The 279,480-nt window shown below is 32.0% G+C and overlaps 16 protein-coding genes across 35 annotated transcripts in view; 9 read left to right on the top strand and 7 right to left on the bottom strand.

Moving 5' to 3' along the window:
• Positions 1-9,665: 9,665 nt before the first annotated feature.
• LOC139485514 (cartilage matrix protein-like) lies at positions 9,666-16,060 on the top strand. Its single transcript, XM_071270046.1, has 5 exons — positions 9,666-9,776; positions 11,050-11,604; positions 12,560-12,622; positions 14,283-14,379; positions 15,819-16,060. The coding sequence occupies exons 1-5, from the start codon at positions 9,713-9,715 to the stop codon at positions 15,952-15,954; spliced, it is 915 nt and encodes a 304-aa protein (XP_071126147.1). The 5' UTR covers positions 9,666-9,712; the 3' UTR covers positions 15,955-16,060.
• Positions 16,061-17,262: 1,202 nt separating this feature from the next.
• Positions 17,263-24,050, bottom strand: LOC139485513 (collagen alpha-1(XX) chain-like). 2 transcript variants are annotated; one of them, XM_071270044.1, is made up of 5 exons: positions 23,605-24,050; positions 22,222-22,773; positions 20,550-20,819; positions 19,824-19,962; positions 17,263-18,865 (listed from the first exon to the last, which is right to left on the bottom strand). In XM_071270044.1, the coding sequence occupies exons 1-5, from the start codon at positions 23,681-23,683 to the stop codon at positions 18,673-18,675; spliced, it is 1,233 nt and encodes a 410-aa protein (XP_071126145.1). In that variant the 5' UTR covers positions 23,684-24,050; the 3' UTR covers positions 17,263-18,672. The 2 variants fall into 2 exon arrangements, with proteins under 2 accessions (XP_071126145.1, XP_071126146.1); XM_071270045.1 differs by having other exon boundaries at positions 17,266-18,865; positions 19,824-19,923; positions 23,605-23,974.
• Positions 24,051-27,166: 3,116 nt separating this feature from the next.
• LOC139485515 (vitrin-like) lies at positions 27,167-33,232 on the bottom strand. Its single transcript, XM_071270047.1, has 6 exons — positions 32,854-33,232; positions 30,864-31,415; positions 28,894-29,136; positions 28,505-28,606; positions 27,772-27,868; positions 27,167-27,354 (listed from the first exon to the last, which is right to left on the bottom strand). The coding sequence occupies exons 1-6, from the start codon at positions 32,930-32,932 to the stop codon at positions 27,279-27,281; spliced, it is 1,149 nt and encodes a 382-aa protein (XP_071126148.1). The 5' UTR covers positions 32,933-33,232; the 3' UTR covers positions 27,167-27,278.
• A 2,706-nt stretch (positions 33,233-35,938) lies between these two features.
• Positions 35,939-40,717, bottom strand: LOC139485516 (cartilage matrix protein-like). Its single transcript, XM_071270048.1, has 5 exons — positions 40,577-40,717; positions 39,237-39,791; positions 37,275-37,391; positions 36,579-36,675; positions 35,939-36,230 (listed from the first exon to the last, which is right to left on the bottom strand). The coding sequence occupies exons 1-5, from the start codon at positions 40,647-40,649 to the stop codon at positions 35,996-35,998; spliced, it is 1,077 nt and encodes a 358-aa protein (XP_071126149.1). The 5' UTR covers positions 40,650-40,717; the 3' UTR covers positions 35,939-35,995.
• Positions 40,718-53,717: 13,000 nt separating this feature from the next.
• Positions 53,718-75,964, bottom strand: LOC139485517 (nuclear factor related to kappa-B-binding protein-like). Of its 4 annotated transcripts, none has more exons than XM_071270051.1 (25): positions 75,832-75,964; positions 72,293-72,452; positions 72,049-72,126; positions 71,424-71,479; positions 70,918-70,985; positions 70,289-70,416; positions 69,549-69,670; positions 68,759-68,826; positions 67,425-67,550; positions 66,584-66,714; positions 66,140-66,230; positions 65,324-65,531; positions 64,380-64,482; positions 63,724-63,850; positions 62,967-63,153; positions 62,533-62,593; positions 61,462-61,636; positions 60,542-60,648; positions 59,822-59,945; positions 59,399-59,481; positions 58,403-58,844; positions 57,474-57,950; positions 55,702-55,890; positions 55,112-55,375; positions 53,718-54,226 (listed from the first exon to the last, which is right to left on the bottom strand). In XM_071270051.1, exons 2-25 carry the CDS (start codon positions 72,443-72,445, stop codon positions 53,784-53,786), a joined length of 4,011 nt encoding a protein of 1,336 aa, XP_071126152.1. In that variant the 5' UTR covers positions 72,446-72,452; positions 75,832-75,964; the 3' UTR covers positions 53,718-53,783. The 4 variants fall into 4 exon arrangements, with proteins under 4 accessions (XP_071126152.1, XP_071126153.1, XP_071126150.1 ...); XM_071270052.1 differs by having other exon boundaries at positions 75,828-75,964; XM_071270049.1 differs by having other exon boundaries at positions 67,419-67,550; positions 75,832-75,955.
• Positions 75,922-84,576, top strand: LOC139485519 (eukaryotic translation initiation factor 3 subunit F-like). Its single transcript, XM_071270053.1, has 8 exons — positions 75,922-76,242; positions 78,488-78,558; positions 78,954-79,033; positions 80,489-80,626; positions 81,009-81,100; positions 81,640-81,776; positions 83,615-83,728; positions 84,398-84,576. The coding sequence occupies exons 1-8, from the start codon at positions 76,134-76,136 to the stop codon at positions 84,473-84,475; spliced, it is 819 nt and encodes a 272-aa protein (XP_071126154.1). The 5' UTR covers positions 75,922-76,133; the 3' UTR covers positions 84,476-84,576.
• Positions 84,577-88,182: 3,606 nt separating this feature from the next.
• On the bottom strand, positions 88,183-100,923 carry LOC139485520 (histone deacetylase complex subunit SAP30L-like). 4 transcript variants are annotated; one of them, XM_071270058.1, is made up of 7 exons: positions 100,905-100,923; positions 96,859-97,028; positions 95,463-95,530; positions 94,736-94,889; positions 92,830-92,952; positions 91,299-91,397; positions 88,183-88,628 (listed from the first exon to the last, which is right to left on the bottom strand). In XM_071270058.1, exons 2-7 carry the CDS (start codon positions 97,000-97,002, stop codon positions 88,506-88,508), a joined length of 711 nt encoding a protein of 236 aa, XP_071126159.1. In that variant the 5' UTR covers positions 97,003-97,028; positions 100,905-100,923; the 3' UTR covers positions 88,183-88,505. The 4 variants fall into 4 exon arrangements, with proteins under 4 accessions (XP_071126159.1, XP_071126155.1, XP_071126157.1 ...); XM_071270054.1 differs by having other exon boundaries at positions 100,632-100,911; XM_071270056.1 differs by lacking the exon at positions 100,905-100,923 and adding an exon at positions 100,623-100,756.
• A 125-nt stretch (positions 100,924-101,048) lies between these two features.
• Positions 101,049-112,750, top strand: LOC139485521 (high mobility group protein B2-like). 5 transcript variants are annotated; one of them, XM_071270059.1, is made up of 5 exons: positions 101,049-101,186; positions 108,987-109,161; positions 110,382-110,536; positions 111,104-111,272; positions 112,149-112,750. In XM_071270059.1, the coding sequence occupies exons 2-5, from the start codon at positions 109,015-109,017 to the stop codon at positions 112,293-112,295; spliced, it is 618 nt and encodes a 205-aa protein (XP_071126160.1). In that variant the 5' UTR covers positions 101,049-101,186; positions 108,987-109,014; the 3' UTR covers positions 112,296-112,750. The 5 variants fall into 5 exon arrangements, with proteins under 5 accessions (XP_071126160.1, XP_071126163.1, XP_071126161.1 ...); XM_071270062.1 differs by lacking the exons at positions 108,987-109,161; positions 110,382-110,536; positions 111,104-111,272; positions 112,149-112,750 and adding exons at positions 104,731-104,905; positions 105,117-105,271; positions 105,750-105,918; positions 106,613-107,192 and having other exon boundaries at positions 101,070-101,186; XM_071270060.1 differs by lacking the exon at positions 101,049-101,186 and adding an exon at positions 101,326-101,436.
• Positions 112,751-114,801: 2,051 nt separating this feature from the next.
• On the top strand, positions 114,802-118,551 carry LOC139485522 (high mobility group protein B2-like). The gene is made up of 4 exons (XM_071270064.1): positions 114,802-114,998; positions 116,131-116,285; positions 116,901-117,069; positions 117,950-118,551. Exons 1-4 carry the CDS (start codon positions 114,852-114,854, stop codon positions 118,094-118,096), a joined length of 618 nt encoding a protein of 205 aa, XP_071126165.1. The 5' UTR covers positions 114,802-114,851; the 3' UTR covers positions 118,097-118,551.
• A 3,193-nt stretch (positions 118,552-121,744) lies between these two features.
• On the top strand, positions 121,745-125,764 carry LOC139485524 (high mobility group protein B2-like). Its single transcript, XM_071270067.1, has 4 exons — positions 121,745-121,948; positions 122,942-123,096; positions 124,117-124,285; positions 125,163-125,764. Exons 1-4 carry the CDS (start codon positions 121,802-121,804, stop codon positions 125,307-125,309), a joined length of 618 nt encoding a protein of 205 aa, XP_071126168.1. The 5' UTR covers positions 121,745-121,801; the 3' UTR covers positions 125,310-125,764.
• Positions 125,765-126,641: 877 nt separating this feature from the next.
• LOC139485523 (high mobility group protein B2-like) lies at positions 126,642-131,184 on the top strand. The gene is made up of 4 exons (XM_071270066.1): positions 126,642-127,990; positions 129,185-129,339; positions 129,943-130,111; positions 130,584-131,184. The coding sequence occupies exons 1-4, from the start codon at positions 127,844-127,846 to the stop codon at positions 130,728-130,730; spliced, it is 618 nt and encodes a 205-aa protein (XP_071126167.1). The 5' UTR covers positions 126,642-127,843; the 3' UTR covers positions 130,731-131,184.
• An 8,889-nt stretch (positions 131,185-140,073) lies between these two features.
• LOC139484081 (short-chain collagen C4-like) lies at positions 140,074-142,658 on the top strand. The gene is made up of 4 exons (XM_071267805.1): positions 140,074-140,110; positions 141,140-141,205; positions 141,304-141,375; positions 142,141-142,658. The coding sequence occupies exons 1-4, from the start codon at positions 140,074-140,076 to the stop codon at positions 142,620-142,622; spliced, it is 657 nt and encodes a 218-aa protein (XP_071123906.1). The 3' UTR covers positions 142,623-142,658.
• Positions 142,659-146,654: 3,996 nt separating this feature from the next.
• LOC139485557 (probable phospholipid-transporting ATPase IA) lies at positions 146,655-221,482 on the bottom strand. Of its 9 annotated transcripts, XM_071270125.1 has the most exons (42): positions 221,089-221,482; positions 203,380-203,500; positions 202,765-202,864; positions 201,908-202,006; positions 201,171-201,216; positions 200,690-200,804; positions 199,698-199,767; positions 199,056-199,183; positions 198,533-198,603; positions 197,811-198,017; positions 196,745-196,872; positions 195,817-195,894; positions 195,117-195,205; positions 194,523-194,707; positions 193,687-193,769; positions 193,072-193,121; positions 192,363-192,432; positions 191,628-191,712; positions 190,562-190,701; positions 189,523-189,570; positions 189,010-189,100; positions 188,382-188,446; positions 187,985-188,074; positions 186,270-186,332; positions 182,467-182,549; positions 182,008-182,113; positions 181,577-181,654; positions 176,919-177,029; positions 174,840-174,914; positions 174,193-174,315; positions 173,688-173,766; positions 168,545-168,606; positions 167,362-167,418; positions 166,965-167,072; positions 164,386-164,474; positions 163,840-163,941; positions 163,230-163,309; positions 160,939-160,959; positions 159,482-159,508; positions 156,903-156,946; positions 149,917-150,617; positions 146,655-149,251 (listed from the first exon to the last, which is right to left on the bottom strand). In XM_071270125.1, exons 1-41 carry the CDS (start codon positions 221,129-221,131, stop codon positions 150,564-150,566), a joined length of 3,564 nt encoding a protein of 1,187 aa, XP_071126226.1. In that variant the 5' UTR covers positions 221,132-221,482; the 3' UTR covers positions 146,655-149,251; positions 149,917-150,563. The 9 variants fall into 9 exon arrangements, with proteins under 9 accessions (XP_071126226.1, XP_071126229.1, XP_071126227.1 ...); XM_071270128.1 differs by lacking the exon at positions 186,270-186,332; XM_071270126.1 differs by lacking the exon at positions 160,939-160,959.
• Positions 221,461-232,798, top strand: LOC139485559 (exosome complex component RRP45-like). Its single transcript, XM_071270135.1, has 14 exons — positions 221,461-221,632; positions 223,228-223,322; positions 223,890-224,009; positions 224,264-224,366; positions 225,298-225,395; positions 226,267-226,306; positions 226,882-226,964; positions 228,006-228,138; positions 228,570-228,658; positions 229,469-229,630; positions 230,058-230,088; positions 230,804-230,930; positions 231,820-231,898; positions 232,668-232,798. The coding sequence occupies exons 1-14, from the start codon at positions 221,567-221,569 to the stop codon at positions 232,768-232,770; spliced, it is 1,329 nt and encodes a 442-aa protein (XP_071126236.1). The 5' UTR covers positions 221,461-221,566; the 3' UTR covers positions 232,771-232,798.
• A 12,092-nt stretch (positions 232,799-244,890) lies between these two features.
• LOC139485560 (G2/mitotic-specific cyclin-A-like) lies at positions 244,891-252,585 on the top strand. Its single transcript, XM_071270136.1, has 9 exons — positions 244,891-245,287; positions 246,822-247,050; positions 247,351-247,481; positions 248,358-248,581; positions 248,939-249,014; positions 249,460-249,588; positions 250,013-250,126; positions 250,825-250,958; positions 251,758-252,585. The coding sequence occupies exons 1-9, from the start codon at positions 245,111-245,113 to the stop codon at positions 251,819-251,821; spliced, it is 1,278 nt and encodes a 425-aa protein (XP_071126237.1). The 5' UTR covers positions 244,891-245,110; the 3' UTR covers positions 251,822-252,585.
• Positions 252,586-258,548: 5,963 nt separating this feature from the next.
• The window catches only part of LOC139485561 (DNA repair protein RAD50.L-like), a gene marked incomplete in the record, with an annotated part of 50,387 nt that continues 29,455 nt past the window's right edge, over positions 258,549-279,480 (bottom strand). Inside the window, 12 exon segments of the mRNA XM_071270137.1 lie at positions 258,549-258,888; positions 260,805-260,933; positions 263,029-263,162; positions 264,328-264,467; positions 265,713-265,798; positions 266,219-266,271; positions 266,648-266,773; positions 267,248-267,421; positions 268,112-268,259; positions 270,979-271,037; positions 277,950-278,030; positions 278,437-278,466. Coding sequence (XP_071126238.1) covers positions 258,837-258,888; positions 260,805-260,933; positions 263,029-263,162; positions 264,328-264,467; positions 265,713-265,798; positions 266,219-266,271; positions 266,648-266,773; positions 267,248-267,421; positions 268,112-268,259; positions 270,979-271,037; positions 277,950-278,030; positions 278,437-278,466 — 1,212 coding nt within the window.

Below are 279,480 nucleotides of genomic sequence, written 5' to 3' on the forward strand. Positions count from 1 at the left end.
TCAAAATCCATCTCCGTGTAGTAAGGACAATGATGAGCTTGCAAGAAATGTCGATAAGTTAAAACATTTCAGGCAAATATGTTGATCTGGCCTTACCATTAGCTTATTCAGAGGCCTCTTCTGTGGATAATTAGAAAGTCGTTATTTCACAGGACTTGTGTTACCCCCCAAAAAGGGGGGTCTTCCTTTATTTTTATATGTAAGAATGTGTCACAGAAACAGGCCCCTTATTTTCATGTCTTGCTGATTAGAACAGGGTTGCTTTTTCTTGCCCTGCTGTCGGGAACAGGTTTAATTTTTAAACAATTGAATTAAAAAGAACAGATTGGATACTGGATATTGAAACACGTATGTTTTTTGCTTACATTGATAAACTGTTTGGTGACAGGATTTATATTTCTGAACTAGTCTAGAAAATAAAGGTCTCTGGCCAGAATAAGGTATACATTTTACAAGCGTGTCTAGAACAGGGTATACATTATCGCATTCTAAGCATGTCTAGAAGGTGAATTTTTTTTCCTACAATATTTCTGTTTAGAACAGGGTATGTTTTGCAATGTTTTCTGGTTAGAACGGGTATGATTTAGAAAGTGCTGTCGGCACAGTTATACCTGAAAAGATAGTCAGTAACTCCCCTCCCCCGGAATACAACCAAGACAATAACAAAACAGAAATTTACTCAATAGGTACATTGGGTAACTGGACAGATGCGTTTTTTTTAGTCTATATTAGTATATTTTGTACTACTGATCACTCGACTGTTTTTCAAGATTTACTCAAGTACATACATAGTATACGGCTAGGCGCTAAGTGGTGCGCACTAGGATGGAAGTCGTACGATGAAAAATTTCGTGTCAGAATGTCACAGGATCCAGCTGGTTCTTGGGCTGTTGTTGACCCTGACTTATGGCTACTCATTATGTATCCTCCGTCTAGTATTGGTAATGGCAATAAGAATGGGGCGCTTAAAATGTTACGCATTCAATTACCAAGGTTCATGCGGGAATCATTCATGTGCTTATACTCATTCTTGTTTAAGTTGCTTTGAGGAACACCCACTTATGATTCAGTGCCCCATACAAGACTGTTTTCCTGAAGGCAGGCAGAAATGTAAAATTTAAGCAAACTAGGCCTCTGTTTAGACCGAGATTAAAGGCACGTGTAAGCAACTCGTTGCAGTATCCCGTCAATACGAACTCGTATACTGGGCAAAATATGAAGTAAATTTTTAGCAAATGCTATTACAATTGATCTTAAAGAGATATCAAATTGAGAATTTTTGTTATATTAATCTTATGTTTAATTTTGTATAGAAGTTGGATTGCATTGATTTCGAATCCAAACTGATGTATCATCTATTGGATAAAGGGTGGACTCCAATAAACACAACTGAATTAAAAAAAATTAAATTAAAAGAATGTAACTTTGGGGTTATACAAAAGTGTAGCTTCCTAGCTCCGACTGAGGGGTTTACTTTTGGCTAATTCGTATTACTATCATGTAAAATCAATCAAGAGCTATACTGGGTCAGATACTTTTAATCTTATTAAAATTTTTGTTAAAAGATAATTCTAACCTCTCAATTTAGCAACAATTTTTTTTTATTATTATTTATTAAATTATATTAAAACCAAGCACTATTTTTGATGATTAACAAGCAAATATCAAAGTTAGTAAGGATGTTGATTCGTCCTCTAGTATTGTTATTAATGGTAATTAATTTCAGATTTGAGCGTTGTATATTCCAAGCTCAAGTAATGCAGCTGCAGATTCTCTGTCTCGTTTTCGGGTGATCCGATCCCGTACATTGGGACCGGAAGCATTTATTATACCACACATAACTTTCATATGGTCATTTCCAAACTGGAATAGATTTTCAAATACACAATTCGGTAGTAGATAGTACGAAAAGTTTACACGGGCTTTACATTTGTTAAACAGTTTCGGGAAAGATTTCGGTCTTGCCAATGTATGGCTTATGTCCTTGCAGGACATTGTGCTTTTACTGCATATATTTTAAATTGGGATTTGCTAATTCAACAATACGTACACATCGATCAGCTTGATCTGGCTTAAGCATTTACAATAAGCTAAATGTTTATGAAGACTTTACTCAAATTTACAGTAAGCGTTGGTTTGGAGCGTTCAAGGTTGCTTCAGATGGACAGTAGGTTGACTTTTTAAGAGAGATATTGCATCGTAATTTGTCAATATTATCAGGTATATGAAGTTCTGCATACAAAGCTATGATATTACAGGCTGTTTTTCCTTGGCTTGTCGTGGTCTTTTTTGTGTATGGTTGGGGAGTTGACAGTTCAAAATATGAGCAATACATGGTCTACAAATCATGCTTTAAACAAGACTGATGTCAAAATTTACAAGAACTATGTAGAAACTCATTTGGTTTCATCTAAGACCGATCAGTTTGGTAGAGGGTTAACTATAGAATAGAGTATTTTAATATTAAAGTGCAACCTGAATTATAACAAACAATTACATTCATATATACAAGTAATTTTCAGCCAGCCAAATAGGCTTATGATGCACTGTACATTGTGTATCATTATTGAAAGTTAAATAAATAAATATAGTTCAAATTTACACGCAAATTATAGCAAGGCACGTTATCAGTTGATCACAGATTGTCTGATGGTAAAACAGTTCAAAATAATATACAACTATACACATTCTTCCTGAGCAATTAGACAAATGTGTTTGTCCAGTGGCTTTTATTGCTTGGCTATTTGCCAGATAGACTTGTAGTAGGTGGACCGCTATTTTGTCTTTTGATGGTTAGCTAGTTTGATTAAATACCAATTTTCTACAATACTCAAAATATGATCTCTACATGTTTTAGGTATTTAACATTCTCGTTGTTCGTCGAACTCTTCAACATAGGTATGGACCTATAATGATTACTTCTATAAATTGTGACTTGGATGGATATTTGTCTCATTGGCACTCATACCACATCTTCATATATCTATATATGGAGAGAACTTGTGTTGTGATGGATTATCCAATAAAATATTTAGGTCGTTTGAAAGCGGGTGCATATTTGCGTTACATATACGAATTCCCAGTTAATTGTGTGTATGTTGCCGATTCTCCTATAAGGATTTGGATTGTTAGGTCGTCAATTATTAAGAATGTGATTTTGGAAGCAAGACAACGACCTGGAGGAGGTAATTTGGCTTTGAAAAGGTCGGAAGTGAAAATTTTATGGTAGGTTTTGTTTTTACCGATGGCTTAACTATCTCTAAGGTGAAGAATATTCTAATGCGAAGATTGGAAGATCCTCACAGCTATATTACAGTGCACATTGGGAAATGATATATTTAAAATACCAAACTAGGTTACTTTCATCATTAGCTAGTTCAATTTATATCAAGGTTATATATTGATTTGCCTGTTACAACTTGATTTGGTCTCGAGTTTTATTGCCAAGACTGCAATGACGGTCTTCAAACATTGCATTATATATATATATAGATTAGACCGTTGGTTTTCCCGTTTGAATGGTTTTGCACTAGTAATTTTGGGGCAATTTATAGCTGGTTGTTCGGCCTACATTGACCTATAATGGTTTACGTTTTTTTTTTAATTGTTATTCGGATGGAGAGTTGTCACATTGGCACTCACACCACATCTTCCTATATCTATTTGACAGTTTTTAGTTGCCTATATATGTTCTTATTGAACAGTTAAACGAAACATCGACATTATTGGGCTGTTTTATAAATAAGAAAAATAGTTGCTTGTTAATTTACAATTTATATCATATAATGGCATATTCATTTATCAGAAAATTATTTTAATCAAATTTTGCTTGAAATGGCACAGCTATGCGCAGCTCTCCCCCCCCCCCCCCCCCCCCCCAATTTTATTGGCGGTTGACGGTTCTGTGAAAATTTTAACTATAGGCTAAAATTGTCACAGCACCGCCAATTTGGCAGATTTCGCTGCGCTTAGATAACATATTTGCAGTTTACAGACTTATTGTAATCGTATGATAGCATTAGCCTCTGATTTCCAGGGTTAATAGCTTATCTTGAACTTCCCCTTTTCATATATGGTCTGCCACCTCAAACATATTCGGCGATCATCATATAAAATTTTCAAAGACACATATGCATTTTTATCAGTTAGTTTTAGTTCATATATCTACATGTATCACAAATTGCATTTCATATAATAGTACATATATCATATCACAAATTGCATTTCATATAACAGTACATATATCATATCTGTTAATAAATGCTGTGGCCATTTCCTGCCAATACCAATCTTGTTATTTTTTATGAGCATCTAAGATAATAGGATTTAAAATCTAAAATTTAAATCAGTTATCGGTAGTGCTCATACCACTGTCCGTCGTTATACTACATCGTCAAGTAATAGTATTTGGTTTCTAGTTGGATTATCGATCTTTGCAAGTGATTGATTTACCCATAATCCTCCTTTTTGACGTCGACATTTAGGAAAAGCAGACGCATTTTTTAGCCATAGATTTATCTTCTAAGTAGGGACTGTTTGGTTACATACGTATCAAAGTCGAACACACCAATAGGCTTTTTGTCATACAAAACCACAGAAACTTGAATATCTTGGGTTCCTATTCTTAAGAAATTTGTAATGTTGTAAACGAAATCTATTGAATGTTGAAACTGTGTTTGGCTTATACTTGACGATGTATCAATGAGAAATACAACATCTGCAAAATACATATAAAACGTTTTATTCAATGTAGTGGATTTTTGTTTGTTTTTATAGTGATTAATAGAGAATATCTTATGGCTTTTTCAATATCGCATCCGTATCAACCCGAGACACCAATATAATCACAAGAGCTCTGCTCGAGGGATTATATTGGTTGAGGGTTGAAACGGTGTTTGATATTGAAAAAGCCGTATCATATTTAAGCCGACAATATGGTATGGGTTTTCTCATTGTTGAAGTCTGCACAGTTGTATATTATTGTTCACATCCACATCGTCTCAAATTTGGTGGATAGCTGTCTCATTGGCAATCCTACAACTTTTCGTTATTTTATACATATACTTCAAGTAGCACGCTTGCCATTGATTGTATAACACATACACTTTATCTGTATTTACTTCTAAGTATATAATAAAGATGATAACACAACGTCGACTGCTTTTGTTTGTTTTGTCTGTTTTGTTCACACATCGTTGTCAATATAATGGAATTTTATTCGACTGTCATACAATAGAGAGATTTAGCTAGCTATAAAACCAGGTTTCATTCACCATTTTACTCATAAGAAAATGCCTGTACTAAGTCAGTAATATGCCAGTTGTTGTCCATTCGTTTGATGTGGTTGAGCTTTTGATTTAGCCATTTGTTTCGGATTTCTGTTTTGAATGTTCCTCGGAGCTCAGTATTTTTGTGATTTTACTTTTTATATGATGATTTATTTGTCATGATACATTTATTGAATATGCATTATTTTTAATTTTTTTTTTTGCATTCTTTTGATATCTTTATAATTCCACTAACCAGAAAAAATAACTTGAAATGGAAGTATGACCAAATGAAAACTTCCATTTGTGAATATTACCCCCTGGAATATCTCCGGTTACTTGTCCTAGTTGTGATCGGGGCTGTACTTTTAGTCCTTTTGGAATAATATCAGCCTTCAAAGTATTTTTTTATCCTTTTTTAGTTTTGACGATACGTGTGTCGAGACGTGAGATGCGGGAATGCAAAGGAGAACAACGTCTTAAAAAACGACAGAAAGAAAAGAAAATCCATCAAAATCACTGTAGAAAAAATAAAACATAAAATACTAATTGAAAGACTGAGCAATAGGACTCCACCCAAAACAAGTGTGATATCTTATGCTTCAAGTAACCAGATGATGCTCCGAATCTGGCTACCGTTACGTTGATTGTCAAAATTTGCATCTAGTGCAATAAAATTGGTACCGCTTTTTAAAAATTCCCTTGTCACCATCTTGCGGTGTTTATATATCTCAATTTGTACGATTCGCTCGTGTATGTAACAATGTTTTAGATTTTAACGTGAGAAATTTATGTATTACTGAAAAATTATTACACCAGGGTTTTCGATATCACAAACTAGTCAAAACATTTACTAAATTTTATCATCGGTATAAGGACATCATTCGTAAATATAGCTCAACATGCAGACTTCTTATACGTTCAGGTATTTCACATCCACTATTTTATGGAAATATTCTGTATAAAGCACAAAATGTCAGTATTCACCTCATAAGCTAACAAAACCTTTAAATAGACTTATTAAGAAGGGATATAGTTACGATACTGTTGTCAGGTCATTAAAGATTGCATATTTTGGCGTTAATATTGATTCACCTATAGGGTCTTTGCATCGGAACTAAACACATTTATTATTAATAAACCAGTTGTTGGCATGACACGGGTTATGTTCTTCTCATATATGTTATGATGGTATGATACTAAACCCCTCATGGGGAGGATTGTGCCTGATATTCATATGATGAAGACATAATTTTTCAATCAGTTTAATTGAAGTCCGGAACTGGCATGTCAGTTATCTGCTAGTAGTCTGATGTTGTTTATGTATTATTGTCATTTTGTTTATTTTCTTTGGTTACATCTTCTAACATCAGACTCAGACTTCTCTTGAACTGAATTTTAATTTGCGTATTGTTATGCGTTTACTTTTCTGCATTGGCTAGAGGTATAGGGGGAGAGTTGAGATCTCACAAACATGTTTAACCCCGCCATATTTTTGCGCCTGTCCCAAGTCAGGAGCCTCTGGCCTTTGTTAGTCTTGTATAATTTTAACTTTTAGTTTCTTGCGTACAATTTGGAGTTTAGTATGGTGTTCATTATCACTGAACCAGTATATATTTGTTTATGGGCCAGCTGAAGGCCGCCTCCGGGTGCAAGAATTTCTCGTTGCATTGAAGACCTGTTTCTGCTGTTGTCTGCTCTATGGTCGGGTTGTTGTCTCTTTGGCACATTCCCCATTTCTATTATCAATTTTATTAGTACTACTTTCCAATAAATATAAATTTTATGAAATGAAGGTTTTTTAGAAACAATTGCATTTTAGAATTTCGACAAAACAAAATTCACCACCCGAATGACGAAAAACAAATTCTTTTTAAATACATTGTATAATTCATTATGATACATTATTTTGATTGGCTATGACAGCAATCTAGCGTCATATGAAATGTTGCATTCATGATGACAGTATCTCCCGCAATAAAGTGCTTCATACACAATGTTTTTCGGTCAGCGCTTTTACATCCAAATTAATTTTTTTTTAAAAGAATCATACAATTCTTAAATGAACACTTCCCCTTTCAATTTTTATTTTCAAACTTTCAGAACTTTTTTCAGAATGGTTTGCTGATTTCTTACCTTCATGAAAATAATCAAATGTATCAAATTTTAAAGTAGCAACTTTTCAGGACAAAACATATTATACCAAAAAAAGGGTACGACTCGGAAAATCTGTCTGTTAAACATGTAGGAAAGTGCATTACTGTCTTTACTTGTAATATTTTTTTAATGCAATTGCCTGAAACTTATTGAATACAGAATTTTAGCATATTTTTTTAAGGTTCTCTTTATTAAATTAGAAAAAGATACAATACCTTTCTTTATTCCCATAACAGAACATAAAATATTGAATATCAATACAGCAATTATCCGGTACATTTTTCATATTGTAATTCCTATAAACATATATGAGGCTTCCGTTTGAGATAAACGGTGATTTCACTTCTATTGATTATTGATTTGTACAATTTGCATTTCAAAACTTGTCATTTAATCTAACAATTTTATATACATTTATTTGATCTTTGACCGTCGTGTAGGTATAGAATTCTTTTATCACTAACTAGTTTCACTGCGACTATAGTCCGCAGAGAGATCTTACCCTATAAATATATACGAACAAACATCCTTGTTACACTTGTGACGATTCTAAAAAGATTAAATTAATTATTTTGTAAAGTTTATGAAATTGATGCAAGTCCAAATCGTGTGAAATATTTCGTGCATATTCAAATATAACAACACATGGAATGTAGGATCACAAAGGGCGAGCATAGACTGTTCAACGAACTTCTTTTTATTATTTTTTTTCAAATATGCTCGAAAAACAAGATAAATCAAACTTCTCTCTCAAAAGAAGGATATTCAAAAAAACTTTTATTATCAAGAAGAAAGAGATACTTGTTCTCGTCACAGATAATGCTTGAATATCAACCATTCGACTACTGCAGTTACCAAATTCCTGTCCTAGATTGCATTCATACTTTTTATTAGTCTTCCCCTTTTAGACATATCAGACAAAAACCTTCAATAATTCAGATCTTGCATCAACAATTATAAATGTTTACTAGTATGTATTTTCTTCAGTCTATCTTGCATAAGGAAAACGAGATCGATGAACACATTCTGTATGATAAAACACAATTCAGAATATCTTAGTATTTCGTATCTGAACATTTTTCATCGAAACTTATAAGGCAGTATTACTTAAAACCCTCAATTATAAGAATTTATCATTTTGCATTTAGCATTATATCATGGTATAAATTAGATTCATTTAACACCCTTTTCATTGCTAATTCCACTTGGAAACCAAATCTTTCCGCGTATCTCCTGTAAGTCATTGCATAATTAATGTCACACCGTAGGAAGAAAGGTTATACAATACAGAATAATGCTCGAAAAATTAGAAGAATACTAGTAGAGGGGAAAATGGACTAACAATAAAGAATAAAGAAGGATGAGGTGCTACAAAATAAAGAATGGAGAATAATTTGCAGAGAATATATAAAAGATAGATAATAGCCTAACAAGGTTTTATATACAGAAATGAAGAGCCGCCAATCCAACCCCTCATGAACCCGCAACAAATTATGTCAGACCATTGAGTTATTCTGTCGGACTCATGACGTATTTAGATGATAAAATAAATCAGTAATCTTTATTTCTAAAGAGACAGATTAACAGCTAATGCAATTGTCTTAGGGTGTTCAAAATGAGTAGTGTATACATGACGCATTGAAGACCCATTGGTGGCCTTCTGTGGTTGTCTGCTCTATGGTCGGGTTGTTGTCTCTTTGACACATTTCCCATTTCCTTTCTTATTTTTAACATAAAATAAAAGTTACTTCATTTGGTACTTTAATTATAATGTAACAAACTGTAAGAAACTTTATTCTATAGTCCAATAGATGACTAGGATACATTAAGTGTGTGCTTGTAAATATCCCTATTAGAAAATATAATCTGTACATATATGGAGCACATTTATAAAAGAAAAAAACAAGTGCATTCATACTAAAAGGAGTGACGTTGGGCATTTCATGAAGCAGACAGAGAGCTTTTTTCACCTGCAAATAAATAGAACAAAGCCAAAAAACATGTCTTTACATTCATTCAGATTTTCAAAGTAGTGATCAATAATATAAGTATTAAATTATTGTATGGTAAGCTTGTACTGAAGATTTAAATGTACATTGCACCAATGACTCTGTGCACCTTTAATCCGCTATAATCCCCTTAATCTCTTTAATGTGAAAGACTAATTCCATTTCTGTGTATTTTATTAGTATCAACGTCAAAACAAAACCTTTAAAATATATGATTATATTGTGTAAAGAAAATTATGAGAAAGTATGATAAAACTATGAATTATTAGTTTAAATGACATGATTTCATATAGGATTTTTCTTTGGATTGTTATATTTCCATCAAATGTTTACTTGTTAAAAGGTAATGTATATAGGTACATTCTGGTACACAGTGATTCTATTAACTAACCATAGTGTGTCCTCATGAGAGCAGAATAACAACAATATAATCATCGCTGCCATCACAAACATACAGTTTTATCTGGTACACAATAATTCTATTAACTAACCATAGTGTGTCCTCATGGGAGCAGAATAACAACAATATGATCATCGCTGCCATCACAAACATACAGTTTTGTCTGTACACAATAAGTCTATTACCTAACCACGGTGCGTCCTCATGAGAGCAGAATAACAACAATATAATCATCGCTGCCATCACAAACATACAGTTTTGTCTGTACACAATAATTCTATTAACTAACCATAGTGTGTCCTCATGAGAGCAGAATAACAACAATATAATCATCGCTGCCATCACAAACACACAGTCTGTACACAACAAGTCTATTACCTAACCACCGTGCGTCCTCATGAGAGCAGACTAGTATCAGTTTAATTGAAGTCTGTAGCTGGCATGTCAGTACCGGTCATGTCAGTTAACTGCTAGTAGTCTGATGTTATTTATGTATTAAGGTCATTTTTTTTTTTATTTTCTTTGGTTACATCTTCTGACATCAGACTCGGACTTCTATTGAACTGAATTTTAATGTGCGTATACGATTTTTATGCATTTACTTTTCTGCATTGGCTAGAAGTATAGGGGAGGGTTGAAATCTCACAAACATGTTTAACCCCGCTGCATTTTTGCGCCTGCCAAGTCATGAGCCTCTGACCTTTGTTAGTCTTGTATTATTTTAACTTTTAGTTTCTTGTGTACAATTTGGAGTTTAGTATGGCGTTTATCACTGAACTAGTATATATATTTGTTTAGGGGCCAGCTGAAGGACGCGGGAACTTTGTAGCATTTTGAGTATACGTCAATGAGGTAGTAAGCAACACAAAAACACAAAATATCTTAAACACATATAGAGGGTAACCTAAAGTCAGAATAGACAGCTGCCCGTACACAATTATTCATACTGCTTCAATGATATAGTTTATTAGAGATGAATGTCAAATCATTCTAATATTTGTATCTTTTTATGCCATTTTTCTCTGTTCTATATACTTTTTGCCCATTATTCTCTATTCTTTATATTTAAGCATGTAATATTTTCTTTATTATTTTTTTTAGGTCCATTTTTCTTTATTTTTTTAATCTCTCCCCCCTTTTCTCTATTCTGTAAACTCACACTCTCATTGCATTTATATGACTCATATAGCATTTTATAATTGTACATATATTACAGATGTAGTATTCGTGGTGGATAAGTCAGCCAGTTTGTCAGCTGAGGATTTCTCAGGAGCTATAGATTTTATATACAATGTGACTAAATTTATCACAGTTGGTTCAACTGCGACCCAATTCTCGGTAGTGACGTTTTCTAGCGATATCACAGAACGTTTTGATTTGAACGACTACTCAACAAATGCTACGATATTAAATGCCATTAGTGGCCTCAAGAGTATCACGCCAAGTGGTAGCACGTACACATACGATGCTTTAACTTTTGTAAGGACATCTTCTTTCTTGTCTTCAAAAGGAAGTCGTTCTAATGCAGATAAGACTGTTATTATATTGACCGATGGGCAATCCGTCAACTATCCGAGAACTGCAGCAGAAGCTGATTTACTCAAAACTAATCTTGGTGCGGAGGTATTTTCCATTGGAATAGGCTCAGCTATATCAGCCAGTAATGTTGAGTTATTAAGTATGTCCAGTGACCCTGATTCTTATTACTCACATCACGTGGAGTCATATGTTGATCTGTGTAGTCTTATTCCGACCGTCGTTCCTAAGATCGGTAAGTAAAACATTATATTAGAACTTGTGTTTGCAGTGAAAGCCATTTATGGATTTGTTTTATCCAAGTATTGTCTTGGATTGTCTTGGATTGTTAAAGTAATCTTTTCAATTTCACAAGGACACAACATCTATAAGTCAAGTTAGTATGAACTTAGGGAGGAGTGGTGTGATTCTAAAGAAACAAAGATAAAGAACATGGTTGTAACTGATTTCTGATTTAAGCTTAAATAATAAAAAAAAATCACACACAATACAAAACAATTAAGGCAAAAGGAAACCACTGAACAGATCCTTGGCTTTGGACAGGCACATAACTATGCGTGGCGGGGTTAAACATGTTGAACGTTATGTCGTCCTTTATCCTTCTCTAACCTGGTACAGTGTTTTGATAACAAGACATAAGAATAAACTGCCAAATCAGTTATAAAGGCGTCCGCTCAGCAGATCGACACAAAACAACTCAGTAAATGGCAAAAATCGATTTAAAATGTGCAATTCCAAGTGTTTTCGCTGACAAAGCCCAATATCAACTAATAACATGATCTAATTTTCATAAACCAGACTATCATGAGGACTTGTGTATCAAATCTGTTTCAATTCATTCAAAATTAGCCTCTCAAAGAATAGACAATGTGATATCACTAAAATAAGGACATGTCATAAGTCAGTTGTTATCGGGTGCAGTTTATCGTTTAAAGTAAAATTAGGAGATGTGTTATTATTGCCAAGAGATAAGAATCCACAAAAAATCATATGAAATAGATGAAAGCAATTATAGGCAACCAGATGGCCCTCAACAACGAGAAATTCGGATACCGCATAGTCTTTTACAAAAGGGTCACCCATGAAAAATAGGAAACAATTTAATTGAGAAACCGGCATAATTTATAAAAAGAACAATTTGTTACATTTGATGAGACTATAGATTTAAATTAAATGCTGTTTTCATTTAGATCCAACAGTTACTCCTGCCGCTGTTCCTGGATGTCCGACGGCTGCAGCATCAACTTCTCCAGGTAATCTTTACATCGTAAACAAAGTAAAAAATGCTTTTTGCAATAGTAAAAACATGCAGAGAAGGATCAGCTTACCCTTCCGAAGCACTTGAGATCATTCCAGGTTGTTGGTAGAGTTCATGCTACTCAATCGTCGTTATCTGATTGTGAACTGTTGTTTTTCTTTAAGTGGATAATTTTTTTTGCCATGATGGTGTTGTCAGTTTTACTTCGAATTGCGATTTTTTGTTAATCCCTTCTGTTATTATCTGCCTAATTATTTCTGCAGAATATTTGAAGACTAAACAAGAATCTAAAGTATATACATGACACTATGAAAGTAAATCAAACGTATATCCAAAGTTTTAAAACAAAAACCTTACATTGCACTTTTAAAAACAATTCTAGGGACATTTTAGTCTGACATCGGCCTCAGTCTTCTTTTAAACTGAGTGTTTGTTAATAATACATATGCTAGAGGTATAGGGGTAGAGTTGAGATCTTACAATATATGTTTAACCCTGCCGCATTTTAGCGCCTGTCCAAAGTCAGGAGCCTCTGGCCTTTGTTAGTCTTGTATGTTTTTAGATTTTAGTTCATTTATATGTGTTGGAGTTTTTATCACATTTTTATCTAGGGGCCAGCTGAGGTCCACCTCCGGGTGCGGGATTTTCTCGCTACATTGAAGATCTTGATGGCCTTCGGCTGTTATCTGGTCTTTGGTCGAGTTGTTGTCTCTTTAACATATTTCCTATTCCCATTCTCAATTTTATTTAATCATTGCAGGCATATTTTACTTTTGCTATTCACCCTGTTCTTAACACTTAATCAAGTTTGAATGACCACACATTGGTTAAGATGGTAGTACAGTAACTTTTTGTCGATAGTTGAAATCATCATATATATTAGTTATAAAGCATCAATTGATATACTACACTTTAAAAATGGTGCTATGATCATAAACACTAATCTAAGCACATCTTTTTTGCAATTTTTTACACGTTTTGGTCTAAATATGTTTAGATTGACAATGTGCTCAGAATTGTGATTAGCTTATAAGTTAGTGGTTTTTTTTTAAATACTTTGATTATAAAACAGATTTTAAAGTGTTTAAATTCAAAACATGTCTACACTGAATGTGATGACTGGCGAATGTACTCCAAACTAGACATGTCATAAAAGTATTTATTTTCTAAGCACGATATTTACAGTTTATCTTTTTTATACAAATACAAGAAATCAATTTTCGCATGGAAAGTTGGGAGATGAGATAATAAAATATTTGCTACATATGACACATAAATTCCAAGCAATTTGAAGACAAGAAACCATTCAGCTGTTATGGTGAAGTAAGGCAACAGCTGAGAATGATTGCATCAGCCTTATAACTGTGATGTGACCTGCCAAAGTTGCTGTTCTTGAACAGGAAAACCAAACATTTTCAGAATCAGATTCAGTAGCTTTACCTTATCAGAAAAGATACCACATTTTACGTCAACAGATTCAAAGCAGAAGAAATTCACTTACAGAACAAGTCCGCATTATGACAGTTGTTATCCATTCGTTTGATGTGTTTGGGCTTTTGATTTTGCCATTGGATTACGGGCTTTCCGTTTTGAATTTTCCGCGGAGATCGGTATGTTTGTGATTTTTCTTTTTAAAGAGATGTTTTGTTTTACAGATGATAACACAGTAGTAGTGGCTGGAGTGGCGGCTGCAGCAGCTGTAGCAGGAATAGGCCTTACCGCACTTATTGCCTCTTTACTTGAAAAGAAAGTGTAAGCAATTATATACACTAACAGTGGGTTTTTGTTTGCTTTTTCAACTGATTGTTATAGTTTGTTTTAGTGTTGTGCTGTTACATCACTGTTCCAGGTTTAAGAAGGGTTTTGCACCTGCAAACTAGTTTAACCCCGCAAAAGCGTATATGTGCCTGTTCAAATTCAGGAGCATGTAGTTCAGTGGTTGTCGTTGGTTCATGTTTGTTGTCTATGGTTTTTTTTGTTTTTTTTTTGTCTTGATATAGATTAGGTTGTCAGTTTTCTCAATTCAAAATGTGTTCTTTTTGCACACAAAATTTGAAGGTCTAGATAGTCGAAACAGGAAATTTTGGCCTAAAAAATTAGGATTACCTCTGTCAAAAAATGTTTCCTTATTTCTGAAACTGCTGACTTTTATTCAAAACTTTAAATGCGTATTTTTTTGCATTATAAACTTCTAACTTTTTAAACTACTAGCATTGTTATAAAAAAAATTAAAGATAATAGGCTTACAATGTTTTACGCGCATTTCGTCAACATTAAACTCGTCTGTGGCGCTTGAGTTCAATCCGTTTGAAGGTCAATTCCAAAGGAAGTCAAAGAGCATAGATTAACAAATGTCCAAAAGGTTTTGTCAAATCTGGCTATTTCCATCTTTTTGGGGGATTAGAAAAACAATAGCAAAGTTTTTAATGGTTTATGAATGTTAACTGTAATAGAAAAAAAATACGTGTAAATGATGTTCTATTAGAGCACTGAAGGGATGCCAACTGGGCTGGTGATACACTTGCAGTGTAATCGGCACACTGTTTTTATAACCGCAACAAAGATATCAGGCTTAAAATTTTGTACACCAGACTATACTTAGTCTATTGAAATTGATGTTACTTATCCTCTTTATCTCCATTGGGACATACATTGATGAAACATAGTTTTGTTAAAATATTTCGAGCAATGCCATGTTAGAACCAATTTCAATACATGTAAGCGTAGATGGTACGAAGTTTAATGTCCATTAATATTGAAAATCTAAGTGGGTAGAATGATAAAAATCGACATGAACATAATACAGCCTAATCCGACAGTGGTATTTTTGCCTGTGAAAGTGAAACGCGTTTGATAACAAATTCATGATTATTAAATTGCAAAATTTTAGGCAAAATGTATAATGCAAAGATTTTGAAATGTTTGTACAGGCAGTTTGTGATACTAGAACATGCATACAATATCTGTAACGAATGTGAACAAGGTGTACAGATTAAGCTAAAGCAAATGCAGTTTGAGATTTATTTAGTGAGATGGACACTCACCTTTTGTTTATTTTTGACATTGCTTTTTATAACTGTGTAGACATATAACAGATACATCTCGATTACCTGACTTTAGTTTGAATTAAACATTCGTCAGTGATTCAATCAGTCAAATGGAAAAGATATATATAGTTCACCTTTTTTCAGGAGAGGATTATTTGGTAAAAACAGCAAGGTAGATCCCTATGACAGTATGACCAGACAGGGCACTAACAGAGCCATTTTTGATGCTAATGCCCTGAATGATCCCTCAGCCAGAGAAGTACCAGCTCCAGACGTTTAAAAGGCGCAGCTGGTGTATTTCTTGAAGAGTTAACCTTAGATTCAGCACTGATAAAATTTTTGTCTAGGCCAAATATTTTGTTCTATAATATAATATTATAACAATACTTACTACACGTTTATTATTTTTCGTAGCAGCTCTAACTATTTGCAATATCTGTTTCAAAAATGACGACAGATATGTTCCAATTGTAGTTAACTCTATCCCGTCCATTTAACCTCGAATTCGACCTACCGAATTAGACATACCATCAGCGTTTGTACTTTCAGTAGCAACACGGCATGTGCCTCATGTTGAGCAGAATCTGCTAAGCCTTCCCCTGTTCTTGATGGGATTCGAGTAGTTTTTTGTACTGTTGTGTGTCTTTTGGTCGTACACCTTTTTTTGGGGGTGTTTTTTTTTTTTTTTTGTCATGCTGTTGTCATTTGTTTTTACTTTTGAGTTTGAATGTCCTTTTGGTATATTTTTCATCTCTTCTAAAAAGTGATGGGTGACCATAACTGGCAAATGTTAAAATTTCCTAAAATTTCCTAAGAGATTGATTTCTCTATCAATTGGTATGAACATTTCCCTTACAAATGCAAAAAACACTCCTTTGACGAAAAGGAGTATTTGGAAGACGATAAAGTTGTCACAAGTTGTCCCACTAAAAACTAGACATTTTATTTTTCTCATTGATTTGTGCACAAATTTTCTAAGCTTTTCGCGTCATCGTGTTTTCTTGTACCAGTTCTGACGTTATTGTATGCGATCTCCTTTTAGATCACCCATGTCATATGTGTGATTATTGTTATGATTGCACGTATATTGTTGTTATATGATACCATTAAAATTCTAAATTCTAAGTTGCTAAATAAATTGTTCTTCGCAAAATGTACAAACATATATATATATATATAAAACAAGAATGTGTCCAAAGTACACGGATGTCCCACTGGCACTATCATTTTCCTTGTTCAATGGACCGTAAAATTGGGTAAAAAATCTAATTTGTCACCAAAATTTAAAAGATCATACTATAGGGAAAATGTTTACTCAGTTTCAAGTTGATTGGACTTCAACCTCATCAAAAACTACCTTGACCAAAATCTTTAACCTGAAACTTGCACTTTCATTTTCTATGTTTACTGGACCGTGAAATTGGGGTCAAAAGTCTTATTTGGCTCTAAAATTAGAAAGATCATATCATAAGGAACATTTGTACTAAGTTTCAAGTTGATTGGACTTCTGCTTCATCAAAAACTACCTTGACCAAAAACTTTAACCTGAAGCGGGACGAACGGACGCACAGACGAACGAACGAACGGATGGACATACGGACAGACAGACCCGAAAACATAATGCCCCTCTACTATCGTAGGTGGGGCATAAAAAAGCAATGCAAAGAACCAATACAGAAACATATTCAGTATTGTCAATACGACGAACAAGATCGTATATATTCAAAAAATATTTTGATTTTATATTTTACTCATAAGTTATATGTACCTTAACCATAATATATCCAAAATAAACAGAACTTGCTTTTAATTATTAAATAAAATATATGCTACTGGATGTAAACCGAAAAATAATAAACCTACAAACAAGTGAATAAAAGAAGAAACAAAGGATGAACGAAAAATTAAATATAAATAATAGGCAGTAGATGTGACAGTTCAGTGACACATTTTCCTCGAACTATAGCTGTTTTGATATCAAACGTAAGCAATGGTAAAAGATATGCAACATACATTGTTGTCAATAACATGGAATGTAATAGACTGTCATACAAGTGAGAGGTTTAGCTAGTTGTAAAACAAGGTTCAAGCCAACATTTTCTACATCAGAGAATGCATGAACCAAGTCGGGAATACGACAGTTGTTATCCATTTGTTGGATGTGTTTGAGCTTTAGATTTTAGTCGTTTGTTTAAGGATATTCCGGTTTTTTTTAATTTCTTCGAAACTCGGTATTCTTGTCAATTTATTTTTTTTGTCTTTATTTTAAAAAAATGATTTGAGAATTCATTTTTTTTTTAGAAAATGTGTGTTTGAATGTTGAGTATTGAACTAACTTGACATCCCTTTATAAAACCAAAACCCCAAATTTATATTTTGAAATTTTGAACTATAAGATATGGAGCAAAACATCCAATGGAGAAAAAGTACTCAACTGTTTATATAATTAATACCGGTATAAAAAAAACTAGTTATGTAAAAACTGGTACCGTTACCGTTTTTAAAAGCACAGGATTATCGTATAAAATAATGCATGCAATTAAGAACCAAACGTCCTTAAAAGAACATACAGAACGTCATTTTGTATGTTCATGGCTTGTTTTACATGTATAGTAGAAATCATAATCAAAACTATTTATTGAAAATACAACATGGTTTTAAATATATGAGGAGGAATTATATACAGGTTTACATTCAATGCTTTTTACATTACTTAGTTAAATGAATGAATTGTAGTTTGTCATGGATTAAAGTTAACAAATAAATATATTCAAATGTTTGGTGGGTTTTTTTTTCTTTCTGGATACATAGTTTAAGAATGAACAGTTGTGCTAGTAAACTTATTTAATTGACCTGGTCGTAAATGATGCTTTTTGAACACAAAGGGGATATTGTCATCTTCGCTAGGCGGGGGGGTTCGATCCAGTTCCCTCATTTCTACTCTACTGGATCGCATCATTGGCTAGCATAGATTGAAAAGTGTATGCATTGTTCATTTTCAACGACAAACTATTTTAGTACCATTGTTCATCATGCTCAGTTTCAAAAAAGTATGAAACTTATTAGAATGACCATTCTTATATTCATGTTTTGTTTCAATATATTTCATTCTTGAAGGCCCTAATCCACTTTTCATGTCTGGATATTCACGAGCAAGGACAGTTATTAATTCCAAACGTCGCTTCCGTTTTCTGAAATAAAAAAAAGAAAAGGATCATCAAGTTGATTTGAGTTTTTTCTTCTTCTTCAAATAATGCAACTCTAATGTAAAACAAAATGCATTATTTGCGTAAACCTTTATTGAAAAGCAAGACAAATATAAAGGGGGTCTCATTGGGGGGTTCTGATCCCGGATCCCGCTTACTGTTTTGTCAGATTCCCGTATCCCGCTTACACTATGTACGTAAGCAATTCTCATTTTTTTGTCATTTCCCGGGTCCCGCTAGACCTCCTTTCCCGTTTTCACGACACAATATTTTGACTTTCACGTGTCACGCTTACAAAAAATTGGCAATCCCGCATCACGCTTAGACCCCAATGAGACCCACTATAAAGATACAGTCAATAAGAAACAATAGCTTAGAATTGTCTTATTTCTACTGGAAATTATTTTAAACAAAAATTGGAATGCAAAGAATTCTTTTGGTATTTTACACATATTACATGCTATTGGTGGTCCTTTCATTGCAGTTAACAGTAACTAGATTTTGATATTTTAGTTTCACACTTTAAACTCGAATAAAGAGACTATGTACTAATGTTCCCTTTATTTGGATGACAATATTTCTTTGGCCACTATTAAGGTGTATGTATTTTCCCTCTTGTTCGCTATACAACTTTATAAAATGACGTTTACGATTTCAATATAAACATAATCAGATGTAGAATGATTGTCAATGAGACAACTTTCCACCAGTGACCAAATAACGAAGAATTTAAGAACTATAGGTCATGTTATTATAAATTCAAAGGATATAATACATATTTTGAGACTAAATAATTAAATTTAATATGACAAAATGCTGGTTTAATAAAAATGCATGAAAGTCACAACAATGTCAAAATGTAAATAGAAAACTTTGTTAGTCTATATAAATAAGTATATTTATAGAAAGTTATTATCGGGTTTAGATTAGTATGCATACTCACCTATATTTTGATAAGTAATGTATAACTAATATTCCAACGATAACGGTGACTAGAACCAGCACCACAGATATAACTGACAGAATTATTATTGCACTTTCACCTACAAACATTTGTATGTATATTGTTAACAAATAAACTGCTATTATATATATTATATATGTAAAGTTCAAGTTATAAAAAAAAATATTATTTATTTTTTTCAAATATTAGTTGTATCAATGTATTTTGTGTGTAAGGTAAATCAAAAACGGCGTGACATATTTTTTATGTTTTGGAGAAAAAGGGGAAAAAATATAGAGAGTAACTAAAAATAAACAGATCTGCAAGACAATTTCTTCTTCAATATTGACATTGACAAAATGATCAGAAACTTCGTATAGGATTTTTATCCTTTAATCATGATTTGGAAATAATACATGTATGAGTCGAAACATATTTTCCCGGTGTACTTTGACACAGTCGAGATCAGAACAGCAAAGTATCAATGCGTTGGAATGTTTGAAATGTTTTGTTTTTTTTGTTTGTTTTACCTTTATAAAAATCTATTTTGTCAAAGACAGATTATGTGCTCATTTGATTATAAGATGATACTTTAGACTATATTTGTCTAAGCGCATTCATGATTTTCATGTGATGTGTAGTTCGATATCTCCTTTTAGGTTTTCTACGATTTTTAAAGTCTGCAAAAAGTAAAAATATACTTCAAATTTTTTTTTAATTTTTTACTTGATTGTTCTTTGGATAAAGATTCTGTTGAATACGTTGATTCTGTTGAATACGTTGATTCTGTTGAATATGTTGGTTCGGTTGAATACGTTGATTCTGTTGAATATGTTAATTCTGTTGAATATATTAATTCTGTTGAATATGTTAATTCCGTTGAATATGTTAATTCTGTTGTTTCTATTTCTGTAGTCGTTGGTATTGTTGTTGTTGTTGTCGAAGTGGTTGTCATTTCAGGGCATCCACCAACTTCGGACTGTGTGGAACTCGGATCTGCAAAAGGTATTTTCATTCATATGCATAGGCCGTGTGACGAAATGGCCCCATTCGTTTCTTTAATAAGCTCTTTACAAAAGTAAAGTTCCATTTTTCAACTTATTTCAATAACATTTGCGCGTATTTTGTTTTTAGTCTTTAGCCCATTTGCTTTGACAATGATGATTAAATTTGAAAAAGAAATGAACCCAATGCGAATGTTCTTGTCTAGCGCTCTCTGAAAAGCCCTCATTTTTCTGTTTGTCATCTTTCCTATATATCTACTAAAGGAGGGATTGTTATATTGGCCTTTTATTGCTTAAAATTTAAAACTTTTACATTTAAAAAAGAGATACATTATCCTTAATGTCCTATTAAAAATACACTTATTAATACTTAAAATATTTCATTAAAAAACAAAAATCACACAATACTTTAAGAGGAGCTTCGTATGTTGGCTTACTCACACAAAAAATCAAATTTCTTATAAATGTTTACAAATAAGGTATATATAGCTTAGCGTAATAATTGATAACTTTTATGATTGAAATAGATTTAACTAAACCAGTTAAAACTGTTAGCACTTAGCCATAATACATGAGCAGTGAAGTCAATTATTTACCTAAAGTATAAAACTCATATTAAATTTATCACATGGACAAGTTGTATACCAGTTTTAATGGCGCACATGTAACCTAAAACTTTCACAATGTGGTGCTAAAAGATTGTATCGTTTATGAATGCGCTTTTGACACTAACTGATACTTGTCACCGATGGATCGTTTTCTTCAATTTATAATAGCTGTGCGTAATTTGAACGAGGTTTTGAAAAAAGAATGATTGTAGTAGGTGCGCTGAAACTAGTTTTGTCAGTGTTACCACATCTCCTTTTTATACAATTTAGATTAAGCCATAACATTTTCAATCTTTGATCTGTTATAATTTATATGGTTCGCTACTGACCCCCTACGGATTCATAGAGGGTTAGTAAAACTCATAGGGAGTGAGGCCGGAGGCCGAATCCCCTATGGATTTTATTCACCCTCTATGGTCCGTAGGGGGTCAGTAGTTAACCGTATAACGAATCTATCGCACGCTGAACTTTTTCTGCTGCGTTATGTTGAAAAACAAACAATGAAACACAACAACATGTATAGATGACGTCACCATTATTGCGTCCTGAACCCCCTAGGAAATTAACTAACCCCCTACGGTCTCATAGGGGGTCACCAAGTGACGGTGTTAAACCAATCACAACGTTATATTTTCCCGCGGTGCGATAATGTCTCTTATTCTTTAAGCCTAGGTATTAAGACAAGATATATGCCATGATAATAATAGTTTACAAGTGACTTTTGTAACCGATATACTAAAAACATTTACTAGTTGTTTTCCCTTAAAAAAAAAAAAGCATACATACCAAGTTTGATTGTTATATTTGAGATGTAATGGCACAGATAAGGAATCTCTCCTATATAAAATATGTTTTCTGTCGAACTAGCTATGTTTTGAAAATCAGTTCTTTCAGTTGGGTCATACATTTTTGATCCAACTCCTAAAACGTAAATATCTTGAACTGACGATGATAAGAAAAATGCGGCGAATTGTGTTTGTGTTGGAGATTGCGACAATCCATACGTGATAAGTATCATCGATGACTGAGCGTCTGTCCTCATTCCTTGCGATGAAACATAAATATTATCTCTAATGTGGTCTAATGCCTTGTTCGTTTCACGACTACCAGTTAGACTGATGTTTTTAATTGACATAATAGCATCCAGTAAACTTGATTTGTCGCTTGTATCGTTTAAATAAAACTCTGTCTTTGGAAGTGTGTTGAATGTGACTAGAGCCACCATACTATCATTTGGTCCTATTGTCAATCTACTTGTTATGTTGTAAATGAAGTCGATAACTTGATCAAATTCGTCTTGCGAAATATCTGCAGTGGTGTCAATCAAAAATGAAATGTCTGTGGAAAAAAAAATTACATTTCATTTTTTAATACGAGGCGTACAATAAACGATGCTAACTCTAAAATAGAAAAACAAAAAAAAGGAAATCATTTTTGGTATTGCACATTTTTATAAATCACCGTTTTTTTCCAGCTGATTTCATAATCTGGCATTAGCATCACGACGGGTGGCACATGTGTAGCAAGACATGGCGTTGTCAGTTTACAAGTTTGAAAGTCCATTATATAAAAAGATTTTATGATTGATCGTTGCCGGCAAAACGACTAGTTGCCTATATTTCATGTATAGTCAGGATGAAATAAAGATAGAAGACGTATACAAGGTTTACAGATAAATGTGATGTCTTGTTGTTAGTGTTACGTTATATTATTTTAATGTTTAAAACATATTTTCCATATGTGGCATTTGGGAGCATACGAACCTTTTTTAATTAGTTGATTCAATTACAAAAATGAATATTCTCGGCGATTGCAATAAAATAAACTAATTTTAGCAATTACTTGAATTTTAGCAATTACCAAAACTGTTGGTCTTAATTAAAAAGTCATTACCAAACAAGAAAAGTCGACAATGTTTAACTATTTCAATTTAATCAGTAAGCTATGTTTTCCGACAACAATTTTGTTCTAACTATTTTCCGCTATTTGACAATATGCAATTTAATATTTCGGTTACTTGTATATTGACCTTTATACCGCTAAAGGGAAATGAGAAGTGGTATTTGTGGTCATTTATTAAAAAAAAAGGTACATACACCAACGTCCTTATTCGCGAAGAAATAACCGCTACAAAAATGCATATATATTGGTAAACATGATGAAACTTACCATTTTTTGCAGACCGCGTACTGGTCAACAATATGAGTATACAGACCGTGGTACACAAGATGATGGTTAGCTGTCCCATGAATAACCATTTTCTTTTGAATCCTTATTGCCGTATTTTCTTCTATGTGCTTTATTTAAAGTTTATGGCAACACATTTTCTCCATATTATTTCTTGAATAATGACATTGAACGTACATAGTTCGTCTTTTGTCTGTAATCAAGTCTGAACATTTGTTGATTCATGTAACAGTTGAAATCTTTCTAGTACACAATTTCTTTGAATTAAATACAATCATGAATAACCTTTCAAAATTAATGTTCCCTTCTCTATTTTTTCCTTTAGTTAGTCATATTTCAATTAACTGTTTTCAACACATCAAGTTTCAAGGCTGAATATGAGACAAATGTAATTATGCAACGTTCATTGTAAGAATGTTAAAATGAAGTGACACTCGACGGTATGACTATGAAACAATAACCTTTTAATAAAATCTCAATTTTCTTTTTGTGTTTTAAATTGTGATCAGTCTTTGATAATTCAATCATTTTATTGCTGAATGAACCGTGGTGCACAGTAAACAATACTGACACGATAAGACACGGTAGCCATGAAAATCACACAGTAGCAAACACTTCCATCTATTGTTTACTGAAAGGGTATATAGTGATTTTGTTATCAAATTATGTACCTATTTACGCCTTGATTTAATCATTTGAACATTTTTTTCACTTTTATTTTTAAAACTCTTAAATCACTGACTATATTAAAGAGTTGTTAATTAGCAATAAATGACAAAAGGACTGTTTACTTCTTTTGTCTAAACCTATCCACACCAATAGAGAACAGAAGAGGCTACAAGCAGCGTATAATTGAAACGTAATCTACATGTGGTATTTTGAAAATATGAAATCTACATGTGGTAATTTGACATATATCATATTTCTCTATATTTTGTTAATATAAAGGTTCATGTCATCTTTTGTTATCAACATTATTATTTCTATTATGTCGTGATTATAATTGTATATTACAGATAGAAACAGACGTGGGTCATTTCTAAAAAGAGCCATAAATTTTCCTTATTTATAAATATGCACTGACATGCAATATATTCCACATGAATAAGAATCATATCTTCTATATAGCGAAAAAGGAAGCAAACTCATCATAGATACAAGGATTAAATTTTGTATTTACGCCAGACGCGCATTTCGTCTTCAAAAGACTCATCAGTGACGCTCGAATACGCTTCGACATTTCTTTTTTAATTGATTTTGGATCAAGGTTTTGTGTATAATTAGGACTTTCCGTTTAGAATTTTTCTCAGATTTCGATATTTTTGTGAGTTTAGTTTTTACACTAAAAAAATGATAAGTTTTTACAGGTTATTTTCTTCGTCTACATCACATGATGTTCATAAGGTATTTTTTATGTATGAAACATCAGCACCACATTAATGATATCTTTCCATTATAATTTAGTATCAAAAATAAAAATGAAAAGTCTAACGAATTTAAAATAGTGCTATCAACTATTTTTCAAAATAGTCTAACACTATTTTCAAATAATTTCCGATTGCGTACGGGAGCCTTCAATCATAAGGGAATAGATGACAATTATTTTGTTCATTTTTTATCTTTTGAATTATCATTTAGCGTCATGTTTCCCTATAGTTTGGTGATATTATCTCATTGAATAATTCAAAGTTCGGTGACTATGTTGATTATATCTTTTCCATCGAATTTGAGTGACTTACATCTGGAAATTGACAATGGCAAATTGATGGAAATCTAAACGACAAAAGTGATGATTTTAACTTTCCAATTGGGAACTTTCCATTTATATTAAGGAACATTCCAACAGGTCTGTATATGGAATATATTTTTCATGATATTTTAAGATTGCAATCGTAATGTCATTACCTTGATAGAGATTTTTTGCTTACAATAAAGATATCCAACTATGCGTTTTAGGCGTCGAAATTGAAGTCATCCTTTCTTAAAATAATCTGCCGCCTTCATGACTTGGTTGAACGTAAAGGAATATATGTTTCACAGATTTCAACGAATATGTCCAAAAAGGCGTAATTACAATCCCGTCTTCCTTTCTTTGAATTTTAAACGTTTTGTATTGTAGACTATTTGTTGCTTTTTGTGGATTTTTCGTTTTTTGCCATATCATTGTCGGTTTATTGTTGACTTGTAAGTTTGACTATCACTTTTGTATCTTCTGTCTCTCTTTTTCTTCTCTCATGTGTTGAAAAGATTTCTTTGGAAAAGTAAATACCAAAAAGTCTCTCAGAATACTACACCATACAAGATAATTTTGCATATACTTCTCTATCTAGTTGGTTGTAATTATGTCACTCTGACGGAGGTCGGTGACATATTGTTATTGTTTCATTCTTTTTTTTTAATTTATAATGATTATTATTCCACACTTTTTTGTCCAGACTATTTCTCGGATTTCACACTTTTTTGTCCAGACTATTTCTCGGATTCGTATGGACCAATGGTGATGGAACTTTACCATAATGTTAACCCCCATTTGTAGATGTGCAATCGGGAGTTGGCACTGACAAGATGGCTACCGTTGTCATAGAAACAGAAAGAATGTGATAAATCGGAAAGTCTTCCAAACTGAATGAAACGTAGTGGAAATGTTACTTGGCATGCAGAGACATTCATCTTTGGAATTTTCAAAATGGCCGCCGTTACCATAGAAACGGTACCAATATTAAAATTTTCAAAATGCTGAAAATTGGCAGAATGATGTATAGTGATGTATATATGTTAATGCAATGTTTAAACAAATCGAAATGGCTGCCACTTAGTGGCAATTGGTGGACCAGGGTGACATCCGCTATTGCTCGCAATGGCAATTCTAGTTTAAATTGTTATTGTATCAAAATAAATAAAATAAGACACTAATAACTGCACGTATTGCCTGTCTTTTAGGCAAAAAATAAATAAAGCTGAGAAACATACAGGATACGGTTCAACTTTTGGATGTTGTTGCAATAATTATTGCATAGTTTTGTCACTGTGACTGTGACATACATGATAATGTATAAATTAGACTGATAGTTTTCTCGTTTGAATGTTCTGCATCATCGTCTCGAAGCCTTTAGGGTTGACTATAGATTATAGGTTTTTTTACATTGTTGAAGGTTGTACGCTGACCTATAACTGCTTATATCAACGTCATGTAAAGTATGCTACATATTTGTCTCATTGACAATTATACCACATCTCATTATTTGTGTATAGCAAATTTTAGAGAAGATTATGTGTAAAAGTTGTAGAATATACAACTATTAATTGACTGATAATGAACAATAGGGGCTCGTGACGAAACACATCTGTCAAGAAGAAATGTCAAATAAAAAAATATATAATTTTTTGTGATTGAAATGTTCCTAAATATCTTAATGAATTAACAAGATTTTGAAACATTACTTTATTTTAGGCTCTTGACGAAGTTATTTGTAATAAAGAAGGAGACAACGGGTCGGGCAAGGAAATGCACGTTAACAAAACAGATTATATTTTATTATAACAATATTTAAAATTGCTAACAGATTATGTACACTTTAACTTTAATCCCCATTCTTAGCGATACTGACTGATATCAAGATTGGTGGTCCCCTTTGTGTAGATAAATCTGTTTCCTCCTAAACTTTTGGCATTGTCTCTTTTTCGGCATTTTCTATCGTACTATCATGATTCATCTTTTCTTCTCTGTCCTTTCTTTTCAATTTTGTAAAAAATGATAAAATAAAATTAATAATAGAATATTACTCCTTGAAATACAAGCGCATATCATTTTATTCTAGAAACATTTATTGTGTAAATCAAGTGGTGTAACTGTTAACATGTGTATGATTCTCCTGACCTAATCACCCACAAACTTCTATTCTATACCTATATGGACTATTCGAACTCCCGCAGCACAATCATGCGCTCTTTTTGTATGTAAAACATTATGGCTACTATGTTTACTCAAATCAAAATTGTAATTGTTATTTAGATGAGTCTATAGTTTATTTTTTATCTTGCGTTTTGTTGAAATCAAAATAAATGCAGATAAACTTAAAATATTATTTTTTGTTTGTTAAATATTTGGGATCTCACATTGTAAATTAAGGAGATGAATAACACACATACCTTTTCCTACTAAACACAAGGTATAAAACCAATACTATCAGGACCAAATTCAATAAACACGATGACAGGATACCAATTATAACACCAGTATGTAAGCCTGGAATATAAAACTGAAATATAGGAACATGCTGCATGTGCGTGTCCCAAGTCAGGGGCATTAATAAAGTGGTTGTCGTTGTTCCATGTCCGTCATTTGTGGGTTTTTTTTACAATAAATATGATCGTTGGTTCATATTTTCATATCGGGGACTTTTATAGCCGACTATATGGTATGGAGTTTTCTCATTGTTTCAGGACATGTTACATCCACTTTATTTCAACTTCGATGGATATTTGTCTCATTGTCAGTCATACCACATCTACGTAATTATATACATAAATAAATCTTAACAGTTAAAAATAAGAAATGAATAATTTTAGTCATGATTGAATTAGTGTCTCCATTGCACAGATATTCTAATGAAATTATACTTGTGTGTGTATGATTTTGCAAGGTATTTTGTATTACAAACGTTAAATTCAAAATGTTTATAAATTCGACTTTGGCCTAATGAATTTAAGATATTGTCTTTTACCGTTTCTCAATGACGAAGTTATCATTGCTGCAGCATTTGATATATACCATCAGAAAAATGTAAACCGTTTCTTTATGTAAATGATTCAGATCAAGATTATTTGTGCTACTGATCTACTTCCTGGCTATTTCAAATAAGTGGTGTCGAAAAAAAAATACCTTTGTTTATTTCGAAAACTGTTTTCTCTGTAGAAGTTAGTTCCGTTGTCGTTGGAAAACACGACACACAACCATTCAAGTGTAAAGCTGTTGTTCCATTATCTTGAATGAAAGTTAACAAATATCTGAAAACGTCAGGATTAATGTTTATTTACCCAGTATAAAATTAAGAACTACTTTCGTTGTTACTATTTTATATAATCATTATTAATAACTTTTATTTAATTTTCAGTTATATTTTAGTACTGGAATGGAAATCGCGCATATTCCAAGAAATTTACAGAAACAATGCAATTAAAAATTATGATACGTGCATTTCGATTTTTCCTTGTATTACTTTCAATTATTTTAAGTCATTAATTACATAAGAATTAAAATAATATTGATACCAGTGTCCAATTTTAGACTTGTTCTTTCGTTTAAAGAGAAAGATTCTGTTGAATATGTTAATACTGTTGAAGTTGAATCTGTTATTTCTACTGAATTTGGCAATTCTGTTGAAGTTGAGTATGTTAATTCTGTTGAGTATGGTATTGTTTTCCTTTCTGTAGTTGTTAATGCTGTTGATATTGCTGTCAAAGTGTTTGTAATTGTTGAACAACCATCAACTTCAGACTGTGTGGCATTCAAATCTGAAAACAAAAGATATTATAAATGTCTAGCCATAAGTTGTGTGGCTAAATATTCTCATTTAATTCTGTGTCAATCTAATTATATAATCAATTTACTGTGACGGTATAATATACTCATAAGCTTTAAAGTCAACTAATAATATGTTCATAAAAATATTACTCTATATTTTAAATTAAAAAAAAGGTCAGGCATTTTTATCTTTTCATCAGTTTTTCACTCATCAGAATAATTATAGAATAACTAATCGAAAAATTCAAGTAGAGAAAAATATTCAACCAGTGACCGAACAACACATTAATTCACGAATGCGCGTAGCGAATGAGTTAATTATCAGTGTTTTTCGGTCACGAGTTGAATATTTTTCGATATTTGAATAAGTTTAATTAGTTATTCTTTTTATTACATTGGCAAATGGCTTTTTTTAAAGAAATTAAAGTTAAACATGTAAGGAACTATATCTTTTTTCTACGCATTCACAATTTGTTTTGATTCGCCGTTGTCGGCGTCTTGACAACGCCCATTGTTGTATGAAGTCAGAGAGTGAAATAACCACGTTTATTTCACATGTGAAATAATTGGTTTATATTTCACTGGGAAATCAATGTAATTCATTGCAACCAATGTAATAATTTGTTTTATCGCGTATCGAAAATAAAAATAATAAAACTTACATGATGCAAAATTTCTATATGCTTAATATTGGTACAGTATCACACAACTTTTAAAGGTCAACTTACATCTATAAATGAAAATAATCTATAATACGGTTCGTTTAATAGCTGTTGATTTTTTCTCCTTAATGCATAAAACGTCCGCTTTGGACACATATTTTTCATTTCAATTTATGGCTAGAAAAATAAACTCTGAAAAAAAACTATTTGTTTTATCATTGAAGAAAACTCGGAAAATCCCGTTTTATTTTTTCCGTATTCCATCTTAAATATTTTCGTGTATAACCATTTAATTATATAATGAGACAGAAAATTCAGAATGATGCGATCTACCTTTCGTCTAATTGGGCAAAACTGTAAGACGACTTCTTTTAAGAGTTTTCTCTCAATGACGATTTTTACCAATTTTTTGGGGGTGTAACTATCTTGAAGTGTATGATAGGTACAAATATTTTTTATATGCCAAAGTGATAAGCAAAACAAGATTTACATATAGTCTTGATCGTATTGTAATTTATTGCCTTTAAATACCGATTTATACTTATTTTATCGTTTCTAAATGGTAAAAAAAGTGTTCATGTACGGTGACCTATAGTTGTTAATTTCTGTGTCATTTGGTCTCTTTACACGATTGACAAATTGTGCAAATAATCGAAATCTTGGGAACTCATTTAATGAGAATACGTTATTGTTGTTAAATAACTTTTAATAAATTTATAAGTAAAATGACAGAAATCGAAAGCAGCTATTTATACGAGTGATTGTTCTAAAATGATTTTTTTTTCTCACTATATAGTAGCTATAGAAAAAGTCTTAACTTCGAAAATGATAAGTTAAGAGAAGATCTTCAAATAAGCTTGTAATACAGATCTTCTTTCAAAAGATAAATTTCTATAATCCCACATTTTGATTGTTTCATAATTTTCATTATCGCTAAGCAAGGTTTGAACAATACAAGAATGATGTAGATGCACTGAATCCTTTAACTGATCCCAAAGTATTATAGAGTATAACTGCCTTTTTTACTAGTTGATTTCGAAATAAAGCATACATACCCAGTTTAATAGTTATATTTAAAATATAATTGCACAGATTTGAAACTTCTTCTATATAAAATATGTTTTCTGGTGAACTAGCTATGTTTGGAAAATCAGTCCTTTCACTTGCGTCATACATCAGTGACCCAACACCTATAACGTTAATAGCTTGAACTGACGATGGTAAGAAAAATGCAGAGAATTGTGTTTGTGTTGGAGATTGTGACAATCCATACGTGATGAGTAGCATCGAAGACTGAGCGTCCGTCCTCATTCCTTGCGATGAAACATAAATATTATCTCTAATGTGGTCTAATGCCTTGTTCGTTTCACGACTACCAGTTAGACTGATGTTTTTAATGGACATAATAGCATCCAGTAAACTTGATTTGTCGCTTTTATCGCTTAAATCAAACTCTGTCTTTGGAAGTGTGTTGAATGTGACTAGAGCCACCATATTATCATGTGGTCCTATTGTCAATCTACTTGTTATGTTGTAAATGAAGTCTATGACTTTATTAAATTCGTCTTTTGAAACATCAGCAGTTGTATCAACCAAAAATGTAATATCTGTGGAAAAAAGTTAACTGCATAAATAAAGATGTAACGGTACAACAAAATGATAATATACCTATAAGTCAATAATATTTCAATTTTTTCCGACACTATTTCAAAAGATTACTGTAATGAAATATCCTTAATTTCGAAAGTTCGAGTGTCCGTAAGACATGTAAGACATGTCTGTCACATTTTTCTCAGCAACTGCAAAAACTGAGCTTCCTGATATATATTTGTAAGCTATATAATGTAACACATTTTCAGCTCTATCACTTCTATTTTTCTTATTTGTCTCATGCATGTATGATATGGATGTGTCATATATGATATTTCTGTTGATACACACATAAGAGATTTAATGATGGGTATTGTGTCTGGCCATGCACATATAATCTGTAACGGTTGATTTTGCTCGCCCTACTTTTGACTTTCAAGGAGGGGGTGGTAATTGCAGTGATCTATCTTCCTTGCAGTTAAGTATTTTTCTTGATTTTACTTTTTTCAAATAACTTTTTCAAAATCGTATTTGATGTGCGAACCCAACTGTTTTGTTCCGAGTGTCACTGACGAGTCTTGTGCAGGTGAAAAGCGCCTGGTATATAAGAGTAAAAGCCTGGTATGTTTGATGAGTTTTATTTTAAAGAAATCTCAATAAAAGCAAACATCGGATGCATTTCCATCCTTTGTTTACTCATGCTTCAACTTATATACCATATAGGCAAATGAGAAATGATACTTTTCATAAATAAAAAAAAAAAGATTACTTGGGAAATCATTTTAAGTTCCTGAATGTATGAAATGTGTTTGCCAAATGTTTAGTGGCAAACCCTTTATTCATGTTCAAGGCGAGAACAAATCAATAAATTAAACAATACAGTAATGCAAATTATAGATCGAACTGGACAAAGAACGGGTGTTCCGTTTTGCTACTGAAAATGAGGGTGTGTTGGATGAGGGAACAATATTTTGCCTTCCAACACCCAAACGTGATCGATTGTACAAGGCGTTTTCTGAATGTGAATTCTGCTATGTATTTCTTTACATGAGACAATTTATTCAATGTCCCCATATTCCGATCGGACGTAAGTGTGTGTGTTTGACAACCATATCAACAAACCGGACGGCTCACATTAGTAAAGGTTGTACTCCAAGAAAGGATGAAATTTTAGAAATGACAATATTTCTATAATCACGTCAAAACAAAAAAGATACCAGAGTGACATTCAAATTCATAGATCGAAAATAAAATGACATCGCCATGGCTAAAAGTAAAATACAGACAAAACATAGTACACAAGATACAACATGGAAAACTACAGACTAAGCAACACGACCACCACCAAAATCTAGGGGTTATCTCAGGTGCTCCGGAAGGGTAAACAGATCCTATTCCACATGTGGCTTTATGTAAAATTCACACATAGTTGACACACATGTAAACTAAACTCACCATTTTTTGTAGACAGCGTTCTGTTTATAATCAAAGTTATGCAAAGCGTTGTACACAAAATGGTGACAAGTTTTTCCATTCCTTTTCTATTGAATGCTCAGTTGTGAATATGCTTCTCCTTTGTAACCTCCTTTTGTAACTAAAATGTACTTTTTTTTGTGCTCTTTTCGGTGAACAAATTTGAGCAGTATAAGCTTCATGTGATAAATAGCATCTTTCTACTAAACATTTCATAATCAAAATAACCTTACAGACTTAAATATCCTTTCAAGTTTTCTAATTCGTTAAGTCATAACTTAAATAACTATTTTTGGACACAATAACTTTCAAGGAGGAATATGAGACAAATTTAATAATGCATCGAGCAAAGTAACAATGTTAAAATGACTTGACACTAAACGAGATGAATGTGAAACAATACGGTTTTAACAAAATCGCAATTTTCTTTTTGTTTTTTTTAAATGTGATAAGCCTTTTATAATTCAATCCTTTTGTTGTTGAATGAATCGTGATAAACAAAAACAATCTTTACACAACCAGAATTATCTAGCCATGACAATTTTATGAAAGCAAACACTATTGTTTATTGAAAAAGTTGTGTCTTAAATCTTAAATATGTGATATTTCTTGATATTTTGTTAGAATAATATTCATGTAATATTTTTTTTTCATAAAAAAAAAAAAAACTAGCAACATTTTTATTTTTATGTATAAATAAGCGAATTGCACTTGCGCAGGCACGGGCCAATATAATAATTCCTTTATAAGCATTCACTTACATGAAATACATCATATATATATGAGGAAATTTTGTGTTCTTTATGCTCTCTTGCACTATCACATTTATATGGGAAACCAGAGATATCAGTATAATCCTATATATTGAATAAATTTCAAGACATTCACAATCAATATATTCAAAGTTTCCAGTGAATATGACGGCGGCTTAGAAGTGAACTTCATTAAAACAAAAACTTAAACTTACATTCAACCATATATTTTATAAAAGATATACAAACGGATGGAAGAAAAGACCAACAAACACAATGGCAAACATATTGCAAAATATTGATTTGACAGCAAAAATGGCGAACCCCCATATAAATCAATAAGGATAGTGCTAGACTTCCGATTACAAACTTTATCGTGAAAACAGTTTTAGCGGTTCATTGGTATGTAATCTCTTTCTCGTCAATTTTTTGTTTTATTGATGTAGTGTACCATTACTGTTCTACATCTGATGAGTCTGCATGTTAATTTGTTTACTCTATACTGTATTTAACAGTTATACAACTGATTGGGCGATTCATTTTCTCCACTTATATTTAAATTGGTTTTCCAAATCATTGGAAAGAGGGGTACGAACCGATCGATTATTTTGATGTTTTTTTAGGTGTTTTTCTTATATTTTAATTTATAGTCTCAAGTTTTTTAAGTGTGCTTTAACCTGCACCAAGGGGAAGGTGTCAATAAGTCTTTTCTTTTTTATTTTCATTTCTGTCGTAAATAAACATAAGACTCCGGAGAGCCTTTTGCCAACTTTATATCAATGAATACCATTTACTAATTTATTCAATCTTCTAGTACCTGTTATGGGAAGTTGTTCTTTATAGGAGTACGAAATACAATATTGTAAATTTATGTTTACTTATGTCGGGCTACATCACGGAATATAATACTATTGTTTGGTGTGTTCGAGCTTATGATTTGACCATTTGATTAGGTACTTTCAGTTTTGAATTTTTCTCGGAGTTTAGTATTTTTGTTATTTTACTTTTTGATTTATCGAAATGTTATCATTCAGTATAACAAAAAGTAAAGTAACAAAAATACCAAACACTGATGAAAATTCAAAACGGAAAGTTCGTTATCAAATGGCAATGTCAAATGCTAAAACACATCAAACAGACTATTGTTATTACAAAAATATATAAAATAAAGTAAATTAAGAAACCAAAACAAGGAATGAAACTCAAAGTTATTAAAATCATAAATAGCCATAAAACCTGGTTCAATCCACCATTTTCTACATAAGAAAATGCCTGTACCAAGTCAGGAATATGACAGTTGTTATCCATTCGTTTGATGTTTTTGAGTTTATGATTTGGCCATTTGATTAGGGACTTTCCGTTTTGAATTTTCCTCGGAGTTAAGAATTTTTGTGATTTCTTTTTTTTTTTCAAATACTAATAGTCCATTTCTTAGTAGGTAGGCGTTTATTTTTGCATCAGTTCAGTGTTTCTGTTGTTCCATTGTTTTCCTCTCAAGGTTGATATGGTTTTTTGATATTTGGTTTGTTTCGCTTAATCGGTTTATGACTATTGAAAAGCGGTATACTACTGTTGCCTTTATTTAAAACAATTGGTGATGTTCTTCGTGAAATTGATATACCTTCAGTATTTGTTCGGTATGGTATGTGCTACCAAATAATGTTAAGACCAATAACATCAGATGAAATTTATGTTATTTGTAATCGTCTGAATCCTAAACTCCATTTGAATTTCAAAGCCGTACTGAAGCGGATTACAAACACAAAGGTTCTTGGTTCGATCCCAATTTCAGGGGCTTAATTTTCGGCTCTCCCTTGGCACCATTTGCGAGTATGGTCTTGAGAAACGATGATAGTCCGTTGGAAAGGGGACACTAAATGGCTGACCATGTTAAGAGAGAGCAATATCTCTTGCACGTAAAATACACATTTGTAGATTTCGAAAAAGAGCAGGCTAATGCCACTACAAGGCAGCACTTGCCCCCAACAAAGTGGAGATGAATTAATATAAGTTGTAATAACTTGTTTCCCAATCTACTATAAATAAATATGTTTAAACTAATTTGAACCAGTTATTCTTCTTCAAATTTAAACAGATAAAAACTTTAGTTTTCATCATTTATCCGTCATATTTATCGCTTTATTATATATATATATATATATATATATATATATATATATATATATATATATATATATATATATATATATATATATATATACTAGTATATTAAAAAAACATACAGTAAAATTAAAAGCAAGTACAATTAAAGATGCATTTCATTTATCTTATTTCTTTAATTATTTATTATTAATCTGTGGTCATGAAACAGGTCTAGCTAAACAATGTACGTAACCACAGCCTATAATATTTCATATAGGAATTTTCACATTAATAATAGACGATGTGACACTTCTTTCTCCAAGATTTTCATACACTGTAAACATTGTATCCTTTTCACTCATTGTTTTAGTAGGTGTGATACTGATGCTGGAAGTGTCTCTCTTGTACATGTGTCTTTTTTCTCCTAAACTTGTGTCATTGTACTCATTTACAGCCTTTACTATATCATCTTCTGGACTTATCTGGTCCTTTTTGTCTTTTCTTCTAAATGAAATAAAAAATGATAAAACTGTAAACTGATTTATAGCAGATTCTATGAACTTTAGTTATTTGATTTAAGATGCAATTCTTATTCTTTCCCTTAAAGCAAGCGTAAATTGTTCTAAAGCAGAAAGTAACTCATCGAAGATTAAAATCATATAATTCTGTACGCGATACGCACGTGTTGTCTACATATATCTGAACAGTGGCACTCGAAACAAAACAGTTGAAATGGAAGTCCAAATCAAAAACATTGACGACCACTGGAAACCGAAAATAAAGTGGGGTGTTTTTTTTAAGGAATCTGATGTTTTTAATGATAAAATTAATTATAAATAAAACTCATCATACCTTTTTCTTTTATACAAGAGGTATAAAACGCAAGCTAAAATTGCTAGAATCAGTAAACATGATAGCAGGATGCCTACTACGGCACCAATATCTAAACCTAAAATAGAGAATAAAGATGTTGTTCAATTAACCTAACAAATAAAGAAAAACAAATATGGGTACTATTAAATCTCAAGTTGATAAATATGAAATAAAACTAAAATAATGAAAACCAATTACGGGTTAAGATTTTAACCTTACTTATTATAAATCAGAGCTGATATTGAAATTGTGTTTATTTGTGCAACAGACATGACAAATATTTTAATACTAGTAAACTTCATACGACCAAGACGGAAAAAGGACGTATAACACGTTTATCATAGTTCATGATATGTGTATTGGAGGAATCAAAAGTATGATTATTATACTAGTATACAAGTGAAATTAACACATTAACACAAATTTGGAAGAGATGGAGCTGATAAAATAGTAATCGGAATACTAAATGTATATGTCAGTATGATTAGTATATTTGCCCTTATCCTCGACTTCTTCATCACAATTTGCATTAATTGCTCCCTGGGTTTTCTCAACCTTTCCAAATGTTTGCAGTTGGTTTATTCAAAAATTTCAAGTTATTTTGGCAGTAAATTATTATCAGTATTTATGGACATTAGTGTTATTTGTTTTTGTGAAAATTACCCAATCAAATACCTTCGTTTGTTTGAGAAATTGTCGCCTCAGTCATTCTGTCTGTTGAAGTTATTTCTGCAGTCGTTGGTTCTACCCACTCATCACAACCATCCGACATTGTAGCTGTTGTTTCATTATCTACGAATCAAAAAGATGAATTTGTGAATATATCTTACATCAGCAAGATACAACACCAGAATATAGAGGTACGTGTACAGGGTCAATATTTCATGAATTTGTTATAAGCATGACCCATTTTTTAATATCTTCAAGTTTAAACTTAATTTCACAGTACCATAGTTCCATAGTTTACATTGTAGATTTAACAAACATGTGGCATTATTCACAAAATTATAACAACCCGTCACGTGAGAAAGCTGAATACTGCAATATTGACAGATTATGGCAAATTTAAGAATTTATCCACTGAATCTACTGGAGGGACATCTTGCTCTTAGATGTGGGTCTTAATATTGTCTTCCAATACTTATTAATCTTTATTTGTTTTAGGTACCAACTTTCTTAAAATGTTTAATAATTGCGTTTTCATCACAATGTCTTTAACAACAACATGACGAAATATCAAGAATTCTTATATTCTTAGCTATTCAAATTCAAATACGGTTTGACAAGTTTTAAATTTTAAATTTTAATCACACAAGTGGTGTAAATAGATGCAGAAATTTGCATTGTCAAAAAAAATCTACATTCAATGTTACTATATAATAAATATGTTTGAATAATTAAGTATATAATAAATATGTTTGAATAATTAAGTATATAATAATAACTTTGTACTAATTGAGATTGTGACACAGTGATGACTGTTGTATACCTATTTTGACAATTTTACCTATCGTCTCTGTTTTGTTCACGCATCGTTGTAAATATAATGGAACTTGATGCGCCTGTCATACAAGTGAGGGGTTTAGCGCTATAAAATCAGGTTCAATCCACCATTTTCTGCATATGAAAATGCCTGTGCGAAGTCAGAAATATGACAGTTGTTATCTATTCGTTTGAGCTTTTGATTTTGCCATTTGATTAGACTTATATCTAGAAATTGACTATGAGGGTCGGTTGAAAACAAAACTATTCGACTAAAGAGATGATTTCAGCTTCCCAATTGTGATTTTATCTTTAAACCAAGAGTTTCAAATGTTGAAGTTGAAATCATCCCTTCGTAAATTTTACAGACGCCATTACGTGTTGGTTGCCGTTATGAAATATTCGTTATATGTATGGTATCGGATATGTTCTCTTTGTCGTTCCATTTTCACGAATGTGACCTACCGATTTACTGGCTTTGTAATAACATGAGCAACACGACAGGTGCTACATGTGAAGCTGGATCTGCTTACCCTTCCGGAGCACCTTAAATCACCTCAATTGTTTATGGGGTTCGTGTTGTTCTTGTACTTCTATTTATTACATTTTGTTCACGCATCATTGTCAATATAATGTAATTTTATGCAACTGTCGTACGCGTGAGAGGTTTCGCGCTATATAACCATGATCCACCCACCATTTTCTTATTTTTGTAAATGCCTGTACCAGGTCAGGAATATGACAGTTAGTATCCATTCGTTTGATGTGTTTTATAATTTGATTTTGCCATTTGATAAGGGACATTTCGTTTTTAATTTCCTCGGAGTTCAATATTTTTGTGATTTTACTTTTTATAAGTATTACAGTAACCAGTAACCATTCAATATCTAAAGCTTTATTAGATGCAAAATGAATTAGTTAAACATCAAATAAATCAAAATCTTGCTGAAACAATTCCATATCAATCTAAATGCAAACATAAAAGACTAGGATATCGAACATATCAATGGAATTGTGTTAAATATTTTGATATGAGCGTCACAGATGAGTCTTGTGTAGACGAAACGCGCGTCTGGCGTACTAAATTATAATACTGAAAAAACACGCTTGCATTGGTTTGCACACTTACCATTCAGATTATTATTTGAGACTCACCAATCTTAGGTAAAATGGATGGCACAATACCACAAAGATTTATAAATCCACCAATATATTCAACATAATAAGAGTCAGGATCGTTTGCGATTCCCTGCAATTCGTCATTTGTTTTAGATAAATCTGAGCCTATGCCTATAGCGAACACTTCTGCTCCATATGATGTTCTGAGATCGTTTGCTTTGGTAATAGTTAGAGGTGTATTAGTCGAAGGGCCGCTTTCTATCACAATAACAACTTTACCAGCATCACTGCGGCCCCCTTTTATGGAAAGATAAAGTGTTCTCGTATATGTTAATGCGTCCATTGTTTTCCTCGAAGATACGGTTGATTGAGTGTATGATATGCTGTTTATGGCTGACAGAAGACTTGCTTTGTTGTTATTATCGTCCAACTCAAATAAGGCGTTTGCCTCATCATCAAACTTAACGACTCCCATTCGAATGTCATTGTCGCCAATAGTAAGATATGATGTCACATTGTAAATGAAACCCATGGTCAGTGCGTGGTCATCTGCTGACACTGAACTTGATGCATCTACCAACCAAAGGACATCTATAACACAATAAATAGGATTACTTAATGTACGTCGCTCAGTAATAATGGAAGACGATTAACTTTAGTTATATTCCCTTTCTAGTCGAACGAGAACAGTATTTTTGTGATTTTACTTTTGAACAGTTATTGGTTTAGTGAGTTTTTAAAAATTTATGAAAACTTTGCTGGCTTCTTTGACTTTGTTTAACTCTTGTAAACAATAGTGCTATATATATATGAAGATTTTTCATGAACAATATAAAAAAACAAAGAAAATTCTAACACTAAATCGATGATTCTTTGTCAGTATATTTACAATATACGAATCGAGTTTAGCAAACCATATCAAAACTCCAGATAGCAGAAATATTTCTTAAATGGCTTCCACTGGTTATAAACTGGTTATAACTGAGTACAAATTAAGAAATATTGATTCTTGTGGTATTTTGAACAGGGTTTAACAACCTCTTGTTTGTTGTTATCATCCCTAAATATTAAATTATAGTTTGTCGAGCGTCACTGATGAGTCTTTTGAAGACGCGCGTCTGGCGTAAATAAAAAAAAAATACAATCCTGGTATCTATGATGAGTTTATTCACTACCTGTAATCAAAACTTTTAAGAAATGCTTATCAGTTACATTAAGAATAATTAAATTGTTTCTTCTCCTTCCAGAAACTATTGTATGCAACTCACAGCCAATAAATGCAACTTTATTTTTTCTTAGTAAATTCGTAATCCCCTCTTACCGACCATTTTAATTCTGGGTCCGCCTCTGCTGTCATAGTTATTATTTCCCCATACCTTTATATGCTCCTCTACAGTAAGTCAATGAAAGTCCAAAAATGATCAGAAATACCGTTGTTCTCAACATCATGGCACTTATTAAAAATAATTAAACTTTATGAATATAAATAACATATTTCAAAAAAAAGTCCCTCCATTTTTTAAACTTTAAACAATAGTTATAACTTATATACAACACGACAATTGCTGATTCATATTTTATAAATTCGATAGCAGAAAGCTTATCGTCTTCATTGTGTATGTTCTCTCATTGCTCTAGTTCTTCCATTGAAATCTGCTATATCATTATCTGTTAAGTGAAAACTTAGTAGGGGAATTTAAATGGAAAGTGGGTCTCGTGCTACTGACATTAAACTACCAATATATGTTTGTGTATGAACATGACAACATAAAGTTATTTCATAAATCTATATACGTTTTTCGGCTTTTACCCTTTTCAAGCAATTAGCGGTAATTCATGATGAAGGCAACATCTTCATTTTCCGATATATAACTCTTTTTTAGCTCACCTGGCCCGAAGGGCCAAGTGAGCTTTTCTCACCACTTGGCGTCCGTCGTCCGTCGTCGTCGTCCGTCGTCCGTCGTCCGTCGTCGTCGTCGTTAACAATTTACATTTTGAACTTCTTCTAGAGAACCACTGAATGGAATGGAACCAAACATGGCATGAATGTTCCTTATGAGGTGCTGACCAAGTGTTGTTACTTTGTAGCCGATCCATCATCCAAGATGGCCGCCAGCGGGGGACTTAGTTTAACATAGGACCCTATGGGAAATGCATACAAATGACTTCTTTTAGAGAACCACTGAATGGAATGAAACCAAACATGGCATGAATGTTCCTTATGAGGTGCTGACCAAGTGTTGTTACTTTGTTGCCGATCCATCATCCAAGATGGCCGCCAGCCGGGAACTTAGTTTAACATAGGACCCTATGGGAAATGCATACAAATGACTTCTTTTAGAGAACCACTGAATGGAATATAACCAAACATAGCATGAATGTTCCTTATGGGGTGCTGACCAAGTGTTGTTACTTTGTAGCCGATCCATCATCCAAGATGGCCGCCAGCGGGGGACTTAGTTTAACATAGGACCCTATGGGAAATGCATACAAATGACTTCTTCTAGAGAACCACTGAATGGAATGAAACCAAACATAGCATGAATGTTCCTTATGGAGTGCTGACCAAGTGTTGTTACTTTGTAGCCAATCCATCATCCAAGATGGCCGCCAGCGGGGGACTTAGTTTAACATAGGACCCTATGGGAAATGCATACAAATGACTTCTTTTAGAGAACAACTGAATGGAATGAAATCAAACATGGCATGAATGTTCCTAATGTGGTGCTGACCAAGTGTTGTTACTTTGTAGCCGATCCATTATCCAAGATGGACGCCAGCGGGGGACTTAGTTTAACATAGGACCCTATGGGAAATGCATACAAATGACTTCTTTTAGAGAATAACTGAATGGAATGAAACCAAACATTGCATGAATGTTCCTTATGCCGTGCTGACCATGTGTTGTTACTTTGTAGCCCATCCATCATCCAAGATGGCCGCCAGCATGGGACTTAGTTTAACATAGGACCCTATGGGAAATGCATACAAATGACTTCTTTTAGAGAACCACTGAATGGAATGAAATCAAACATGGCATGAATGTTCCTAATGTGGTGCTGACCAAGTGTTGTTACTTTGTAGCCGATCCATTATCCAAGATGGCCACCAGCAGGGACTTAGTTTAACATAGGACCCTATTGGAAATGCATACAAATGACTTCTTTTAGAGAACCACTGAATGGAATAAAACTAAACATTGCATGAATGTTCCTTATGAGGTGCTGACCAAGTGTTGTTACTTTGTAGCAGATCCATCATCCAAGATGGCCGCCAGCAGGGGACTTAGTTTAACATAGGACCCTATGGGAAATGCATACAAATGACTTCTTTTAGAGAACCACTGAATGGAATAAAACCAAACATGGCATGAATGTTCCTTATGAGGTGCTGACCAAGTGTTGTTACTTTGTAGCCGATCCGCCATCCAAGATGGCCGCCAGTGGAGGACTTTTGAATGAAATTAAACATGTTCCTTTCCTTATCAATGAGGTTGTGTTGTCACTTTTAGCCAAATTTTATATTTTTTCATATGATTTCAAAAACCCAAGTAGAATCAGGTGAGCGATACAGGCTCTTGAGAGCCTCTAGTTTATTCTTATCTTTGTTTCTAGTTTGGTCAAGAAAGGGTTGGTTGGGTTTGAAATTCGGGAAATTTAATTTGAGCTAAGTTGGTTTCATATGTAAGAAATATTTCTTTTTTTTCCATACTCCCTGCAGAAGGAAAGAGTCAATCTAGTATGAAACTCAGTATTGAAATGATTACTCTAATAACGATACCGGTCAAATTCCTTTCATAGGATGATCTAGTGATGAAATTATTTTTAAGGGCCAGCTGATGTCTGACTCCGGGTGTGGGATTTTCTCGCTGCGTCGAAGACGGTTTTTTTGCTCTTTGGTCGGGTTGTTGTCTCTTTGACATATTTCACATTTCCATTCTCAATTTTATGATAGGTCGAATGGCAGTTATCATTTAAAAATATCCCATTCAAAAAAGGTTAAGGATACCTGGCGAAAAGGTGTTGGACCCATGTTAGGCATTCCCCGCGTTGATGTTAGAGATATCATTTCCGCAATTTGAATTTTACTTACTACTGTAAGTGATGAAACTACAACATTTTTTTTCAACTATTTTTTTATTCAAAACTATTCAGTCGGGTTTTGAAAAGCTCTTAGTAACTGGAGCATAATAAAAAAAATTACAAAACAAATACTAAAAATAAAGATTTGCATGCGATAGAATATTTAGATATAGGAAGATGTGGTATGACTGGCAATGAAACAACTCTCCATCCAAATAACAATGATAAAAGTAAACCATTATAGGTCAATGCACGGCCTTCAACAAATGTACATATATGCAATGTAATGTAAACTAATGTGTTTTTCTGTATACCTTTGTCCAACTTAGGTGATACCAGAATAAAATGATATATGAACACGGAGCCTTGGCTCACACCGAACAACAAGCTATAAAGGGCCCCAAAATTACTAGTGTAAAACCATTCAAACGGGAAAACCAACGGTCTAATCTATATAAAAAAAAAACGAAAAACGAGAAACACGTATAAATTACACAAACAAACGACAACTTCTTTACATCAGATTCCTGACTTAGGACAGGTGCAAACATTTGCAGCGGGATTAAACGTTTTAATGGTACCAAACCTTCTCCCTTTTTCTGAAACAATTGTATAACATCACACCATAGAAAACACGATAAAATATCAAGTGAACTCATCAAAAAACGTAAATTGACACACACTGAACGAATAAATGATCTGCGATACCTGAATGCAAATACATTGTTAATAAAATTATTAGGGACAAACATCCAAGGCCAAAAGCAAACAAACAAATGAAATATTAACGACATGATATATGACTAAACAATAATCGAGAAAAAAAAAACTAAATATGATAGAGAGAAAGCAAGACAAACACTAAATTGCAGACTCCTGACTTTGAACAGGCACACAAATAATGTGACTGGGTTACATGTGTATGCGAGCGCTCAATCCTCCGACAGCTAGTGTGTTATAAAAGCACAACATAAGAACAGACTGTGTATTACAGTTTTTGTTAAAACAAAAACTATTATTATTAGCATTTTTTTCTACCTTTTGAACAACAATTTAAATACAAATAAGAAGATGTGGTATGATTGCCAATGGGACAACTCTCCACAAGAGACCAAATGACACATTTAAATTGACATAGGTCACCGTACGGCCTTCAACAATGAGCAAAGCCCATACCGAATAGTCAGCTATAAAAAGACCCGAAATGACAATGTGAAACAATTCAAACGAGAAAACTAACCGAGCCTAATGTATGTACACATTTTGTTTTACCTCCAATAATAGGCAAACAGACTTTAATACATTTCATCATAACGCAGTTTGGAACTTGTTGCCAAATGAATCGAACAGCAACAAAATTTCGAATTATTTAAATCTTATGTTAAAGATTTTCTGTCAAAAAAGGAAAGTAACGGTTTTGATAGCAAATTGTTGTCTTATTCATAGGCTTAATTTTAGCATGATTGGTATAAAGTCAGGAGAAAATAATAACTATATTTAATATTGTTAAGGTATCATAATGTATTAACAGAGACATATAATATAAATTATATGTCTCTGGTATTAAGATTTTATGATTGTAGTATGTTTAAATGTCTGCTATTGTTTTATGCTACATTTGTGATGTTTTTATGATCAAATAAATCTTTCAAACTAAAAACATGATCAGAGAAAACTCAGTCGACACAGTATACAATAATATTATGTCAAATATATGTGATCTTTTTTTTAAACTGCTTTTAAAGTTTTGATTAGTTTCACTTGTCACAAATTTCCTTTACAGGGAGTCTATCTAACCTGACTAGCAATAAAATAGAGTGTCGATACGGAATAATTTAATACGCCGTCCGTATTTGACCCTACTATTAACAATCCTTGTTGACGGAAGTAACATTTTCATGAAATGAAGATTTATTTAAAATGATGAATTAAGATGAATTTGCTTTCTTTTCCCTGTTTTATCATATTCATTAGTATATTTCTGGACAACTGTAAGTATCTGTCGTAAAACATGAAGGTTTAACCTAGTTCAAACATCTAAATAGGAATAGCTCCAACAGAAAAGTCATTTTTAAATATGAAAAACAGCCAACAATAATATGGTTCCTTGTTGAAGCTCGAGTTCTGTTAACAGGTAGGGAAATAACCTTTATTAGATGTGGTATAATTCATAAAATGATGAGTGAAGTTGGTCCTCAAGTTCCTTTGTCCCCAGATAAAGTTCATTAATTATAAAGCAAAGGTGTTTTTCACAAAAAAAAGTGTTTATGGTGGGTCTCATTGGGGTCTAAGCGTGATGTGGGATTGGCCTATTTTTTTAAGTGTGACACATGAAAGTCAAATAATTAAGTGTGAAAGCGTCCAACATTATCCGACAGGACACAGGAAATTGCATGCGCTATTATGGCAAAGAGGAGCGGGTTTTGCAACTTATGGGATTCTCACTAAACAATAAGCCGGATCCTGGATCAGATCCAACATCCAACACCAAATGAGACCCCCTTTATGTAAAGCAAAATATTTCAGAACTATGTTCATGTATCATGGAATATTGTCCTCATTTATTAAAATATGTCCAAAGAGCGACATAAATTTATTGTGAAATTTTGTCTGTATATAAATGTAGACAATACTTCACAGATAAAAACTATGAAATTTTGTGTTGGTAAAGGGAGGTTATTTTTTTGTGTGTATTATTGAGACAATAATTCATAGACAGATTGTCATGAAATTTTGTCTCCTGAAGGGGAGGTTATCATTGAAAATGAAATACAAGTATTGGACAAGGACATTCCACAATGTTCCAATTATTCTTGTACCTCCAAAACACTTTTAAAAAATATCCACCAATCTACATGTAGTATATAGAAATACTCCTTTGTTATGTTTGTAGTACATTCAATTTTCTATGTTACATTTACCATGTTTACAGCAACAAAGCAGAGGAAATTGACAAATCTATTGATATAGGTTTTAAACTTTAAAAATAAAGTATTCATTCTTCACGATTACAAAGTAACCTTTAAATCCACATGCCATAAGCTTAATTTTACAAAAAAATGAGATGGATTCTGTTGTCTTGTAGACTTTTTCAAGACCTAATGCAATTTTACAGACATGGGCTTGTTGTTTATGGCATGTCACTTTTAATTTGAATTAAAATTGGCCCAATCTTCATGATCTCTGGTGCTTATTGTACATTGTACATTTGTACCTTGTCCTTTGGTTTATATATATACAACCATTTAAAATGATATCACAAAAAATTAAATGTATCCATAGCATGTTTTTATAAATTTTTCGGCAACAAAATGTATAAAAAATGTGAAATACAACTGCAATTTACAAAAATGATTTAAATATTGTATTAAAATGATATTGAATAACTAATTCAGTTGATACTTGCATATTTTTTACCAATGTTGAAAATGACAAGTCTAGCAATATCCATTTTGATTTTGTTTGCCCATAATAAAGATGAGGACTTTTTTTTTCCATCTCATCTATTACATGTAATTTGAACAGCTTTACGTTTATTAACATCACATTTTTAAATTTTCTTTGCAGGTAACGCCTATTTAAAATGTTACAGCTGTGAGTCTACAAATGACAACCGATGTGGAGATTATTTCCAGCTACAAACATATGATGCATTAGAGTGTCAAGGGACATGTATAAAACGACGTGGTCGAAGGAGTGGGTCTGGTCAGTTTATTATTTTACTTCCAGGTCAAATATAACAGTTATTTGTTAGTCCGAGATTAGTCTGACGTCTAACAGCTGTTTTGCAAAACAAGCTGAGGCCTTGCGACGTCAGAGCTCATCCCATATCAAAAAGTGGATATAGATAAGCTGTTTTGTCGCTTCCAGTGCCGACTATTTGCCTTGGAATTATATAAATCGGGTATCAATTTGTTCATTTTTCATTTATCTCTTCATTTATGTAATTTAGAGCAATATAAGCATCCAAAAGAGAGAGAGCAAGTTTTTGACTGACTAAAAAAATGTGGTATTCACAAAACTAAACTCACAGTTTAATACTACAAGTAACTTGAAGTAAGATCAAACAATAATACCCCATTTCCTTTTCTTTTCTATAAATGAGAAGAAAAAAAAGTGACATCTACAATGTATAGTAAAACATTGAGAACTTGTGTAAATTGATTTCTTTTAAATATTTTCACAATGTATTCTTTTCCTCACCTATAAATTATTTTTAATTAATCAAAGTGTGGTTGGCTTGATCTCGGGTCTTCATTTGACAAAATTTGATAATGATGTCTAATTTTTCTTGCTTTTCTCTGAGTTTCATATTATGACTTTATGAAAAAAGATAACCATGCCTGATGACATCACATAGAAAAAACACATCTTTTTGCAGATCATTTGAAAAGAAGGATTAAATATGTCTGCATATCGTTTAAAAATCATTAGAGAAACAGATTCCACCAACAAATCTTGTGCATTATTATGTTTATCTTCACTTGACAATTAGATTTTAAATATTTCAAACCCTTAAAAAGTCTTACTTTTAAATTTGAAAATTAAATGTCTGGAGTGGATAAATATTGTAATATATACACAAGGGTAGAATCTATATTTAATGTTTGAAAAATTTCTATTTTAAAAAGGAGATTTGGTATGATTGCCAAGGAAACAATTATCCACCAAAGTAAAAATGATGGTGATGTAAGTAACTATTGGTCACTGTAACAAACTTCAACAATGAGCAAAACTAAAAAAAAAATACTGATATTCAGCTATAAAAGGCCTCGACATACATCAATTGTTTGTTAAAGTTTTCATTATCGACATCAGCTACATTTAAATTTTTTAGTATGAGGTTTTCATGTACATTGTATGTAACTATACTAAACATAAGTGTTTGTATTTTTTATGTGTAGGAATTGAAATTACTAGAGCATGTGTAATACAGACAAGTGAGCGATGTACAGATACAACGTATGATGGTATATCTGTGACAGCATGTACCTGTAACTCAGACTACTGTAACCAAGCAACAGATGTACACCTCAAGTTTCCTGTTCTATTTATAGCTGTGATATCAACATTTGTTTTTAAATATCTATTATAATGTCGACTTTTTTGATGCCAGTACTGATATTGGAAAATAATTTAACTGAAATAAAGTGTAAATTTTGTCTTAGCTCAAAAACTTTTTGATTATAAATTGTGTCCTACCAGTACAATCACTGTTTAAAAAGTATTTATATTTTGTATTTTCTTAGGTTAAGCTTTATATAATACTCTTTATATTTTATGCACTTTGCTTTTTGTCACATTTATATTACTTTTGATTTTTTAACTGTTTTTACTCTACATTAAAAAAAAACATCAAATAGATTGGAGTAACTGAATGCCATGCATCATCTAGAAAGTTAAAGAAAAACTTAAGTTCATTTTCAGAATAAACTCTGGTCCATAAAAAATATGATAAAAATGCAGAATTGGATATCATGAGGTCATATAATTGTATGAGTTAAAAGGGGCACGACTTCAGTTGAAGTGCTTTGTTAATAACATAAATGTGTAGACATTTAGATCAACCTAAAAATATGAAAACATGAAGCCAATCAAAATGTATACTAATTCATTCCAACTATACTTATGTTATACATAAAATTGAGAATGGAAATGGGGAATGTGCCAAAGAGACAACAGCCCAACCATAGAGCAGACAATAGCAGAAGGTTACCTACAGGTCTTCAATGTAGCGAGAAATTCCCGCACCCGGAGGCATCCTTCAGCTGGCCTCTTAACAAATATATACTGGTTCAGTGATAATGAACACCATATAAAACTCCAAATTGTACACAAGAAACTAAAAGTTAAAATGATACAAGACTAACAAAGGCCAGAGGCTCCTGACTTGGGACAGGCGCAAAAATGTGGTGGGGTTAAACATGTTTGTGAGATGACGTAACTTTTTTGTATGCAACATATATACATATCAATATGAAACATTCCAGTAATTGTGCCATTAATTGTTTTATAAAATTATAATTTATTTCTCCAAAATGTTCATTTTAATATGTCTTGAACATAAATGTGCATGTATTTTTTTTTTAATTTCAAATAAATTATATGATATTTTTTTGAGATAGATCATAAATGTTATTGTAAAAATGATAATATCATAAATATAATCAAACTTCATCTGAAAATGAATAAGTAATATTTTTTAAATGAGTCATAATAAGATTTTTCACCTTCTTTTCTAATAATCAAATTATGTTTTTATTTATTTGTTAAATTTAAGAATCTAACGAGAAAACTGTATATTTTCCTGAACAGGGTAGATCCAGGGTTGAGGACCTAGTAGGCTTGTGGAGGAAAATTTATTTTGATAAATTTGTGTCAAAAAATAAAATCCTGATTAAAGGGTGATCATATATCTTCTACATTCTGCAACCCTCATCCATGTTATACATGTATAAACACTTGTATATATACCTTATACATTCTACAACCCTCATCCATGTTATATTTAAACACTTGTATATTAGCTCTGTTTCCTTTGTTTGAAATTTATCTTGAATTTTTACCATGCAATGAATCATGTAAATTAAGATTTTGTTTTTATCCATGATTGTTGTATATTTGATTGTTAAGGCTGTTACATTCTTGCCAAAAAATCTTAACGAGATATGATACAGTAGTCTATTGTTCCAAATGAAAAAAAAAAAATTTATATTGGTACACAAAAAAAAATGAACTGGAAAAAAATAGCCTTATCACTTAATTTCAAAACAGAAATTAGTTATAATGCATTGTTCTTTGAAACTTTGTAATGTTAATTCTCAGTGGAAAATTGTCAGAGAGTCCAATCCAATTAAAAATACTGATAAAAATATTGATAGACAGACTTGTATGTTAGTTCTATTCATTTTCTAAAAAATGAAATTAAAACATATAAGATTTATTACATTGTATTATTAGGATTGAGATAGCAATATTTTAATTGAGTTCAAATGTACTTTGAGGGGTTGATAAGATTATTTTTACAATTCCTGTTTTTATAATTTTAATACCATACTTTGACCTATTATGTTTTTTTTTTTTTTTAAATTGTGACTTGGATAAGATCTACAACAGTTGTCTTTTAAATTAAAAACAGAACTTGACTGAGTGTTGTTAGAAATTTATAGTATATACCGATATGAATTGCATATGAGTGAAGGTTGTTAAAAAAAAATTATTCAATAATAAATTCCATTTGAGTGAAGGTTGTTAGTGATGTATATAGCATTCGAATTGCTTTTTAATAACGGTTGTTTGAATTGTATTAAATTCACCTGTAGAATTGCTTATGAGTGATGGTTGTTAATGTTAGAATTATATAGTATATACCGGTATGTATTGCTTATGATTGATGGTTGTAAGATATGTCTAATGTATATAAATTGGTTGTGAATGTTAATGTTTTTTTCTACAATTGTTATAAGAAAATCTTGCTGGTAGTTGAATAAAAACAAATAAACTCTAACTTTTTTACTCTTATCTGTAGGGCCAAGTGAACTTTTCTCATCACTTGGCATCCGTCTACTTTAACTTTTTACATTTTAAACCTTTTCTAGAGAACCACTGAATGGAATGAAACCAAACATGGCATGAGTGTTCCTTGTGAGATGTTGACCAAATGTTGTTACTTTGAAGCAGATCCATCATCCAATATGGCCACCAGCGGGGGACTTATTTAACATGGGCCCTACGGGAAAAACATACAAATATCTTCTTCTTATAAAGAACTACTGAATGGAATGAAACCACACATAGCATGAGTGTTCCTTATGAGATGTTGACCAAGTGTTGTTACTTTGAAGCAGATCCATCATCCAATATGGCCACCAGCGGGGGACCTACGGGAAAAACATACAAATATCTTTTTATATAGAACTACTGAATGGAATGAAGCCAAATCTGGCATGAATGTTCCTTATGAGATGTTGACCAAGTGTCAGTTTTTTTTAAGTCAATTTAACTAATTTCAACCTGCACCTCTACCTTTTTACTTATTTCTGTAGATGTGGTATGAGTACAAATGAGACAACTCTCCATCCAAGTCACAATATATAAAAGTAAACCATTATAGGTCAGGTAAGGTCTGCAATGTCTGATACTGAATACAAAGATAAAACAAGATAAGAGATATACACTAATGAGGCATTTAGATGGCAATATACATTATTCAAAAATAGACAGGTGTCAATAATACAAAATGGCAAGCTAAAAATGGTCTGCATCTTATTTAAGTATTGATTAAACAACCAATTATCCAAACAACAAAACATTAAGATATGACATGAAAACTACTGACAAGGTTTCATATTTGGGACAGACACATACATGTGTGTGGCAGGGGCTAACTAGCCTTTACAGGTCTTCACCCTCCTCTGTTTAAGCTAAATAGGTCAAGTGAGCTTTTCTTCTTACTTGTCTTCTGTCATCCATTGTCAACTTTAACCACAATCTTCTCCTCTGAAACTACAGGACCAAATTTAACCAAACTTAGCTACAATCATTATTGGGGTATCTAGTTTTAATAACCTTCAAAATGAACTTTATGCTAGAGGCCCTCTTAAACTAGGAATGAAGTGAACGTTCACTGTGACTTTGAGATGAACAGCAATAAGAGTGTTGTTCGATTGCTTTTTAAGTTTTTTTTGTTGTGCACATACTAATGTTGCCTCATGGATGGAGACCCCATATCCTTTCTTCTCTATTTTATACATGACAGAAAATATCACTTTTTGATAGGCTATTTTTATTGGGTTTATGTCTCATTAATGTTTGGCTGTATCTTATCTAATAATACCCATACTTTAAAAGTGGGGGTAATATTGCATTCACCATGTATAAAATCGAAGATGAGGTATGATTGCCCATGAAACAACTTAACAAGAGATCAAATGACAGAAATTAACAAATATACAGACTTCAACAATGAGCAAAGCCCATACTGCAGCTATAAACGGCCATTAAATGACAAATGTAAAACAATTCTAACGAGAATACTAACATCAATGTCTGCTCATAATATTTTCGTCATCACTTTTCTAAGGAACTCATTAGAAAATTCTCACATTTGATCAGCAGCTTGACAGTCACGAGTTGTAAGTGTGTGTGCATTTTTGGGCTTGTAAAATACCTTCTCCCTTTAGCAGCTACTTTAATTAAAAATGTTGTCAAACATAATACTGAACTGAATGAGTTCATGTTTGGTCATTAGCTTGACCATGATGAGTTGTGAGGTCATCTGCTTTTGTCTTTTTTCTGTTAAGACCTCTCCTTCCTTTTTTGGACATGCAAATTGCTAAAAAATATGTTTTACTGAAAAACAATCATTGATTCCTTAGTGGCAGTTGGAAATATCTGTATTGTTTATCCTTGTCTGATAAATGAGGAAAGATGGAAATTCCCAACAAGTTCAACTATAATAACTCTTTCCTGAAATTAATTTATAATTAATCAGATCTCATCAGTGGCAAGGCTCATCATTTTATGTGTGTGTAGGGGCCAGCTGAATCATAACTCTGGTTGCTGGATTTTCTCGCTGCATTGAAGACCCATTTGTGGGACTTTGGCTGTTTTTTTGATGAACAAAAACTTTATAGAAAATCAACAGTTCATCAATAAAAAAAGAACAGAAACATTTAAACTTACTCTAAGAATGTTTTCATTTAATTTCCTAGCTAGCAACTCCAACAAAAATGTCCAATTTGATCTCTGGCGTTGTTCAAAATTCATCTGACGTTGCAATTTCAATTGTGACGTCAATCACGTGCAGCCCATGTTCTATTCGAATTAGAACATGGCTTTGTACCCAAAAATAAAGAAGAACGTCATATTAGAATTATTAGGTACTTTGGACTGCTTTCGACAGTAACTCATCCTTTATAATAGAGCATAATTTGCTATCTGTTGTGTTTTTTTATTATCCAAAATGACGTTATATTTTTGGTAACAGTTATTTTCCTCTACTGACTTTTCTTGTGTGTTCTTCTTAATATGTACTTGGTAAGTTTTATCAACCTACAGATCATGCATAAAAGATATTGAAAAAAAAAGATTTTTTTTTGCGCTAAGTTTATGTGGTATGTAATAATATTTTTTTTTAATTTTTCCTTATTTGGAGAATATTGTGTTGATTGCAGATGTTTTGATTGTTTCTGTTTGATTTATTCACATCTTTGATAGACCCCATTTAATTCAGAGATTGGCATAACATATTGTCACCTGTCTACTGTTGCTGTTTTTATGTGTACATGTTTCTGGTATTCTGTATTTTGGTGCCTCAACTTTTAAGAAAATGATTCTTTTTAAATTGTGTGTATGTTTCTGTCTCATTCAAATATAACCTTCATATACTTTATCCATAATTTTTTTGGTCCATTGACCTTAAAAAAATAAAGCATTCTATATATCTATTTCTTTTTTTTCCAAAAAACATAACAAATATTTTAATCAGTATCACAAAATATCATGAGTTTCCTTCTTTGTTATCACTGGTCTTTGACACTATCACATGATCACCATCACCTGGATGTGTGGTTGCTATGGAGACATTTCCTGTTGAGATAAGTTTATTAACAGTCTGAATCATGCCAACGTTTTGATTTGATTGTCCGGCTGCAGCACCTACTGTTGCTAACCGCATGCCAGCAGGTGGCGTTATAATTCTTGCATAAACAGGTGTAGTTTTATTTTTAGCACCAGCTTTCCCCTGAACAGCGGCAGTGTTATGAACAATTTGTCCAGTGGAAACTATATTTGCTCCAGATTGTTGAAGATTAGGCTGAGATATAAGTAATGTAGCTTGTCCTGGTTTTAATCCAGCTTGTTGCCCCAGCATTGTACGAACAACTTGAATATTTTGTCCTGGTTTAGCTCCTGCAGCTGTCATAAAAATGGGTGCTGCTCCACCTATAATAAGAAAGATAAAACTAAACTCAAGATCATGAAAATAAACCGAAAGTGGCTTTTACTGTTAGGTTCTTCTTTAATGCTACGCTGAAATTCAATTTTAAGTAACAAATTTGAAGATTTTGAATTACTGACCAAAATATGAAAATTATATCTTTTCTCAAGACACAGTAATTTTTTTCCCAACAATATCATTCAATTAACATATGAAGAATATTTTTCTAAGCAGTAAAGTGGTTCCCCTTAAACTGACTTTAACACACACTTTTGTGACTGAGGGGACAGGGCCATATAATCTGCATGGAAATATGACCGGATTTGAGTAATACAACAGCTTACCAAATATCACTGACTTACCCTAAGTGGTTCATCTTAATTCGACCTAAACATCAATCCTCAACATGAAAACTAAGCAAAAGTTTCAGTTCATAAAAAAATAATATCCATGGAAATGAGATGAGCAATGCTAATTCAAATGCATTTCAAATTTCATTGACATCCTAGAGGTTCCCCTTAAACTGACCTAATCACTAATAAAAAACATTGTTTACGTCCCAAACTACCTGAAACATCATCCATATTGCTCTCCTGCATGATTTCACAATGCTGAACAGAAGCTATGCCTTTAATATCAAAATGCAATTTAATCGGTCAGCATATACATATCTTTCAGGTGAAACGAAATGTGTTTATGCAGTCTTTTACAAATTAATTTGGAATGTGTCTGATACTAAAAAAAATATATATAAAATCAAACGTTTAAAATAAGTGACAATTTAAGTTCCTAATTTTACATTAGGATTTATACAAGACAACACAAAGTACAAAAGTGCTAATACATTATATACACCACTAACATTATATTAAATAAACAAGAATAATTACCATGCTGAGTTAATTGAGATTGAGATGCGGCTGATCCTGAGGGTACCAGAAATTGTGTTGATAGTAAACCAGACTGTCCAGCAGTAACTACTTTAGTCTGGGGGTTGGTTCCCTGTCTGAGAGCCAGGTTACCAGGAGTTAACTGAGTGACCATTATTCCTGGATGAGAAGGGGTCACAACCTTTTGTTGACTGACAGAAGAGGAGACACCTGTTGTTATGACAGTTGTCAATGGACTACCTGTTCTGTTGGCTTCTGAATGCCCTGTAAATTGGAAGATTTTCTTTACTTATTTTTCCTCTAATTTACTAATTTCTCTTCTAATTATCTAACAGAAAATGAACAGTTATAACCTACAGTCCTTCACTATCTTGATATTCTAGGATTGATTAACGTACAATATTCTAGGATTATATGGTGGAATTTGAATGGATTAAACAGGAGAGGACACAATTGCTTAAATTTAAGTCATAATATCTTCTATAAGTCAATAAATTTGACCACTGGAGTTTTATTGTATTCACAATTTACTACTTCAAACAAACAAAATAAACTAGCCTACAGTCCTTTATAACATAGGAATTTGTTACCTGATACAGGGGATTTATTCTGTGCCAGGGTCATAACCCCTGTTCCTCCAGCCTGAGGTATTATGCTTATTGTGGGAAGTCCTCCCTGTATGAGCCCCATTTGTTGCTGACCTTTCCCTGCGATATGTACAATTTGACCTCTTGGTTTACCAGTTAAATGGATTGGTTTTCCAGCCATCACGTTACCACCTAATAATGAAAAAAGAAAAAAAAATTCAATGTTGCTGCCTTTATTATCTTTTTATCATAAAATCTAGTCCATGCTATGGCTAACTAATAATCACATGCTATGGCTAACTAATAATCACAAATGCATGATTCTCATAAATAACCATTACATGTGGTTCATAAGTGTTCTTGTTTCTCATTTTTTATATAGATTAGACTGTTGGTTTTCCTGTTTGAATGGTTTTATACTACCAGTAGTAATATTTGGGGCTCTTTATAGCTTGTTGTTCGGTGTGAGCCAAGGCTCTGTGTTGAAGGCTGTACTTAAACCTACTGTGAAAGTACTTTTATTCGTGGGGTACCAATTTTCTTGGTTTTCGTGGATGACTTTATCCACGAATTTAAGTTTCCAACGAAATAAAACAACCATTGTCCAAATCAAGACATGGAAAGATCCCCGTCGGTAGGTTTGACTACTGATATAATCTTGAGAATATATTGAATAACGCCAAATCTGAGAATAGCAGTCACAGAACTACAACCACATGCAGGATTATACTCATTTAATCTTTAATAGCCTAAACTGTACAACTTTTGATCTTTTAATTCTCATAAAAAATATTTTTGATCGATGAAAGTCAGATTTCTGGTATTGATATGCTAGTATGATAAAGTATTCATTTCATATCCTCATAGTGCTCGTACATATGGGAAATAATAATTTCATACTGGGCTTGATTTTGATAAGAATTATTTCAAAATTTGAGATACGTTTATATCATTTTTTATGTTACTATTTTCTTTAGGTGACATGTTTATGGCCTAATTTACACCTTTGATGATCACTTTATCATGGGTTCATTAGTGTTATCACTTCAATTTACAGGGGTCAATGCTTACTTTGCAATTTCCATCATTCAAAACATTTGTAACCTTCGTTTCTAAAGGCTTTAATTTTCAATTTAAAAAAAATAAAATAAAATCCACGAATTAAAAAACCCACGAACATGTAAATATTGATCAATCCACGAAAATTGATACCAACGAATTAAAGTACTTTCACAGTATAATGGTTTACTTTTATAAATTGTGACTTAGATGGAGAGTTGTCTCATTGGCAGTCATACCACATCTTCTTATATCTGATAAAAGCACAAACTATTGACAAATATGTCTATAAAAAAAACTTTCTTCTGTATTTGTTGATCTACTCCTGGAAATACATGTATTTTCTATACAAACTGGTTTGGATATTATGGAAATGACCAAACCATTGGGGATCATTAGGCACTTTACAAAAATATCGTGATTTTTTCTTTCATAGAGGTTTCATATGAAATAATCTAACATTTATGCATGGTTGAATTAAGGAATCTTTAAAGTGAGTCTTCTAACTATTTATCAGTGGTTTTTTTTTTGGAGAAGTCCTAACTGTACAAAGTGCTAATTCTTGTAATTTGATCTGTGCCTATTTCTTAATAAACTTTATCATCAGATTCTTCTTCTTTCAGTTTCCACACTTCCTCATAATATTGATGACTATGTGCCATGCACATTAAATGCAAAGCCTTATTAAACTTTGAATAATATTTTATACTACTTACCTTGTATTTTTAGTGTAGCATTGGTTAAAGATCCTTGATTAGGGTTCTGGGCTCTTTGAGCAGCTAAAAGGTTACTGACATTGACCATCTGGTTCCCTCCTATTTGTTGTACCAGTCTTGCTACTAGAGGGGCACCTGCTCCTGATGACTGGATCAATGAAGATAATGAAGTTGCTGTCACTACACCAGATTGTGGAGTGTGTAATCGTGTTGGGACAGGTGATCCAGGAGTAGGGGTCCCAGCAGGAGATTGTTGAGGAACAGGGGAACCAGAGGAGGCTTGTCGCTGTATCAACTGTGGCCTTATAGCTGAAGCTAGACTTTGAGTAATAGCTTGCGATACTGGAGATGAGGCGTCTGCAACTGAAGCTTGCAAACTTTGAAGTATACTGAGTGGCAATTGTTTAAGAAGATTCTCTCCTTTGAGTTGTGTAACATTTGTTGGCTGGGGACTTGTCATATCATTACCAGATTTTGCTGAAAAGAAAAATCAGGTGAACATCACCAATCACCAAGGAAAAGTTTTGAAGAAGGACTTGATGATAAGCTCACTTTAAATGTCCCTTGATTGAAAATAAAAAAAATATAAATCTAAAAAATAAAATACTTCACAAGTGCTTCAGATGTTTTAAAGACATTAGCCTGTCAAATATCAGTATTCCTGTTTTTGAAAAGCATCTCTTTATATTTGATTAAGGGCTTTAAATTTTCTTGCAATTGATGAAAACTGATAAAATTTAGAAATCTTTTATGTATATGATCATATGTCAAAAATGAAATTTTGCCCTTTATCTTTCTCAGTAGTGCCATTGCTTGTATCTATCATAAAAACTCATTTATTTGTAAAACTAACCTTTCAAATTGATAAAATAATACTACAATATCTAGATCCATGTTGCAAATGTGTAAATTATAATGGGATTACTCACCTAATTTAGCAGCATTACTGGCTTGTTGAGCAGCTGCCACTTGCTGTAGCTTCTGTTGAAGCTGTTTCTGTTGTTGAAGTTGTTGTAACTGATACTGTTGAAGCTGGAACCGTATCGTAGCTCCAGTTGGTGAGGACATTATATTAGCACTTGTCACTTGATTAGCTCTGGTAGAAGCTATAGTTGTTATTGGTAAGGTTACATTCACTGAACTCTGGGTGGCATTGGCAGCAGTGGCATTCTTTAAGGCAGCTGCCACCGTTCTGGCTCCTACATTTGATGCCCTGGGACTCTGGTTAACTAATGGGTTATTGATTTTTGGACTTTGAACAGCAGAAGACATGGGTTGTGGAGAACTAAGGGACTCTGGGTTACTATTTACACTAGTTTTTAGACTTGTGACAGTCTGTGCATTCTGTTGGGCTGCAGTATCTTTTAATTTCTGAAAAAGATAATATCACAAAAATTCAAATACAATTTCAACGCTGACATGTTTTTCAATTACTTATTTATTCTTTTGGTTCATTTTAGTATGAAATCATGATGAAAATGATTACCTGATAAATATAAGCAATAATATTGCTGTTGTGCTTGGTTTATTAAAGTATTCACAAATTGTAAAGAGGCTGTTAACAATAACATCAATTTAATGTTACCTTGTATTCAATAAGGTTAAAAAGTGACCAAGGGGGTCAAAATTCCCGTCAATTAGGTATTTTATTATTTCATTATTGAGGTTGAATTGAAATAGAACAGTTTAAGTTATGATGGTGGCATCTCAAAATAAAAAGTTCAAACCCTAACAGGCTCTATTTTGCTTGTATTAGATAAGCTGACAGACTACACGAAATACGTCGGACCGTCAGACAAATTCGTGAATAATGAAAGCTAGGATGCTTACCAGACTGAATGTCCTGTAAAAATAAAATTCATTCGTGTAGTCTGAGCTGACCAACTAATGGTTTCAATGTTACACTAGTTATTTCAATAACTTACAGCTTTGCTAGATTTGGGTTTACTGGTTTGTGCTAGAGATTTCTTTGCTTTCTGGGCAGCACCATGTGCCTGGTGGATTCGTTCTGAAAATGAAAATGAAATTAAAACAGTGTTAACTTTAATGATTCATTGTATTAAGGATGAGTGTTGTTACTATAATCATTAGATTTTCAATTCCTTAAAGCCTAAATTTGGGAAATATATCTTCTAGTAATAAATAATTGTTGTAGTGTGAATTTTTTTTGTCATGTAGAACTTTCAACTTCTATCGACCTTCAGTTTTGAAAAAAGTGAATTTTTATACTCTGCATTCAAGATACACTGATATTTTTTTTTACCTTAATAATAATAAATAATTAATATGCTTTTTTTATTAAATCGTCAAAACTTAAAATATTTGATTAAAATTTTTTAAAAACTTACCAAATTCGTTTTCTGTTCTGTTTCTGTGGAGATAGATCCACAATTTTCTATTGACATCATATTTAACACAAGGATCCTTTTCTGAATGCAGTCTGTCAAGAGCACCACTAACTACCACATTTAACTGAAACAGGCATCTTTAATTACATATACAATAACTATACATTAACCTTGAAATATAAAATTTATTAACACAAGTCTAAGAAACAGATGCAATGTGAGGTTTTGCGGAGCATTTTTATCCTCAAATTAAACAATCACAATAAATAGTTATTTTCTTTATATTGCAACTCTTACAAATGAAATATTGTGGTAAAAACCATCAATTTTGGATTTAACCGTAAGATGTAAAAAATCGGGGATATAAAGAAAATACGTCATAAATCACACACTACGGGAACACATTGAAGATGTCATAAACAAGACAATATGCGGTCAGTGACTGTATATCACAAATGGTAATATTATCAATGCAATATGAAGGTGCAATTGATGATTACAGAATGAAATATACTTGTTTTATTTATTATTCAAGTAAAGTCTGAAATCCTAATTTAAGTTTTTTAGAACAACTTTTTCTTATTTCAAGATTTGAATGCTACTTTACAAAGATCATATCTTTTTCTTTCTCTTATTATGGTTTATTGTTTTTTAATTCTCTGTGCAACACTGTTTCTATTTTCGACGATTACTTTTGTATCTGGTATGTAATATTTATACCTGTGCATCAGTTACACCTGGAGCTAAGTACTGAGAATCTTTTAATAATTCACAAATATCTCCTCGTGTACCTTCACCATTGGGAAGTCTAGCAGAGGCATCTCTTACTGAAAAATAATTGTAAAATAATTTTATATTTTCTCTTGTCCATTATTTTCTTGTAAACTTTGTTTAAACTGATTGATTCCAGTTCACAAAGCTGCAAAAACACATTTCTGCATTAAATTTGTCAAGGAGACAAAGGTAAGGTTCTGTTTAAAAAAAAATGACATATGTCTCTATCCTTATAGGGTCACATCTTTGTCCTTTAGAGTTTGCCACTAGTAACATGTATCTCATTGGCAATCATATCACATCTTCTTATTTGTATATCATAGAGCTACATTTAATTTTGTGTTGCTTATATTGGGTTATAATCTTTATGTCACATGACAAGGGAATCAAAATGACAAGACACAATGAAATATAAATAGACTGAGATCATACAAATATCATGTTTAAAGAGTGTTTCAATAAAAAATTTGCTGGACAAAAAATGTTAATAAAATTGAGAATGTAAATGGGGAATGTACCAAAGAGACAACAACCCGACCACAGAGCAGAAAACAGCAGAAGGTCACCAACAGGTCTTCAATGCAACGAGAAATTCCCGCAACCAGAGGCATCCTTCAGCTGGCCCCTAAACAAATATATACTAGTTCAGTGATAATGAACGCCATACTAAACTCCAAATTGTACACAAGAAACATATATCACTGATGATTGACTGTTTTTGACTAAAACAACTCAGCACAAAAGGCTATAGTGCAGCAAGACTTCACATGTCTTTGAATTTATAGAAGTAAATTTACACATGACAAACAATTTACACATTTATGTAGACTTACAATTTTGTTCGAGTTACCAGTCAATTTACTTACCTAGAGTTAAAATAGTAACAAATGCAGGCCTAGAGGACACCAATAATGCATGCTCCCGAGCCTTGTTTAAAGCACTTTCTTTAGTATAAACACCTTTTACTGGACCAACAACAGATTCATATCCATGCAATTTATATGTGAAAGACTTATGGGGATTTTCAATTCTCCGTCGCTCCTAAAATATAAATCTAAGTATTTAAGTTTAAATAGATCTATAATTAGCAATATGCTCAACTATCAAACCTTTTAGTTACTAAATCAATTATTTTTTCTTTCATTTGACATATATACAAGAGCTAAAAAGTATGTGTTCAGTACTTACTCAACATCATTTGACTGTTTTAACCAGGCCATGTATAGTTGAATTACTTCATTATAAAGTTATCCCAAATACCTTTTTCATCAATAATATCTTTGAAAGAGCACTTGTTAACACACTTCAGAAGTTCAGATTGAGTAAAAGTAAATGTAATTACTTTCTGATAACGTCTTAACCACAATTGCTTTTATGTAAAACTATATCAGAAATATTACGGATTCTGACTTTTCTATACAGAGTATGTAGTAATATCTGTGGCTATTGCTGCCTGTTGTTGAACACTTTTTTTTTTTTTTATCTCAAATTGAAATTTGCTTGCATGTATTTTTTGGTTGCTTATCAACTGACATTGCCCTCAAATCTCATTTTACTCATAAACAAATAAAAAGAATTAATTTTCTTTTAGATATGATTAAAAGGAGACGTGGGGTATACTTCAATAAGACAGCAACCCAACATCTTAAATAACCAAAAGACATCCAGAGGGCAAGATACAGTAATTAGACTGGATACATTTTAGGCATGACCTTAAGGACAGATGGTCATTACAGCATGAACCTAACCAATTAGAAAACATTCAAGTTACATTATTACTTTACATATATGGTTCTGTGCTTTAAACTAATTATTCATTTGTCTTCTACTTTTCTTTTTTTACTCTCAATTAGTGCCTTGTTTTTGTGTGATATTATTTTCATTGAAAATATATGATTTTTAGAAACACAAATTCTATCTTTTTAATTGACTCATACCTGTTCCCTAAATAATCCTTTTTCTTCTTCAGTAGTGGCCCGCACCACAAATGTTGTCTTTCTACAATAAAAAAGACATACCTAATTATAACTATTAAGAATGCTAGAAGCGTACATAACTTATATTTTCATGCTTTGTTCAATATGTTTGTTTGTCTCTGATATGCATTGTACTCTACTGTTGATTAAAATCTATAGGTTTTCTCAATTTTGATTCATGATACTATATGCATGTAACACCTTTTTTTTTTTATAGGAGACCATTCTCCTAGATTTCAAAACTTAATATTACAATTAGGAGGCAAGAGATAATATCCTTAAAATATTTAAATGCATACAATCAGTGGATGGTGAAAGTATCCACCTCTTTCATCTAATTACTTGGTATGATCTGATAGGAACAGATTAATTTCTTTGACCACAACAATACTTACGATCTAGGAGGTGGGGGAGATCCATCTCTTCCATCTTCCTCTGTCCCTGTTAACTTTTTGTTAGTCATCCAATGTTTAAAAAATTGGGCCAATTTATCATCAGAATCTCTACCTGCACCAATCCAGGTCCATTGCTGGGCCCTTTCTTTATAATCCAAAAATGGCACAAAATTATCAGGAACTGCACCTACAAGAATCAAGATTCATTAATTTCTAACACATTTGTAATATATCTAGCGGTTTTCAAACTGCATCTTCACTTAACAATCATGGAATTTTCTAAAACAGGTGCCCCTTAAAGATCTTCGTCAATTTTCTGCAGTAAAATGTTATTTTAAATATCATCAAAACTTGCATAGTCAGGATATTCAGATATTTATATGTACTGTATGTTTTATTTGGTTTAGTTTGGCAATATATATATATATATATATATGAAAGATGGCAAAGACATGAACCTTACACTTGTTAGGAATCTGATTTCTGTCTGTTAAGAAAAATATTATTTCATAACTTTTTTTATTGTATAAACAAATAAAAAACTGCATTTCATATAAAATAAACATTAAAGCTTTTTTCCTTCTTTATATGAATTGAACTTAACAGCATTTATTGCACATTCTATACTACATAAAACAGACAAATCTACATTGGGATCGACCCAACCAAAATGAAATGAAGTAGCGAACATACAATACAGTTCAGAGAACTTGATGGCTAAGAACTTTAGATTGATGTGAGATAATTTGAGGTTTACCTATAAGTTCTCCAGCTAAGAACTTGAGTGCTGAAGTGACAGTATCAACCCAGTTAGTTTCCAGTTTTGTCCAGGCCATTGAACTCCAACTGGGAGATTCTTGTAATTCTCGTACTTTTTCCTCAATCTGTTAAAAGAAAAGTCAATTAGGAAATTACCACTCTCTGTCGATTAAAACAAAGTTCTTAATATTTTTTTCTGTCAAAATGTAATATTGCATTTGTTTATAATAAGACTTTTTAACTGACTGCAAAACAGATTCTCAGGTTGAACATGCATTTCATCAGTATGGAACCTGATGTATTAAGAAAGAATCTAGTAAATAGAATTCCTTACTCCTTAGCTTTACAAATTTGTATATATATTGAAGATTAATAAGGGACACATATGAAAAGTTGCCTTATTTTGACATAAAAAGTCCCATAACTCTGGAATGACATAGCTTATACATTAAAATCAAAATGAGTTTTCTTTGACGAAGAAATGATCAGTGGACTGACAGACATAAAGGCATATAATATACCATCAAGTATCTATGACGGGTGTATAATTAAGTGACATTGTTTATCACTTAACAGAATTAACTTATAAATGAAAAGAAATATGTGGTATCATCAATTAGAAAGCAACAAAAAACTTAATGACTATCTGTTTACCTTGGCAGTGCTTCCTTTACCATCTGAGAAGTCTATCAACAAATCTCTGACCAAACTAAAGAAGTTGTTCTGTTTTGCAATTATTGTGTTAGATCTATAGGATCTGAAAAATATACAGTACCAATTTTATGAAAATGTATGACAGACATTACGATATCTTTTATCAACAGTATATTTTATTCACACAGACACAGAATTAAAATTTTCTCATTAAGTAAAGTCACTAATTATTTCAGCTTGCTTATCAATGATCAATTTATATATGTACATTCATGTACTAATATGAATCCTTCACAACACTAAGGGCTGTCCTATCAAAGCAAAAAGAGGTGGGAGTCATCAAAGTGCCTTCCCTGGGTTCAATGCAACAGCCCTGATCACATGTATATGTGCATTGTGTATTGTGTATAGCAATAAACAAGAATGTGCCCCAGTACACTGATGCCCCATTCACACAATCATTTTCTATGTTCAGTGGACCGCAAAATCAGGGTAAAAACACCAATTTGGAATTAAATTTTTATGGATCATATCATAGGGAACATGTGTACTAAGTTACAAGTTGACCTTCAACTTCATCAAAAACTACCTTCACCAAAAACTTTAAAATGAAGTGTAGACGGATGGAAGAACGGACACACAAACCAGAAAAAATAATGCCCATAAATGGGACATAATAAAAAAAAATAATTGAAAACTTACTCTGGAAGGACCTTTATCGGGACTCCGGGATCAGGTGTTTTTAAGCTTGGGATTTCGGGATTGACCCTTTCGGGATCCGGGAATCCTTTTTTTCTGATTTCGGGACGTCGGGATTTACTTTATTTAAATTCGGGACCTCAGGATTTCGTTTTTTTAAGTCCGGGATTTCGGGATCAGGACCCCTCCTACCTCCCCCCCCCCTCATAAATGGGAAAAAATAAAAGTAAAAATTGAAAACTTACTCAGGAAGAGAATATTCTGACATATTATCTATTTCTGTTTTGAAGAAGCTGTCTCCTATTCCACTTCCCTCCTCATCAGTGAAATTAGATCTACTTGGAGTGGATTGTTCTGATCGAATATCTTTTTCTTTTTTCAACTTTTTCTCTGCTCTTTCCTTCATTCTTAATTTCTTCCGTTTACTTAATGACATACTTGAATTTGTAGAAGCTACAAATAAACAACAGCACATCAAAATACTGTATAGATTTTATCAAGATAAATTAAATGACAGTATTATAATAACTACTTTTGAGTGAGTCAATTATCACTAACATATAATTGTTGAAGATCAGAATTTTTTTTATCATGACTAATAATTACTAGTTTTAAAAAAAATATTTTGACAATTTTTAATGCCAAATAACTTTTGCAAAGTTTTATTTTGGTGTTTATCTTGTTTGACATTTTATTTTCCTTGAAGATAAAATTTACAAGAGGGAATATCTTTGTTAATGTATCATCTGATGTTCAGTGGTCGTTGTTTGTTGATGTGGTTCATAAGTGTTTCTTGGTTGTTGTTTTTTTAGATTAGAGCCTTGGTTTTCCTGTTTGAATGGTTTCACAAGTCATTTTCATGGCCCTTCATAGCTTAATGTTCGGGTGGAGCTAAGGCTCTGTATTGAAGACCACTTTGACCTATAATGTTTTACTTTAACAAATTGTGATTTGGATGAAGAGTTGTCTCATTGGCACTCATACCACACCTTCTTATATCTACTTAATTACAAAATTGAGGTATATAAATTTCACACTTCAGTCTTTTAAATAGAACTTACCTGGTTGTATTTTAGGACTTTTCTTGTGAGCCTGACATCTGGACATTATTTCCTCTAGAGTAACGTTCTGTATGTCCAATTCTGGACATTCCTATGAATTTTAAAAAAAAGCAACATTATATATGCTTTTCTCACTCACTTATCAAACATTTATTGCAGAAACTTTGACTGGGTTATATATTTTCACTAAAAAACTTTTCTTATATATAATGGTTTAACACTAGTCATTTTTTGGGCCCTTTATAGCTTACTGTTTGGTGTGAGACAAGGCTCCATGTTGAAGATTGTACTTAGGCCTATAATGGCTTACTTTTTACAAATTGTGACTTGGATGGAGAGTTGTCTCATTAAAACTCATACCACATCTTCTTATACCAAATATCTCCACATTTCAATAAGTCATTGTGATGTTTTGATTTTATTTTATAATATCCCAATAATTACCATTATATCACATTCCTTGTGCTTTCTTCTGTGATTTTTAAGAAGTTGTGAGTAGTCTTCTTCAGTTACATCTATAGGACTGATAGGTCTTTGGTATTTTGCATTGGAGGGACCTTTATGTTCTTCATCACCTACAATTAAAGTAAAATCATATCTAATAATATACTTTTTCATTTAGAATTTTGTTCGTTCATCAATTTTATTTTCCAATTCAAATGACAAAGTTTTCGGTATTTTTATCAAGCAGAGATTTTCACTCAAAAATGAAAAATTGTACATAAACTTTTGTAAATTACAAATTGGCTAGAGGTATAGGGGAGGGTTGAATACCCACAAAACTTATTTAACCTGCTGCATTTTTGCACATGTCCCAATTAAGGAACCTCTAGCAATTGTTTGTCTTGCATGTTTAAATTTTTGTTCATTTGTATATTTCAGAGTTAAGTGTGGCATCCATTTTGCTGAACTACTATACATTATTGTTTAGGGGCCAACTGAATCACGCTTGGGTAGTGTTTTTTTCTTACTGCATTGAAATCCATTGGTGGCCTTGTGCTGTTTTCTGCTCTTTGGTCAGGTTGTTGTCTCTTTGTCACATTCCCCATTTTCATTCTCTATCTTAATTAAGTTTAATTACAAATATTTAAGACAATATTCTAAAAGGGTAATGAGAGTGTACACAGCCATACCAATAGTAACAATTGGTTAAGAAACCAATAGTAACAATTGGTTAAGAAACATTTCGACTTCAATTCCAGAACAACAGATCTTTATATTCTGTTAGGAATTGATATATTAAGTGACACAACTCGATCTATTTTTTCTGGACACTCACACTTACTTGTCAGATCACCATTCAGTGAGGGTTTAACATCATATGTAGCTACCACACTGGGTATGGTTGGTTCTGGAGAAGGAATTGGACATAAAGATTTAAACAACTGCTTTTTACTTTTCTGTGCAGGATCTGTAAACAAGGATAAATATGAGTTAGTTCTAGAAATTTAAATTCTTGAGGGTTTTTTTCATACCATCTGAAACATTAACTTTAATAATCTCATATATTTTTTTTTAATAACAACCAGTTTTTTCTGCAGTATCAATTATAGAATGCTGGGGTCCAAAATTACTTAGTGGTTTAGGAATTATACCTGTAAACCAGATGCTTTGCAGGGCGCAGCTTTATACGACCGCAGAGGTCGAACCCTAAAGGGTTGGGGCAAGTATGGACACAACATTCAAGCTGGATTCAGCTCTGAATTTGGTTTGTGATTAAATAGTTGACACAGCATAGGTTTCTGACACAGAATGAATGTGGTCTAATGAACTTAAAATTTGTTTTTGCTTTTGAGCAATTCACTATGCTGTTGAATATTGATCCTCTGAAAAAAAAATGTTTGAAGAAATATTCTTTTTATTTCTGAAATCTGAATTAGAAAAATTGACCCCCCTCTCCCAATTTTTTTTTCACCTCCCCGTTTCCCTTATTCCAAAACTGATCTCAATTCAAATTTCTAATGGAGTTTGCAACATTAACTACTCATTTAAATACATCATAAAATATAAAATGCCATAGTCATGGTTAAAATTAATATTAATTAACTTCTAAAAAAAATTAATGGGGAATGTGTCCCAAAAACACAGATGATGCCCCGCTAGCATATATAAAATTATAAAGGGACATAACTCAAGAACTGTAAAAGTGAAGCTGCCAAAAATTTAACTTGGACTGAGTTTAGAGGTAATAAGCATTATAAACACATTTCATTAAATTTAGTTGAGACAAACTTAAGTTAAGAGAACAGAAACGAAAAAATTCTTCCAATTTTTCCACTTGAAAAGGGGCATAACCCTAGAATGGTAATCAAAGTGCTTGTAATCACTGAATGGTAAAGATTGTTTAAATTTATTAGTTGGTAGTAAAAGTGAATATTGCATTGTATATTGTATATAGCATTGATTTAAGTTGAATCAACTACTATTCTGGACAAAGAAAGATAACTCCAATTATCTTATCAACTGGTTTAACAAACAGATAGTTTGTACAACTGTTTTTATTTCAGAATGACAGTATATAGCAGTGGCTGAGGTATAACAATCCCTCATAAAAAAAGACATTGTATAATAGGTATCAAAATATTTTGTTCTGAAAATAAAGACAATAATAATACAAACTTGTATATTCTTCTTCCTCTGATGACGTATCTTCTACACCACACTCTTGTCTAACTTCTTTTAGCAATCTACAATTCAAATATCTATTGTTATTCCTGAATTAAAATATACCAGAATGTCAATTATAACACTTCCATATAAATGGCAGACTTTTTTAATAAGTCAAAGAATAAAATCAAGGACTTATAAAATGCACTTGGTTATCATCTATGAATAATTTTAGCATGCAAGTATTTGAGAAATAAAAGCCTCACATCTAGCGCAAGAAAAACATTTTTTACCATTTGTTTATCTCTAAATGGCACGCTGATATTAACCAATGTGTATGTGTTCAAAATGAAAACAATACAACTAAATGCAATCTAAAACATCAACACAATTGATAATACATTAAATGTTTTATTGGATGAGCCTATCAACTAGGGTAGTACTTGTACTAGTTTGGTCATTGAAATGAGTAAGAAAACTCAATTCTCCAAATTTTATCATAATTCATAGAAATTGTTTGTTAACAGAAATATCCCTATATATTTCCAATGTCCAAGGCCATTTCTGGATTAATCTTCATCATGAGCATTCAAAACTAAACATCCTTTAATATTATTGAGCTGTTGGTCAGCAATACAGTTACCTGTAGATGCCTTTAACACTGAGTTTTGGTCTTTAAGTAATGGCAGATATACAACACATTAATTTACTTCTCAATTCCAATTGACAAATCGGAATCAAAATTCTATTGTTACTCCTGAATTAAAATATACCAGTATATATAAAACTATAGAAGTATTACCTGTAGAATTTCTTCCTTGATCTATGTTCTATGGTTTTCTCCTTTGGGTCAGGCTGTGGTGGTTTGTGATCAAACTTTAATCTTTCATCTTGTGGGAGGTTTTTCATCTGACCCAAGACTTTCTGTGGAGTAAAAGTAACAAGTATCAAATCTGAGTACATGTATTAGAATTAAAGATCCCTCTTTTATTTTTTGTGCCATACTGACAAAAACCTAAAAGAAATGATCAACTGTATTCATCTCTAAAAGAGAAATAAATATCAGACATTTGAATGTAACTTTGCAATCAGGAAAGAGGAAGGTATAAAACTAAAAAAAATATTTGTGTGCCAATAATCGTATGAAAGCAAATACTGTTGATTCATTTATTGTCATGGCCCTCATGGGTACCAATTATCATGGCCCTCATGGGTACCGATTGTCATGGCCCTCATGGGTACCAATTGTCATGGCCCTCATGGGTACCAATTGTCATGGATTGTGGATAACTAACTATTTGTGGATACTTAATTTTGTGGTTTTGCCAAAGTCTGTACACAACCTGTTAGAAATTTGTATTCCATTGAATATTTAGTTTCATGGTTCACCTGTACCTAAAAAAATACATGAAAATTGGTATCAAACGAATAATAATGAATCCAAAATAGGTTATAATGTTAGTCAGGTTTTAGTACTTTTATTTCAAAAGATTTGACATGTTATTTTGTTTTCCCTAACTATTCTTGTTGTTTTCCACCCACCTGTCTTGATAACAATATATCTCTCAACAAATCACCATAATATTTCTGTTGTCTGAACTCATATTCACGAAATTTCACATTTTTAATCATTCCACTGTATCTTGCTATGTCTGGAGAAAAGAAGCCACCTGTCAAAAGAAAATAAGCTTCAAGTAGTGTTCTTTGTTCCTTGAAGTCAAACAGACTACAGTATTTTTAAAATGTCATCTAAGGTAATCAAAGTCTTTAATTACAACAATAAAAATAAGTGCCAAAATCCATGTGTCATTTTTCTAATTCAAATTTCTTATAAATAATAAGTATTCTTTTGCTTAATATAATATGTAAAGTATACTCTATTAGTTGTTAATACAACAATGTAAATATAACAAAAAAATTAACTGAATAATATTTTCTTCACTAGTCTATAACCTATTTGTTGTTTACTGTTTCACTCATGCTTTGTTGTATTTGTGCATAGGTAAGAGTCTTCTGTCTACACAGTAATAATCTTTCAATCCAACCTTCTAAGAAAATCACAATTAATTTTTGGAAATCATTTTTTCATTCACAAAAAGTACAAATCTTTCAAATATCTTCCAGTGTTAACATTAAAGTTTAGACTGTTGAATCAAATAAGGGTAGTTTACCTTTTAATTTTGTGTGGAATTGTTGTGCAGGATTTCCAAACTTAATATTCTCTCCACTAAATAGTTTCCTGAAATAATGATATATCAGACACAACAATCAAATTATTATCTTATTTATATGTACGTACCAAAAAGTTGCAGATCTCCCTTCCCCTTCCCTTTCCACAACTTTGCAAATATTGCCATTGGGATACCAATGCTATTGTATAGAAGTTACTAGTTAGATACTTATAGTGTCAAATTATTCAAGTCCTAAAGTTGTGATTCCTGAGATATAAAGCACAATGCTAAGCTTCTCAATTTAAGAGTTTTAACTTCATTTAATACTTGCAAAGATGGATATTTTACCTCCTCTATCAATTAACATGCCTCCGCAAAAATTAAACAGACATGCTGACAGAATTCTGAAATAGTTTGAAAAGTTGTATAAAAAAATATGCATATAGCTTCTGCTAGGTTAACCTGTCAGAGTTCAAACCCATTTAATTCATACTTTAAACACTTACTTTACTGTTAATTCTTTTTCTTCTTTATCTTTTTCAGGAAATGATGGAAGGAATTTCTGAAATAACATATATTTGAAAATTACAAGTACAGGAATATAAAGTTGACCAAGTTGGTGTGAAATTTTACATACATACATGTATATTTCAATATTGTTACATGGGTTTGTTGATATTGTAATTTTGCACTTTTCTCTGTTACATTCATACATAGCATGTTGCTCAAAAATTCTTTTAATCAAGCATTGCTTCCTCAATCAAACAGACCACTGAACATGGTTTGGAAGATTGAACTGTTTTAATACTGAAATATGATGATTAATAGATGGATGATCTACGCCTCTTTCAGCACTACTGGATATTCAGTGGCAATTAGATTTAATTGGAGTAAGAAGTCTCAGTGCCCTGACAGAACCATGTTCTTTTAGCAATAAAACCAAATTCCTTGGCAATTAAGATTAAATTTAAGCTCACCTGCCATGTGCCTGGGTTTGAACAAAAAACCTCTGCATTGACAGAATAGCACTACAGTAAATTTTGCATCTTCACTGACACATTTTTTTTAAAGCAGTCAGGAACAAGTATTGTCAATTTTCAACAAGAAAATATACCATAATGCAACACTCACCATAAGATGTTCTCTCTGTGCTGGATTAAGTGCATTCTTCCATGTATCAACACTCATTACCTCATCAAATACATGCTTCTGAAATTTAAAAGTCCAGCATTAAAATATCATTCTATTACTGTCAATAATTTATATATCATGTATAATCTGATGTCAAAAGTCGAAAATGGTCTATTTATAATCAGAGAATCTAATACATCATGCTCAACTAAATTATACAACAATATCAAATCTAAGTCAGCACCTGTTCTGTTAAAGCTTCAGGCAACATGATTTCTTGCTTTCCAACTAAACATTGTTCCAATTTCTTGCCACCAAGCTTTGGAGCAGTACATCCCCAGCGGCTGTCCTCTTCTTCCTCTCCAGAGGGATCCCACATACCCTCATCTGAAGACATTGTTTACCTGAAAAACACAGGTAAAACAGTGATATTGTTTGCCTTAAATTAGTGGAGAATAAAGGCTTTTTCCCCTGGAGAAGAATCCCAATTTGAAAAAAAAACAGCTTAAAATTATTCCCCAGCGGCTGTCCTCTTCTTCCTCTCCAGAGGGATCCCACATACCCTCATCTGAAGACATTGTTTACCTGAAAAACACAGGTAAAACAGTGATATTGTTTGCCTTAAATTAGTGGAGAATAAAGGCTTTTTCCCCTGGAGAAGAATCCCAATTTGAAAAAAAAACAGCTTAAAATTATTCCCAAAAAGACAATTTTTTTCCCAAACAGTGCTGTCTCAGTAGAAATTGTGCATGAATACAAACTGAAAAACACTCATTTGAACATTTTTCATGGCTAAGATGACTATATTTTCAGATTTTAGGGTCTATTTATGTATCATCACTGACAAAATGAAGTCTTATTTTAAAGCAGGGTTTGACTCTTGACAATGGCTCTGTAAATTGAAGTTTCAGTCAAGTTCATGGTTGATTTTAATTTTCCCAATTTGATGAAAATGACGCATATTTTCCCAATAAAAAAGGGTAGAGGTAGTTTTGAAAAAAGCCAACAATATCACTGTAAAATATAACAATGTATACTACTTTGATAAATAAGAAAAATAAATCGGGAATGTGCCCATTTGGCAGAGATGTTGCTCCAGCTTACAAATCATAAATCTAGATAATTCTACAACAGTAAAAGTGACACCACCAAAATTCAAAATTTATCTGTCTTTTGACAGTTATGTTGTAATACACTAATATGCATTGTGCATAAGTTTCAAAACATTTGGTTGAAGCACAATAAAGTTAGAGAATGGAAACAAACAATTCATCAATGTTTCCATTCATAAAGGGACATAACTCTGGAACAGTAAAAGTATCACCACCAAAATTCAGACCTAATCTGTTTGTGTTGTAATAAGCATTGTGTAAAAGTTTCATCTCATTTGGTAATTTTGGTTAGGGCAAACTAAAGTAAGAGAATGGAAACAAACAACTCATCAATGTTTCCATTTATAAAGGGGCATAACTCTGGAACAGTAAAAGTATCACCACCAAAATTCAGACCTAATCTGTTTGTGTTGTAATAAGTATTGTGTAAAAGTTTCATCTCATTTGGTAATTTTGGTTGGGGCAAACTAAAGTAAGAGAATGGAAACAAACAACTCATCAATGTTTCCATTTATAAAGGGGCATAACTCTGGAACAGTAAAAGTATCACCACCAAAATTCAGACCTAATCTGTTTGTGTTGTAATAAGTTTTGTGTATAAGTTTCATATCATTTGGTTGAGGCAAACTAAAAGTAAGAGAATGGAAACAAAAAATTCAGCAAATTTTTCCATTTGTAAAGGGGTATAACTCTAGAACGGTAAAAGTGACACAACCAAAATTCATACTTGATCTGTATTTTGCAGTAATAAGAATTGTGTACAAGTTTCATATCATTTGGTTGAGGCAAACTAAAAGTAAGAGAATGGAAACAAAAAATTCAGCAATTTTTCCATTTTAAAAGGGGCATAACTCTAGAACAGTTAAAGTGATGCCACCAAAAATGTAAAATTGATCTGTGTTTAGTGGCAATAAGAATTTTGCATAAGTTTCATAACATTTAGTTGAGGCAAACTAAAGTAAGGGATCATAATACATCCCATAAACGATGTTTAACCAGATGCTCCCCAGGGTGCAGCTTTATACAACCGCAGAGGTGGAACCCTGAATGGTTGGGGCAAGTATGGACACAACATTCAAGCTGGATACAGCTCTGAATTTGGATTGTGATTAAAGGGACATAACTCAGAAACTGTAAAAGTGAAGCTGCCAAAAATTGAACTTAAACTGAGTTAAGAGGTTATAAGCATTATATACACATTTCATTAAATTTAGTTGAGACAAACTTAAGTTAAGAGACCAGAAACTTGAAAAATCTTCAATTTTTCCACTTGTAAAGGGGCATAACCCTAGAATGGTAATCAAAGTGCTTGTAATCACTGAATGGTAAAGATTGCTTTAATTTATCAGTTGGTAGTAAAGTGAATATTGCATTGTATATTGTATATAGCATTGATTTAAGTTGATTCAACTTCTATTCTGGACAAAGAAAGATAACTCCAATTTTCAAAGAAGATTATATAAAGCATTGGTTTTAGTTGATTCAACAACCATTCTGGACAAAGAAAGATAACTCCAATTTATTGTCTTGAAACTACACAAATGCTTGTTTTTGACCCCTTTTTGGCCCCTTTTTGGCCTCTTTTTGGCCCTTTTTTCCCAGACTGTTTGCCCCATAACCCTTAAAATATATCTCAATCTTCTACTTATGGTATTAAACATTGTGGTACAATTTCAGAACAATTGAAATACTTAGACACTAGATAAATGCTATTGTTGGGCCCTTTGGGTCCCTAATTCTTAAACCTTAGGGACCATAACCCCCAAAATCAATCCCAATCGTCCTTTTTTTGTTATAAACATTGTGTTAAAATTTTATTGATTTCTATTTACTTATACTAAAGTTATTATCCGGAAACCATCTGTAGATGTGATACCAATTTATGACTGCAAAATTTTAATTCAAGTTCTTGTTTCTTAATGAGTTACACAGATTGACTAATGAAAGGTTAATCCTTGTTAATGACATGTATAAACAATTAGTCCTTACTGTGACAATATTACATTTAAGCATTGTGAATATGTACGGAAAATCCAAACAAACATGAAACAAGGTACAAAATAAGGATAATTTTTGTTTTCAATTAAATGGCCCTATAAACAGCTTAAATCTAATGATTAAACATAAATAGAGATGATGAAAAAAAACAGAGTTTTACAATAACTGTCTATACATAAGTATGATATATAAAGGTACATGCATGGATACTGATGTAGGCAGCTCTTTATAGGGGGAAATTTTTAAAAGGAAATCTTATTCTTAACAATATTTGAATTAACTTTTTATTACAGTGCGCATTAAGCTAATACAAAGTTGTGTATTAACTTGTCTGTTTAATGTATAAAATAACTGCTCCATAAATATCCTGATCCAAATACCACTTAGAGGCTTCCAGTGGGGATTCCAATGTATATCATGCCGGTTCGACGCTTTTAATTTTCATTCAACAGTTATGACATTGGCGTAACGTGTACGAAAATTTTAAAACTAAGTTAAAGTTTTATGTTAGTTCTTTTAGAGGTGATGTCAAGGACCATGCATGCTTCCAAGAAGGAAATAAAATGATTGAAACTTGAGTTTTAGACAAGCCTTCACTCGGTAGGAATATGACAAAAATACTCATTATGCCATTGTTATAATTAAAAATTAACCTTTTTGTCGTTTTACCTACAATATTTTCAGTATGTAACCGGTATGCACATGGAATTCTTCAAAAAATGTCAGGTGTTTCTTCATACAAAATTTAAACCGGAAGTTATCATTGGCCATCATGGTTTCTTGTTGGGTGCAAATTCTTTTATCCCATTGGCTGACGAATGATAATTTAAAATATTTATTGTCAGATTAGTTCAGATTACTAATTTCGTAATCATATTCTCAATTGTTTAAGTTTGTTTTGAATTAATATGTAAACCATTGCATAATTTTTTTTATTTTATCAAACGATTGATTAAGTTTGCATTCTCTTCAAATATGGCAGCCAGCCTCGTGTGCCGGGTTCACCCGGTTGTTTTATTTAGTATAATCGATTCATATGAAAGGCGAAACGAGGACGCAAAAAGAGTGATTGGAACATTATTGGGTACTTGTTTGATGAATTACAAAGTCACTATTTAAAATAATTAGGAATAAGAAATGCTTTTAAACTTCATTGTTTACAAATTACATCTGTCATTTTATACGTTTATAAAGCATATGCCAAGTTCTGTATGCGTTCCAACTTTCCTAAACAACGGTAATTTGATGTTCAATATGATACCAAGTAATAAATCACCCGATTTTAAGAATATTGGCGGCTTCACTTTTACTGTTGTACCCCTTTCCTGAAGGAAAAATTGCTGAAATTTTGGGTTTTCATACACCTTATCGCTATTCCCGGCTGACCCGTCCGCTTGAACTTTTGACGTCAACAACAATCACTTTTCCATTGTGGCGTCAGACATTTTGCTTTATGACGTCAAAATTTTACGGGAACCTGTGTGATTTCCAGCAATGGCGGACAAATAGCGATAAGGTGTATTGTCTAACTTTAGTTTGCTTCAACCAAATGTTTTGAAACTTGTGCACAATGCATATTCAGGAGGGTCAAACAGTTATTTTTGGCTACCGTTAGCGTCAAACTGGTTAAAAGTTTACTGTGACTCGTCAAAATATCCTTATCATGATTAGTCAGAGGTCCCAGATCCGGGTACAAGTCAAATCGGCATCTAGTCAAATCGGCACCTATTTAAAGTCAATTCGGCATCCAATAATATTTGATATAATATATGGGACTGGGACTATTATGCTAAGTTGGTAAGTTAAGTATACTAGCATAATAGTTCCAGATATATATAAATAATTCTAAAAATGTATAAATTCGATCATGATCTATTTTGGGGGTTGGATTATGTGACTGATGTTTTGATAAATTTTCTTTTCAATTAATTAATAACTTTAATCAAGTACATAGTTAATATTTTTTTTAACTCAACAGTAAACAGGTAGAGTTATTGATGTTTTATTCTTCAGGGATTCTATCGAAATTATTCACACAGGCGTTGGTTCACCATACAGAGATTAAGTTGTAATGTTGTACAAATTATAAATTGTACAGAGTTTTTGTGCATGTTATCAGTGTTTTATGAACTGCTGAACACAATGTAACACCGGCTTTTGTTTCGCATATTTCTGTCATATTTTCACAACTATATGATACAATCTAATAGTGAGAATTAATACAAAAACATTATTAGACCACAAAAAGACTTTTTATGGATATACATATGGTATCAGGAGAAAATTAAAATTAGAATTTAAACTATTCAGGTATCCTCATTTCCATTGTGAGGACAAGGAGAATAGCACGAAATTTTAGGTTGAAGCATATAAATTTGAATTTAAAACATTGAACTAGAACATTTTTAAAGATAAACTTGTATCACCTGGTGTAAGAAAATGTGTGTCAAAAAACTTATAACTGGTACAGAAACCCTGTACAAATTATAATTTGTACAAACTTACATCTTGTACACAACATATATATAAACAAATTTTACATGGGTGCCGAATTGACTACATCAAGTGCCGATTTAACCAGGTGCCAATTTGACTAGGTGCCGATTTGACCAGGTACCGATTTAACCAGGTGCCGATTTGACTAGAATTCAAATAATTATCGTTAGTGTCATAATTTTTTGGTGATTTAGGTGATGCGTCAAAATGAGTTGATTTTTTATGGTCTACAAGAAAGTACATTTTATCGTCATGCATCAAAAATTACCGTAAACGTTATTTGGCAAGAATATTTACCATTATTTTTCATGAAGGTACCCCCATTACTTGCCTCATTTTTAAAGCTCTAAAATAGCGTACCTTTAAAGTTTTTTATGTCATTTTCTATAAGCACGGTTAAAGTCAGAATGTCCCTCTCAGTCTCATGCACTCAATGTAAAAATATTGTAAAATAAAAAATAATCCCTACCTACAAATGTACCTACATTTGTGTACCCCTTCTTTTTTTAAAGATGCATTAGGAAACACACATTTTTTTTTATTAGCCTCAAACGAATGTTATGAATCTTATACACAGTGCTAATTAATTACGATGAATATGCATTAAGGCTACCAATGATAACCTATCTTTTTTTAGGGTTCATAGACATGATTTCAACTGACGTAATACAGCAAATTTTTTTTTTTGCTCAGCATGCAGATGTGCACGCACATGTATGTTTGCGAAAAGGGAGCTACGCGCCTGGCCTAAATCAAATGTTATTACTCAATGTTTGTAACCTCAAAACACAAATAAAGTACAAAACTCAGTGTTTGATTCTCTTCTATTTCAGGAATATATGACAAAGGATCATTAGAAGTAACAAACTGTTTTGCAGTTCCACATAATGAATCTGAGGATGAGGTAAGTTGGTAAAATAATTAACACTAAGGTCAATTTTTCTCATTTTAGATTTCAGATAAAAAAAAACATTCTTTTTCTTTATGAGAGGATTAATATTCAACAGCATAGTGAATTGCTCAAAAGCAAAAAAAAAATTTTAAGTTCATTAGACCACATTCATTCTGTGTCGGAAACCTATGCTGTGTCAACTATTTAATCACAATCCAAATTCAGAGCTGAATCCAGCTTGAATGTTGTGTCCATACTTGCCCCAACCGTTCAGGGTTTGACCTCTGCGGTCATATAAAGCTGCGCCCTGCAGAGCATCAAGTTTTATGTTGCAATATTAAAATTTTAATTTAGAACATAGACACTTTAGTTTTTATCATGAGATTAAGGTTGTTTTCTTGTTGTAGGTTGCAGCTGATCTGGAATATGCTAGAAACATGTATGAACTTCACAGAAAAGTCAATGCTTCAGAAGTCATAGTTGGATGGTAAGTTTAGTTGTGCATGTTTATTTGTCCCCTACTGATGAAGTAGTATGTGTGTCTGTTTATCCATTGTAAGACCAGCAAATCAGTTTTCCACACTTTTTTTATGCTTCATAATCAGTTTTCCAATCTTTTTTTATGCTTCTTAATCAGTGATCTGGAAGGTTTTTTTTCACTATTGGCCCAGGGCCCCTCAAAAATAAATTCAATGGGCCATGTTGTCAAATGAGTGGGCCATTTGAATTGACTTCTGTAAACAAAAAAGTATCAGTATATTTGGCAAAGAGGTGTTGGTACTTACCTTTATGATTTTAAATAAAATCATGGATATTGTTCCTGTGATTTTGTAATTTCAATTTCAATCTATATACAATAACTTCTTCCAACCTGAACAATATTTAAGTTAACCTTTATTTACAATGTTTAAACTTCTACTGTTGCCTTGTTCATGTTCATGGTTTTTTTTGTACATTAAATTTGGGTCTTCGTCGATACCATACTTATTCCAGACGTTCCGTATCAGAGGACATTTCAGGCATTTCCTCTGTACTTCTTGTATTATTATAACTTCATCACAGTGACAAGAATAACAGTATAGAGTACCATTAATTCATAGAACAATACAACAAATAAGTCATGTTTACAAAATGTCAAAACGAGCCAAAGGCCAAAACATGACAGTTAAGGGTCTTTTATGGAGACAAAAACTATATTCCTAAAAAGTCTTTTGGGTTTTTTTCAATCGAAATAATAGCAAGCTAAACTAAATGAGATTATTATTAGAGTTAAATCTTGTCTGTACTAGCCAAAGTTTACAAATTTAAAGTTGTTAACAAAAAAAATATATCATGAATGATGGTTAATTACGTTTTTTGGGTTATCAGTTAGACCGCATGGTTCTATTATTACAATAGGAAAACACCCGAGACGTTAAACCGCATGGTTCTATTATCATAGGGAAACACCTGAGACGTTCCAAAAATATATAAGTACTCCTATCATTGGAGGAACATTACACAGTTGTGTACACACACATGGCGGCACGGAACATGATCGGAAATCCATTTGACGATATCTAAACGAAGTGAAAAATATCGTGCACCACGTGGGCGCTTACATTTGTCACTGTATGCGCCATTTCTTGTCAATATGCGCTATAGGCGCAGGGCGCACATTCTTCCCAATCACTGCTTAATCAGTTTTCCACTCTTCTTTTTATGCTTCAAAATATTGATTTGATATTTGTTATGTAGTTTGATCATGACACTTTAAAGATCACATTTGTAGTTTGTTCCAGTCTGATGGTTTTGTGCAGAGTTATGGTCCTTGGACTTCTATCATGTCTATGTATCTTGAAATATTATATTGTCTGTGTTTTCTTTTATCTTCATGATATTGAATTCTCTAGAGTGAAATTAATGAGGTTTATATACCTAAGATGAAATAAATATTTTATAGGTATTCTACAGGGAATGAAGTGTCTGAGCACTCTGTACTTATCCATGAATATTATACAAGAGAATCTAAAAATCCAGTACATTTAACTGTTGATACCAGTCTAAAAAGTTCTAAAATGGATATCAAAGCTTATGTAAGGTAGGTACCAGTCAATTTAGTCTACAATTATTGTTTTGCTTTGTAACAGAAGACATTTTGTTCTGAGAGCATTTAGAGCGGATACAATTCATATATTTAATGTTCATATTAACTCATCATACAATGTCATAGAAACTCAAATTTTCACACTGATCTCAGAGACCCAAATACATTAATCCTTACAGCCACATGATTATCATACTCAGTGCCAAAATTCAACCAATAAAAAAACTGGACTTGTTTCTTATTAGTTTCAATTATTCCAGAACAATGACATTTGCTTTGCAAAGCACATGGCTAATTAAGGTTCAGATCCTTAATGTTGTCTTATTTCACTTGTTATATTCTTAAAAACATTGTACTGTTGATCATTTATTATTAGTTCAACAATTGGAGTTCCAGGAAAAACCATGGGAACTATGTTTACACCAGTTCAAGTAGAAATGATAGCTTATGAACCTGAACGAGTTGGTGGTAAGTTAAATATTGTCCTTACTCTTTACAAAATTAATCCATATTTATCCTTTGCTTTCATTGAAGTCAACACATACAATTAATTGCTATGGTTCTCTTTGTCTTATTTTTTGAATTTTTATTTTAATATGTATTATGACTCTTGTTTCATTAAAAAAAGGAGATAATTTACTACTTATTAAGATCAACATTGATGCTTTACAAATATTTAACCATATACAAGAACTCAACTTAAACTTAAAGAAAGTTGTTGATTTTTGTATCCTGACTCAATACAGGTACCTAAACTAACAAGTTGTATTTATGAGAAAGTTTCAAGAAAAAATATTGGAGGATTGACCACCCTATACCACTTTTTCCCGTCTGGAACAGGGGTGGAAGCAAATACATTTCTGTTACACATGGAAATAAAACATCACAGTTGTTAGTGTATAAAATAAAGTGTTGTGAAACATGCTACCTGCTATTTTTCTCTGAAAAGCCTCAAGCATATTCTTGCATGTCTAATTTCTTAATAAATGCTAATTTGTATTTTACAGTTGACCTCATACAAAAGGGAAAACATAATCCTAAGAGAACTGTTCAGATGGTATCTGACTTGACACAAGTATCCAGAGCTTGCAGTTCATTAAAAGATAAATTAGCTGTAACACAGGAATATATAGAGGATATTTTAGTAAGTATGGGGTTTATGAAATGATAGATTAGCTATAACACAGGAATGTATAGAGGATAATTTAGTGAGTATGGGGTTTATAGAAAGATAAATTTGCTACAATGTAGAAATATTTAGACAGTGTTGTGAAGAATTGATGGTTCATGGTTATATTATGTATAATGCAGGGATATCTAGATGATGTAGAGGGAAGGAGGTTCAAGGAAAAAAGAATAAAGTGTGAGATATTTATATAAAGACTATCCATCCATTATTTTGCACTTTTCCGTATGTAGTACATTTGATTTTTTATTAACCGGATTTTTGTGACAAAAATGTCGGTTATTGATTTGGGGATGTACGGCGGGCGGGCGGGAATCAAATGTTGTCCGTGCATTAACTCATGAATCGTTCAACCAAAGCTTTTAAAATTTTAATATGTTGTTATTGACAACTAAATGAAGGTCAAGTTCAATAATGGCGATTTTGACTTTTACCGTTTAGGAGTTATGGTTCTTGAAAGATTGAAAAATGGAGTTTCCAGTCGTGTCCCTGCATTTACGCATGAACTGTTCTAACTAAGCTTTCCAAATTTTAATATGTTGTTACTGATGACAAAATGGAGATCAAGTCCAATAATGGCGATTTTGACTTTTACCGTTCAGGAGTTATGGTTCTTGAAAGATTGAAAAATGGAGTTTCCAGTCGTGTCCGTGCATTTACGCATGAACTGTTCTACCTAAGCTTCCCAAATTTTAATATGTTGTTACTGATGACAAAATGGAGGTCAAGTTTAATAATGACGATTTTGACTTTTACCGTTCAGGAGTTATGGTTCTTGAAAGATTGAAAAATGGTGTTTCCAGTCGTGTTCGTGCATTTACGCATGAACTGTTTTACCAAAGCTTCCCAAATTTTAATATGTTGTTACTGATGACAAAATAGAGGTCAAGTTCAATAATGACGATTTTGACTTTTACCGTTCAGGAGTTATGGTTCTTGAAAGATTGAAAAATGGTGTTTCCAGTCGTGTCCGTGCATTTTCTCATGAACCATTCAACCAAAGCTTTTGAAATTTTTATATGTTGTTACTGATGGCAAATTAGAGGTCAAGTTCAATAATGACGATTTTGACTTTTACCGTTCAGGAGTTATGGTTCTTGAAAGATTGTGAAATGGCGTTTCCATTCACGTTAATGCATTTACTCATGAACCATTCAATCTAAGCTTTTCAAATTTTAAGATGTTGATACTGATGACAAAATGGAGGTCAAATTTGATATTGACGATTTTCACTTTCACCATTCATCAGTAATGGTTCTTGTGATATTGCCAGGACACAAATAAATATTAATAAATCCGGTTTGCTGTCGTTGTGACAGCCTCTTGTTAAACATTCAGCCATTGTGGATACATTATTATTCGTTGGATATCAATTTTTATGGGTTTCATGGCTACCAGTGAACCATGAATTCAAATGTTCCAAGGAATTACACATTTTCTACAGGCTTTGTACACAGAAAACGACAAAACCATCAAATAAAATATCCACAAAAATGCAAGTTTCCCTTAATCCATGGAAATTGATAACCACGATAATAATAAACTCATCATAGATACAAGGACTAAATTTAATATATACGCCAGACGCGCGTTTCATATACAAAAGACTCATCAGTATCCACACCCGTGACAGTATTTTATGGCTCAAGATGTAAAGTGAAAAAAATTGTGATGGAAGAAAGACAGTATATTCTGAAAAATATATTTTACACCAAATCATTTAACAACTGTTTTGACAAACTTTAATAAACATCTTTATTGGTAATAACTGACAAGAAAATACTTTTTGATTCTAGGCTAACAAGATTCCTGCTGACAGTAATGTAGGAAGATTTCTCATGGATTTAATGGACAGTGTACCACAGATAGACAAAGATGAATTTGATACAATGTTAAATGCTAGCATGAAGGTAAATACACATTTGGTATCAAAAAGTGCTGCTTGTTAGGATTTTCAAAAATGCAACAGACAGTGTCTAAATATGATATGCTTTTCAATAGATATATGTAAAATACATAATTATTAGAAGGGGGGATAATTATACTGGCATGATTAGATTAAAAAAAGTAAATTTTTTGGTAGACTAAGAATTTTCTTGATTTATCATGGTAAAGGGTGGAACTACTCTATGGAATATGTAACAGTTTGGTAGAATTAACAAGAATCTGAACTTGCATTGCTATGAGTGTATTTGAGTTATACTTAATTAAAAATAGGGTACACTTTTAATTATGATTATTCAGGCTTTCTTTCTTATTGATAGCAACAACCCATCAGATTAAAAAAGAGGTGACTGCTGATCTTTGTTCAATTCTGGAATAACTCTTATATTATTTCAGAATCAATTCTTTGCAGGGTTTGAATTTAACAGGGGCCCACTCGCCAATGGCCCCTAAAAAACTATATTTATTGGGTACAAAATATAAGATGTGAGCTACAATGCCAACTTCAATCCCTGCTTTGTTATTTGTTTGTTTTCTTTTATGTATGGCAATTTGTTTCGAAGTACAGAATAGAATAGTAATGACAATAATGACTGAATTTCTGTGACAATAAAAATTTGCCTTTATTTTTGTAGGATTTATTGATGGTAGTTTATCTAGCTAACCTGACCAAGGCACAATTAGCACTGAACGAGAAACTGCACAAACTGTAGACTTAAAAAAAACACTCCTGTGAATAGGCTGGCTGGCTATTTATTGTGACATTATGGAACACAAACCATTAGTCTGTACTATAATAAATTATAAAGCTGTCTGTTTGTGTTATATACTTGTAAACTAGATACTGGGATTGGTAAAGAATACAAATTATATGAATTGAAATGGTATCCATCAGCATAATACCGTATAGGGGGTTATTTATGGGGGTGTAAAATTTAGCGATTTTCATTATATAAGGAAATATTTTGGCGGCTCCAAAACTTTTATCAATACCTTTGCATGTGCTGTCTTAAGTTGGCGGAATTTGTTTTGGTGATTTTGTTCTTGTCGTGAAAATAAGCCAAAATTTACACCCTGCATAAATAACCCTCTATACTGTACAGCCTTGTGGTCATAAAGTTATAATAATCATGGTACTCAGATTCTACTGGATTTGGTGTTCAGCTTATTGAGTACAATTTCATTAACACCCTTAAATAGTTATCATAGTTTGTTACCCTAGTCTATCTTAAAGCATCAGTTTAATACACATCACAAAGTTCAGACAAGTTGGTCAATGAATCTAATCGATATAGCCACATATCTGAAACTAACAACTTACTCTGTATTAAAAACCATCACAAGATTGCAGGAACCACTGGAAAATTAAAGACTATACAGGCATAATAAGAACACTAAGTTGAAGGTCAAGTGAGATTTTGCAATCAGTTTCCTTTTCCAGAACTTGACAGAATGAAACTAAACTTGACATGGACTTTCCTTACAAGTTCCTTTCCAAGTTTTCATACTTTTAATAGTTTGATATCTAAAATCAAGTCTGTCACAACCATTTCATAAAAAAAACCCAAAAAAAACATGCTGCATTGCAGATTAACCAATTAAAAGCCCAACAGAAAACACTTATTTCTGTCAATATAATACTTGTTTACCTGACAATCCATGCAACAAATAAAGTTAACCTTTTTGCAATACTATAGTATCTGATAAACTGACAAAACCATGTTGAGGTTACATTGACCAATCAACCATGACTAAGAGGTCGAAAGAAACCTGTCAGTCAGTTAGACATGTACACCTTGCAATCACTGCACACACCATCAAGAGAGGCCCATTGTTATTGTATCTTGAAAAAGCCAGATCTCTATATTAACTAAATATTTTCCAATGAACCATGAAAACAAGATCCAGGTTCTATGAACCCTGTTATTCATGTTAACCAGACATTCAATACATACACCAGAAACAAGTTGACCTCTTGTTATAGTATCTGTAAACATTTACTAATGAACCTTGGAAATGATCTACAGAAATATGAGGCATTATACAAATAGTTTACACCACCGACTCTAGATCGATCTCAATTTTTTTTTTAATGGAACATATTTGCAAGATTTTTAGGGAAATTTTATGCTCAAAATGAGAGATATAGTTAAGATTGTGCAGGCTGTTCTACTGGCATCTTAACCTTTGTAAGCATTAACCTGACATTTTGTGTGCACATTTAAAATTTAAGTTCACACTTTTGTAACCATAAAAAAATCTGAAATTTGATGTCAAATATCCAACAAGGTACATGTAATTAGAAGTAAGACAAATCTAGCTATGGATATACGAAGATGTGGTAAGAGACAACTCTCCATCCAAGTCACAATTTTTAAAAGAACAAGAGTGCACACACTGAAATGTCTCGCCTTCTATACTAATCATTGATATTATGTTGATAGTCCTAACTATAAAGCTAAGCTTTATTACAACTGTCACATAAACTTAACATTAACCAAGATAACTGAACAAAGACCAATGAACCTTGAAAATGAGGTCAAGGTCAGATGAACCATGCCAGGCAGACATGTACAACTAACAATGCTTCTATACAACATATATAGTTGACCCATTACTTATAGTTTAAGAAAAATAGCCCAAAACACAAAAACTTAACACTGCAATGAACTGTGAAAATGAGGTCAAGGTCAAATAAAACCTGGGCGACTGACATAAAGATCATAAAATATTTCCATACACCAAATATAGTTGACCTATGGCATATAGTATTAGATAAAAAGACCAAAACTCAAAAACTTAACTTTGACCACTGAACCATGAAAATGAGGTCAAGGTCACATGACATCTGCCCGCTAGACATGTACACCTTACAATCATTCCATACAACAAATATAGTAGACCTATTGCATATAGTATGAGAAAAACAGACCAAAACACAAAAATTTAACCATAACCACTGAACCATGAAAATGAGGTCAAGGTCAGATGACACCTGCCAGTTGGACATGTACACCTTGCAGTCCTTCCATACACTGAATATACTAGCCCTATTGCTTATAGTATCTGAGATATGGACTTGACCACCAAAACTTAACCTTGTTCACTGATCCATGAAATGAGGTCGAGGTCAAGTGAAAACTGTCTGACAGACATAAGGACCTTGCAAGGTACGCACACACCAAATATAGTTATCCTATTACTTATAATAAGAGAGAATTCAACATTACAAAAAATTTGAACTTTTTTCCAAGTGGTCACTGAACCATAAAAATGAGGTCAAGGACATTGGACATGTGACTGACAGAAACTTCGTAACATGAAGCATCTATATACAAAGTATGAAGCATCCAGGTCTTCCACCTTCTAAAATATAAAGCTTTTAAGAAGTTAGCTAACACCGCCGCCGCCGGATCACTATCCCTATGTCTAGCTTTCTGCAACAAAAGTTGCAGGCTCGACAAAAACCATGATAGGACAAAAACAGTGCCTTGGCTCAAACCAAACAGCAAGCTATATAGGGCCCCAAAAATGGCTACCAGAATTGTAAAATCATGTAGATTGGAAAACTAACAGTCTAATCTATATAAGAAACAAGAAACCTGATCCCCATCAACAAACAACAACTACTGAACATCAGGTTCCCGACTTAGGACAGGTGGAAACAAATGCCGTGGGTTTATACGTTTTAATAGGTACCAACCTTCATCCTTACCAAAATATCAATTGAAATGGCTTAACTCAATCAAGTAAGTCTTTTTTTCACTCTTGCATCAAGATCTTTTAGCATTACATTTAAGGAGACTCGAGGGTATAAAAATTTCAGAAAAAAAATAGACATTTTTTTTTTCATTACAAATTTTATTAATTACTTTATTAGTTGTTACTTTATCATACGGTACAAAAATCATTCCAAAAAAAATATCATTTTGGCCCTAGATGACTTTTTCTATTTATTCAATGGGAAAATAGAACATACAAAAGTTTAAGTAACTTGACCAATAGGATACATGTATAACTCTGGCGAGAACTTGCATTAAGTTGTCAATAATAATATTTGTTAAGTAAACAATAAGATTCTTATGCATCATGATCGTCCCCTTATTTTATTACTATCCTCATATTATTGTTCTATGAATTTGAAATACAGCACTGTATTACTAAAAGTACTTATGTACCAAATTCTACTAATAAAAAATACTGAAATTTTCATGTATATAATGTATTTGGAAATCATAACATGCATCTGCCATGATCACAAATGTATTCCTAAAAGTAAGCCTAAATGGATGTGAAAAGTTGGTATTATAATTATATTATTGATCCAATGAAGATATATTATTAGCAATAAGCAGCTCTGAACATGTTGAAAACCTTTTTTAGTATGTCTTTGTACTAAATAGATATAACAAGCATCCTCTGATATTATAAAGCTTTTTATTCCTTAATATACAATGTAGCTAAATGCAAATGATAGACTTCAGTAGAGTTAACTTTACAATATATATATAGAATGTATATATATTGGTATACAAATGCTCGTGTGGGTAGATTTTCAAATGATCATTAGCGACAAAAATGTAAATTATTTAATATATCCTCAGATTTAGTAGTAAACAAGTAAAACAAGGACAGAAAATTTAAATTTGAAATGTAAACAAAAATGATAATATGATTTAGCTTTAATTCAGTCAAACTGAAGATTACAAAAACATTGAATGAAAATCTAGAGATATATATTCATTAGTGAACAGTTTCTAAATGTTTCTGATCAAATCTGCTTTTGTAATTCTTTGCCATGTAAATGAAGTACGTCAGCGCTTCTTTTTCTATGACTGGAATACCTTTGAAATGCCTGGCTACTATCTGTGAAAAAGAAAAAGAAGTATATTAAACAAAATTGTAATATCAATTTCATTAAGACAGATAATAATAATGGTTATGTCTCACTTGTTTAACCTGTTCACAAATTTTTAATGTTAACGCAAGAACAAGCACACCTTAGTTTAGCTTCTATGACTCTCGTCGTAGTTGAGACAATAATCCAATTTAAAATTCCCCAACTAATGCACAAGCTTAAAAAAAATTCTGGTTCTTTAAATTTCTGAAATTTATTCTTATGATTGAATGAAAATGATCTTAAGGTTTATGTACCCTTCTGTAGCCATTTTTGTACGAATTTTTCAAACCTCAATTGTATCAAAACTAAAGATATAATAAATAATAGCGATAGGCCATTTAGTACATGTTCCAAGGGGAAACTTGATGCAAAGCATTATTTTTTTACTGTTTCATTGCATTTGATAGAAAAAGAGGACTTTGTGGCAAATAAATCAAGATTTTTATAGAAAATCCACAGCCTTTAATACAGAGATTATTGTTATAAAATTTGAAACATAAATTACTCACTTGATTTTCTATGATGTGCTAGTGTTTATTTTTTACAAAAAGTTCTGAGTAACCTGTAAATTCCAAAACACCTCGTGCTGAGTCACTAAAGTCGAGCGCACCCTAAAAGGTGTACTTGATTTTGGCCATATTTATACTTGTCTTAACCAATAACTACATTTATAAACTTGTTTTAAGGAAATCAATGCTAGCACTGCATGCAATAATCCTATATCTATCAGTCATCAAATTGCCAAATATGAGAGTACAAGGATAAAGGCTGTGGATTTTCTATAAAAATCTTGATTTATTTGCCACAAAGTCATCTTTTCTATTAAATGCAATGGAACAGTAAAAAATAATGCTTTGCATCAAGTATCCCCTTGGAATATGTACAAAATGGCCTATCTCTATTATTCATAATATCTGTAGTTTTGATACAATTGAAGTTTGAAAAGTTCGTACAAAAATGGCTACAGAAGGGTACATAAACCTTAATATGTGTTTTATTATTTGCTTGTATATATGTTTAATTTGATAGATAGAAAAACTTGAGATCGATTTGTCTGTTATGCCATTTATCAATCAAAGAATATAAACAAGAGGATAATGATGTTCTTATCACAGAAGGCCCTGTCCATCTATCAACTTAGCTTATACTCACCAAAGGCAAAATCTTGACTAATACACCAATTTATTGTTAACTTTAAAAGAAGTTTATAGAACAAAAACAATTTTTGGTATTAATGCACAAGGGGAACTAATTTAAACTTTGTTATTGACCTTGACTTTAAACCTTGTTCGAAAAAACCCTTCCAGAAGTGATGGCTAATCATTGTAAGTCTCATTTCCCAACTCCAAGGGATTTTAAAGTTAGTGGGTAGAAAAAGATCAATCTAATCAAAATTAAATCCTTGAACTGCTCCCATTCTGATATGTTGCGCATTAAGGATCTATATCAAAATATGTTTGAATGCAAAAACTAGAGGCTCTAAAGAGCCTGTGTCACTCACCTTGGTCTATGTGAATATTAAACAATGGACACAGATGGATTCATGACAAAATTGTGTTTTGGTGATGGTGATATGTTTGTAGATCTTACTTTACTAAACATTCTTGCTGCTTTAAATTATCTGTATCTATAACAGTAGTCTCTTTGGAAAATATTATTGAAAATCTACAAATTTTATGAAAATTGTTAAAAATTGACTATGAAGGGCAATAACTCCTTAGGGGGTCAATTGACTTTTTTGGTCATGTTGACTTATTTTTAGTTCTTACTTTGCTGTACATTATTGCTGTTTACAGTTTATCTCTATCTATAATAATATTCAAGATAATAACAAAAAAACAGCAAAAGTTCCTCAAAATTACCAATTCAGGGGCAGCAACCTAACAACCGATTATCCGATTCATCTGAAAATTTCAGGGCAGATAGATTGTGACCTGATCAACAATTTTACTTCCTGTCAGATTTGCTCTTAATGCTTTGGTTTTTGAGTTCTAAGCCAAAAACTGCATTTTACCCCCATGTTCTATTTTTAGCCATGGCGGCCATCTTGGTTTGTTGGCCGAGTTACTGGACACATTTTTTAAACTAGATACCCCAATGATGATTATGGCCAAGTTTGGTTTAATTTGGCCCAGTAGTTTCAGAGGAGAAGATTTTTCTAAAAGATTACTAAGATTTAAGAAAAATGGTTAAAAATTGACTATAAAGGGCAATAACTCCTAAAGTGGTCAACTGACCATTTTGGTCATGTTGACTTATTTGTAGATCTTACTTTGCTGAACATTATTGCTGTTTACAGTTTATCTCTATCTATAATAATATTCAAGATAAAAACCAAAAATACGGCAAAATTTCCTTAAAATTACCAATTCAGGGGCAGCAACCTAACAACGTAATGACCGATTCATCTGAAAATTTCAGGTCAGATAGATCTTGACCTGATGAACAATTTTAGAAGATTTTTGTAAAAGTTAACGCCGGACGCAGGACGACGACGATGAACGACGACGACGGACAACGGACACCTTTGGGCCAGGTGAGCTAAAAATGAACAATTCTTAACAAAACTACTTAAAGATTAAGATAAAATCTGATATCTGATATTTTTCCCTTACTATAACTAAAAATAAACTTACATCTGATAACTGTGCCTTGTTCATACCAGGTCTTGTTGGCAATTTAAAATGTCTTTTATATCTTCTTAACGTGTTCACAGGCATTTGGAAGAAGTCAATCTACAATGGATCAGAACAGAGTTATCTCCCATACCTGACACATCATGTTAGTACAATAATGTGGATTCATTAATATTCTTTCGATACCAATTTTGGTTGATTTCGTTGGTCCAGAGGAACCACAAATTTAAATCTTCAATGAACATCAATTTTCTAAAGGAATGCATGCAAACTTTGCCCAAACATCGAAATAAAATATCCATGAAAATAAGTTTTCCTCAGCCACAAACATTGGTACATACGAAAATAAATGAATCCACAGTATTCTACAATTATGCATTGCCTTTCTCTGAATTTTACATGTCTGTTTTTATCCTTGATATTGTAAGATGAAGAATAAACTTTAATTTCTAATCATTTAACACTTATAAATTGAACATCATAAGAATGCTTTGGTTCTGGATAAATTTATTTTTTATATAAAAGTACAGCTCCAGGAATATAATTTATGCAATTAGTGTAGATTCATTTATTTTTGTGGAAATCAATTTTTGTGGATATTTGATTTCTAAGTTTTGACGAAATCTGAATATAAGACTATCACTGACTAGGAAATTTGTTATTCATTCAACATTTCATTTTTTGGTTCACCAGTATAAACAAAATGCACATAAATTGGTATCCCACAATATTAACGAAACTTGACAGCAAAATAGCATCAGTGTCCTGATAATGTAAAAACAATATGAAATCACAACTTAAGGATGTTTGCTTGTCATGTTTTGGATTTTTTTGTCAGATTTTCGAAATCCTCTAGTTTTGCATGTATAATTAAGCTATTTGTAAAAGCTTTACAAAATTTTATTTATTCTTTAATAGTTTTTGAGACCTTTAACTGGTCAATGATAAAGCTATGAAAATTCAAGAGAGAACATTTTCCCGCCAAAATTCCAATAGCTAATATCTCGAAAACAAGCACATTGACCCCTATATTTTTTTTGCTTTTTTGATTCCTCAATTAATCCCCTATCAATATATACGTGTCTCGTGGAAAGTTATTTATTTTTAAACTGAGCAGCGAACTTCCTTTAGAGAAAACGCTAAACAATCAACAGTATTAGATTTTATTTTTTTTAGTAAAGATATAAATATTTTCTTAATTTTTCAATTCTTCTACATTATGGACCAACATTTAGTTTCAGAGATCGGAGCTGAAAACTAAAGGAGTAAATCACACAAATAAGACACCCCCTTTTCCCTGCCTGCTCTTCATCCTTTTACTATAAGTTCATTTGGTAAAAAAACAGCCAAAATTTGCTTTGGATTGAGAAATAGATTTGTTCATTTGAAAATTGATACTTTTTTTTAATTCAGAGTGGGTAACAAGACAGATTGAATAAGAATGGATTAATATTACAGTTAAAACATATTTTCCCTATTTCAATTAGTGTTGGGATCACTGCAGAATGACTTTTACAACATGTTTATATACCTCTGGAATATCCTCATCCCCATCTGGAGAACCATTATCGTCTTCTGAATCTTTCCTCTTCCGTTTAGTTCTCACACTCTGTATAACATTCTTATGGTAATCACAGATATAGATATGGGAAACCTGTGGAGAGAAACATTGATGAAAAACTCATCCATGATAATTTGGTACACCAGATGATTTCATCTACATAGGACTTATCAGTGGCACAGAAATCAAAACAGTTGCAAAGCCAAAGATTATAAAATTCCATGTCAGGTTTACAGAAGTGTTATATGCACATTCATATATGCATTCTAGATAAGTAAATATATTCCAAATTCCAAACAGACATGACAGATGCAGTAGTTGTAATTATATGGATAGCAAAGAAGTTGTATGTTACAAAGCATTTTCTATTGCATGTCTGTCTGTAATCCTTTTCCAACAGCAAAACTTTAGTTGGGAGTGTATTTGTGCCCAATCTTTTACAATTGCCAATGTCAGAATTGCAGGTTTGATATAGTTTTATTACATATGACTATGACCATCGAATTGATCTATGTCATTCAACTAGCAAATCAATCATGCCATGTTCAAATTCTTATCTATCTTTTCATAAATTGAATGAAGGGTCAAATGCTTCTATGATTTTCATGTAGTGTAGGTTTTCTGTATTATCTTCATATTTATAAGGTATATTTCCTTTGTACATGTTGTATATTGTACATAACCATTGTATACTGTATATTACTTTTGTATATTGTAGATTACCTTTGTATATTGTATATTATCTTTGCATATTGTACACTACCTTTGTATATTGTATATTACATTTGTATATTATATATTACATTTGTATATTGTATACTACATTTGTATATTGTATATTACATTTGTATATTATATATTATCTTTGTATATTGTATATTATCTTTGTACATTGTATATTACCTTTGTATATTATATATTATATTTGTATATTGTACACTACTTTTGTATATTGTATATTACCTTTGTATATTGTATACTACCTTTGTATGTTATATATTATATTTGTATATTGTACACTACTTTTGTATATTGTATATTACCTTTGTATATTGTATATTATATTTGTATATTGTACACTACCTTTGTATATTGTACACTACCTTTGTATATTGTAGATTACCTTTGTATATTGTAGATTATCTTTGTATATTGTAGATTATCTTTGTATATTGTACACTACCTTTGTATATTGTACACTACCTTTGTATATTGTATATTGTACACTACCTTTGTATATTGTAAACTACCTTTGTATATTGTAGATTACCTTTGTATATTGTAGATTATCTTTGTATATTGTACACTACCTTTGTATATTGTATATTGTACACTACCTTTGTATATTGTATATTGTACACTACCTTTGTATATTGTATATTGTACAATACCTTTGTATATTGTATATTGTACACTTCCTTTGTATATTGTATATTGTACACTACCTTTGTATATTGTACACTACCTTTGTATATTGTATATTGTACACTACCTTTGTATATTGTATATTGTACACTACCTTTGTATATTGTATATTGTACACTACCTTTGTATATTGTATATTGAACACTTCCTTTGTATATTGTATATTGTACACTAACTTTGTATATTGTATATTGTACACTACCTTTGTATATTGTACATTACTGTGGATTCATTTATTTTCATGGGTATCAATTTTTTGTGGATTGAAGAAAACCTCCATTTTCGAGGATATTTAATTTCGTGGTTTTGCTAATCTCTGCATACGAAACCCTTAGAAAATTTGTTATTTGTTAAACATATGAATTCGTGGTTCATCTGTATCCACGAAACCCACCAAAATTGGCACCCAACGAAAAATACTGATCCACTGTAACTTTATATAATGACTTACACTATCATCCCTAACCAGTTTCAGTTTTCTCTGCTGAACTATTTTCTGTATTCTCTTGCTATAGCTTGCATTACCAGCATGATTAGTACATCTGTTTGTGTTGTCAATTAAACAACAGATCTGGTCATGACCATTACGGCTGTCTTCCTCAGTACTGAAAAAAAAATCATAAAAATAGTGTCATCTCTGAAAGATTACCTTACTGTAAACTACAGTTTGAGATAATCTATTGAAAACATTTAATTACTGATGACGAAACAATTTTACATTTAAAAGTATGTTTAATACCTTAATACAATTGAAAATTGGATGGGGAATGTGACAAAGAGACAATAACCTAATCAACATGACCAAAGAGCAGAAAACACACAAAGGTCACCAATGTCTTCAAAACAGCTAGAAAATACTGCACCCAGAAGCAGGTTACAGTTGGCCTCTAAACAACAATTTGCAGTTTGAAATTTCATCTATGAGTGGATGTTTTAGTGAAAGTGGAAGAGAAATGTATAAATATATTGATGATTAATTTACAGAGTGTCTTTCCTAGGTACTGTGTTTATCTACAAATGTATATGGTACAGGTTTTTAAGTAAAACCGGTTTATAAGAAGTTCTGTCATCAGGTACATGAGGTATTTTCAAATAAATTGGAATTGAAAAGCAGGTATTGTTTCATTCTTTCAGTACTTTTTTCGTCAATGATCATTTATTTTTAACTTAAAAACTACCTCTGCTTAGGTCTATGTAACCATAAATGTGTTTTTCTCCTCCTTTTCTTTCCTTCTTTTGCTGATCCCTGTAAAATGAATCAAATCTTAGAGAATAATCACATATTAGGTAAAGAATACCACATAAAAGTTAATTTCTTTTCATATAACTTTCTGAAATATACACTGTAGCCTAAATTGAACAAAAGAATTCCAATATTTAATAAAATAATTGCTTTCGTGCATGTTAAAAATAAAATACTACATTGATGGGATGTTCACTAAGCTCTTTACTGACCTATATTTGTCATTTTAATATATCATATACTAAGGGACGACAACTTAAGTTCAATGTAGGATAAACAACTTAATTCACATACATGTAGTTTTTTTCACTGAAAATCGATTTTGGATTAACAAAACTTGCAGCCATGTTGACCCCCACCCCCAAACTATTTGATTTAAGTTTTTTATCCTACATCGATCTTTTGATGTCATCCCTAAAAACCAAGGGCTTTTTTACAGTCTAATTGTATTGTAACTGTGTAATTTTGAAAAATTCTATATATAGCTAATAGCTTTTTAAGGAAAAAGAACATTGATTAGCATAGATACATAGGCTAAGGAAAAAGAACATTGATTAGCATAGATACATAGCCTATGTATCTATGCTAATCAATGTTCTTTTTCCTTAAAAATGTAGTCTTTACATGCCCCTTGTGGGCCCTTTATTGGTAATAAAATATATCTTCTCTTATCTCTTATATTGTCTTTCTGTATTAACATCAAAGTCCTAGGAGGAGTTGAATTCCAACTTAACCAATTAGCTCAATAAAAACTAAATGTGTCACTTTCAAGCCAGGAGCTCAGAGTGTTTTTTTTTTAATTGTTCGGTGTTATTGACTAAAATAACCCTCTGGGTATGTGTATGTCTGTCTCTTTTAAAGATTTCCTGGTATTACTACATTGCTGTCTGATTGGCCTTTGATATGTGTTCATGACATCAAATACATTTTTCTTTCAATATCTATTCTTGATTACAGCATTGTGTAAACTTTTAAATAAGATGTTTATAAACATTGTGACCTTTAGATGTTTATGAACATTGTGACCTTTAGATGTTTATTTACATTGTGACCTTTAGATGTTTATTTACATTGTGACCTTTAGATGTTTATAAACATTGTGACCTTTAGATGTTTATTTACATTGTGACCTTTAGATGTTTATTAACATTGTGACCTTTAGATGTTTATTAACATTGTGACCTTTGGTGTTAATTTCCAGAGTGACCTTTTGATGTTAGGTGTGACAGTGGTTTTTTTTACATTCTCATGCTTTTTATTTGATAGTTGTGTTTTTAGTTATCATACCACAAGTTTTATTATTATCTTTATAAATTATACTTTACAAGTACCTGACTATTTTCGTCAAACTGGTAATCACCGGTTTTATTATTCATGGAATCTTCTGCAGCTTTACATAGTGTTGGTAGGGCTGAGTAACTATGTATAGCATTGCTATGGTTACCAGAATACAATGATGAAACTTCAGAACTCATAATTCTACTGGGGATCCATTTAAATTCTGAAATAAGCATAAAAAATCTATAATATTATTACTTCAAAAAGAGAGGCAAAATTTATGATATCAAAAGGATATTCAAATTCATAAGTTGAAAAGCAAATCAAACTGAAAATGGCATGGCAAAAAGCAATAAAAAGCCAACTAACAGTACACAAAATACAACATAGAAAACCAAAGATTGAGCAACATGAACCCCATCAAAAACCAAGGTGACCTCAAGAGCTCCAGAATAGTAAGCAGATCCTGCTCCACATGTGAACCCAGTCATGTTGCTAATGTTAGTATAAACTTGGTGATAGTGTAAGTGTAATTTATATTAGTAAGTAACTTTTTAACTTATGAAATGCATCATGTTAAGAACTATATCCTACATGGTAATATGAAAATAGTCAATGCCACATTACAATGAGAGTTGTTTAACTATTAACAATCAAGTGATACAATCTTCCACATGTGAGTCTTTTAGGCATTTAAATTGACCCTTCCCTCACATCGACAAATCAAATTGATGTGATCTGCTCAAAAATTTCATCTAGACTATATCTACTATTAAAGATTAAGAAATTTCTAAATCTAGTCTGCAGAAAATTATTCTATAATGGTTATATCTTGCCACTAATTGATTATTGTTGTATAGTGTGGAGTAGTTGTAGCAGTGAGGGTTTAAATAGGATATTAAAGTTACAGAAGAGAGCTGCTAGATTAATACTAGAAACAGACCCTTTCGCTCCTTCTGAGCCCTTATTCAATCACTTAAACTGGATGACAGTTGAACAGAGAATAAAATATCACAAGTTTGTGATGACATTTATAAGGGCATTAAAAATGATGCCCCATCATATCTTACTAACATAAACAAGTTTCATAATGTTTCAGACAGAAATCCATACCCCTTGAGAAATGCTGTTCAAGGAAACCTCATATTTCCTAAACCAAAAAAACAGAATTGTTCAAAAAATCTTTTATGTATTCTAGACAATTTTTGTGGAATAATTTGCCAATACCGTTAAGAAATATTAAAAATGTTAATTCTTTCAAATATAAAATAACAGATCATTTATTGAAATCAACCTAGTTGTATAAATAATATTAATAAACAGCGCCATGAGCGCATGATACGCCCGACGTCTTATGTGGAAGTCTTATGCAATAATCATAAATAGTTTCTGAGAAAGTTTTAAGCAAAAACCATATATTGTTTTAGAGACACAGCGGGACATGTAAAACCCCCCACCCTGGTTTTTTTTTACAAAAAACTAAATATTACCAAAATAAAATTTTGAATCAAAACCAAAAAGTATACAGATCTTTAGATTAATATAACAAAGAAGTGTGTAAAGTTTTAAGCAATAATCATAAATTATTTTTGAGATACGGCGCGACATGTTAAAAAACCCTCCCGTTTTACAAAATACTCAATAACAAAATTTTGAATAATCACCAAAAAGTATACAGATCTTTAGATTAATTAAACAAAGAAGTGTGTAAAGTTTTAAGCAATAATCATAAATCGTTTTTGAGATACGGCACAACATGTTAAAAAAAAACTCCCCCTTTTTTACAAAATACTAATAACTCAAAAAGAAAATTTTGAATCATCACCAAAAAGTATACAGATCTTTAAATTAATATAACAAGGACATGTGTAAAGTTTAAACAATAATCATAAATAGTTTTTGAGATATGGCACGACATGTAAAAAAAAACCTCCCCCTTTTTTACAAAATACTCAATAACTCAAAAATGAAATTTTGAATCATCACCAAAAAGTATACAGATATTGAGATTAATATAACTAAGAAGTGTTTAAAGTTTAAAGTCATAATCAAGAATCATTTTTGAGATACAGTGCGACATGTGAAAAAAACACACCCCTGTTTTAGTTATAAAGTGCCACAACTCAAAAAGTTTAAATCTTATTTTCACCAAAAAGTATACAGATCATTTGACCATCATAAGAAACAACTATATTAAGTTTCATGAAATTTGGATTAGTCATTCTCAAGTTACGGTGCGACATGTTTACGCCGGCCAGACAGACGGACACTGGACATTTGTATACCATAATACGTCCCGTCAAAATTTGGACGGGCGTATAAAAACTGATTATGTCATCAGGTTTATTTTTTCATCACATTTTATCAAATTGTATTGAACGCTATTATCATACTTGACTTTTTATACTAATGCATGCAATGTATATGATTGCATTTTGTTTGATTTTTCATGATGAGGGCCTCAGGGAAGATTAGTTATATAGCTAACTGTGTAACCCTCTTAAAATAAAGTATTGTTGTTGTTGTTATTATTGACTGAATTTATTGAAATGAACAAGAAATGTGTTACAATGATGCTTTTTCCTGAATCTATATTCAAACAAATGTACACTGATTTGGAAGATTTCCTGCAGTTATGGTATGCATCTGTAAATAAAAAAAGTCGTGCAGCTAGGAGTTATAACAATTCTACAAGGCAACAAGAGGCTGTCACAACGACAGCAAACCGGATTTATTAACATTTATTTGTGTCCTTGCAATATCACAAGAACCATAAGTGATGAACAGTGAAATTGAAAATCATCAATATCAAATTTGACCTCAATTTTGTCATCAGTATCAACATGTTAAAATTTGAAAAGCTTGGGTTAAATAATTCATGAGTAAATGCAACAGCATGAATGGAAACGCCATTTTTGCGTGAGTAGATCTAAGGTTATTCGGATTAAACATATTTACACTTTTGGTATTTAGCTGAATCTCTCTGCATGACCTTAGATCTACTCCGAATCACCTTTTGACGTCAAGCAACAATCACTTTTAAATTGTGACGTCAAATATTTTAAATTATGATGTCAAAGTTTACAGGAACCTGTGTGATTTTACGTAATGGCAGACAAATTTGCATTTAGTTTCTTGTGTATAATTCAGAGTTTAGTATGACGTCCATTCTCACTGTACTAGTATACATATTTTTAGGGGCCAGCTGAAGGACACCTACGGGTGCGGGAATTCTCGCTACATTGAAGACCCATTGGTGGCCTTCGGCTGTTGTCTGCTTTATGGTCGGGTTGTTGTCGCTTAGACACATTCCCCATTTCCTTTCTCAATTTTAAGTGTAAATACGTCTTTTCCCTTTTGCAAGCCTTCCTGTGTTTCTGAAAAAATTACTACATCATCAGCATACATGTACATAAGACAGTCTACTCTACGGTTATTAACAGTGGCGGATCCAGGGGGGGTTCCGGGGTGCGCACCCCCCCTTTATTTTTGCCGATCAATGCATTTGTATCGGGACATATGTTTTGCACCCCCCCTTTGCCCTGGGTTAGCACCCTCCCTTTCGAAAATTCCTGCATCCGCCCCTGATTAATATTTACTGGAGCGACCCGGAGTGAAATACTGGTAGAATTCATAAATTATATTGGTAAAATGACCAACTTTCTGTATGTTTGTGAACTGTTACACTAGTCTGTCGAAAAAAATGAATATATATTACAAGTTGAATCAAATTTACAGGTCTTTCTGCAATCGCTTTTTGTTTTCCAAAAAAAATACTCTATTTCAATAACCTAGAGATAATAATAATACTCACAACATCACTTACAAGAAAAAAATGACTGTTTATACAATATTCGCAAATTGGTTTTCTCTACACACTAAAACCTCAATCTGTCAACAAACACACAACCGTGTTTTAGTTTGAAATGGCGGCTGTTGTGTACATGCATTGCAAGTTCAGAGGTTAACACGCCAAATATGGCAAAAAGACTCCGCCCATATATTTATATTTTGTTTTTGTGAAATTTTGTTTAGATTTGCCAAAGCATAATTTTTAAAGATCATAAAAAAAATTATTGTTTGTTTCTTGAAAAATTACAATCAGATGCATATCATTAAATTCAGTCAAGTGTTGCAGTCACAATGATCTCTATTTGTTTACAACCAATGTGATTTTCAAACGTAAGTCACATGTCAAAATCTCCTTTGACTTATCAATTTACATAAACGTCACGCACCTGCTAAATCATTGATTGGTCAATAAATCCATTCAATCGACAAATCATCCAATCAACGTTCACGATTCGCCCCATAGCTTTGTCTATGTAGCCTGCATACTGTAGCGTGGGTTATCATTGCGGCATTTCCAGCTTGGGTATAGGTAAGTCTGATCAATTTTAAATTATTTCAAATGTGAAAAAAATATTTTAATAATTATTATGCAAAAGTAAAAGGATTTATCTTTCATTTTCATTAATTTGGTATAACTTGCGTTATCGGTGGAGGATGCATTTTGCCTCTGAAAAGTGTTGATTTTGCAGGATTAACACTGTAAGCAACCGCCATTACTTTATGCTTGTGGATGCCATTGCTGTAGTATTTGGATTACTCGCCCTGATATTTTTTTTCTGGTAAGGTAACATGTCAAAATAAGTAAAGACGTTTTATAATATTGGCATTTGCTACATTTCTGTAAAATTTGAACAACCAGCGTTACTGAAAAGTTGTCGAAATCGACGATTCATTTTGTCGTTCCTTTGTGAAGAAAGCCGTACACAGCCATCAACGATAAACCAAGGCATTTGCATTGTACATAGAGTTACTATATAACCATAGGATTCTATGGGCAATGAAAACGGAAACCTTAAACTTTCTTGGAAACGATTGTAATTGATATTTAGCGAAATAACATCGAAGAAGGGTTAAATTTAACTGGACTTTCATTCATAGTATTGGAATTTGACTTTGAGAAGGTGCTTTTTGAGGTCGTAGTTTGTCGGCGGCAGAAATATGCGCCATGTCTGATTTTTACATTGAACAACATAGGGAAAATATCTTGCATAGGATAGCATGGGGAAAAATTTATAATGTTTAAAAAAAAATATTTACTAAATTAATATTAACAGTGAAAGTTTAAAATCAATCTTTGTTTGTATTTCAATCTTTTCTTTGTTCCAAAACAGATGGAAACAGGTTTAAAAACATAAATTATGAATTTTGAAATATTTTCATAGAGAATGCATAGGAACATCTGTGGGTGATTTTTTATTCCATATTCAAGCAGATTATATGCTTTAGTGGCAAAAATGGAATTTGATACTAATAATTCTCCCCTGATATTATTTCTTTTTATTGATTTTAAAATCAGACTTGTTGTTAGTGTGAATTTTTATGAAAAGGACAACAACAGCTGAAGTTTCAATGCAAAAATACTGACTAAATTGTGATGTATTTTTTAAAAATTCATTCAATGTTTTAAATTGCATGATCCTTCAACGTAATAACTTAAGTTCCAAACAAGAAGTGCGGTTTGTAAATCATCTTGAGATATATAATTCCACTGACTTTCATCATTGAACAGGGTATATTTTTCTCGAAAACTTTTTATGATTGAAATGTAGCATATTCATTTTCCTTAAGATAAATAGTATTCTAATTCACTGAGATGTTACTTTTATTCCACAAAGTTTTGCCCTTTTAATCTCAACAATATTCAGCTAAAAAAATCATTTGGACATTTGAATGAATCATTTATGGCAGAGTGTTTCTACTGTAGATCCTGCCATTTTTCAATGAAAGACATCCAATTTTTTACTCCCTGATTAGTCCTGCCTAGAAATTCCTTTTTTAGGTTGACTAAATGTATGATATAATACAAAAGACTTGAAAAGGCACTCTTTATTAATAAAAATGAACACGGTTACCTTGGACATTTCTACATGAACAGCGCATGGATTTGAAGTTGATGATCATGTATGACGTTCCATCAAAACTCGTCTATCATTCGGTATTTCGAGAAAAATGATCGTGAATTTCGAAAAAAATAAGTAACTGTGACCAAGTATTGTGATATGAATGTGAAGGAAATCTTATCAAGGAGACACATGCAAGGTCAGTATTTAATCTAATTTTATTGAATTTTATTTTTAAGGATAAAAATCGGTAAAAAATAAAAATCTGAAAACTGATTATTTCATGAGAAAAAATCCAGTTTTATAAAGCTCACTGTTAAACCATATTGCTCATCAATTTCGATATAAAAAAAATGGCAAATATTTTCTTCATTATATGAATATTACTGTTTTAAATGGCTCATAAAATTATTTTGTAGTATTTTAATCAAAAATTTTGCCACAATTGGCATATTTAATAACATGAAATTGATATTAGATTGTGAAAAATCAAGTATTGCTTTTGATTATTTCCAAAGATCACAGACAATTATTGTTGATAAAATTCATTAAAGCTCTGAAATGATCTGTAATAAATTGAATAAAGAAAGGTTGAATTCTTTGTAGAAAAAAAAGGGGGAGGTGTTGTAGATATTATGGTTTTACTCTTGCAAATATTAAGAATTGTTTTATTACAGATTTTAGATGTTTTCACAGAATAAGTTACCAGATCTTTCACATTCAATTGCAATACTTGAGCACCCATTATTTCATGATCATTTTTCTCGACATACCGAATGAAGGCAGTGAAACGGACATGTTTTAATAAACTATTGAACATAACTTTTGTTTTTCACTTTGCCACTGGCTGTCAATTTGAGTCACGGGCAATCCATATAATGTTATTAAGACTGTAATAAATTAGTGATTATCCAGTACTCATTGAGATTAATTCTGACATTCTTGGGATTTCAATTGTCAAGTGACATGGACTGGCCAAATAATATAGAAAAATTAGCAAAAATTGATAGTGGAAATATTAACCAAAATATTTTTAGGGGGTCTTGAAATTTTTACCTATTGTTTTTCCGTGAAGAACCAAATATTTGGAAATCTGCTGCATTTTTCATGTATTGATACCAATTCCAGATTTTGCCTTTGATGTGAAATTAGTTTTTTTATCAACATGAAATGAAATCTATAATATAAGATGCTGTATGTTGCTAGCTTTATTAAATATGGGATAAAATATTTAAGTAATGCTAAACTTTTAACCAGCTGTTTACTTGAGCTTAAAAATAACTTTCTTTATAAAGCAGTATCATATTCGAGTAGGAATTATCTCCCCTTCACCATGCAATTATACTATGCTTTGTTCGTATGGTATGGAATGAATTAATGTACTGCTCTAATCAGGGCAACAGCATAGAACTGATAAAATGTGTTTGTGCAATTTAAAGTATGAATCATTCAAAAATTACTTGATAAATATTCTCCATTTGATGGGTCGTGCCCAACTGGTTTTATTTTCACTGAGCAGTCACAGCTTTTATAAGATATGGTGCATATTAAATTCAACAATGTCTTGCACAAATGAATTAAACAACCAGGACAGTTACCTGACTTTATATTCAAGGTTTCCAAAAGCAATATATTAACTGAATGGTGCACCATATAAACTTTTGTTTACTTTTTGATGCAAATAATAGATTTTTTTTGTTTAGCCCATTAGTTTTTTTCTTAAAAGGGAGACAGATGTACATTAAAACATCTACAGCATCTATGATTCATTCATTTTGATCATAAAAACTTCTTTAACATTAGAAAATAATAACTTTTCATTCAGTGTCTGATAATGATCTTGCAGTTATGGCTAACAAATTTGCTCCTTTTTCAAACAAAATGTCCAGTAGAAACTGAAACTCAATGGTTAAGACCAGTACCAGCTAAAGTCTTGAGTGCTAAGTAATAGCCTACAATGTTTATATTCAAATGGTTTTTTTTCTTGTAAAGAGTTTAATCATTTTATTTCAGAAATATTTCAATTTAATATTCAATCAAGATGGGGAAAAAAGATGGAAAGCCACGTGGACGTATGTCATCATATGCCTTCTTTGTGCAGACTTGTAGAGAGGAACACAAGAAAAAGCACCCAACAGAAAAGGTGGTGTTTGCTGAATTCACCAAAAAGTGTGCAGAAAAATGGAAGGTAAAGCACTATTTAATTAACTTGGAAAAGTGAAATACTTGAAACATTTTGACAACAATTATGTAATCTTGTTCAATTTATAATATGTGACCTTTCTTTCTTTCTTTTCATTTTATAAAATGAATCTCCTTTTTTTTCTGTATATAAATAATTTCTCTATTGTAATTTTTTTATGCAAGATTATTTAATTCTGGTGTTTTTTTTATCTTAGGAAATGAGTGGCAAGGAAAAGAAAAGATTTGAAGATATGGCAGAGAAAGACAAATCTAGATATGAGGCAGAAATGAAGAATTATGTACCAGGACCAGGGGAGAAGGTCGGAAGAAAGAAGAGAGAAAAAGATCCTAATGCACCAAAGAGATCACTGTAAGTCTTATATCTGTAATATTTATTATATCCCCACCCAGGAGTAGGGGTTTCATTGTAATCATATCCGTTGGTACACAATAACTATTTTTGGCCATCCTTTTCACAGAGATGACATGTGCTGTTTGTCGATACTTGAAATTTTTAATGTTGAATGAACTTAATATTTCATCTTGCTTTTCTATGATCCTTGCTATTTTAACTGCTTATTTATTCAGTTGTTGAACAGTGAAAAAAAATCTTGTATTTGGGTACTTTACTCATCTGTTCTACTTTAATTTCAGTTTTCTGATCCTTTGAATTATTCTATAGTTGCTTTATGATTTATCTAGTTATGAAATGGGGAGGTTTATAAATTGTTAGGAAAAAGTTGTTTTTAATCAAAATCAGGAGTTCAATAGATCATTACTAGTATTTGATGTATAATTACATTTCATTGCAACAAAAATACTTACAATGACTTCTAATTTTCTTGCAGTTCTGCATTCTTTTTCTTCTGCAACGAAGAAAGACCAAGTGTAAGGAAAGATCATGGTGATTGGTCGGTAGCACAGGTTGCCAAGGAGATGGGAAAACGATGGGAGAAAGTAACAGATAGATCAAAATATGAAAAACAGGCAGCTGCAGATAAAATCAGATATGAGCAGGTAGGTTATAAACCATATAGCTTTTTTACTGGCTTGTTTGTCTTTACAATCAAATTAAGTGGCCAGAGGACCTAAACTGATTTTTTGGGGAAATTTTATATAGATTCTACTGGCCTGTTCTTATACGGCCCATGGTAATTGTACAAGTGTAAATTCTTCTGTTAATGAAATTTTCCATCTGTCCCATGAAATTTCAGTAGCATTTTTCTATTGATCTACAAATTAAAGCTTACTGAAATTTGTAATCTGCCTACATATTGGCATATCATAATCACTACTTATCAACCCATTTACCAAATACTTGTATAATTTTAGATATAATGAGCATGTATGAAATTTTTGTCAAGTTCATATCTGGAGGTTTAAATTGAATATTTTGAAATTTCATGTGAGCATGATATCGCGAGGGGCATTTTCGCAGCCAAGCTCATTAGTTTCCTGTTTACCTGGTACAAATCAGAGCTTCTTAAAAAAAAAAACCAGGGTTATGGTGGATAGCCTGACTGTAATGGGTTCCACTTCTTATTGTACACTTTTACATTTTTAACTTCATGACAATGAATACATATTTTCTTCACATTTCTTTATATCTAGTGATGCATATTTACATCCTTTACTTTAGAATTACCTGTTTGCCAAATACTTGAAGAAGGGGATCATTATTACTTATATTAACCAATTCTTCTCTCCACAGGCAATGATAATATACAGAGGAGGTGGTGCATCTCCAGCAAAGAAACCAGCAGGACCCCCAGCAAAGAAAGCCAAGCCAGAAAGTGAAGAGGAGGAAGATGACGATGATGAAGAAGAGGAGGAGGAGGATGAAGACGATGATGAATAAACACAGGAGATTCTGTATCATGAACAAATGGGGGGGGGGGGGTATCCTGGATCAAGAAATGTACAATTTCTGTTTATGTATAGTTGATCATTTGTATATATTGTTCATCTTAGATAATTGTATATTTATCATTGTATATAAAAATCATTATTTTAATCACCCCCTCCAAGGGGAAACAATCCTGTCAATTCATTTAACAAAAAAATTTAGAAGCTTTCATTATATTTAATTATTTATGCCTTCAGCGTTGAATTCAAAAATTTATCTATGTACATTTAAAGTTTCATTTGTCTCAGACTTTCAAGCTAACAGCTACAATACATTTTTCACTATGAAAGTGCTAAATAATTTTCATCACCATTATATTTTAATTATGAAATGTTAATGAATGTCATGTTTAAATAGATTTTATAATAAAACATGAGAAATGTTACTATTTTCTTCTTTGTAGCTCATCTGACCCTTAAGTCCATCATGATCTTTTGTCATCACTTGGTGTTCAGCATAAATTTATAGGAGTTAAAATGCCCTAACAGATGTTATTTAGCTAAATTGAAAAAATTAACAGCCTTATTTATGTACAAGATAGTGGAAGAGAAGCACTAATTTGTAGGCATCAACCCTCCTCTAACCCTAGACACATGTGAAACTGTACAACATAAGAACAAACAATTAAAAATCAGTTGAAAAAGCTTTAACTTCTCAAATGAATACTAATAGAAATACATCTACCAAAAATATCGAGTGGACGTTAACAAGTACAACATCTCGACAACAAAAAGACAGATCTGAGAGTATGTCCAGCTACTGAAAGCTAGTTTGAAGCCAATAATAACTAATATAAATAAATCATGCATCTAAGACTAAATTATCAAGCAGTACACAGCCAACTTCCAATGGATTATGTAAAACAATAAAAACAATATTCAAAGATCTAAGTACAGGGTTGAATTGGTAACCTTTTAGAATAGGTTTATTTTAAGGATAGATTCTTAATTCCTGGGCTCTGCAAAGTTTGTCACAGCAGTATAAATTCATTTCCACGCATTTGAGAAATCACAATCAGAAAATTATAGAAATTTTAACCACAGGTTTAATTTGTATTATAGATTGTTATTTTTTGTTTTGAAGAATATCATGATTATTTCTACTGGTCATAATTGCATTGTGCACCGTCTACTTTTGATGCAAATGATTCTTTTCTTTTTTTTTGCTCATTAGATATAAACAAATTTGTTATAAAAGGATAAGTCTCCATGCCAATCTAGAGTTCTATTTTTATTTAGAATTTGGATTGTTTTACCAATTAAAAAATTGACATTTTTATGCATTATTATTTTAATTTGTTAAGTCACTGTAATTGATATGAGAGACTTCTCCATAATTCATACTGAAAATATGAATAATAATGTAACAAGAAAATGTTAAGATTGGAAATGATATGAGTAATAATAATTATCTTTTGTATTAATTAATGTCAATGCTATCACCTACAGCTAAAGGTTATGACATGTAATTTTAATTGGAGTATTGCTTCAAACTTGTCATATTAATTAAGTATTGCCTATGTTTAGTATAAATATTGGTTGTAAACTTATTTCAAAATAGAACACACATATAGAGTAGGACAGTACTTCAAATAGAGACGAGAGAAAGAGAAAAACAAGTATATAAGTAGTAGGGAACTTTTACAATAAGAGTCATATTGTAATAATTGTATAGACTTTAACCATTGTTTGTAACTTTGGCTTGGAATTAAAAGATGCACATGAATAAGTTGGATATTTGTAAACTGCAAATAATTATTTTCTGTCTTTGGTGTCTTTTAAACTGAAATGATTTTTTAATGATTTAAAAAATAAAATCATGACCCATAACATAAAGGTAGCCAACCAAGCACCATCAGCCTCATTGTTGTTTTTATTTTAGATTTTGGTATAAATACAGCATCTATGTGTCCTTAGTTTTGTCAGAAAAATATTTTATTAACTTTAGGAAATACTTCCATAAACAATCTTTGACAAAAACTGAATGTAGTCTTGTATGTCAGAAATGTAATGTCGTGTAAAAGTTGTGATCTTTTCTAAAAACAAAATATCCAGAGGAAATTGAAGATAATGATTCAAAATAGTGGGAGTGCTTACAATGATAAATTTGAGTATTCAAATGTTTTACACTATTAGAATTGCCTTCTCTTGCATATATAAACAAATCATTTTATTTTCAGAAATATTTCAAATCAATATTAAATCAAGATGGGAAGGAAAGATGGAAAGCCACGTGGACGTATGTCATCATATGCCTTCTTTGTGCAGTGTTTTAGAGAGGAACACAAGAAAAAAAATCCAACAGAAAAAGTTGTGTTTGCTGAATTCACGAAAAAGTGTGCTGAAAAATGGAGGGTACGGTTTTTGATTGCATTATTTTATGGGAATTTACTATAAGGTTTGCCTGTCCCTTGATTATATCTTCCCTTGGACCAAGGACAACTTTCTACTTAAGGAGTGTTTCCTTCTCTGGGTTTTCTTTAAAAACCTTGTCCAGGCGGTCCATATATTTTTTTTTGATATTTAGCATGCATGGTGCTGACATGAATCATAATGGTGCTTCCCATAATTCATTATTGAGTTTGAAGCATATTTTTATCTTGCCTCGAGGTCAATAGGCCTTACTTTTTTATATTTTCGTGTGGAACATTCCATTCTTTGACAGGCTTTTGATATTTGGCGCATGGATGCACCACCTCAAGACAATGTTTTGATTTCCATAGAAGAATACCGGTACTATGTACTTGTTATCTTTATATGTCCATCTTAAAACCTAGCATATTCTTTTTTGACATGGCAAGACTTTTTTAATGCATCTAATTATTTCTCTGAGTCATGCTCTACTCATTCTATAATAAATTGTAAGATATATTGAAAAAATATGGTTTAGATCCTCGCCCTTAATCATATAATTCTACCTAGTTGTCTGTTGCGCTGCGAAAGATATGGTAATGGTCTTATGTCTGTCCCAAGCACATCATTACTCAGAGACCGTTTGACAGAAAGCTCTCATTCATGGTAGAATTGTTGGCCACCATATCCAGTTGACCATAATATACCAACATTTTGTGGGAGATATGGGTAGTAGGTCTCATTGGGGTCTAAGCCTGACGCGGTATTGACTGATTTTTTTGTAAGTGTGACTCGTGAAAGTCAAATTATTGTGCATGGAAATGAAGTCTGGCAGGACACCTGGAATTACAAGCAATATTATTTCAATGATAAGCGGGATACAGGATCAGATTTTAGGCATTTATTTAAGCAAAAGAGATCAGCCAAAATTTTAAAAATGTACTACCAAGTAATCATGTACAATTTACAACTGGGTAAACAATACCTTTAGAGATTTAACAGTCAGAGTCCACTACCTTTAGAGATTTAACAGTCAGAGTCCACTACCTTTAGAGATTTAACAGTCAAGTCTACTACTAGTGGTGTCAATAAATCAAAATCAAAACATTCTGATTTCTAACTGTGAACTAGCTTGGACTTGCAATTTGATAGTAGTAATGATTTTATTTGTTACAATAGATGAATATTTTTTTGTATGTAAGAATTCTGGTTTTGTTTTGTAGGAAATCAGTGCAAAGGAAAAGAGGAAATATGAAGATATGGCAGAGAAAGACAAAGCTAGATATGAGGGAGAAATGCAAAATTACGAGCCAGGACCAGGGGAGAAGGTCGGAAGAAAGAAGAGAGATAAAGATCCCAATGCACCAAAGAGATCCCTGTAAGATGAATGTATATGTAGTGTGGCAATATTGGCTAATTTCTGAATCATCTTCCGTTTAAATATTTGAATTACTTGTCCGGGTTAAAAATTGACAACAGGATAAAAGTGGGAGCCAGGGACTTAAAGGATTATTTGAAAATGCCTGTACCAAGTCAGGAATATGACAGTTCTTGTCCATTTGTTTTTGATGCGTTTTGTTATTTGAATTTGCCATGTGATTATGGACTTTCCAAATTGATTTTCCTCTAAGTTCAGTATTTTTGTGATTTTACTTTTTAGATTCTTAATTTGTAATCATTAAAGTACATAAATAATTGTTGTGTAGTAAGTTTTTCTAGAGCAGCTAGAATTGTCAGTAATGTCTGATTTTTTTAGACACTTGTGTGACTAGGTGTCTAGGTCAAAAATGTTCTTCATATTTTGGCTTATTGCATTGAACATGGGTAAATCTATTGATTTTGTGGCTAAGCTGACACAAGATGAAAAGAATTATTTTTCCTTAGCTTGATGTAAGATCAATCCAATGGCAGTAAATACATAAAATAACTATTTATTTTCTTACAGTTCTGCATTCTTTTTCTTCTGTAATGAAGAAAGACCAAAAGTAAGGAAAGATCATGGTGATTGGTCGGTAGCGCTAGTAGCCAAGGAGATGGGAAAACGATGGGAGAAACAAACAGATAGATCAAAATATGAAAAACAGGCAGCTGCAGATAAAATCAGATATGAGCAGGTAGGTTCAGCGCCACACAACTTTAAACTATTTTTTAAAAGCCAGCTTGGTTACTTTCTGCTCTGCAATTTCTTTCAATACATTAATGAATTTTATGGCAGTGCATGCATTTCAATTTTCAATAAGGAGGGATATTCTGGAAAAAGTTATTTGTGAGGAGGGGATGGGTAGGAAATTTGGAGGGTATAACTTTTCTTGTAATCGCTATCCATACAACTTGTAAGAAATGTACTGTAAATTCTGAATGTTTTTATTGTCGTGAAAAATTTACAGAATAAGGTATTGCAAAAACAAATAACTCCTATTTTGAATTCTGAAAGCATCATTTCATTATGTAGAGCAGGATTTGCTTACCCTTGCAGAGCACCTGAAATCACCCCCTGTTTTTGGTGGGATTCTTGTTGCTCAGTCTTTAGTTTTCTATGTTAAGTTTTGTCTACTCTTATTTGTCTCTTTTTCTTTTTTAACCAAGGCGTTGTCAGTTTATTTTTCGACTTGTGAATTTGAAATCACCTTTGGTATCTTTCGCCTCTCTTTTATATACAACATTTACTGGAATTGCAATAATTAATATCATTTTTGACCTTTTTTCAAAAATTCCAATAATGAATACATGCAGGAAATTACAGTTAAGATTTGAAATTAATGCTAACTCCTACTAGATGAATTTTCCATTTTTTGTATCTCTCTAAAAAAAAATGAACTTGTTACAACAGCAACATAGGAACAACCATTTAACATAATGACATTTTAATGATAAGGTAATTTCCATGTCTTGTGAAGGACTACATTCAGTGGTAAAATTTCTTCTGAATTCTTGTTACTCATCATTTTTCCATGTGGATACTTTAATTGATCTGATTCTTCTCCCCACAGGCAATGGCAAAATACAGGGGAGGTGGTGGTGGATCTCCAGCAAAGAAACCTGCAGGACCCCCAGCAAAGAAAGCCAAGCCAGAGAGTGAAGAAGAGGATGATGATGATGAAGAAGATGAGGAAGACGACGAAGAAGATGATGAATAAACACAAAAGATTCTGTATCATGAACAATTGGGGGGTATCCTGGATCAAGAAATGTACAATTTCTGTTATGTATAGTTGATCATTTGTATATATTGTTCATCTTAGATGATTGTATATTTATCATTGTACATAAAATCATTATTTTATTCATCCCATCTGAGGGGAAACAATCCTGTCATCTTACTTTAGAACAAAATTTAAGTAGTTTTTATGATATTATAATTATTTATACATTTTCATGATGAATTTAAAATTTAACTGTGTAAAACATTTTAAGTTTCATCAGCTTCACAGACTTGCAGGCTAACAGCTACAATATTTTCTTTTTGCTATGGAGCAATGTAAAGGGAATGACTGAAAGTGCTGTATTTTTCATCACCATTTTTGTTTTAATCATGAAATGTCAATGAATGTCATGTTTAAATAGATTTTATAATAAAACATATTTTAACTTGCTTAATTCTTTTTTTTTAACCAAACCTGGCACCAAGGCAATTTTACTGAAAACGTTTATTAACTTTTATTAGGAGTGATTGCCTATAAACGACTGTTTTAACAAACTATTGCCTATTGTCTTCAAAACTATAATAGGTAGAAGTTCTTAGTGGGGCCTTTATCAAACAAGAGACTTGCAAATTTGAATGAAGTGTGAATAATTTGTACCATTATGGAGAAATGTGGACTTGTCTCAGGAACTATGTTATTGAAATCCAGCTCAGCAGATGTGGTATGATTGCCAATAAGACAACACTCCACAAGAGACCAACTGGCAGAAATTAACAGCAATAGGTCACTGTTAAGCCTTCAACAATAAAAAAAAAAAAAATCCATACTGCATAGTCAGCTTTTAAAGGCCCAGAAATCAAATGTAAAACAAACTAACAGCCTTATAAATGTACACAAAAAATGATGAAACAAGAAATATGTAACACAGCAACAAATGACAACTACTGAATTACAGGCTCTTGACATGGGATAGGCACATACAAACAAAATGTGACTGGTGTAACAGTACATCATAATAGTCCTGCCAACTTAGCATAAATTTCACCCTAACCTTGAAGAAAATGATAAGGGAGATAACTCTGCAAAAAAGACAGAAATATCAGTGAAAATTAATACAAAATTATAATTTAACCCTTGAAGGGCCTTCTATTTAACAGAATGTATTGATTCTTGATATTTTAACCATCTTTAGAGAATAAAAAACAACTATAAAGGTGTTTTCATATTTTTAGCTCGCCTGGCCCAAAGGACCAAGTAAGCTTTTCCCATCACTTGCGTACGTCGTCGTTAACTTTTACAAAAATCTTCTCCTGAAACTACTGGGCCAAAATCATCATTGGGGTGTCTAGTTTAAAAAATGTGTCCAGTGACCCAGCCAACAAACCAAGATGGCCACCAGGACTAAAAATAGAACAGAGACATAGTGGTAAAATATACATTTTGGCTTATATCTCTGAAACCAAAGCAAATCTTACAAGGGGTTAAATTGTTTATCAGGTCAAGATCTATCTGCCCTGAAATTTTCAGATAGATTGGAGAACCCGTTGTAACATTGCTGCTCCTTAAATGCTAATTTCAAGGAAATTTTGCTGTTTTTATATGACCACAAACAACCACAAAATTGAAAATTTTTTGGTCATATATTGGTATCACATTGGCGTCGGCATCCCAAGACTTTTGGTTTTCGCATTATAACTTTAGTATAAGTGAATAGAAATCTATGAAATTTAAACACAAGGTTTATGACCATAAAAGGAAGGTTGTGATTGATTTTGGAAGTTTTGGTCCCAACAGTTTGGGAATTAGGGGCCCAAATAAGGATTTTCTTGGTTATCGCACTATTACTTTAGTTTAAGTAAATAGAAATCTATGAAATTTTGACACAAGGTTTATGACCACTAAAGGAAGGTTGGGAGCGTTGGTCCCAACAGTTAAGGAATTAGGAGCCAAAAAAGGGCCATTAAAAGCATTATTCTTGGTTTTCGCACAATAACTTTAGTATTAGTAAATAGAAATCAATGAAATTTAAACACAAGGTTTATGAACACAAAAGGAAGTTTGGGAGTTGAGGTCCCAACAGTTTAGGAATTAGGGGCACAAATAAGCATTTTTAACCGGATTTTTGTGACAAAAATGTCGGTTATTGATTTGGGGATGGGCGGGCGGGCGGCAATCAAATGTTGTCCGTGCATTAACTCATGAACCGTTTAACCAAAGCTTTTAAAATTTTAATATGTTGTTACTGACAACTAAATGAAGGTCAAGTTCAATAATGGCGATTTGACTTTTACCGTTCAGGATTTATGGTTCTTGAAAGATTGAAAAATGGTTTTTCCAGTCATGTCCGTGCATTTACGCATGAACTGTTCTACCAAAACTTCCCATATTTTAATATGTGGTTACTGATGACAAAATGGAGGTCAAGTTCAATAACGACGATTTTGACTTTTACCGTTCAGGAGTTATGGTTCTTGAAAGATTGAAAAAAGATTGCATATATAAACAAATCATTTTATTTTCAGAAATATTTCAAATCAATATTAAATCAAGATGGGAAGGAAAGATGGAAAGCCACGTGGACGTATGTCATCATATGTCTTCTTTGTGCAGAGTTTCAGAGAGGAACACAAGAAAAAAAATCCAACAGAAAAAGTTGTGTTTGCTGAATTCTCGAAAAAGTGTGCTGAAAAATGGAGGGTACGGTTTTTGATTGCATTATTTTATGGGAAATTTACTATAAGGTTTGCCTGTCTCTTGATTATATCTTCCCTTGGACCAAGGACAACTTTCTACTTAAGGAGTGTTTCCTTCTCTGGGTTTTCTTTAAAAACCTTGTCCAGGCGGTCCATATTTTTTTTTTTATATTTAGCATGCATGGTGCTTCCCATAATTCATTATTGACTTTGAAGCATATTTTTATCTTGCCTCGATAGGCCTTACATTTTTACATTTTCGTGTGGAACATTCCATTCTTTGACAGGCTTTTGATATTTGGCGCATGGATGCACCACCTCAAGACAATGTGTTGATTTCCATGGAAGAATACTATGTACTTGTTATCTTTATATGTCCATCTTAAAACCTCACATATTCTTATTTGACATGGCAAGACTTTTTTAATGCATCTAATTATTTCTCTCTAAGTCATGCCCTACTCATTCTATAATAAATTGTAAGATATATTGAAAAAATATGGTTTAGATCCTCGCCCTTAATCATATAATTCTACCTAGTTGTCTGTTGCGCTGCGAAAGATATAGTAATGGTCTCATGTCTGTCCCAAGCACATCAATACTCGGGAGACCGTTTGACAGAAAGCTCTCATTCATGGTAGGATTGTTGGCCACCATGTCCAGTTGACCATAATATACCAACATTTTGTGGGAGATATGGGTAGTAGGTCTCATTGGGGTCTAAGCCTGACGCGGTATTGGCTGATTTTTTTGTAAGTGTGACTCGTGAAAGTCAAATTATTGTGCATGGAAATGGAAATGAAGTCGGGCAGGACACATGGAATTACAAGCAATATTATTTCAATGATAAGCGGGATACAGGATCAGATTTTAGGCATTTATTTAAGCAAAAGAGATCAGCCAAAGTTTTAAAAATGTACTACCAAGTAATCATGTACAATTTACAACTGGGTAAACAATACCTTTAGAGATTTAACAGTCAGAGTCCACTACTAGTGGTTCAATAAATCAGAATCAAAACATTCTGATTTCAAACTGAACTTGCTTAGACTTGCAATTTGATAGAAGTAATGATTTCATTTGTTACAATAGATGAATATTATTTTGTTCGTAAGAATCCTGGTTTTGTTTTGTAGGAAATCAGTGCAAAGGAAAAAAAGAAATATGAAGATATGGCAGAGAAAGACAAAGCTAGATATGAGGGAGAAATGCAAAATTACGAGCCAGGACCAGGGGAGAAAGTTGGAAGAAAGAAGAGAGATAAAGATCCCAATGCACCAAAGAGATCCCTGTAAGATAAATGCATATGTAGTGTGGCAATATTGGCTAATTTCTGAATCATCTTCCGTTTAAATATATGAATTACTTGTCCGGGTAAAAAAATTTACAACAGGATAAAAGTGGGAGCCAGGGACTAAAAGGATTATTAGATTCTTAATTTGTAATCATTTAAAGTACATAAATGATTGTTAAAGTAAGACATTTTCACAATTCAATGTGGGTATTGCAATATATTAATTTCATGTCATGCTTTGTTGTTCATTGTTGTTCATTTTGGTACTTATAAATATCAACATATAATTTCTCTTTAACCTCCTTTCCCTTAATACTGCATTATACTGGCACAAATGAAGTCTTGTGGATTATAAGTTTTTCTAGAGCAGCTTGAATTGTCAGTAATGTCTGATTTTGTAGACACTTGTGTGACTAGGTGTCTAGGGCAAAAATGTTCTTCATATTTTGGCTTATTGCAATGAAGATCATTGAACATGGGTAAATCTATTGATTTTGTGGCTGAGCTGACACAAGATGAAAGGAATCCCAAGATAAATAATTTTTCTTTAGCTTGATGTAAGATCAATCCAATGGCAGTAAATACATAAAATAACTATTTATTTTCTTACAGTTCTTCATTCTTTTTCTTCTGTAACGAAGAAAGGCCAAAAGTAAGGAAAGATCATGGTGATTGGTCGGTAGCGCTAGTAGCCAAGGAGATGGGGAAACGATGGGAGAAACAAACAGATAGATCAAAATATGAAAAACAGGCAGCTGCAGATAAAATCAGATATGAGCAGGTAGGTTCAGCGCCATACAACTTTAAATTATTTTTTAAAAGCCAGCTTGGTTACTTTCTGCTCTGCAATTTCTTTCAATACATTAATGTATTTTATGGCAGTGCATGCATTTCAATCTTCAATAAGGAGGGCTATTCTGGAAAAAGTTATTTGTGAGGAAGGGATGGGTAGGAAATTTTGAGGGTATAACTTTTCTTGTACTCGCTATCCATACAACTTGTAAGAAATGTACTGTAAATTCTGAATGTTTTTATTGTCGTGAAAAATTTACAGAATAAGGTATTGCAAAAACAAATAACTCCTATTTTAAATTCTGAAAGCATCATTTCATTATGTAGAGCAGGATTTGCTTACCCTTGCAGAGCACCTGAAATCACCCCCTGTTTTTGGTGGGATTCTTGTTGCTCAGTCTTTAGTTTTCTACGTTAAGTTTTGTCTACTCTTATTTGTCTCTCTTTCTTTTTTAACCAAGGCGTTGTCAGTTTATTTTTGGACTTATGAATTTGAATGTACCTTTGGTATCTTTCGCCTCTCTTTTATATACAGCATTTACTGGAATTGCAATAATTAATATCATTTTTGACCTTTTTTCAAAAATTCCAATAATGAATACATGCAGGAATTTACAGTTAAGATTTGAAATTTATGCTAACTCCTACTAGATGAATTTTCCATTTTTTGTATCTCTCTAAAAAAAAAAATGAACTGGTTACAACAGCAACATAGGAACAACCATTTAACATATAAATGACATTTTAATGATAAGGTAATTTCCATGTCTTGTGAAGGACTACATTCAGTGGTAAAATTTCTTCTGAATTCTTGTTACTCATCTTTTTCCATGTGGATACTTTAATTGATCTGATTCTTCTCCCCACAGGCAATGGCAAAATACAGGGGAGGTGGTGGTGGATCTCCAGCAAAGAAACCTGCAGGACCCCCAGCAAAGAAAGCCAAGCCAGAGAGTGAAGAAGAGGATGATGATGATGAAGAAGATGAGGAAGATGACGAAGAAGATGATGAATAAATACAAAAGATTCTGTATCATGAACAATTGGGGGGTATCCTGGATCAAGAAATGTACAATTTCTGTTATGTATAGTTGATCATTTGTATATATTGTTCATCTTAGATGATTGTATATTTATCATTGTACATAAAATCATTATTTTATTCATCCCAACTGAGGGGAAACAATCCTGTCATCTTACTTTAGAACAAAATTTAAGTAGTTTTTATGATATTATAATTATTTATACATTTTCATGATGAATTTAAAATTTAACTGTGTAAAACATTTTAAGTTTCATCAGCTTCACAGACTTGCAGGCTAACAGCTACAATATTTTCTTTTTGCTATGGAGCAATGTAAAGGGAATGACTGAAAGTGCTGTATTTTTCATCACCATTTTTGTTTTAATCATGAAATGTCAATGAATGTCATGTTTAAATAGATTTTATAATAAAACATATTTTAACTTGCTTAATTCTTTTTTTTAACCAAACCTGGCACCAAGGCAATTTTACTGAAAACTTTTATTAACTTTTATTAGGAGTGATTGCCTATAAACGACTGTTTTGACAAACTATTGCCTATTGTCTTCAAAACTATAATAGGTAGAAGTTCTTAGTGGGTTTGATAAGGCCTTTATCAAACAAGAGACTTGCAAATTTGAATGAAGTGTGAAAAATTTGTACCATTATGGAGAAATGTGGACTTGTCACAGGAACTATGTTATTGAAATCCAGCTCAGCAGATGTGGTATGATTGCCAATAAGACAACACTCCACAAGAGACCAACTGGCAGAAATTAACAGCAATAGGTCACTTAAGCCTTCAACAATAAAAAAAAAATTCATACTGCATAGTCGGCTTTAAAAGGCCCAGAAATCAAATGTAAAACAAACTAACGGCCTTATAAATGTACACAAAAAATGATGAAACAAAAAATATGTAACACAGCAACAAGTGACAACTACTGAATTACAGGCTCTTGACATGGGATAGGCACATACATACATAATGTGACTGGTGTAACAGTACATCATAATAGTCCAGCTAACTTAGCATAAATTTCACCCTAACCTTGAAGAAAATGATAAGGGAGATAACTCTGCAAAAAAGACAGAAATATCAGTGAAAATTGATACAAAATCATAATTTAACCCTTGAAGTACCTTCCATTTAACAGAATGTATTGATTCTTGATATTTTAGCCATCTTTAGAGAATAAAAAACAACTATAAAGGTGTTTTCATATTTTTAGCTTGCCTGGCTAAGTGAGCTTTTCCCATCACTTGCGTCCGTCGTCGTTAACTTTTACAAAAATCTTCTCCTGAAACTACTGGGCCAAATTAAACCAACCTTGGCCAAAATCGTCATTGGGATGTCTAGTTTAAAAAATGTGTCCAATGACCCGGCCAACAAACCAAGATGGCCACCAGGACTAAAAAAAGAACAGAGACGTAGTGGTAAAATATACATTTTGGCTTATATCTCTGAAACCAAAGCAAATCTTACAAGGGGTTACAGTGAGTTGACTGTTAGTGTTGCTCTCCACCAATTGCAATTCATTCCAAATTTTGACCAAATTGCAATTTGTTTTATAAAATCAAATTGTTCAACTGGTCAGAAATTTGAACCAACTGCTGTAGAAAACTACAGCCAAGTCATGAAAGTGCAAGGTGATAAAATAAAACATACTTACAATCCTATAAGACTTTAACTCCACTTTAATGATGTAACAAAATTAGTTTATCAGTTTGTATAGTTATATTATATTCATTTCCATGCTGAAGGGGAACTGTTTATTTTGAATTGCTATTAAATTGTCCAAACTAAGCTTTCATATAGTTTTTCTTTTAGAAAGAAAAACTATATGAAAGCTTAGTATAGTTTTTCTTTCTAAAAGTATTCTATATTTATAAGAATCAGACATTATGTGAATTAAAACATTTCATATTCAGTAAAATATGTGTAAAATTGCAATATATGTTTGTATGAAGTTTCCATGGGGGAGATAATAACTTTTCTTTCAAAAAGTCTTTATTCAAAAGAATAATATTTTAGGTTATCTCCCCTGAAAACTTATCAATAGCATATTGTTATTTCACACATATTTTACTGAATATATGATGTTTTATTTAAAATGATATCTGATTCTTATAAATATAGAATACTTTTAGAAAGAAAAACTATATGAAAGCTTAGTTTGGACAATTTTATAGCATGAAAATAGCTATAATATAACTATACAAACTGATAAACTAATTTTGTCACAACATCATTAAAGTGGAGTTAAAGTCATATAGGATTGTAAGTATGTTTTATTTTATCACCTTGCACTTTCACATTTTGACTGAACAATTTGTTCAATATTCTGACCAGTTGAACAATTTGGGTTAATAAAACAAATTGCAATTTGGTCAAAATTTTTGAATGAGTTGCAATTGGTGGAGAGCAACACTAACAGTCAACTCACTGTAAATTGTTTATCAGGTCAAGATCTATCTGCCCTGAAATTTTCAGATAGATTAAAGAACACGTTGTAACGTTGCTGCCCCTTAAATGCTAATTTCAAGGAAATTTTGCTGTTTTTATATGACCACAAAAAACCACAAAATTGAAAATTTTTTGGTCATATATTGGTATCACATTGGCGTCGGCGTCCCAAGACTTGGTTTTCGCATTATAACTTTAGTATAAGTGAATAGAAATCTATGAAATTTAAACACAAGGGTTATGGCCATAAAAGGAAGGTTGTGATTGATTTTGGAAGTTTTGGTCCCAACAGTTTGGGAATTAGGGGCCAAAAAGGGCCCAAATAAGGATTTTCTTGGTTTTCGCACTTACTTTCGTTTAAAGTAAATAGAAGTCTATGAAATTTTGACACAAGGTTTATGACCACTAAAGGAAGGTTGGGAGTGTTGGTCCCAACAGTTTAGGAATTAGGAGCCAAAAAAGGGCCATAATAAGCATTATTCTTGGTTTTCGCACAATAACTTTAGTATAAGTAAATAGAAATCAATGAAATTTAAACACAAGGTTTATGAACACAAAAGGAAGTTTGGGAGTTGAGGTCCCAACAGTTTAGGAATTAGGGGCACAAATAAGCATTTTTAACCGGATTTTTGAGACAAAAATGTCGGTTATTGATTTGGGGATGTACGGCGGGCAGTCGGGCGGGCGGCAATCGAATGTTGTCTGTGCATTAACTCATGAACCGTTCAACCAAAGCTTTTAAAATTTTAATATGTTGTTACTGACAACTAAATGAAGGTCAAGTTCAATAATGGCGATTTTGACTTTTACCGTTCAGGAGTTAAGGTTCTTGAAAGATTGAAAAATGTTTTTTCCAGTCGTGTCCGTGCATTGACGCATGAACTGTTCTACCAAAGTTTCCCAAATTTTAATATGTTGGTACTGATGACAAAATGGAGGTCAAGTTCAATAATGACGATTTTTACTTTTACCGTTCAGGAGTTAAGGTTCTTGAAAGATTGAAAAATGGTTTTTCCAGTCGTGTCCGTGCATTGACGCATGAACTGTTCTACCAAAGTTTCCCAAATTTTAATATGTTGGTACTGATGACAAAATGGAGGTCAAGTTCAATAATGACGATTTTTACTTTTACCGTTCAGGAGTTATGGTTCTTGAAAGAATGAAAAAAGTTTGTATATATAAACAAATCATTTTATTTTCAGAAATATTTCAAATCAATATTAAATCAAGATGGGAAGGAAAGATGGAAAGCCACGTGGACGTATGTCATCATATGTCTTCTTTGTGCAGTGTTTTAGAGAGGAACACAAGAAAAAAAATCCAACAGAAAAAGTTGTGTTTGCTGAATTCTCGAAAAAGTGTGCTGAAAAATGGAGGGTACGGTTTTTGATTGCATTATTTTATGGGAAATTTACTATAAGGTTTGCCTGTCCCTTGATTTATCTTCCCTTGGACCAAGGACAAATTTCTACTTAAGGAGTGTTTCCTTCTCTGGGTTTTCTTTAAAAACCTTGTCCAGGAGGTCCATAATTTTTTTTTTTATATATTTAGCATGCATGGTGCTGACATAAATCATAATGGTGCTTCCCATAATTCATTATTGACTTTGAAGCATATTTTTATCTTGCCTCGAGGTCAATAGGCCTTACATTTTTACATTTTCGTGTGGAACATTCCATTCTTTGACGGGCTTTTGATATTTGGCGCATGGATGCACCACCTCAAGACAATGTGTTGATTTCCATGGAAGAATACTATGTACTTGTTATCTTTATATGTCCATCTTAAAACCTCACATATTCTTATTTGACATGGCAAGACTTTTTTAATGCATCTAATTATTTATCTAAGTCGTGCCCTACTCATTCTATAATAAATTGTAAGATATATTGAAAAAATATGGTTTAGATCCTCGCCCTTAATCATATAATTCTACCTAGTTGTCTGTTGCGCTGCGAAAGATATAGTAATGGTCTTATGTCTGTCCCAAGCACATCATTACTCAGAGACCGTTTGACAGAAAGCTCTCATTCATGGTAGGATTGTTGGCCACCATGTCCAGTTGACCATAATATACCAACATTTTGTGGGAGATATGGGTAGTAGGTCTCATTGGGGTCTAAGCCTGACGCGGTATTGGCTGATTTTTTTGTAAGTGTGACTCGTGAAAGTCAAATTATTGTGCATGGAAATGGAAATGAAGTCGGGCAGGAAACATGGAATTACAAGCAATATTATTTCAATAATCAAAACATTCTGATTTCAAACTGTGAACTTGCTTAGACTTGCAATTTGTTAGAAGTAATGATTTCATTTGTTACAATAGATGAATAATATTTTGTTCGTAAGACTCCTGGTTTTGTTTTGTAGGAAATCAGTGCAAAGGAAAAGAGGAAATATGAAGATATGGCAGAGAAAGACAAAGCTAGATATGAGGGAGAAATGCAAAATTACGAGCCAGGACCAGGAGAGAAGGTTGGAAGAAAGAAGAGAGATAAAGATCCCAATGCACCAAAGAGATCCCTGTAAGATAAATGCATATGTAGTGTGGCAATATTGGCTAATTTCTGAAGCATCTTCCGTCTAAATATTTGAATTACTTGTCCGGGTTAAGAATTGACAACAGGATAAAAGTGGGAGCCAGGGACTTAAAGGATTATTAGATTGTTAATTTGTAATCATTAAAGTACATAAATGATTGTTAAAGTAAGACATTTTCACAATTCAATGTGGGTATTGCAATATATTAATTTCATGTCATGCTTTGTTGTTCATTGTTGTTTATTTTGGTACATATCAATATCAACATATAATTTCTCTTTAACCTCCTTTCCCTTAATACTGCATTATACTGGCACAAATCAAGTCTTGTGGATTATAAGTTTTTCTAGAGCAGCTTGAATTGTCAGTAATGTCTGATTTTGTAGACACTTGTGTGACTAGGTGTCTAGGGCAAAAACGTTCTTTATATTTTAGCTTATTGCATTGAACATGGGTAAATCTATTGATTTTGTGGCTGAGCTGACATAAGGCCAAAAAAAATTACATATCTCTGTTTCCTGCTGCCAAGGCAAATAAATCAGGGTCGGAAGGTCGGGTTTTTTTTTTTTTATTATTTTTTTATTTTTGCACTCCCTGTCAGATTTGCAGTCGGTTAAATGTCATGTTTGGTTAGGGTCCTGTACCCTAAAATGATCTAATCTCTTAAAAGAAGCTTAAATTGAATAATCCTCCCAGTGCCGACATTTTTTAAACCTTAATTGTAGCACATTTGTGCTGGGAGCAGCCATTTTGATTGTTTGGGTATAGTAAAATACGGATCGGGATCAGACAGGAAACGAATTTTTCCGGACCAGAAACAAATTTTTTCCGGATTTGAATAAAAAGATCTAGGGTCGGGGTAGGTCGGGAAACAGGAAACAGACATATATTTTTTTTTGGCCTAAGATGAAAAGAATCCCAAGGTAAATTATTTTTCTTTAGCTTGATGTAAGATCAATCCAATGGCAGTAAATACATAAAAATAACTATTTATTTTCTTACAGTTCTGCATTCTTTTTCTTCTGTAATGAAGAAAGACCAAAAGTAAGGAAAGATCATGGTGATTGGTCGGTAGCGCTAGTAGCCAAGGAGATGGGAAAACGATGGGAGAAACAAACAGATAGATCAAAATATGAAAAACAGGCAGCTGCAGATAAAATCAGATATGAGCAGGTAGGTTCAGCACCATACAACTTTAAACTATTTTTTAAAAGCCAGCTTGGTTACTTTCTGCTCTGCAATTTCTTTCAATACATTAATGAATTTTATGGCAGTGCATGCATTTCAATCTTCAATAAGGAGGGCTATTCTGGAAAAAGTTATTAGTGAGGAAGGAATGGGTAGGAAATTTGGAGGGTATAATTTTTTCTTGTACTCGCTATCCATACAACTTGTAAGAAATGTACTGTAAATTCTGAATGTTTTTATTGTCGTGAAAAATTTACAGAATAAGGTATTGCAAAAACAAATAACTCCTATTTTAAATTCTGAAAGCATCATTTCATTATGTAGAGCAGGATTTGCTTACCCTTGCAGAGCACCTGAAATCACCCCCTGTTTTTGGTGGGATTCTTGTTGCTCAGTCTTTAGTTTTCTATGTTATGTTTTGTCTACTCTTATTTGTCTCTTTTTCTTTTTTAACCAAGGCGTTGTCAGTTTATTTTTCGACTTGTGAATTTGAATGTACCTTTGGTATCTTTCGCCTCTCTTTTATATACAGCATTTACTGGAATTGCAATAATTAATATCATTTTTGACCTTTTTTCAAAAATTCCAATAATGAATACATGCAGGAATTTACAGTTAAGATTTGAAATTTATGCCAACTCCTACTAGATGAATTTTCCATTTTTTGTATCTCTCTAAAAAAAAATGAACTTGTTACAACAGCAACATAGAAACAACCATTTAACATAATGACATTTTAATGATAAGGTAATTTCCATGTCTTGTGAAGGACTACATTCAGTGGTAAAATTTCTTCTGAATTCTTGTTACTCCTCATTTTTCCATGTGGATACTTAAATTGATCTGATTCTTCTACCCACAGGCAATGGCAAAATACAGGGGAGGTGGTGGTGGATCTCCAGCAAAGAAACCTGCAGGACCCCCAGCAAAGAAAGCTAAGCCAGAGAGTGAAGAAGAGGATGATGATGATGAAGAAGATGAGGAAGACGACGAAGAAGATGATGAATAAGCACAAAAGATTCTGTATCATGAACAATTGGGGGGTATCCTGGATCAAGAAATGTACAATTTCTGTTATGTATAGTTGATCATTTGTATATATTGTTCATCTTAGATGATTGTATATTTATCATTGTACATAAAATCATTATTTTATTCATCCCATCTGAGGGGAAACAATCCTGTCATCTTACTTTAGAACAAAATTTAAGTAGTTTTTATGATATTATAATTATTTATACATTTTCATGATGAATTTAAAATTTAACTGTGTAAAACATTTTAAGTTTCATCAGCTTCACAGACTTGCAGGCTAACAGCTACAATATTTTCTTTTTGCTATGGAGCAATGTAAAGGGAATGACTGAAAGTGCTGTATTTTTCATCACCATTTTTGTTTTAATCATGAAATGTCAATGAATGTCATGTTTAAATAGATTTTATAATAAAACATATTTTAACTTGCTTAATTCTTTTTTTTAACCAAACCTGGCACCAAGGCAATTTTACTGAAAACGCTTATTAACTTTTATTAGGAGTGATTGCCTATAAACGACTGTTTTAACAAACTATTGCCTATTGTCTTCAAAACTATAATAGGTAGAAGTTCTTAGTGGGTTTGATAAGGCCTTTATCAAACAAGAGACTTGCAAATTTGAATGAAGTGTGAATAATTTGTACCATTATGGAGAAATGTGGACTTGTCACAGGAACTATGTTATTGAAATCCAGCTCAGCAGATGTGGTATGATTGCCAATAAGACAAAACTCCACAAGAGACCAACTGGCAGAAATTAACAGCAATAGGTCACTATTTAGCCTTCAACAATAAGAAAAGTCTATACTTCATAGTTGGCTTTAAAAGGCCCAGAAATCAAATGTAAAACAAACTAACGGCCTTATAAATGTACACAAAAAAATGATGAAACAAGAAATATGTAACACAGCAACAAATGACAACTACTGAATTACAGGCTCTTGACATGGGATAGGCACATACAAACAGAATGTGACTGGTGTAACAGTACATCATAATAGTCTAGCCAACTTAGCATAAATTTCACCCTAACCTTGAAGAAAATGATAAGGGAGATAACTCTGCAAAAAAGACAGAAATATCAGTGAAAATTGATACAAAATTATAATTTAAACCTTGAAGGGCCTTCCATTTAACAGAATGTATTGATTCTTGATATTTTAGCCATCTTTAGAGAATAAAAAACAACTATAAAGGTGTTATCATATTTTTAGCTCGCCTGGCTAAGTGAGCTTTTCCCATCACTTGTGTCCGTCGTCGTTAACTTTTACAAAAATCTTCTCCTGAAACTACTGGGCCAAATTAAACCAAACTTGGCCAAAATCATCATTGGGGTGTCTAGTTTAAAAAATGTGTCCAGTGACCCGGCCAACAATCCAAGATGGCCACCAGGACTAAAAATAGAACAGACACATAGTGGTAAAATATACATTTTGGCTTCTCTGAAACCAAAGCAAATCTTACAAGGGGTTAAATTGTTTATCAGGTCAAGATCTATCAGCCCTGAAATTTTCAGATAGATTGGAGAACCCATTGTAACGTTGCTGCCCCTTAAATGCTTATATGACCACAAAAAACCACAAAATTGAAAAAATTTTGGTCATATATTGGTATCACATTGGCGTCGGCGTCCCAAGACTTTTGGTTTTCGCATTATAACTTTAGTATAAGTGAATAGAAATCTATGAAATTTAAACACAAGGTTTATGACCATAAAAGGAAGGTTGTGATTGATTTTGGAAGTTATGGTCCCAACAGTTTGGGAATTAGGGGCCAAAAAGGGCCCAAATAAGGATTTTCTTGGTTTTCGCACTTACTTTAGTTTAAGTAAATAGAAATCTATGAAATTTTGACACAAGGTTTATGACCACTAAAGGAAGGTTGGGAGTGTTGGTCCCAACAGTTTAGGAATTAGGAACCAAAAAAGGGCCATAATAAGCATTATTCTTGGTTTTCGCACAATAACTTTAGTATAAGTAAAATAGAAATCAATGAAATTTAAACACAAAAGGAAGTTTGGGAGTTGAGGTCCCAACAGTTTAGGAATTGGGGGCACAAATAAGCATTTTTAACCGGATTTTTGTGACAAAAATGTCGGTTATTGATTTGGGGATGGGCGGCGGATTCAATCAAATGATGTCTGTACATAAACTCATGAACCGTTCAACCAAAGCTTTTAAAATTTTAATATGTTGTTACTGACAACTAAATGAAGGTCAAGTTCAATAATGGCGATTTTGACTTTTACCGTTCAGGAGTTATGGTTCTTGAAAGATTGAAAAATAGTTTTTCCAGTCGTGTCCGTGCATTTATGCATGAACTGTTCTACCAAAGCTTCCCAAATTTTAATATGTTGTTACTGATGACAAAATGGAGGTCAAGTTTAATAATGACGATTTTGACTTTTACCGTTCAGGAGTTATGGTTCTTGAAAGATTGAAAAAAGATTGCATATATAAACAAATTATTTTATTTTCAGAAATATTTCAAATCAATATTAAATCAAGATGGGAAGGAAAGATGGAAAGCCACGTGGACGTATGTCATCATATGTCTTCTTTGTGCAGTGTTTTAGAGAGGAACACAAGAAAAAAAATCCAACAGAAAAAGTTGTGTTTGCTGAATTCTCGAAAAAGTGTGCTGAAAAATGGAGGGTACGGTTTTTGATTGCATTATTTTATGGGAAATTTACTATAAGGTTTGCCTGTGCCTTGATTATATCTTCTCTTGGACCAAGGACAACTTTCTACTTAAGGAGTGTTTCCTTCTCTGGGTTTTCTTTAAAAACCTTGTCCAGGCGGTCCATATTTTTTTTTTATATTTAGCATGCATGGTGCTGACATAAATCATAATGGTGCTTCCCATAATTCATTATTGACTTTGAAGCATATTTTTATCTTGCCTCGAGGTCAATAGGCCTTACTTTTTTACATTTTTGTGTGGAACATTCCATTCTTTGACAGGCTTTTGATATATGGTGCATGGATGCACCACCTCAAGAAAAAGTGTTGATTTCCATAGAAGAATACCGGTACTATGTACTTGTTATCTTTATATGTCCATCTTAAAACCTCACATATTCTTATTTGACATGGCAAGACTTTTTTAATGCATCTAATTATTTCTCTAAGTCGTGTCCTACTCATTCTATAATAAATTGTAAGATATATTGAAAAAATATGGTTTAGATCCTCGCCCTTAATCATATAATTCTACCTAGTTGTCTGTTGCGCTGCGAAAGATATAGTAATGGTCTTATGTCTGTCCTAAGCACATCATTACTCAGAGACCGTTTGACAGAAAGCTCTCATTCATGGTAGGATTGTTGGCCACCATGTCCAGTTGACCATAATATACCAACATTTTGTGGGAGATATGGGTAGTAGGTCTCATTGGGGTCTAAGCCTGACGCGGTATTGGCTGATTTTTTTGTAAGTGTGACTCGTGAAAGTCAAATTATTGTGCATGGAAATGGAAATGAAGTCGGACAGGAAACATGGAATTACAAGCAATATTATTTCAATGATAAGCGGGATACAGGATCAGATTTTAGGCATTTATTTAAGCAAAAGAGATCAGCCAAAGTTTTAAAAATGTACTACCAAGTAATCATGTACAATTTACAACTGGGTAAACAATACCTTTAGAGATTTAAAAGTCAGAGTTCACTACCTTTAGAGATTTAACAGTCAGAGTCCACTACTAGTGGTTCAATAAATCAGAATCAAAACATTCTGATTTCAAACTGTGAACTTGCTTAGACTTGCAATTTGATAGAAGTAATGATTTTATTTGTTACAATAGATGAATATTATTTTGTATGTAAGAATTCTGGTTTTGTTTTGTAGGAAATCAGTGCAAAGGAAAAGAGGAAATATGAAGATATGGCAGAGAAAGACAAAGCTAGATATGAGGGAAAAATGCAAAATTACGAGCCAGGACCAGGGGAGAAGGTTGGCAGAAAGAAGAGAGATAAAGATCCCAATGCACCAAAGAGATCCCTGTAAGATAAATGCATATGTAGTGTGGCAATATTGGCTAATTTCTGAATCATCTTCTGTCTAAATATTTGAATTACTTGTCCGGGTTAAAAATTGACAACAGGATAAAAGTGGGAGCCAGGGACTAAAAGGATTTTTAGATTCTTAATTTGTAATCATTTAAAGTACATAAATGATTGTTAAAGTAAGACATTTTCACAATTCAATGTGGGTATTGTAATATATTAATTTCATGTCATGCTTTGTTGTTCATTGTTGTTTATTTTGGTACATATAAATATCAACATATAATTTCTCTTTAACCTCCTTTCCCTTAATACTGCATTATACTTGCACAAATGAATTCTTGTGGATTATAAGTTTTTCTAGAGCAGCTTGAATTGTCAGTAATGTCTGATTTTGTAGACACTTGTGTGACTAGGTGTCTAGGTCAAAAATGTTCTTCATATTTTGGCTTATTGCATTGAACATGGGTAAATCTATTGATTTTGTGGCTGAGCTGACATAAGATGAATCAATCCCAAGAAAAATAATTTTTCTTTAGCTTGATGTAAGATCAATCCAATGGCAGTAAATACATAAAATAACTATTTATTTTCTTACAGTTCTGCATTCTTTTTCTTCTGTAACGAAGAAAGACCAAAAGTAAGGAAAGATCATGGTGATTGGTCGGTAGCGCTAGTAGCCAAGGAGATGGGAAAACGATGGGAGAAACAAACAGATAGATCAAAATATGAAAAACAGGCAGCTGCAGATAAAATCAGATACGAGCAGGTAGGTTCAGCGCCACACAACTTTAGACTATTTTTTAAAAGCCACCTTGGTTACTTTCTGCTCTGCAATTTCTTTCAATACATTAATGAATTTTATGGCAGTGCAGTGAATTTGAATGTACCTATGGTATCTTTCGCCTCTCTTTTATATACAGCATTTACTGGAAATGCAATAATTAATATCATTTTTGACCTTTTTTCAAAAATTCCAATAATGATCAATAATGAATACATGCAGGAATTTACAGTTAAGATTTGAAATTTATGCTAACTCCTACTAGATGAATTTTCCATTTTTTGTATCTCTCCTAAAAAATGAACTCGTTACAACAGCAACATAGGAACAACTATTTAACATAATGACATTTTAATGATAAGGTCATTTCCATGTCTTGTGAAGGACTACATTTAGTGGTAAATTTCTTCTGAATTCCATGTGGATACTTTAATTGATCTGATTTTTCTCCCCACAGGCAATGGCAAAATACAGGGGAGGTGGTGGTGGATCTCCAGCAAAGAAACCTGCAGGACCCCCAGCAAAGAAAGCCAAGCCAGAGAGTGAAGAAGAGGATGATGATGATGAAGAAGAGGAGGAAGACGACGAAGAAGATGATGAATAAACACAAAGATTCTGTATCATGAACAATTGGGGGGTATCCTGGATCAAGAAATGTACAATTTCTGTTATGTATAGTTGATCATTTGTATATATTGTTCATCTTAGATGATTGTATATTTATCATTGTACATAAAATCATTATTTTATTCATCCCATCTGAGGGGAAACAATCCTGTCATCTTACTTTAGAACAAAATTTAAGTAGTTTTTATGATATTATAATTATTTATACATTTTCATGATGAATTTAAAATTTAACTGTGTAAAACATTTTAAGTTTCATCGACTTCACAGACTTGCAGGCTAACAGCTACAATATTTTCTTTTTGCTATGGAGCAATGTAAAGGGAATGACTGAAAGTGCTGTATTTTTCATCACCATTTTTGTTTTAATCATGAAATGTCAATGAATGTCATGTTTAAATAGATTTTATAATAAAACATATTTTAACTTGCTTAATTCTTTTTTTAACCAAACCTGGCACCAAGGCAATTTTACTGAAAACGTTTATTAACTTTTATTAGGAGTGATTGCCAATAAACGACTGTTTTAACAAACTATTGCCTATTGTCTTCAAAACTATAATAGGTAGAAGTTCTTAGTGGGTTTGATCAGGCCTTTGTCAAACAAGAGCCTTGCAAATTTGAATGAAGTGTGAATAATTTGTACCATTATGGAGAAATGTGGACTTGTCACAGGAACTATGTTATTGAAATCCAGCTCAGCAGATGTGGTATGATTGCCAATGAGACAACACTCCACAAGAGACCAACTGGCAGAAATTAACAGCTAAAGGTCACTGTTTAGCCTTCAACAATAAGAAAAGTGCATACTGCATAGTCGGCTTTAAAAGGCCCAGAAATCAAATGTAAAACAAACTAACGGCCTTATAACTGTATAAATGTACACAAAAAATAATGAAACAAGAAATATGTAACACAGCAACAAATGACAACTACTGAATTGCAGGCTCTTGACATGGGATAGGCACATACATACAGAATGTGACTGGGTTAAACATGTAAGCAGGATCCCGAACCTGTGACTGGTGTAACAGTACATCATAATATTCCAGTCAATCTAGCATAAATTTCACCCTATCCTTGAAGTAATTGCAACAGAGGATTTTAAGTTTTAATCTTTAGCATTATATCCAAAATTAAACCAAAATATACACAGAAAAAAGTCCCATAAAATCTAACTTGAGGAAAACTAAAATTTAAAATTCCTATGGAGATTTGCATTGATAAGGGAGATGACTCTGCAAAAAAGGCAGAAATATCAATGAAAATTAATACAAAATAATTTTACCCCTTATATTCAACAGAATGTATTGATTCTTGATATTTTAGGAATCTTTAAACAACTATAACGGTGTTTTCATATTTTTAGCTCACCTTGCTAAAAGGGCCAATGTAAGCTTTTCTCATCACTTGGCGTCCGTCGTCATTAACTTTTACAAAAATCTTATCTCTGAAACTACTGGGCCAAATTAAACCAAACTTGGCCACAGTCATCATTGGGGTATCTAGTTTAAAAAATGTGTCCGGTGACCCGGCCAACCAACCAAGATGGCTAAAAATAGAACATAGGGGTAAAATGTAGGTTTTGGCTTATATCTCTGAAACCAAAGCATTTACAGCAAATCTGACAGGGTTAAATTGTTTATCAGGTCAAGATCTATCTGCCCAGATGGATTGGAGAACCCGTTGTTGGGTTGCTGCCCCTTAAATGGAAATTTTGCCGTTTTTTGTTATTATCTTGAATATTATTATAGATTGAGATAAACTGTAAACAGCAATAATGTTCAGCAAAGTAAGATCTACAAATAAGTCAACATGACCAAAATGGTCAGTTGATCCCTTAAGGAGTAATTGCCCCTTATAGTCAATTTTTATACGACCGCAAAAATTGAAAATCTTTTGGTCGTATATTGGTATCACGTTGGCGTCGTCGTCCGAATACTTTTAGTTTTCGCACTCTAACTTTAGTAAAAGTGACACAATGTTTGTGACCACAAAAGGAATGTTGGGATTGATTTTTGGATTTTTGGATTTTTTGATTTTTGGTCCCAACATTTGAGGAATTAGGGCCAAAATAAGCATTTTCTTGATTTTCGCACTATAACTTTAGTTTAAGTAAATAGAAATCTATGAAATTTTGACACAAAAGGAAGGTTGGGATTGATTTTGGGAGTTTTGGTCCCAACAGTTTAGGAATAAGGGGCCCAAAGGGTCCAAAATTGAACTTTGTTTGATTTCATCAAAAATTGAATAATTTGGGTTCTTTGATATGCCGAATCTAACTGTGTATGTAGATTCTTAATTTTTGGTCCCGTTTTCAAATTGGTCTACATTAAGGTCCAAAGGGTCCAAAATTAAACTTAGTTTGATTTTAACACAAATTGAATCCTTGGGGTTCTTTGATATGCTGAATCTAAAAATGTACTTAGATTTTTGATTATAGGCCCAGTTTTCAAGTTGGTCCAAATCGGGGTCCAAAATTAAACTTTGTTTGATTTCATCAAAAATTGAATAATTGGGGTTCTTTGATATGCCAAATCGTACTCAGTCTGTGTATGTAGATTCTTAATTTTTGGACCATTTTCAAATTGGTCTATATTTAAGCCAAAAGGGTCCAAAATTAAACTAAGTTTGATTTTAACAAAAATTGAATTCTTGGGCTTTTTTGATATGCTGAATCTAAACATGTACTTAGATTTTTGATTATGGGCCCAATTTTCAAGTTGGTTCAAATCAGGATCCAAAATTATTATATTAAATATTGTGCAATAGCAAGAAATTTTCAATTGCACAGTATTCAGCAATAGCAAGAAATCTTTAATTGCACAGTCTTGTTCAATAACAAGAAATTTTCAATTGCTCAGTATTGCGCAATAGCAAGAAATCTTCAATTGCACAGTATTGTGCAATAGCAAATATTTTCAATTGCACAGATTTGTGCAATAGCAAGAAATATCTTATTGCACAATATTGTGCAATAGCAAGAAATTTTCAATTGGAGTTATCTTTCTTTGTCCAGAATAGTAGTTGAATCAACTTAAATTATTGTTTTATACAATGTATATTCACTTTTACTACCAACTGATAAATTAAAACAATCTTTACCATTCAGTGATAACAAGCACTTTATTTTACATTTTAATATTTTATGATGTATTTAAATGAGTAGTTAACTCAATTAGAAATTTGAATTGAGATCAGTTTTGGAAAAAGGGAAAGGGGGATGTGAAAAAAAAAGTTCACTAGACCACATTCATTCTGTGTCAGAAACCTATGCTGTGTCAACTATTTAATCACAATCCAAATTTAGAGCTGAATCCAGCTTGAATGTTGTGTCCATACTTGCCCCAACCATTCAGGGTTCAACCTCTGCGGTCGTATAAAGCTGCGCCCTCCGGAGCATCTGGTTAACAATTTTTTGTAAATTTTTGTCATCTTTTACAAAAATCTTTTCCTCTGAAACTGCTAGGACAAATTTAACCAAAACTGTCCACAATCATCATTAGGGTATCTAGTTTTAAAAATGTGTCCGATGACCCTTAACGCAAATCAAGATGGCCGACATATCTCTGAAACCAAAGCATTGAGCAAATTTGCTCTTAATAAAATTCTTCATTAGGTCATGATCTATCTGCTCTGCAATTTTCAGACCAATCAGGCAACTGGTTGTTTGGTTGCTGCCCCTGAATTGGTAATTTTAATAATATTTTGCAGCTTTTGGTTATCTTAAATATTATTATAGATAGAGATAAACTGTAAACAGCAATAATGTAAAGGAAAGTAAGAGTTACAAATAATTCAACATGACCAAAGTGGTCAATTGACCCCTTAAGGAGTTATTGCCCTTTATAGTCAATTTTTATCAATTTTCAGAAATTTTGTAAAGTTTTGTAAATTTTTACAAAATATTTTCCACTGTCACTTCTAGGCCAAGTTCATTATAGGTAAAGATATTGTAAGCAGCAAGATGTTCAGTAAAGTAAGATCTACAAACGCATCACAATCACCAAAACACAATTTTGTCATTAATCCTTCTGCCTCCTTTGCTTAATATACACATAGACCAAGGTGAGTGACACAGGCTCTTTAGAGCCTCTAGTTTATCAAGCTACAACCAAGATTTCATTATTAATTAGTTGACCATTTATTAGATTTTTCCGCATGTCAAGGTAAAGAATCTCAAATTGAATAAAAGTTAATAAGCTAAAATACTTCTTTTGTGGTTTAAAGTTTCTTTAAACAAGGTAGATGCTGAACAAATATAATTTACAGATCTATATAAACAATACCAAATATTCACAATATTTTTTTCAAAATCGTCACAAAGACATAATTTATGATAAAATTGAGAATGGAAATGCGGTCGTATAAACAGGATGTCAAATAAGTTTTCACTAACCAACCACCAACTAATATTCCTGATTAAAGTCCAAGCCCATACACACAAATGCCAGAAATAAAAATCACAACACCAGGTGTAAAAAAAGTATTACACAAACTAAATAACTAAATCCCCACAAAGCAAGTGGTCCAGATAACTTCCGTGACTGGACGTGTAATAACAGATAAAAGCACGCATCTATCCTTACCATAATATTTTCCAAATCTCTTAAAACAGGCAAAGACTTGAAACATGCAATTGTTGGCATTCTTCTGAGCTTGTTTAAACTTAAATGTGGTGTCCATACTTACTCAACTGTTTTGGGTCCAACCGCTATAGGAAATCTGGTTTGTTGTCACTCTGACATCCTATTGTTACTTCTCACTTATTAAACATTTTATTTATCCCATGGTAAATATATATATAAACCTATCAAATGAAAGTGTGGTGTTCATGCAGGATTTAGGAAATTGCTTGTTGCAAAAATGGTAATTATCATATATTCGCTTGAGCTATTTGAACCAGGATGGGTTTGCAGGGTCCAAATGTCAATTTGACATTGTCAATTCTTCTTGCATACTACCTTATAAAACATAGGCAAGCTGTTTAAGCATACCTTTCTTATTGCTTGCGTGAACTTTTGCCATCACTTGTTTACCATAGTCGTTATCAAAGAGACATATGTTTCTGTGCTAACTTAGTAAACATAGAGCACTGCTTACTAACGCGCTCTTAATCGGACATTTATGAAAATTTTACCACAAGTTTAAAATACTTGTATGCTACAAGTAACCCATAAACATGAATCTGTATTGCTATTTTCACCTTTACAACTATGATACAATTCAAAGTAGTCCCCCCCCCCCCGGAACAAAATATTTTATAAGTGTCAAGTCATTGACCCTACACTCAGGTGGCTTATATCTGATCCTATAGATTATTGTGAATTTTATTACAGCCAATCCATCAAAAAGGGACGAAAGATACCAGAGGGACAGTCAAACTCATAGATTATAAATAAACTGACAGCACCATGGCTATAAATAAAAAGACAAACAGACAAGTAATAGTACAGAAGACACAATATAGAAAACTAAAGACTAAGCAAAAGTGGTTGAAATGCAAGTAATTGTCTTGTATCTTGTATCTTGCAAAAAATGTTGACGATTTTTAATATTTTAGTCTAATCTTTAAAACAACAAAAAAATAAGATAGAAACTGTAAACAGAATAAAAACAACAGTGGCATATTATACAATCATATTGTATAATTGTATTATATGTCTCTGAAACGATAAGCATTTAAAGGTCTACAATCAAGTTGCTTAAACCATTTATTGGCTCTTTGTATTAGTATAATCACTAACATCACTAGTTTTGATTTCTAACTTATCTTGAAAATTATCAATCATACATACGTCTAGACTCTATAATAAGTCGCCATGGTCACTCGCCTTGATTTATGTGCATCTTCAACAATGACTTCTCGTCAACATTTTAGATTAAAATAAATTAAGTCATATAAAAAAAAATCTTGATCTTGTATTGCTGATAATTTGTGCAGTTGTCAACAAAGTTTTTTATTGATTAATTGAGGCTACAAAGTATTACCGATGTTCGAATAACAAACAAGAAGCACATAAGGGTACTGAGCAAACACAAACTGAGGAAATTGCCTGAACTCTGAATAGGAGCAAGACAGGATAATCATCTTCTGCTATGTACATTGTACCTATCACCTGCTATGCGAATATACACTCAGTCAAAATGTCGGGAATAGCATAATTGCAGATTAGACGCCGACATGCTGGTTCCTTAAGCTTTAATACCGCAAAAAGGTTCATTATTGAAATATTAGGTTGTATTCTTGATTTCCAGTTATGATCGGAGTAAATTGATGGTGTTTTTGTAATCTCGATTTACATCTTCAAGCATAGCTATTCTTGCTTTATATTGTACAAGTTGTCACTCAAGTTGTCTTTCTTAGCTAGATAAATCTTTTTTTTTATTGGTATCTTCAGGATGGTGTCTTCTTCGGAGACAATAGTACTGTAGTTGCTGTTTCCCCTGTACATACCGCTCTACTTTTTGCTGCTGTGTGGTTGACTGCTATTCAGAGTCAGCCCTGTTGGTTTCTTGACTGTTGGACATAGTTAGGTCCATTTGTGTACATGCACGTAAAGCATATATAGTCATTATTTATGTCCTCTACATTTGCTACTCTATCCTTTTCACAGTGAGTATACATGGTTTGTTCACTATGGCAGCAAAAGTATGTTGGGTGACAAGTCCATTCACAGATTTTGCACAAATGCTATATATTATCATCAGAAAATTGTCCAAACTATTATCAGTATTAGTCATATTTAAAAGCTCTATGGATTTGTCAAGCGACGTGTCCCCACTAGATTGTTGTTGTCCTGGCAGCAGGGCGTCTTTATTAGCAGGAATCTGACTAGATTGTAGGTTTTTTTTCCAGTGTTATATGTCAGTTTGGTATGTCAAGTCGTTTGGTAAAGTTAACATACTTTTATGAGAGTTATCTCTCCTTAACCAGTCTTTGGTGAATTGATATGCGGATTGCATTCCGTATTTGTATGATATGTTAGTTTATCTTGTTCTCTTGATTTATTGTTACCATACCATGTGGATGTGTTTTGAAGAATAGAACATTATTAACTTGAACTTTATTTAATTACTTATGCCGGAGTAAAGCATAAAACCAGCGAGGCGTCCCCACTAGAACTCTGATGTAATATTCCTCATGCATATGTTTAGATAGCCAGCAAGGCGTCCCTACTAGCTTATCAAGCAAGGCGTCCTTGCTAGATTTTTGAGTTCCTGTCAGCGAGGCATCCCCACTGGCAGGTTTCTTTCTCAATTGTGCTTTTTTTTTTTACCAGCGAGGCGTCCTCAATAGATTGTTGAAATCCTGCCAGCGAGGTGTCCCCACTAGCAGGTTTCTGTCCAAGTTGTGATGTTGTTACCAGCGAGGCGTCCTCACTAGATTATTGAAGTCCTGCCAGCGAGGCGTCCCCACTATCAGGTTTCTATCTAAGTTGTGATGTTTGATTTACCAGCGAGGCCTCCCCCACTAGTTTGCATACTCTCTAGACATTGCTTAATTTGTTTTTTCAAGAAATTTATTTAGTTGTGGGCAATTTCCTTTTCTATCCATACTAGCTGCTCTATCCTGCAAGTGCGATAAGAATTCCTACCTACCTCGGCTATTAACTTCTATCCGGGAAGTTGTGTGGAAGAGATTTATGCGATACTGCTGTTTATTGCTGTTTAGATTTATTACAAATCGTATCGATCAACTAATTAGTGATGATAACCGTCAATAGCTCTGTATTGTATATTTCAGTCGTTCTTCCTTGTAACTCGGTTGGAGCAGTCTTTTTTGACTGTTAATGGAGTCGGTAAATTGTGAGCATGCACTAGTGTTAATGTATTAACTACAGAACGATAGAACAGATGATGTATAAATAAAGGCAACAGTGGGATACCGATGGTTCAAAAGTCATAAATCGATTAAGAGAAAACAAATCCGGTATAAAAAAAAAACATGAGGGAAACACACTCAACTATTAGAGTTGAGAGCAATAAACGGATTACAAAAACACCGAAGTGCATCAAAACAAACACCAACACTCATAGAAACATGTATATATATGTTACTGTTGAGATATGTGAAGTTGACAATTGGAAAGTTGAAATGATTATGATTTGATCATTTACGGACATCGTTAATGGTAATTCAGTGATATTTTCTCATACTTGGTATATATGCGTTTTCAATCGTATAGATTTTGTTTTGCTTATTATTTGTGCTCCTCAGAGTTTCTACCTATCAATCGTAGTTTTCGAGATAGTAGGCATAATCATTAAAATAAGTAAACAACCTTCATTTAGGCACAACAACCTTAAAGAAATCTTCCAATTGTTTTAGTCATTATGGCCATTTTGAAGATATTGTATTGCTGATTATTTCAACTCCCACAAGCAGGGGCATTGACCCTTTGGTTTTGAAAAAAACTTATCAAAGATATCGAGTGGTAATTTTGTACGCGAGTTTCTTCTACAAAAGGCTCATCAGTGACACTAAAATAAAAAAGATAAGAAGGACAAACAAAATTCGAAGTTGAAGAGCACTTGGGACTGAAATTTTTCGAAAGAATTTGCTAAATAAAGATATGATAATCTATTCATGTGGTACATTATTCTCAGTTTTTCGAAGAATTCGGCGTTTTGTTAAACAGAATTCATGTCATAATACAAGTTCTGACTTCTAGGCTGGTGATACAGTTGGACAGGAATCTTCACCAGGAGTAGTATCAACTAGGTGGTTGTACAAAAAAACTCACCAAAAACATCAGGTTTATAACTTTTTACGCCAGACATTTGCTTTTAAATATGGCCTAACAGAGCTCCTCTTAATTAATAATCAACCTCTAGCTTTATATTTACCTGTTTTGTTGAACTTGGATGCTGTTATTAGTTGTTTTAGTTTCACCTTTCTATTAAAGTATAAAAGATAAAAGACAAAAAAATAAAAAGTAGTAAAAATGTCATTAAAGGTCATCAACTATCATGGAGTTATATCCATGGTGGCCGGTGAAGGCTATTTCACGTTTTCGCCCTTCATGTTCTTTAGGGCGAATCGCCAAATGGCATAAACCGGCCACCATAGTTATCTGAAAATTCTTGTAAAACAGTTAACCTAGTAGATCTTGAAAATATTAGATGGACACGAAAAATTAGTAAAAATAATTGTCGTAACGGCAATATTTGCAACTTATGTTTCAGTTTGTTTGGAGTTGTTATAGATCTGTAGGCTAGCTGTTAACATTTTTTACCGATCTCTTTTAAAATAGTTCTTGATGGAGGTAAATCCAGAAAAAAGTGCTTCTAAGCTAAAGCATTTTTTTAATCTTATAATGGAATGTGGATGCATCCTGAAATCGACTTCAAGAGGTAATTTAATTTAATGGTTTATAACTTTATAGATATTCTGAATTCGGATTATGAAGGTTTTGAATAAAATAATATTGACTAAATCAGCGTTCCTAAATATCTCGTAGGGAAAAAGTCATAATATATCGCGCCTTTTATTAAGCACCGGATATAAATCATATACATATGAATCATTTGAACGATTCTCGAAAGTATGTCGATTTGTTTTAAATCTTAACCTCTGTAAAACGATATATACATTTTATAAATTTCTATCGCTGTAATATTGCATTCGTAGTCGATTTAGACAAGAATTAGCGGAACAACCAAACTGCGGCACCAGACATACAGAACGGTAACAGCTAGTATATATTATTAATTGAACGATGAACTAACATACGATGCCAGGCTGTAGTGATTTGACTGTGATGCTTTCAATTATGTTTGAAAAACGATATAGAAGAATAAATCTTTTACAATTTTCAAAAAGCAGAACCTGCTCTTTCAAGATCAGATCGTTGATTTCTCAATTTCTCTCAGATAATCAGTAAGGTAAAGCATTTTGACAAACATCTTTATAGTTTTAATATTTGTCATTATTATCCATATCATAAGATTGAGCAAGCAGTTACCAATGATATGCCTTCTTGATATTATGTCTTTGATTGACGATTTAATCGCTATACATGACCACCGTTTCATATTTTTAAACATCATTTCTTTTTATATATACAGAGTTGAATCCGATTGCGTGCTTGCTATGTATATATATATGGTTGTTTGTTAACATATAACATTACATTAGGATATAACAAGCAAACCCCTCATCATGAAATAATTCAACCTTACAAATTTTGAAATTCGATTTTTCATTTCAAAATCAGACACGGTATTGATAAATATCCAGCCATCAATTTGAAAACATTTCAACTTTCTGGACAATTCGACCATGAGGATGGATTGGAAAAAATGACTGTGGTGTCCTTGTTTTTCGTGCTAACAGTTTTTGAACCCTGTGAATCAGAGATGTTAGATGATTTGATAAAACAGAATTTCCAGAACTTTTACATAAACAACAGATCAACTCTAAAAATTATACAGATATCTCGTATACTGGTAATACGCAAAGATTTGTTGATTTATGAAACAACTAAAGGTGTATACAAAGAACCGTATAGATGTGTGCTAACATATTTGTTTTGTTTTCACTACAGGTGCATCGTCAGAATCGTATGTCCGATGGGGTAGAACCAGTTGTCCTGGTGGTGCATCACTAGTTTACGATGGTAAGTGTAACTTTATTATTATAAATACTGTAACAAGATATACGATTATGGTTAACTTACAAGGGCTATAGTTAAAGCCATCGGTAAATGTCAAAATTCAGAAACTGTCATTTCTTGAAACCATGTCTTATATATACGAAAGGTCTTTGCTTTGGCATTTCCGTTCATTGATATAATTTTCGAAGGGGTTTAGTGAACAAAATGAATTTCGTTGGTATATCATTTTTTTAAGGTTTGTAGGAAAGGTTATTGAAGAAGACCAATATCCAAAATCATCGAAATTCAATGTGGCATTTTAAGTGGGCTCGTGTTGCTAAGTCGCAAGATTTCTGTGACGTGTTTCGTAGACACTTGTTTATAGAAAAATAAGAACAAACTTCAAACAGCACAATAGTAAGTACTTTTGTGTTAACATGAATTATCATGTCCATAATTTTAAATTTTTACTGTTTACAAAACTTTTTTTTTTAAAATACTAAGGATTTTCAACACGAGGAATAGTTTATTTTAGCTGTATTTGGCAAATCTTTCGAAATTGTGGGGCTTTCAATTAATGTGAGGTGACTGAAAAAATATGTTTGAACTGTCCTAAATTGAAAAAAAAGCCTGCAGCCTAAAAGAAATCAATTGAACCCATTTAAAAATAAAATCCAATTTTTAAAAAGATACACACAAATACGAACGATACTTGTGTCTTATGCAGGAATGAAGTTTTACGATATATTGACATATTTTTAGATTTTTTATATTAATACTCTTACTCAGGTTGTGCAGCAGGAAATGCGTTTAACAAGAGAGGATCAGGAACCAATTTCTTGTGTCTACCTAGAAATCCTGAATTCAAAAAGTATAGAAGCGGAATGGATACGTACAGTGGTCGCATTTTTAGTGTTGAATATGAAATTATAAAGGACAAACCATATTCTAAGAAATTTCATAACCAAGATATGCCTTGTGCTGTTTGTCTGACCAGAAAACGCTCAACAGTTTTGATGGTTCCCGGGAAAATTAACTGTCACAGAGGATGGCACAAGGAAATTTCTGGATACTTGATGTCGGAGATTTCCACTAATCAGTGGTCTCAGTCTGAATATATATGTGTTGATGAATCGTTGGAGTCGCTTCCTGGTGGAAGAGCCAATACAAACCATGCGGTAGTTTACCCTGTTGAAACTGTATGTGGTAGTCTGAAATGTCCACCTTATGAGAATGGAAAAGAACTTACATGTGTTGTCTGTTCGATTTAAAATTCCGCAACCAAATAAAATATGCAATCCTTGTCATTATAGTTTATCTTTAGAAGCAATCAACGTAATCACGAATTTTGAAAAAAAATTATAAGAGGACATCATCTACAGCATTTCTGTGTTGACATGAATTAGCATTGATATGGTCATAATTATAGATTAATTGTTTACAAAACATAGAATGTTTGAAATACTAATGATTTCTACCTCAGGAATAGATTACCTTAATTGTATTTAGCAAAACTTTTAGGAATTTTTGGTTCTCAATGTTCTTCAACTTTGTTCTTTATTTGGCCTTTTTAACTTTTTTTATTCGAGCGTCACGTAAAAGTCTTTTGTAGACGAAACGCGCGTAAGGCACGAAAACAAAATCCCAATCCTGGTATCTATGTCATAATTATGAGTTTATTTACAACCTTTGGGTCGATGTCACCGCTGATGGAGTTTTTATTCCCCGGGGGTATGACCAGCCTAGTAGTCAGCACTTCTCTGTTAACACGAATTATCATTGATATGGCCATAATTATATTTTAACTATTTAGAAAACTTTGAATTTTTGAAATACTAAGGCTTTTCTACCCAAGGAACAGATCACCTTAGCTGTTCTTTGCAAACTTTTACGATTTGTTTTGTACTCAATGCTCGTCAACTTCCTACTTTATTTGGCCTTTTTTCCTTTTTATTCGAGCTTCTCTAATGAGTCTTTTGCAGACGAAATGCGCGTCTGACGGAAATTCAAAATTTCAATCCTGGTATCTCTGATGAGTTTATCTTCAGCTAAATAGCAGATAATGAAGTTAATTTAAATTAATGGATGATTCTTTATAATAAACCGTTAAACCTTTGTATATTGTCTGCCTCATACGCATGACTGTTCTTTGTTTAACGTTCCCATCCCTGTCTTAAACTGGAATCCGCTTGTATTACGCTTCACTCAAACAAAGTGTAGTAGTCAGCTTATCCCTGTCAATGAATTAAAACAACATATGAGAATGTATGAAAAGAACACGTCTGGGCCCCCTGATTTCAAAATCAGAAAAAACTAAAGGCAACAGTAGTATACAAATGTTCAACTGTCATAAATCTATTGAGAAAAAACAAATCCGAGTTACAAACTAAAACAGAGGAAAACACACCAACTATATAAAAAGAACAACGGAACAACAGAAACACTGAAGTATAACAAAAACAAACGCCAATATACTGCATTATTATGATTCTGCTAAATAAAATACTTCAGATGTTCGCAACTTGAAGACTATAGACTTTTAATCATTGGTATTTGAATTTTTGAATTTTGCCTTTAACATTAGCACTGGAGCTTCAATTATCTTTTATTGTTTGACAAAGTGCAAACATAACCAACATAGTCTCAATATGAATCAAGGATTTACACAAAAAGTATATTTAGCTGCATTGCCCCAAAAGTCTGTCTATACTGACGACAGTATTAATAATATTAGTTGAGTCGCCAATGTTATCCAATAATTATTAAACTAACCTCGGTACCAGTTGTAGGGAAGGGCTCAAGCTGGGTGAAGTTCATTACGACCGCAGCCAGTTAAGCTTGGTATATATTATCAAAGAACTATCTTATTAATTGAATGGTTCCAGGTGTGCTTGAGTGATTGCTTGAATGAGTGATTAGTTGATTAATTGTTGCTTGCTTACGTTCAGTGAAAAATATACTATATATGTTCAAGACGAATACAAATAAATAAACTGCTACACTATTTTGGGTTCTGCAGGCGAAATTTTGTTGATTATAAAGGGAAACATTGAATCCTCCTTTATAGTTCAGTTACCAGACCCACCTTACAAAAGTTCTGGATCCGCCACTGTGACCGGAACATATAAACGGCCACTTGAAAATGAGGGCATATTGTAAAGGGGCAGAAATTCACCCAGGTAGATGTCACGTACGAACATGTCAGAGAGTTGTTGAAGTGGTTCCTTGACATCCACTCTGTAACACGGGGCTTACCAAGTCATTGTCCACTTCCATAATGACGTCCCAGATTTTATGCTATATGCAAGTTAGATATATTTGTGTTTCAGTAAACTTCTTTTGATTTTGTACTCTTATACTCATCCAATAACCATTAATTTACACTCATCTTTTATAAAACTGTTGGGCCAATTGGAACAAAAACTTCACCTTAAACCCCTTTATATATAGAAAAATCTGGCAGAACAAAGTGTTCAGAATGTCAAGATCTCTTCCTACTGTCCGTTTGGTCAAAATTATAGGGCTACACCTTATATAGATTACTGCCCTGTATTAACAATTTTCCCCATGTTTCTGTTGTTGCTTTTCATTGAAAAGTATAAAAGCATATTGTTGTTTATCTCTTCTTAAAACGTTTATCAAACTAAAACGTGTTTTTTAATTACACAAAATGAAATTCTATGATATAGAAATAAAGTGAAACCATTACAGCCAAGTCACAGACATACAAATTAATGAATGTATAAACTTTTTCGCAGTAGTTTGTAAATGGCTAAAAACGGAGTTATGAAAATTCTAAATGGTCTGTCATAAGAGAATGACACCATGTGGCAACGCTTGGCAACACTTATTTTGAGGGGTCGGGCCTTTTTATTTTTACAGGAGAAACATGTTTTTAACAGTTATTAGGAAAACAAACTTAGTCTTTTTGTTTCGATAAATAAATATACAAGAACAGACATTTTTAAACTAATTTTCATTATAAACATTTATCAAATTGAACTTAAAATTACCTTCTAAAACAAATTATTTGATTTCCTCAAGACATTAGAATCAGTGAGTTTACATTTAAAAACTATACCCTCAACAGAAGGTGACTGGCTGGAGCCTAAATTAAAATCGGGTGACTATAATTAAAACATTATTTTTGAACTATATTAGAAATATAAAACTGTAAAACAGTGAATGCAAGAGATAGACAAATGTTCTTAAAAAATTAAAATCACAAAAATACTGAACTCCGAGGAAAATTCAAAACGTAAAGTACAAAGGGCAAAATCAAAAGCTCAAACGAATGGACAATAACTGTCGTATCCCTAACTTTGTACAGACATTTTATTAAGTAGAAAATGGTGGATTAAACCTGGTTTTATAGCTAGCTATAGTTCAAACAAAAGTAATGTCTTATTTCTTAAACTATTTCAAAGAAAAGTTTTCAATATATTTATATCTGTTAAATTAATACTTTAACAGAAGTTATGCTGCAGGACATGCATTTGACAAAGAAGTTCATGAGGAACGCCAATACAAACCATCCTGTTAAACATGTATTTGGCAATCTATAAAGAACTGACTCAATTGAAAATTTTAAAAGCCATATAAAACATGTAATGTTTTTGTCATTACACACTTGATCTCTAATTTTATCGATTCGACTTATTTCAATTTTCACATTTTATGTTTGGCTAGCTATAACCAGCTTAAACCCAGCATTGTCTTCTGAAAAATACTTGTATAAAGTCAAGAATATGACAGATGTTTCCATTCGTTTTGTTGGTTCATAAAGTCTAACATTCGATTCGATATTGACTTCCTCCTTTCTTGAATTTACTTTCGAGTCCGGTATTAGCGTTTTATTCGTTTACAATATCAATAACATCTAAACACTCTTTATTTTAACTCATCAATTAATTCTAAAAATCGATTATCATAGAAAGATTGTTGATGGTATCAGAGACATAGGTATGCAGTGAGGAGAATCATTCTTACCATCCGATTTCTATGACTCTCTGTTTCGCAAAATGTTTTGGAAACATACACGTTACTTTTTGTGGATACTGGTTTAAAATTATTTCGGACTTCGATTAAAAAAATTCTATCACATTGAAGTTCAACAATTTAAGGAAACACTTTTTTGTACCAAATCGTAAATTTCAATGTCATTATACCCAAAGTCAGACTCGCCATTCCTGTATACTGATCTACTCAATTAATGGCTATCAATGAAAAGTCATTCATCTTCATAATATTAGCATCAGACTTGACCAATACTTAAACAAGACACTGGCCACAAATATGTCAAATACATTTTCACATTTTTATTTATGATAACAATTTTCTCCTCACAATACAAGTGTTAAATTAGTTTAAAAAAAGAAATAATAAAGAAATAAATTATACAATAAAAATATCAGTTTTAAAATTGCTGATTATATTCTAGTTCCTTTGTATATATAATACTTTTGTAGAAATTACCCAATTTATATTTCTTATGCAAAACAGGAATCGGTCAGAGGAAATATGGCTTACATTATCTTAGAAAATTTTAAAATATTTCCATACCCTGTAAAAAAAATTATGTTAGTAAAAATTATAATGACGAAAACTAGCTAAGCACTGTTAATTTTTTGATTATCAAACTGCAGTTTAAGGACTGTTTTTACATGTAAATAATGCTTGTTAGGATCATTGAACCATTATGCAATCATTAAGGATGTACTAAGGTGAGTTCTAGTAATGTGTGTAAGATTTTATAGATCTTTCTTTTTTTCCTTCAATACAGGGTCAAATATCCCCCCCCCCATAACTGCTAATTTTCTTTCATATAAAACTTCAATAGCTAATAAAAGGTCATTCACAAAACTTTAAGCAGATTCAAATAATACGAATACAAATTTAAGGTAAAAGTCTGAGTCAGCCTTTAACTCGCCATTTAAAAAAACAACTCCATAATTTACCAATATTTTTAGCTTATTCTGTTGCTTTACTAATGCTCTTCCAACTAATAGTATCATTTTTAGTTCTTGGTTTAATTTCACCTTATTACTTCCTTAAAATCTAATAAATTGTGAACATAGCAAAATAGTTGATTGTCAGAACATACAGTTACTCATCACAGAAAGATATAGAAATTTCAAAATCTACAAATTTTCAAATAATATAGAGAAATTATTGTAAGCATAATGTGAAATAACAAAACATTTATCTTAAGATCCAAAACAACTGAATAGATCCTAACAAGTTAGATATGTAACCTTTAAATACTTTTACATAAGATTAAATTATTGATATAAGCTAAGAAGCAATGCTTTCATAGCATTTTTATGTATTAATTCATCATAAATGCACATAGATGAATACATTTACAAATCAAATTATTAATAATATCATATCACTATATTCATCTATATCTGCAGCAATATATAACACAAAAATAAACAAACAAAAAAACAGCTCTGACTAGAAATCATGATCTCGAATATTTCTCTTTTTAATGAAAGACAATGCTTAGTAATTATGAAGCTTAAAGAATCAATAACTGATTGAGAATGGATAAACTAATTTCATCAGTGATTAATTTGTGTCCTCATTTTTAAATGAACAGATAAAAATTGATTATCTATTAATTTTAAAACAAGTTCAATCAATTTAAATAAACTGCCATATCTCAATCTAATTTGTCATAACTACTAAAAAAAGTGTGGATTATATACGACCAAATACGGTATTACCAAAAATATTTCTATTAGAGAAAACAAATCTTTGGCAAGCATTTCAAACAATAAAGGATACTGTAGTTAAGTAGTTAGTATTAAAAAAAGCCTTGAACTATGAAGGAAAAATAAAACAAAAACGCAATCTAACTAAAATTAAATTTCTGCATTTATTTAAACTTTTTATTAGTTAATGAACTCTTATGGGACTCTATTAGATCTCATACACTGCGACAAATAAAAAAAGAAAAGAAGTGCAGCAACCTTATCAAAAAGTTTGAAAAAAACATGATTATATATTTAACAAAGAAAAAAACAATGACAAAATACAAGTATATATATACAATTAACATTTATGTAGATTTCATAGTACTTGAAAGGATTATCATTAAAATTTAACTGAGATTGGAATACTCTTATAAATGCTAAAATTAATAGAAATGCTTTGCAGAACACAGTTTTCTCTCTAATTTCATGTTGTATGGAGGTATGTTCCTGTTATCTTCAGGTCAAATAATATTGTTTCTAGACTGTGGGTGTCCAAACAAGATCTATCAGAAAGCCTGAAATATTTGTGCTGGTCTTTTTTCCTTAATGTTGTAAGAATTGTAAACATGGCCATTTAAATTTTAGCAAAATAATTGATAAAATACTAGGCGGCACTATAACCTATAGTTGTTCACTTTTCACTCATTTTGACTTGGATGGAGAGTTGTCTATTTGGCACTCATACGACATCTTCTTAATTTTTTTTATAGCTAAAATATTCACATTTACAGTAATACATAAACCTTGACTTTGTCTTTAAAAGTGTTGTAACAAAAAAGTTCAAGACTTCATTTTCTATTACATGGATTTCCAATCTCAGCTATAACTGCCTTACATTATTATATGTACCTGATATTCATTCTAACATAGCAAAGATAAATATACTTAAATAAACTAAAAATATGTATACAAAAATTATAAAAAAATAACTATGCACCACAATTAAAACAATAAATCATCCTTGCAAAATTAAATACTGAAAACAAGTGTCAATGAGAATGAAGATATTGTATGTGTGAATGATTATGGAACTATAAAGAATAATTTACTAACATGAAAAAAAATGCTAAAGAGAGCAAATGATCCCAATCTATGAAAGAATAACAAGTAAATCCAAATTCATACAAATCTCAACAAGTCTTAAAAGATAGCACAATACAAAGATTTTTTTACTTCCAATCACTAACCTCTGAAATGCTGTAACTTTCTTATGAATGCATAGAAAATAATAAAAAAGGTATATATAGATAGATAAAAGATTAATCTTTTAAATGAATGCAATATTTTTATTATGCAATCATTATGCAATCAATTATTATGTAATTAGTGGCAAAATCTGGGTAAGTTCACTTGAATGAATTTAGCTCCACCATCTCTTTAACTATACAGAAAATTTTAACGAAATCTTAATCAACACATCATGGGCTTCAAAAGGGTGTCTCAGATTGTCTAGATAATGTTTAATTAGGTGTAAAATTTGTTCTATACATTATATCTGAAATCTGACACACCCTTTTGTAGATAATGACCATAGGAACAACATATAATAAAATCAACCCTCTAGGGATACCTATGCAGAAGCTAATTTCATTTGAAAGTGGAAATTTGGTGAAAAATATTTTAGACACAGTTAACATTATAATTGGTTACATAATTGTTGCATAATACTAACATTGCATTTATTTGAAAGAGTAATCTGTTAGCTATCCAAAACTACCACTTTTATAAATTTTCAAGCATTATTAAGAAAGTTACAGCATTTTACAATTTGGGAGTTGGAGTTATAAAATTTGTATTGTGCTACCTTAATTTAGAATAAAACAGGCCCATAAAAAACAGGGAATGGAAAAGTCATTATTGGTTTTTCAATTATTAATTGTATCAATCAGTAGACATGGTAGAGTTTGCAAAAAAAAAAAGATACTTTTTTAAAGGGGCATAACTCATAAATAAAGATGGAAAATAATACTGTCATTAAAAATATAAAAGAAATGTAAGATTGGTAGAAAGTGATAGAAGATGATATCAATCTGAGGAATATGTGTGTATAATCCATTTTATAATTGTCTGAATATTAATGCTAAAATATCAAAATCATAGCATCAAATCAGTATCATTGTATCAGTTATTATGCCTTGATTAGAATTATTTATAATACCTCCAAATTTATCCTTGTCAATTTTCTGAATATCTAGTAAAAGTTCTAACTATTTGCAATATTAAAGATTTCAAAAAAGAGTAAGCATAATCAATAATAATAAAATAATTAACAGTAAAGATAAAAGTGCCATTGTATATTTTTTTCTCCATATGATCCTTTTTTCTCGTAGTAACAGATCTACCATGCTGACTTTACTAAACTTGACCCAGTTCTTACAGAGCTAGCTCTGTGCAGTGATACAACAGCAAGTTATACAATACTGGAGTTCTGTCGAGTGATGTGACTGTCGATCACAAGCCTTCTGGTTTTTCTTTAGAACTGTCGTAATATCTGATCAATTCAGCCTGAAATTATATAAACAAAATTTAAAGAAGATTAATAAATGCAATGCTCTCCTATAACTTATATCAGGAGGCATTTTTTCAAATAAATACTATTATTGTCATATTGATATATTACTATGACGTCACATACATAGCATCGCTACAAGTATTAGAAAATCAAAGTGATGGAAATCACTCATGGAGAGATTAGAAGAGTAGTTTGAATTATTTCATATTAAGGTATGGTGGGGGAAAATGAACATTTATAAAGCACTATTGCTGAAAATTGCATTTACAGCAGGTCTTTAGAAGGAAACTTGCTTTTCCAGTATGAAGATAAAATGAGCTCAAACTAAATAATATGGGTCTCTTAATTTGCACAATTTTATTTAAACTGCAGTTTATATCTTATCGAAATTATGTTGCCGGTGTCATATGGTATTTTGAACCCCATGGTAAAATGACCCCGGGGTCAAAATACCGCTATGGTAAATTGAACCCCCCCATGGTAAATTGAACCCCCCCTGTATGGAAAATTGAACCCCCATGGTAAATTGAACCCCCCTGTTTTTTTAATTCTAGATGATTAATAAAACATTTAACATTATATAAAAGCTAATCAAATATTAAAAATCATTAATACAAGAAGGGGAGGTCAATTTTCAATGATTGGTTTAAAGAAAAATATTTCCTTGGTATAAGTGCTCTGAAGTCTTAACCAACAAAATTTCAATCAAAAAACTTCTGAAAGCATTATAACTAGACCATGTAGCTTGGACACTTTAATTTTTTGAAATTTGTAATATTTATATAGAATGGTAGACTTAAGTTTTGATTCTCCATGGTAAAAAAAGGGGGAGGGGGGCAAATTACCATGGCTCAGTTAATCTAAAAAGTAAAATTTTCAAAACATCTTTTCAAGCTACTAAAATAAATACAAACTTCTTATTGGAGTATAATAAATATGGAAAGGAGCTAGATATTTTAGCATTAAAAGTCTTTAGATGTATAGTAGGGGGCTCAATATACCATGGTAGGGGGGTCAAAATAACATGCCATGGCAAAGTAAAATTTTCAAAATATCTTTTCCAGCATATTTAATACATACAAACTACGTATTGGAGTATAATAACTATGTAAAGAAGCTAGAATAGATTGAGTTTTTGAAATTCAAGGTCTATAGTAGGGGGTTCAATATACCGCAGGGGGGTCAAAATACCATGGCTAAGTAAAATTTTCAAAATATCTTTTCCAGTATGTTTAATACATACAAACTATTTATTTGGGTATTATAACTATGTTAAGGAGTTAGAATAGCTAGAATTTTTGAAATTCAAGGTCTATAGTAGGGGGTTCAATATACCGCAGGGGGGTCAAAATACCATGGCTAAGTAAAATTTTCAAAATATCTTTTCCAGCATATTTAATACATACAAACTACTTATTTGGGTACTATAACTATGTTAAGGAGCTAGAATAGATTGAATTTTTTAAATTCAAGGTCTATAGTAGGGGGTTCAATATACCGCAGGGGGGTCAAAATACCATGGCAAAGTAAAATATTCAAAACATCTTTTCCAGCATATCTAATACATACAAACTACTTATTGGGTTATTATAACTATATTAAGGAGTTAGAATAGCTAGAATTTTTGAAATTCAAGGTCTATAGTAGGGGGTTCAATATACCGTAGGGGGGTCAAAATACCATGGCTAAGTAAAATTTTCAAACTATATTTTCCAGCATATTTAATACATACAAACTACTTATTGGAGTATTATAACTATGTTACAGTACACACAGAGAGGATGTAATCTCATACTCCCTACACTGTGTAAAAACTTGGTGTCACACCAGGAAACTTTTACTTAGCCATGGTATTTTGACCCCCCTGCGGTATATTGAACCCCCTACTATAGACCTTGGATTTCAAAAATTCTAGCTATTCTAACTCCTTAACATAGTTATAATACTCAAATTAGTAGTTTGTATGTATTAGATATGCTGGAAAAGATATTTTGAAAATTTTACTTAGCCATGGTATTTTGACCCCCCTGCGGTATATTGAACCCCCTACTATAGACCTTAAATTTCAAAAATTCAATCTATTCTAGCTCCTTAACATAGTTATAATAATCCAATAAGTAGTTTGTATGTATTAGATATGCTGGAAAAGATATTTTGAAAATTTTACTTAGCCATGGTATTTTGACCCCCCTGCGGTATATTGAACCCCCTACTATAGACCTTAAATTTCAAAAATTCAATCTATTCTAGCTCCTTAACATAGTTATAATAATCCAATAAGTAGTTTGTATGTATTAGATATGCTGGAAAATATATTTTGAAAATTTTACTTAGCCATGGTATTTTGACCCCCCTGCGGTATATTGAACCCCCTACTATAGACCTTGAATTTCAAAAATTCAATCTATTCTAACTCCTTTACATAGTTATAATAACCCAATAAGTAGTTTGTATGTATTAAATATGCTGGAAAATATATTTTGAAAATTTTACTTTGCCATGGTATTTTGACCCCCCTGCGGTATATTGAACCCCCTACTAGACCTTGAATTTCTTAAATTCTAGCTATTCTAACTCCTTAATATAGTTATAATACTCAAATTAGTAGTTTGTAAGTATTAGATATGCTGGAAAAGATATTTTGAAAATTTTACTTTGCCATGGTATTTTGACCCCCCTGCAGTATATTGAACCCCCTACTATAGACCTTGAATTTCAAAAATTCTAGCTATTCTAACTCCTTAACATAGTTATAATAACCCAATAAGTAGTTTGTATGTATTCAATATGCTGGAAAATATATTTTGAAAATTTTACTTTGCCATGGTATTTTGACCCCCCTGCGGTATATTGAACCCCCTACTAGACCTTGAATTTCTTAAATTCTAGCTATTCTAACTCCTTAATATAGTTATAATACTCAAATTAGTAGTTTGTAAGTATTAGATATGCTGGAAAAGATATTTTGAAAATTTTACTTTGCCATGGTATTTTGACCCCCCTGCAGTATATTGAACCCCCTACTATAGACCTTGAATTTCAAAAATTCTAGCTATTCTAACTCCTTAACATAGTTATAATAACCCAATAAGTAGTTTGTATGTATTCAATATGCTGGAAAAGATATTTTGAAAATTTTACTTCGCCATGGTATTTTGACCCCCCTGCGGTATATAGAACCCCCTACTATAGACCTTGATTTTCAAAAATTTTAGCTATTCTAACTCCTTAACATAGTTATAATACCCCAATAAGTAGTTTGTATGTATTAAATATGCTGGAAAATATATTTTGAAAATTTTACTTAGCCATGGTATTTTGACCCCCCTGCGGTATATTGAACCCCCTACTATAGACCTTGAATTTCAAAAATTCAATCTATTCTAGCTCCTTAACATAGTTATAGTACCCAAATAAGTAGTTTGTATGTATTAAATATGCTGGAAAAGATATTTTGAAAATTTTACTTAGCCATGGTATTTTGACCCCCCTGCGGTATATTGAACCCCCTACTATAGACCTTGAATTTCAAAAATTCTAGCTATTCTAACTTCTTAATATAGTTATAATACTCAAATTAGTAGTTTGTATGTATTAGATATGCTGGAAAAGATATTTTGAAAATTTTACTTTGCCATGGTATTTTGACCCCCCTGCAGTATATTGAACCCCCTACTATAGACCTTGAATTTCAAAAATTCTAGCTATTCTAACTCCTTAACATAGTTATAATAACCCAATAAGTAGTTTGTATGTATTCAATATGCTGGAAAATATATTTTGAAAATTTTACTTTGCCATGGTATTTTGACCCCCCTGCGGTATATTGAACCCCCTACTATAGACCTTGAATTTCAAAAATTCAATCTATTCTAGCTCCTTAACATAGTTATAATAATCCAATAAGTAGTTTGTATGTATTAGATATGCTGGAAAATATATTTTGAAAATTTTACTTAGCCATGGTATTTTGACCCCCCTGCGGTATATTGAACCCCCTACTTATTAGACCTTGAATTTCAAAAATTCAATCTATTCTAGCTCCTTAACATAGTTATAGTACCCAAATAAGTAGTTTGTATGTATTCAATATGCTGGAAAATATATTTTGAAAATTTTACTTTGCCATGGTATTTTGACCCCCCTGCGGTATATTGAACCCCCTACTATACCTTGAATTTCAAAAATTCTAGCTATTCTAACTCCTTAATGTAGTTATAATAATCCAATAAGTAGTTTGTATGTACTAGATATGCTGGAAAAGATAATTTGAAAATTTTACTTTGCCATGGTATTTTGACCCCCCTGCGGTATATTGAACCCCCTTCTATAGACCTTGAATTTCAAAAACTCAATCTATTCTAGCTTCTTTACATAGTTATTATACTCCAATACATAGTTTGTATGTATTTAATATGCTGGAAAAGATATTTTGAAAATTTTACTTAGCCATGGTATTTTGACCCCCCTGCGGTATATTGAACCCCCTACTATAGACCTTGTTTTTCAAAAATTTTAGCTATTCTAACTCCTTAACATAGTTATAATACCCCAATAAGTAGTTTGTATGTACTAAATATGCTGGAAAATATATTTTAAAAATTTTACTTAGCCATGGTATTTTGACCCCCCTGCGGTATATTGAACCCCCTACCATAGACCTCAAATTAAAAAAAATTATAGCCAATAATTTGTAAATTAAATTATCTGCAATATTATTTATCAAAAACAGGGGGGTTCAATATACCGCATGGGGGTTCAAAATACCATATGTGAAAAATGACCCCAGGGTCAAAATACCATGCGGTATAATGACCCCGGGGTCATTTTACCGCATGGTAATTTGACCCCGGGTTCAATTTTTAGGGGGTTCAAAATACCATATGACACCGGTTCTGAACATGTTTCAAAAAAACAAAAAAATGCAAAAATTCTTCTAGTAAATGTTACCAACTATCCTTGTAAGACATAAATCTGGACCAACAGCTTAAAACTTTAAAGTGTCAACAAACAAAATTGAAAAATGTTGTTATGGGGCATTTTGTAAGTTGAAACAGAGGTTATAGGGCATTGTAGTCAAGATTAAAAGTTTTAGAGTGCCTTTTGATCAATTTTTAAAGTATTTTTCAACACAGGGCATTGAAAATGTACTTTTTCAACGTAACCAATTAAAAAACTTATCTTATTGAAATGTGGATTCTTTCTTGATTGCAAACATATGTATTCACTTCTAATAAAAATTCAAATGACTAAAATAGACATAATGATTGATGGGAAATAAACTAATAAACAATGGTTTGTTATAATTAAAAGTTTTAAAATTTTTAAACTGTTTCAAGCCAATTCCTGATAAAAAAAAGTGTACTAATTTAATTGTTGATTAATTACAGATGATTATCGGAAATTTTTCAAGTAAATTATAGGCCTTACTTGAATACCTTTTATTTATTCATATTTATATTCATATTTCATTTTTTTAAGATCTTGTTAATCCATTAATCATTTATCTTTCAGATATAATTTACAGAATCACTTTATGTAATGTAGATCAAAAGTAATTGGCAATAAATAAATCTATCATCCTTATATATATCAAACATCTAATATACACATTTGTGTATTCAATTATGAGGTCAAATACTTGTGTATTAAGAATTATATTGAGTGGTCTGTATAATTATGTAAGACTGAGGTTGATAGGTAATGTGGTCAATTTGATTGGCAGTTTAGGAGGTGAGGCATTGTAATTAAAAGTTCACCTTGTCTATGATTGTTTAGTGATAATGACAGTTGTCAATCATACTAGTTGAATCAATACCCAGTTACCTAATCAAAATGTTTTTTAAAAGCCTACACATCAACACACCTTAATGACATACATTCTTGAATGAACTGCTCCAATAATATACCCAGTTTTTTTCAGTTTATATGTGTATTATGTGCACATATATCAGAACCATAGCGAACTATATTTTAGTGTGAATACATTTAGTAACAGTAGCTAACCTGTCCTGTTGTTAGGGAGGCTGGTGCCTAAGTAAAGATTTAGAACAAGTTCTAATCTTTCCAAAAACAGAAGTGATCAGAAGTGAAGAAAAGATGTTTATTTCTTTTCATTTTGACAGTCAATGAAAAAGCGTGTTCTTTAATTGCTTGATGTAAATTCAATTAATTTTCCTTTAAACTATCAATTTTTGATTGGTTTACACGAGAGGGTGACATTCCAAAAATTTGTCTCCTGCTCAATATCATATTGTTATGTATCAAAGATTACTCACCTGTCCCATTACTCCATGTTCTTCTTGTGAGAAAGCATAACCATCTGAAAGAAAGAAAAATAACACATGAATTCCGAGATATTATTTAACAAAGGCCGATTTAGGAAGGAGGGCCTTATAGAGATTTAAAATTTATAAGTATCACTACAAATGTTGGCTTGCAAGAGGGAAAAATCCTGGATATGCACCTCTTTCACATGGGTATCAGTAACTCTCACAAGACCCTGAGATATCATCACTAAAACAAGTAAAGTAATTTGTCGACTATGATATATTTGCCATGTTAAAGTATTATATGTAGTAGTTAATGATTTTGATATATATATGGATTGTAGCAGAAAAATTAAGTTGAATGATTTTAATACTTGTATTACGCTTCATATAGAAGTTTTTTTTCATGCCACTTTAAACCTGATTTCAATTGTATAGCCTTCTTGCATATATTTGATTGATTGATTGATTGATTTATTGATTGCTTAAGGTAAGCACAAAAAGACTAAGCGGCTTCAACAGATATTTTCATGAGGAAGAGGTTCTTGTGTTATTCTTGACATTAGTTCCTGTTATAAAAAATGTAAAGACAAAAATACCAAACTCCAGGGGAAATTCAAACAAGAGTGCACACGCTGAAATGTCTCGCCTTCTATACTAATCATTGATATTATGTTGATAGTCCTAAGTATAAAGCTAAGCTTTAATACAACTGTCACATAAACTTAACATTAACCAAGATAACTAAACAAAGACCAATGAACCTTGAAAATGAGGTCAAGGTCAGATGAACCATGCCAGGCAGACATGTACAGCTAACAATGCTTCTATACAACATATATAGTTGACCTATTACTTATAGTTTAAGAAAAATAGACCAAAACACAGAAACTTAACACTGTGCAATGAACCGTGAAAATGAGGTCACGGTCAAATAAAACCTGCGCGACTGACATAAAGATCATAAAATATTTCCATACACCAAATATAGATGACCTACGGCATATAGTATTAGATAAAAAGACCAAAACTCAAAAACTTAACTTTGACCACTGAACCATGAAAATGAGGTCAAGGTCACATGACATCTGCCCGCTAGATAAGTACACCTTACAATCATTCCATACAACAAATATAGTAGCCCTATTGCATATAGTATGAGAAAAACAGACCAAAACACAAAAATTTAACTATAACCACTGAACCATGAAAATGAGGTCAAGGTCAGATGACACCTGCCAGTTGGACATGTACACCTTACAGTCCTTCCATACACCGAATATACTAGCCCTATTGCTTGTAGTATCTGAGATATGGACTTGACCACCAAAACTTAACCTTGTTCACTGATCCATGAAATGAGGTCGAGGTCAAGTGAAAACTGTCTGACAGACATGAGGACCTTTCAAGGTACGCACATATCAAATATAGTTATCCTATTACTTATAATAAGAGAGAATTCAACATTACAAAAAATCTTAACTTTTTTTTCAAGTGGTCACTGAACCATGAAAATGAGGTCAAGGACATTGGACATGTGACTGACGGAAACTTCGTAACATGAGGTATCTATATACAAAGTATGAAGCATCCAGGTCTTCCACCTTCTAAAATATAAAGCTTTTAAGAAGTTAGCTAACACCGCCGCCGTAGCCGCCGCCGCCGCCGCCGCCGGATCACTATCCCTATGTCGAGCTTTCTGCAACAAAAGTTGCAGGCTCGACAAAAAGGGGGGGAGTCATCCGTAAAAACTTTAAAAAAAACAACCTATTGCTCTACAATATCAACTAATATTCACTGGTAAACAGTCCTTTATAACTTTTTCAAGCAGCTATTAATCAAATGAAATTGAGCCAGTTGCCAAAAACCGGTTAACATATACATACCATATACTGTAATATATTATATGATTATCATTAGAGTTAGTAGTCATAAGTTTTCCATCTGACATTCAAGAAGAAGGATCCATGCATTAGAACTTTTGGGTTGTAAAACCTGATTGCTTTACCTTGATTTTTTAAAATGTGTATAAAATAGCAGAGTCATTCAGAGTACTCATGAAAAATTCATTCAAAAAGGAAGAGATCATTTTAAGATACCTAAAAGAGGCTCATGTCATGCAAAAAGATGTGAAACAGCAAAACATAGACTGTAACGTAAAGTATTGAAAAATGGTATTTTCTGATTCACTGCTGCTCACAGCATTTCCTCTATGCATGACAGTCTAGTGCAAAGCAAGGTTCATATTCACTTAACAATAACATGTGATTCTCCTGATATACATGTAATATATGCCACTGGACATAAAACTTCTCAATCCATCATCATTATCATAACAAAGTAGAGTTGTGAAGAAACAAAATATACTCTGTGCTCTGTTTAAATGCACAATTTCCCTCTATATTTGCAAAAAGTTGTATTAAGCATGAAGTATTTCTGTAATATCAGTTAATGCATGAAGAAATAGACAATAGTAGGTATCCTGAAAAGCTTTGGTTTTATAGTCATCAATTTTCATTTTTTGGCAGAAATTTTAAGATTGGTTAAACATTTATTTATCGAAAGACATGCATATACTTTCATCTTACCACGAATCAATTGGACTGCAACACCTCCTGAGTAAAATATCAGTTTTTAAGTTGGAAGCATCCTATTAGTCATTTTCTTATTTGTATAAATATTACATTTACCAAGTGTTATTTTATACAGGCAACTTTCAACCTTATAATTTGTATATAATAAACTTGTTTTCCCCTGTAAATAATAATGAAATAAGTTGAGGTATATGTCAATGAGACAAAAATCCAATGACAAAACAAAACAATTCCATTGCGAGACTCTTCTGATCATACCAGACAAAAATGAAATTTTATCCAAGTCATTCTCGTTTTAACCCTTCAAACTATAAGACCTTTGAACAATCAGAGTTGTGGAATACTATATATGGACATCAACCAATATCAAATTACATATGTTAATGATAGATTATTTAAATGTATTTGTTTCTATACTTTCCGGTTGTCAGGGTTCTCATATGGGAAAACTTTTGTTCATTATTGTCCTGTTTCTGCCTTCAGCAATGGTTACTAAATATAACTTAAGAGTCAAATGCAGATCATTGACTTTGACTGTTTCCTAATGGGGGATTGAATAAGAAAGAATTGATTGACAGACTGGGAACAGAACTGAAGGCTTTATACAGTCCCTAGTATTGTATTCATGGCATTAAAAGACAAATGAACAAACAACAGACCAAAAACATTCCACAGAAATTTGTAGATTGAACAACAGTAATCCAACCAGGGGGAAATGGTTTACAGGGTAGACAGTAGTTTTATCATACATATCTCTTTAACCAGGGGAAAATGGTTTACAGGGAACCAGTAGTTTTATCATATATCTCTCTTTAATTAAAAGGCATGGACAGTTTAAGGTAGGGTTTCTTACAAAGATAATTTTACATGATGCAACCCACCCCCCCTTTCCCCCTTTTTTGCCTCCTTCCGGAAAAAAACCCCAATAGGGTTTCTATGCATCGTATTACATCAATAAATACTTCAAGGATTCTACAGTCAATACATTCAAATGCATTGAAATAAAATAAATATTTGTCTTGTTAGGATTTATGTGCATAAAATGTCAAGCTTACTATGTGGTTTTAAATCTGGTTACTAAATTATATATATGTTTTTATTTCTATGCTTGCTGAAAGCAGCGGGTATGTAGATTTGATTGCATGGGATGTTGTAAAGAACATTGATTTGGAAGGAATAGGAAGTGCTGGCAGATGGTTGCATGTCCATCTGTATTACAATTTTCAGTCTTTAAAATAATTAAACTGCAGTCAGTGAGTTCTTCCCTATATCTCAATGTTGCTATCGTAACTTATCTTATTCTTTTGACCTTGAATCCAGCGTTCAAATGTGAATTCTCTCTGCTACATAAAAACCCAATAAAACATGCAAATTCTAACATGCAATAAATTATTTCAGTGTTAATATATAGGACCATTTTGCAGGCAGGGCTTGTTACTATGACAACTTACGTGATGGTGTAGGTGAGGGTGCTGTTTGAAAATTATCAAAATAAAAATAATGCACATAAAAAACTAAATACATATAATTTGCATACATCACAAACTAAAATCACTCAAACAAACTTTTATATGTTAAAACATGCAATAAGAATCTTAAAATAAATGTCTTAAAATATTTTTTGTAATAAATTGCTTCACCTAGTGCAGCTGGATACGACCACAGAGGTCCAACCCTGAACAGTTAGGACAAAAATTGACACACGATTTGCGCTTGATACAGGTCTGAATTTGGATTGTAATTAAATATTTGACACATAATAGGATTCTGACACAGAATAACTGTAGTCAAAGAACTTAAAATTGGTTACTGTAAAAGCAGAAATTTTTCATGGAGGATTTAATTTCGTTTATTTCTTGGAAAGAATATATACACGAAAATTTAAACCACCACCAAAATTTAACCTTCATATAATATCACTTGCATTTATTGGAAACCACAAAATTAAATCTCCATGAAATCTTATCTTATAAATTTTAACCCCGCGAAAATTAGTGTATCTACAGTATATGATTTGAATTTATATTCAATTTTTGAGGTCATATAAAAATGCTCCAATCAGAAGTGATACCCTCCTAGAACAATCATAACATAAAAAAAGATAAATGATGTGTATTAGTTATTTAATATGGTTGTTCCCTTTGTCAACAACCAATGATCATCCTTTAAAATAAAGAATTAGTAAAAAAATAAAATTTGAAATTTTCCACATTTTCAGTAGTATTTTGATAGAATTTTAAAATCTTCTAAAAGATTTTTTTTTAAACAAATGTAACAGTAAAATAGAGGTCACAGATAATTTTTCTATTAATCACATATATATCATAATTTTCTTCTTTGTCATAAGTTTTCTGTAATGGGAAAACATAACAAAATCAAACAAAAGGACAACAAAATAAAACTGACCTCAAACTGAACTTAATTCGGTTGTCGGTAAAACTTTATTATCTGTCAACACAGGAAATGCTACTTTAACAGAGGACAAAAAGATTTACTTTTCTTTCTAACTTTTGATTTTTTTTATAATAGTGAAACATTCCAGCCCATCTGTGCCTGATCCTTAACAAATTGAATTATATGCACAGACAATAATGTGTTTAATGAGCTATATTCCTGACGTGAAGTATAAAAAAAACACCATATAACTAATGTGTGTCCTATGTTGCCTTAAAAGCAGTTTTTCATATCAATTCCCATAGTAACAGAAAACAGAGGTCAATATTTGAACTTTATCTTTTACTGGTTTTAAGTCAAAAATATTTTCCACTAAAACAGTTCTAATTTCATTCTCAACACAAGAATGTTGTTGGTTTTAAAGAGAAAAAAAGCTAATGATGTAAACATCATACAAGTTCTTACTTCTTTTGAATTATGAAAAAAAGTCTTACAATTAATTCTAAATGTTAATTTTTGCCCAAACTATTTTTTTAGGAGGTGAAAAAAAAGATAATGATGTACTATAACATCAAACAAGTGCGAACTCCTTTTGAATTATGAAAACATATCTTAGTATAAATGCCACTGCATACGAAATATTATTTTTTGGTCAAACTAATTTTAGAGGTTCCTGGGACACACAGTAGATAAAGTCAAACCATTACATAGTGCCTTATGAGTGGACTATGGTATGTAGGGACTACTTACACCTCTTAGTTATCCCCCTTACAGAGTATTTTACAACTGGATTGGCTACAGGTAAAATTTACAAAAATACTTGTGAAATTTTACAAGAGTAAATCTGTATAATGTAAAGTCAGAAATTATTGCTACGTTTTTTTTGTTTTTTTTTATTATTGGGAAAATGTGACTGGGTTATCATCACAATAATTAAAACTCCGATTTTGAATTTAAATATATGAATCAATCAAGATTTTTCTTGATATTACAAAAATTAAAATCGCATTTTAGCTAAAATGACAAAATCGCAATAATAAATGCACACAATAATTTCTGAATTTACAGTAGTATGCAATTACTGATAGAGAGTAATTTCTGTATGCAATGTCTGATAGCCAACAATACGTTTTACAATATATGAATATACAGAAATTTGTTGGCAGTTAAAATATTAAAACATGTCAGTTTTGTTTAACACTGTCTTAAAATGCTACTTCATGTTAGGAACAGATAATTAAAAAAAGCAAAAAAACAGAATTAATCCAAAAAGTATAAACATGTTAGGAATGCAAAAATAACACAAACTAATCTTTGAAGATTTTTTTTAGTAACCATGGTAACTTACGAGGCTGATCAGGTCCTGGTGTCATCCTACTTGGGGATCGAGTGAATACATTGCGTAGCAGTCTTGCTGTTTCTGTCAATCTGTAAAAAATATTTAATTTATTTTTAACCATCATACAATTCTCAAAATGTATATTAACATAATAACAATTTCAAGTAGTTTCTAAGGCCAGGATTTTTTAATTTGTTGGTTTACGGATTTTTATGATGAAAAAGTGGGATCAGACGGTCAGGAAAAAAAAAAATCTTTCAAGACAGAAAAATATGCAAAAACAAGAATGAGTACCCAGTACATGGATGCCCCACTCGCACTATCATTTTCTATGTTCAATGGACCGTAAAATTGGGGTAAAAAAGCATAAAATGTCAATTTTATTTTTATTCTGCAAATCTGAAAAATGGGGTCGGCAGATCTGTAAACCAACAAATTAAAAAACCCTGGGCCTAAGTGTACTGATAAATGTATTGAATAAATATTTCTCACATTAGTTTTTCTTTCAATAATTTCTATTAATTTTTCTAAAAAGAAATGTCTTCCTTTTGAAATAGTCTGATGATCTGCGTACATTCTCTTTTGACCTAGTTAATACATTTCAGTGGGATCTACCTACTTTCTCTTAGTCAGTTTAAGTACTATAGGAGTAGGATCTTCATGTAACTTTTCTTTCTCCTGAACTTCTTCCTTTAATGTTTTGTGTGTGGTCCTCTTTAATCTGAAAAGTAAGTCATTCGTGTAAATATATATAAATTAAGAGTAACTGAAACAAACACTGATTCTTTCCACTTCAGGTTTTGCAAAATTTGAATCAAAACATTAAAAATCGTGGCAGAATATCAATCTATTGCAAGAAAATAACATTTCTTTGTATAACTTTATTGTTTAATAAATAAATTTGGTGTATTTATTGTGTTCTGATTGGTTAAAAGTATTACTTTTATTTTGAATGTTGTCAATTTTTATGGCGACACGCCCACTCTGACGTTGTGTATTCATACGCTCACATGTGTGTTAAAATAAATAATATAAAAAGTTCTTTGAGCCTTATTTTTGATAGAAATTTATTTATAATGAATGGCAATAATTTATTTTGAATTTATTGAACCATTAATTTTATGGATTTTAATTTTTAAATAAAACCAAACAAAACAGTACTCACGCTTTCCAAGCAATATCTCTGATTAAACATGTAAATGGTACAAGGAAAAGTCCCATCCAAAATATGGAACATCCTAACACATGTGACCCCTACAATACAATTAAAATACTAAGAAGGTAAACAGTGTTAATATTACAGTGGCCTAAAATAGACCTCGGTCAAATTTTTAACATAAGATAATAATATTAAACACATATGTTAAATCATCAAACAGCCTCAGTTAAATAAGAACATACTGGAAAGCCCTACATATCTAAACAAAACAGGTGTTTTATTTGCTCTGTGTTGAAGGCCTCAATGTGACTTTCAGATGAAGAACAGCAATAAAAGTGTTGTCCCTTTGCTTTTTGCAATACTTATACAGATTTTGTGTCCTGGATAGATACCCCATAGCCTTTGCTATTTGCTATACTTGTACAGATTTTGTGTCATGGATAGATACCCCATATCCTTTGCTTTTTGCTATACTTGTACAGATTTTGTGTCATGGATAGATACCCCATATCCTTTGCTTTTTGCTATACTTGTACAGATTTTGTGTTATGGATAGATACCCCATATCCTTTGCTTTTTGCTATACTTGTACAGATTTTGTGTCATGGATAGATACCCCATATCCTTTGCTTTTTGCTATACTTGTAAAGATTTTGTGTCCTGGATAGATACCCCATATCCTTTGCTTTTTGCTATACTTGTACAGATTTTGTGTTATGGATAGATACCCCATATCCTTTGCTTTTTGCTATACTTGTACAGATTTTGTGTCATGGATAGATACCCCATATCCTTTGCTTTTTGCTATACTTGTACAGATTTTGTGTCCTGGATAGATACCCCATATCCTTTGCTTTTTGCTATACTTGTACAGATTCATGGATAGATACCCCATATCCTATGCTTTTTGCTATACTTGTACAGATTTTGTGTCATGGATAGATACCCCATATCCTTTGCTTTTTGCTATACTTGTACAGATTTTGTGTCCTGGATAGATACCCCATATCCTTTGCTTTTTGCTATACTTGTACAGATTTTGTGTCCTGGATAGATACCCCATATCCTTTGCTTTTTGCTATACTTGTACAGATTCATGGATAGATACCCCATATCCTTTGCTTTTTGCTATACTTGTACAGATTTTGTGTCATGGATAGATACCCCATAGCCTTTGCTTTTTGCTATACTTGTACAGATTTTGTGTCATGGATAGATACCCCATATCCTTTGCTTTTTGCTATACTTGTAAAGATTTTGTGTCCTGGATAGATACCCCATATCCTTTGCTTTTTGCTATACTTGTACAGATTCATGGATAGATACCCCATATCCTTTGCTTTTTGCTATACTTGTACAGATTTTGTGTCATGGATAGATACCCCATATCCTTTGCTTTTTGCTATACTTGTACAGATTTTGTGTCATGGATAGATACCCCATATCCTTTGCTTTTTGCTATACTTGTACAGATTTTGTGTTATGGATAGATACCCCATATCCTTTGCTTTTTGCTATACTTGTACAGATTTTGTGTCATGGATAGATACCCCATATCCTTTGCTTTTTGCTATACTTGTACAGATTTTGTGTCCTGGATAGATACCCCATATCCTTTGCTTTTTGCTATACTTGTACAGATTCATGGATAGATACCCCATATCCTTTGCTTTTTGCTATACTTGTAAAGATTTTGTGTCATGGATAGATACCCCATATCCTTTGCTTTTTGCTATACTTGTACAGATTTTGTGTTATGGATAGATACCCCATATCCTTTGCTTTTTGCTATACTTGTACAGATTTTGTGTCATGGATAGATACCCCATATCCTTTGCTTTTTGCTATACTTGTACAGATTTTGTGTCCTGGATAGATACCCCATATCCTTTGCTTTTTGCTATACTTGTATAGATTCATGGATAGATACCCCATATCCTTTGCTTTTTGCTATACTTGTACAGATTTTGTGTCATGGATAGATACCCCATAGCCTTTGCTTTTTGCTATACTTGTACAGATTTTGTGTCATGGATAGATACCCCATATCCTTTGCTTTTTGCTATACTTGTAAAGATTTTGTGTCCTGGATAGATACCCCATATCCTTTGCTTTTTGCTATACTTGTACAGATTTTGTGTCATGGATAGATACCCCATATCCTTTGCTTTTTGCTATACTTGTAAAGATTTTGTGTCCTGGATAGATACCCCATATCCTTTGCTTTTTGCTATACTTGTACAGATTTTGTGTCCTGGATAGATACCCCATATCCTTTGCTTTTTGCTATACTTGTACAGATTCATGGATAGATACCCCATATCCTTTGCTTTTTGCTATACTTGTACAGATTTTGTGTCATGGATAGATACCCCATAGCCTTTGCTTTTTGCTATACTTGTACAGATTTTGTGTCATGGATAGATACCCCATAGCCTTTGCTTTTTGCTATACTTGTACAGATTTTGTGTCACAGATAGATACCCCATATCCTTTGCTTTTCTATATGATTTCATTTATACGTCCTATACAACCAATCAAATGAATACTAATCAGTGGTAATTTTTTTATTTAGTGCTACTCACCATTCCCAACATTTCTGGGGCCAGGTCTACTACTTTATATACATGGCTATATACAATGAGAAATAAAAACCAGCTGGCTATACTACCCCAGGTGGCTAAATGTGTTAACTGAAAAAGAAATATTGGCTATATTAGTGATTGCACTGGATTATTTATCAACATTGGGTTTTTTTTTTTATCCACAATCATGAAAAAAGTTGAATTTCATTTCTCTTACTGTAACTGGACTCATCTGTGAGTATATTTTTTTCATAATTTGTGGTGTAATATATATAGTCTTACATTGGTACCAGTGGATTATCTGATTTCCAATCAAGGTAGTTAAATAATCTAATTTTAAAGTCCAAGCCAAATAACATCATTTGTGTGCAATATGACACATTCCTTATTAACTTACCCAGGTCCAAGCACTAGTTTCTAATCCTGCTTTTAAACATACAGTTACTACTACATACTGAAATAGAAATATATTAAATAATAATGATGATCAAGGCTACTTTAAGTCCTGCAGAAAATTAATAAGAATATTCAGGATGAGAACATGTTAATGAAATATGAAAATTAACCCTGCTTTGTACTAGACCAACACACTAAGCAGGATTTTTAAAATGCGTATTCACAAAGAAACAGTTGGCAGGAAGACAAGTCACCTTACCCTGACACATTATTCTGACTTTTGAGTTGACCTGTCTTTGTTCTTACTTCTAAATGCATTGTCCTTAGCAAAGTAGCAGCAAATACCAAATTTAAAGTCTTCATATTCAAGTACTTAATTTAATTGCCTTCTGCAAGGGGTAGGTATTAATCAACAAATCATTCGCACATAAACAAAAAAAGACAGAGGATGAAAATCAGATTTTTTCAAGAATTTATTTTCTCTGCTCATCTAATTTTATTTGTTAATGTTAAAAAAAAATCTGAATTTTGTAGTAAATGTAACTGTATGATGTAGAAATTGTGTTTTTTTTTCAAATATGCATCAAATTGTAATATGTTTATAGTACCCTTATTGCCTTTCTATTTGAATGAAAATAAAATAAAAAGAAGAATCTGTTTCTTGTTGTTTTTTTTTTTTTATAATTAAGTGTTCACTGCTTGCAAATAAATCATTATATTTATCGTATCTGTATAGATTTGTATTCATGTCTCCATCTCCTTATCATTGGTAACTGTATAGACAACAAATGATGTGTTTTTGAATATCTTTATGTACAAAAATGCTTTTACAGATAACAAGAATTTCAAAATATAACATATTGTTAAATATTTTAGATTTATGTTTTAAAACATTTCATGAAATACTGTAAATTCAGAAATTATAAGGAGTTTTTTTTTTATTAATGCAAATAATGCAACTGACTGAGTATTATAATAATAAAAAAAGCTGATATTTAACAAATGTATCTGTACTATGCAGCTTTTCCTGAAAACGCAATAATTAATCTTGCATTGATGTCCTTTCATCAAAAATCGCAATACCAGTAATAAATGAAAGCAAGTATTTCTGAATTTACAGTAACACACCAAAACAGAATTTTATTCTTTTAGAATGCTTATTGGCACTACATTTTTTTACTTACAGTATATACAAAATTTCCTAAAAATAAATAATCTCCTACTTTTCCATCAGAAAAGGCTACATCTGAAATATGAAACATGAAGTATGAAAAACAATTTGTTCAATCATGTTTTAGTGTCATGTAATTGTTAAATGTGGAAGTTAAAATGTTTAACATGAAGCATTATGAACAGTTTCTTGAATCATATTTTAGTATAATATAATAGTAAAATGTTAAAGTTAAAGTTCATATAAAAACAAAGGTAAAACTAAATGCCCCCTCGGCTATGGCGGGGCATACAGATATTGGTACATACTTGTAGAAGCTGAACATTACTTATCACTGATTAAAGCTCATCTTGTGCAATTCTAACCAATTACATAAATAGTTCTTGTTTAAAGACAAATCCTTCTATTCAGATCTACCAATAATATCTTCTTTATATTTTATTTTTACTTTAGGCTAGGTAAAAGCTTTAAAATAAGAAAATAAAAAAATGGGGTCACCGACCTCGTTTTCGATTTAAAACGCCATCTTTTTCACGGAATTTGGAAATTGGGACTTCTACTCAATAGCAGTGTAATATTTTTTTAAAAGTCCGTATCCAATAAAAACTTGTCTGTTTTGTTATCATAGTTGTTAATACAAACTATTCTAATAATATCACCATTTTCTGAGTGGAAAATAATAATGATAAGTTGCTGAAATAGTTTTCCCGCCTTTTTTATTGTGAAATACCTATAAAAAAATTTAGTTTAAAAAAAATTGACCAATAATTTCTCCATGAGTCTTCAATAGAATATGTGTTGTTTATATCTAAACAAAATAAGGAAATAAAAAGATGGGGTCACCGTAATGGAAAAAGAGATATTTCTAAAAAGGGGGTAACAATTTGAATTGGCGGGAACATATTGCGCCAATTCTAAAAACAACGTCGGAAGACGTTCGGTAGGTTTAGGCTATATTCTTACAAATTAGGGACGACCCAGTTCTCGTTATTTGCTGATTTGTTGTTTGTTTGTTTTAAACTACGATAAATTCACATTAATCTACACATGATAGTAGGCTTAGTTTTAAGTCAGTATATAATCACAGACACGTAATATAAATGCGGTGGTTGGAAAACAATGCGTTGTACAAATGTACACACGAATGCTTCTATGAACATTTTATTTCAGGTTATTCATAGTGCTTATGTGTTTAACAGAAATTCTTTTTAAAATAGTGAAGACATTTTTACATAATATCATTGTTCAATCAAAGTATATCTGAAAGACAAGACAGAATTTAGCTTCAGGTATATATCATGAATTTTAATTTCGTTTAAGAATGTTGTTCCTTTTTATTTAGATGATAATTCAGAGCTCCAGATAAGAATTCACAAATTGGGGTTTTTACCCATCATTTTCTTATATAATTGGGTGATAAAGTTTTTTAATTGCATTATCAATTCCAATTCACCCCTCATGTTAATATAAAATTGGGTTTTTCACCACCAAGCTCCTGAATGTATTGGGGTTTTTCATCAACACAATATTGAATATTTAGGCAATATCAACCCCAGATTTTTTTCCATCTTAAACATGTTAAATATGTTTCTTTTTTGTTTAGCTGTTTTAATTGGTTTAGGGTTAGGGCTAGCTAGGGTTATTTGCTAGCTCACGGTTTTATTTGGTTTATTCACTGAGGAGCAATTGTAGGTGTAATTTGTGTCCCGTTTCAAACCTTCTGCAAGTTTTGTATTTTCTCACACAAAAAAATATGTGTATTCACAGGCACTCGTCTTATACCTTTATATAATAAATTCTGAGACCCCTGTGTGTGTATTCCAATGATATGAAAAAAAAATAGTACATAAACTCTAATTATACTTGAACGATTTTGTTTTATTCAATTTACATAAATCCGTGTTTAGTTGTCTTTTATTAGAGCTTTTGGTTTCTGATGCTTAAATTTATCTTGTCATAATTGATTTGGCCTTTCACTTTTTCCAACTGATTTCGTTTTTGACAAAACCCCGTGTTAAGTACCGGTCTTTGTAAGAATCATGCAGGTTCCTGTTGATAGGCGATTCATGACCCATCTTCAAATGTCTTTATATTTTGTTTATGAGGAGGGTATGGTATGAAAATAAGTTTCATGTATTAATTTTTTTCTTTTGAACCTTGGTTGCCATGGAAACCATCCTTACAAAATGTTGCCTAAATACGTTCATAAGTAGCCTTTGAAAATTGAAATATAAGGGGTTTTAAAGTCCCATAGAAATAAAGTTAATCAATACAAAAAATATGTATATTTACAGTATTGACAAACAAAACCCCTAACTATACAAAAACGTGAAAATTTTGAATTTATTAAATAGTTTGTTTCCATAGCAACCATTTAAAAATGTGTTAAAATTCGAAAATGAAAAATTTCAAAAAATCTTTAATTTTAAATCTGTTTATCTCCCAAGACCAACAATACCATGAAATGTCATTGACAAATTTTGAAAGACCACATTCTATATATTGATAAAATAAAAAGAAAGTCGTGTGTTTTTTTTTTCTTTAAAAAAATAATTTTAGTCAAAAATTGTCAATTTTCACCAAAATTCAGATTATCAAACAGATGAATACTGAAACATTTTGAACTGAAAAAGCTAAAACATTCCATTTATACGTGCATTTCTGACACAAATTTGGTAATTATAAATGAGAATATATGATTGATAGAGATATTTTGGTAGAGAAGGAATTTTTTTCTCTCTGGGCATGGTGCCACCCCCCCCCCCCCCCCCTTTTTTTCAAAATTCAAAAAATTATTAAAAATTTAAAAGATGGAATTCAATTGTGAACATTTTGAGCATTAAAACATGAAATTTCTTCAAAGGGTGAGCACAATAATAGAAATCCCCTACACCATTTTTATACGACCCCAAAAAAATTTTGGGATCGTATAATGGTATGATGTCGTCGTCTACGTCGTCTGCGTCGTCGTCGCCCGAAGACACATTGGTTTTCGGATAATAACTTTAGTTTAAGTGAATAGATCTTCATGAAACTTTTTCAGAAGGTTCAATACCACAAAAGGAAGGTTGGGATTAATTTTGGGGATGATGGTCCCAACCGATTAGGAATTAGGGGCCCAAAGGGGCCCAAAACAAGCATTTTTTTTAGTTTCAGGATAATAACTTGTGTAGAAGTATTTCAATTGCTCTGAAATCATATCGCAATGTTTAAAACCACAAGTAATAGGTTTGGATTCATTTTAGGGGTAATGGGGCCAAAGTTAAGGAATTAAGGGCCAAAAAGGGGTCAAAACAAGCATTTTTCTAGTTTCAAGACAATAACTTATGTGTATTTGTATGGATCTCTCTGAAATTGTACTACAATGTTCAATACTGCAATGGAAAGCGTGCTCAACTGATGCCCTGTTACTTATTCGTTCCATATTCGCTTACTATACGTATGGTATTCGGTGCACCTTTTAAAAAATATCTTTTCAATTGTATTTATTCATTATTATTTTTTATTTTCTGTAAATTACTCATTTTCCGTTATACGTATTTTTTGTTATCGAAATGGTTAGACCGATTATTTTAGATATGCAATGTATACTAAATGAAAACGCACAAGTTCTTAAAAGATCGAAAACGAGAGATGCTCTTCAGAGATAGATTTTATTTCAATTCCGTGCAAGTGTTAACAGGGTCAAATTAACATCATATCTGTTTTGATCATTCATCCTTAGGCATCAATGAATGTCGAAATATTCCGTAATGTTGCTAGAAACTCAGTCTAAGTATACTCATACAGATGTCATACCGTGAGTATGGATAAAACCTAGTCCGACCTCTTTTCTCAAATCTCCTTTTAATTGATTTTTTTCCATATGCATTCCTCTGTAATTCTTCATTCCGACAACTTTTTAACACGGACACGATTATGTTTTTTTTCCTACAAAAATTGTGCACCTTGCACATAAATATCAAATTTGGTAAATCGGAACAAACTCGGAATGGTCATATAAAAAACCTAGAATGTTAGAAGCTTTTATGTTAACTTCTCTAGATGTACTTTGTTTTACATGTATACGTCGTTAGGTTACTGTTTTGTTGGTGTTTATCAGAAATCTAATTATTATATTCATGTAAAAATGTAAGTGCCGTACACATTCAAAATACGTCAGTGCAATTTGCCATATCCATATATAGGCACGTTATGTAACTATTGCTAAAGATACATTGAATTTTGAGGACATGTCCAGAGTGATTGATGATTTTCGTACTTTCTTAATGATTTATAAAATATCGATATAATTAAGAACCTACGAAAGTCTATACATATAGAAAATTAAGGAAAAAAGTATTATATTATAATTTGATTGGCTCATCTTTCTGTCGAGTATTCAGATTCTGTATCGTTTCTTTGCAGTCATTTTTGTGTATTTGTTGTTGTTAGATTGCTGTATAGTTGACTCTCTTTTCATTCTCATATTTTATCCAATTCTGGAACATGTTTATTATATAAAAACAATTTTCATTTTTTTTCTCGGAAAATTAACCTATCAAAACGATTGTCACTCTCTCCATCGGCTCAAAGAGGAATAACTCTAATAAACGTTTCCAGTTGGCGGAAACCGAGACGTCATAAACCGCTGACGGCATAGAACCGTTGCGCTTGTATATGCGCATAAACAATAGAGGGATTTGTCTTTAAGCATACTTTACTACATGAGGAAATGTCTGTACTAAGTCAGGAATATGAAAGTTATATGTTTTCCATTTGTTTGATGTGTTTGAGCTTTTGATTTTGCTATTTGATAAAGGATTTTACGTTTTGAATTTTTCTTTGAGTACAGTATTTTTGTTATTTTATTTTATTTTTACATTTCTACCATTGTGCCAATAATATTTACAATCTTTTTTGATATAACTAACATAAACTACTTTGATTTTAAAAACAGCAGCAAACATTGTATATTGTATTCGATCAACTTCTTAGTCAGTGGCGGATCCAGAACTTTTCATAAGGGGAAGGCTCACTCCAGTCATGCTTCAGTGATTCCCTATATAATCAACCAAATTTTTCCCACAAAAGGGGGGCCTGGGCCCCCCAGGGACCCCTCTGGATCTGCCTATGTTAGTTTGTGTTTGTTGATTAGAAAAAACAGTAGAACTTACCATGTTTTAAAGATAAGACCGGTAGCCAAAATAATAAAACAGAATGAAATATAGAATTAAGGATCCACATCCAAAACACCTGTAAACATACAAAAAATATGATAGTCATTTATACATAAACTAAGCTCTAAAATATATTAACAAATGATAGATTTATAAATAGGAAGAAAGTGTAATGAAGGAGCAGCACATTAGATTTGATTGATTGATTGGTGTTAAACACCACTTTCAGCACTATTGTGCTATTTCCTAGTAATCCATTTTGTAATGGTGGAGGAAGTTCCCAGAGAGAACCACTGACCTTCAATAGGAAAACTGATAATCCTTATCCATTTAGATTTGATAAGGACGCACAGCTATATGCATGATTCAAACACGCAATCCCAGTGCATTTGAATTAAGATGCAATTTATAAACATTCTTGTCTTACAGTTTAATACAATACTCATGTATGGTAAAGAGTATACTATACATACCTTTACATTGAAGAGTATACTATACATACCTTTACATTGAAGAGTTCTGCTTGCTGTGATGCTTTATACAGTGCTGGAAACTTCATCATGCTTTCAGAACTACATATTCTGTCAAACAGACCTATAGCTAACGGTGGTGCAGCTGTGAATAGCTTAAAGAAATAAAATGAAGCAATGATAATAAAACCATCAAGTAATACTTCTAGATTTCAAAAACGTGTTTAAATTTAACAATTAACCCAAAAGGAAGAGCTGTTTTAAACAAAGCCAGCCATAATCAATTAAAGTTTTCATAAACTTGACTTCTACTCTAGAAAAATACCATGTTCTTGTAATTATCCAGCAAACCTATATCTTATTAAAAGTGACAAAGCATCAATAAAAAAAGTTCAACCTTCTGATAATCTTGTAAATTTCTTGGGTGATTTTCTGCAAATTTAGTGTGAAAATTATTAGGTCTTTCAAGAAAAAACAAAATATTTTCCTGGAAGGTGTTTAATACCTAACTGCATAATAGCACCATAAACATAGTTGTTACTTTGTATTTTACATTAAAAAAAAAATCCATTTAAATAATAACAACTTATTGCAATAGATATATTCTAGTATTAACTAGATATACATACTTTATCCCATTTCTACGTATTAAATAATATTTACAAATGTCTATACATACCACATTATAAAACCCAATGGTCCACTTCTCAAATAAAATTTGTCCTGAGAATCCATTAGAAATGGCAAACCAAAACTGTGGGAGGGATCAAAAGCATAATCATTCATAAAACCAGGATCCAAAATCATAACATGGTTAACATTCTATCATGTTCAATATAATAATGTACACATAGTCAGTATTTTATTACTTTGTTATTTGTATTAAAATATTGGTAACTTATCAAAACCAAAAATGTTTCAAATTGTAACACAGATAGTGAATAGTTGGCCTGATGAACAAATAGATTCCATGAATGTCATTATCATTGTGTACTTTATAATTACCAAAAAATAAACTGATATGACATGTAAAAATTTAATACTACATTTAGATAAGATAAGTAACTCCTATAGATAGTGTGTTAGGAGCTATTTAATTTAAAATTTGAATCTCATTTATTCTTGCAAATACAAAATTGTAGCAGTATTTATTAGAATGTACAAGCTTAGATAATCATTTCTTTTATATACCCTAAGCATACAAGCAGTAAATAATATAAAATTCAACCCATCATTTATATGTATGTATCATTCATAAAATACTGACTTTGTGTCAATAGCAAAGTTCAAAAGCAAATAACTCAAAATATGAAAGTGAAAACTCTTTATTTTAAAATTGTCAATAAAAATCATTTCAAATCAGGAATATTTTTTTACTACTTAAAATGCATCTTTAATGTATTTCTTTTATCGTCAGGCAAAATAAACTTATTGGATGTTTTGCCAGTGAAGCAAAAAGTTAAGTCGACAATAATAAAAAAAAAGTTTTCACATTCAATAAACATAACAAGTATATAAAATAGTTTCATTGTTATCATTCTTTCCATGTATTCCCACATAAGCTTTGGAGTTATAACTTTAACAGTCCTTATAATGTGTTCTTAATTGTGAGGAAATTGTCATAAAAAATTAAAAGGATCTAAATGCTATAGTTCTGCAGCTAATCTAACTTAAGAAAATACATTCTTTAATTGCAGGAATTATTTTCCCCTCTTTAAATAAGAAATTAAAATTTTCTAATTTTACTGCCAATTCATGACAATATGAAGAATGGTAACAATGAAACATAACAAAATAACAATAAATCCCAGGCTTTAAGCAGGAACTGATGCCATACCACATTGTAAAAACTTATACTCCATTTATCAAATATAACCTGTCCTGAACAACCAGCTTCAAATGTAAACCAAAGCTGAAACACAAGGCAGTTTATATATCAGATTCACTTATTCAATACATTGATTGATTGATTGGTTGGTTGTTAACACCACTTTCAACACTATTGCACTATTTAATGGCAGCCAGTTTAAAAAATTTTGGTGGCAAACTTTCAATATAGCTCACTATTTCATTATATTTTTTATAATTGATGCATTGATGCATGTTTTAACTCAATGACAATGTGGATACTCTTTTAACCATGAAAATTTCTGAGTTACAGAATGTGAATCTGAATCCTTCATTTTACTTAACCCTTTTTTACATGCTAGCTTTCAAGGTATGCAGGCAAACAAGTCTCTCTAATCAAATTTAACTGTAATTCTGGGAGTAGCAGCCTTTGCTCTTACTCCTCAATGCCATTTGCTTATTAGAGATGTACGGTAGCAAATTCCACCTTAAAGTCTACAGTTGGACAAGACCAATAAACAAATCACTAACACCCCCACTCAAGATGACCATGCTATCATTAACAATTGAAGCTATTTATTCCAAAGATGATGATATTTCTGATGACACTGTTGTCACTGCTGTATATACAGGACTACATTGTTAACTATGTTTTTTAAGCTCTCTCCCTGATTTTGCAGATTTTTTTTTAATTTCCTTAATTTCTGCATCAGCTTTAATCCACCTATTGTCATTTAAAGTCCTTGACTGGACCGTATTTCAAGGTCATTGGTTCAATAGTTTGGACCTTTAAATACATGTTCATCATGTAACTGTGGAATTGCGTAATTTTAATGGTGAGCAGTTGTACTATAATCAAGTACTACAGTTTTGCGTCTATGCTTTAACTTAACTTAAAACTAGAACTCACCTCAATAACATAGAGACATATATTTTTGTAAAATGAGTATAGAATAAGTTTACACAGTCTAGAATAGCTCCAGGCTCCATGGACTAGAAGTAATTTGTTCAGGAATCGGAACTAAAATAAATAAAGAACAAATAAATAATCAGAATTATCGGCTTCTTCTCAAAATTTTATTATCATTTATATTGGAAGGCTGTTTTTTTTTTATTCGTAAATTCACTATTCTTGGATTTTACCACAAAGTTTCAGTTAACTTAATTTAGTCATGGAAGTAATATTTAAAAGGAATAACATCAAGTAATTAGCATGTATTAATGGCCTGTAGAGCCCTGTACTAAAGTTATATGATTTTATCCAATTATAGTCTCAGCGGTAAGACCCCTTTGGTTACTATCTGTGATACCGCGGTTGTAAAATGGCATCTGCAATTTCTTATCAGTCACATGATTTTATCGAGTCCGGTAATTTTAAAGTACCTGTGTGAAATCCGAGGTTTATTAATAAGAAGGTGGCGCTGTATCATATAAAACCTCTGCCTTCAGATGAAGTCGTATGATGTAAAAAACTTGAAAAACGGACGAGAAATTGTTCAAACTACAGCAGTTTAACATGGAAAATTGTATTTAATTTAGCATATTTTTGCTTTTCACCGTTTGTTTTAAACTGTTCTAAAAGTATTTTCTGGTTAAAAGCGGATCCCGAGTTAAACAGATAAATACCGATGAATCGATCAGGTTTCACATGATGTTTAACAAAATAATGTAGGCAAATGTAGGCATAGATTTTTTTAATGTTGAAATGTGCAAAGTTAATCGAGATTGAATAAAAGAATATTTTCTTTCAAGTATTCTAAATTTATGTATATGTCATAAATGTCATTGATTGCATTATTGAAACTGGACAACTAAAATGGGGATAATATTTTCGTAAATATATATTATTGTGGAATGCTTGTATTAATATAATAAGCTACACAGCAAAAATTATAACAAACCGACGAAATGGGCTTGAATCTATCTGTCTTACGGTAAATTCATTTTTACACAAATTAGTTTATGTATCAAGAACTTAAATTGAAGGATAGAACTGTTTAGAATTGTGAATATTTTAATTGACTATAAATACACGAAGGATTTAGATTTTTCGTATTTAATAAAGGGGGTCCAAACGTATTTTTTTTACAATCATCTTCTTAACTTACGGAAATGTTTTTTTAACTGTCTGTAAATATTAAAATTGAAATGACACAATCTTGTTCTCCAATTTCGTATGTGATAGCTGTCGGTTTAAAGACCAAACAGCCTATTCATTTCTACCAGTGATTTTTCCTTAAAATTTTGTGTGAAGGTATTTCATGATTTGAGGAACAAAATATGATGAAAAAAATTGGGGGTCACCGACTTACTTTTGTCGCTATAGCAACCTCAGTTTCGTGTTTTCACGAATATTAACATAATATTTGCTTGTTATATAAACTCTCAAAAAAATACTTTATATCAAACCTACAAGCATACTTCTTGTTTCATGTTAAACAGTAGATTTGTATTTATAAAATACAGGTTCAAGAGTTTAAGACTCATATTGTTTTGATCTTTAAAAATATGATTTATTTCATTCCTGCCAAAAATAAAACGTAAAAATGAAAAACGTTTCCAGTATTAAAAAATATCTACCAGTGATTTCTTCATAATAATTTCAAGAAGGAAAGTGCCATGTGCACTCTTCAAAATAAAGCAAAAAAAATTGTATGTCACCGACCTTTCAAAAAAGTTATGAGTAATTTTCATGTTTTTTTCTCGTTCGTTTTGAAGAAAAGAGTTGTCTTTCTTCAGAACATTGCTTAATTCTGACGTCATAGTACAAAACTTTGCTTGCTGGCGCACTGTTTGAAAATAACCTTTCACGCCGCTTTTGTTAGGAAAGTCTGTTTTTGTCCTCTGCTCCTCATTAACAATAATAATTGAAAATAAAAAAAAAAAAGAAATGAAAGATTGCACTGGCAATACAGAGTATTTGACTATATTGAACTAGCAAAAATTGACAGATTCTGCTCATAGTTTCACCAAAATTAGTTATTAAATAAAGGCAACAGTAGTATACCGCTGTTCAAAACTCATAAATCCATGGACAAAAAACAAAATCGGGGTAAAAAACTAAAACCGAGGGAAACGCATTAAATATAAGAGGAGAACAACGACACAAAACCGAAACGCAACACACACAGAAACGGACCAAGCATCAGACAAAACACCACCAGATGTGTGTGGGTTTTTTTCGCGTCAATTTCAGAAGTTTGCCGTAACGAACTCATTTGCTACTGTTGACAGACGGACATACAAAAGCATGGACGGACATCTCTATAGCATTATATTTTCCTGACTTAGATGAACGTAAAGAAATTATTCAATCTATTTTGTGAATTCATTATTTCTGAATATTTATCTTTCGTCCCTCTTATTAGATATAAGGAAATTGAAATTATAGGTGTAATATATGAATTAAACAGTTTTTGATTCTAAAACGTTATACATCTCTCATAAAATACAATCCCTGTTATTACTACCTCACGTGTTTTGAATAAAATTTCGAAATGTTTTCAATCTTTCCGGTCATAGTCGTAGCTAAATGAAAGGGAGAGATTTTATGTTGGATATTATTCTTGGAACAATTGTTTTTGTCATAAGTTAAATTTACAACAATTAAGTTTTAAACACCGAACGTTTTAATTTTAATTCATATTCGCTGAGTATTAATTTGATTTATATGTTTTGCCTTACATCTAATTTCCTAATGCATGTAGGGTAAAACTTTGGTTGACTTCCTTGCTTTGTTTGTATAAATGTTTATTCAAGCTTTGTAATTAAAATTGACATCTTCATATATAGGTATGTAAATCTGTTATATGATATTTAAATTCAATTGGACATTATCAAAATATAATTATACAAAATATACATACAAAGCAAACAAGCTAACCAAAGTGTTGATCTTCATAAATTAGGAAATTAGCTGTAAGTTTCAGTCAGATCAGCCGACATGTTTATCATTTCTTCTTAAGACAATTTGAAATGAAACAAATGACAAACGGCAATGACCTTTTGTCATAATTTTATTTTTATTATACTGAGATTTTGTCAAACAAGCAGAATATAAATAAATTTTAACTTCATTGCAAGATCGGACATTATTTTACGAGAATCATTCAGATATCAGTTACATGCATACGTTGCAAGTATGTCAAAACTTCCAAGAATAATTTTTTATCGGCCTGACCTTCTGAATACTCAATTTTTGAAAGTTTTGAAAAAAAGACATTAAAAAAAGAAGGATCAAATCATACGGAACATGTGTACTAAGTTTTTTTTAAGTTGACAGGACTTCAACTTCATCAAAAACTACCTTGACCAAAAACTTTAACCTGAACCTGGACGGACGGACGAACTAACGGACAAACGGTCGCACAGACCAGAAAACATAAATTGGACATAAAAATAACTCTCACCATTCTAATAACCCCGGTAACCTGTACACAATCGGCGCAAATGAAAGACAAAATCTACCCAAGTGAAAGAATGAAAACAAATGAAATGCAGATCGGCGCAAATATAAGACAAAATCTATACGCATGTGAAAGAATAAATAAATGAGATGCAAAAAGTCGTGATCAAAATTCATATTTTATTATTTTTATTAGAACGAAGGTTAAATATAGTGTAGTATCTTTTGTGTCCATTTGTATTAAATTTCCACAAGATATCAGCGCAACGTTTAATTCCTCTTTTCTTGGGAGACGTATTTTTACGCGTTTACCATGTTGGAATTCGTGAAAAACGCGAAATAGGACGTTATAATTTGACGTTTTGTCATTGCTAGAAACAACGTCATAGAGCTTTTATGTCACTACCAAGTTGCGTTAGTTGATGCGCATAAACAATAGGCTGTTTGGTCTTTAAACTATTAATATGATCAAACTAACCGAAAATAGGGAAAAATTGGACTAAAATAAAAATTGAACGAATGACTCTTTTCGGCAGCGTACATCAACGGAATGTAACGAATGGACTATTCGGGTTACTTCGCACGTATAAACGATAAAAACTTGTCTGTTCGTAGTTCTCCGTGAACACGAAAATGACCGATAAGTGTCAGTGATTTGATCGATCACATGCGGAGAATCAACTTCCATGCCAGATATTGAACCAATTAACAAGTTATTGAAAGATGGGTGGTAACGCAGATGAAACCTTTGAAGTGACGACGATGTTATTCCTTTCAATATTACTTCCATGATTTAGTCAAAATCGATTTTGAAGACTGTTCCCACAATAAGGAGAAGTATCCAGATAAATTATATTGACAACTATACATGACTTAGCTGTTTCTACCAACTTTTCTTGAAGTCTGATATACATGAAAAATAAGAAAATGTGTCTGTAGGACACCATGCTTTATTATCACATCTCTTGGTTCTATGAACCATAAAATCTGGGTCAAACTGTGAACCATGTAATCTGGGTCAAAAACATTAATTGGAAAATATTCTAATATGATCACAAACTACTTGGTAAACTACCAAAAATAATTTTAAACTGATGGGTGACTGAAAGTTTAATATCCCTATTAGACTATGAAAAAAAAAGTGTGTGCGGTAAATATTTTACCTGAGCTATTGCGTAGTCTGATGCACATGCTGCCTGTAATCCTTCTACACCACTTATACCTACTCCTACATGAGCTGCCTACAATATAAAAGCAGAGTCAAAGGTTAAAAGTCACTGAATTCAATATTAAGTATATACATTAAATGTTAATAAGTTGAATAAAATATGCAACAAATTTAAGCTGATATACTTTAAACCTGTCAATTTAATATTCATATAATATGTCACCAAAACTAAACACATAAAATAATTTAATGATAAAAAAATTGTGACTCATTAATATATATGCCCCAAATGATCACTTGGACAGATGTATATTAAGAAATATATTAAAATCAGTTGTATATCTTCAATCAAATGTAAAATGCTTGACTTTTTACTATAAATAAGTAAACTGTCAAATCCCTAATTATAGAATTAAATAATTTTACCTGAATCATACCAACATCATTAGCCCCATCACCTATGGCTAATGTGATGGCTTTAACTGATTTTTTGACTAGTTCTACTATTTCTGCTTTCTGTAAAGGTGATACCCTGAAAGAAAAAGAAAAAAGTTTTGGTGTTCCACTTTCAATGAAAAACTTTAAAGTTATTATTATTACAGCTGTACCCATAAATAAATTCACAAGTCATTTTATAATAAAAAATTCTCTTTATTTAGGACTCAAAATTAATAGCATTTGCAGTTATTCTCAGTTAAAAGATACCATTACCAGTTTTCCATGTCAACTAACATTGATATTCAAGTGTGCTTGATCAACAGTCATTTGATAGTACGGATATATATCTACCTACAACAGATCACAGCCTTAGAAGATCTAGCTGTCTAGAAAATCTTGTCTACAGCAACATGATCAAGTCATGTGACAATAAGGATTTATACCTACCTACAACAGATTACAGCCTTACAAGATCTAGCGATGTCTAGAAAATCTTGTCTACAGTCACATGACAAACCATACTTCAAACTCTGGAAAAGAGATGAACAAAAATAATAATTTATTTCAATTACAAGTTGTTTAATCCTTTTGATATCAATTAGATTTGAAATTCTTCAGTTATAAAACATTTCATACAAGCAATATGCATTACCATACAAAATAACATGATAATATCAGTCTTTAAACATTATGAAAACAGGAGGTCAACAAAGCTTTCCCTCAATAATTTACAGCCGATTGCATTGAGTATGTAGTAAAAGGTAATATCTTTGGTAAGCTTGCTTGCTAGCTGAACCATGAAGTCATTATTTTGTAAGGTTTACTACCCTCCTTTCTAAGTAGTCTAGTCCCACAGACAGATAGGTTGGTTATCTGTCAGACTAGTTTACTCTTAAAGGAAGGTAGTTTACCTAACCTTATAACAACTTCACGGTTCAGCTAGCAAGCAAGATCACCAAAGATATTACCTTTTACTACATACTCAATGCAATGGTCTGTAATTGTTAACAAAGATTCCTTAAGGTTGTAGAATTTTCATTTTTATAAATGATTGGAAACCAACTCATTGACTGGATTGATTGTATTGTTATATCAAAAGAAGTTATTAACTGGTGTCTACTGCAATGTTAAATTATTTAACAATTGAAAAGAGACAATAAGTTCTCATTTTATATACAAATAGATATCTTATTAATTATATAAATAAAACATTTAAGAAGAGTTTTTATATGAAAAAATACATTACATTAATCAAATTAATTAAATAAATACAAAATACAATGAAATATCATTACAAAACTTCAGCAAATAACATTAAAATGGACAAAATATAAAAAAATACTAGAATTACTATAACTATTTCTGTTTGCATGCTTCCACATTCCCCTATGATAATTAAGGTATTATTAAACATTTTTAAAGATTAAAATCCAATCAGGCATATGTCTCAAACCACTTTTTTTCTTACAATAAACTGTATTTACTGTTGTGCCCTAATTAAAACTTGTGTTTGAAAATATTCTTATAAAATTGAGACGTCTGCATGTGTTTCGGTGCATTACGTTTGCGCGCATCACCATTACATTTGCGCGCAAAAATCATTACGTTTGCGCACAGCTTTTGCTTACATTTGCGCACATTTTTTTGACAGGTAAACTCAGGTAAAATACAGGTCATAATACTTATTTGTTTATCAATTTGTTCAATTATTTACAATTATCAGTACCTCTTCCGTTAGTCTAAGTCTCTTCTTAGGCAGGGAAAAAAGGTGATAAAGCCGCATATTTTCTTCGATTTTCAGATACAATTCAAAAGTCAAAGGTGTAGACAAAAGTTTAAAAAATCTGTGACATAGCCCATTTATCATAACTTGAACTTAAGATATAACGGGGTTTTAAATTGATTTTAGAATTCAATATGAACAATACATAATTTGAATTTTGAACTATTTTCAAAATTAATAATTGATAGTCATATCTAGCTATTATGAAAATACCAATAAAGTAAAGTCATTTATAATTTAATATATATGAATAATTATTTTTACCTGAGATTACCTGTAAAATGAATGCGCGCAAATGTAATCAAAAGCTGCGCGCAAACGTAAAATATTTTAATCCCTAAATGCCCGCAAACGTAGTGCGCCCATGTGTTTAATATCTCTTCATGTTTGACAATGTAAAAATATCTATGATTAGCTAGATGGACATCTTCATAAAAGAATATTAAAAAATACCATGTACTAAACATTTGGCCGTTTTAGAATTTTTAGCATAGGTCCATTAATTAAAGGCAAATTTTAAGCCTGATCTGACCCTGAAATAAATGTTATTAAGTAATCATGCAATATTCAAAGTCACCCTAACCCTTGCCATACTGCTTGTATTTCATATAAAATTTATAGAGATTTTACAATGTTTCTGGAATATGTGATTTTGCTTGCTGGTCTTATTTAAAGCAGACATTCTAAAAGTCTAAAATATCAAACAAGCGATATAAAGGTTCATGTATGGCAAAAGTAATTGGTTTCTAGAAATATGTATCTGTTTAATCTATACATTATTTCCTAATCTAAAGGATAAGAAATGATTAATACTCTTTGGGAAAATGGCATGCATTTTTTTCTTTAGGGAAGGGAAGGCATGTTCTTTAAGAACAGATATAAAAGTAACACAATATGACACTTCAAAATACAAACAAACAGAAAAAAAATTTAATATAACAATATTAAATAAATTCCTAGGATGAGGTATTCAAGGGCAGATAATCAATGTTAACAGGTATAAATGATAACGAAATATTTTGGTAAAAAAAATAAAATGATGTGTACAATTCTGTGATATTATTTTGCTTGTCAACATATTTTCCAATATTTAAGTTTCAAATTGTGTTTTACTGTCCAAAAAGAAAAACTGGTTTCAGTAATGGTGAATTGAAATCAACTTATTTGTTGCATATAATATTCATTTTTAATGAAAGTCATTTACAGCTATCTGCCATAAATAAATATAAGGTCCTTAAAACTTGGTTTATCATCACTTTTTTTACTGTGAACATGTCCAACATGCTGCAGTCAATAACCCTACATTATTACTTTGAAATTGTTTCCAAAATTTTTTTTTCATAGAATTTATAATATTCTTGAGTATAGTAAATCAGCTACATTTTTTATACCTATATATAATTAAAACTGTGCAATTACCAACAACTGCACATTTATGTTTATGATATATTTTTTAGAAATATATTCCATATATATGTCTGTGGTATATAATGCAGCTTGGATTTGTAATAGTCATCACCATGCAGTTTGAACAGTAATTTGTTTTTTCCGTTCCTCACCAAATATGTTAATACTTCCCACCACAAATGAAGACTGTTATATCTTAATGCCTTTTCACCATTTCATTTACTGTTATACGAGGGGGCAGGACCTTTTTTGGGACATCAGAATCAGGTGTTTTTGAGTTCGGTATTTCGGGATTGATCCTTTGGGGATCCAGGAATTCTTTTTTCGAATTTCGGCATGTCAGAATTTAAATTTCTTTAAATTCGGGACCTCAGGATTTCATGTTTTTAAGCCTGGGATTTCGGGATCAGGACCACTACTACCCCTCCTCTTATACCAAGATATGTTATTTAGTTTGTAGTATTTTCCTTTACACTGTTCTAATAGATTTTTAATAAGTTTTATACATCTAGTTATAAGTTGCTTTATTTTGTAATTCATTTGATTGTATAGTTAAAATTTTGGGCACCATGATTGGTTAATAAAAGTATCTTATCTTATCTTGCTGCATCCCAAAGAAACTAATTTTACTATGATTACTTTATTTTTACAGTTTCTGTTACAAATTGGTTTAACTAAATGCAATGGTCTCCATGGTAATGCTCACTGAAAAACTCTGTTTAGGTTTTGACATTTTTGTATTTTTATTTAGAAATATTCAGTGGTGACAAAACAATATTTAAATTCAGAACCAGTATAAAATTAGTCTATAAAAGAAGTAAGATCATTGTTCTTTTTTGGGACACAAGTAAAAGTAGTGTTTTAAAATTTCATTTATGAATTATGCTAAGTAATAAAAGACAACACTTGTTCTAATTACAACAGAAATGCAAAAGTTCACATATTAGTAGTGTTAAAAATTAAATGTACTATACTTAGTTCAAATACTACAATATATAAAATGTGATGCCAAGCTGAAGGGATTCACGAACTGCACACAACATTTCACATGTATATTAACCTTTCGTTTTATTCTTGGCCCTTTGACTTGAGGTTCAACCACAGAAAATATATGATTCAAAGTCTGAAGATTAAAAGAAGAAAAAAAAATAGATAAAAAATGTCTTGAAATGAAATGCTTGTTTACTTCATTCTAGTTCATGTTTCATGTAAGTTAAACTTTTAAACTGCAAATTTTTACGCACGCACTAATGACTGTGTTAAAGGGGCACTAGCTACAAGATATATAAAAAATCTAAAGTATGATTTTTTTGTTCAATCATTAATGAAAGTGAAATGGTGAAATAATTATTCGCTTTTTTTAGCAGCCAGTCTGATTCAATTTTGTCAAATTAAGCTATGAAACATTGATGATGAAGTATTCACATGCAAGTGAATAATTCGACCTCATTGAATCCGTATTCATGTGAACTTCAATTTAACCCCTTAGCTAGAGATGGATAACACATGAATTGTGCATGTAAAGTTATCTAAAGGAAAAGAATGTCAACATTGAAAGTAAAAACAAAGGAGATCATCATTTGATTGACATATTCGATCCACAAAAAAATCTTATACAGGTAAAAACAATGCTAAACATATATTTTTAATCTATAATATGAAATTAATCAGAACATGAAAATCTCATTGCACGAGTTGCTTAATCTATTTATATATCTATATTTATGTTTATATCCCAAATATGGTCATCGTAGTAGGTGTTCGGGGGTCAACTCGATAGTTAATTAGATGGCGTCTAGACTAAAATACACACGAAAACAAAGCTATATGTTATCAAACTCACAATGTGTAAACTGTTTATTTAAGACTTTTAATAGTTTGGATAAATGTTTTACATTGTTATAAATCAAATATGATAATTTGAGTGAAATTGGTGAACATGAATTTGACAGCTAGTGCCCCTTTAAGTAAGAGAAAATTCTGAAACAGGTTTGCAGTTCAGGTCTTCTCAACCACACCCTTCAGCTTTATAAACAAAAACAAAAAACTGAGGTGCAGAAAAAACAGCAAACAAACAAATCAACTCAAGCTATTTTTAAATATACAGAGAAAATATAAGTCAGGGTTTATGAAACATATATTTTGTGCATATTGACATGCATACAAAGTGAGGCATCTTTTCTCTTACAGCTGATTAAATTGAGTGTGTAGGTAAAGGTAATATCTATGGTTAGCTTGCTGGCTAGCTGCACCTTGAAGTCATTATAAGGATAGGTAAACTACCCTCTTTTAAGAGTAGACTAGTCTGACAGATAAGCAATCTATCTGTCTGTTGGACTAGCCAACATCGAAAGGAGGGTAGTATACCTTACCTAACAATGACATCACAGTTCAGCTAAAAAGCAAGCTAACTGCGGAGTCTACCTTCCCCTACACACTCAATGCATTCTACTGTATGTATAATAATGAATGTTATTTATTGATAATGGCCTTTAGCAAAGTCTTTAATGTTATTTTTCATTATAAACATGAATAGATGTTATAATTTAGTTAATGAACTTTATAAAAATAGCAATTAATGACAGTTAAGAAAATAAAATATGAAAAGATGATGTAAGTTATATGTTTAGATAATGAACTTTATAAAAAATTAAATAGCAATGAAAAAGTGTTAAGAAAAGAAATCTACTAGTATTTAAACAACAAAAACATAGGTGAAACCAAGTGGGTTACTATTAGAATCAAAAGCTATTTTAAAGATTCAAAATTCCATACCTGTCCATCTATAATTAATCCAACATCATTATCTTTCTTCAAACATTCTCCAAATTCTTCTACATGTTTTCTGAGAGCTTCTCTGGTTCCCTGTTATAAAATAAACCGCTTCATTTTTTTATTATGATTTTTGTTAGCCTACAAGTCACTGGACTGATCAATTCATTTACACTTATTCTAGTAAACAATAAAACAAATTTTGATTTCAGAGTTGTCAAATCTTAGATAAATTTCTCATATACCTTATTCAATGAAAATTGTGAAATTTTACACCCGCGAAAAATAACCTGCTTTACGGTGTCAAACAATGTCATTTAAAGGTCGTGAAAGGTAGAAACCCATAATATTTTGAAGTTTATTCTTTGGGTTTATTTATCTGTTTAAAAGTCATACTTACGTCTAAGCTGTGTTCATTGATAACAATGAGTGGCATATCTTCTGTTAAAAGCTTGCAGGAATATCCTGAAAGATCAATAATTCTACATTACAAATGCTTTTACCATAGTTTCCAAAAGATCATAAATAAGATTCTTTAAGAGGAATAAAAGTTTTAGGAATTTTTTATTAGCTCTGTTTCTTTAATCAACAATTGATAGTGACTTCAGGGCACATGACCAAATTGTTTTGATTAAATATGGTATGCTAAAAACCGTGTGCCTATGTTTAAACAATAACCAATCCATGCAAGTGTTTTTGTGACACCAATTTTAAAGTAGAACATTTTCATTAAGTATAATCTGTCATCTTTTACCTATAAATAACTGCATTTGACTGAACAGGCAAATGTGGTGACTGTTAACAAGACAACCGTCCACATGAAATACTAGGAAATAACAATATCTTTTATAGTTGTTCTTCAGCTTCATAATTTTACAGGACCATAAATTATAGCAATTTGAAGATGGTTGCTAGCGTAACTTGTGATTACATCTTTATATATTCATTGATTAGTATATTTTATTTGCATTAAAGGTTAAAGACAGGGAAAAAATAAATAATTTAGAAAAATAACTTTCCACACTTACCTATATTTATAGCCGTTTCCTGTTTGTCACCAGTTAATACCCAGATTTTAATGTCAGCTTTGGCTAAGTTGGCAATAGCGTCTGGTACACCCTTGAATATGAAAAAGAAAAAAAAGTTGACAGTGATATTTAGTTAACATGGACAAATAAACAACAGAATAAAAATTATTTTGAATAGACTGTACTTCAAATACTTTATAAATGTATTTTTTAAAAATATTTTAGATTTGATTTTTTTTCAATAAATGTTGTGGTTTTTTTTTTTTTAAATTTGATATTGTGGAAGCTGGTTTTATGTTCTTAAATCAGTTTTGGTCTCATTGTCTGATTATATTTTTAAAATAAGTAAACTGAATAACCTTTTGTGTCAGAAGATCTTGTTTTAATAAGTTAAAGATTCGATTCAAAACGGTCAAATTATTCAGCAAAATTTTGATAGAAGAATACAGAATTTCAATTTAGACAGGAGTTAGGAAGGTTTCGGTTTATAAAGGTTCCACTATAGTTATTCACCTCCTGAAGTTTGTCTTCAATTGCTGTAGCACCAAGTAATTGGAGATTCTGAAAGGAAAACCAATGCCATTATTTGACACACACATGTATTTATTGGTTCATGAATTATTTGTGGACAATTCAAATACTGTGTATTCATTTATTTTCGTGGGTACCAATTTTTGTGGATGAAGAAAATCTTGCATGTTAATGGATATTGAATTTTGTGGTTTTACCAAAGTCTTCTTACAAGCCTTTAGAAAACTTGTCATTCGTTGAACATTTAATTTCGTGGTTCACCTAAACCCACGAAAATTGGTATCCAACGATTATTAATGAATCCACAGTATGTTAAAAAAGAGTAAAACAATAAGTCGTAAGTAATAACTAAGTCATCATATAGTGTCATGTAAATATTTCACTGTCATCTGTAAGTACAGTACAAAATGTATTAAAAACTTCGTCATAAGAAACGAGTTACTGATGATTAAAATGTTAATGAAATTGTTGCAACCAATGTATGCATATATACTAAACCAAGTCCTCTGTGCAAATTTTTACATTTATTTAAAATATATTTTGTACTGTGATTGTTGAACAAAATCATTGGCTGTGAATTAACCTTAAGAAATGTGTGCTGAAGTTTACCGATCATGACAAACGTAGAATCATGGATATTGTGTTTAATGATTGAAATCATAGAGAAAAGATTTTTTTATTTTTTTTATTTTCCATGATTTGCGATTTGTTAGATATACTTTGTCAAAGTTTAACACATATTTAATGGGAAATATATGAGGGGCGTAAAGGGGGGTATCTGCAGGGAAGAACATGAAATAAAATAGCTCTTTCACGATGAACAAACAATTAAAAATTTCTTGCACACTGATCTTTTTACCAATTTCACGAAACAGGGTGAATATGAACCTTTTTCACAGCTGCAAGTGAAATAAAAATGGAAAAACATGTTGCACAAAAATAACCCTTTACCACCCTCATGTATGTTTGAAGAATTTTCATTTTCTCAAGATGTTTTTAAGTAACCTGTTGATATACTGACCCTCTCTATAAGTTCTGCTGCCTCTTCTAACTTTTTATCCCTGTTCTGGATAGAAGTACTGGCTTTATAATAAGTGTGTTTCCAATCTTCATAAAACTCTTCTGATACATCAGCAGTAGCTATACATAATGTTCTTAAACCTGTAATATTAAATCATTCTTGTATAAAATATATACTGTGGATTCATATCTTTACTTAGGTACCAATTTTCAGGGATTAAGGATAATTTTTGTGTTTTTAACGATATCGCAATTTGAGTCTTTTCATCAATATCATAAATTTGTGTCTTTTCATGGATATTTAAATTTGTACTCAGTTGATCATTCAAATTTATGTTTCACCTTAAGTGTCAAGCAAATTATACAACTCCTAAAAACATTTATAACTAAGCTAAACTTAAAATATACTATGGTTCTTACCTAAAGTAGCAAATTCTTTTAAATGTTGTAAAGTAACCTTTTCACCTTTTTGAGTCTTTTCATCAATATCATAAATTTGTGTCTTTTCATAGACATTTAAATTTGTACTCAGTTGATCATTCAAATTTATGTTTCACCTTAAGTGTCAAGCAAATTATACAACTCCTAAAAACATTTATAACTAAGCTAAACTTAAAATATACTATGGTTCTTACCTAAAGTAGCAAATTCTTTTAAATGTTGTAAAGTAACCTTTTCACCTTTTTGAGTCTTTTCATCAATATCATAAATTTGTGTCTTTTCATAGATATTTAAATTTGTACTCAGTTGATCATTCAAATTTATGTTTCACCTTAAGTGTCAAGCAAATTATACAACTCCTAAAAACATTTAGAACTAAGCTAAACTTAAAATATACTATGGTTCTTACCTAAAGTAGCAAATTCTTTTAAATGTTGTAAAGTCACCATTTCACCTTTTTGAGTCTTTTTATCAATATCATAAATTTGTGTCTTTTCAAGGATATTTAAATTTGTACTCAGTTGATCATTCAAATTTATGTTTCACCTTAAGTGTCAAGCAAATTATACAACTCCTAAAAACATTTATAACTAAGCTAAACTTATAATATATACCATGGTTCTTACCTAAAGTAGCAAATTCTTTTAAATGTTGTAAAGTCACCTCATGGTGTGCTTGTTTATCATCTAGTCTTTCATATATTACTGTATCCTGAAATATAATTCTACTGACATGAGAAAATACTTCAAAAGGGGCGTAAAGGGGGGGTGTCTGCATGATCAAACACGAATAAAATTGCCATTTCACGATGAACGAACAATTAAAAATTTCTTGCACAGTTTTCACGAAACATATGGTGAATAACGAACCCTTTTCAGGGGAGGGTTGGGATCCTGCTAACATGTTAACCCCCCGTCACATTCTGTATGTATGTGCCTGTCCAAAGTCAGGAGCCTGTAATTCAGTGGTTGTCATTTGTTGCTGAGATACATATTTGTTTTTCTTTTATTATTTTGTACAAAATTAGGACAAACTTTAATCTTTCCTTTCGTATTAGTATGTTCTAAAATCATGGCAAATCTTATTTCTGTACATGGATACATTTACTTGTTTAAGGTTGATTTCTTTTTGATGCAGGTTATATATTGGATACTGTAGATTCACTATTATTCATGGGATACCAATTTTAGTGGAATTCGTTGTTACAGATGAACCACAAAATTAAATATTCAACGAATAACAAATTTTATATAGTTTATCTGTTGACTATGGCAAAATCATGAAATCAAATATCCACAAAATACAAGTTTCCTTCGATATGAAAATGAATGAATCAACAGTATTTGAGACTGGATACTTACAGCTCCTTTACAGTACAGTTTTATTTTATTATCTGGTGTTCTCACGACCACAGACATTCTTTTTCTTGTACTGAAAAAAATAACCAATCTGGTAATGTAGTTTTCTCATTTGAATTGTTTTACATTGTGATTTTGGGGCCTTTTATAGCTGACTACCTGGTATGGGCTTTGCTCATTGTTGAAGGCCATACAGTGACCTATAGTTGTTAATTTCTGCGTCCTTTTGGTCTCTTGTGGAGAGTTGTCTCATTGGCAATCATACCATATCTTCTATTTTATATGTACCTGTTTTTAGTTTCAATGCATACACAATAAATAACTTTTCAAAGCAGACTTACAGCATAAACTATGCATACTTTATCATTTTCTTTCGAGCTGTCAAACTTATCTTCTTTGTTTTAGGAGTATATTTGTCATTAAAATATGTCAAAAAATGTTGAAATTGGTATAGTGGAATGAATTTTTAAAGTGTAAGTGTTCGAAGCACCTAATGATATTTGACATTTGCTTTTAATATCCAAACAGCTATAAAAGAATTCAGAATGCATAGAACCCATAACAAATGTAAACCAAACTTTAATTCAATGAACTATCTATTCACTATCTGTACTCTAAAATAGGTTTTGTAAAAGGTTTCATTCTTTATTATATTATCATAACACATGTATTTGAAATTGAGACATTCTGTTAGCTTTTCTTTAATAAATACCTTGTAAATTCTAAAACATTTAATATGTCATAGCTTTCTTCTCTATCTTCCTATAAAAATATGTAATGGCATAAGAATATTATAAACATCTGTAATATGGCTCAAAGGTATCAAAAATTAATTCAAATTCAGCATGGCTATCAAACAACACTGAAATTAAAATGACCTGCATAAAGTTAAAGATTTGATTTCATATTTGGAAACGCTGTAACAAAAGAGAAAAGTTAATTCAAAATGCCAGTTAATTATAAATCTGATGCCTATTTTATCAATTTTTTCACTATTCACATTTATAATAAAAGCTGTACAATTCTATCTCAATTTACAGTATCCTCCACTATAAATTAGAACATGAATATGAAGTACTGTTACCATATTTCTTCCCAAATAAATGCAAGTGAAACTGCGAGCTACTGCTCACTGATGATACCGCCACCAACATATTTTGCTAAACAGGAAGGATGGAGGGATGGATGGACTGACGGATGGACAGACAGACAGAGGTAAAACAGTATACCCCTCTTTTTTCAAATGGGGATATAAATAAAAACCACTAGGCATTAAACAAACAATAATCAATCACATATAAAACAGTTTTTTTATATTACTACTTACAACTTTTATAGTAACACCTTGTGGAGTTCTACCAGAAAACATATAACCTAACATCTTAGCACCCTGAACTAAGGCAGCCTCATCTGAAAAGAAAAGTATGTATATAATACATTTACAGTGTAACCTGCATAATCCAACACCTGAGTAATCCAACATCCTGTTTAACTGACACATTTTCATGGTCCCAAAATAGGCCTATCCTTGCAGAAAAACCTGAGTATTTCGACTCCCTGCTTTATCCAACATTTTTTTCTGGTCCCCCAGTGTGTGGGATTAAGCAAGTTCCACTGTATAAACAATAAAATCAATCAATCAATTATTAATTTTTGCAAAGTTTAAAAGATAGTCATAATTTGTAAACATAAGTTTTGGTAAGTACAGTTGGAAAAAAGCAATGGGAATTAAAAAAAAAACACACAACAATTTCTTTTTAGTGATAAAAGTCATGCAAGTAGAAAGTGAACTAAACATCATTTTATCAAATAATCTGCCTCAACTTTGTTAAGATTTTTTAACAAGGCTTACCAAAAATTAATGAAAGTTTGAATTTGATTTGCTGAATTCCTAACCAACCACTGATATAATTCTACCAGATTTTATAGTCTATTTCTAAAATTAATCATGTAAATATGACATTTTAGTAACAAAAGTATAAAAAGTACCACAAGCATGTGAAATGAATTGACAAATCACAGCTTTTGAAACAAAATATGAATACATCAAAAATAGTCCCACAAACCTGGAGAAGAAGCTTGATATACAAGAGTAGTTTGACCATCCTCATGGACAGTCTCTGGAACAACAGTATGACATACAGACAACAATGTTACACTAACCTGGAGAAGAAGCTTGATAAACAAGAGTAGTTTGACCATCCTCATGGACAGTCTCTGGAACAACAGTATGACATACAGATAACAATGTTAGGAATTCTTTGATCATTGGAGCTGTCACATGATTCTTCTGTAGATTTTCTAATAGCAATTGATCATTAAATTTATCACAACTTTCATCATCATTTCTACAAAAAAACAAATATTATCAATTTTTGTCTGTTTTGACTATAACCTTTTCTTGTCCAATCTAATCATATACAAAGGTGTGGCGTTTAAAAGTAAACTTGATGACTCAGTCTTATTAAGTTTTTTAAATAATGTTTCATGAATTGTTATTTTATGAAGTTTTTGATGGTGGACCTCAGCACTGACATGATTTATGATATTTTTCTCTAAAAAAATCCCCATTGATAAATTAAAAAATTACTGAGAAACTGAAGTTCTAACTCCTTCAGTCAATGTGGATCTTAGCTATAGCTGAATATGGCTATTTTCCTCTGCCATTTTTTATCATATAACTCCTAATGCTTATATGTTTGTTTAGGGCAGGCAGGAGGGCTTTAGTTGATTAGATATAACAAAAACAATACCTACCCATAACAGATACCTGCTATAGTACACTTTCTGAATTCCATTACATTTCTGGTCAGTGTTCCTGTCTTGTCAGAGAATATATACTTCACCTAAAACATAAAGTTTTCATAAAATATTTTTTGTCAGTATTCTTGTCTTTTTAAAATATATATAAAATTACTTGAATTACAGAATATGGCAGGTTAAAACAGTAATCAGGGCTCATAATACTTCAGAATCATCAGGAGAAGTGCCTCCCTTTCTGATACTGACAGAGAGAAATGGTGAGACTTTCAAGGAGAAGTGATTGCTAGATAGAGGTAGTACAATGTTTGTAACAATATTTCTTTTCAATATTTGTTTTCTTCTACTTATTACCTATATGTACATTCTGTTTTGTTTAGTACAATATCTGATAAGTGTTACAAGTGACATATTAACATTGAATAACTTTATTTAATGCTTCATACATGTGAAGCCAGACATAATTTAATTTTTCCAATTAGTATAGCATCTGTATGTAGAACTGAAGTAGATTTAAAAAAATAAAAATCTGTTCAAAATTAAATTAACTATTTTGTTTATTGGTAATCATTGCTTTTCATGTATAATTTAACAAATTTATGTAACTGAAACAATAATTTTGCATTGATTTGTATACTGGAAACTATGGGATTCTAACAAAACATTTATGTATGCATATTTTTTAGCACTACTTTACCTGTCCCAACTCCTCGTTTAGATTTGATGTCCTAGCCATTGCAGGGGTATCTGTTTCTGCATAATACATATCCAAATCCTATAAAACAACATTTTTACAAATAATAATATACTTTGTCCACTAACTTCATTCTCATTAATAACAGAATAAAGTAAATTATACTGTGAGTTTTTGCAAAACTTTGTAAATAAATTCAAATATTTTTTTTTTGTCATAAGAAACAAATCTGTTATAAGAACATATATTAGTATGTTTTCATTGTCTTACAGCAAACTATAGGGTTCCAAGACATAAAAATTGTTTTTATTTCTTAAAATGATCATCATGAGATTAAATTACAGATATAGGTTTCTGGACAAAGAAACTATCTCAACATTTAACTTGTATAACTGTTTACAATATGCTGAAGTTAAATCTCTAAGAATAACAACAACAAAAACAAAGTTGGCATCTCAAATCAATTGCAATGTCGGTCACCTAGATTGCAGACTCAAATAGTATTGCTCTCTTTTAAAATGTGAGTCATGAACCTTCAAGAATTCTAAACTGGAAACCATGAAGGGGACCATAAGTATTAAAAAATATTGAAATTTGACAGTCAAACATAAGGAATAACATCTGCACTTCTATTACAATACGACTGATTAGAAAGAAATAGGAGAAATAACTGGGTTGCGTTCAATATCGTAGCGGCTACATACGTAGATTTATGACTATTGAACGGGAAGCTAGCCTAGTTGCTAGATATTGATAGCAGCTACGTAGCCACTAAGATATTAAACACGACCCGGGACTCCATTAATTCAATTCAAGGTTTTTTTATGAATAAAAAAAATATGAAAGCTAGATAAAGATGAAATGTTGCAGACTTTTATTTACAACTTCTAATGTAATTCTTTAACTAATACATATAAGATTGTAGACTTACCCAGTTTATAAATATTGCCTGTATAAATTTGACAACTTCTAATGTAACCTGTAAGCTGATAGGTATAAGGTTGTTATACAGAATTATGAAGGTCAAAAAGTTGTATCCAAAATTGCTTGGTGGAAGAGCTGAAAAAGAGTATAAGAATAAATTGATTGTGAACTAATTTTTCCAAACTTCTATTGTTATCTCCCTTTTAAGCATACTTATATAGTTATCTCCCTTTAAAACATAATTACAATCACTATAGGATATAAAGTACTACATGGTGGCCCCATTGCCGGCAATGCTATTTTTAGCAATTATCTCCTTAAAAGGCGCTTTTAATAAACTAATTATGGAAAAACTGCTGTTGTCAAATTGAAGCTCGATATCTATTTGCGATTTTACCACACTCAAATTAATATGGTCCCATGGCTTTTCTTGGTGAATTTTGGGGTTTTTCACAATACCTGACGATTTCGCAGAAAAATTTCCCTAATTTTGAGCAACATAAAAAAAATATTTCCGGCCCTTCATACTATACATTTAAGGACAAATTTGTGCTTGCATGAAACTTCATTCATAATGCTTTCCAGAAAAAAAATATATAAAAGATATAACAACCAATCACAGAGAACCATCTATTTTTATCTCTATGTCATGTTCCCTTCATAAAATGGCTGTACCCATGAAATTTTATTTGGTACATTGTTACCATCAAGTTAAGTATAAATTAGACAAGAATGGATATCAACTAAATATAGAGGAAGGGAAAATGCAATACATGCTCTTCTTTATTACATCAATTACCATTAAACATGTTAAAACAATCTGTATGGTTGCCTTTTTCAAATTTACAATACTGAAAGGGTGATCATAAATAATAACCTTACAGAGTTATTTCCCTTGAACAATATATACATACCATCATAAAGCATGTTACCTATCTATGTGAATCTTCAATGATTATTTTAGTTATTTCCTTTCAACAATATATACATGCCAGCATAAAACATGAACCAATCTTTGTAAAACTTAAATGATAAGTTTACAGAGTTATTTCCCTTCACCATTATATACATACCATCATAAAACATGTACCAATCTTTGTGAAGATGCCAGTTTGTCCAGATCTGATTGGCTATAGTACTTATCATGGCTAATGCTATCAGAATGATAAATAGAATGATGATTTGAGTATTGGTGACACGTTCTACATTAGATCTTTTCAATGGTGCTGACGTAGAATTTAACATCAGTTTACTTTCATGTCCTGTGTAGATCACTACTCCTGGAAAAGAATTTTAACAATTTAAAACATAAGGTTTTAACATCTGACAATCCTGTGACACATTTCCTCTGTTGCAGAGAAATCTACATTTACTAAAGTTAGGGGTGCAGTTAAAATGGTTTTATAGTATCTTTTTACCAATTCTGGACAGACTGTTTCCTTCTGTTCCATTATAGTGATTTTATGTTCATATTTTTTTTAACTTTTTTTAATTGTGGTTATATCCTTATCTTAATTTCCTAATGTTGGGGTATTATAAGTCCAAAATCATTCACTAAGCACTTCTTTGTTACTTTTGATTAAATGCTTATTTTATTTCATTTTTTTCTTTTTGTTTCAAAATATCTAGCATGGCAGTGTCGAAGTAATAAATGTTCAGCAGGACCAACTAATCAAGCTTATCCCTGAACCACTGTTAATTCAACTGATAATCTAGAGTCTGGCAAAAGTAAAGAATCCATCAGCAACAATTTATTACAGTAATGTACACACCTGTTTTGAGTTTTTATACTTACCAAATATCCATTTAGTGTTCCTCAACATAGCTCCTCTCAACAATAACTGGTCTGGACCTACTGGTATTGCTCTGTAAATGGAAAAAATAACAGTAGTACTAAGGAATAAAATCCAAAAGACACATGCAACTTTATTATGCTTGCTGTTGTGCTGAGCATAACTTCATTCATAAACCAACGTCTATATAAACTGGAAGTAGGTTTCTGACAAAACAGAACAGTGCACATACCTGACAACTCATCAATGTGGAGTTTCTTAGAAAAGTGTGATGAAATATTTGTTAGACTATAAAGGATGGACAAGGGATTGCCATATAGTCCTAATCCTATATCAGAATTAATCCTTTATAATATTCCTATATTGTGGGGTATAATAATATAAATCTGTAGAGGACAATAGCAAGCTGGCTATTGAGAAAGTTTCATAAATAAGTAAAATGTCGTTTTAATAACAGGTTTTAAAATATATTTTATCATGCATTCTTTCACAGCAAAGTTTTCCATAATACTACTCATAACTTACAATCTTCCAGAAGGTCTGATGTTTCCAACAAAATCATATAAATGTCTATTAGGCAGCTCACACTCTACTGTTCCTGACAAGTCCAGTAAGTCATCATGGGTCAGTAGTTTAGCAGTCTGTGGTAACCCCTGAAGAGAGAGAGAGTTTTAAACAATGATATTTTCATAATATTATAAAAAAGAAGATGTGGTATGATTGCCAATGAGACAACTCTTCACAAGTGACCAAATGACACAGAAATTTACAGCTATAGGTCACAGTACAGTCTTCATTATAAGAAAGTGGTTACAGTTGCAAGAGACAAAAAATAATATATATAAAATACTAAAGTCATTTTTTGAATTACAAATTAAAGTTTATTCTTAGTGATTTTAATTATTCTGCATGTAAATTCCTTCATGGATCTGGTATAATTTTTTACATGTTTCATCTTGTATAAATTCAATACAATTGAGAAAAAATGCCAATTACCGCTGTCAAATTCAATAAAATTGAGAAAAAATGTTAATAACCACTGCGTCTTATCTTACATTCTTATATCACTTTCACACAAAGTTTGTAAAAACACAATATTACTGTAATATGGATAGTTAATACATCAAATCTATATATATCAGAGCAACTCTTTTAATAAGATTATACCTGTCTAAGTTTAAGATTAGTTTCTCCATCCAAGTTAGCTGTCTCAATGTAACACATTGCTTGAGGCTCACTGTAAGAAAAGAAAATCATTTGTAAATTTATTTCTCTAATTCATCGTCAATTTATCCCTTTCTGCACCCATTGTATAAAAAAAATTTAATCAACATGTGGTTTGTTTGATCTCAGTTCTTCATTGGTTAAAATCTGATTATGACGTCAAATTTTCTTGCTTTACTCTGAAATTGTGATGACATGAAAAAAGGCAACATAGAAAGAACACATGTTTTTGAAGATCATTCGATCATTCGACAAGAAGGAATTGCTTGCTGGCGTATTGTTAGAAAATCATTAGAGAAACAGATTCCACCACCAAATCTTGTGTAATACGATATTTATCCACTCTTGACAGTTAAATTTTAAATATTTAAAACACTCGGTGAGCCTCGTGTCTTAAATTTGAAAATTTAACTGTCTCGAGTGGATAAATATCGTATCACACTTGATGCAGTGGTAGAATCTATATTTAAACATTTATTCTTTATTACATCACATCAGTAACCTGAATATCTAGAAGTCATACAGATTAGATATTGTTGATTATGCTGTTCTTCAAACATTTGTCTATCAAAATAAAATATTTAACTTGTATAAAAAAAAGCATATTGATTTATAAAATATTACATTTGTCATCATTTATTTTCATGCAATTTAATACATTTGAAGTTACTTATTTGTTGAACATAACAATAGTTTCACATTTTCCTATTAAAATCAAATTAATTTATGGCATTATGCTTTTTTTCTCTTTCAAAGTCTAACAAATAAACTCCACTTTTGTAACAGATAATATCATTTCATATAAATAGGTTTGCATAAACCATAGCATAATAAAATACTTCTTTGAGCTCTGACAAGAGTTATGTCCACTTGTTTAAATAAGATTGTTTTGCTCAGTTTAAACTTGATTCTTCTCTAATTTACAATAAATCTACCTTGATGAGAGTATAATAAGATCAGCAGGAAAGAATTGACCACTGGTCACCTTTACCAGATCTCCAACCATTAACTGGGTCCATTTCAACAAAGTCCAACGTCCCTCTCTCAACGCTGGAAATAATAATTTAAAATGTTTGATTTGGTCTATACAGTTTTAATAATTTCATATAAAAATTAAAGAGATCTGGTATGATTGCAGATGAGGAAGTATCAATTGGAAATCTAAGATTCTGTCGAACAACTGAATGCAAGGTTTGTCATGCTTAGCATACATATTATACAAAATATCAGAAAATTGAAGTAGGTGACTTCCAGATCTTAAAAGTGCTCATATTTTACATCTTTTCACTGTCAAGCTGCTGACCAAACATGAAGTCACTCTTTATGTAGTTTACGAGAAAAATGTGAGGAGTAAATTAGTTGAAAAATTTACATTTAAAGTGATTGCAGAAGGCCACAAGTTTATGTTGTACCTACCAAAGACCTCCCTGTTGTTTACAGCATCATCTTGTCTGTGTCTTTTCTATAAAATAAACAACAATTCTTACTTTTTCTTCACACGTAGACAAGTTACACAAATAAATATGATAATTATTCAAAAAAAATAAATTAAAAATTTTAAATAATATCAGAAAATATGGCATTTCTTTCTATAATACTTTAAATACAGCAAACATTATGCAGTTTCTGACAAAAATCTAGCAATTTCATTGGTTGAAAGCAATAATTCAACATGTTGGGGTCTTTTATAGCTTACTATACAGTATGTGTTTTGTTCGTTGTTGAAGGTCATACTGCAGTGATCTAAGTTTCTTGCATCCATGTCTAGTGGATATATGTGTTTTTTTGAAATCATACCACATGTCCTTATTTGATACGAGACCATGTTATGCTATTTGGGACATATACCACACACTCATAACACTTTACTTAGTTTACTACTGTGACCTCATTTCGATAGTTATTATCTTAATGACAGTGTTATTTGCATCAATGGAATCTATGTAAATATAATGAAACAGGGTCCTATTTAAAAAGATATACCAGAATATGTTCAAAGAAAAAAGTCAAAACTTTTGTACTTTTGCAATAAAACAAATTCAAAAAAATCTTACATCATGCCATAAGAACTCAGAAGAGGAAATTGGATCAACACTAGAGTAATGGAACAGATCTTGTAGTGATATTGTTTTCAGTATTTAACATTGACTTACATAATCTTCTATGATTTCTTTAATGGCTGACACTGACAGTATGAACAGAAGTGGCAAGGCTGTGGTATATCTTCCTGTGGGTGATACTTGGGGTATTTGCTGCAAAAAAGAAAACTTACTTCTTATATTACTGGTTACTCAAACATCAACATTTCCTGAAACTGTCATAGGATTAAACAGTTTGCTAAAAGTTTGTGGAAATGTTATCAATAATATATTTTTTTTGGTAAATACAGAAGGCCAAAAATAAAATTAAGCCTTTTCCATTTCTTTTGTGGTAATTCATTTATTAAGGTTACAGTCAATAATATTTAGATCTTTAAAGATTTAAAAGTAAAAGTAATCTGATTAATCTATTTTCATCTACTTTATTATTTTACCACTTTACTACTAAATCATTTTTTCTTATATTTTATAAATAGCATGTTTTTCAACTAAAAAAGCAGAATAAATAAGTTTAAGTCCAAGTTCCAAGCAGAACTACATAAGACAGATATGCACATCATGAACAACAAGTTGAAAACTATAGTCTATTAAAAAGTTGATATATTATATAATTAGCTACAAAGCACTTGCAGAGTTTCCTTGTTTAAATGAAACTTCCTCTACAAGGGGAAGTACCGGTAGCACTGAAGATCATTGAACCAATGTTTTTTTTCTAAATTCTCTTCAAAGCTTTTTGCAAATAGTAGTGCTTAATTTAAACTAATTACAATCACTTCCAGTAACTTCCTTACTCGTCACACATCTAAGCCAAATACAAAACTGATTATTTCATCCAGCATTGCAATCTCTTATTGTGAATTTGTTTGTCCTACATATGTTAATTATTAAAATAATCTCATATGAATACAAACCTGTAGTAACGATATGAAAAGGAAGAAAACATTGGCATATCTTCTAAACTGCTCGAACAAAAACTTGGGTAGGAATGATATCCAGCTGTATTTTGCAGTGCTGAAAAAAAAACATTGTTAATATAAAAAAGAAGATGTGGTATGATTGCCAATGAGACAACTGTCCACAAGAGACCAAAATGACACAGACATTAACAAGTATAGGTCACCGTACGGCCTTCAACAATGAGCAAAGCCCATACCACATAGTCAGCTATAAAAGGCCCTGATAAGACAATGTAAAACAATTCAAACGAGAAAACTAACAGCCTTATTTATATATAAAAAAAAAAAAAGAAAAAGTTTTAGAAAATAATTTTCCAAATTTATTTTTCTTGGTATTATCAGCGAAAAATTCATGAAGGTAGCATTAAATAGGAATAACAAAACCTGCATCCTTTTAAATCAGTCTTTTGAACAACGTTACAAGTGCACATCAAGAAAAGAACAAAAAAGGAAGTTTCTCTTTATTTGAATAATATGACAGCATGAACAGTAAAACCTACCTGACTTTATTGTTACAGAAAAAGCTAGATGACATTACTATTACACTCAGTGTATTACAGTAAAACCTACCTGACTTTATTGTTGCAGTATTTGACGGGCTGTGGAGAGTTAATGTATATAACTCTTTGTTGTGTAGGTTCAACATCTTCTGTTGTCTCTGATGCTAAAACTTCTTGCATTGGATGGTAATCTGGAAAAAAGAAGGAAAGTATATATTTCCCATATTAATACTAAAGGATGATTTACTTTTAGAATAAGGAATGGAATCTGAAAATGTGTCAAAGAGATAACTCAACAATAAACTGTTATCACAGAGATAATTGTCTTGCTTTATTGTAATTTCGATAATGCAAATGTTCAAAAAAAAAAATAGCAACACTTTAACATGTAAGTTTAGCAAATATTCAAATCAATGAAATATGACTGAAGGTACATGGCCAAATAATCTCCATGGAAATGAGGTTTACCAATGCTTATACAACTGCATACCAATTATCATTACTTGACCACTAGTGGTTCCCCATAAACTGACCTAATCACAAACTAATACACGAAAACAAGCAAAAGTTTCAAAGTCAATAGACCATAACTGAGGGGACAGGTCAAATAATCTCCATGGTAATGAGATGTGCAAATACTTATACAATTACATACCAAATATCTTCGACTTATCACTAGTAGTTCACCATAAACTAGACCCAATCACAAACAAATACATTGGTGACACCGCTGTCGTAGCCGCCACCCGTGCCGCTGCCGGAAACAGCATACCTATGTCTCACTTTTAGACTCTGTCAAGCGAGACAAAAATAGAGACAAAAATACCTCAAGGCCACAGCAGAATAACCCCCTCCCCCCCTCTAGAATAAGGCTTCAGCAGGATTATAAACAATAGATACTCTATTTCAATGAAACGGATGCCTGAAACAGAGGCCATACTAAACTCTTCAGCATACAACTGAACCAAATTTAAAAAAAACCGACTAACAAGGTTTTCGAAGAACGTTGATTCATCATTCACATTGTACTGTTTAGTTGTTAGAAAGAAGATTTATCTATTCAATGCATGGATTATCTTTCAATACAATACATGTTCAGGATAAGAACACACCATGTTTATTTTTGGCTTACCTACAATGTTGTCCTCCTCATCCTGTCACATTAATATTGATCATACATCATTATACATCTCCTTTACTCAAAGTATAATATGACAATGAACTCATCTTTCTGTTATACCAAAGTGAGTTTCTATATTTGGTCTATACTCACATAGTAGTGTAATTTCACAAAAATTCCATATATATTTTTGTAAGTTACCATGGATTCATCATTGTTTGTTGGATACCAATTTCTGTGTAATTCATTGATTAAAGTGAACCATGAAATTACATGTCCAATGAATGACAATAGTTTTATAGTTTTGTTTGCATTCTGGGTAAAACCAAAAAATTAGTAACCATGAAAATGTAAGTTTTCTCTTAATCCATGAAAATTGGTACCCATTAAAACGAAAGAATCCATAGTATTATAGACATTTCAGAAAAAAAAGTATACATAGATATAGGAAGATGTGATGTGAGTGCCAATGAGACAACTCTCCATCCAAGTAACAATTTAAAACCAGATGCTCCGCAGGGCGTAGCTTTATACGACCGCAGAGGTTGAACCCTGAACGGTTGGGGCAAGTATGGACACAACATTCAAGCTGGATTCAGCTCTAAATTTGGATTGTGATTAAATAGTTGACACAGCATAGGTTTCTGACACAGAATGAATGTGTTCTAATGAACGTTAAATTTTTGTTTTCTCTTAGAGCAATTCACTATGCTGTTGAATATTAATCCTCTCAAAAAAATGTTTGAAGAAATTTTCTTTTTTATTTATGAAATTTCAAATGAGAAAAATTGAACCCAATTTTTTTAATCACATCCCCCTTTCCCTTATTCCAAAACTAATCTCAATTAAAATTTCTAATGGAGTTTGCAACAATAACTACTCATTTAAATACATCATAAAATATTAAGATGTAAAAAAACTGCTTGTTATCACTGAATGGTAAAGATTATTTTAATTTATCAGTTGGTAGTAAAAAGTGAATATACATTGTATATTGTATATAACAAAGATTTAAGTTGATTCTGGACAAAGAAAGATAACTCCAATTAAAAAAAAATCTTGCTATTGCACAATATTTTGCAATTAGATATTTCTTGCTTACTATTCTGGACAAAGAAAGATGACTCTAATTAAAAAAAAATTTGCTATTTCACAATATAGTGCAATTAGATATTTCTTGCCATTGCGCAATACTGTGCAATTGAAAAGACTTGCTATTGCACAATACTTAATATAATAATTTTAGATCCTAATTTGGACCAACTTGAAAACTGGGCCCATAATAAAAAATCTAAGTACATTTTTGGATTCAGCATATCAAAGAACCCCAAGATTTCAATTTTTGTTAAAATCAGAAAAGTTTAATTTTGGACCCTTTGGACTTTAGTGTAGACCAATTTGAAAACAGGACCAAAAATGAAGAATCTACATACACAGTTAGATTTGGTATATCAAAGAACCCCATTTATTCAATTTTTGATGAAATCAAACAAAGTTTAATTTTGGACCCCGATTTGGACCAACTTGAAAACTGGGCCAATAATCAAGAATCTAAGTACATTTTTAGATTCAGCATATCAAAGGACCTAACTGATTCATTTTTTGTCAAAATCAAACTAAGTTTAATTTTGGACCCTTTGGACCTTAATGTAGACCAATTTGAAAACGGGACCAAAAGTTAAGAATCTACATACACAGTCATGACAGTTAGATTCGGCATATCAAAGAACCCCAATTATTCAATTTTGATGAAATCAAACAAAGTTTAATTTTGGACCCTTTGGGCCCCTTATTCTGTTGGGACCAAAACTCCCAAAATCAATACCAACCTTCCTTTTATGGTCATAAACCTTGTGTTTAAATTTCATAGATTTCTATTTACTTATACTAACGTTATGGTGCGAAAACCAAGAAAAATGCTTATTTGGGTCCCTTTTTGGCCCCTAATTCCTAAACTGTTGGGACCTAAACTCCCAAAATCAATACCAACCTTCCTTTTGTAGTCATTAACATTGTGTTTAAATTTCATTGATTTCTATTTACTTAAACTAAAGTTATTGTGCGAAAACCAAGAATAATGCTTATTTGGGCCCTTTTTTGGCCCCTAATTCCTAAACTGTTGAAACCAAAACTCCCAAAATCAATCCCAACCCTTCTTTTGTGGTCATAAACCTTGTGTCAAAATTTCATAGATTTCTATTAACTTACACTAAAGTTATAGTGCAAAAACCAAGAAAATGCTTATTTGGGCCCTTTTTGGCCCCTAATTCCTAAAATGTTGGGACCAAAACTCCCAAAATCAATACCAACCTTCCTTTTGTGGTCATAAACCTTGTGTTAAAATTTCATAGATTTCCATTCACTTTTACTAAAGTTAGAGTGCGAAAACTAAAAGTATTCGGACGACGACGACGCAGACGACGACGCCAACGTGATAGCAACATACGACGAAAATTTTTTCAAATTTTGCGGTGCGGTCGTATAAAAAAGTAAACCATTATAGGTCAATGTACGGCCTTCAACACAGAGCCTTGGCTCACACCGAACAACAAGCTATAAAGGGCCCCAAAAGTACTAGTGTAAAACCATTCAAACTGGAAAACCAACGGTCTAATCTATATAAAATACAGCATGTATTGATGTCATTTTTGTAAAACAAAAAATTTAAATTTTATATTTTACCTCAAAAAAGAATTCCGAGCAGTTGAATTTTAAAGTATGACAATAAGTCAACCCATGCCACAAACTTTTTTTTTTCTAAACAATTTAAGGAAATAATTTTGTAATAAAATGTTTCAATTTATTTCCTGTCTTCATGAGAACTATCAGTACAAAGTCTATAACAATATGTGCATCATAATTTTTACCAGTTATAACTGTCTAAAATGGCATTTCAGAACTAAAATAGTGTGGATTTATATAATATGTCAGGTACCTTTTTTTTACCGGATTGAAGAATAACTGCATTTTCATGGATTTTTGATTTCATGATTTCAAGTCTTTATATACAAGCAATTGAATGTACTCTGTTGAACATTCAAATTTGTGGTTCACCTATACCTCAGAAATCTATGAACATTGGCCATGGTATCCCATGAATAATAATTAATCCACAGTACAATACAATTGGTCAGATAACTTTACATTAACTTATACCTTCTAACAGTTTTCAATGGTAAATCTAAATTTGGATGTACTATAAAATCCTGCAGAAACTGATAATCTACTTATATCTGACAGCATAAAATATGTGATGTGCTTATTCCAAATGATACAAAGGTCTTTTAAGAGCCAATGAAAATCACTACAGATCAGTGAAGGGTAGACAACTCCATTCCACAAAAAAGGACAATCAAAACTTCACAAAACATAGAATCAAAGAAGAATCAAATGAAAATCAGAAAAAGACCAGAAAACATAATGCCCCTCTACTATCATAGGTGGGGCATAAAAATCAAAACTCTGTGCATGCACTTTGACTGTTCCTCTCGTATCTTTCGTCCCTCTCGTATCTTTCGTCCCTTTTTTAAAGTATAACTACAAGAGTTAATGCACTGAGTTATGCATGCAAATGTCAAGAAAACAACTAATGACAATAAACAGACCAAATAACCAGGTAAACAGGTTCCAATGCTTCCTACAGTTATGAGTATTTGCCTGTTTATACTAAGAGCGATACAATTACAGTAGGTTTACCTATACAATTACAGTAGGTTTACCTATACAATTACAGTAGGTTTACCTATACAATTACAGTAGGTTAATTACCTATACAATTACAGTAGGTTAACCTATACAATTACAGTAGGTTAACCTATACAATTACAGTAGGTTTACCTATACAATTACAGTAGGTTTACCTATACAATTACAGTAGGTTTACCTATAAAATCTCCTGTTTTCTGGTGAAAACATATCAAGCCTTGTAGTCACGAACTTTTGTATCATATTAGTTAAACATGTTACCATTCTAAAGCATGTGTTACTTTTTATAATGGTTTTAAAAGTACTTTCAAAACTATCATGTGGCAGCCAGATTTTATAGGTGGAAGCAAACAGGGTGCATAATGGCAAACCACAACCTTTGATAAGAAAACTGACAATTTTTGTCAATTGGTCTAATGCACCTGCAATTTGCAGGGTACAACCTCAGTGTAGATAGGCTAGTGGTATAATAGATGAACTACAGAAAACAGTTTACTACATGGTTATCAAGGTCACCTGTCCCTATCAATACTGCATAAATTAGCCCATAAATAATTTTGATCATTCTATTTATGTGATTATATATTTATTCATATTTACTGTAAATATTAAGAGCTTATTGCAGATCTTGTAATTTTTATACAAATCAAAAGATAGCAAGCTTCCAACAAATCAAATGCAGTAGCGGATCCTGAAATTTTCATAAAGTAGGGGACCACTGACTGCCTAAGAGGTGGCCCGCTCCAGTCATCTTTCATTTTTTTCCTAAATATACAATCAAATTTCGCCAACAAAAGCCCCCCCCCCCTCTAAATCCATCACTGTAATGCAAAATGTTCTAGTTCTATTAGTAATGCATTAAACGTACTAGAAAACACTTAATTTTTGGATGCTCAAATTTATTCAGCTGATTAAAATTTAGGACTTCACACCATACCTGGTATAAGGAAATGAATGCATCTGGCTTTTTGTAAGAATTTTTTGTAGCATAATATTAAGTACTTAACATTACGCAGGACATTCAGACTGTTCTACGCATTTGTATTCCATTTATAACACAGATACATGATTAACACCATATGCTAACAAAATTATTGATTTTCCCCAATCATACAATAAAAGACTATAATCAAGTTGTCATGTATTTCTAATAACTTTCAATATTGTCATTTTTTTATAGCTAAAATTCATGCAATCACAATAGGAGCAAAATAATGAAAACTGTCGTATATCAAGATATTGATTTGATCATTGAATGTTTACCTTCGACAATTTTATCTGACCGTTGATGCCTATGACTAATGAGTATAAATAAAGACACTTACGTCCCTGCATTAAACTCTGTAGGTGTATATCTGGAGCAGCTATTGTCGGCATTGTCAGCAAATATCACAGACTAGACATAAAACTTAAACAAAACCTACATATTCCCGTCCAGAATTATTTGCACTTATTCATTCAGCTCCAAGTATAGAATTTGTTAATTCCATTGAGAATTGTCATCAATAAATGCTCCAATAATCTGCTAGATAAACTGGGAGATTTCACATGTACAGCTACAGAATTCTCAATGAATCTGCTTTTATCTTTGTTTCTAATTATATCATTATAATTGGACATAATGAAAAGGGCTTCATCAATATTCCAGAGAGATGTGTTTTTGAAGGTGACAAATAATGGATTTTCTAATCATAATAGAATTTTTTTCTAAATAAGTATCCTGAAGGTAGAATAAATTACATGAAAACTTCCCAAGAGAGATCACTAGTTACAAATAAATTGCTAGAATAAGTGTTAAACATATCTTTGCTTAATAATTAATTTCATAGAAAGAGTTTCCATTTCAAGACATAATTGTCCTGCTATTGATAATAAATTAAGGCACCTGTAACAAGCCAAGTTGAAAATTCATTGCGCTGCAACTTCAATATGTGATTCTTGTACAGTAGTTCCTGAGAAAAATGTGATGAAAATTTTCAACTTAGCTACCATGTGATAAATGATACAAGTGTTTCGATAAACAGGAAGTTGTCAAGTGATGAATCTGAAAATGCATCACACAGTAAAGCTGACTTATATAAACACTGAAACCAAATTTCAGAAATCCTTGTAATGTAGTTCCTGAGAAAGATGAGACAAAAAAATTCAAGGGATGAATGGACGGACTTATGGACAGACAGAGGTAAAAAAAGTATACCCCAACTTTTTTTAAGCAGGGGTATAATAATCGAAAATTAACTGGATAATCATATAATTGTTGATTTCAAATATTTATTGACACATGAAGATATTTGATTCAATAACCAACACCCAAACTTGTCAAAAGTACAAGTATTTCTAGAAGACACATACGACTTGTATTTGTGTTTTTATGAGTGTATTTAAACTTGCTTATACATGTTTTGTTTTTATGAAATACTATGGGTTTAATTTCTACCCAGGAATAGATATTTGTCAAAACCTTAAGTAACTTTGTGTCCTCAATGCTTTCAACTTCGTACTTCATTTGGCATTTTTAACTTTTTTGATTTGAGCGTTACCGGTGAGTCTTTGAGGCTTTGTACATGACCAATACATTTTTGAAGGATGACACTTAGATATTCAAAACATCCAGGACATTTCAATCTTTAAAGCAAATTTGAAATCTCTGACATACAACTTAATCTTATGGATATTTGGAAACAATCATTGTTCATAGTTTAGGAATTTCATTATTCTATGTTTGAGTATGAATGTCAATTGACATTGAGATAGTAATGACATTGGAAGAACCAATTAAACTAATCAATAGTCATTTGTTATTCAATAAATAGCCAATATCATCATCAGTCCTGTTTCTGTGATTTAATTGCAAGAATTTCTGCCAGATTGAAATTACTTGAATGACTTGATACTGCTTAAAATTAGATGAAGTTCACTTTTATAGATAGGTTCTTAACACCAGGCCATTTACATTAAGTTATACATGCAATACTACATGTACTATTCTTTACCTAAAAGTTTTCTTTTCAGTTAGCTCAGATAACCAATGTTGTAGGAACCACTTCAGAAGATTAGCTGTCGAGGGTTGAATTTCTTGTTTTTAATGAATTTTGATACCCTATGATAATATTAAAAAAAAAAAGCTAATTTCAAATTTCCAGTCATTTACTTCCCTTTTCTTCAATAAAATCATTTGGTTGATCTTCAGAGGCAGATTTAGGGGGACCAGGGGCCCCCCCCCTTTTTGGGAAAAAAATTGGTTGCTTATATAGGGAATCATTGAAACTTAACTGGAGCAGGCCCCCTCTTATGTAAATTTCTGGATCTGCCACTGATCTTTGATGGTCTCTGTTAATTTTGTGTAAATCTGGTCTTCATGGTACAATTTTAGTGCTTGAAAATAATGAACAGAAGAAAGTATGTTAACTTCTAAATAATTTTGGGTAATGGGGTAACTGTCTCTTTGACAAGTATACCCAGCATCTCAGTTTATCCATATGATTACATGTACTTTGTTATACTTTAAAAATATCATAAATTTGTGTTGTCTGCTATTATCTGTATCTTATCCCGTCAATCATGCATTAAAAGAAGGTCAAGGTGAACTTATGTTTAAACAGTTATATTCATACAGTTATGTTCATAAATACTATTATATGTCAACTGACAAAAATGAGTATGTTATCATTTTCCAAAAAAATGTCTAGACCCTCCCTTATTGCCTCTTTCATATGTCATCTAAAAAAAAATAATGGTACATGTAGGTGGAATAATGAGAAAATTATGGGTTGGAGAGGAAGTAATAACTTATAAATAATTACTTAAATCAATAAAGATGGGTCACAAAAACACAGCTTCAATATTTCCAATATAAAAAGAAGATGTGGTATGATTTCATATAGACATCTTATCACAAGAGACCAAATGACACAGAAATTAACAACTGTAGGTCACTGTAAGACTTTCAACAATGAGCAAAGCCCATACTGTATAGTCAGCTATAAAAGACCCCGAAATGACAATGTGTAAAACAATTCAATCAGGAAAACCAATGGCCTAAATTTATGTAAAAAAAAAATTCTCATTGATTATTGATGCAATTGTTTTCTGATCATATGTCATAAACTAGAGATACTCTGACATCCAATTTACAACTTTGTGTATACAATTGCATTTGCCAATATCTTTATAGTAGTAACATATTATCACACAATGGAAAGCAATTAGTTGCAATGATGTTTATACACAGGTGATAACAGGTTAATATTTTTATCTGCTCTATAGCAAATTTACCTAGCAATTACCTTACATTTCCAATAACACTGATCAATGATCAATACACCAATGGAAAGAAATTCTTCCTGATGATGTCATAGCTATCAACAGTTCCTGTAATACACACAGCATCATTAATGCTCCTACATGTCCATTGGGTATAAATTAGTTGAACTAACATTTGATGAAATTGTTTATTCTAAATTCAACTGCTTTTGCCTCATGGGACTTACATTCAATTGCATAAAGTTTGTATTACCACTTTTAATGATACTTTGAACATGTTGAATGTGAAAAGAAAAGCTACACATGCATTCATTAAAAATTCAAACCAACAAATCTATATTGGAAAAAGATCAATTGTTGAATGATTTTTGCAGACTTCTTTGGATATTAAAAGATAACGTTTCTGGCAATCAATTTTTGGAGCATTTCAAACAAACAAGACTGAAAAGAGCACATGCTGAAATGTCTTGCCTACTTAACTGACCATTAATCTTATGTTGATAGTCTTAAATATAAAGCTGTACTATAAGTATCAACTAAACTTCACATGATCCAAGAAAATGAGGTCACGGTAAGATTAATCAAACCTGAAATACATGTACACCTTACAAATTACAATCATATAATACACCAACTATAGTTGACCTATTGCTTATAGTTGCTAAGAAACAGACTTCACCAGGGAAACTAAACATTGACCAATGAACCATGAACCATGAAAATGAGGTCAAGGTCAAAGGAACTATGCCAGACAGACATGTATACCTTTCAATCAATCTATGCATCAAATACAGTTGACCTATATTGCTTATGGTATCTAAGAAATAAACTGAAAACTTAACATAGACCAATGAACCATGAAAATGAGGTCAAGGTCAGATGATACCTGCCAGACAGACATATACACCTCAGTAAAGAAGGTCAGACATTTCAGTGTGTGTACTCTTATGACTCTAATTAAATAGATTCCAGAAAGAAAAAAAAGTTTGCGTAATGTGAAGCATAACATTCACTGTATACTTAATAAGTACTTTTGTCTTTATAATCATTTACATTGATTCAAAAAGGGACCATAGGGGCATGAAATATGATGTGTTCATTTATATATCTATGTACTCGGTATAGTTGGTGGTTTAAAACTCATGAAGTATATTGTATTTTCCTGAATGCTACTGGTGTAATTAGTATCTAGTCAGTAGTGTATATGTTACAGTAAATAGGTGAAATTAGGAATTACATGTAATTACTAAAATTTAGGAATTACATGTAATTCCCGATGCACTTAGTAAATACAAGTAATTCCTAGAACTGCCCAGTAATTACCAGTAATTACTGATTTTAAAATGAATTTTTACACCTATTTACTAACTGTTAAAACAATGTTGTAATGTTGTCAACTGATCAAAAGTTATGGTAATACTAATAAGAAAATCAGTGAGTATTCATCTATCAAAATTTTAAGGGTTTTGCAGAACCCAGTGTCTCGCCTACTTTTGCTGTGAGTCGCAGGCCCAACAAAAATTGGGAAAAAAAATATTTATAATTTTCCTCTAGATACTATCTTTTGACTAGTTCTGTCTATCAAAATTTGTTAAAAATTCAGGATGGTTTATGAAATCTTTAACTTTAACTGCAGAGTGTATGTTATGTTAACTGGAAAAAAATAGTCCGTTTAAATAAGTAATATACGAAAAAGCATAGTTATTTTTACAAACTTTATTTCTAGATACTATCTTATGATCATAAACAAGCTTTTGTCCAATTTTGGGATATTTTGAGAAAGTTATTAAAATTTTAAAAAATTTAACCACAGTGTGAATGTAATGTTAACTGGCATAAAAACTAAGTCCCTTTATAAGTAAAATACGGAAAAACTTGATTTTATTTTTACAAAATTTACTTCTTGAAATTTATCTTTTGATCATAAACAACTGAAGCTTCTGTTCAAGTTTGGTAGAAATCCAGGATAATTTAAAAAATATAACCACAGAGCGAATATTTGTGGACGCCGCTGGCGACGGAATTATTAGGTTGGTTCGCTATGTCTCGTTTTTGCGACAAAAAACGCAGGCTCGAAAAAACGGAAAAGAATGTCAACATTGAAAGTAAAACAAAAGGGATGGACCATTTAGTTGACTTTTTCAATCCACAAAAAGATCATTCTTATACAGGAAGAAACGATGATAAAATTTTGTTGGAGGTATATAAGTTTAAGTTTGGAGGTCTTGAAGAACTCATAAAAACACGGAAATATGAAAATGTGACTCTTAACGCCATCAATTTGTATAAATTTGTTTGTAAAGAATGTCAGCTTCATCGCAAATGTCTGACAAAAGAAGTCGTAGTTAAACCTATTTTGTAAAAGGAATTTAACTCATGTTATTGGCCAAGTTGATATGCAGAGTATGCCTGATGGAGATTTTAATATAACAAAATTATGAGATTTTAAGAATTATCAAGATCATTTAACCAAGTCTGCCATAATATAATGTCTATCTTAAAATATAGCTGGCTAAGTTGCCTATAAATTTCTCAAAAATGTTTTTCTCAATATTGGATTGATATCATTGTCTTGCATGCTCAAAATGGTTTTTATGGAGTTTCAAAACTTATATTAAAACAACCATTTTCCAGTTTCAATTCACAAACACTGAAGAGTATGCACTTTTAATGTGCCTTATACTCCTTGATACTTCAGTAAGCCCTACAAATCCATACCCCTTACTTTCTTATTTGATATCTTGAATTATGTCTTTAATTTTTAAACAAAAATATCAAGTTAGTAAATAGCTGTAAAAATGACCAAAAAAATCAGTAAATACCTGTAATCACTGAAACAACTAGTAAATACATGTAATTACTAAATTGACTAGTGATTACAGGTATTTACTGAAATGTTTAGTAATTACATGTAATTCCTAATTTCACCTATTTACTGTAACATATACATGCACCGATATCCCTAATGATCATAAGTTATTTTTCTATAACAGCTAATAAACTATTATGTTTATTTTGTCTGATATATTTTTAGTAAATTATCATCAATTTTCACCTTGAATCATTATGTTTTCAGACTGTGAGTGAGGATCATAAAAAGACAGCAACAAAAGTAAAATATTCAAATAAAAATACTGATCAGCTCAGTTCGTAAATTTAACATGTTTAACATGTAAATCCATTTAGTATCATATCCCTAGTCAATAAAGTGTTTTATTCATGTACATGACTATTTTGCTAATCATTGGTAACAAGTGGTATTTCAATAAATTATTCAAAAACTGTTAGTACGATATATACAACTGAATATAAATACATGGGGAAATGGGCTATACTTAAATGAAACAGTGATTCAAACCCTCAACAAAACCAAACACATCTTGAAATCCACATGCAGTCTTCAAATATATAAAGACCCCAGAAAATTTAAAGAATGCTTAAAGGCCTTAGGAATATCATTAAAATTGAAACAAAAAACAAAAATATGAGCCCAGTTAAATATCTAAAAAATAATCTTAGACTAATAAGCCATAAATTCAGTCTTTACAAAAAAAATCTTTAAATTTACACTGCTTCAGAAGTCACTTTAAAGTAACTATAATCAAACATCATTTTAACTAGCCTGTGCTGTAGAGATGGTGGTTAATCATCAAAATTGTTTGCTGTTTGGTGGAATAATGGACAGAATAAATGACAGATGCATAGACCAGAAAACATAATAGCCCCTTTCTATCCAAGGGGATTGAAAAATGAAAAAAAAAATATCCCTATTCTAAATAGTTGCCAAAAATTAACAAAAGTAGAATTGAAAGAGGATAACTATCAAACTTCCTTTATCAGTGATAAGCCTTTATTCAAAGTCCTTTTTCAGTGACAAGCCTTTTATTCAAAGTTCTTTTTCAGTGACAAGCCTTTTATTCAAAGTCCTTTTTCAGTAATAAATCTAGGACCAAACACCTAAAACAACGATTTATGTATCAGAATTAGAATTTAAGTCTGTGTTAGAGTGGACTTTGATCTGATGATATCAGCATAAATATGAAGCATGCATGTATATACATTTAAATACTATATACTGAATAGCATAAAACATTTAATATATTCAATGAACAATTAGGTTCACAATGTTAATATCTTGGTACAATGTACATGCATTATTGAAGTGTTCATTGTGGAATGATTTACTGAAACTGGTCAAATATCCTAGATATAACATCTTGAAATTCATACAGAGAAATTGGTGAAAGTAATTTTCTTAGTGTTGTATTTTTAGAAGAAAATTTTCAAAATAGACAAGGTAGCATTTTATCAAAAATCAATTAAAGAATTTGTACAACACAATCTTACAACACCTAATTGTGCCTACCTTTATTTTTACCCAAATGAACATAAATTATGATGAGACAGTGTAATGATATAATCCAGAGAATCCAGTGTTAAGATTTATGTACATGACCATTAAATCTGTGTAGTATGACCATATTAAGAGCACCTGTTGTAGAATGATCAGATTTCCTCCATATCTAGTAATTACAGAAAAAATCAATAGCAATACATTTATTGTACCTTGTGTCAGCTAGAAAACATTCTTAAAATTGAGTAGTTACGGAATCTCCAAAAGCATTTTATATTAAGTTTTAGATTGTAATTTAGTTATATTTCTATATCGTATATCTACTTCTCAGCCTGTTACGCAATCTCATAGCAAAATATAACAAAACACGAAAAATCTACAATGAAATATGGTTAAAAGATAACTATCAAATAAGGGGTTGACTGACCTACAATTAGACTGAAATCTGAGGGTTTGGACTAAAAAGGATAAATTGCTTCTAACTACATTTTGTAGATGTTTAATTTTACAATGACTAATCAGAAAAAAACCACATTACACAGATTAGCTAACTTCAATCAAGAATAAACACAGAAATATAAATATGATATAATTTCATGGATGCAAAGCAACATGCGAAAAAGTGTGACATGCTGTGATGATGTGAAAAAGAGGTGTACAAATTTTATTATCATCTGTCTAAACCTGCCATCTTCAAGATGTTAGGTGTTTTAAACATCAATCAACCGAAATCACAACCAAAACATTAAGATATTTTATCTAATATCATTACATGTATATATAAACAAATGTCACTGTAGCTATTTATTAGAAGAGTACTGGTTTAAAATGTATCAAATAGAAACTCACTTTTTCTCACATGATAATTGGTTTAGTTTATATTTTCATCACAGCTAGTACAGTACATGAATCTTATCAGTGCCAAATGTAAGGGAAAACATAACATATTTTTTCAAAACATGCAATTGTTGAAAATATATAAAAATATTTTTTGAGTGGCAAATTCAATTGAGTAGCACTTTTTAAGACCACTTGGAGTGGATTTTAAGGACAAATTTTAGGCCAATATTTGTCTAACCAAAAAATATAGGGTTCGAATGCCTTTCATTAGTTTTGAGTAACCTCCCTTGCCTAACAGTTCTTTCATTAATTGATTGGAATTAAACACCACATTCAGCACTATAAGTATATTTATTTAGAGCGGTCAGTTTCAAAAAGTTGTTTTGTCTTCAGCCTCAGGTTGCTGTTTCTTTGGTATATATGTTTAAACATCTCCTTCTATTCAAGTCATCAATGATATTCACTTCATAGAATAAACTTGTCAACTTTTAAAGGACTTTTTTACATGTTGAGTTTGGAGAAAAACCATCTCATCTAATGTATGATTCTCTGTCATAAACATATCATCATTCTATTGTCTGATTTTCATTGCAAATTCTAATTAATCATTTTTTTTACACGTCAGTTACACTTGCTGAGAAAGTCAGGTATAAACCTAACTCTTCAAATTCCATTTTTTTCTACTATTTTCCGTAACTGAATGTAAATTCTAATCAATAAATGTTCATTTAATTATATAACATAAAATTGTACTACTAAAGCTTTAAATGATGCAACAAAACATGTTACATAAAAACAACTAGAGGCTCTAAAGAGCCTGTGTCGCTCATCTTGGTCTATGTGCATATTAAACAAAGGACACAGATGGATTCATGACAAAATTGTGTTTTGCTAATAGGATGTGTTTGTAGATTTTACTTTACTGAACATTCTTGGTACTTAGAATTTTCTCTATCTATAATAAACTTGGACCTTTAGATACAGTGAAAAATATTTTGTAAAAATTTACAAAAATTTACCAAATTAGTGAAAATTGTTAAAAATTGAATAAAATGGGCAACAACTCCTTAAGGGGTCAACTGACGATTTTGGTCATGTTGACTTATTTCTAGATCTTACTTAGCTGAACATTATTGCTGTTTACAAGTTATCTCTATCTATAACAATATTCAAGATAATAACCAAAAACAGCAAAATTTCCTTAAAATTACTAATTCAGGGGCAGCAACCCAACAACAGGTTATCCGATTTATCTGAAAATTTCAGGGCAGATAGATCTTGACCTGTTACACAATTTTACCCCTTGTCAGATTTGCTCTAAATGCTTTGGTTTTTGAGTTATAAGCCCAAAACTGCATTTTACCCCTATGTTCTATTTTTAGCCATGGCGGCCATCTTGGATGGTTGGCCGGGTCACCGGACACATTTTTTAAACAAGATACCCCAATGATGATTTTGGCCAAGTTTGGTGTAATTTGGCCAAGTAGTTTCAGAGGAGAAGATGTAAAAGATTACTAAGATTTAGGAAAAATGGTTAAAAATTGACTATTAAGGGCAATAACTCCTAAAGGGGTCAACTGACCATTTCGGTCATGTTGACTTATTTGTAAATCTTTTTTTGCTGAACATTATTGCTGTTTACAGTTTATCTCTATCTATAATAATATTCAAGATAATAACCAAAAACAGCAAAATTTCATTAAAATTACTTATTCTGGGGCAGCAACCCAAAACCGGGTTGTCCAATTCATCTGAAAATTTCAGGGCAGGTAGATTTTTACCTGATAAACAAATTTACCTCATGTCAGATTTACTCTAAATGCTTTGGTTTTTGAGTTATAAGCCAAAAACTGCATTTTACCCAAGGTTCTATTTTTAGCCATGGCGGCCATCTTGATTGGATGGCTGGGTCACTGGACACATTTTTCAAACTACATACCCCAAAGATGGTTGTGGCCAAGTTTGGATTGATTTGGCCAAGTAGTTTCAGAGGAGAAGGTTTTTGTAAAAGATTACTAAGATTTACGAAAAATGGTTAAAAATTGACTATAAAGGGCAATAACTCCTAAAGGATCAACTGACCATTTCGGTCATGTTGACTTATTTGTAAATCTGACTGAGCTGAACATTATTGCTGTTACAGTTTATCTCTATCTATAATAATATCCAAGGTAATAACCAAAAACAGTAAAATTTCCATAAAATTACCAATTCAGGGCAGCAACCCAACAACGGGTTGTCCGATTCATCTGAAAATTTCAGGGCAGATAGATCTTAACCTGATGAACAATTTTACCCCCATGTCAGATTTGCTCTAAATGCTTTGGTTTTTGAGTTAAAAGCCAAAAACTGCATTTTACCCCTATGTTCTATTTTTAGCCCTGGTGGCAATCTTGGTTGGTTGACCGGGTCACCGGACACATTTTTTAAACTAGATACCCAAATGATGATTGTGGCCAAGTTTGGTAAAATTTGGCCCAATAGTTTCAGAGGAGAAGATTTTTGTAAAAGCTAACAACGGACGACAACGACGGACAACTGACGCCAAGTGATGAGAAAAGCTCACTTGGCCCTTTGGGCCAGGTGAGCTAAAAATGGTAACTTTTTTATTACAAGTCATAGTACTTCCTTTTAATACAAAGTTTAAAATTTAGTTCAATGCTCAGGATTCTTGAGAACGCATCTATACATTATAGTGAGTCCTGTTATTAGAATCTGACTACTGGTTTATAATGTTGATTGTGATTGGCCTTTTCAGATCTAAAGGGCTAGGGGTATTTTTTTTAATTGTTCATACCCCAATATGAAAATAACCTCACTTTTTTTCATTGTTCGTACCCTTAAATGAAAGTAGCGTAACCTCATTGGTTGAATTTCAATTGTTTGGAGGGACGATTTTTGGTGTACGCTTTAGAAAAATTGCATTATATTCTGAAATAGCTAAATAATCTAAATTTTAAAACCGATAAAAGGAAGCATGAGCAAAAAATAAACCTGTAGAGGAAACTATCAGTACCATTGATCAAGTGAGACAACATAAATGAACCTATTTACTGGTTTCTAATATTCATAGAACAGCAAAACATGAAAATTTTGAAATAAGGAAAAAGTGGCATCAGAAATATTGCAACTTGTCAATATCAACAATGAAATCATAAATCACATTTTACGGTATTGGAAAAGCACAGCTTGATCTATGTATGACAATGTCTGTGGTGCACAAACATGTTTACATGATGACTTGTATAACCCCTCCCCAAAATACATCATATATTACATGTTACATTTCTTATTGCATGTGGATTTCTTCAAGAAAATACCAGTGTTTAACGTTCGTAAGAGTTTTGAATGTGATAACACAAAAAATATGTCTAGTGGTAGCAGAAAGTCTTTTTGATTTAGGAAGAATTGTGTGTATAATTTAAATACTTTACGATAATTTTGTAAATTATATTTATTTTGATAAAAATATGGAAATCGACAGTGGCCTTTCTTACCTTCTGTTCTTGTTACAATATCTGACAAATCCTTTTCTGACATAGCCTAAATCTATGTTTTGAGAAACATATCAATTGCAAACTAGATTTCAACTTCTGCAACGTCTGAAGTGATTGTCATCTGAACATTTGTAATGTCAACATCTTTTGCCTTGGAGGTAAATTATGTCCACCCGGAAGAATATTTTCAGTAAAGTGTTCATTCTATATGATATGTTTTGAAATTTTTCGACATCATCGTTATAAAAATAAAATAAACTTCCAATTTAAACAATTCTGAATTCTTTGACGTTTCATTTACCAAAATTGTATGACCGATGCGTTTTTTATATACTACGCAATAGGTTTCTGCGTCCAAACATAAAATCTACACCTCACAGTAAATTTTAACAACAAATGCACATGGGCTTTAAATTTTGTTAATCAATAAGTGATATGTGATGATAGATCATAGGATTGCTGACATCTAAGTTTCATCATGAGAGAAACACCGTTATCAAACTGTGAAAGGGAATTCATTCGAAAGGCTTTGGGTGAAAGAAAGGTTATTTTATCCTCATGTCACTATCTGCTTATAGTTATAATTTATTTTAGATACAATTTTTTCATTTATCTAAGCTTCTATAATTGGAAAAATAACTCCAAGATGAGTTAGGAAAAGAGTATTTTGGTACAGTGTTTTCAGCTTTTTTATTTCACATGTTTTCGTGTTTTTATGTTTTATTTCTCGTGAGTCGTGTTTGGGTTGGTTTAATGTGCGTGCTAGGTTTTCCCCTTATTTAATTTATTTTCCATGTTTTGTGTCGGTGCTTATTATTTCTCATGCTCACGCTTTGATTCAAAGGTAAACAAGACTTATTCAAAGTCAGCCTGGATATTGTGTATATATGGCATGTATGGTATGCAATAAAGTCCATGAAAGTACTATAAATAATTTTTTTTCAAATCAGATGCAACTAACTGACACTGAAAGGTGACCGCAGTCCGCAGGGTCTTGATTTTTAGTAATAATGACTGCATGATCTAGGACGGTTGAGTTATAAATTCTGGTACTTTTTACATTAATAGTTACAATTTTATTTCTCATGCTTTGCTTTTTGCAATTTTTTATTTTCTGCGCAACGTCTTTCTGATTTTCATGTGTTTCCTTTTTCAGAAATAAACTCATCATAGATACCAGGATTTAAATTTTGTATTTACGCCTGATGTCTGTTTCATTTATAAACATGATAAAAGACTCGTCAGTAAAGCTTGAATCCAAAAAAGTAAAAAGGCCAAATAAAATACGAAGTTGAAGAGCATTGAGGACCAAAATTCCTAAATGTTTTGGCAAATACAGCTAAGATAATCTATTCCTGAGGTAGAAAATCTTAGTATTTAAAAAAATTCAAAAGTTTTGTAAACAATTTTAAATATGACCATATCAATGATAATTCATGTCAGCAAAGAAGTGCTGACTACTGGCCTGGTGAACCTTTGGTGAATTAAAACTCCCTTTACCACCTTCCAAGATATTTTTCTTACTCATACCTTTTACGTTTGTTTGCTAACTTTTAGTCAAAACAAATCCATACAGGGGTAGAATTAGGGTTTAGGGAAAAAGAGTTTTACTATACAAAATGTTAAAAATAGAATATCTGTAGGTGTGACTCTTGACACCGTATTGTCGTAAGTCTCACAAGAGAAATTTTTTTTTCACATGCACATTTACATGTAAGGTGACTACTGTAGAAAGAGTTGAAATGAAGCAAATCACAGATACATTTTGGAATGTCTCATTAATTATAAAAAATAAAGTTTTGTAAGGGATAGGAGAGTTGCCTTTCTTTTCTAATGATTAAAAATAACACTGATCAAAGGCATTTGCAGCTTCTTTTATGAATTTTTACACTGTTCATTAAAATAAATAAAAAAAAAGAATTTGATGTTTCGGTCAATTTCAATTTTTCAGTGGCTACATCATCTTGGATATAAATGTTTTTTTCTACATTGTTTTTGATTTACCAATAAGCTAGTTATGAAAAAGGCTGAAAAATAATGAATACCGGTATAGAAAAATGGCCTAAGACATTAAACATGTAGAAAACAGAAATGAATTTGTATAAAGATATTAATCAATTATTTGTTTTTATTTCTCAGAGATTAGATGGGAGACAGGCATATGACTACAGAACACTTAAGATTGCCTTTGGGTATGATAGAGGATGTTGTCGTGTTGATCTTGGTCAGACAAGGTAATTTTGAAATTTACCAATGTTATATCATTGTATTATTATGCATGAATAATCAATAGTCTAACAGTATTTTCAAGATTTGTTTGTGCATTCTTTTTTAGGGGTCTATTATTTTTGGGATTTATCAGGTAGTTTAGTGATAAATAAACACCTTGTTGGGTGGGTGAGGAGGCAGTTTTATACAATAGAGGTGAACAATACCAAAAGGGCATTCAAACTCATAAACTGAAAATAATTTACTTGAATTGAATTGTTTTGTTATACATAAATGTAAACTAAGCTTTTAGTTGTTTCAATTGAACTGTTTCATAATTTTCATGTGTGGGCCTTTTAGAGCTGACTATAAGGTATGGGTTTTTCTTATTGTTGAAGGCGGTAGCCGCTGTTGCCTACAATTGCTTACATCTGCTTTCTTTGAACCTCAGTGGATATATGTCCAAAATTGGCAATCATTACAATATCTTTTTTTTTATAATTGCCAAAAAAGAAAAGAAACAAAAGATACAACAATATTTAAAACAAAAAAATGCAAAGTTAAACAATTATCTTATATGATTATCTTTCCAGGGTATTGGCACAAGTATCATGTGAAATTACATCACCAAAACAACAGAGACCATCAGATGGTGTTTTATTTGTAAATGTTGAGTTATCTCCCATGGCAAGTCCAGTGTTTGAAGTTGGAAGGTAAGAATATGATTATGGGAATCTCCCTTGCAACACTTCTCAACTTAACAAAAGTTTCCATGAGTTCAAGTTTATCACAATTTCTTTTTGCAATGTTGACTTTTTTTTTTATTAAAACAAAAACAGTCACTTACAAAATGACTTAGGAAAAGATAGAAAATTTGAAATTTGTGATACAACATGAAATATTCAAATTTGTTAAAACTTTTTTTCGTACAGTTTGAAAAATGACTTGATATTGATTTCTATTGTAGAATGTCAGACCAGGGAGTAGAAATCAACAGAATCTTAGAAAGATGTTTGAAAGAATCTAGATGTGTTGATACTGAATCTCTGTGTATTATAGCTGGTGAAAAGGTGATTGAATAATTAGTAGATAATTTATGGAAACTTTAGGATTATTAGAAATTTAAACTTGGATAGGCCATAATTCCATGATATTTTAATCCAGAGTGAAGTGTAGCAGATTGAGGAATTTAACTTTTCTAAAATACAGGGTGTACTGAGGGTAGAATGGAAAGTAAACTACAGAATAGTTGGGATACCATTAATTATTTTGATCCTATTACAGGAAAATAATGAAAAATCACCCTTATTCAAATTGAAGTGGACAGCACCATTATCAAATTTACTGTGTTTTTGTTTAAAAAACTTATTGATTTTATCAGTTTATGTCCAGCACATTTTATTTGAACAATCAAACAAAGAATATATTGCACATTAAAAAAATTCAGGATGTTATATGAGAATAAGGAATGATCCATGAAATCACATGAATGAAAAAAAGAATTTAGATATATGTCAATTTGACAACACAAAGAAACCGAAGCAATCTGTATTTCCTGTTTGATTTTCATACGACCACAAAAAGTTTTGCAGTTGTATATTAGTATCACGTCGGTTTCGTCGTCCCAAGACATTTGGTTTCCAGACAACAATTTTATTTATATCTGATATATTCAGTAGAATTTCTCATAGAATAACAAACACTTAACCATATTTACAAGCATGATAGCTTTTGAAAAACATTATGAATCTGTAATTATTCTAACACTGGAAATTGAATTTAAAGAAATATCAGTATGTCACCTTATCATGGCTAGTAAAAGTATTTAGACTAATGAAACTGCAATAAATATGAAATTAAGGCAAATCCTTATATAACTTAATGAGTATTTAGCCCATAACACTAAGAGAGTTGAATAAGAAGATAACTTAAACAATGAATTTTTCCTTATGCTACTTTCGTATGTCCATATTATGATACTTTTTTGTTTTTATTTTGTAGGTTTGGCAGATTAGAGTTGATGTACATGTAATGAACCATGACGGGAACCTGATAGATTGTTCCAGTATAGCTGCCATTACTGCACTGGCACATTTCAGGTATGTACATACGTAGAACCTAATAGATTGTTCCAGTATAGCTGCCATTACTGCACTGGCACATTTCAGGTATGTACATACGTAGAACCTAATAGATTGTTCCAGTATAGCTGCCATTACTGCACTGGCACATTTCAGGTATGTACATACGTAGAACCTAATAGATTGTTCCAGTATAGCTGCCATTACTGCACTGGCACATTTCAGGTATGTACATACGTAGAACCTAATAGATTGTTCCAGTATAGCTGCCATTACTGCGCTGGCACATTTCAGGTAATTACATAGTACCGGTACATAGAATGATGAAAAATATTACGTTATAGATGCTATTACAACATAAATAAGGAGATAAAAAGATGTGGTATGATTGCAAATGACACAATTATCCACCCAAAAACAAATGCATGAGGATGTAAACTTCAAAAGGTCCAAGTACAGCCTTCATCAAGGAGTAAAAACCATATAGTATATTAAGATTATAATAGAAAAAGGATCCATTGGCCTGATTTTAGCTAAATGAATAAACAAAAAGTAACTATTGTAGACAGCAACCAATAAAAACAATTTGATACCAGGTTCACTTTTGAAACATCAGTATGAATACAGATAGAATGATGGAAAACATAACATACTCTAGATTTATTAATCTTAGTGGGTATCAATTTTTGTGGAATACGGAAAAATAGCATTTTGGTGGATATTTGATTCAAAATTTGTGTGTAAGCTGATAGAAAATTGTTCTTTGTTGATCATTTGGGTTTTTTTTGTTCATCTTTATGCAAGCAATCCATTGAAAAATGGGTTATCCACAAATACAATGATGCCACTGTATTGTCTGTTATCATGAATGTTTATTTTATTTCTTTAGACGACCTGATGTTACAGTTGATGGCACAGATGTTATAGTTGTAAGTAAAAAAATCTATTTTTATCCTGCTTCTGACAAATATCTTGCGATAAGCTCTCTCTGGCTTAAATCAACCAGTACTTGTTTTAGTAGATTTCAACTTCATGAAATATTCTGTCACCTCTATCAGCAAAGACTTCTTAAATTACACAGGCATGTGAGCTATTTCTTCATCTCAAATCTCTCTAAGAATTTGAAATGGAATTACTGTAAACCAACTTATTTTCGCGGATACTGTATTTCGCGTTTTACCCTTACTAGTCAACTTCGCGGCTATTTAATTTCACGATTTTTTCATTTAAATGCTGTAGCTTAATATTGAAAGCTCCAAGTTTTACATATTCTAGATGATTTATATTTGCGTTATTTTTCTATTCGCGAAAAGAAATCACTCGCGAAAATAAGTTGGTTTACAGTATACATGTTTCATTATAAATGTATGAATAGATTTGTATTTTTTGTCATTAATGAATTATAGCATACAATAGAACAAAAGAACCCATTACCCCTCAGTATGAGCTATATATTTGTTGTTTTATTCTTTTGTCATTAATGAATTGTATACCAATGTTACAGCACACCATAGAAGAAAAGGACCCATTACCACTCAGTGTTCATCATATGCCTATTTGTGTATCGTTTTCTTTCTATGAACAAGGGTAAGTCATACATTTTAAGAACAAAGTTTAACATAATTAAAAGTACAGTGTGCTAGGCCATATATTTCATATGCCAATTAACTTGAAACTTTTAAAATATATATGTTCCCTATGATATGATCTTTCTAATTTTAATGCCAAATTAGAGTTTTTACCCCCAATTTCATGGTCCACTGATAATGATAGTGTGAGTGGTGCATCTGTACTATGGACACATTCTTGTTTGTAATTTTATAGGGTTAGTTTAATTTAGTTTAAACATATTTATTTATAGTGGATTGGGAAACAAGTTATTGCAACTTAATCCTTTTCCACTTTCCTGGTGCGATTGCTGCCTTGTAGCCTCATTAGCCTGCTCTTTTTGGAAATCTACTAGGTTGTCTTTTACGTGCAAGAGATATGGCTCTCTCTTAATATGGGTAAGCCATTTATCCTCCCCTTCTGACAGACTATCATCGTTTCCTCAAGACCATACTCACTAATGGTGTCAAGGGAGAGCCGAAAATTCAGTCCCTGAAATTTTCTCCCCCTAACAGTGATATAGGGTTTTTAAAGCAAACATTTTTAGGGAAGTGCTTTATACAAAATATGCTTAGGTCAACACTTTCACATCCCAATAGAATTATTAAAAGATGCATTCTTAAATGATAATTTTATTTAGTCTTATAACTTTCAAGATTTTTAATCAGATATATCATGCTATGAGGGGTATTTACAGGAGCAGGTCCAGGATTTTTTAAATTGGGGCATAATTCCAGAAAATAGAATAAGTACACCATTAGATAAACTTCTCTATGAAGGGTAAGAAGGCTTAAGGATTTTTCAAATACCAATGCAGAGAGGATGAAAATGAGATATCCTGGTGTATATTCCCTGGCCGCAGTGAAATATGAAAGAAATTCATTTGAGAAAAAAAAAATACTATCAAAATCAAGGATACTTATATTATTTTGATAGTATTTTTTTTCTCAAATGAATTTCTTTCATATTTCAATATAACATAGGGTGTAATTATTGTACAGTCATTTTGCTTTTTATTAGGAAATTTTTATTGGTTGATCCATCAGACAAGGAAGAGAAAGTTATGGATGGAAAGATGGTGATAGGGATGAATAAACACAGAGAAATATGCTCACTACAAGTCACAGGTCAAATGTTATTGTTAAAAGATCAGGTATGTATCCTTTCTGACTAGGCTTTCTGGTAATACATCTACCCTTATTTAAATAACACTTGTCTTAGAAAAATATCCTCGGTCAGTTAAATTTGCTAGATATTATATAACTTTATTATTGTATAACAAAGTAATATAATAAAAGGGGTATACATTCATGACACAAAATCAATACATGCAGAAGAAAACTCAAAAAGCAATGGAACAGCACTTGGCTGTTCTTCATCCCAAAGTCAGTGTGGTTTTATTTATCAAATTTTATTAAGCATAAATTTGTATTTAAGTTATATATTATTGAGATATTGTGTCCAAAACTAAGTTTATTTGTTGTTAGTCTACTGTTTATTATCATATAAAAAGATATTAAACATGTCAATTAAATAAATGTTCAATAACAATATGAATTATTTCAATCCGCATTTTTCTTTCAGGTTCTAAGATGTTCCAATATTGCTGTTGTTAAGGTTACAGAAATAACAGAATGGATACAGAAAGCACTTGAAAATGACCGACAAGCTAGGTAATATTGAAAATATTAATATCATATTAGAACATTGTAAGATAGTTTTATTATTTGAATATATAGAAAGTCACACCTATAGCCAGGGGATTCCCAAGTAACCCCAAAAATTGAAGCTTGACTAATAAAGTCAAGCAAAATTATATAACCACCCCTTTTTCTATAGACATCCTTGCCTGAAAGCATTTAGCATATATTATAATGATAAGTCATCATTAGTCAGAAGTGACAATAATAACCAGGCCAATTGATCTATGTAAGATATTATCTTTTCTCTGAAAACTCAGGGCAAGTGAGGTCTTATTAATCCCACTACATCTTTTACCCATACTTATTGTAGTCGGGGAAATAGATATAGTGGTTAATGTATGTACATTTTCAAATTTAAATGGCTGGCTTGAGGAATTCTATTTTTAAATACATATTGATTTAAAACATACAATTCAGGAATGTCAATTTGGTTGATGGGTTCATTTATAAATAATTCAGAATGATAGAAAGGACTAATTAAAACAAACTTGTCTAGAATTGATACAAAAGAATCACTGTAAATTCAGAAAATATTGCAAGGTTTTTATTATTGCGAAAAATGCAACAGAGTTTTTATCTCAATTGAAACTCGCATTTTGAAATTTTTTAAATGAATTTAAACATGATTTTTCTCAATATCTCAAAAATTAAATTCGTAATTTAGTCTAAGTTGACAAAATTGCAATATTAAATGCATGCAATAATTTGATTATTTCTGAATTTACAGTACTTATTAGTTGATTTTGCCATGGTTTAGAGAGTATTCTTTTATTTTTAAAGATCAAATGGTGAAAGATTTGGCTTCCGTGAAGCAGTTGTGATGGATACAGTTACAACCAATCAAATGAATCCAGAAAAGATTAAAATAGAAGAAACTGACCAATCACCAGCTGGATCAGATGATGAGGTTACTATGGAAACCAATGGTCACTTAAGTGATGAGTATCCTTGCAAAGAAGCTTATTAAAGCAATTCAACTTATTTGTATAATATTAATATCAAAAGATAAAGCATTATGCTTTGAGATAAGCCTGAGGAGAAAAAGTGACAGATAGGCTTAGTTTAACAGCATCCACATTATTTTTTGAAGATATGCTCTAAAGAGTCATATCAGATAGATATCCTGTGCTTTAAGGACTGTCTTAATGCCTAAAAAACACAGAAAACAATATAGAAAACAATGATATATGTTTATTTATGTATATATCACATCTATTGTGAAGAAAATTGCTATAGCTATAACTTTACATGAGAGTGGCTCTGAAATCTATCAATATCAGAATCAATTTCAGTTATATATTTTCTGCTTTTAATATTATAGTTTATGATTCTATTGTAAGATTTCAATTTTCTTTAACTTTTGCCTCAGAGACAGTAAAGTGCCAGAAGTCAAAATATTGGTAAGTTTTAAAATGAATATAAGTACTCAAAATTGACACATATAACTTTCTGATATTTTTATAATACCTGGCTCCAAAGGAGAGAGATACACAGCCTTAACTATGGCAGTTTGTCCTCTCATTAGTACCTCCTATGAAATTTTCTTATGGACTCCTAATTAGAATTTGCTGAGATTTTATATCAAGCTTCATGTAAGCATGCTATACGTTATAATGCATTTCCCAACCATTACTAATCAACTCACTATTCAGCAAATATTTCTATAAAGATTGGCCATGAATAAAAAAAAAATCACATTTTTCTCAGGAACACTTTGTAATGATTGGTAGGGATGAGTTACTGGAATAGGTAACTATTTCCAATTTCATGATATATAATAAGGTCGCAAAATTAACATGAAGTACCCGAAAAGATTGCTGATTTAATCATGAGTACCAGTATGTGAAACTAATCAGATGGTTGATTTTTAACACAGATGCAAATTAAGACAAGTTCATAAAAGCATCAGACATTTGTCAAATCTATTTTATCTTTTAATTAAAACTATGAAATAATAGTTATCATTACAGCTATTAAGTATATTTTTTTGGTAAAAAAATATAGAAAGGGTTTGGGGTACTAGACGTCTCAGCTGCCTACCCCTACCACAAAAGGGATTGAAGTCAAGTGGCCACTTGAGGTAGGTTGGTAATGAGATTTACCTTATTGTTTTAGGCTAAAGGTGTTGGTTGTATCGGAGACGGTGGAGCCTCCAAGTGGGAAGTGGACGATAAAATGGAGGAAGAAATCAAATCAGAATCAATTATACTGTCAAAGAAAGTCAAAAAGGAGAAACCTGCAGGTAAAGTTAAAAAATTTGTGTATTGTATGCATCTTTAAGCCCGTTTGGTCAAAAGGGTCAATATGAGCTATGATGTCAATCATCTGTGGTCTTCTGTTAACCTCTAAAAAAATCTTCTCTGAAACTAGCAGGGTTGCCTTCAATATCGTAGCATCTACACAGGGCTACTTAGATTTATGACTATTGAACGTGTAGCTAGCCTAGTTTCTACATAGATATTGATAGCAGCTACATAACCGCTACGTAGCTGCTACGATATTGAAGATGACCCAGATCAACTGCAACTAGCAGTGGCAACAATTGTTTTAGAGTAATTAGTTTAAAGGTTGTGTCTGTTGAAGTGATGCCTCCAATTGAGGACTTTTGCCATTTTGTGTCCAATGGGTGAAGCATGGGATGACATAGAAATACTGTTCATTCAGTCTTACTAGCGCTCTCACATGTGCAAATCAGATTTTTACTTTTTAAAACTTATATCATAAGTTTATATCAGCATTGTCTCTGACAAGTTTGAAAAATCAGTTTCAATCAACAATTGTTGAAAGTGTTTTGCACCTTAGAAATATGAATGATACCAACAATGTTAGATCTGTAAGTTTGCTTTCGCAAATTTTTTGCTCTTCCCTCGCCGGGATTTGAACCCATGCTACTGAGATATAGTGACACCAAATCGCCTGCACTGTAGCCGTCCCGCTAGACCACACAACCACCTGGGCTTCATAAAAATGAAGCTTTCGGTGACCAGGTGTTACCTTTCCACGTCAGTTTCAATCTAGCGTCGTACTACAGTACATGATATATAAGGCATGGAGATATATACATCAATGCAATATGATTTGCTTGTGTGCCATTGAATTTATAATTACAATTGTAAATTATTTTTTTATAGATGTTATTATACTTGATGATAGTGATGAAGAAGGAACCACTATGTTACAAGCTGATGATTTAAATACAATACCTGACAGGTGTGTTAAAGTTATTCCAAATTATAAAATTGAAAATGGGAAAGGGGCATATGTCAAAGATACAACAAACAGACCAGAGCAGACAAGAGTTATTATTAGATAGTAATGTTACCTGACATTTGTGTTCATTCTTTTTTTAGTTATAAATGTTACAATTTGTTCCAATGTATCAAATATATAACCGATATTTAAACAACATATTCTTATATATATGCTGGATTTAGTAAATATTCCTGTAAATTCAGAATCATTGCATGGTTTGTATTATTGCAAATAATGCCATGATTTGAGTATCACAATGAGAATTCAAATTCTTATATCTGATGTATGTACACAAATTTTCATGAAATCACGATAATTTCTAAATTTACATTATAAAGCATGTACGTTTAAAAGTTAAGCCTTAGACATACAGTACATGTATAGTAATGACAATAAAAATTGTGATATTATGGGATGCAACCAAATCTCAGACTCAACTTTGAAGTAAAACAGGCTTGTTGATTGAGACAAACATTTGACACAAACTATGGTTTAGTTTGTCTCAAACTCAATTTTTATTCAGATTTGTATACCCCCTGCCTCAAAGATGAGGGGTATAAAGTAATGCATATGTCCATCCCTTTGTCTATCAAAATAGAACTTGACTTGTATTTTATGGTCGATGAAATTGTGTTCATATCACAAGATTTGGTTAAAAAGTACTGGAAGTTTCAACCCTTGTGCTTTTTTTTTTTAATTCTTACTTAAACACTAATATATATTCCAGGGTTGTTATACCTCAGAAATTGTCAGACTCTACAGATCTATCAGCTGCCATTAAAAAGAAGAAAAAAGACAAGAAAAAGAAAAAACAGAAAGATGTTACATAAACTAATATTAAAACAAATTTTGTATATATTTACTAGTTTATATCATTTTACCATTTTGAAACCTAAAATAGTCACAGGACCTATGAAGTTATGTGCTTTGATTACAAAATTAAATGCAATAATGTGCAATTCATAGACAATTTTCATCATTTGGATGACTATTTCAATAAAGTAACTCAGTGTTTGGAAATAATTCAAATTATAATACCTTGTATTATATATAGAATGACACTGTACCTTTAACTGATAAAGTTCTATTAGATATTGTTTTGTGTCTTAGGCTGATTGTATTCATAATTCATACAGTCATTATTTTGTTATAATAGAGGGGGAGGACAGGGGGTTACCCTTCTCCCTTCTCCCACCCCTCTTCTCCTTTCTCCTACCCCCGTTCTCCTTTCTCCCATTAGAATAAAACATCTCCTTTTGAGATATTTTTTCTTGAAATATTAGATAATTTTTTAAAAGAAGAGATATTTTATTTTTTCTCCTTTCTCCCAGCCTTCCTCTCCTTTCTCCTACCCCCTTTCTCCTTTCTCCCACCCCCTTTCTCCTTTCTCCTACCCCCTTTCTCCCTGTCTCCCTTACCCCTGTCCTTCCCCTCATAATAGCAGGACAACATAGCTTTTTGAAACTGCAAAGTGAAATAGAAAAAGATTTTTTGAGGGTTAATGATTGGGAGACCTTTTGTGAAGGATCCTCATTACATATTGATCCTACAACAAAGATAATGGCATTTGTTGCACATAGTTCTCATTGAAACCATGTTGGAATAAACGTTTTTATTTCTTCACCTGAACCACATGTCCAGTTTTCACCAAACTGGATAGGAGTGGTGTATATCTAATGTAGTTGTAATCACAGGAAAGCATAGCTGTATGAGACAATCATTTATTCTGATTGGTCAATTTGTATGACCCCTCCAGTAAATGGTTTGGGCCAAATAGTTTTACCCTTGTCTGTCATTCTTCAATGAAGAATAATAGACAACATATTGAGATGATTTTTAGTATGTGAGCATACAATACATTCAGCTGATTTTTGCTGAAATTTGTTCCTCAACCATTCATTATCAAATTTCCACTCCTAGAAATGGCTTCAAGGTTCTTTTGAAAGCAAGGCCATTCATGTCATTTCAAACACATCTAGTTTTCTCATAAAACTACATGGTGAATTGTTTTTAAAATTTACAGGATTTCAAGATAATTTCTGTACAAATAATTGCTCATTTAATGTTGATAGGCTCACATACATATAGTCATTTAAAACACATGGTTCCTGTTTATTTTTTTTTGGAAAATTATCTTTTCATCTTCATCTCCAAAACCAACTTGCCCTTGTGAAAAAAACAAACTTGGCAGGCATGATATATTGTAGGACGACAAGTACAAGTCAAAATATAATGAAACTTAATAAGATTGATTATTGAGACCCTCTACCAGCCAGTTGTTATTTATAGATTATGAGTTTTCACACCACAGGGTGTTTCTCAACTTCAATCTCATTGAAGGTCTTATGTGATCAAATGATATGAGTGCCAGTCATCATTTAATGATCATATGATCATGATGATTTGAGAGTTAAAGGCAAAATGAATATTTTTTTTATTGTTCTTTTGGTTATTTTAATCAACAATATACTCTCATTATTTGTGAGGTATTTCAAAAGACCATTGATTTGAAGCTGAACGATTTAGAGACAACACAGGCTCTGGAATCATAGCTCTACAATGGTTTTTTAATCGGATGTGAGCTTCTTGGAACAAATTTTTGGTCCCATATAGTTCCAACATTGGCGGATCCATGGGGGAGGGGGTTTTCCGGGGGTTGGAACCTCCCCTTTTTTTTTGGCCGATCAATGCATTTGAATGGGGACATATAGTTGGAAGCCCCCTTTGTCCTGGGTTGGGAACCCCCCTTTTTAAAATGGCTGGATCCGCCCCTGGTTCCAAGTTCCAGACTTAGTGACCTAGGCTCAAGATATGTGGACAATGGGCTTCAAAGAAACTGTGGAACATGATTTATTACCTTAAAAAGAAAATACCAAAACATTGCTAGATTAAAATATTCCTGGATTCTCATTTTGGACAAAGTATATAGATTAAGACATGTTTGTCAGTCAGTCCTTTAGTCTGTAATTTGTTTTGGTTTCCAGAGTCTTAACTAAAATTCTTTATTTTGGATTTCATCCTTACTTGGAGAATGTGTGTTTATTTCTTTTCTTTTTTTTTTTGTATTTCCTGGTGTTGATTATATAGGGAATCACTAAAGCATGACTGGAGCACCCCCTTTTTTTTAGGTCAGTAAGCGAGCCCCCCTTATGAAAAGTTCTGGATCCCCCACTGGTATGGAATGATTGTAAGGTGTCTATGTTTGTTTGACAGTTGGGCATCTAAGCTTGACCTAATCCATATGCATGGTTCTTTAGTCTCAAGTCAATGGTCAGTAAAGCAGGGGAGACATTTGAGCTTGTGCACTGTTGTATCTATTTAGTATTAATCTGTCCACAGTAATGATAGCTTTTGTCAAAAAAAAATATGGTAAAAATGATCTTTCAAGCAAGAGCAGTAATTTCTATAACAAGCAAGAGCAGTTACTTATATAAGAAATCGACTGACAATTTTGGCTTTGGTAACCAGTCTTGCTATTCTTTTTTACTGCCTATAGGTTCTCTCTACATTCTTCCCAACAACCAAAAAAAAATCATCATTTCCAGTAAAAACTCCAAAATGGGGTCAACTGACAGTGACAACTATTTGACCATTTTATACATCTTGTCTTGCTAATCATTTTTTTTTTACTTTTTGTTTCTTTCTATCCAGTAGTGAATCCAGGGGTTCCAGGTATTGGAACCCTCTATTTTTTGATGATCAATGCTTTTTAAATTGGGACATATGGTTGGCATCCATCTTTATCCTTGATTAGAACCCCCCCCCCCCCTTTATAAAAAAAAATATCTGGATATGACCCTGCTATCTTTTGTATTTTCAAGATAAGTGGGGAAAAACACAATATAATCCTCATTTATAAGAGCAGTATATACTGTTAAAAGTTATTTGATGATTTGAACTATATTGACCTCTTGTAGATCTTCACTTGCTGATTTTTTTTGCATTTCTAAGTTCCCATCTTTCTATTATAGTTTCAAATTAATTGGGCATAAACACAACGAATTGGTAAAAAACATCATTCAAGAACAGAAACATCAAACTGACAATTTCTGCAGTATCTAAATATACGTAGATCTTATCTTGCTGAAAATTTTTGCTCTTTTCTTGATAACAGACAAAATTTGTAAAAAAATATGATTTCAAAGGATTTGCCTCCAGTGATGAGTGATCTGACACTTAAGATAAATGTGATGTGTTGCTGATTGCAAGTAAAACAATAAGTCTTATTTTTTATGATGTAAAAATCTTGTAATCTGAATAGTAAATTTACTGAGTGGGCCGGCAGTGTGTAAATAATAGCCTATACCCAAATTCACACAGGATCAAATTTGCAAAAGCTTCCAATATTAATTTTGCCGAATTTCCAATTGACAATAATTTTTCTTAATTTTAAAAAAATACAAATTTTGCAAATATTGACAAACAAAAAATGGCAAAATGCAAATATGCAAAATCAAATTTTGCCAGATTTCAAACAAATCAAAATGCAAAATTATAGTTTAAAAAAAATGTCTGTTTTTAAAACAGACAAGGAAGGCAGGGATTTTTTTCAACTGGATGTCATAGCATGGTCACATGAATGGTTTGTCTTGTCCAGTCGAGGCCACTTATTAGTTGTTTGTGCTCAAATTGAATGTATTTATTTAAATTATCAATCCTTTTGCTTTCAAGCACTTTTTAAAAATTGAAACAAATTGTTTTCTGGAATAAAAATAATTTCGATTTTTTTGTTGAAAATATTTTTTTACCTGGGGGCTTGTTTTTTACTCGGTGGGGGAGGGGCAACAAACATATTTTTAATTTTGGCCTAAAGGAATTTTTCATCAGCCATAAATTTGTTGTCACAATCAAAGAACAAATTAGTGATAATTTGTTACAAATATTATCTGAGACTACTATAACATATAGTGTTAAAGTAAATTCAGCTTATATTCCATTTTAATCTATAAAATCATGCATTATGGCGTTTGTTCAATTTTGAAAGGATTTCTTAAATAAAATTCCCCTGGTTCAATAGATTCAGTGTTAGCAGCAACGTTATCAAATGATGATACAGGGAATCATTAATGCAAGCCTGGAAAATCGTATCAATTGGGAAATATGTACTCCATATGCAGTGCTTCATGTTGGGTACAGAGAAATGGAAAGGTCACTTTTGGAAAATTGAATGCATCCCTTGTGTGGTAAAGTTTAGTTCTCAATCCATCTTCATGGTCAATTATAGTTGCATGTTACGGTATCTGTGATGTCCTTACTATTTATCGACTTCAAACTTTGAGGTGTTGCTTATACACTCTTATATCAAAAATAAGGAGATGTGTTGATCGCCAAAAGCAAAAAGCACACAAGAAGGCTAGGAAAACTAAAAAAAGAAAAGAGACAAGGATAGGTATAAAAGACTACAACAAGAGGTACAGTGGGAGGTCCGGCAAGCCAACAAGAAATGTATGGAAGAAGTCAGCTCCGACTATAAAGATAACGCAAAGAAATTCTGGTCTTATATCAAGAGCAAATGTCAAAAATGGACAGGAGTGGCACCGTTAAAAAACAAAATGGGATTTCTGAAGTGACAACAAGAGCAAAGCTGACATTTTAAACGACCAACTCCAGTCAGTATTTACCAAAGAACACCTAAATAACTTCCCAGATAAAGGAAGAAATCTAACTCCACCATGAAGGACATAAAAAAAAGCACCAACGGAGTCCACAAATTGTTAAAAAAAGCTGAAACCTCATAAAGCTACTGGTCCTGACTCAATACCAGCCTTTATACTCAAAGCAGCAGCAAAACAACTTGCACCTATACTCACACACTGGCGAAGTCCCGCAAGATTGGAGAGATGCCCATGTAGGTCCACTTTTTAAAAAAGACGAAAGGCACTTGTCATCTAACTACAGACCAGTATCTCTAACTTCCATCACATGTAAGGTCTTAGAACATATTGTACATAGCAACATCATGGACCATTTTCATTTTCACAAAAATTAAATACTAACTGATGCACAACACGGATTCCGCAAAAGACAATCATGCGAATCCCAACTCATCATAACCATCAACGACATTGCATCAAAATTAAAAAGCAGCAGCCAAGTAGACATCATCCTGCTAGACTTTGCAAAAAACATTTGACAAGGTATCAAATCACCGCCTCCTACACAAGCTGGAATACTATGGTGCCAACTCCAAAACCAACAAATGGATTCGCCCCTTCCTAAATAACAGAAAGCAAAGCGTAATATTAGAGGGTGCTGTCTCCACACAAGTACCAGTACTCTCTGGTGTACCCCAAGGCACAGTCCTTGGTCCATTACTGCTCCTGACCTACATTAACGACATGCCAGAAACATCACCTACATCAGAGACCAAATTATTCGCGGATGACAGCCTTCTCTTTCGTACCATCACCAACCAAGCAGACATTGAACTTCTTCAAAAGGACTTATCAGCATTGGAAGACTGGGAAAACAAATGGCAGATGAGTTTTAATGCCCAAAAATGCCTTGTCAATATATCACCAAAAAATCGACCAGTACATCAAACATCGTACCAACTTTACGGTCATACTCTAGACGCAGTGAAAGCAAGCAAATATCTCTTGGAGTAACCATCAGCAACAACCTAACCTTGGACAAACACATAGATAACACAGTAGGCAAAGGAAATAGAACGTTGGGATATATACGTAGAAATTCCAAAGGCTGTACATAACCTGTAAAGGCAGCTGCATATGTATACATGGTAAGACCTGCAGTGGAATATGCAAGCACAGTATGGGACCCAACAACCCAAAATACAATCAAGGCAGTTGAACAGGTACAGAAAAGAGCTGCACGATTTGTGAATAACAGCTACATAGACCGAACACCTGGCTGTGTCACAAATATGGTTAAAAATCTAAAATGGGAAACCCTCGAAGAACGGAGGAAAACAAACAGGTTATGCATGCTATTCAAGATCCAGCATGATCTTATAGATATAGACCGTCACCAATATTTAACCCCGAATGATAACTGGGCCAATGGTAACAAACCGCTTCTTCCAAGAAAGATCAAATACAGACGCCTACGGCCAATCTTTCTTCCCGGGGACCATCATGGTTTGGAACAACCTACCAACATCAGTTTCATCAGCCAAAACCGTTGAGGGATTCGCCTAGGTGAAAATGGTAATGTGTGTCACCCTTGCTAGTCTGTCCGTCCTCAGACAAAAGTTCTTTAACGTATGACGTCCATTTTTACTGAACTTGTACACATTTTTAAGGGGCCAGCTGAGGCCCACCTCCAGGTGCGGGATTTTCTCGCTGTGTTGAAGGCCCATCGGTGACATTCGGCTGTTATCTGCTCTTTGGTCGGGTTGTTGTCCCTTTGACATATTCCCATTTCCATTCTCACTTAAATTTTATTTTTTTCAAATTGTTAGTTTGCTTCTTACAATCTTATAGGCATACATAATTTAAAAAAAAAATGATGCATACATTGGTTACATCAACTAGTAATCTGCAAGACATTAGTGGAACATAAGGATTTTTCAGATTTAAGGGGATTTTCTTACCGAAAACTACATTAATTGATTTAATTGTTAAAATCAGAAAAGATACTTTAAATTAGTCTTCATAAGTGGTTCCCAGGGCTCTGTCCAATAATCCGGCATTTTAAGAAAGGCCTCCACCTCTGTTGATATACAATTACATTTTTACGGATTATTGTTATTTGGCACCTTTCACTCTTCAGTCTCTTGAAGGCAAATATCTGTTGTAATAATGTATATAATCACCCGCAAGATACTTAATTATTATATAAAATTAATATTATAATCACAATATCTGTTAATAGACAACTTTTATTAGTTAATTGCTAAAATAGCGAAAAGATATAAAGTATAGATCACACCTTGATAAGAGTAGTAATTATAAGTGATTATAATCAAATGCCACGTGATAATTTTGAATTGTGTAATCTATAAAAAAAATCTGTTTATTTATCAAGATCTTTAAGAGCCAACCAAATGCCTCTTTTGATCGAATTAAGAGATTTGAATATCTTAAAATAGAAGAGTAGACATGGAAACCCTGAAAAGTAAGATAACCTGCCCAGAGACCACAGGCACTTTTTTTCTGAGACAAGTGCCTACATATATGTATCAGCCCTGCCAAATAAAATTTTGTGCCGTTTCTTCTCACTCAAAAAATTGCACACTCAAGGTTAAAAACTTCACCGTCTGAAGCAATAAGTTTGTCTGAAAACTTGAAATATTCCAAAAGCGGAATATCCACTCTTACATTTGTAGGACCCACACCAACTTCACACACCAACCCACTGTACATAATGGAAATATAGACTATTTCATTTTATTGTATGTAGCAAATATAATTAAAGACTTTAGCCCATATAAATATAGCACATAATTTCCGGGAATTTTTAATAAAATCAGAAATGGAAACAGGGAATGTGAAGCCGAGACAACAACCCGACATATTTTGTATAAATATTCCTAGTATTAAATATAGAGAAGTTCTCGCTCAGACACACATTCAGTTATCTTGTTATGTTTGAAAATTATATTGTAATTATTCTGCTCATTTTGGGCGCCGTGATTGGCAAATAAAATATTTGTTTGTTTGTTTGTTTGTGTTACATTCTTATTACCTAGAGGTATACTCCCGTAGTCCGTGAAGAAGAAGATATTCTGCCACTTTGCATGTTACTAAACATATGCAACTTGAATCAATGATATAAATACTCGGTCCACGTGCCTCGAGATCTATCATGCCAAGCATTAGTTAACGCTATACACGATACACCATATTTCCATTTTGAATTAATTTGTATGCCCCATTTATGGGCATTATGTTTTCTGGTCTGTGCGTCCTTTCGTCCGTCCGTCCGTCTGTTCGTCCGTCACACTTCAGGTTAAAGTTTTTGGTAGAGGTAGTTTTTGATGAAGTTGAAGTCCAATCGACTTGAAACTTAGTACGCATGTTCCCTATGATATAATCTTTCTAGTTTTAATGCCAAAAATTAGAGAATTTTCCCCCATTTTCACGGCCCACTGAACAAAGAAAATGATAGCGCGGATGGGGCATCCGTGTACTGGGGACATATTCTTGTTATTTCATATTTTTTCATATCGATAGTTATATAGCTATTGCAGAATATCAAACCACATTAACCGTACTGTTGGTCATGCCATAGAATATCATTTGTATTTAAGTCTTTAAGTAGACAGAACCAATTTATAAAAGTACTTTTATACAAATAAGAAGATGTGGTATGATAAGACAACCGTGATTCAAGTACACAGCCATGGCTTCGTCGTTACTTGTGACACTTGTGTACAAGTAAAGGTGAACCGATGCCAATGAAGTACTGCATGAACTATCCAACAGATTCCATATGTAGCAAATCAATGCAAGCATTTAAAGGTTCCCGCTATCAAATTTACGGCTCCGACATGAAAAAGGCAAAATAAAACGAACTGATTTATTACAATTTAAAAAAAATATATACACACCAAATGACGCCACCGATGAAATACAGTTCACATAATTACTATTTTTTAATCGACAAAGAGGGGGTATTATATGAAAAGCAAAAATCCGGATGAAATATGATTCGGCGGAAAAAAATACAGCAGTTGTTGTTATTTTTTTATCCGGAGTAAAATATTTCACTATGATATATTGTCCATTGCCGTGTAATTCTAATTGGGAAGTTAAAATTAAGAAATAATTCCTTCATTTCATGTTCTATGCTCATTTTAACACGGGTAGGCATTATATTTGGGTCCTTATATTTGTGGATATTTTACACTGAGCGTTAGCGAGGTGTAAAATGTGGTCAAATATAATGCCCACCCATGTTAAAATGAGCATAGAGCATGACATGAAGGAATTATTTCGATTCTAATAGGACAAATACAGTATTTTTATAGGTTGAAGCGTACGAAAATACCGTAAAAATCTTTGGCTATTCCCGTTTCCTCCTCGAGGAGTCTGTACGTTCCATTTCAAATTTGATAAGTTTAAAAACTACGAGCAGGGAAAATATATGTTGCTCTCCAGCTTATGTATGGCTTGCTTTTTACTAGAATCCATATACAATTAGTCATAGGTGGACCCCCTATTGTTTTTAGTTGATTATAAAGGGGATCACTGAAGCATGACTGGAGCCCCTCCCCCCTTTTAGGTCAGTCAGCGGGCCCCCTTATAAAAAGTGTTGAATCCGCCACAGTGGCCTCACTGTTAGTGTGCCGTAATTGTCCAAATTTCACATAAAAGGTCATATTTTTAATTAGGTATTGACAATTCACTTGGAAACTCAACCTATACCCTCACGACACTTACCAAAGAGGAAATCCTGAATAATCATAGGTCTGTTCTGTGTTCCTTTTGAATTTCAACCAAATATGAAGAACTGTATCTTCCATCACTGTATTGGATACCTAAACTACATAAGTGTCCTTACAAACAACGGTATATTGCTTGGTCTTCCAAGTGCTCCACGAAATCTCTTTCTAAATTATTAACATATATTTTATCAGCAATCAAAGACAGGCTTCAAAGTTATTGTGGAACTGCCTATTCTACAGGTGGCGTGAATCAGATGTGGATATATATACTTAAAAATCCCAAAGATCTTTAAGAGTACATACAATCTCACTTCTCTTTCATCTTGCAATAGTATTAAAACATTTGCCTTCTCTATACACTTTACACAAGTATTCCACAATCCAAACTAAAAGACAAATTGAAAGAGTTGGTATTGCTTTGTTTCATAAAAAAGAATGGCCAACGTAGATACAAGTATCTTGTCTTAGGGAGGGATAAATCCTACTTTGTAAAGGATCACTCTGATTCAAACAAAAAATTCCCTGAAACTGACATTATCAAGATGCTTGATTTCTTGATTGACAACATATTTGTTACGTTCGGAGGACGTGTTTTTCAACAGACTGTCGGTATTCCAATGGGAACTAATTGTGCCCCCCTTCTTACCGACTTGTTTCTTTATTATTATGTGGCTGACTTCATACAGGAACTTCTTAGGAAGAAAGATAAGAAGTTAGCAATATCCTTTAACTTTACTTTCCGCTATATAGATGATGTTCCATCACTAAATATTTCAAAATTTGGTGACTATGTTGAACGCATCTATCCCATCGAACTAGAGATAAAGGATACAACAGATACGGTTAAGTCGGCCTGATATCTTGACTTACATCTAGAAATTGACAATGAGGGTCGGTTGAAAACAAAACTTTACGACAAAAGAGATGATTTTAGCTTTCCAATTGTGAATTGTCCATTTCTAGGTAGCAACATTCCAGCAGCACCTGCATACGGGGTTTATATCTCCCAAATGATACGATATTCCCGTGCTTGCATTTCCTATCATGATTTTCTTGATAGAGGGTTGCTGCTATTAAACCAAGAGTTCCCTTCGTAAATTTTTATGGACGCCATCGAAAGTTGGTTGACCGTTATGGAATAAGCGCTTCTCAAATGATATCGGATATGTTCCTTACGTCGTTACTACATCCCCTTCCCTTTCATGAATGTGACCTACCGAATTAGCCTATTTACCGGATTTGTTATAATATGAGCAACACGACGGGTGCCACATGTGGAGCAGGATCTGCTTACCCTTCTGGAGCACCTGAGATCACCCCTAATTTTTGGTGGGGTTCGTGTTACTAATACTCTTTGGTTTTCTATATTGTGTCATGTGTACTATTGTTTGTCTGTTTGTCCTTTTCTTTTTTAGCCATGGCGTTGTCAGTTTATTTTCGGTTTATGAGTTTGACTGTCCCTCTGATATCTTTTGTCCCTCATTCAATCTGTTGAAAATTTCTTTTTTTTTTAATTTAAAAAATCATATCCTCTGAAGCCCTACGATTTAAACTAGACAGGACTATAAAAGAAGTCAAAAATGTTTAGAATGTGTCTATTCATCCAATCTGCAACCATTACAGCCGGGAGCAGAGATTTGATAATAAAAATATAAATTTCCATCGATCAAGAACAAACTATAAGGGAACGTCTAACATTTAATTTCCGGATGGGTTTGGCACAGGCACTTGTCTCAGAAAAAAAATGTCCTAAATACCTTAATATTTTTAATGTTACATTAAGGTATATAGAAAAAAAATTCTGAGACAAGTTAAGTGCCTGTGGGGTTTGGGGAGGGGGGTTATTTTTTTCTCTCAATTTGATGGAAAAAAAAATATTCTGGTCAAGCAGATGACAAAATAAAATATTTTGAAAACAAATCCATCTTATGGGGTTTAATTTTTTGAAAAAAAATAATCTGATTGATTGCGTCAAATAAATTTGTTCACGCAGAAAAAAATGTCTGACTAAGAAAAAAAACATACCCCCCCCCCTCCATTTAAAGTTAAATGGTTGCTCCCTAAATCAACCTGTTCAGTGGCGGAAGCAGAACTTTTAATAAAGGGGGAGGGGCTGCTGACTGACCTAAGGAGGGACCCGCTTCCGTCATGCTTCAGTGATTCCCTATATAATCAACCAAATTTCCCCCCACAAAACGGGAGGCGGGCAATCCCCCCCACTCCAGAGCCGCCTATGTCAATAGAAATTTATATTTATATATATATATATAGCTCTATGTGGATTTTTGATCATATACTATATAGTCTCACGACTCATGCAGGCCGCGGAGATCCGTGTCGGAAAAAAAATAAAGTAATTGCAAATGAATTGGAAATAGAATTACCATATGCATTGATACACATGTTTCTGAGTTATTCAATGACACTAGTATAATTGTCCGTCATTAAAAAAATGACTTGGCGACGAAAAAAAAACAAAACAAGTTTAAATTTGGCGCTAATAGTATACTTCGATATTTTCGGGTTTTAACTTAGCCAAATACCAACAGTCAAAAGGAAGAATGCGACGCCTCGATATTGGCTTGTTTATCATGTGGTCGCAAAAGCTTGAATTTGATTGGATTACGGGTATCATCGCGGGGAATTCAATGTCTGGCCTCAGTTTGATAAGCATCTCAGCTGAGTTTACTTCAAAAAAAAATATCTGAGGAACACAGAAGTACTGAATAAACTGATTACACTGCAACCAAGAACGTCACACAGCAGGTCACTTCAAGTGAAAATAATATTATTTTTCCATAGAACTCTTTCGTTTCACAATGTCTTTTGTTTTTGGCTCTACGATCCAGGACGAAAATGTTGAGAACCAAGGGCGACGTGGAAAAAGAGTTGAACAAGGAGTAACAACAAGAAACAATGCACCTAAGAGGGCAGCTCTCGGAGTCATCACAAATCAAGTACGAGTGCAACCACGAAGAGCAGCTAAACCATCTAAGGTATTTTTTTAATGTTCATTGACGAGGTTTTGTGGCTTTGCGTCATTTAAATTTTTGAACGACGCTGATATTTTTTCTCGGCATTTTTTGTTTAATTGACTTAAATTGTACTAGAATTGTTTAACGACAACTTAATATGTCGGGCTTGAGCAATAATTGTTAGAAGTATTAAGTACGTACACATCAACTTGTGAGTTGTGTTGTATAATTTCTTAAAAAAAGGGGGAAGGTACAGTAGGTATACTTCATGTTAGTTCGTCTATATCGCATACGGACGATACACCAATATATTTACCAAATAATATGGGAAATTATGCCTTAGTAGAGTACAATTTAAGAAATAGTCTTACTTGCTGAATATACACAACTTTGCCAATGACTATCAGATCAATTTTCCTCAGAATTGGGTATTTATGTTATTTTACTTTTAAAGGTAAAGATGTTAATCAAAAATCGTGCAACACCAGGCTTCATTCAAGAATATGAACTAAACGGCCATTAACTAGCAAAAAACGAACAGTTGAGAGCTACAAAAGCCTGTATCTTTCACCCCAAACCTTATATAATTAATTCCCGTAACCCATAACCTTAAATGTTACAGTAAGGATTTTATTAAAGAAATAATTCTTTCATGCCATGCTCTTGCAACCAGAGAGCACGAATTTCATTACAAAATTGCTTGTCTCCACCGGGACTCGAACCCAGGACTTCTGTGTTACAAGGCAGCGTGCTAACCGACTGAGCTAAAGAAGTACTTCCCTAGCTCAACCGCTTACGGCTGACTAAGTATCTACTAAGTTTTCTAAGGGAAGCAATCCCGTCACACTCTCATATTCACATGGGTGGGCATTATATTTGTCAATATGTCTTAATAAGGATGTTGGAGAGGTTTTAAATATTGACAAATATAATGCATACCCATGTTACAACGAGCATACAGCCTGGCTTAAATCTAAAAGAGAAATTTTCATCTTTTGTACTTCAAAGCAGACCCATATTACAGGCTAGAAAGGCATCCATTTTGATATAGTGTGTCAAAAAGTGTTCTAGAAAATCACAAGTTTAGAAACAATGAAAAATAAATGCATACATTTAAACGTACTTTTAGAATAATTTTATTTAATTTACTTGCGTGCAACAACTTAAAAAATGTCCATTTTGATTTCAAGTTGCAATTTGTGACATCAATCACATGCATCCAATGTTTTATTGGAATTGGATCATAGCTTTGTATAGTAAGCCAGAGAAGAATGTCTTATTAGAATCAAAATATACTGTTCCAAAAAGGGGGGAAAATGAAGACCCTGTATACAATGTATATAAGGTTAATTTAATTAGAACCTTTTAGTAATAGAATTCATTGTAATTACTTCTATATTTACCTTACCATGCACAAACTAATAGAACATTGATGTGCGACTGCCTCTGATCAATATCTCCAGTTTTATAGTTTGTTACCTTATCACTTATGGACTGCAACCAAACAACTTCAACTTTTATTTATAGGATAATACAATAATCATTATATTTTCAGGCTGGTGGGAATGATGAAAATGCATATCCAAAACAAGCCAAGGTATTTGGACAGGAGAACCAACCATTTACCATCTTTGTTGATGATAATGTTGCAGCCAGTAAACCTTTGTCCAAACCATCCAACAATGGTGGCAAGTTGAAGCTATCTCAGTCAATTACTGCACTGCCAGCCAGACATCAACCAATTTCTGCTGCCAATGACATCATCTGTGTTGATGATTCTATAGGTACCTGTTTTTCTTAATAATATTATTATGACTGTCCGAGTTGGATACATTTTCTTTCAATATCTCATCTATATTAAACATTATTAAACTGCTCGTCTCACTAGACTCCAAAAATATTATTTATTTCTCTAGTGATAGAAATTTAGTACATGTATTCAGTGCATCCAAAACACTTAACTTTCTTGTGGATGTATGACCAGAGTAAATATTTTGGTGAACCAACATTCACATGTGATCTGACAAGTTACAATTTTATTTTATGAAAAATTTAATAATTGTACTGTATCTCCTTTTGAACAGAAGAATCTCCAATGGTGTTGGATACCACACATGAGGAAATGGAAGACAAAAAGCCTTTAGACAGAGAATCAATCATTACCATGGTACCTGAATATGTAGAAGAGATTTATGCACATTTGAGAGAAGCTGAGGTAGGGTTAAGATGGTTAGATCATACAATTTAGTTGTAATATCGTTTTCATATTGTGTGTATATTCAGAATGCTCTTTGTTCATATAGAATAACCATACATTGTTTCAAATTATCAACATCTTTCTCGCATATTTAAACAAGGCAATCAACGGTCAGTGTATACATCACAAATGAAAAAAACAAAGTGCTGCAACACTTCATGAATGACTGTCAGTTTGTGTTGCAAAATCCAACTTCATTATACAAGGGAAATTTTTTGATTAAGAAATGACCTAATATTTTTTCTGTCTATGAAGAAATAACATTAAAAATGTGATGCACACTAAGTAACCTGCATAGCGGGTTATTTTGAAGTGTGCACCACATATTTTATGTTGTTTCGAATAGACAGAAAAAATATAAGTCATTTCTTATAATTTAATTTTAAGTTCCATTGTAAACCATGAAAAAGGTTGACGTCATGGTAACATGACAAAATTATGTCTATCGGCTGATAAACATAACAATGTCTGCCAATCAAGACAAATTACATTCAAAATTAAATTATTTAATATATAAACAAATTAACAAACATACATTTATTAATGGTAAAGCCCTACATTTACAATGTACATGTAATTGGAGAGAATACAAATATCAATTTTAAAAGTTATTGGTTTGAATGACCGGAGACACCACCGTATTGATAACCTTCAGCCAATCTGATGCAACTTTACCGAAAAATTTGCATATTATATGTACAAACAAAAAACCATGTTACTTGTAAAACGCCAATGAAAGAACATCGGGGAAAGAATTGATATAAAAACATTCACCTGGACATGATGTAACATGAATTTTTTTATCTATATTTTAAGTAAAATTTTCATTTTCAGGCAAAAAATAGACCAAAACATAATTACATGAAAAAACAATCGGATATAACAGCATCAATGAGGAGCATTCTGGTAGATTGGTTAGTTGAAGTATCTGAAGAATACAAGCTGCACAGAGAAACTTTATTCTTAGCTGTAAACTACATTGATAGATTTCTATCCTACATGTCTGTACAGAGAGGAAAACTTCAACTTGTTGGAGCTGCCAGCATGTTTCTTGCATCGTAAGATATTTTTACTCAAATTCCTTGCAGAATAATTTGAAAAAATACCCATTAAAACTTATTTTTTTTGGTTCATTACACATACATGTACATGGTATGGTAAGGGTTTTTTTTGCAACAGAAAATCAACATGCATGCATTTTGTTATTGCCTTCACAAAATTATTTGAATACAATAATTACTATACATGAGCCTTTTGAGGGGTTATATTTAGAAAGCTTAGCAATAGCTCATAGGGCATTTCATTTATTTATGGCTGCTAAGAAAGTTGGACAGATGGTTGTTTAAAAATGGAAGACAAGTCTGAGTGTCATTGATCATTTCTAAAGCTTTATATATGATATTTTTTTTCTTTAGAAAATATGAGGAAATCTACCCACCAGATGTTGGAGAATTTGCCTATATCACAGATGACACCTACACAAAACAACAGGTATGGAAACACAAGTTTAAGGGTACCGGTAGTTCTTTGTGAAATTGTCATAAATTTCTTCCAGTTATTGATGATGTGCAATAGATTTTCTCAAATCTGTAGAACTCGGGATAAATGTTCCATACATTTTGCCAATTAAAGTTACTTGTGGCTAAACTGTTATTTTCATTAAATACAGAATTGTTTTTGAGCAAAATGTGGAAATAAACTGAGGTGTACAGTGGATTCATTAGTTGCACATAGTTTTGCATGCGTGAAAATTTTCATCTGATGCATGCAAAATATTGAAATAGAAAATTTAGCCTTTTAATTCATTATCTTTCCACTTGTGAACATCAACATTTTAACGGATTATTTTTCATCATACAATGTATGTTATTTAAATTATTTAAAACATATTACTATTTTCCAGATAACCAATAGTCTTAATTTTTGCTTTGTCTAGGTATTGAGAATGGAACACCTTGTTCTGAAGGTTTTGACATTTGATGTAGCTGTACCAACAACAAATTGGTTTTGTGATCACTTCCTGACAGACTCTGATGCTGACGATAAAGTCAAAGCCTTGTCTATGGTAAAAAATTATATTTTGATTATTGTTTCTTGATTTAGAACTGAAATGTTGTCAGCTGATCAACTATTAAACGATTAAATATGGTTTTTCGAAACAGAGAGTCTTTCTCTGCTACATTTTCATCAAATGCATGAAATTAAAAATTATCACAAAGAAAAAAGATCAAAGGATAAATAAACATAACTGTATATATACATAATTTAACAAAAACAAATTTCACTTGCTGAAATTACTTTACAAAGCATGGTGCTATTTATTGTTTGTGATTAGCTTGAATGGTATAGGTTCATTTGGTTGACTATCTTTGAATCATTTCAGTACTTTTGATGCTTTATAAGTATATTTTAAGGTTGTATATTTTAGATTTTAAACTCTGATTGCAGGTTCATATGTCGTTGTATTAATAGGAAGTGTTATTTTTCAGTTCTTAGCAGAAAATACATTAATAGAAGCCGATACTTTCTTGAAATACCTTCCTAGTCAAATAGCAGCTGCCTGTATATGTTTAGCTAGATTTTCTTTAGGACAAGAACCCTGGGTAAGATTACTAAAAATTATGATGGTGACTGACCATTCAGTATAACAACCTTTTCATATTTTGAAGAAAGAGTTTTTGATTGAAAAACAGACTTCCAGAAAAAGCGTCGACTAATATATTAGTTTTCAATATAAAATAGTTTTGTGTTGCAACTCTCATTGCAATTGTAATTTTATTGGTTAAGATAAGTGTTCCCAGTATATTCTAGTACTTAGAAAAAAAGAAATATACTGTACTTAAAACAAAAAACAAGAATGTGTCCAAATTACACGGATGCCTCATCCGCATTATCATTTTCTATAGTCAGTGGACCGTGAAATTGGAATAAAATCTCTAATTTGGTATTAAAATTTGAAAGGTCATATCATAGGGAACATGTTTACTAAGTTTCAAGTTGATCGGACTTAAATTTCATCAAAAACTACCTTGACCAAAAAATTTATCCTGAAACGGGACTGAAGGACAGACAATCCAGAAAACACAATGCCAATAAATGGGGCATAAAAAAAAGTTACTTCACAAAAAACTATTTTGCTCAAAATAAGGTTGTACATAATTAAACCCACAAAATGAATTACTGCACAAACAATTGATTGTTCCTTGTCATAGATATTCTAAAAAATAAGCAAACTGCCAAAATATGTAAACCTGAACCTGTTTGACATGTCATTATTAAAATATGCTTCTTTACTTTTTAGCCCCAAACCCTGATAAAGTCCAGTGGTTATGAAGTAGGACATTTTGTTGACTGTTTGAAAGACCTTCATAAACTGTACCTTAATGCTGACAAGAGTCCACAACAGTCAGTAGTTGAAAAATACAGAAGTACAAAGTAAGTAATGGATAAATTGTTGGCAAAAACCCTGTTTGTTTCTTATATACTACCCCTGTTTGTTTCTTATATACTACCTATGCTATCTTTGGCATCATAAATTCTTTGCATTTCTGGACAAATCAATAGCCAATTCATAGTTTTACTTCTCAAAGATTATTTAAAACATGAAAACCAAATGTTGAGTAAAAATTTTCAAGCATTTCTCTAGAAATGTAGTGTAGCGTTTTTGATATGATTTGAAGACCTGAAAAGAAAATGTAACCAAATGTGACTTCTATGATAAACTTGTCAACAGATAAAAGGTATGAGTGCCAATAAGAACTCTATCCAAGTCGCAATGTGTAAAAAGTAAACCATTAAAGGTCAAAGTGCAGTCTAACACAAAGCCTTGGCTCACACCAAACAGTAGGATATAAGAGGCCCAAAATTAATGAGTTAAACTTTCCAACAGTAAAAACAACTGTTCAATCTGTTTAAAAAAAACAGAAACATATGAACTCAACAAATGACAACCACTTTATAACAGGTTCCTGACATAGAAAAGGTGCAGTCAAGACTAATTTTAAACTAAAAATTTTTTGGGCAAAAAACTTCGATTGTCAAAATCTTGAAATAAACACTAACTCTAACTACAATAGTCAATGAATGGAATAACAACCATGTTCAAGTTATTTTGTTCTATTGTAATACTCATAAAAACATTAATGGTGGACAGCTAGGAAATAGGTTGTTTTCGAATGACCTGTTAAGCCAGTTTCACATTCCTTTATTTAAAATTGTATGTTTTTTCTTTCAGGTATGAAGAAATCTCAAATTTCCAGAAGTTCCCCCCTCCAGCCAGTCTGCCTCTGGTTGTGTAGAGACTACTGTCCTATATTTACCACAGTTCTTTCATCAACACCAGGTTATGATCAGCTTTGTGGCCGTGACTATGTGTGGGAAATTATTTATTGACAATTCTTGTTCCTTTCCCATACCTTTCAGGTGCAATAAGGAAGGCAGCTCCTATTTCATGTGTGTGATGTGTATGTTTCTGATGAATGTGTGTGTATGTTGATGTGGTTGTGAATTTGTGTAAAAGATAATATAAAGGTATGACTCCTCATTGCTAATCATGATTTTAAACAATGCATGTTCTCTCATAAGTCATGTATGAATGAATTTTAAAAATTACCAAAGCCATTTACATGCAATTCTTTTTTTATATTTTTACCTCTTTTTAATTTTTTTTTAAAAATGGCATGAATTTGATTTTTAGTTGACTTTTATTTTTAAAAGTTTATTCGATTGCATAACTATTGTCTCACAGAATCTCCTTCAAAAGATTTTTACTATCTGTTTATTACATTGTTTTTACATGTCAATTTTGTGTTGTTTTTATCCACGAAGTTAAAATCCTATTTGTAACTTTATGAAATACGCAAGTTATACATTCTTAGTGCTCCGATTTGTTTTTCGACATCTTTTTTCTCGAAATAATTTTGATGGAGGTTTTTAAGGACATTGTTTGCCATAATCATTGCATAAATTTTATTAAGTTGACGCTTATTTTTATTACTAGTTGTATATTATCATGTAAACTGTAAATATTCATGTACAAGAACAAATATATTTTAAATTAAAATCTGTCTTTTGTTTTATTTGTAAATAGATCATATGGTTGTGGGTTTTTATGAATAAGTTGGTCTTTGAAGTTAAAATCATTGGAGCACTTGTTTTGGCATAAATCGATTCATTGACCATTTTATTGTGTTTTGAAAAATAAAAGCATTTTAAATAATCTTGTATTGAATTATGTCAAGATATTCAACTTTTCTCTAAATAAGATGTGGTATGACTGCCAATGATTACTTCACCAGAAACCAAATGATAAAGTAACTGTATAGCCTTCAACAATGAGCAAAATCTACACCACACAGCAATTTATCCTTATATAGTGGTGTTCTTTTGTATGTGTATGTAAAAATCGTTACATTAAATTTTGATTACATGTGTCATCTACAAAAATCTTGCACAAGGGAAATAATCTAAAGGTTTTTCACAATTGTCCATGCATTGTGGACGAAAAATATATATTTCATATTCTGATATATTTTAAGCACTTGGAATTATTGTTGGGATGCCTCTATCTGAAATGTGAAATGAAACGGTCCAGTTGTATGTAATAAATATTGGTGCTCCTAGGTCCAACATTTGGGACCTTAGGAGACGTGGACAGGGTGCAAACTATGAATGGAGTTTGAATTTAGATGTATTATATTCTAAAGCTATAAAGAACTGATGTACAATTTGGCAAATAACTGCTGTAGGTTCTGAAAACTGGGCCATGTAGCAACTGATCCCAGTCATAATGCATACCACCCCAGGTTTCTCAAATTGCTATCGAGCCTGTGAAAATTTCTCCTATAACCTATACATTTTTTTTTAACATTAGAGGCCTTGGATATCTTTTTTTTCTCCTGTACACTATTGCTGAATCTTATTGACTGTCAAAAGATAATTGGTATGCAGTTGAATAAGCATTGGCACTTCTCATTTCCATTGGAAATAATTTGTTGTGTCCCCCTAGTCATGGTCTATTGATTTTGAAATTTCCCCCTCTTTTTCATGTTGGTTTTGTGATCACTGTGCTTAAACGGCTGTGGGTAACTTAAGTTACCCACAGCCCAAGATGGCGGACTCTAAACTCGTTGATATTTAATTCATACAAAATGTACCTTTTGCGACGTTTTTCATGCAGAATGTAAATATTTATAGGATTATTGAATAAGGAAATGACTAACAATTACCATAAATTTGTTAATATAGAGTTCACTAAAGCGCAAGGTCAACTTTAAAAAATGCATAAGATGTCCGTAACTTTTTGATCGAAACTAAGCAGACTGTCCGTAACTTTATTTTTAGATGTGGGTAACTTTTGATTTAAAATTTTAAGAATTATAGTTTCAACAATTAGAAGACAATTAACATCATATTTGTAACCTTCGCGGCCGTTTATACTACTCATTCACCACCAAATGTAATTTTATTAACGCATCATACTTACACCACAGAAGTTTTATGTGGGGTTTATGGTTTGAACTTTTATTTACTGATGTGCGTCTTATCGACGTTTTTCGCTTGTCAGACCAAGGCTTTTCCATACTCTTAAATGTTTTGAGTTTAATTATATGTTTGCGGTTTACCTTCACCTCTGTTTCTTTCTATGTGTATTTTGATGAATACTCTTTGACGCGGCTCGGTATTTATACATCCCACCAGTTAGCATGGTTAGTTATAGTGTTATGATTTTTTGAATATGTTTCCTAGTATGTTTTTTTTCTCTCTTTGTATGTTATCAGGGGTTGTTAGACTATTAAATTACCCTGTTGTCGTACGTAGTTATTTATATTTTTATATACTATGTCGAATTGTTACACTATGATGCCTGCTCTTTCCTTTTATTGTCACTGACTTTTACCTATTGTGTCTTTTAGTTTTATTCAGTTTAATGAGATTTAATGCAACTTGCATACAAATGAAATATGCAGCTAGCTGTAAAACAAGGTTTATTCATTTATACAAGATGTCCTTTTTTAAGTTTTCCCATTTACTGTAAATCTTGGCCAGGGTGCCGCAATATCACCGTGCGCAACGTCCCAGTGTGTCCAGATTGACACCCTTTCATTTTACTGTCAATGCTGATGGGATTTGTTTTTGTGGGGATGAGAGAAAAGTGTTTTTGGCTTTTTCAAAAAGACGGAAAAAGTTTGTGCACTTAAGTCTCGTATAGTCTATCCACTGCATGCCTGGGCAATTTGGGTTCCCCTCCAAAATCCCGAATTCACGCTACCCTTGTCGTTGCTGGCAGAAAATCAGTAAGTGTATACATGCTACATGTATGTGTAAAAAATACTTGTGTAGTCTACTTGTTCAAAAATAAAAACGAACAATGATGTTTCAACAGTTTATCTGCTATGATCGGAAACAACCCTCCGAACTAGGCGATTCGGGTACCCCGACGTTATACAAAATGAGACCCGAGTTTTCCGGATTTATCGTGATTTTTTTCATATTTTTCCCAATTTTGTCTTCCATCGATACAATGAATTATATCATACTAAACATCTACTTCGTTTTGTGAATATGTATTCGATGCAATCTCTATCATCAGTTTAAACATTACATCCGCGTATGTCGATTCTCTGAAAGTTACGGACATCTCTATTGGTATGATGAAAAAAGTTACGGACAAGTTGTTTTGAAGTTACGGACAGCCTAAGTGTTTTTTTAAATCGTGCTGTGATCGTTTATTTTGTAGAATTTAATCACCTTTCCAGTTTAGGGGTTTCCCTAAACGATTAATACAACTTTTAAATTCAGTTGTTTAATTGATGCATTCGTGGTATTGTTATTCTATAGAAGAAAAGTATCTAACCGACGCAAGGCGGCTCCATCTTGGGCTGTGGGTAACTTAAGTTACCCACAGCCGTTTAAGCACAGTGGTGATGAAGCTAGTTAAGGGGAATCTAAGTGGTGGGTAATAATATTTGGTATGGAGATGTATTCTAATTGACATCTCATTTGTCGTGCCTTGTCAAAAAGCTAATCATAGGTTAGTCCAAATAGGCAGACGTCAATTATTTGGGACTAATAATAGGTATGCTGTTTCCAGCATTGACGTCAACAATGTATTAGTTTGTGTTATCTCTAGTTTATGGTAAAGAACTAGTGAGTGGTAGGTGGATCATGTGCAGTTGTATAAGCATTCTTCATAGATCATTGACTTTGAAACTTTTACCATTATATGTTTGTTTAGGTTTGGTATCTGTTTATAAATGCAGTTGTATTAGCATAGGAACCTAATTTACATAAAGATTGTTTAGCCTTGTACTTCAGCAGTGATGGATCCATACATTTTTCATAAGTGGATGCAGGGTCGAATTTAAGCTTTAATGGGTATTATGTTTTCTGGTCTGTGCGTCTGTCTTTTCAGTCATTGTACCGTCCATCTGTCCCGCTTCAGGTTAAAGTTTTTGGTCGAGGTAGGTTTTTGATGAAGTTGAAGTCCAATATCTTGAAACTTGGTACACATGTTCCCTATGATATGATCTTTCTAATTTGAATGTCAAATTCCGAGATTTTTCCCCATTTTTACGTTCCACTAAACACATAAAATTACAGTGTGATGGGTCATCCCTGTACTGGGGACACATTCTTGTTTATGTACTAGCCAGCTGGCCAGTGGACTGAAAAATTTACTGGTCTGGCTGCAAAATGACAATCGATTGACAAACATTTAATATAAATGAAAGATTTTTACTTTTTTTTAATGCTTTCTATATATGTTAGACAAGAAAAAGAGTCTCGATCCTGATTTTGATAAATGCTTTGATAATCTTAATGATTTTATTTATCAAAATCAGGATCAAGTACAGAAAAAATGTCAACATTGTCTTCCACATCATCACAATCCTCACAACGACGACTGGGTCGTCTGAAGTGCTGCCCAGAAATAATCTACATTACAATAGCTGGGACAAAGTTTTCACACATTATTTTATTCACTATATTGCGATCGACAATATAACTTAACAATTCATGATCTTTTTCCCAGTATTTTTTATATTTATGTTTCCTTTTTTCAATTTCATAATCTTTATCCTTTTTGTCCAGCGGTCCTTCCAAATATTTCTACATTTTGTGTTGCTGTGAAAGGATGATCGCCCTAGATATTAATTAACTTGATCAATTATAATACTTAGTACCCCCAGTACAGTGCAATTGATAAATTTGTTTCAAAACAAACTGATATTGCGATGCAATCAGTGAGTTAACTACTGACAAATTTCTACTGGTCCGCAGTACCAGCTGACAAAATCTACTGGTCTGACGCAAATTCTACTGGTCTCGGACCACCGGACCAGCGGCAATTTTGACCCCTGACTGGGGGCCCCACTCAGATCATGATTCAGTGATTCCCTATATAATCAACCAATTTTCCCCAAGAATCTTCCTCTCCTCAGTCATGGTTCATTGACTGAATAATTGCATTCTTTGTCACATGTCAAAGTATTGCTATTTTAATTTCAACATTTGCATTATCAAAGTAACATAAAAGGCGAGACATATCTCTGTGATTATTATATGGACATGCCCCGCCCCCTAAGTTGAGCTTCATTAACTGAATATTTTGGTTAACTTGCATCTTCAAGTATTGCTTTTTAAATTTCAACATATGCATTCTTATGAAAATAAAGGGGAGATCCCTGTTTACAAGCTTTTATATTTCAGAAGGTAGAATACCAAGATGCTTCATCCTTTGTGTTGTGAAGTTTCAGTCTTATATCTCATGTCCTTGACCTCATTTTCATGGTTTATTAGTCAATAATATGATTTTGTTAATGCAAGTTGTACTATAAGCAATAGGTCATTAATATAATTTGGTATATGGAATGTTTAAGGTATATCTGTCAGGATCATATAACCTCAATCTAATTAAAAACCGATCTCTCATCGCTCCTGTTTCTGTATGTCGCATGGGAGATCTAACGAAACCCGCTTTGAGGTCACATGTGAGTGACCTCGTAGGTGTGTCTTTTTCGACCAATGAAATTGAGTCTTCCACGATCTTGGAAGTTTAACGTAAGGCAAAGGGATGCAACTCAGTTTATTTACGACGAAATCGTCAGTCAAAATAATTCATAAACTTTTTTGATTGGCTTATTAATAGGTCGTCAACTCATTTGCATATCTTTATAAATTCATAACTTTTAGTTCACTCACATGTGACCTCAAAGCCGGTTTCGTTAGATCTCCCACGCGACATATCAGAAACAGGAGCGATGAGAGATCGGTTTTTATTTAGATTGATATAACCTTAGCCTTGTATTATTGGTTCTTTGGTCAATGTTGAGATTTTGTAAAGACAAGTCATCAGTTTCTCCAATACTAAAAACTACTGAACAAAAAACATCTTACACAAGCAACACACGACAAACACGGAATTAAATGCTCCTGACTTGTGACAATCAAACTTTACTCAAGAATCAGTTTGAGGTTACTGTTCAAATGTTTGGACAGTAGACCTATGGGATAAAAACAATACTGTGGATTTATTTATTTTGGTAGGTACCAATTTTTGGTTTCACACATTGTTTTACAAATGTCTGACTAACAGCCATTATAAATATTGCACTACATTCAACATGTAGTTCGTAGTTCAAAAGTACTCCTGAAATCAATTAAAAATTTGTGTCTCACAAATAATAAATCCACAGAGGCTATTGTTCTCTTACAAAAACAAAATATTCTACTTGTGATGAAAATATCTGATCCAATACTGAATGACAAAAAATTGTTCCTATAGATATAAGAAGATGTGGTATGAGTGCAAATGAGACAACTCTCCATCGAAGTTGCAAATAATAAAAGTAAACCATTATAGGTCAAAGTATGGTCTTCAACAGAGAGCCTATTGATTAATATTTCCAAGGGGCATTACTCTGTAAATAGTAAGCAGGCACTAATCATCTAACTGTCCTAGACATGTAGCAGCAATACGTCATACAGGGGACAGAAAATGAAATGTAGTCACAGAAAAATGTCTTGAATTTTATCATGTTTTATTAAGAATAACAATTGCTCAATCTTTAACATGTTTGGTTTGTAACAAAAGGGTTATACATACAAAAAACATTTCAAAATGTAAGTCAAATGTTTTCAATTAAGTTCTACAGGCTGCCTTTTTCATGTTGTTCATCTGCCTATCAATGATCTATCATTTGTGTTTCAAGAGCATCATTATTAACTTTGTTTAACAACAAAAATTGTCATGATTTCACACGGAACTTGTGACGTCAGTTTCTTCCTTTACAACTGTCTTTTACTCCCCAATCATCTTGAGTGAAGCTCTCCAACCCTAGCTCTCACTAACTGTGAATAGCCACTGAAATGAGAATTCATTTATTTAAAAAAACACAGTAGGGTTTTTTCTGAAATAAGAATTAATTTGTTTGAAATGTTGTTTTCCCCATAATGAAAATATGAAAAAAAAATGCATATTTCTCTTTTATTTTCAAAAATATTTCTGATTAACTTTATTTCAAAAAGGTGAACATTTGTATAGAAAGCACATAAAATTTACATTTTCTCTTGTCACTCAGGATAAATGAACAATAATTTTACTATTTCTTTTTGGTTGATTTTTTTCATAAATCATGCTTTATAACTGAGAACAGTTTTTCTCAGTCAAGAGAAGAGTGAGAATGCGATGACGTCATTGACTTTGCCTTGTAAAATATACAAAAAAAAGATTATCAATGATCTTTCAATCATGGCAGTTTCTTAGGTACATCTCATCTTCTGCCATCTCCTTGATGAGATTTTGTATAGAAACTTCCTCTTGTTTCAAAATAAATAAACTATTAACAATTCACCTCATTTTAAAGGAGTAGGTCTGGTAAGGGCCGATTTTGGCCTCAAATATCAGGTTCATCTAACGAAAGATTTTGGACACTTTTTAAACACTTGAGTATCTATTTCAATTGATTCAATATTTTATGTGAAAGATTTTAAGGTAGATCATAAGTAAATGTTTTTTGAGACAGAATTTTCTTATAATTTGACAAAATAAAGATTTTCCTATGCTTTTTTCAAAAATATAATAAAAAGTATGGGTCACCGTGCTATTTTTCAAGCTATGAGTCGTTGAAAATTGCGTAAATTTGGTTAGTTTGTTCATGAAAAAACACATAACAGTGCATAAAAAAAATTCTATGAGATAGAATTTTGAAATAAATTGTGAGAAGATAGGTTTTATAAAATGCTTTAAGAAAATAAAAAGAAAACATGGTGTCACCGAACTTGTTTTCTTGCCACAAGTAAAAATGAAAAATTTCCCTATTAGCCCAGTATAAATTTTGTGCTAAAAGAGTTATCTCCCCTTAAATGGCTCATTTGAAAAAAAAATGATTTTAAAAACCAAAAAGGTTGATATTTGTTAAAATATTTTGAATAATACAATAAATTAGCAAGTTTTCTTTATATAAATAAACAGTCTAACCATTAAATTGCGAATCTGTTTCCAAATTTGCTGATTTGGGCAAATAACTAGACCGATTTTGTACTGTGATTGTACAATCCAAGATGGCGGTATACCATGAATCTACCTTAACTGATTTAGTCATTAAAAACTCTCCATTTTAAGCTTAAATATGAAAAATCTATCAAATATGCCAAAAAACGACACTTTTCAGATGGTTTTTGTCAAAAATGAAAGTGGCTGCATCCGTGTTCATCCTCAACCTTTATATATGTTATGTATTATCAGCAAATACAACTTGAATTTAATATTGTGAATGAACACGAAGGCGGCCACTTTCATTTAAGACGGAAACCGTCTAAAATTTAACTAAAATGCTGAAATTGTGAAGATTTCAGTAATTTAGCATGACTTTATGATGCTAGTACCCGATATTTGTGCATTGTATGGTCAAAAACAACCCATATTTATGTAGCAGAAGCATTCTACTTTCCAGTAAATAGCTAAAAGATTACATTTTCACAATTTTGTAAAACTGCTATATTTTGGGGCCAAACAGCGGGGTCTTACTGAACCTTCTCCTTTGTACAGAGTGGTTCCAAAATAACTGATAAAGCTGTTAGGAAAGACCATTTTTTGTAAAGTAACTTTTATGACACAGAAAGGGGAGTCAGATAAAAAGGAGACTTCAGACACCAGTCACTAATTGACTTAAAAAAAATTACCTCGAAAGTTTTTATTCAACTTAAAATCATTTGTAACAACTAAACAGCACTTTTCTGAAATTGTACATGAAAGTTCTATGATATGACCTGGCTTACCTCTGATCTTTTCTGACCTTGAAAAACTCATCCACATATTCTGATCTTCCTAACAACTCCACAAAATCTTCATCGTGAGTAATGATTACTAACTGGAAATTTTTTTGGTGGACTCTTCCCTTGATAATTCTGAAAAAAATAAAAGCTTTATTAGTACTAAGATAGCATTTGTGAAATTTTTGCCACTGTGACACACCACCACATTACTGTGTTATAAATATATCTTGTATTTAAATGTATCTGCTTAGTTTAATACATGTTATTCTATGTTAAAGGTGAAAATTCTTGCAAAACTTTTAAAATAGATTTTCATCTACATATCCTTACACACACTATCATAATCTTACCAAAAATCAATATAATCCATAAAAAGATGTTAATCAAAGAGCTGATAGCTCTGAGGTGGAAGAAGGTAAATAAAAGGTAACTTGAATTACCATGAAAACAGCCCCACTAACCCAGCCTGCTTTGTTCCATTATCATTGTGACATATTTTTTTTCTTCAAACAAGAATGTGTCATAATTACATGGATTTCCCATCCGTCCAATCATTTTCTATGTTCAGTGGACTGTGAAAATTAGGTAAAACCTTTAATATGGCAGCAAAATTAGAGAGATCATATCATAAGGAACACATGTTTACTAAGTTTCAAGTTGTATATTTGAACTTACATGCCATTTTCTTAAGTCTGTTTGCATGATTCTAGTTATTAAATCGGTAGATAAGATGAACATGTAGCTAGCAGACCAAGGTTTATTTTCTTGTGTAAGAATATTATATGCTTGTTGAAATTTCCAATTTTGAATTATGCACAAAGATAGACCTTATTATTAGTATTGTATGGTCAAAACATGTCAAAAGAATTTTGTGATGCTTCTAAATTTATATCTTCTTATTAATTTGAACCCTCATTTAGAAAAGTTGTTCCAAATATAATGAATTTTCCCACTTTTGAGTTAAAAATCTTAAAAATGTTCTTTCTTATTTTTTTCAACAGAAAAATGACACCTTGTTTTAGGGACAGTCACTCATTTAAAGAACACTACTCATAATGGGGGGGGGGGGGGGGGGGGATCCCAACCTGTTTGTTTGTCTTCATGAAAAAAGAATAGTACATTGTCCTTTAAATGATTTAATTAAATACAAAAACAAGTATTATGTCAAAAAATTAGTGTAAATAATACTATTTATCATCTTTATGGTAGAACTGCATCATTGAATTTTGTCAATCAGCCATGCTTTTATCCTTCAGCTGTGTAAGAACCTGCTTGCAGAGGAAAATTCACATGCCATGTTCACTGGCGATTTTCCAACTAGATGAAAACAACACAAGTTCAAAATCTAGCATGTGAGAATAATCTTCAGAGAAAACATTTTTGATTGGCTTATTCATTGATCATGAGAAACACAGAATTTGATTGGCTGAACACGATTGTCTTACAAGGAACACGTTTTTTTTTTAGAGTTTTTTACCCTTAATATTAATATTTTTTGATAAGTAAATTCAACGAATTATTATAAAAATGTCCTTGATAAGAGTAAAGAGAATGAACACAGGGCTATGTGGGTTGAAAGAACTCAGGACAAACAGACCAAGGGCAACATGTAAACAGGGCGAGTTGTTCTGATACCCAATTCACGCATGCATACTACAAATATCTACAGTAAAAACATCCCGTTACAAGTAAACAAATACGTTCATGTAGATGAGATGAAATCTAACAATTTACATAAATAAAAGGGTACATATTTACGATAGTGATTGTCTTTCAATCCTAATCTACAAATTAAATGATTCAGATGCTTTATTATGTTAAAATCGGTGCCAGGAATCGAAAGTTGTTATGAAATTGTAATACACTGTACACAGAAATGAATGCGGCATACGGAGAATTAACGATTTTTAAGTCGGCCCCATTGACCTTCAGAAGACTTGAAGTCTTCTCCCACCAAAAAGTATAGAAATTAAAATGGTTTATAGTACACTAAATTGACAGCTGGACCATTTTCAGTAGTAATGCACATTTTCCCTCCTGCATAAATTAAGTTATTTTGTCGGCCAGTTACTGCTTATTTAGTGGTGACACTCAGGCTTGGATTCCAAAATAATGTCAAGGTGAAGGTTAAATGCAGGTGAACTCCTATTTAGCAGTAAAAACAGAAAAAAGACTAAAACCAATAATTGCTACTCATAATTCTATCTGATTTTAAATAACAACTTACTCTACAAGTGCAAAAGCCAGACTTTCAATGTTTTCTCTGTCTAGGTTAGTTGTTGGTTCATCTAAAGCCAGAATTCCACAATTCAAACAAAATGTCTCAGCTAATGCTAATCTAATGATTAATGAGGCTAATACCTACAATGTATAATATACAGTAGATTTTTATAACTTGAAGAAAGAAAGGCCCTTTACCGTTATTTGGCTCCAATGGCTCTCCATCTTTATGACACGTATTTCGAAGAATATGCATGTCACCTCAATCTTTCACCATTTAATAAAAGTTTTTCAGTTTTGATGTTCCTTTTGAGCTCAAATACGACTTTCAAAATTGTAAACGGATAAAACGGGTTTTTGGAGAAGTGGGCTTTCCATCCATGTTTGACACACATAGTCCAGAGGTTTAAAACTTCCAACTTACTTCTTTTAAATACTTTCTTTAAGATTTCATACACAAATCTTAATATTGCTGTTCTTGTTTTAAGAGAAAATACAAAAAAAATTCTCATACTTCCCTAAATCAAATATTTTGATTCCATTATATGACATTACAATGCTATAATCATTGGATAATTGTCAGGGGTCGAAATTAGCGCTAGTCTGGTAGTCCGGGACTAGTAAAATTTGTGTCGGACCAGTAGATTAAGTCAGCTGGTGGTCCGGCTGACCAGTAGAAATTTGTCGATAAAAATCACTGATTGCATCGCAATCTCCGTTTGTTTACAAAACAATTTACCTGTGAAATCAATTACACGGTACTGGGGGGTATTAAAATTGATCAAGTTAATTAATATCTCGGGTGAGCGTCCTTCACAACAATACAAAATGTGGAAATTCCTTTGTTACTGTCTAACTTATGTAAACGAAAGCATCAAAATAAAATTAAACATCTGTCATTTATATTAGTGTTTGTCAAATTAATGTCATTTTTGCAGGACCAGTAGATTTGGAGCCGGACCAGTAGAGTTTTCAGTCCACTGGTCCGGCTGGCTAGTACACAAAAAAGCTTAAATTCAACCCCTGATAACTGTTGACACATTGTAATTATGATTTGACACACTTAAATGCCTTCCAATGCATGCCCAAAGAAGGTATTTCTGTGAATGATAGAGTAGACTTTTATTTATAAAATGAAGATGGTCACAGGGCTATTTTGAATGATTGAAAAACTAACAAAAATTTAGTATTTTTTTCTGATCATTTCATAGATATTTTGATAAAATTATTCAACACTTCAGGTATTATTTGTTTCAGGCTAACAAAATAAGGAAATTCTTATTATTTAATGAACATATATATATACCTTTTGTCCAGCACTACATCTCCCCCTCATATCCAGGGCAGTATCCCCTTTTATCATCACCACACGATAATTATAATTGCGTCTTGTTTTCATTATGCCACTGTCATCTTCATCACTTCGAATTTCAATTGTTTCAATGTCTGACAAAAAATAATAACTGGGTTAAAATACAATTTGTTTCTTTTTTGCTCCAGCAATTTGGCAATCTTTATATACTAAATAAGATGTTCAGTATGGAAAAGTACCTACTACAGACAGAAGACTTATTCTTTACTATTACACAATACTGGTAGTTTACATTCTTATTTGGTATACTGTTGGTTAAGCATCTATGCATTATGAACTTTCAATATCCATTATTAGACATCTGAATGGTGTTTTTGTGAAGAACAACTAATGATATACCATTGATGACTGGAAAAATCATGTATTATCTGAATAAATCAAAAAGAATCAGGTGTTATACTCTACTTGATATAATAAACAAATTATAGATGGTTGTTTAAGGGCATTTAGATGCACATTTAAGAGATAACATGTTTATGTGATATGAATATTAATCATACTAGACCAAAACCCTGAGCAAGACTAGTTTAGAAGACATACCACACTATCCTTCACAATATTCTGATTTAATTCAATCAGTCTTTGCAGTTAGAGGACATACGGCACTACCTGTCACATTGTTCTGATTTCAAGTGAATCAGTCTTTGCACTTACTGTTAAGTTCTGTATGCTTAGTTTAGAAACAGCAAATATTAATTCTAAAGTCTATGATTTGACAATGCAGGGGATCAATCCAACTACCTACAGCTCTCGTGGGGAGCTGACTACCATTAAACCACCAAGAATGAATTTTGAAAAAAGATGCCAAATTCTTCTGTCTCTCTTGTATGTTGTTTTTAGAAAAACTACCTTAATAGTATCTTAAATCATTTGTAGTTGACCAGGTATATCTTGTTATTTCTATTTTTAAAAATGCGCAAAAGTCTTTATTCTGTCTCTTTTTTATGTTATAAGTACCATATAAAATGACAATCACATGTTTTTTGAGAGAGTAGTAATGCCCTTTACTGTCAGGTGTTAAATGGTTATTTTTAGCTACCATTAATGTCAAATTGATTAAAAGTTACCGTGATTCAACAGAGGTCTTAAATCATCATCTTTAATGTTATTTTTGGAAGAATGTTATCGTTATTCGTCAAAATTATTTGATTTTTCTATCGAATAAAAGAAAGTGCACATTTAATCATTATGCACCAAAAATTAATGTTTACATCATTGGCAAGATTTTTACCGCTAATCGTCATGAAGGGACCCCCATTACCACCCTCATTTGATGCCAGCAACTTAAAATTACGCTCGTTATCTATTTATAGAATTACCATTGCCTCTGTAGGTATTTCTCCATAATTCTCTGATAATTTTATTTATTTCCTCCATTTTTAAACTGTGATACCTCATGATAGCTCTGGAATTGACATAAAATGATTTTTTTTCAATATAATGACTGTGGGCAGTGCATATAATTTGATTTAGTGAACTTAACTTGCCAGGCATTATCTAAAATACTGATATCTCTTTATCTTCACTTCTCAATAACATTTTACATGATCAACAAATTGTATGTTCATTTTGCATAACTTGAAATATTTTCTCATTAGAATTCTTTCACATTTTTAATGTCAGGACCATTTATAGCCTACCACAAGTTTTTCTCATTGTTTAAAGCCGTACAGTTGTCATTAATTGCTTACAATTAATTTACTTGAAATGTAGTAGATAGTCTTATTAGCAATAATACCACATGAGATGTCCTTATATTCCTAAGAAGTGGTAACACTGTATTATCAGAAGGAAGTTAGAAAATATTTGTATAAGGCAAACTTACGTATCTAAAGCTTTGTAGTACTTCTCTAAGTCAGTGATAGCCAATTCTGTTGTCTGAAATAATAACAAATAATTGTTTTTATTAATACCAACTTTTCATTGACTGATAAAAAAATCTATATTCTTAGTTATTTGATTTCTTGATTTTCCAAAAGGTCTGCAGTTTATCCTACAGAAAATTTATACTTCCTTAAACATGTGAACATTAAAATTCTTGGTTTGCATATTCCCACTGGATACACAAAAATGTGTTTCCAATAAATAAAACTGATTCCACAGTAGTGAAATATCTTTAATTTGGATCCAAACATTGACAGTTGAACCATTTAACAGAACTAGTTTCTGCTTTTGAATTGTTCGATTACTGGAAAATAATTCTCTATTTTTGTTAGATTTCCATTTTATTCTTAATATTGATTTCCATATTTACCCTCAATACAATCATTTTGTCTCTAAACTTCTGAGGTGCCCCTTTATACATATCAGACTTCAGTTCTGATTTTATGTTTCTGATCTGATCTTCAAAACCTCTCTGTCTTCCTTCTGCATGGTGTTTCTGTAAGAAAATGTAAAGTTATGTGGTTGTCTGACACCATTTCTCTACCATATAAATATTACAAATAATAGAAACTCTAAATAATAAGGAGATAAGCAAAAAATTGTAAAAACATTGATGCACAAATTACATAATGAATGTCAGCTGAGTTTCTTCAACCTCTCTTTTCCCCGTTATTAAGATTTTATTCCTGAGAATAATTAATGGTTATCTTGTGCTATCACGTTTTAGGTCTATTTAAAACTTTCCACTGGTGCCAGATATTTGGTAATTTCTGATCATTTTACCTACAACTTGCTTTTCTTAAAGCAAATGATAATTTGAAAGTTTTATAACAATTGAATGGTTATCTGTTGTAAATGGGTACTGGGTAGCCTCCAGGTCTTTTTAATGTTTAACTATTTGTGCTGTTTTTGTTGCACTTCAACCCTCCCCCAAATTTTCTAGTTTTAAAAGTTTACTTGAACAGTGTACCTCCTTCATCAATTCCTCTTGTTGTGTCTGTAGACGTTTCCGTTCTCGATCTAGATGTGTCACATCAATATCTCCTAACTGTTCCTTTAAATCAGCTATTTTTTGTTGGACATCATCTATCTCCTTGGTTTTCTTTCTTAGCTGTAGGTTATCTAACAGTTCTCTTTCTCTTGTCTATGGAAAGATAAAACTCTCTGTAAATCTTCTTCAAATAGTTTTATATTTACTACTGAACAATAAAACTAGAGGCTCTGTAGAGCCTGTGACACTCACCTTGATCTATGTTCATATTTATCACAGGACACTCTCCAACATTGTAGACGAGAATAGAATTCCCGACAAAAATATGTTTTAGTGAACTTGTATTGTTGATCATTAAGTCTGTCTTGTTTCTCTCTATCTTTATATTTTAAAGTGTATTTTTATCCATGATAATATTAATCACATGAGGTAAAATGGACGGAAGAAATTGGTAAAATAACGTCGTTAAAGGGCAGTAACTCCAATAAGGAGTTGTTGGACAATTTCCTCCATATTGTCCTAATTGTAGATCTCATCTTGTTTATTTAAGTTTATATCTATCTAATAATTCTTTATATATAAGGCAAAAATTCTAAGGATTAGTAAAGAACGTCACCAAAGGGCATTTACTCTAATAAGGAATCTACTGAAAATTCTGACCTCAAGACTTATTTGAAGAACTTTTCTTGCTAGTCATTTTTGCACTTTAAAGTTCTTATCTATCTCAGGTGAAACAGTAGAACAGTCATTGTAAATCAAGCAATTCATGTCAGAACCCTTTAAATAATTGAACACTACTGAGCTTTCACAATATATACAAGCTACCTTACAAAACATACTAACTTGTTGTGTAGCTAGATCATTCTGTATCTTTGTTATATTCTGGTTGGCCTCTTTTTTCTCAGTTTCTTTCTTTTCTGTTTTTGTTTCAACTTGTTCTTTCTTTTTCCTTATTTCTCCCAATGTTTCAGCCTTGCCTTGGTTTATGTAGCTATAAAACATGACAATATCTTCCTGTACATATACAAGGACAATGGTGTACAAATAGTCAACATCTTGGTTTTCTTCAAATGAGGTTTCTTTGGTTACTATTTTGAACATTTTTTAGACGGAAAAACATATAAAACAAGAAGTAATTGTAACAGGATGCTGTTACGAAGTCTCCCAAACAAAGCTCCGATAACTCCCCATTCATATGGTCCCATGTTCATTTGATATGATTTTTTGTCCCATACAAGAATATATATGGCTTACGAGTAGGGATCTCCACCATTTACAATTTTTCAAACAGGAGGGGGTGGTGGTGACCCCCAGGGACTTTACCTACATTTCATTTGATTTGTTTTATTGTCCCCTACAAGAAAATATATGGTTTAGGGGTGGGGATCTGGACCGTTTACAAGATAATAGTACATACTCAAATTGAACGGGGTGGGGGTGACCCCCAGGAACTTCCGTCTAATTTGATGTGATTCGTTTTATTGTCCCATACAAGAATATATATGGTTTAGGGGTGGGGATCTGGACCGTTTTCAAACAAGAGGGGTTGGGGTGACCCCCTAGGGACTTCCCTTTTATTTCATTTGATTTGTTTTATTGTCCCCTACAAGAATATATATGGTTTAGGGGTGGGGATCTGGACCGTTTACAAGTTTTCAAACAAGAGGGGGTGGGGTGACCCCCTAGGGACTTCCCATTTATTTCATTTGATTTGTTTTATTGTCCCCTACAAGAATATATATGGTTTAGGGGTGGGGATCTGGACTGTTTACAATAGGACATTCTCAAATTGAACGGGGTGGGGGTGACCCCCAGGAACTTCCATCTAATTACATGTGATTTGTTTCATTGTCCCATACAAGAATATATATGGTTTAGGGGTGGGGATCTGGACCGTTTACAAGTTTTCAAACAAGAGGGGGTGGGGTGACCCCCTAGGGACTTCCCTTTTATTTCATTTGATTTGTTTTATTGTCCCCTACAAGAATATATATGGTTTAGGGGTGGGGATCTGGACCGTTTACAAGATAATAGCACATTCTCAAATTGAAGGGGGTGGGGATGACCCCCCAGGGCATCCCCCTATATTTCATGTGATTTATTTTATTGTCCTATAATCATTTCTGAAGACTGCATGTATCTATCACTTATAGTTTTCAAGTTATATTCATTTAAAAAATTTTGAAAATAAAATCCCATAGGGTTCTATAGTAAAACCCTCCCTGCTTTCTACCCCCCAAAACACCCCTTAATAGACCACAATGCACAAACGAAAGATTGATGGCTCACCTAGACATATTAGTCTACCATTTTATGAAATCCTAAGTCAATCTGACAAGCGGTTTTGGAGAAACGCTGCGGACAAGTTCATTTTTTAAAGCGGCGGAAGAAGAAGAAGAAGAACTAGCAATAACGGATGGCACCCTCGTCCCCCCATTGCCAGGAAAAAGGCAGCCATTTTGAAATTTCCAAAGTCAAAGAGCGTATCTACACATCGAAATTATGATTTTTGTAAAGTTTTATTAAGTTTGGAGCATTTTGAAATTTTTGACATTTTAGTCATTTCCATGGTTACGGCGGCCATTTTGAAATTTCTTACTCCAAAATGCAATTCTGCCCATGCCAGTTATCATTTCTGTAAAGTTTCATCTAGTTTGCAGCATTTTGAATTTTTTGATTTTTTTTATATTTCTACTGTTTCCATGGTTACAGTAGATAATTCCAAAATTCTAAAAGCAGGCATCTCATTGCCATATGTCATGTTATATATCAATACAGTTTCATTGATCTCTATGCATTATTCTTAAAGAAAATGCAGCTTTTATGTATTTGTCCATAGGCTCAATGTTAAACATTTGCCCTGTTTCCATGACAATGGCGGCCATTTTGGAATTTCTAAATATTGTCTTGACATCTAGGCATACCAAGGAACATTTCCATAAAGTTCCATCCAGCTAGGTCTTATAATGAAAGATTTAGAATTTTGAAAATTTTTCACTTTTTTGCAGTTTCCATGGAAACGGCGGCCATTTAAAAAAATTCCAGAGTCAGATGCACAACTTCACATGGGGGTCCTCATTATGTTATAGTTCCAACATTATTGGATCACTCAATTCTTAGAAACACGATGGACAAAATGTGTGGAAGAATAATAAAAATAAGAAAAAAAAGAAACGTAGAATAACAATACGTCACCCCAACTCCGTTGAGGGTGCCATAATAATAAAAAAAATAATAAGAACTGAGCAAAAACAATAAGTCTCCAAACTTTGTTTGGGAGACTTAATAAGTTTCATAAGGTCAGCAGATTTTTATTTTTACTCTTCCTTATTATGTAAAGTTGTGCGTATAAATATACAATTTCAAACATTCTAAAATTTTATATTTCTTTCTTATTGGTTTATACCACACATTTTAATATGATAAAGTTAGGTAGTTTTTTTTAATGTTTTATATTTTCTTATTTTCTTATTGCTTAATTCAAACAAAAGAATAAATATTTCATTTTCATTGAATTTTCTTATTCTAACAAAAAAATAATGAACAAAATGAGTGACAGCTCTAAATATTATAAACATTTATACTGAGTACAGAACAAAATCTTTTAGATATGATATTAATTGTGTACTGGTTTCTTAAAAGGACTGGTTTATCTCACTGGTTATACAAAATTCAATTACCGGGGTACATACAATAATTATTGTCCAAACCTTTTGATTTCTTGATTAACATTTTTTACTTTTGAAGCATCATTCTTTAACATATCAACCTACAATAGACAGATATCAACATATTACAAACTTTTAAAATAATTACTATAATGGAAAACAGGAATCGCCAAAAATACTGGATAATACAACCGACCACATAAATCACCAACTCCTCTGACATAAATGATTTACAAAAAAAGACTAATTACACATAGACTAGAAAGCCTGACTAAGGTATATATATAGGTACAGGTACAAAATGTTAAACCATTTTTTACTTAGCCATATGCCAAACAAATGAACACAACTAAAAACCTGCTGCGTTCAGCTACCAACAGAAAGACCACTAACTTGAACAATGATAATAAAACTAGAGGCTCTCAAGAGCCTGTGTCGCTCACCTGTTAATGTGTTTACAGATGTTGGCCATCTTCGTTGGTAGGCGGGGTCATTAGACACTTTTTTTTTAAAAAGATACCTTAGTATTATGATTGTGGCCAAGTTTGGTTAAATTTGGCCAAGTAGTTTTAGAAGTGATTTTTATACAAGTTACAAAAATGACGAAAAGTTGTTCAATATTGACTATAAAGGGCAATAACTCCTTAAGGGGTCCTCTAACAATTTTGATCATGCTGACTTATTTGTAGATCTTACTTTGCTGAACATTATTGCTGTTTACAGTTTATCTGTATCTATAATAGTATTCAAGATAATAACCAACCAGATGCTCCGCAAGGCGTAGCTTTATACGACCGCAGAGGTTGAACCCTGAACGGTTGGGGCAAGTATGGACACAACATTCAAGCTGGATTCAGCTCTAAATTTGGATTGTGATTAAATAGTTGACACAGCATAGGTTTCTGACACAGAATGAATGTGTTCTAATGAACTTAAAATTTTTGTTTTCTCTTAGAGCAATTCACTATGCTGTTGAATATTAATCCTCTCAAAAAAATGTTTGAAGAAATTTTCTTTTTTATTTATGAAATTTCAAATGAGAAAAATTGAACCCAATTTTTTTAATCACATCCCCCTTTCCCTTATTCCAAAACTAATCTCAATTAAAATTTCTAATGGAGTTTGCAACAATAACTACTCATTTAAATACATCATAAAATATTAAGATGTAAAAAAAACTGCTTGTTATCACTGAATGTTATTTATTATAATTTATCAGTTGGTAGTAAAAAGTGAATATACATTGTATATTGTATATAACAAAGATTTAAGTTAATTCTGGACAAAGAAAGATAACTCCAATTAAAAAAAAATCTTGCTATTGCACAATATTTTGCAATTAGATGTTTCTTGCTTACTATTCTGGACAAAGAAAGATAACTCTAATTAAAAAAAAATTGCTATTTCACAATATTGTGCAATTAGATATTTCTTGCCATTGCACAATACTGTGCAATTGAAAAGACTTGCTATTGCACAATACTTAATATAATAATTTTAGATCCTGATTTGGACCAACTTGAAAACTGGGCCCATAATAAAAAAATCTAAGTACATTTTTGGATTCAGCATATCAAAGAACCCCAAGATTTCAATTTTTGTTAAAATCAGACTAAGTTTAATTTTGGACCCTTTGGACTTTAGTGTAGACCAATTTGAAAACAGGACCAAAAATGAACAATCTACATACACAGTTAGATTTGGTATATCAAAGAACCCGATTTATTCAATTTTTGATGAAATCAAACAAAGTTTAATTTTGGACCCCGATTTGGACCAACTTGAAAACTGGGCCAAAAAGTACATTTTTAGATTCAGCATATCAAAGAACCTAACTGATTCATTTTTTGTCAAAATCAAACTAAGTTTAATTTTGGACCCTTTGGACCTTAATGTAGACCAATTTGAAAACGGGACCAAAAGTTAAGAATCTACATACACAGTCATGACAGTTAGATTCTGCATATCAAAGAACCCCAATTATTCAATTTTTATGAAATCAAACAAAGTTTAATTTTGGACCCTTTGGGCCCCTTATTCTGTTGGGACCAAAACTCCCAAAATCAATACCAAATTTCCTTTTCTGGTCATAAACCTTGTGTTTAAATTTCATAGATTTCTATTTACTTAAACTAAAGTTATTGTGCGAAAACCAAGAATAATGCTTATTTGGGCCCTTTTTTGGCCCCTAATTCCTAAACTGTTGAAACCAAAACTCCCAAAATCAATCCCAACCGTTCTTTTGTGGTCATTAACCTTGTGTCAAAATTTCATAGATTTCTATTAACTTAAACTAAAGTTATAGTGCGAAAACCAAGAAAATGCTTATTTGGGCCCTTTTTGGCCCTTAATTCCTAAAATGTTGGGACCAAAACTCCCAAAATCAATACCAACCTTCCTTTTGTGGTCATAAACCTTGTGTTAAAATTTCATAGATTTCCATTCACTTTTACTAAAGTTAGAGTGCGAAAACTAAAAGTATTCGGACGACGACGCAGACGACAACGCCAACGTGATAGCAATATACGACGAAAAATTTTTCAAATTTTGCTGTCGTATAAAAACTGCAAAATTTCCTTAAAATCACCAATTTTAGGGCACAACCCGACAACAGGTTGTCCGATTCAATTGAAAATTTGTGAGGGGATATATCTTATTCTGATGGACATTAAAATCTTGAAAGATTTGCCCTAAATGTCTTAGTTTCAAAGATATAAAGCAAAAACTGCATTTTACCACTATGTTCTAATTTTAACCATGTCGGCCATTTTGTTTGGTAGGCTGGGTCATCGGACACATTTTATAAACTGTAAACCACAATGATAATTGTGGCCAAGTTTGGTTAAATTTGGCAAAGTAGTTTCAGAGAAGAAGATTTTTAGAAAAGTAACAAAAAATGACGAAAAGTTGTTAAAAATTTACTATAAAGGGCAATAACTCCTTAAGGGGTCGACTGACCATTTTGGTCCTGTTGATTTATTTGTAGATCTTACTTTGCTGAACATTATTGCTGTTTACAGTTTATCTCTATCCATAATAGTATTCAAGATAATAACCAACCAGATGCTCCGCAGGGCGCAGCTTTATACGAATGCAGAGGTTGAACCCTGAACGGTTGGGGCAAGTATGGACACAACATTCAAGCTGGATTCAGCTCTAAATTTGGATTGTGATTAAATAGTTGACACAGCATAGGTTTCTGACACAGAATGAATGTGGTCTAATGAACTTAAAAAAAAATTGTTTGCCTTTGAACAATTCACTATGCTGTTGAATGTTAATCCTCTCAAAAAAATGTTTGAAGAAATTTTCTTTTTATTTATGAAATCTGAAATGAAAAAAATTGACCCCCCAATTTTTTTTTCACATCCCCCTTTCCCTTATTTCAAAACTGATCTCAATTCAAATTTCTAATGAAGTTTGCAACAATAACTACTCATTTAAATACATCATAAAATATTAAAATGTAAAAAAAGTGCTTGTTATTACTGAATGGTAAAGATTGTTTTAATCTATCAGTTGGTAGTAAAAGTGAATATACATTGTAAATTGTATAAAACAATGATTTAAGTTGATTCAACTACTATTCTGGACAAAGAAAGATAACTCCAATTGAAATCCAATTGGAATTTCTTGCTATTGCACAATAAGATATTTCTTGCTATTGTGCAATACTGTGCAATTGAAAATATTTGCTATTGCACAATACTGTGCAATTGAAGATTTCTTGCTATTGCACAATACTGTGCAATTGAAGATTTCTTGCTATTGCTGAATACTGTGCAATTGAAAATTTCTTGCTATTGCACAATACTTAATATAATAATTTTGGATCCTGATTTGGACCAACTTGAAAACTGGGCCCATAATCAACAATCTAAGTACATGTTTAGATTCAGCATATCAAAGAGGCCCAGAATTCAATTTTTGTTAAAATCAAAATTAGTTTAATTTTGGACCCTTTGGACTTTAATGTAGACCAATTTTAAAACGGGACCAAAAATTAAGAATCTACATACAGTTAGATTTGGCATATCAAAGAACCCCAATTATTCAATTTTTGATGAAATCAAACAAAGTTTAATTTTGGACCCCGATTTGGACCAACTTGAAAACTGGGCCAATAATAAAAAATCTAAGTACATTTTTAGATTCAGCATATCAAAGAACCCCAAGGATTCAATTTTTGTTAAAATCAAACTAAGTTTAATTTTGGACCCTTTGGACCTTAATGTAGACCAATTTGAAAACGGGACCAAAAATTAAGAATCTACATACACACTTAGATTCGGCATATCAAAGAACCCCAATTATTCAATGTTTGATGAAATCAAACAAAGTTTAATTTTTGACCCTTTGAGCTTTTGATTTCTATTTACTTAAACTAAAGTTATTGTGCAAAAAACAAGAATAATGCTTATTTGGGCCCTTTTTGGGCCCCTAATTCCTAAACTGTTGGAACCAAAACTCCCAAAATCAATCCCAACCTTTCTTTTGTGGTCATAAACCTTGTGTCAAAATTTCATAGATTTCTATTAACTTCAACTAAAGTTATAGTGCGAAAACCAAGAAAATGCTTATTTGGGCCCTTTTTGGCCCCTAATTCCTAAAATGCAGTGATCGGGAAGGACGAGCGCCCTGCGCCTATAACGCATATTGACCAGAAATGGCGCATAGAGTGACAAATGTAAGCGCCCACGTGGCGCACGATATTTTTCACATCATTTCGAAACGTTTAGATATTGTCAAATGGATTTCTGATCGTGTTACATGTACGTGCCGCCATGTGTGTGTACACAACTGTATAATGTTCCTCCAATCATAGGAGCACCTATATATTTTTGGGACGTCTTGGATGTTTTCCTATGGTAATAGAACCATGCGGTTTAACGTCTCGGGTGTTTTCCTATTGTAATAATAGATAAAGGCAACAGTAGTATACCGCTGTTCAAAACTCATAAATCCATGGACAAAAAACAAAATCGGGGTAACAAACTAAAACCGAGGGAAACGCATTAAATATAAGAGGAGAACAACGACATAACACTAAAATGTAACACACATAGACAAAATCCCACGAGAATAACAAATATAAAATTGAGAATGGAAATGGGGAATGTGTCAAAGAGACAACAACCCGACCAAATAAAAAGCATATATATATAACATCAAAACCAAATACATGAATTTGGGATAGACAAGTACCGTGACACGTCTTATCGCAATGTGAATTTACACTCAAAAATAAGAGAAAACAAACGACACAACGTTATAATGTAATACACACAGAAACGAACTACATGTATAATATAACAATGGCCATATTCTTGACTTGGTACAGGGCATTTTTAAAGGAAAAAATGGTGGTTTGAACCTGGTTTTGTGGCATGCGGTCTAACTGATAACCAAAAAAATGTAATTAACCATCATTCATGATATAATTTTTTATAAACAACTTTAAATTTATTACAGACGAGATTTAACTCTAATAAAAATCTTTTAATTTAGTTTAGCTTGCTATTATTTCGATTGAAAACCCTGAAGCCTTTTTATGAATATAGTTTTTGTCTCCATAAAAGGTGCTTAACTGTCCTTGTCATTTTTTGGTCTTTGGCTCGTTTTGACATTTTGTTCAGCGAATTATTGTTTTGTTCTATCAATTAATGGTACTCTCTACAGCTAATCTTGTCATCGTGATGAAGTAATACTAATAATACAAGAAGTGGAGAGGAAGTGCCTGAAATGTCCTCTAATACGGAACGTCTGGAACAAGTATGGTATCGACGAAGACCCAAATTTAATGTTAAAAAAAAACCAACCATGAACATGAACAAGCCAAGGCAACAGTACCAGTTTAAACATTGTAAATACAGGTTATCTTTAATATTGTCCGTTTTTGAAGAAGTTATGGTATATTCATTGAAAATACAGAATCACAGGAACAATATCCATGATATTATTTTAAATCATATAGGTAATAACCAACACCTCTTGCCAAAAAATACGGATACTTTTTTTTTTACAGAAGTCAATTCAAATGGCCCACTCATTTGACAACATGGCCCTTTATTTTTTAAAATGGCCCATTGAATTTATTTTTTAGGGGCCCTGGGCCCATAGTGAAAAAACCTTCCAGATCACTGAAAATGTTGGGACCAAAACTCCCAAAATCAATCCCAACCTTCCTTTTGTGGTCATAAACCTTGTGTTAAAATTTCATAGATTTCTATTCACTTTTACTAAAGTTAGAGTGCGAAAACTAAAAGTATTCGGACGACGACGACGCAGACGACGACGCCAACGTGATAGCAATATACGACGAAAAAATTTTCAAATTTTGCGGTCGTATAAAAACTGCAAAATTTCCTTAAAATAACCATTTCACAGGCAGCAACCCAACAACAGGTTGTCCGATTCGTCTGAAAATTTCAGGGCAGATAGATCTTGACCTGATCAACATTTTTACCCCTGTCAGATTTGCTCTAAATGCTTTGGTTTTTGAGTTATAAGCCAAAACTGCATTTTACCCCTATGTTCTATTTTTAGCCATGGCGGCCATCTTGGTAGGTTTGACGGGTCACGCCACACATTTTTTAAACTAGATACCCCAAGGATGATTGTGGCCAAGTTTGGTAGAATTTGGCCAAGTAGTTTCAGAGGAGAAGATTTTTGTAAAAGTTTACGGACGACGGACGACGGACGCCAAGTGATGAGAAAAGCTCACTTGACCTTTCAGGTCAGGTGAGCTAAAAATGTACATAATATGAAAAGCAGAATCAAATGTGCTTATTACTACACAAAAAGAAGCTATATTAGGTAGAGTTGTTGAGTGGGTACTGCTATATTTATATTAACTTATGTTTGTAAATTAATGTGTTGCAGATTAAAATTCAATACTTATGATCTGAAACATTTCAATCCTTTTTTTTTAAATTTTTATCTAAAACATTTATGCATGGCACAAATGACCATTTATACCCCTTTATCATGTTTATGTAAGCAGTAATATTTACCTGAGATTTAGCTTGCTCTATCTTATCTTCCTTCTCTGCAGTAATGGTTTCTTTCTCTGATTTCTTTTTGTCTATCTGATTCTGCAAAATCAATTATTCTTTTCTATGCAAAAAATCATCATTAAAGGGAAATAATTTTTCTCTCTTACTGAAAAACTAAAAAAGAAGATTTATATATACATTGATGCTTAAAAGCTCTTATAAGGGGTTCACTGACAATTTCCGTTCCATTTCACCTTTTATATACAAATATCACCGCCAAAATGCCAAACTTACAACTCCTAAAAGAAGTCATTGGGTTTTAGCACTGAGTCTTCTTTTAGGAGTTGTCTGACAGCTTTTGGTCCAATTGACATAAAAGTTTATCTGATTTTGAGGAGATTTTTTTAAAGTATAGAGGAGAGGACAACGAATGATTTTATGCCAGGTGAGCTAAAAACAAACAACAGACAACAATAGTCTTATATTCAAACATGAAATAACTAACCTGTAGAGGTCTTATCTGTTCACTGGCTTCCTGAAATATAAGAATTAATCAATTATTATCATTATACTACATAGCAACTTGCTTATGTATCTACAATAACATTGTGCCAATTACCTGGGTTTTTTTTCTAGTTCACTTCAAACATCACTAATGCAGACATCAACTATGAATTTTGATCATTTTCATCTAAGAATCTTATTGATTTTTTTTAAATGTGCTGTTGTTAAATCACAAACTCAACTACACTTACATTCATTCTATACTTCAACATTTAAATTCGGATAATTTTTGTTTGTTGTTCAGGAAATTTTTCAATACACTTATGCAGTACAATATTTCTAGCTCTGCAAATGATTTCATTTAGAAATTAAAGAACCTTAGTGAGCACGCTCACATACCCCACACCCCCACATTGTCACTGGACAAACAAAATAATTCATGAAAAAAAATTGAATAATAATTTCCTGTCGATATGCACACCTACATGGAATGTCCTTATTATCTACAAAGTTTCATGAAATTTTGTTGTGTAGTTTCAGAGGAGTTGCGATGACAAAGTGTTGTAGTAGTATGCTAAGACAAATTAGTTCAAAGGGGCATAACTCTTAGAAAAAAAAAGAATCATAATTTCCTATCGATATGCACATCTACATATATAGTATGTCCTTATTATCTAAAAATGTTTCATGAAATTCTGTTGTGTAGTTTCAGAGGAGTTACGATTACAAGAACAGGACTGACGGACTTCCTTGCGTGTGGTATAATAATAAAGCTGAAGCATTCTAAAATTCTGTAAATTCAGAAATAATAATGACATTTTTATGAATTTAAATAATGTGACTGGGTGAATATCTCATTATTAAGAACTTGCATTTGATGACTGTTAAGAGATATCTGTATGCATTTCTTTCCAAAAATCCAATATTTTGTCCATTCTTCAAATATCCCAATAATAAATAAAAGCATTCTAATTTTTTTTTAACAATTAAGAATGTTTTTTTGTTTGTTTGTCTTTTGGACACTGTCAAGACCAGATACCTGAAT

Source organism: Mytilus edulis, chromosome 8 (assembly GCF_963676685.1).
Source record: "Mytilus edulis chromosome 8, xbMytEdul2.2, whole genome shotgun sequence".
NCBI classification, from domain to species: Eukaryota; Metazoa; Mollusca; class Bivalvia; order Mytilida; family Mytilidae; genus Mytilus; species Mytilus edulis.

Excerpts from the sequence above, each read along its gene's own strand:
- LOC139485559 (XM_071270135.1), top strand. The coding sequence starts at position 221,567 with ATGAGAGAAACACCGTTATCAAACTGTGAAAGGGAATTCATTCGAAAG. Across the intron at positions 226,307-226,881 it reads ATGGCACAGATGTTATAGTT|CACACCATAGAAGAAAAGGA; the intron begins GTAAGTAAAAAA and ends CCAATGTTACAG. Across the intron at positions 230,931-231,819 it reads CAAAAAGGAGAAACCTGCAG|ATGTTATTATACTTGATGAT; the intron begins GTAAAGTTAAAA and ends ATTTTTTTATAG.
- LOC139485522 (XM_071270064.1), top strand. The coding sequence starts at position 114,852 with ATGGGAAGGAAAGATGGAAAGCCACGTGGACGTATGTCATCATATGTC. Across the intron at positions 114,999-116,130 it reads AGTGTGCTGAAAAATGGAGG|GAAATCAGTGCAAAGGAAAA; the intron begins GTACGGTTTTTG and ends TTTGTTTTGTAG. Across the intron at positions 117,070-117,949 it reads ATAAAATCAGATATGAGCAG|GCAATGGCAAAATACAGGGG; the intron begins GTAGGTTCAGCG and ends TTCTCCCCACAG.
- LOC139485520 (XM_071270058.1), bottom strand. The coding sequence starts at position 97,002 with ATGAGTTCTGAAGTTTCATCATTGTATTCTGGTAACCATAGCAATGCT. Across the intron at positions 92,953-94,735 it reads AACTGGTTAGGGATGATAGT|GTTTCCCATATCTATATCTG; the intron begins GTAAGTCATTAT and ends TTCTCTCCACAG. Across the intron at positions 88,629-91,298 it reads ACAAGGCACAGTTATCAGAT|ATAGTAGCCAGGCATTTCAA; the intron begins GTAAGTTTATTT and ends TCTTTTTCACAG.
- LOC139485516 (XM_071270048.1), bottom strand. The coding sequence starts at position 40,649 with ATGATGTTGAGAACAACGGTATTTCTGATCATTTTTGGACTTTCATTG. Across the intron at positions 39,792-40,576 it reads CTGTAGAGGAGCATATAAAG|ATGTCCTTTGGTTGGTAGAT; the intron begins GTATGGGGAAAT and ends ATTGTGTTATAG. Across the intron at positions 36,676-37,274 it reads AATTTCTCAAACAAACGAAG|GTTTAGATATTGGTGCCGTA; the intron begins GTATTTGATTGG and ends TCTCTATTTTAG.
- LOC139485560 (XM_071270136.1), top strand. The coding sequence starts at position 245,111 with ATGTCTTTTGTTTTTGGCTCTACGATCCAGGACGAAAATGTTGAGAAC. Across the intron at positions 249,589-250,012 it reads AAGTCAAAGCCTTGTCTATG|TTCTTAGCAGAAAATACATT; the intron begins GTAAAAAATTAT and ends GTTATTTTTCAG. Across the intron at positions 250,127-250,824 it reads CTTTAGGACAAGAACCCTGG|CCCCAAACCCTGATAAAGTC; the intron begins GTAAGATTACTA and ends TTTACTTTTTAG.
- LOC139485513 (XM_071270044.1), bottom strand. The coding sequence starts at position 23,683 with ATGGGACAGCTAACCATCATCTTGTGTACCACGGTCTGTATACTCATA. Across the intron at positions 22,774-23,604 it reads TACGCGGTCTGCAAAAAATG|ACATTTCATTTTTGATTGAC; the intron begins GTAAGTTTCATC and ends TTTTTTCCACAG. Across the intron at positions 19,963-20,549 it reads TTTATCCAAAGAACAATCAA|CAGTTTATTTGTTAACAATA; the intron begins GTAAAAAATTAA and ends TATATATAATAG.
- LOC139485521 (XM_071270059.1), top strand. The coding sequence starts at position 109,015 with ATGGGAAGGAAAGATGGAAAGCCACGTGGACGTATGTCATCATATGCC. Across the intron at positions 109,162-110,381 it reads AGTGTGCTGAAAAATGGAGG|GAAATCAGTGCAAAGGAAAA; the intron begins GTACGGTTTTTG and ends TTTGTTTTGTAG. Across the intron at positions 110,537-111,103 it reads AATGCACCAAAGAGATCCCT|TTCTGCATTCTTTTTCTTCT; the intron begins GTAAGATGAATG and ends ATTTTCTTACAG.
- LOC139485523 (XM_071270066.1), top strand. The coding sequence starts at position 127,844 with ATGGGAAGGAAAGATGGAAAGCCACGTGGACGTATGTCATCATATGTC. Across the intron at positions 127,991-129,184 it reads AGTGTGCTGAAAAATGGAGG|GAAATCAGTGCAAAGGAAAA; the intron begins GTACGGTTTTTG and ends TTTGTTTTGTAG. Across the intron at positions 129,340-129,942 it reads AATGCACCAAAGAGATCCCT|TTCTGCATTCTTTTTCTTCT; the intron begins GTAAGATAAATG and ends ATTTTCTTACAG.
- LOC139484081 (XM_071267805.1), top strand. The coding sequence starts at position 140,074 with ATGGAATGTGGATGCATCCTGAAATCGACTTCAAGAG. Across the intron at positions 140,111-141,139 it reads CCTGAAATCGACTTCAAGAG|AATTTCCAGAACTTTTACAT; the intron begins GTAATTTAATTT and ends TTGATAAAACAG. Across the intron at positions 141,206-141,303 it reads TACAGATATCTCGTATACTG|GTGCATCGTCAGAATCGTAT; the intron begins GTAATACGCAAA and ends TTTTCACTACAG.
- LOC139485515 (XM_071270047.1), bottom strand. The coding sequence starts at position 32,932 with ATGGAAAAACTTGTCACCATTTTGTGTACAACGCTTTGCATAACTTTG. Across the intron at positions 29,137-30,863 it reads AAATATAACTATTAAACTGG|ATTTGAATGCCACACAGTCT; the intron begins GTATGTATGCTT and ends TTTTGTTTTCAG. Across the intron at positions 27,869-28,504 it reads AGTTTTCGAAATAAACAAAG|GCTTACATACTGGTGTTATA; the intron begins GTATTTTTTTTT and ends TTTATATTCCAG.
- LOC139485519 (XM_071270053.1), top strand. The coding sequence starts at position 76,134 with ATGGCAGCCAGCCTCGTGTGCCGGGTTCACCCGGTTGTTTTATTTAGT. Across the intron at positions 81,777-83,614 it reads AATATATAGAGGATATTTTA|GCTAACAAGATTCCTGCTGA; the intron begins GTAAGTATGGGG and ends TTTTGATTCTAG. Across the intron at positions 83,729-84,397 it reads TGTTAAATGCTAGCATGAAG|GATTTATTGATGGTAGTTTA; the intron begins GTAAATACACAT and ends TTATTTTTGTAG.
- LOC139485517 (XM_071270049.1), bottom strand. The coding sequence starts at position 72,445 with ATGTCTTCAGATGAGGGTATGTGGGATCCCTCTGGAGAGGAAGAAGAG. Across the intron at positions 71,480-72,048 it reads CACAGAGAGAACATCTTATG|AAATTCCTTCCATCATTTCC; the intron begins GTGAGTGTTGCA and ends ATGTTATTTCAG. Across the intron at positions 66,715-67,418 it reads TGGTGATCTGACAAGTAAGT|GTGATGAAGAACATAAAGGT; the intron begins GTGAGTGTCCAG and ends CTTTAATTGTAG.
- LOC139485514 (XM_071270046.1), top strand. The coding sequence starts at position 9,713 with ATGATTTCATATAGGATTTTTCTTTGGATTGTTATATTTCCATCAAAT. Across the intron at positions 12,623-14,282 it reads TGCAGCATCAACTTCTCCAG|ATGATAACACAGTAGTAGTG; the intron begins GTAATCTTTACA and ends TTTGTTTTACAG. Across the intron at positions 14,380-15,818 it reads TCTTTACTTGAAAAGAAAGT|GAGAGGATTATTTGGTAAAA; the intron begins GTAAGCAATTAT and ends ACCTTTTTTCAG.
- LOC139485557 (XM_071270125.1), bottom strand. The coding sequence starts at position 221,131 with ATGTCAGAAAAGGATTTGTCAGATATTGTAACAAGAACAGAAG. Across the intron at positions 191,713-192,362 it reads AACTGTACTGTAAAGGAGCT|GATACAGTAATATATGAAAG; the intron begins GTAAGTATCCAG and ends ATTATATTTCAG. Across the intron at positions 156,947-159,481 it reads TGCAGTCCAATTGATTCGTG|ATGGTTATGCTTTCTCACAA; the intron begins GTAAGATGAAAG and ends TCTTTCTTTCAG.
- LOC139485524 (XM_071270067.1), top strand. The coding sequence starts at position 121,802 with ATGGGAAGGAAAGATGGAAAGCCACGTGGACGTATGTCATCATATGTC. Across the intron at positions 123,097-124,116 it reads AATGCACCAAAGAGATCCCT|TTCTGCATTCTTTTTCTTCT; the intron begins GTAAGATAAATG and ends ATTTTCTTACAG. Across the intron at positions 124,286-125,162 it reads ATAAAATCAGATATGAGCAG|GCAATGGCAAAATACAGGGG; the intron begins GTAGGTTCAGCA and ends TTCTACCCACAG.